We start from the raw sequence: 219,553 nt of genomic DNA on the forward strand, positions 1-219,553 counted from the left end.
GGGTAGGTCTTGTGACCCACTTGCTTCGAAATCTAAATACGACTTCCCGAAAAAGTAAAAGTTGCTGAAGAAAACCGAAATTATTTTAATCATCCAGTTAGGATTCATTTACATGTTTGGACAATATGCGGGTTTATTTCCCATTTCGGAGGTGTACGGGCAGTAAAAGTAAAACCATGTCAAATAATCCACACACTCACATACCAAATGTGTTATTAATTCTAACGTTAACCGTTGTTTGTTGCCCAGTTTCTTGGTATTTGTATGTAATGGTGTCAAAAAAGCCGTACTGAACTATATTGCCAATTTTGAGATTTCGCACGACTTGTTTGCTTAACACCTTTTCGTTTTCAGACTCACAAAGAAACGGTGCGTGGTAATGAGAATCTTTCTTGACCCTTGACACTTCCTGGACTACACGAAGGTCAATTTTTCCAGCTTTCTATAAAGCCAATTTAAATATCGCTCCTAAGTAGGTGGCTTTTTGCGGTTTTCGTACTTAAACCTGTGGTTTCTTATGCTTGAGAGAGTCGCATTGTTAGTATTTGTAAAGATGATTAAATTAATTTATCCGAGCTTCATGCTTTGTAAATGCGTGGCCGAAAAGTAAGAGTTGAGGAAGAAAACAAATTCGGTTCTGCAAAGTTTAATAACGCAAATTTTATGTGCTTACAAAAGTGTATAAATTAGCTCTTTAGAATTTAACATGACAAGCTTGACAATTTATTCCACCATTTAAATTTAAATTTTATTATAATTATGTTTTTTAGGTTACTCAAAATTGTGTTTGGGTGTCTTCTTAATTAATTGGTTTCGCGCTTTACTTTTTTCGCAAAGAAAAATCCTGGGAAAACAAGTGACTAATGAATACCTGCATGAATCACCTCGAGCAAAGTGGGCCAAACTTTTGCAGCATTTTATGTATTATCTAATTATGTAGTTGAACTTTATGCGAATTTTTTAAGATTTTCTCTGCTTTTATTGAAAACTTATTCTTAGAGTAACATGACATGGCATCATCCCCGTGAAAATCAATTTCAATTTTTGTGTAGATAACGAGAAATCTTTCCATCAACTAAAACAACCTGAAAACGGGACTTCTGTTGGTGACATCAACGCATCAGAATGCGATCAGACTGTGAGTTTGACGCGAACATCATGTAAATATCGCATTCATGTATTTATTCCATTTCCTCAACACCTGAAGCTGGCACGAGCCCAACTATTATCCGTCAATCAAAAATAAAAAAGTACCACAATTAAAACTTACAACACATACAATTAGACCAGAAAAGTCTTTTATTAAATTTTACCTAGCATGAAATTATCGGTGTCATTAGCGAATTCAGGCCATATTTTTTCACCGTGAACTTACCTTTAACATTCAATACAATCAGGTGGGTTATAAAGCGCATTCCCACCCATAAAATAGCACTGATAGTTTTTCTTTCATGATAATAATCATTGTACTTTTGTGCTAGTTAATTGCTCAATTCGTAGTTCTTGGCGAAAAGTGATAGTTCCCAGGATGTTAGCATAGTTGAATAACTGTAGTTGGCAAAAAAACGAGCCGGAGGATAAACGAAAATAAGAGTTGCATTCTCATAATAGTAAGACAAATTCCGCCATTTTTTGCCAGATTAAAGAACCATTTTTTCGACACGAATTTCACTAGTGTGCTCGATCGGTGAGCACGAGTGCTAATTGCTGGAAAGCTACATGTTTGGAAAACTCACATTATGGATTAGATGAGAAATAGATGTGTATGTCACGACCAGCTGGGTCACTAACAATGGATTCGGATTAATTGAAAAAGGTTACTTCATTTTGTCTGGTAATTCAACAAAGAATAAAAGAATGGAAATTTTACAGCTAATTTCAAGGGTTGTTTGATTATAATTTATTTTGTTGGCAGTGGCGACATCACACTTTATTTAATTACCTCAGGCTGTATAATCAAGTAGAACATCTTCATGTGACGGAGGACAATAAATAAGTACATTAATTACATCATAATAAAATTGTGTGCCCCTGTTGTATTTTGCCATTAATTAAATAGATATAGAGCGTGGAATAATTGTGGCTTATTCTGTTGGAAAGTTGCACTAAAATTTATTTGGGGATTGAAATAGTTTGCAAAGCTCTAAAGTTTCATGACATTTGTTATCGGTCAGTTACAGCCACGAATTGAACTTTCTAAAATTTGGGAAATCTGATGATAGTTATATAAATTGTTCTATTATTACATGCATAAACTTAAACTGTTTAAGTAAAACAAGTTTTTAGAACAATCCTTAATAATACAGAAGTTGTTGAAATGACTGTTATAATGTAAGCAGAAGCACAAGAAAGATGAATTTCACTAAACATTTGTCTTTTATGTATGTAGCATATGTTGAGTCAATGTGAACAAGAGACAATAAAGCTACAAATACGTTAAAAGGTCTTGTTTGATGTGGTAAAATTGATTTTCCACAATTATATTAATTATATTGACAAGAATAGAAAAGAATACGATTGTTCCTTGTGAATGGAGTCAATTAAATTGTTCTGTAAAATCAATTTTAATTGTAGGATCTTAGGTGCGATTTCTTTGGTCTGCAATTTGGTTCAATCAGGCGATAAAAATGTATTAACACTTTAAGGATTTTAATCATTTTCAAACTTTTTAGAAAAAAAAAACAATAATTGTAACTTGGAAGGCCAAAGACAGAAATTTTCATTTTCATCCTACACTAAAATTCGTAATTTTGGTAATTTTAGTGCTACCATTTAGAAATTTGAAGGAGTTACTATTTCTCAGCGTATATTAACTGCACCAAATTGCAAATTTGTAGAACGAAAGACACAAATTTTACAAATTTTTATTTTTAGGATGAAGAAAAAATTTCCTACATCCTTCACTAAAATTCGAAATTTTGTTAATTTTAATGCTACAACTATGAAATTTTAGGAAGTTACTATTTTTAAGGTGTGAATTAACTCTACTTATAGTATGATGCAAATTTGTAGAGCAAGAGACACAAATGTTAGAAATTTTTATTTTTAAGACAAAATTTTCTGACATCCTCAAGACATCATGAAGAAAAAGACACATTTTAGAAAATTTAATTTTTATGACAAAGCAAAAATTTCCCGAAATTGAGAATGATTTCTAATATTGATTTAATAAACTAAAATTGTGAACACACATTTTAAGGTTTAAAAATTTTGATCCTAAAGCTACCTAATATCTGTTTATGTTCTCATAGCGCTGTTTACTTGAAACTTGAGTATATCATATTTTATAATTATAGCTACTTACAATTCTGGATACGCACTATTACCCCACTTTCTAAGTATTAATTACCGTTTATTAGATTTGAGGTACACGTTTATTATCAATTTAACTGATCAAATCCACATAAATGTACACATGAGTTCAAAATCTTTGTTCTTAGTAGGTTAACATTAATTACACGTCCATTGTCTAGCAGATCCTTGTCGGATCTGAATCTAAATAAAAAAAAAATCTTTAGTTATCGAAAGAGTTAATTGGAATTTAAGACAGAGAGACACCGCTCTCGTGATATCCACCAAGGTTAAAGAAGATTTAAGATAGAACTTTAATATCAGAGTCGTCCATCACGACAAGAGCTTTTAGCACAGGTGTGAAAACACAAGACAACTTTGTCTCCTATCTTAATTTCCAGAGCCAGTTTTTGTTCACAAAGAAATGAAAATGATCATGCATGCAACTTGCAACTTAAGCTATTTGAATAAAATTGCTTCCATAAAATAACAGAGTTTACATATTCGAGTAATGCAAGTTTAAATTCCACGCAGCATCACTATATTTATGAAGAAAATTTAATAATGCGCGAAAAGCAAAAGTTACAACCAACACGAGTATAAAAATGTCAGCCCTGTCGGAAATTTTAAAATTGATATGTGAGATCCTAAATTGCTGCACACTGCTGCTTGTCACATATATTTGAGGTACAAAAAAGAAATTGTTGGGTGTTGAAAGCCAACGATGAGTTTTCCAGTGAGTTTGAAAAGAATCCTCTCTGGAGAATTAGAGAATTGAAAATCTCCGGTTGTCTGGATTATCTTACAAAGAGCCAGAGGTGGAACACTTGTGGAATGAAAAGTCGGAACATCGTCAAAGGATCCATCGATCCCATTTCAAATTCTAAACTTACTAGTTTTCCCAAGTTTGTTCGGAATTAGATCGTGCAACTTATGCAAGTTTCCATCACGTATCATAAAACTCCAATGTTTTCAGATAATTACGTTATCTACCATTCTCACCATCAGCATTTTCTAGATACAAAGAGAAAACGTCACGCGTTTCATATGCGCAAATAAAATTTTTGAACAATACAAATACAGCTAGCCAACATTGGAAGTAGCAATAACGTGCGAGACTCTCGTTTCTTGGCACAGATGTCTGACTTTTTATTATTTGATTTTATAACTGACGTTTATGTACTTTCGTTGGATTCGTTTCAGGACTTCAGCGTCCGTTCGTCTTCCGATTTCTATCAACCCTTCGCATAAATATTAAACTCGCTTCGACTTTTTTACTGGGGAACTTTTAACGCAAAAAGTCGCGGGTTCTTCGGTCTCTGATTGAATAAATTTGGGTGAATTGGGACGAATTTTATTTTTTGTTAACTGCTCGCAAGCTTGGACTTTGTAGTTTACGACGGGGGGAAATGGAAAATCAATCGGCGAAACGAACCCTTGGCTTTAAACAATAAATTCAATCATGCTACTGATTTAATGTGGACGATTTCACATTTAATATGATTGCCAGAAAATCTGAAAAACCTTTTCGATATCTGTGCATCAGATCGAACAGCAGCCACGCGGGGGAAAATAAATTAGATATTACTCTAGTTTTGATTTATTGGAATTATGTTTCCAGTCGACTGTAATAATTTAGTTTGAAACATTAATATAAACATCGAAAGTTGGTACTGAGCTGAAATAATGGGAGCTTGAATTTGTGCATGTAAAGCTCTCTGCAGGATGCAAGAGACACAGAAAATTTCCATCGGAATTTATGTAATCCGAATGGATTATAAAATTTAATCTGAAGCAATTTATAAGTGACCAGATGTTGATCCCTTCATAAATTCCCTGTTGGAGGAATTACGAGACACATTATGCCTTCAGCATGATAACCAAATTAAAATCTCTGAAAAACTAGTTTCCAGCGGACCACTTATAAAATTTGAAATTCTGATGTGGATACGAAAGTAGCAGTGTCAAAGGAACCCATTTTCGAATCCTAAAAAACCGTCTACATGCTGTCTGTCTGAATGATCCGCCCCAGCTCGTTCAGACAAATTCCCGTTTGAAAAATAATAGCCAATATTTCACGCTACATCACTTTTCTCGTTTCGATTAAAAAAACGGTGTTTCGGAACCTAAATCTATTTGTCTTGTTTACAAGTGGCGTTTATCGAAGACTGCAATACGCGTCAAGTCTAATGGTTCCATTAAAAAGAAACTCTTCAAAGACATTTAAAGTGGTTCAACTGAGAAGCAATTGCACCATTAATTCATCCGATGGGTGTTTCTTGTGAGCGTAGCTCGAACTACTCCAATAACCAAGATGCACTCGACAAGGTGTGGCTTTTATTGAAATTTAACTTAAGGCGAAAACGTCTTATTCTGGAACAATTTCCGCGTTCTTGGTGATGAATTTAGCAAATGCCCTGTGACACCGATATCGACATTAGAGAGTAAAATTCTATTACCTCGGATTTGTATGCAAAATAGCGGCGCAACCGTAAATATGCTAATCGAATTTCTACCATTTGTCTCATTATTGTAATTTTTTCCTCATTCTGCTCGTCACAGTCAGAGGTCAAGAATTTCAACTATTTGGAAGAGACTGCAGGGTCAAGGTCTACGCTAAGACTCCGATTAAATATTAACCACAAACTAGGTTTGTGAAGCAGATCAAAGCAACTAGGCAACCCAACAAACGCGTGAATTAAAATCGCTTTAAATAATATTTCAGGTTGTTAGAGCGGGATTCGAATCATTTAAGTGGTAGCAGTTGTTAATTGCGCTCGATGATGAATTTACTTTGATGTGTAGCGGACTTGTAAGAGACCATTAGAGCAAATTACATCCAAACAGCGTAGCAATAATGTGGTAACAAAGTTAATAATTCTTAAGTCTATGGCTACATGATATGGAAGTTACGATGCTTTAATTATAATTCGGTGCAATTTTTGGTTCGCCAAGAAATTGCTGTAGAGTAGCCGGAATTGGGGAAATGTATTTCAGCAAGTTTCAGAGAACTTCATGCTTGTAACAGTTGTACCTACTTCTGCTCCGGAGAGTATAAATGTACATCTGACATGTAGCATAAACTCCATATGCTAACTTGTATATTTGGTACTCAGCAACTCTAAACAACACGGTAATGATCCTTTAACTAAATTTAGTTTTATAAATAAAAATAAACTGGAAGCTACACCTGACTAAATTAAAACTTCTAGTCTACAATGGATGGTAAAAATAAAAGTTGAGAATAATCCGAGCAGTGCAAGTTTTTATTACTCCATTCTTCCGGCTTGTTTTTGTCTGTTTTACAACTTTAAAAATTTTATGGACCGGGAATGAGTGGGTGTACAAATGTTCGCATTTTCTACGGCACTTTATACATATTAGTCTAGACTAGAAAGCTTATTTATGGCCGTTACATTTTAAAATGGATTCAAAAGTTTAATGAAATTTGCCCCTGACTTTACATAAGATAAAATCTATTTGATTTTTGCGGTGGAAAACTGCTTTCTCAACTAAACAAGTCACAATAATTTTAAACTACAACTAATTTAACGATGTAAATGAGATGCGTCCAAACTACTATTTTTTCCAACTCTTGTACCTCCAATTTTAATGTCCATGAGCGTCGTCCTACAAGACATATCATCTTCAAGCTTGTTGGTTTTAAGTGGTGACCTAAAATGATTTCTAGCAATGAATAAGAACACAACGCCATTAAATGCAAATCGTTATCATTTAGCTATAGATACTTCTAGAAAAATGATAATTATATGAGCAAGTAGGTTATGAATTTCCAACTAAGCATCTTTGAAATAAATTATTTATGGGGTTTGTAATAAAACAGAAGAGTAATTGTCTTCGTTAATGAGTGTATATTGTAAAATAAATATATAAATTATTTGTGCTCTAAAAGCAAAGGTTATTTAACAGTTATTAACAATTTTATTTTTGTTTTATGCATAACGAAGACCATAAGTATCTGCATGTCATAAAATCGTTGAAGTGAAGTGTATCTGTTAGAATACTGAAATAAAATCCGCAGATTGTGGTACTCACGGGTGTTTAGCATTTACGGGTTGGAAAGCCACAAACCGCAGGTGAACAAACAATGGGATTCTAATTGCTCATTTCCTATTCCTTAGAACTGGGTCTGAAACGTCTCTAATGCGGTCCTGGAAATCTCAAGCTGTTGTCAAATAGATAAATTATTTTAAGTTGTCACTAAACTCGGTCATCTTCATTCTTCATCTCTTGAATCACCGATGTTATTGCATGTTGTTATTTTGGGTGCGAAAGCACTGTTAGATGGGAAGATTAAAGTGTCGGTGTCAATTTTTGCATAAATGTGGGTAGTGAGGACAAACCTTTAAAGAAACAGTAGTAAAAACAACAGAAAATTTAGATTGTTATCATCACATGTCCACACTTTTGCTTTTTGTCAACTTGGGGGTTGGTCATATTTACCTAGCGTGTTTCACTAATATTGTAGCTAAAGAAATATTTGTTTCTTAAAATCCATTCATATTATCCAGTGGCTAAATGTACAACGCCCTGAAGAAATTTCTCCAGCTTCTCGAGATGTCCATGAATATTCATTGATAACCTGCGTCTCGTAAACAACCCATTAGCTCGCATACCATCGATTCGTCTCGGCTGGTGCAAATGTAGGTCTCTGGGTCTTCATCATATCCTTATAAAGCCCGAAGCCGAGCGACGAGCAGCGGCAGAAGCACTTGATTCTTTGGATGCAGCACATCGGCAAAGACTTCTTCACCTTGACCTTCAATGATGAGAGAGAGGGAGCAATTTGATTTAACTTAATTGACCCAATGAGCTGGTTCCGATCTTTCGATGGAACACTTTCTATTTTCCCACCAAAAGAGCATTCATCTTGAACCTGTTGTGTTTTTCAACTTGAATCTTTCTCTCAGTTCCTCATTCCATAAAACCAGTCTGCTGGATCGGGGTCAGTGTATTTCTAGGTAATGACCATTCATTGAACTTGAGATTTCAGAGGAAAGGATCATGGAGAAATTGGGCACGATTGAGGTCAATGTTAATAAAAAGCCGGATGCTACGAATCGGGTCTTTATTCGACCATTCAAAATTAACAACATAAATTAAATAAATAGCACGGTAATTGCAGCAAATTTCTTCTTGCGGTGGCTCTTCTAGATCTACAAAAATGTAAATCGCGGCTATCGCGGACTACTCGGAAAAAACAGACATGGAACAAGAAGTAAAACAAGAAAAAAGAGCTCAAGAATTTGAGTAATTCCGAGATCCACAGAGTCCACCAAAATTCACTATAACTGAATAAATAGTTATTTACACTTAGCTGGAGTTGTACGCTCTCCAGGCCCTATATGCGATATCAGCAGCTTCTCTCTTCTTCCTGTATTCATGACCATGACCATGACTGGCGTGGATAACAGTATGACCACCCTCATCATGTCCAGAATGAACCAACTTCTTCAAACCGATGATGATGGACAACATCAGAGCCAAAGCGGAAACCATCAAAGCTTTCATGGCCAAAAGACCTACACCACCGAGACCGATGGCGGCCATCATTTTACCCATCATGGCACCGAGGATCAAAATTCCACCCATGCCGCCTTTCTTGCCACCGCCGCCGCCGCCGCCTCCACCGCCTCCACCACGAGGAGATCCTGAAATTAAGGCATTGTTAACTCATGCTGCCATCTCGTCACACATACATAAAACGAAAGTGTACTTAAATTGGCAGGCAACTTGTAATACTTGGCTGGCTCCACGGTTGTATAGCGTGGATTTTAAATTAGATTAGCCACTTAAGTCGGTGTTTTATGAGACCATAAAGAAAAACGGCGGTTTTGTGCTGGGAGCTTTTAGTTTTATAACAAGTAGCAATTTGTGGCGCGCAGAGGTTACCAATTTTCAGTATTTTCATCGTTTTGAAAGTAATGAATAAACACGGAATGGTAGGCTCTAAGATGAAAATAATTGGTTTCTGCGGTTGTACGGTGTCTAATTGGTTCACCGTTAGATACCTGATGCGGTCGACAATTTTTAATTAATGATGGAATGTTAATTCTGAATTAATTTTAAGCAAACTTGTATGCTCTAGTTCTTTGGATTTAGCACCGGTTCGGTTGGTTTGAGGAGTTTAATTTAGATTTCGAGTTCCGCTCCGCCCGAGGATTTTTCCACTAACCAGTTTTTCCATTACCTACTGGAATACAGTAATTTTTAGAGCGGTAGCGGTTTTTGGTAAAAGGAAGACGAAGAACGAAATTGTTATCATCGACTTGTTCGTTTTTTAGCAATTAATCCAAAGTTTTACTGAACTGTTTTGGAAGACAAATGGAGGAAAGAATATTTTTAATATTGCGTTTAATTAGGTAAAACAATTACCAAAATAAATTCGAAATTTAAACCATTTTAGATAATTTCATGTTTTTATAAAAAATAATGTTTTTTCATTAATTAAATTATGTATTACTCTCATAAGGGATTTCGAAGTGGAAATTTTTTTGTCTTATTTAAAAATTAAATATAAAATCATGTTTTTAAACACTAATGAAAATGTTGTTGATAAGCATTGCCAAGTAAAGACATTAAAATGTGTGTGGTACTTTCTCGACATGCAATTGCCATAGAATTATTAAATGAAGTGCCTTTAAAACAGGTAATAAAATTTTATATTGAAGGTTTACTTAACTTCATAGGTAAAGCATAGAAAACGATGGTAATCTTGTAATTAAGTGCTCGTCAAAATACTTAAATTTGAGTAAAAACTAATAAAATTTACTGAAGGCATTAATTACATAACCGTGGAAAACAAAATCTTTTAAAATTGATATTTAAAAATCGATTTAAAGAAGTTGAAGCACAAAGCTCCTTACCTGCGTCATTTCCTTCGATGTTGTCCAAAGCGTCCTTGAGAGCCCTTCCGAATCCTTCGCCAGGCATAAGTTCCGGCAGCTTAATCCTGACTTCATGAGTCTGCAGGTAGGTTTCAACAGCCCCCAAAACGGTCTTGTCGTCGGTAGCAGCCCTGGCGTCGTTCTCGCTGTGGACACTCACCAAATGCACCCCATCGCTAATCTTCACATCATTAGGTAGAGAGACGAGATATTGTCTTACGACCTTGCCTAAGATCTGCAGCCCGTGGCTGAGGTCGGCCGTTTCGGCATGGGTTGCCGCCACCACGGCTAAAACCAACACCAGAAGCTTGTACATGTTCGCGGACACTTGGCAATGTGACTTCAGCTATGAAATCTCACGCTTATATATCTTAGCAAAAAAAGTAGTCACTTTTCATTCGGAAGAGCTTAATGGAGCATAGACCAGAAAAAAATAAAACGAATAATTTAGATCAGTCTATGAATTGACCCGGTTAGCGGATGCCGCAATCTCTCTTAGTACAAGTGCGATTCTTGTGTGGCCGCTGGTGATGGTCTTTCGGATTTTTTTTCTTTCGAGAAATATCTAGAGCGAGTTAAGGTCAGCTGATGGTACTAACGTCTCTAATTGCGAACGGATGCATCCGGAGGATGCTTTCATTTAACACCATCCCCTATTTAAGAAGTGAGGTGTTATGCGCGGCTTCACTCGCGATGGAGCACCCTGTGGGGACCCATCGGCCCAATTACCTCCCATTAAAACGGTATCAATACCAAATTTCATCTATGCTAAGTGGTTTTTTCCACGGATTCTAATGACGACCTGGTTCGATTTAAAGAAACTTGACAACAATTTTTTAAAAAAGGACTCTAACTCTTGATTTCGTGTTATTCTTTTTTCATTGTTGGCGACCCTGGTGGAGAGAGTGCAACAAATCGAGTGAAGAATGCAAGTGATTAGTGTGGTGATTTCAATAGGTGGTCAAGTGGAAAACGAACACATCAAACAAGACAAAAAATTACTTTTTTACAAATAGTAACAGTAAACTTTACTCCGAAGATTGATTTTCTTTATGATTACCAGTTACAGAGGTATTTCGCACTTTTTCTGTCAGAACTGGTTGAGCTAAACTTTAAAAATCATACCTAACTATATTTACAGCTCGCGTGTCGCTCTAGTTAACAGATGAGTTCTACATTAATTGCTCTAAGGTTACAAATATGTTTAACATTAATTTGGTGTTCATCACAGAACTAATTGTTAATTACGTTTCCAATTATATTACAAACAGTCGAGTCTCCCAAAGCTCTGTATGGTTTCGTTCAAACTAATTTTCTAATTTTTTCTAATTTTTGTAAAAGTGAAGCCTTTGCGACAACCTCATTTGTCGGTGTTGTTTGTGTTGGCGAAGACTTACAAAAAATGAAGGAAACCAGTTTAAGAGAGCGTCGACTGTCTCAATGGTTCGACTTCCATATTAAGGACATTTTTTCTACAAAAATGAACAGCGTTTTTTAAATTTTTCTGAGGATTTGCGCATTGATAAACAACGCCGAGTTTGCATGAATATTGACAAAGCTTATTCTAACGGATAAGCAAATACTGAAAATGCAAATGGAAGCTACGCGCGTAAGTAGCACTTAGAGTAGGAAGCATTTCGTGTTCTTAAAATAACAAATAAATGCAATACGAGGTGTTTGGAAGCACACCTGTGAAAGTTAATCAAACAGTCACGTTGCGATCTTAACGAACAGGTGACCACCATCACCAGCAAAGCATGAAAGTTATTAAATGCTTCTAGCTCGTTAAATGCAACTAATTTACTCGTCAGTTGTAGTTAAATGAAATTTATAAAATATTTTACAGTTGGACCAAACACTGTTAATTGTGTGACCAATGTGCAATTAACTTATTTTGTTTCGGTAGCGCCGCTACCAAACTTTAATTACGTTTGAATGACCCTCATCGAATTATTTCGATTCATTTAGTTATATAATTGCTCTGTGTCTGCACAAGAGCTCTCTTGGTTTTTTGACCTAAATTCTAGCTTAAGACTCAAGTCTGAACTTTAACAGAGCAGATATAACATTGATCGTTTTAATAAAGTTTATATAGGTCAAACTCGAGAAAATTTAAGGAAGTTTCTTAAGATTAAACACATTAAATTTTTGCTGTTATTTACGTGAAGAAGTAGAAAAAGTTTTAAATATTTTGTTCGCAATTTAAGTAATTTAATTAAACTTTTATTGTGACTTTCTTAAGAAGGTAACTGCAAGTGCTTGACTTGGTGTTGTAAACTTCCCAAAAACTTAAGCTGCACAAAACTTTCCAAGAATGCAGAATCTGATAGAGGAAGTTTGGAAGAAGTCAAGATCCTAGTCTGAAGATTTAAAGCTTCACAACCATGTTATATATTTTCCGCTCTTTACCCACAAGTTTTTAACATATTTGCAGTTTAATTCACTTGAAAAGTTACAGTCCGAAAAAGTGCTCTTTCATAACACACGCTTTTGCTTTGTGAGCATGAAGCCCGCTATAACATTTCTTCATAAAGCTCCTCTAAAGTTTGTAGACGCATTGCACTGAAAGCTCTCTATGCTTAGCTTTGTGGTTTCTTTATGTGCAATTGAGTGGAGCTTTGCGGCATGAAATTTCATCCTCAATTATAGTCCAACCAAAGTGCAAATTGTGGCTCCCAAAGCTTTGCACTTGTCATAATTACAAAGTTCCCGGTTCAGTTTAACAAAATTCCACTTCATGCAGTCATAAATCTGAAACAAACCGTAAATCTTCAGTACAGCCCGTTCTTTAAATATTCAAGAGTTAGCCAGACGATGTAAAAAGTGAGTTTTCAGGAATACGTAAACTGTTTTCGTTTTTAATTAATTTCACAGCGTGGAGACGAATGCCCTTTGAGGGAGGTACAGAATGACATAAAAAAGTTTAATTACTTCGAGTTAATTTGCAACTTTACATTTCAATTTTTTTGAATTTCGCTGAATTCTCGTTAGAATTTCAACCGAGATGTATTGACGGAGTGGAGTGATGCCACGTCGCAGGTTTCAATTTAATTAAATTAAAAAAAAACTGGTTATTGGAATTTATATTCAGTTTGTTCGGCTGGGAAATTTGATTTATGCCTTTGTAGTTTTACTATTAGGAATCTCCTGAATATAAAATTGTAAAGTCAATAAAAATGCGAACTGCAGTTGACTCGTGAATTATGAATGAACAAGTTGCACTCGAGTGGTTTCGTTGAACAGACTCGTTTTCAGGCAATTATATCGCAATTAAATTTAAAGCAATCCTTAAAATAACACCTAAAATTGTGGGCCCAAATTTTGATAAAAATGTAATAAAACCTTACTGACGTAATAAACGAAATTATAGATTAAATTTGTCACAAACCTGTGGAAGTTTCATAATCAAGAAAATTTGTTTAATTTCTGACACTTTTCAGATTTATTCGGGAACTTCCTGAAACACAAATCATGACCGAAATAAACATGGAAAGCTCCGGTTGAATTAACGAAGCGGGTTTAATTCAGTAATTAGTCTTTTGGTCAGTCAGAGTGCAAAATTCCGTTTGTGTGAGGGCTTTGGGAAGAACTTTATTTAACTACAAGGGTTGTAAAGAGTGCGCTTCAACGATTCATTAATATCCTGTTGGCGTACACTAGGGCTTTAGGAGTCACTGCACTTTAATTTTAGACATTTTTCATTCCGGTGGGAACTGAAGTGGAAATTGCGTGGGTTTCCGGACCGTTTCTATTAATAAAATTGGTATTGAATAATTGTGAACGAAACTAACTCGGATCTGTCGTGTTGTTAAAATTTTCCACTTCCTGAGCGAAGATTGCATGTTTGGTATCTCTCCATGCAAGCATCATTGTATTATCAGCCAACATCTGCGCCTTTTGTTGAAAGGTTTCTATACTGTGACTTTGTAGGTAAGCCATATATGCAACATGTTTCTATATCCGGAAAATTTCTAAAACCACCATTCCGGATCTCGTTTAGTTCGCTCATTAAACTCATCCCACTTTACTAAACTAATTAATTTTATTATGTCTCGTTTTAAGTAAAAAACTCCCACAACAATCAATAGCAAGACTCTGTTCATGACATTTCAATATGTATGGAAAAATATTCTTTCAATTCCGATTTGAATGGAGCTTGAAAAAAACTACGTTAGGTGAAATTTCGAGCGGTTAACCGCATTTCGAACACCACCCAATTTCCGCCGCCTTAAGGATGAGCTAGTATAAATATATGAGGCTTGATAAAAGTCGAAGAACTGGAAGATACATGCTTTTGGTGATTTATTTAGACGTCCGTTCCAAGAAGAGTGTGTTTTCAGGAGCGGAAAATATTGCCTGTGCACATACACTCAAGTTCAGACATTGCCAGCGAGCACTCGTCAGGAATTGGACAAAAAGGTGAAGTCGCCAGACAAGATAGCATTTCGGTAAAAAAACACGTTTCTATTGTGTGGTTGTTTACTCCGACCACCGTGAATTACAGATAACTTCACAATTCTAATATCCGCTTGTTTGGAGAGTTTTCTGAATGTTCAACCCGTTGAAATTGAACAAAATCGACTTTTCTTAATGTAAATCAAAAGCTTACTAATTGAGATTTTTCCATTGCTCGTTTTGTTCATATTTGAATGACGGGGGTAATCGGAAACGGCTGAATAAAATCTGAAATATTCTGAAAATTGGTCGAGAGAGGGAATTACGACTTTTATTTCCACGTGCGGAAATGTGGAAAATTTTGATGGAAAATGGATATGAAGTTGTTTGAACTCGGCTTTGTGGACAAGTGGGACGGAAAAGTGATCATTGTTTTCGGAAAAGCGAAAAGCAAAAAGAGCAGGGTAATTATTGTACATTAAATTTTAGCAGCGCAAACGGAAATTGTTTCCACAGGCAAAAAAACTTTATTGAAACAAACTTTTACTCAAAATTAAACTTTTGGGTGGGCAAGATACACCCCAAACTAGTTGTTAGCGCATGCATACTCGGAAAAACATCAGTCAAGTTCATCAGCTTCAAAGTATCCGGTCGGTTTTTGGGATCCCTCTCTAACATAACTTCGATAAGTTGATGCATTTGCAGGCCATAATAATTGACATCTATTTGCTTCCTTCGCCCGGTGGCTATCGCTAACACCACATTAGAAATCTGAAATTAATTCCTCATATGAGTTTCACAGGATGCGGTTATTACCGGTCCGTCGAACATTTTCTCCATCGCACAGAGTTCGTATAAAATACAGCCCAAAGACCAAATATCTGACTTGGAATCGTACGGTTTTCCATCGCAAACTTCTGGGGCTACATAGTTACAAGTTCCGATAACAGTATGGGCGTTTTTGTCTCTGAAATGCAAATGAAGTGTAACTGGTAACTGTAGAGTGAACTTACTTGAACAGGATTTTTGAGATGCCGAAATCTCCGATTTTAATAACGTCGCTGTTATTCCCGGTGATGAAGATGTTTTCGCATTTTAAATCGCGATGGATGACGTTTTTAGAGTGGATGTGGTTGAGTCCCATCAAGATCTGACTGAAGAAGTTCATGACAGTCTGTAAAGAGGCGAACAAAGGATTGTAAAACATACATAAAACTATCGTTACCTGTGGACGGAATCGATTCGGTTTAGCTTTGGCTATAAATTCGAACAGAGTTCCTTTATTTCCATACTCCATGACGATGTATAAGCTCCCATTCTTGACGAAACTGTCATAGTACTCGATTATATTAGGATGGTCGAGCGATTTCAGAATGGCGACTTCGTTGACAGTTGTTTTTCGTTCTTTTTCATTCAATTCGATGTTTTTGATTTGCTTCACGACGATTTTTTCCTGATTATGCTTCTTTTCACACAAATGAACAGACCTGAAATAATTCACCGGAATTGTTGATAAACTATGGGAGTGAACGAACCCGAAAGTCCCTGTTGCCAGCAACCCCAAGACGTTGTATAGATCCATTGTCGCCACACAAAGCACTAATGAAAAGGAAAATTATTCGCGCATGAATTTTTATCTCGCGAGATAAGTTTTTGCGGAAAAAAAGTCTCAAAAGGCAAGGTGACGCTGCTAATTGAAGACGTTACGTTTCAAGAGCTGAAAAATGAAACAATTGTCTGTTTCTTGAGGAGAATCTTTAGAGTAATGATCCGAGACAATTCTCTCAGTGTTTAACTGTCCGTGTCATTTTATTAAGACTTGCTTAGCATATAGTTCATTTACTTAGTCACCGAGGGTTGAAAACAGATTTCAGAAAAGGGATTTTATTTTAATATTCTGATCGTTACTTTCTTGGTAATTGTGTTAGTTTCTTAGACACTTTTTTTCATTTCTTTGTACGCGAGAATGCCAGAATATTTCTCGTTTTTCTTAATAAAATTCTAGTGTTTGAAAAGGCAACTTTTTCTTGCTTTTGTGATGAAAGCAGGGCCTTTGTGTTAGGAGACACTTTTTAATTAAATAAACTTAATTATAACAGATTAATGTGTAAAACCAAGAGAATGTTAAGTATGCAACCAATATTGCAGCGCAATATTTCATTCTGAAGAAGCGTATACCTACTCTTATAAAATTTAGAGGTTTCACAAAGTGCTGTTAGCCTGACACTCAAATTAAATAACAAAAAATTTTAAAATAAAAAAAATGCCTGCTTTGTTTTTTTTTTCTGTTCTGTTATTCAAAATTTAGCTAAAATTTGTTACAGCTGATTAAATTCGAGTTAATTTTAATAAAAGTATTTTTTTACATTGTATATTCGGATAAGTTTTATAGAAAACTTAATTATTGAAAAATGGTGGATGCGCCAGGTAAATATGGTTGCCTATTTCTGTTTATTCACACGAAATCCTCGCGCCACTCATAAATTCCAGGTCACTTTTTCCCCTCATTTATCTAGTGAAAAAAAACGACTAGTTAACACTTCACCCTCCACTACCCCCAACACATTTCTTCAATGAATCGTCACATTTTCCGCACGCCATCGCACTTTTGCATCCTGCATCAACACGCAAATCATATTTACTCATCAGGTGTAAAAATATAAAACTCAAGTACAGCTCCTTGTCGTAAACACAATGCGGTTACTCGTTGGCGGTGTTATACTGTGCTTATTCAACCCCTCAAGTGGTGGTTGGTTTCGAGACATTCTCACCCCAAGAGGGTGGCATTTAGGAGATGGTTTAGTTCTCCATCTCGCCAACTCGCGCTATCAAAACTCCACTTTTCTGGAGAGATACTCGCTTATGATGGATTATTTGGGATATGGTGTTGGTGTGACTAAAATTCCACAACGGAAGGCTTTGGAGGTGGATTTGTACACTCCCGAATTTGGAGAAGGTGAGATAAATTGAGGGGTTGGTGGTGTTAATTGAGAGACGACCGCTCATCAATTGTGGTGTTTGTTGGAGTTGGAGAAGTTGTGAGGAAATTTAAATTAATGGGGAGGGAGAAAAGGGAGTTTTTTTTCTAATTTAAGTTTGAAATTGTGTCGCTGTACTGGTAAATATTATTAAGAATTTATGAGGAAGAAGGTGAACTTTTCAAATTTTTCAAATTGATGTGTTCTTGTTTATGTGCTTTGAAGAGGTTGTAAAAGTTCGAGGAGGAAACGATCGCCTATACAGCTCTTGCTTTAAAATGTTGATAAGATTATTTATACGACATTTTTGGCTTCATTTTTACATCATCACAACTAGACTAACTATCTAAACGCTCGTAACATTATCTCGTCTATGGCTCGTCTGCCATTATCGACTTTTATTCTATTTTTGCGCATCATTTTAACTGTGTTTACGACAATTCCATAGGCACGAAAGCTCAGTAAAATGAATAATTCCAGGGTTTCTGTATTTTGCATTTATATTGAGAATTGAAATAAACAGTAGGAAATACAATGAAACTTCATTGCGAGATTTGTCTGCTGTAGAAATGTCTCTTATTCAGAAATTCGAAAGAAAACATGTAAATGAAACAAAGCATCACGTGAACATCCATGAAGGGTGTTTTATGGTAACTCCCTTTCAACATTATTCCACGTCGCAAACTAAATCAGTCAGTCCTCTGAGTGTTTGTCTTTTCTAGCTCGTGGCGAAAAATCCAACGCCTTCAGCCTAATAATCGGCTACAAAATCGCCACTCTCACCGCCGTCGTATTTTCAGCAGTCGGAGCTTTAGTCCTTAAAGCTCTAATCGTCGCGAAATTAGCCGCAGTCACGTCCTTAATTCTCGTCGTGAGCAAACTTTTCCGTGGGAAAGAAAACCACCCGAGTCCTCAATATCTGGAGATGGAACATCTTCCAGAATTTCATACATCTCCTTCAGAGCTGTCGCCAGGTATTGTGCAATTGTGAGTTTCTAAAAAATATAGTGTGAAATTGTAGAAATTGTGTACTACCCCACTGCTTACCAGTCGTTAGCTAATCTTCCCGAAGGAATCGATTATGCTGCTACAGAGATATCTGGCAGCAATTCAACGCTTCCGGACGCTTCGAGTAATCAACAAGTTGCCAGACGTCGGGACGCCACGAAAAGGAGGAAAGTGCCTCTGGTGACTATACATCAGTATTCCAACTCTTGATTTGCTGAAACTTGTTTAATTTATTTTTGTCTGTTGAGAATAAATGTGTTTTGCAGTTGTGGGGTTGTTGCTGGTGGAGCAAATTCAAAATTTGACGAGGTTTGAATCTAATTATCTATTAAACTAAAATTCTGTTAATTCATCCATTCAAAGACACAGAGTTCTCTCAGATACAATCTAAGTCGAATTTTAAATTGTCCTGAAAATTTGCACTCACGATTCTCTGCTTGTCTTTGAAGTTTTTTAGAGCATTATTTCTTTATGTCTTTTTAGACGTTTTCTTACGTTCATTTATCGGTAATCTTTTTTTCAAACGCCAAACATTTTAATTCCACAAAACCCTTTAATTAGAGACGCTTGCTTACTTTTCTTTTTGCCTTTAAAGGGCTTCAAACACTCCACATAAATTGCTAGTGGAAGTCTAAAAAGTTTCTGGAATTAGTTTCTGGATTTTGCCGATCGGTGTTTTCAAATGCGAAGTGGATTTTCTAAACTTGAAGTAAGTCCTTTGTAAATATCGTAATAGTTTCAGGCGGGCATTCCTTGAAACAATAAATTTTGGTAAAAATCGCGTCAAGTAATTCAATTTGGGGTCGTAATAACTTAAACGACTGTCATGTAATTAAATAAAGTTATATAGGGTTTGAGACGGAGCTTTCAAAAGATGAAAGCTTTGTTTTGCTTTCGAACATTAGCTTTCGCTCCATTGACAAGGCGACAGATTTATGGCCGTGATTTATTGTGATCTCAAATGAATTAAACCTCCTACGAGCAGTGCAACATTTATTACAAAAACGAGAAATAACAATCTTATAAATAAAAATAAATAGAATACTAAAAACCGAGCGCCAATATGGCGTCACTCCTTCAAACTCGTTTTTGCTTAGTTCTGTGGAATTTGAGCGCGATAAGCCAAGTTTTGGGCATCGAAATTCCGTCCCCATCCACCTCCGTAAGAATCATGACCGCCGCCACTGGTGTGGTGGTCGTGGTGTTCGTGATGAGGATGAGCAACAACTTCATAAGTTACGTGCTTTTCTGAATGCAACAGCTTCTTCAAGCCGATGATGGCGGCCAACACTAACGCCAACTACAAAAAGGAAAAAATAATTACTAAGCTCCATGAGAAGAAAAATGCACATACCTTGCTGACGAGCAAAGCTTTGCCTACGAGAAGCACGAGCGCTTTGAACGCCAAAGCTTTCAAAAGCCCGATTTTCATCACGGCGGCGGCGATGAGAGCCCCCATTGAATTGTCTTTTTTCTTTCTGGCATCGCCTTCGGTGCTTTGAGTTGGTCGGAGAGAAAGACCGAGGTTGAAGCCGCCGTCTTTCTCGCCCTTGCCGGAAATTACGACGTCAGCGCCGTCGATAATCTGTAAATCGTTAGTTTAAAATAACATTATTGAAAAAGTGGTTTATATTCACATTCAAGCCACTAACGCGATTATTTCGCTATTTCAAAATCGAAATCCATAAGTGGTTTCAATGTGATCATTCTTTCCCTAAATGCTTTCACCTAAATTAAAAACAGTTCTGATTTTAGAACTGCTAATTAAGTTGAGGAAATGCTAATGCAACTCGCATGTCGGGTCACGGATGAAAGCTTTTCAGGGTCTCAGGTCAAAAGGTAACCCACCTTCCATTTCAGCGACCTAGTCCTCAGGAAACTGTAGATTTTATCGGCGACTACTTGGCTGAGTTGTGCTTCTTCGGACATGTTTTCCGTGTCCAACGACCTGGAGGTATCAGCGGTGATGGTCTCGGTAGAGGTTTGCGTGATTTCGACATCGCCGAACTCGATGGACTGCTTCTTGAGCATACGATTGAAGTAAGTCACGAGTTTCAGCATCATACAAGAACTGATATCGCGGTTCATGCATTTGGTATTCAGCTTCTTGAGAAGAGATTCCTCGAAGGTCGAGCCGCCGGTGTGCACCTGGACATGTTAAATTCTTTATTGCCAACTGATGTGTTGTTAAAGCGGAATCATTGATGCTAATAAAGGCAAGAACTCCTACTTAACATACTTCCGTTAATTGCTAATTTCTCTCCTACCGATTTTATAGGCAATTAGAGGCTGAGCAAACGCCATACGCTCGATTTGGCCACTAAACAAAAATTTATAGGTTTGAATTAAGGTGACCGTAATTTTGGCGAGTAGATTTCCTGACATAAAAATGTAAATTATTCGCAAACCGGTACAACTGCTCCATTTTTTTAGGCTGTTGTAAATAAAGTTGTTTTGATCAAATTTAATTTAAACTAATAAAACAGGTACAATAAATTTTAGAACTGGAAATTTTTGAGTCATCTTTAAAGTGTTTATTTTACGAGCGTCTGTGGTTCTACTTAAACTACTAATTGAAACTTTATGGTTCGGCGACCGCTAATTATGCACTTCGAGCAGGTAGTTTAACAGCTTAAAAAACGAAAATCTCTTCTTTAGCTTAGTATAAATAAGTTCCGGAAGAATTAGAGTTACTTAAATAAAAACGATGAAGTTTTTCTGTTATCCTTTTTTTACGTGTTGAAATTTAAATTTAGCGACTCCGTTGTTCAATTTCATCTTATTTAATTAGTAATAATTATCACTCAGTTGTGCGTGCCAAAGTGTTTTAAGTGGTTTGAACGTGATCATTTATATTACAATTTCACACAATTTTAAGAACGCCAAAGAGACACCATCTTATAAATTTTAATTTCTTTTGTAGCACGTGCTCGGCTCATGAACCCGATCGTATCTTAACTTCCTCGTATAATCCACCACATACACAATTAACGGTACTCTCGGTCTGAAAACATCCCACAGGCATTCCAAATACCGGAAATTCTTAAGAAACTTCCTCTTAAATCCAAGATACAACGCACCCAACATCTTTAATTAAAATCGTCCTGTAGCATTTCATGCGTCGTAATAAAGCGTCTCCTCGGCAGGATAATAACATCATAAATAACAAGGATAACAGAGTGAAAAATAAATCTCACCGAGTTGTCTATATGGCCGTTGGTGTCGTCAACGACTGGTCCTGCGGTCGCTAGGACGACGAAGGATAACACCACACAAATCACTTTAGCGTTCATTTTATCACTTTTATTTCTCTATCAGCAACAAAATCAAACTGATAAAATAAAAGAACTCAGTACACCACCGTGGTTGCAAAAGGAATGAAGAAACTGTGGTAGTGGTAAAGATTTTATAGCATCGGAAGCGCCTTTGCAAGTGTGTCGTATGGACCAGTTGAAGAATTAGGGTTATGGTAAGTATCTCTGCAGTGATGGGAGTTCTTGTTTGCTGGATTTGTTGGAGGAAGGTCAACACTATGATTTACGCCGACAGTGAAAATTCTATTAGATACGAAAATTCTCATCCGGGTTATCTTATTTAGGTTGACTTTATTGTTACGGCAATTTGGGCTTGGGCGTTCGGAAGGAACTTGAGGATCATTTTAACAAGAACTGAATTGCGGTTTTTATGTTAATCAGTACAATGAGATTAAGGTTGGCACCTTACTAATTGGATTCTTTCTCTGTAAAGAAAAAAATTAATTGACAATGTGACACGAATCTCAAGAAGAAATTAATTAAGAGCTCGTAAACCCGTCGATTGAAAGTGATGCCAAATTGACCGAAGCTTTTTCAAATTTTGCTAAAATGAGATTAAAAATATGCATAATTTTCCTAATTTTTTGCCCCATTACCTCATCGAACTTTTTCGTTTCCACGTAATCGCGTTTAGATTTAACCCAATTTCGATTGTTTTTTCAACCGGTTCGTCACAACAACGCAAACGGTTAATAGTGTTAGAGATTTTCAACGATATTGTTGCGGACTAGTCCAATTACTGCGGCACACTTTTTGTCTCATTATCTGATAGGGTTTTAACCAAGATGCCGGAGGGTCCCGGAGTACTTTCGTTGGAATAGCTCAGTAATGAAAGTCTCATCGTGAAATTTCAGACAAAATAAAAAAGTGCAGCTTTTTGCGACGAGATGATGTAAGTTGTAACGCTATTGAAACAGATAATAAAGGAGTCGGTTTTATGTGCGGTTTGTTTCTTTGAGTTTTGAGCGATCTCACCGGCTTTGTAGTCAAGTTCACACAATAGCTTTGTTTATTGTGTATGATTATCAGGTAATGATGAGCGCTTCTTATGAAAACGGTAAGTGGGATTAAAAGTAAACTAGGTGCTTGGTTAAAAAGAATGAACACATTCAAACCAATGCAACTTTTGATTAGTCTAGACAAGTTTCTGAAATTATCTTGTCTGTAATTAAAACCTTCAAAGCGAAGATGTTGACAAAAAATTAATCACAAGTTATTGGCGTTCAGGTGAGAATAATGAAATGAATGTTTCGCTGAATTTAATTTCAGTTTATTAACGCTTAACGCGCACAAAGCTCTTGACAATGCTTTCTCCAGGAGTGACATTAAGCTGTTGAGATTTCTGTTAAAGCTTCATCGTTATGTCATCGCAGATCTCAACATGAATTTTACCTGTGAATTAAATTAATCTGAAAACCATCTTTACGAAGCGTTAAGCACTAATTGTTTTTTATGCGGAAAACAGTACTAAATTTTATTAACTGTACAAGTATTTAAATTTAAGAGAAATTATGGAAATCGAAGCGACCTTAATAAAAATATGTAGTTTTTGGTATTTAGGTATGAACATGTCAAAAATACACGAATGAAAGCTTTTCTAACGGTCGCTTCTATTGAACATTGCGGTAGTGAAAATGGACATACATTGGAAAAACCGTTAACTAGTTTTGAATGCTTTGTAGATCAAAGAGTCGGCACTGGCATTCAAAAATTAATTGAGTCGGGCCACTACACACGATAATTGAATTGAATATGACTGGGAATAGAAAATTAGCAGAGCTTATTTTTTTTATTAAAAATATTACGAATTATTTTACTGATTTTCTCAGAATGTTGTTTTTTTAATTGTTTAGAATGTTCTCATTTAAAATTCTGGGTGGTGGTCAACTAAAAACTTAAATAGCATTGATCACATTCAAGCCATTGAATCAAAATCTGTTTTTCCTTCAGTTCGGTGTTGTTTAATTCCGTCGATGATTGCACATTTTGGAAAATTTTGTACTAGAGAACGAGCCTTCTGATTTGAATTCAGATTTATCAGATCAGAAAGCAAGTCAGCTTTAGAAATGACTCGCAATGCAAAACCTTGTTGACACTAGTCAAATTAATTAAAGCTATAAATTATCGCCATGAAAAGTGTTTAAATAGCGTCTGAAGCCGTTAAAATTTTCTTTGAAATGTTTGTCAAAGAACAGCAAGAGATTGAGCTTCTTTCGGTAGTCTGTATTCTTTGTCAATATTTACTATTTACAACGCTAAGGTGTGAAGATACATATTTCATTAAATATTTACGTTTTTACTTGAAAACCATGTATGGAAGGAACTTTGATGATTTAATCACAGCATGGTAAGATCTATACTTATGAATAGATACAATTCTTTTTTCAGCAACGCCATGTTATCGTGTTTTTTCCTTCCCTCACGTCAAACTTTGATAAAACTCGTCTTTTCTTCCAACAAAATCCCATTTTTCCCGTTTCGGGGTCAACACATGAAAGCACCTTGTCAATGTAGAAAGAGCCGCGCACATGCACATATTCTTTTATAAGAGCATCGGCTTTCTATCTATATCCAATAAAGTTAGACGTTGTGCTTGTACGCAGCTTTCAATTGCCTGAGAAACCGGACCGGACACAGATTCCGTCGTGATACGTGAAAGCTCGATTTTTTTCTTCTCAGTCGGTAAAAAATAAAAATAGAAAGTGGAATAAGGAACCACATGATCCTCCACTGCTTCATTTTCAGTAAAAGTGACGCTTGTGGTTTTTCGCTGGAACAAAAACTGCCTCGTCTTGATTGCAAATTCGTTAATTGGGAGGAATCTGCTTTCTCCATTTTTTGTCAGTACTTTACAGTTGTAAGATAAAAAGTTAAGGTGTAATTGAGATTGTAGATGTTACGGGTAAATGAGGAGGTATTTTTTTGGGTCGCGACAGAGGCGAACAGTGGAATGTGGGACAGCTCTTATCTAGTGCATAGGAGAGATTTTTTCTACATATAAATTTAATGTTTACCAATATTTTAATTTAGAGATGAGTGGGCTCCGGCTGCTGAAAGTGTTAATTTATGCGAAGAGATGGGTTATCAATAATTGTTACACGTTTCCTGTACCGTTGAGTTTTTTTGCTGCTGCAAAAAAGATTTCAGACATGTATGTAGGGCACAGTGAATCGAACTGTATTGGAAGTAAAATTTCAGGATCGTAAAGAGAACAAGACGTTTTTGAAGTTTACTGTCTCTTGGCACACATCTCCCAATACATGATTAGATAATTGGAAAGGAATCCTCTGAATCATAAATGACCGTGCAAAAATATGATAAAATCTCTATTCCAACTTCATGAATAAATTCCAAACCCTTCAAACTTCCACAATGGCACAAGAGAACGAAAGTACACCTGAGGTCGCTCCAAGCTAATTACACTTGCATTCTTCACCGAAAAACAACACGCATATTTTGTCAACTTTCAGAGCACGACTACCAACCCTCTGAATAAAACATCCCTTACGCCGAACGCAACAATTTGCATAGGGTGGCGTCAGACACCATTGCAACATTTCATATCGTCGTTTTTTCCCTGTAATTTATGAACCACCGCACCATAAACAGAGTGACATTGAAAAAAGGTGGTGACATGAATTATTCAACCCTTGTGTTGGATTACTCCACTGAGAGAGATATTACGCAACGGTGGTGAGTTTCAGTGAGACGACTGTAGGGATTAGTGCAGAGTTTTCGTGGGTTCGTTGCTGAGATTGTTAATTAAGGTTGGTAGGACTGGGTGTAAATTTAATTGTGTTTTATTATACTTAATTACATTAATGTTGCCGATATGTTATTAGGAAGTGTCCGTAATTTTAGTGATTATAGCGCCAACAAAGAATGACCAGAATGGGATGTTTGTGGAACACCACAATTATCTAAATTATACAGTAAGAAGAAGATTTCTGGGCAGTACACGGAAAATCCGTTACCACGCAGTTTGTTTGTCCTTTTAATGCGATTATAGTGGAATTAGAAAAATTGTGGGTACAGCAGAACTGACACTAAAACCATCCACCTTCCAAGAAATTAGAAGGAAAAGTTAAAGAATCTGTTTCATGCAAGTAAGACTACAAGAAGAGTGTCATGAGGATGAGACTTTTACAAAACTAATTTCTTTGTTAATCTGACGAAGTAATGTCTGAAATTTTCATAAACGCAAACGTAGCGAATTTACAAATTAAAGGTTGACCTGGAAAGTTTTGTTTAATAAATTAAGAGACAAAGACATTGAATTTTCTTGACATTTTCTGGTTTTTATGATTTCCCGTGTTCTCTAATTCTCATATTTTTACGCCTTTAAATTAATAGACACTGAAATTATTAATCTCCGCAGTTCTTAGATTCTTGTAATTAGAGCGACAAATTTTACGTTTCTTAGATAAAATATTCACATCTAAAAATGTAACAAAAAATTGAGGAATCTAAAAAATACATATCTTTGAAACTTCGGACCTAAAAACTTAAAATCGTGAGAAATTAACAAATCAAATTACTGGGATCGTAGTCGGACGTCCAAACTCTCAATCTGATTTAAATTAGCAAAATTTGTCTTTGTCCTTCATGACATAGCGTCGAAAGAAACCGAACAGTGCGAAAAACTCTTATCAGCTTTTTTATTGAAGAAGGTCGTTATCTAACTGCAACGGTATTGTCAGTAAATTCGTGACTATTGTGGTGTTAATATCGATGCGTGTTCTTTTCATCAGTTTGTTTAAACAAAAGGAATTTTCATTATTTGTATGGCGATAATTTGGTAAGTTTTAGATATATTTGATTTCTATAAGAATGTGAATTCATAAGTATATTTTCGTGGCTCTTGTCCTCATTGTTTGAATTTTAAATTTCATTGTCGTAATAAATAAAATAGTGTTATTTATTTTCCTTACTTGAACGCTTTGGACACATTTATTGTGAACTTCTTGTTTATCTAAACCAAGTCATTTCTAGGTTTTTAGTTTCTACAGGAATGTGAAATATCAAGCGAATTTTCAAATGCTCTTTAAGAACAGGCATCCCGTTCTTATAGTTTATAATTTTTTTCATTGTTATTAAATAAAAACTGTTATTTATTTTTCTTACCAAAACACTTTGATTACCCTTTGGACCTTGTTTTCCCAATCCAATTCTTTTATAGGTTTCTAATTTCTACAGGATTGTGGAATAGCATGCCGATTTTTAGGTGCTCTGCAAGGATATGTATCTTGTTCTCATTGTTTGTAATTTTTTATTGTTGTTATAATAAATAATAAACCGATATTTATTTTATTCCGTCTTATCTAAACACTTTAGACACATTGTGGTCTTTTTGTTTTTCCAAACCAATTTTTTTCTAGGTTTTTAGTTTCTACAAGAATATGAAATATCAAGCAAATTTATAAGTGCTCATCAAAGACAGGTATCTCGTTCTCATCGTTAATTTTTTTTTTATTGTTGTTACAATAAATAAATTATTGGTATTTATTTTCTTTACCTGAACACTTTGGCCTCATTGTGAACTTCTTATTTTCCCACAGGAATATAAAATATCAAGCGGATTTTCAAGGGCTCTTCGAGGACAGCTATCCCGTTCTCATTGCTTATAATTTTTTTCATTGTTATTATTAAAATAAACTACTGTTATTTATTTTCCTTACACAAATATTTTGGTAACATTTTTGACTTCTTGTTTTCCCAAATCAATTTTTTTTTAGGTTTCTAGTTTCTACAGGAATATGAAATATCAAGCGAATTTTTAAGTGCTCTTCAAGAATAGTTATCTCGTTCTTATTGTTGGCCACATTGTGGACTTCTTGTTTTTCCAAATCAATTCTTTTCTAGGTTTTTAGTTCTCATAGGAATACTTACACATCCTTTAACAGATTTTTAGGTGCTCTTCAGGAACTGGCACTTCACTCTTTGTTGAAATTATGTTGTAAGAAAATAAATAATCTCAAACATAGTTGTCTTGTGTTTCGTATGATAAATAATAATCTGAAATTCGCTTTATTTCGTCTCACCTAAACACATTGTTGACTTCCTTTTTTCCCAAGCCAATTTTTTTGCATGTTTTTAGTTTAATTAGTTAATTTAATTAATGTCCTCATAAACCTATTTATGGGAACTCAATTAAAATTTTTATTATTAAATGATACATTTATAATTAATTAAATTAGTTTTTTTTTTGTTTTTGTTCATTTCCGGAGGTGATACTTTCCTTATTTCGAATCGCAAATTTATTTGCAATAATTAATCGCAATAATTGATCTAATTAAAATAACAACGGAAGCAGAGTTCGCATTTGTCATTGTAAAATTAAGAAAAAACTGACAGTTAATTACGACTAATCGTGTAAGTGGATAACTGGTACAAATACAACATTAAAGTTTAATGGTTATTATTCCACACAATGCTTAGATAAAATCGGAATTGTATAAAAAGCGTAATTTGTCAGAATTTGTCTAAATGAATCACGTCCGTTTTTTCTTAATTGGACACACGTGGTCACAAGTGTCACTAGGTGACCAATTTAGAGTACTTTTTAGAAATGTGGTAGACATGAAAACGCGGCTTTCTTAAGAAAGTTGAGCCGTAAGCAAGACTATGTTGAGTATGAGGACGACACCATTACATTTTTGTGTCCCTTTTGCTTTAATTCTAATATCCTTCGGGTCTGTTTGCTGCTGCTGCGTAATTAGAAGAGCGGATAATTTTAACGTGTTTATTAATTTTCAACGAAAACAATAAGCACCCGCGTAATTGAAGCTACTTCACTAAATACATTGTTTACAAACTGCTACCTGTTATAAAACAGTTAATTTTACGACAACAATAAAAATGCAGCTTCCTTTTAATTAAGGTGGGAGTCAGTGAAACGAAAATCGCATTCATAGAATGATTGACCCTGATTTGTTGAAGCAAGTGGGTCTAAGGTCAAGTTTGAGAAGCATCACCGACATAATTCCCATTTACTTGTTCGTTTTCACACAGAGAACAACGGTTCTCGGTTTCGGGGTGAAGATTAATAAAATAATCGTGAGAAGGCTCCAGATTAAGGCGTGGTTAAAATGGAAAGCAGACCGGATTTAACACTCCCGGACTCTTTCTTTTTCAGGAGCAGACGCTACAAAGCAATTTCACGCTATTTGCGTAACCGTTTAGCGAAATGCTTTCATCTTCAAACGAAGCAATACCAACAAAAATTACATAAAGTGCACTTTTCTATATCCGCTCCATTTTCACTCTTCCGGTACCGATTAGTTGATAGCGATATCCAGCGATGCTAAGTTGACCGCAACCTCATTTCTAACCATTAACCATCTGGCGTCGTCATATAAACAACAATTAACGAATTTCTGTGGTTGAAAATACAGCTATTTCTTGTGTGGTTTCGCTGCGTGCTCTGCTATCGATATCTCCGTGTTGAGGGAGCGACCTTAGGGCACATGGGCCGTTATGTGGGACGGGTCAAGCAGGGCAAGCAACCTTGACCGAGCGTAGGGAGAAGTCTTACTAACCTACATTCTGGATTGCTCAGAACAGGTGAAAACATTGTAATGGGAAATCTAGTTCAACGGAAAATTATTACACGACGATTTTCGTGATTGATGAGGAGACGAGATCGGAGATCTGGCCTGGATTAGGAAGTGTTTAGTAGTTCCGGTTGTTTACCGGAACTTGGGGAAATTCGCACAGGGAAAAACTGCCTCGAACGGGGAGATTGGAAGTAAAGAAAGTTTGTCGAGGAGCGACTTTCCACGGTTTTTTTAGTTGGAACACACACAAGGTCTTTGAAAAAATGAAATTGCTTCTTATAACGGGATTTAGCATTTAAAGTTGCCTGTGGCTTACTTACAAGTACAAACATTAAACAAAAACAGACTTAATGGCTTTACTTGCATTATTCAAATACTTCAGTGACACGAATATTGCAAATGGAGCTAGAAAACACTTCATTTCTGCGAAGGATGGAAAATTTTTACTTCCATTTTATTATTAGTTTCAAACGCTACATTCTCAATGCAATTTTATTAGCACTTCATTCTTGATTGGCAGCAAGAGTAAATTTTCACTTTCTTTAATAAATTAAGTTTTAAAAATTAAATTCTATTTTAAGTGAGAAAATGTCCAGACTTGTTACCTTTTCGTGTCTGCTTTGTTTTGAAAATTTTGTTTGTTAAAAAATCTCAAAGTTTAAAAAAAAATTACGGATTTTCTGTTGACAGGGCGAAACGAAGTTTACCGATCGGTGCAATCTCAGTATTTAAAAGATACAATTTTAAAATATAAACATTTTTAGACATTCGAATCAGATTTTTTTCCTGTGAAAATTGAATATTTTATTAGCGAGAGATCCGCCCAAAGGTTCCAATTTTTGTTGATATTTGATTTAATCGGATTTTGCGTCTTTACTCCCTAAAAACCGCTCAAGCTCAAGCAGGTAAATTGATCAAAAACAGACTCATATTTCACCTAACTTCGCGAAACAAAATTGTGAAAAATCTGATTTTTGGCCAAATGCGGGGGCGTCCTATTTCCTACTGAAACCGGTATACAAGATTGCCAAAAACTGGAAACATCTTAAATTTCCGTGAAATATGACTACAGCAATGTGAACCTTCACTTTTAGATAATCTGTGAACGTCACAAATTGCTTGCACATTATCACAAATCTTCATCATCATCACTCAAAGAGAGAACTACAATTTCACGCTATTATCTGAGATGTAACAAATACGACGGTCTCAGTTTTCTCTAAAACTACTTTTAAGTTACAAACACGTTAGAAATACGATTTCGGGTAAAATCTTTTTATAGATTTCAGACAATGTAAAAACCGTTTATTTTTTCAGAGTCTGGAACATATTTAAATTGGATTATCATCATACTTCGTTTCTAATAACAAAGAAGGAAGCTTATTAAGTTTTCCTGATCCTGCGAGCGGCTCAACATGGAGATTTCATCAATTTTAAATTAAAGTAGACAAACTGAGTTTTAATTAGACATTTATTAAAGGGCTTAAAATAGTTTCTAGCGCTGCAGTTTTGTTTTTATCTCTTCAATACATTTTATTTTGTGTCTCAATAATTGCCACTTTGCTGTTCACCCTCGGCTAATAATTAAACAAAAAGTCAATAAAAGAATCCCAATTCTTCTGTCGACGTGCCAATTCCCCAAATTATCTAAAAAACCGTTAACTCACTAGAACAAAAAAATTGGATAAAATCAAAGCTCGAATCTCCCTTAATTGAACTTCGAGTTGGAAATTTATTTCCTTTTAAACTCTGATGCGATAAATGGGTCATGTTTCAATTGCCTCCACTCAACAACTGAAAATTTTCAGTTGGACCCTTGCCATCAACCAGATTTATTGGATAAAAGGTTAAAGCGGAATAATTTGCTCTTGTTCCCATGTGGCCTAAGTTCTGACGTTATCTGCTAAAGCTTGATTCATACTAATGAGCTGTCAACTGATTGTGCCGTAAATTTTGCGTGTGTAATCTATGCAGTGATAAATTTATCAGACAGAGGCAACTAGTGTACAAACGTGTATAAAGAGTTGCGCACACAAAAAAGCGGCGTTTTACTCAAACTTTTATTTACATTTTTACAACAAGAAACGAGGAATAAATAATTACAAATGAGTATAAATATTTACAGACTAATCTCACAATAACTATTTACGAGTCAGGCAAGATGGATTTTTTCTTTGTGCTTTCAGTTTCAGCCTCTATATCACCTCCATTATTCCTGTAATGACTATATCCATTATATGCCAAATGTTGGGCGGTATTGTCATCTCCGAAATGAACATTGCTGCCATATTGAGCCCCAGCAGCGTATTCACCATCGCCTCTAAAATGAGGATGATATCCCACTCCTGCAGGACTATAATGAGGTCCTGAATAATAATTGGTTGGTTGTAAATTAGGCTTGCAAAGCTTAAAGTAGCCGATAAGCCCTGGGATGACGATTGCTAAAAATCCTAAAAGCTTCTTGAAAGAGGCGAGCCCCAGGATCAACGGAAGGAAGAGTAAAAGCTTTAATTTGAAAAGTTTCAAGATGATCAGCATCGGAATGAATAATTTCTTTAATTGTTTGCGCTCTGAAAAGAAGATTAATATTTAGTAGTTCGGCTTTTTAGAGGTGTCAAAGAGATTTACTAAATGAGAAATCTAATTAAGCGACAAGAGGATTCTTGCTCGAGCGTTGACTCGTATTTTTCCCTTTCGCTGTATGGCTATACTTACTGAAAAGCGAATCCTTTTTATCCTCGATTACATCAATTTCATCAGCAATCTCGTCGATGAATCTAGGCGAATACCTTCCTCTTTCAGTAACTTCATTATTGAACTGTACCTCAATTCCCGTCGATTTCAGGAACTTCTCGATCTGGAACCAACCACTGAAAATCCGATTTTCACACTACTAAAACTTACTTTTCTCATTCCGAATTTCACTAGCTGATCCCATTCGGATTCGTCGGCTCGAGGAGTCGACGAGTATTCATATTGCTCTTGAGACAGTTGTCTCAGCTGGGATTGAGGCATTCGGAGGATTTTAACATTATCGTTCAGGTGATATTGGGGCTGAAACCATTAAGTTTTTCTTTAATTAGTTGTGAATTACCCTTCTGTTTGCTAAGGGTGCAGATTTAGGGGTTGTGTGGCTAATTTAATTGAAATTGATTCGGATCTACTGAGTGAGGACAGATGTTAGGAAAGGGATAATTCAGTGCCCAGATAAACCCAAGACACTTTAATTAAATATCGGAGTTTTATTAGGGGGAACCATATTTTTATATAGATTTAGATAACTCGGGAATAAACTGACAGGCTTTGTTAAGCTTTAAAAGCTTCCATTAGCTTTTAATGAAATTGTTAGCGAGTATTTTTGTGTCTGAATATAGTCTGTGGGGACGGCGGAAAGCATATTAAAAGGGTTTTGTTAATATGAAATGGAAAATTAAACAAACTTGGTAGAGAAATAACATAAAATTGATTCCCCACTCACTTTGTTGAAGAACTCATCCAACGACACTAGCGCTCTGGATTTGAAACACTCCGCCAGGTCTCCTTCTAAACAAGCGGCGTTGGTTTTGGCCAAATAGGGGTCAGTGTCCGGCCCTGTACCCAGTCCGATCCAATCCAACAAACTCCTATCTACACTAGACGTTAAACCAATTCAAAACATAACACAAATCACTTTACCTTGCGCTTCCTGCGGCAAACTTCTCTCGTTAGGCCCTATCGACTGCAGCGCCACCAATGAGATTAAACAAGAAAGAAATAACCACTTGACAGCACCCAACATGATTACGGATTGCTCTGGAATCGAATTTACACGATGGATTCCTCACACAATTATTATGTGGTATGACGCAGGTAGGTCACTAACTGTACTAGTGCCGTAATCGAGTTGGCTGCGGAATGTGGCGGCTTCTTGATTCTGTTCTGTTTTATACAAGGGTAAGGTGATGCAGGGTTTGTCCAGATGAAGTAACGGAGAAAGTGGTTTGGGTAATCGAAACGAAAGGAAAAGTGAACTTGAGGAGCCAATGACTGGGTGCAATATTGTTTACAAATTTGGTGGGAAGGAGGATCTTTGATTTTATCGGGTTTTTATTGCGGGCCAAAAAAAAGTGAGATTTGTTTTAGGATTTTTCGGAGAAATTTGAGGTAGAGGAGCTGCTTCAAAACTGGAAGGAGTATGTGAAAATCAAACCGATAAATCATTAAGCTGGTCGCCTCTATTATTTTCTAAAAATTGCTTTGAATTGACGTAATTCTTTATTTTTGATCTAATTCTTTGAAAGATTTTCAGTCTTTAAAATAGCTTTGACTTCTAAAGGCTTTTTTATTCAGTTGAATTTTTACTGCTTTTCAAACGGTTGTAAATATAACTGGAATTCGGTTAAGACTTTTGAATATTTTTCACATTTTGATAACAAAAAATGAGTTAGAATCAATCGATAAGTACCAATGCAAAATTTAAAATTAATCTGTGCAACTTTTTGAAAAAAAGTAAGACTGCGTTTCTATTTTTCATTAACTCTTGGGAAATATATTTGAATTTCTATGTAACATTTGGCTTTACGAAAACACACAATCGAGGAATTTTTTTAATAACCTGAGAATTAGAAGAAATACAAGTTTTATAAAATACTGTAAAATTGGTGGATGCGCCAAACAAATAATTTTAAAAATTTGTTTTATTTGTTTGTTTTCAATAAGATACCATCTTCTAAATCATGAAAAAGTAAATTGATGAATATCTAATTACATCTTAAAAGATCTCAAAGGTAAATCTTCAATTATCGAGATGATTGAAATCTAAGTTTTTCATTTTTGTTGAATGGCTCGGTATCTAATGAAATGGATTTAATTGTTTTGCCTCTTTTTAAACAATTGCTCTTCCTATTAAATGGGCTAAATTGCATAATTTTAAAATAAGAAACAGTAATTTAAGTTTTTATACAAATTTATAATATTTCACATTTTTTTTTAAATTTTGAACTTTGATATATTTACATAATAATAAAACAATGAAATTTACAGGTCTTATTGTTCTTGACTTATAAAATTTTAGAACAAGACAAGAATTTTATCAATGTTTATTTGGTCTGACTGAATATTTACACATGTTTTCTATAAAATTTTGTAACTCTGGTAGTTTTTGACTTTGAAGCAGGACTTTCTTTATCAAGCAAAATTCTTGGTGCAGAAGGACAAAAAGTTTTAAAATAATTGTATTAAGAAAAGCAAGACACAATTCTTTAAAAATACATGAAATGTGATTTTATTTAGGTATTTTTTCTTCTTGGTGTGAATTTCATTAGATTTAGCTGTTTTTGATAAAAACGTGGAAGTTACTAAATACTTATCTAAAAAATTAAGAAATGTACAAAATTTAGGCGTTGTTTTGAGTATATGATGGGTCACTCCCTAAATCGTATCAAAAAATTATCCTGGTTGACTTACTTTTGACTAAAATTTGTCAAATTTTAAATAAATTTTATATTATTGACCAAAGAAACAAAGATTGCTCAAAATACACTAAAATAGAAAAACAAAAATTTACACAAAAGTTTTGAAAATGGTGGATGCGCAAATAAAAAATATGTAAACGTTTTTGTTCTTTATAGATTTGGTCGGATTTATAGATAACGAGACAATTTTCCAAAATACTCAAAAGAGAATTTGAAACTTCTTCTTGCTCAAATTGTTGTAAGAAATACCAATATTTTCCCCAACCGTACGAAACAATACAAATTTTGAAAGGAGCTGCAAAACAAATATGTCACTGAAATATTTATATTTTGCACTTATCTTGAATGTTGTTGCATGCGCTTTTATTTTTATTTTCATTTTACTAAAACATATCCAGTCTAAAAATGAAGCTAGCCCTAGTTTCTAGTTATGAGTATAGAGCACGTCTAGTCAATCTCCAATATTATTTATGTCTCCGCAATTCCACCCCCAATAACTCCATAAATATTGGAACTGTCGGAATAAACACGACAGATATAAAAATGAGGATAAATAAATATTGGAATTTAAGCAAGGTCACAGCCCGATTTCAATACAGAATGTGATTTTAAGGGTTTTAGATCTAGGTTGATTTTACACGTTATTGGGGATAGAAATGGGATTTACACGAGTTTGTCCCGATTTTAATCGCTTAATCTGGAATTACTCGCTCGGTTATGTTTGAAATGAGACAGCCCGCATGGAGGGTTGAATTATGACAGAGAGTGGTTTAAAGACTCCCGGGAGCTGTCTTGCTGTACAAAAGAAAAACAGACAAGGAGAATTTCAAGAAATAACAACAATCACATTTTCATTTTCAAGACAAACAAAGGTACATCTCTATACTCCAGCAACATTATTGCAAGATTTTTTCTAAATTCAGTGCTATTGACCGATTCATTTCAAGTCCAATGACATAAAAGTTACGTAAAGCGGTGTTTCCCTCTTGCAATCTTACTAACTCATCACGGGGTTTTCCAGCCGGATTTTGTTTACTTTCTCTCGGGGAATGCTTTCACATAGATGTGAGTCAATTTTATGGTCGCGTAGAGGAGAGGTGAGAAAATTAAATTTCCACACGTGATCGGAATTGGTTAAATAATCATATTTCACGCTGGAAATTGTGTTTCATGCAGTTATTGTAATAAATCAACTCGTTTAATTACACCCGACATTTTAAAACCGTTGCATGAAAATTATTCGCAAAACTTCCTGTGATGAAAATAGAAAAATTGCTTCATGCATAGCAATCAATCAATGCAGTCCAACTAAAATGCTAATTTTGAAGAACATGTCGCATTCAAGATCGACGAAGCATCTGTCTGCAGTTTTATCCGGCATTCAGATTTTGTTTTAAAAACTATTATATTCAGGAACGAGAGTATCGATCTACAGACATCATTCTCCTTTATAATTATTATAAAAAACGCTCCTTTCATGCTTTTTTTTGGATTCCGAAATAAAGGAGTGATTTAGGGCTATTCAGCTTCACATAACCGTAAATATTGGGGGTTTTTCTGGGCGTCTTAGGAATCTTGACGAATTTCCATCTTCCACCATTGTAGAAATTTGCTCTTGTTTGCTAACAAAATACTGCCGCGATTTTATTACCGGTGGAAGACGTCTTTTTCATTTACATTTTAAAGGGCGATTCATGCGTTTTCATTTATTTTAATTTTGTGAAAATAATGAAAATATTGAAAGATACTGTTTGTCATACATCTAATGGAGTCTGCATACATTTGTTGTTTTGGGGGGCATAAATTTACATTGCTATCCTAAGTCAGAACTTCAGGCCATTGCAAGTTTGCACTGTTTACCTCTAAAAGTTCAATGTTTTGGTAAATGGATAAAACACACAGTCGTCATTATTACAGTTATAAATAATAAACATGTTAAATAATCGATAAAACTGACAGCTTTTAAAATGGTGGATGCGCCGGCGGAAATGTAAACAATTATGGTAAAAGCACTGCAACGCCACGTAACGTCTTTAAAATATAACATAAAATTTTATTCGAAAAAATGTACAAAAGCAGAAATTTGACAAAACAAAACTAAAGTAACTACAATTTAAAATAAATAAATAAATAAAATAAATAACTTAACATTAACATGACTAACATCCGGATCACTTCAATCGTCTGGCTTGCACTAATTTATTAATGTCGTTGTAGGTGGTGAGAATGGCTGGACTAGCTTGATTGGTATTTAAATAGGGACAGCCTCCGTGGGCTAAACATTCCTCTCCGTCTTGTCCATCTTTTGCTGCTTTCATATATCGGAAAAACCTCAAAATGTCAGGATTGTCTGACGCTGGCTTTCTCAATTCGTTAAGTTCCCTGAAAGACACATAGGAATTATTTTCGATTAGAAAAACAGTCTCGAGGGATTATAAATATTGGGAAACTTTTTCGATTCACTAATATTGAAATTACCTGCTCAGCTGCGCCGACACGAGGTTGCTATAGGGCGCGTATTTGGCGGGATTGGCATACATAAGACACACAAGTCTCTCTCGACATTTTTCTGTCTCTGGAGATTTATCATTGCCTAACCCAAGTTGCTGGAAGACAGCGTCGAGCCGCGACAGCAAAGGACTGTAAAAGGGATCGTAACTCGTTAAAAGAAGTGAAGAAGATGGGATTTTGTGGAAAACTTTATAATCAGTCTTCTTATTCGGCTTCCTCATGTAGTAGTTGTCGTTTTGCGGAAGGTACGAAACTCTGTTGTGTCCTATGCCGAATCTGCAATAAATTAAATTAAATTCTTTCCAATAAAAAAAAAGATTTACATTTTAATAAATGGTGCTAACAGTTGATGGATGGGAGAAGCGGATCAGAATAACATAAAAAAATAATTGATAGAGGGAACGAATGGGGTCGTTTTTTATGCAATGATGTGTTTAATTGCGTACGGTGGCTTAGTCGTTTGGAAAACATTGTGATGTTTTATTTATGCATCAACTCTTTTCAAATGATGTAGTATTTATTAATGGGATTTTGTAACGTGTACTTAACTTTATTGGAGCAAAACTATGTGTGTCGGTTCTCGTTCCGACTTTATTATTCGAGTTTTGGTACATTTACTTAACTGTTACGTAAATTTGTCTTTTTAAACCTCTCATGTTCATTTCACCTACACCATTAATTCTCGTTTAATCTAATCACTTGTTCACACTGACGTTTTCCGTAAGCCCACGCGAATTTGCATACATCATTCGTCTCTAAAAAAAGTACGTCGACTAGAATTTGCGTTACTGTCTAAATCATTACATTTGCATAATACGTTATTGTTGGTGAATTATACGCAGTGTAACCAGAGGATGTCGAGAAGGATTAGTTTCAGAACTTGCAGGATTCGAGGTGATTGTTTTGTATCGCTTAATTGGACCATGTCGTTCTATTTACAATGATAAAACCGAGGGGATGAAGAACGCACTTAGTGAATGAAATTTTTATTTGACCAATATAAAGCTAGTTAATTTAATGGGGTGTCGTGTTGGGATATTAACCAATAAGAGTTTGACGGCGATTGGGGAAAAATGAGTTGTTTCGGATTTACGGATGGGTTGCTTTTAAAAAAATTAGACAGGAGTAGAGGAATTTATTTTTAGCTCAGCTTTCACAAAGTGGATCCAGAAATAAAAACCATTTTCTCATTACCTTGGAAGTTTTTTAAAAGTATCAGGTAATAACAACACGTCAATAGATTGTTATACTGTGAAATTTAGTTCCCGTTAACACATACGGGTTATGTAAGTTTCTTATTAAATTTGGTTCGAAATTGTAAAGAACAAAGAGCTTGTTAAGTTAGAGGAAGTTTTGAGGAGGTAGCTAACACGATTTGAGCTTTGAAATTGAAGACGATGGGAGTAACAGTCGCAGCTTATGTTATATGAATATTCAAATTTAATTGTGCACAATTCAACACATATTACGGACAAATTTTGTCTTTACATATCAGTCTTTACTAGTTGCATAATTCAGCTGATTTACTATGGCGTCAATACTTATTTCAAACTTAGTTTTCGAACAAAAACGAAAAAACTGGTTTCAACGTAAACAATGCGATAGAAATGAGTAAAGAAAACACTGCCTTACAAATTGTTTGAAAAGTTTTTATCTTAAATACTTTTAGATAATTAAAAATGCAATATGTAGAATATATGAACTGGCAAATTGATTATTTCGTCTTGAACGTATTCAAAAATCATTCGCTTTGTTTCCTTCACAATAAATTACCGCCATTAAAATGCCAAGACATCAAAGTCAAAGTTTTAATCAAATTCACTTTACATCGCCACGATTTATCATAATTGCGCGTTATAAAATGATCTCAACAATCTATAAAACTTGTTCCACTTTTTCTACATTTATCATTTAAATTACTCTAATTAATTACAAGCTCATGAGAAGATACCATTTATCAGTCGAATAGATTAAATCTTCCTCCTTTATTTTAATTTAAATTTAATGATGAGGTAAACAGCGGCAGCCACAAGGCACACGCAACACAATATCCACAAACAATAGCAATGCTAATGAAGAGAAAAGAGCATAAAACGCGTGCACTAGTAGAATTGCATTCACTCTTTATCACTAAATAAATTTACCTGCTATTCGCGTTTGTTGGGGCCGCAGTACTGCTTGTAGCAACATTCAACTGCAGCCCCGTTTCAGCGCCATCAGTGCCATAATCTTGCACAGCGTCGTTACTATAAGGATCTGTATCTTTGAACTCGAAATCTTCAATGGGTGGTTGTGCTTGATTGTTCATACCAGCACTTGCACCTGAAATTCCTGAAAATGTGGACAATCCTTTGCCCAAGAGTTTTCCTACTCCGCCTAAAATCGTCGGGAGGAACATGGCAAGCATCATGGATTTTATAAGTTGAGCGCCGATGAAAACAGGAAGAAGGAGCTTCTTCAGGGCGAAGGCTAGAAAACCCATTCCAAAGCCGGTGAGAAAGGAGTTTCTTCCGGTACCTTCAGAACCTGAAATGTTTAAGATTTGTATGAGTGTCCACAATCTCGAAGAATCTTAACAAGTTTCGTGTAAATATTCTGGCTCCCATACCATACATATTTATTCAATGTAAATACAAATGCGGTACGCGATGCGACCCTCCAGAGAGGACATTTGTCCGGAAATAGTTGTTTTAGTCCTGTTTGATATGTAACGAACGCTGTCTTCGGGTTTAGTCCTTTGGGACCCCAATTAAAGTGCGTTCGGGACATTTAAGCAAACCTCGGTTTGTTTTGAACTAGGGCGTGCACCCAAACTGCCTTTTTTCAAAATAATAAATTCCAGTGAACCCAATGCGAGTTTTTATCTGTAGCGACAAACAAATGAATTATTCGCCCCGCGCTATATTATTGCCAAAGCTACGTTTTATTATTTGTTTTTGCTTTGGTTGTTTTTTTCACGATGCGGGAGATATCGCAATTAGCATTTTTTGGAGGAAAATATAAAGCGCGCATTTCTAATCCTTTAAACTTTGTATGTTTTGCGTTTTAATTAAAAGCGGGCTATTTTTTTGTGAAAGCAGTGTTTTACCCGGCTGGCTTTATTAATAAAGATGTTGGTCGCGACGACGGAAATGTTAAATTTCGACGTAAATTATATGGCGACAGGGCCATCCAGCCAGAATATGAGTTAAACCTAATCTATACACGTATCCGGCAAACATTAAAGTTATACGCTTCAATCCATTACTGAATGCAGGATTATTGTATTATTACAAATGAATTCGTGCTGTGCACCCATTTCAAGCAATTACAATAATTCTTGAATTTCGTAAACCTGCAACTAAATAATGCTGCTACAATGTTATTGGACATTTATGTGGAAATTCCCTCGTCGTAATTTAAAATCAATAGTTTCAGTGTTTACAGGAACAACGGATTCTGAACTGCTTTTAGTTACTCCAGAGACCGACTTAAAAGCTTTTTTCACGTTTATTCAGAAAATAGCGAATACGCTAATTTTTCCGGTCATGGACGTTTTAAAACTCCACTGAAGCTAGAGTTTTTGACTTTGAAATTGCTTAGGACACTAATTTATACAAATCCAGGGAGTTTTATTTTGACCTGTGCTGACTGAGGATAATCAAAATTCGGCAAATTCAATTACAACTTTAGAGCCTTCATTTTCAATTTGTAAAACGTTGGAACTTTCGCCAGTTATGTCGGTCGAAACGAAACAAGATTCTAAACTGTGTGCCTTTAGAAAATTAAACTGAAAAATTCACGGCTTTACGCTGAGTATCTTATTTGAGTAAAGTGTTTGTCAGAGGCTCAAAGATCACGTTATTACCGCTTTCATCAAATATTTCAATATTCTCTACAGTATAAATATTCATCTCTTTAGCGAGTTAATCGCGTAACCGACAAAGGAAAGAATTTCGCTTTGGAACTCGTTTCAGATAAAGGATTAAGAAAATTGTTGTGGCGAATTTTTTTTTTTAGATTAATGCGAGTTTAAACAGATCTTGCCCACGCCAGTGAGAATGTGCAAAAGTGGGCCGATAATCGATATGGGGAAAACGCAAATAATCGAATTTAAAAAGCAAATTTTCCATCATATTGTACGAGGGATTTTACTTGGGTTACGCGTAGGATGCATGTCAGGGTCAAGAAATAACTCATGGAGAATTTCCTAGTTTGAAAATACATACTTTATAATAAAAATATGTAATAATAATGATGTCATGTTGGCAAGATTGGTACAACGCAAATTATTACAGTTCATGTCCATTTATCAAATGAGGCTAATATTTATTTCCGGGCCTCAATTCTATTGTAATAAATGGGCTTAAAAATGTTTGATTTATACTCAACAATTCGAAATAATATTCAAATTAACACTGGCAGTTTCAATATTTGGCAGGATTTCTCAATTAATTTTAATAGTGAAGTTTAATAAGCAGTCGGAGGAAGTAGAAGTTGTCTATTTAGTAATGCTCCAAAGCTGCCAATATTAATAATAAGTAAATCTTTAGTGCCGGTATCTATTTGCGTGTTGGTTCGTGCGTGAAAATAGCCATTGATTTGAACCATAAACTAGAATCTTATAAAATATGCATTTGTTTTGTTGTGAAATTTTAATTTCAAAGCATAGACACGAGAATTTTACAAATAAAATTTAATAATTTAATAATTTATTTATAAAATTATAGGATACATTTATATTTTTCTTAGAAGCTTTTTTGATTTGTTGCAAAATTGGTGGATGCGCCGTTAATAAAATATCTACAGAATTAGTTCATTGCAATTACAAAAGCGAATGATCTAGACTAGAACTCTTTTTTCTTTAGCAGTTTCGTCTGAAACGGTAAAACTGCGGCAAAGAAAATTCTAAACTTTTATCATTCCTTTGAAGCCGTCTTTTACCTCAACTTGTCTGAAAATAATTTATAAAAAACTGCATTTCTGCTTGGAAATTGCCACTTGAATCTTCTAAAATCTATTACTATAAAAATAAGAACTGTCTAACTCTAGCGCATCCACCATTTGAACATTTACCTTGAAAGAACCTCGCAGTGGTCGGAAAATTAACCGCCAAAACATGCGTCTGCGTGTACTCCTCCAGTTTCCTCTTCACGTAATTTTCAATGCTTGTAAAGCTCCTCGCTGAAACGCACATTTCATCATGAACATGTTTGCTCGAAGCATTAGCGACTCGTTCGATAACAACACCGGGAATTATCGAGTACTCGTCCACACTCAACACACCATCAACAAAGCGCTTTAGCTCTATATCTATATCACTTTCACAGTCCAATTTGGACGCAAATGAAACCGACACTAAACACACCACTGTTATCACTGTTTTGAGTCTCCATGTTTGATCCATTTTGAGGGAAGGCCATCTGCAAATAAAGAACACGAGATAAGTTGGTGAAATGGCACAACAAATTATAATTATACACAACTCGTTTCGTTTGCTTTCTAGTTGTAAAAAATAAGGTTAAAATCATCCCTCGATCCGAATTATTCACCGTACATTACTCCTTAATTGTCCATAAAGTGTCAAGGTCGCAACTCTCTATACCTTCTTTTCCCAGTAATAGCCCACCCGAGCGTGAAAATTTATGTTCACAACCTGGAAAACACCAGACGATGTATAAATATAATTTTATTAATAATTACGAAACCGTATAAAATTGGTACAAAATTTCCACATACATCTGTGACTCTTTTTAACCCTTGTACGGACATGTTTTATGCAAGAGCCACGTGCAGCTTAACGTGACAACAAACCAGCATCACTCATCTTTGTTTCCGGCATTTAATTAACAATTTCATTAAGGAAACAGTTAATCGAAATTTGTTGATGCAAAGTCGAAGTTTTAAGCGCCGGCTAGAGTTCGATCATTGTCTTAATCTGAACTTTGCTCAATTAAAATGTCGAAGGAAATGGCCTTCGTTGAATGTCAAGAACTATAATAAAAGCGTCACTGTAATTACAGTTACAACGCGAATTTTGAGAGACACGCCTCAGTACACCTACCGAATTACATCAGTTTGTAAAATTCGACATGTGTTAAGTGGAATTGAGCCGCATTGGGTCAGTAGGTCTCCACTTTATGGACGATATGCAAACGTGTTAGAAAAGTAGAACTTTAGATAAAGCCTCAATAAAGAACGAAATTACAAAAAGACATCAAAGAAAGGCGCGATAATCAAGCAACTTCCGTCGAAACTTCTCACAAGTTCAAATTGGCTCGAGTGCTACACACGACTGTCATCAAATAATTAATGCACTTCTGATTTAATTAAAAATTAGAATAATTTAGGAGAGTGGCGAATTTTCCGGCACTCAATTGAATAATTTAACGAAATTACATCAGTGTAGCTCGAACTGAAATGAGATTACGATGCCATAATTATTACAACTTTCTATTTGATAATGTTCGTCTTCGTGTCTGTACGCTATTAAACGGAATTAGATACAGAAGTACTTCGAAGTGTACGTGCAGGTGAAAAATAAGGACCTGTTCTAATTTTGCGGGAATTTATTGCGGTGGAAAGCGGTAATTCGTAATAAAATATTGACTTTCCAAAATTTGTTGAAGTTTAAATTATGTGGCTTCTGGGGATAATTACTTGAAATAAATTAGGGGAAGTTATAATGAAACAAACAAAAAGAGTGGTAGTTTGTTTATACTTAATAGTTCCGGTTATTTACTGTTACAGAAAATTGATTAAAGAATTTATTCCAGCAGTAAAACTGAAAGAAATAAAGCTATGAAACTTTGGAAGTAGTGGCAATCATAAAAAAATTATGACTGCAGATATCTTAAAATTGAAATGATTGATTTTCAGTTCATTTTACGATGTTTTTATGACAGTTTTAACCGCAAAATTCTTTAATTTTTATAGCCAAAACAGTCAATTAATTTGTAAAACCTCAATCGCAGTTTAGGTGTCAAAGCACCCGCAACCAAAACCCCACTCCTGAATCTTGCCGGAATGCGCCTTTGCTCTAATCTGGCACAGCACCCGGAAATTCCGGTTACAGGAGATGAAGGGGCATCAATTGTGGTCACAACTTGATATCGAACCCGTTTGTGGGCACGTGCCCATTAATAATGCCATCATAACAATGTAAAAATGTTCAAGGTCTCGTTTCTATTCCACCCTTCAAGTGAAATTTACGACAAAATTCTTGAACGTTGGGGAAGTTCACAACAAGCTGTAAAATCTTGGAAAACAATAACTAGGACGTCGAATTTAAACAATGAAATTATAGAGGTAAATGGGTTCAAAACTTCGCTTAAAGTTTATTATACGTGCGCCATGAATATCATATTGCATCTAGCTTTTCGTTGTAATTCTATCTAAAATGTCTTGTTGTAACCGTAAAACAGGGAGGTTCAGCAAAAGTTTTATTTTAACGACACATGAAAGTTAATTATTCAGCACTGCTTTGAGAGGCGATGAGGTAACAATTATGATGTTTAAATTAATCTTAGTTCTAAGAAAATTGCCTCTCTTCATTTTGGCATGATTAAGTAAGTGTTCAGAAGGGTGTAGGCGTTATTAAACTGAGAATAGTTTAATTAAATACTGTCGATAAACTAAAGTTTGATTAACTAATTTGATAAAGTTTTGACACAAAATAATTGGGATTTCAAAGTTCGCGCTTTAAGCCATTAAAAGTTTCACAATCAATAGCGGGAAATTCAAAAAGTAAGAGGTATGTGATATAAATAAACTTCCTGGCCCACACAGTACAGGCTTGGATATAAATCTTCGGTGAGCTCAAGCATAAATAATAATGAAGTTGACGACTTAAGATAAAAATTCGCGGAAATGAAAATTAAACTTGACATGAATCGCGTTGTTAAAGCTATTTAGATTAAATTATGCTTAATTGCTTTCTGTTTATATCCGGCGGTTTTGCATATTGAAAATAAGACGCTTCCGACTTTTCTGATGTGGAAGGCAAATTAATATTCCCTTACTCCCCAATTAATCTATCAATTTACGTTGGATCTTTTGACTTGTCCCAAACCCTAAATAATTAAGTCGCCCACATTCCTACTTATCCTCAATCAAACGGATGTTATTTATAAAACCAATTTCCATCCCAACGACTTTTAATTCACTGTAACTTTTTTTCGCCATTTCAATCTCCGATTTCGAATCCACCCCGCACATATTCAAATCCTAGCGATTAATCATCTGGATTTTCACACTTACCTGTCGTTAACATGTATCCATTTTAGTTATTTCTGCCCTGCACGAACGTGTGGGAACCAAGACACCTAAAGCACGTGTTCTTTTCTATTTTTTTCACAAAAGAAATGATGAAAATGTTGCGAACAGACTGGCACGTTTTCTTGTATAACACTAAGGAGACGTTGCGCTGGATGCACCAAGAGGTGTAACAGGCATGGACTGTTGACTCGAGAATTCAGGTCATGAGGTCACTCGTCCGCGACGGTGTTGTTGCCCACGAGGTTGTGGACGAAATCGCCAATGAAGAATTGAAGATGTGGCTTTTTCCAAGGTCGGTTTGGACTTTCTTCGGATTGACGCCCAAAATTAAAACTAGTTATTAAGATTTCCACTTTTTTATGTCGTGGTTCATTATGATCTCTCCGGGGAATTCTATTGAAATAATTTACCTTCAACTACCACAATACGTCATTAACAAGCTCTTCTTCATCGCTAAAAAGAGGAATCTTGGTTCTCACGTGACTTTCATTCATCTCCTACATTTCTAATTAGTTAGATTTCGTGTTTACGTTGGGCTAATTTGCATTCAATTGGGTTGAGTAGTCTCAAGAGAGGTGTAGTCACGTCATACGCACCCTTTATGAGGAAAACAATAATAAAAATGCTACCAGAGGTCAATATTTACAAAAGATAAAAGATATACTTGTGTAGTTCATTGTGTGGAAAAACGTGATCACAGATTTAACATCCATGTAATTTGTGAATTTACATAAAATGTATGCTTGGGTTATTTTATAATTAAAATTACACGAAAAAGTGTGTATGAGTGTAATTTTATGTGCGATTGTTATTATAAGACCAAAAGCAACGGTTATTCTTGCAATTTATTTTACGATGAACAAATACGTTTTATTGATGGAACTTTCTTTATGCATAAAGACGTGCTCGAGCATTTCGAATGTCTGAAATTGTGTTATAAAAAGTTGGACCTACATTTTAATGCGAGATGTCTTTTCTGAACATGTTTTTACAGTCGAGTGGAAATATTTTAATTGTCACCACTCATTTGCATGTGAGACAAAAATAGAAAAGCCGTAAAATTGATTACGATCAATAATATTACACAATGCCTACACTTCTTACAGTGCTTTTTATTTGTTTATGTTTATCACCGAAGTTCTAATACTTAAATTGGTGTGAAAATAAATCTATTAATAAATTAGTGCAATTACCGGCATAAAAAGAGACAAATTGCACTTTCTGGAACTAACGAGGGGAAGTGGGGCAAAATTTATCAAGCTATCTGTCCTAATGAAACTAATGAAATTGGCCAAATTAACATTGTTTGGAGACTAAAGATACCCGAAAGTTTTAGATGGGAATAATTTCGTCATTTGGGTCGTTACGCGATTTTGGGGCGCATTTGAATTCGTCTAAATTTCTGATCAAAAATCCTAACAATGAAATTCCAATTGAGCTCAATTTGTTATTAGGAAATGTTAGGATTTACTTTAATTGGTTCATTCGAAAGAGCAGCTGAAAATTTATCAGTTTTACATTAAAAATAAGAACCAAAATATAAAAATAAAGAAAAATATTGAGCTCAAGAGTCATTGCCATTACATAACTGAGCACTGTATTGTTTACCATGAATAAACATCCATAAGTAAACAAACTTTTGCCCTAATCCGACCATATTTACCAGTGAGAAATTGAGTAGTATTTTTCGGTTAAAATATAAATTGTGAAATTGAAATTGTCTGTAATTGATGTATTCGTTGTCACAACGCAATTCAAAGATTCGAATTCGTTAACAAAAAAGGTAATCATTATTTACCAAAGAAAATAAGACACTTCCGTTTCTCACAAATTACAAATTATAAGGATGAGCCAAAAATATGTGTGTCATTTCCATCACAAAATAAAAGTGTACGAGACTGTACTTCCACTGTAATGTAGATTGTGAAAAGTGGAGATGAGCATATTTATTTTTACTTAGCGTGTTTGACCACAAAACAATGTTTTGTAGTAATTTACGCCACTTTCTGTTTTCTCGTCACTCTAATTACGTGTAAACCTATAATTTACACCATTAGCAGATTATTTTCATAACTAAAATTAAACAGTTTTAGATATGCAAATGAAATTCTCTCGGTGCAACTTTTGTTTAATTTCTCTTTAATTAAACTTCCACTTTAACCTAATTAAACTTGATTTAATTAAAATCGCCACTACCTAACATACTTACTGCAGTTATTAAAAAATCATGACAACCAAACACTTTTAAATTTCCTGAAGGTTTAATTTGTTTATTTTCACTACTCTAGTTTTTTTAATACTTCCTTTACTGGGTCAAAATGATTAATTAGACTAGAGTAGTTCACACAGTAAGTGGTTGAACTTCACCAGTTCAGAAGGAGAAAGTTCCAAGGTTGCTCATCTACAAGTATTCGTCACTGCATCCAAGAAACAGAACGGGTCAATAAAAAATTGCCACAAGTAAAATTTTGTAGTTCGAATAACGGAACTCAAGCATACTTAAATTTGAGCGGTGTGGTGTGCATTTGCTGAATTAAAATAAGATAGAAACTGGTTTGGGAGTGTATCGAGATTTAATTGGGGAAGAAGATAAAACCGGCAAGTTGAAGTGAAAACAGTCACATTAACATCAATGGCGTGGTGATATTTTCGAGCTACTTTGAACATGAAATTGGAAGCTATACATATAGAGTGGTAATAAACGTCACATCACGAGTCCGATGACAAATCAAACATTTAATTAGAGTTTGTAATTGACGAGCGACGACATTGTTTTCATAACGTCAATAGATTGTAAAACGACAAAACAGGCTCCTTTTGTGTACTTTGCTCTCAAGAACTGTAATAATAAAACTTAGAAGGCTGCACCGTACCAGCAGTTGATTATTAGTTTCTGTTTCGATTCCGCGGCTAAACTGGAAAGAATCCAAGACATGTGCGAGGATAATGGATAAATAAAGAGCACCGCAACGTGAAAACGTGTCGCCGAAAATACTCCGGATGCAGGGTGGGAAAAGAGGAAATTAATTATTTCCTGTGGCGAAGCTTTCGGAACTTGAGAACGTGACCGATGATCGACAAACTCCAGAAATCTGGTTGAAACGAGGGGATGGAAACGAAAATTAAAAATTCGGTGGGATTAGTTTGCAACCAGTGGTCGTACAAAAAAAATACAGACACCTGTAGATTTCTCATAAGTTGTATAGTTGCACCTCCACTATTATAAATTTTTCCATCATCTCCGGAGATTCTCACCTCCATTTTTTAGCGCTTAGTCATAAATAAAGTTGCTGTGACAGCGTTCCGGGGACGATAATTTTTAATTTTCGTGGCATTGCGGACGACACCTCCTCTTACCTGAAATTGTCATTATTGTCACGCACTGATGACGTAATAAATGCGGTCAATCGGCCATAACTTCGTCCTTATTCCGGTATTGTTAATCAGTTCCGCTTGCGATTTTTTTCGCGACATTATCATTAATCAGAAGTAACTGTCCAGAAGTTTGGGGAGAGGACTTTGCATATTGCACTTTAAAGAAGTGTTTATTGGTGATGTTTTCATTTGCATTCAAGGCACTAATAAATCGAGAAATTGGGCTTCTTCAAAGGGGAATTAATAAAGGAGGTAAAAGCGGCGCATCGCTGAGATGGGAATTTCATTAAACAGGCAGAAATGAAAGGCTTCAATCGGAGTTTTGTATTAAAAAATATTCAAAGAGGAAGAGTCGGAGATAAACTGAAGGGAGAATGACGCTTTGAAATTAATATAAAAAAAAATTCATTAACTAGATTTTAAACAAATGGAAACTGTTGCAATTGTAAACAAGAACTTTTATTTGCCGGCAAGGAGCAAAAGTTTTGAGAGACAGATAAAACTAAAGTAGAAACGATGCTGGTGGAAGAAGTTTTCGCTACAAAAAATAAGCGATCTAAAACTATTGATTGATCTCTGGAGGAATTATATAAACTAATCGTAATTACGTCCACGGGATTTATTTGTGTATTTAAAATACAACAAGTAATGATTGATAAACAAACCCCAAAGCAGATAAATCATTGAATGTGTAATTTCAGAACATGCAATTTATCTGACCCATGAATCAAGTAAATAATTTGACAGCTTTGAAAGAGAACACAACAATAACTTTCGAGATTGATAGTGTCAATCCTCCTATCATTTTTCTTGGAAATTTCTTGCCGATAAATTCACGTCCTACGAAGTGAAGACTAATCGCTTATCGGACTCAACTTTTGTTTCATAAATCACTTAGTTGTGCGACTCGGCGAAAAAGTCTTTCTGACATACATGTACTTACCTTGGCGGATAATGAAATTCAGGATTTAGGGGTCATTGGGGAAATTCACTTGCTGAGCATATTTAGAAATCTGCGTCGTGGAACCAGTTTGGCGGCAAAATATGTATGGTTTCTCGTTGTCGCGGAAAAGCACAAACAGGTGTTGTTGCCGGTTTTTTACCAGCGAGGATGATATTTTTCATTAGATAGTAGATAATTCTGCATGAAACCCGAAATTCCGCTCTCTGTGAGAAACCTCTAAAATGAAATTTTTATTGAAAACAAGACATATTGGGGGTGGAAAATTTCATTTTAGGATGAGCTACGACAAATAAACTACTCGCAGCTTACGTAAACGTTTATTTAGTAAAGTGTATAGTTGACAAAAACTAAGACAGGTGACTACATTGTAAATTGACAGTTGTCACAGGCATTCCATCGTCAGTTCTGACACCTAAGATGCTAAATATAAATACGTTAAATCTGTACATCGTACTACTAGAAAATTGGTGGTGGGCGCGTGCCCAACGCCTGCGTCACTAAACACCGTGGACTCGGCGGTGTTATGACCCTTCAATACCGCGCAAATTAGATTTAAAAAAGCCAAAAAAAGAGTTTTTATAAAAAGAAGCAAGTTAGAGCCGCCATCTGCTGAAAGTCTTCAATGGCGCTCGCCGCCTACAATTTACAAAAACCTAACCTAATTTACCTGGTAGTCGATGCACCACTTTTAGTTAATTAGTAAAAGCACTGCACCTTAGCGCTCTGCGCGCGCCCCCATCCCCAACACCGAAACAAATTTACAACACTCTAAAGTCACATTTCTTGAGTTTTATATACAGAGTCTTGTTCTCTTTGGCCGTTCGTCCTCGTCCTCAAGTTCTTTAATGGCTAGCACTTAGTAAGTACAGTCATATCACTGCTGGCTGTGTTGCAGGGTTGGTACTCAGTCACCCCCGCGACCAAATCCGGTTTGCTCTTCCCTAGCACCTTTTGAAATTTGTTGCGAAACGACATATTCTGCGGCTCTCCTGTCGAATTTTTTTTTCGCGATGAAATGCAAAGAATATCTTCGAACTCTTTCCAAAAGTTGTCGTTAAAGCATCCGTACAACACCGGGTTAGAACAAGCTGAAGACATCCCCATCATGTGACAAATAGCATAACAGATCATCATAGTCTGAGAAGTGAACCTATTCGAGCTGTCCAAATCAGCGATCAGATTGAAGAGGTTGAGGGGCAACCAACTAATACCGAAGATTACAGCGATGCAGCAGAGGAGGATGTTGGTACGTTGGAGGCGGCGCCCACGGAGTTGGCGGCGGCCTTTTTGGGAGGACTCGTCGCTGCTGACGAAGCCGGCGGCGAAGCGATAGCGGAGTTTGTAGGAGATGCGGAGGTACGCCGCCTGAAAGAGATTTGATTTTTAATAAAATTATATTCATATCTTTTCGATTTTGATATTCGTTATAAATTACAGTGGCTGTTAATCATTGTGGTTCTGTCGAACGTGGGGGAGATAAAATTGAATTTCAAATATATTCAAATGAATTCGACATAAGAGAAGAGCGTTCTTGTTTTCTTTCAAAGCAAAGATTTTTATTTGTATTTTTATGTTAATAATGGCGTAAAAAATTTAAGGACTTCCGATATTCAGAACTAAAAGCAAACTAAAAATATCAAAACGCTGACTTTGTCGCATTCTTTGCCATTGCGCCGCAACCAATAATTCACTTCCTTGTGAAAACTGCATCTTTCTATCTGCGGTTTTCGACATTGTTTTTCCTGTGCTTTTGTTGGTAAGAATCCGTTATTGCATATCCCAAATACAAAAATCACACCGAAATAGAATTACTGAAATACAGCTGGAATCCTCTTAAACGCCAAACATTATTGGGAGCGTTTTTGACTTGTCAATCATTCGCCATGTTTATTGGAGCACGAAAATTACATAGAAGGATTAAACGTGTTCGTTTACCACGTTATCCAGGATTACAAATTAGCAAATGGAGTTGCCTTGCTGATATTTGTCTGTCGGTAATAAAGCCGAAATTGTATATGACTGGCTTAATGTTAGCACCAGGAACTCCGGGAACACTATAACGTTCCTTTGGTTTATTAAAACGGTTATTGGAGGTGAAACTATCACAAAAAACGTTGTTCCGCTCGAGTGGAATTTGGAGGAAATAAAGTGTAATACCCATGGATTGTTTGTGTAAAGCCCACACTCGAAGTGGTGCCAACGTTTATTTTTTTTGTGGAAACTATGAAACGAAACAGTGGCAAATAGGATTTCTATTTTATTAGAAAATAACATCCAGATGGAATGAATTTTTTGTAGCGACTGAAGTAAATGGTTTAAATATTTGCTCGAGAACTTTGACTACAGAAACAAAACATCAATCAATTACATTTTACGTTTCATGTGGTGTTTACATTGCTGTTAACTCAGCAGACGAATTTCATGCTCACGTTAGATTAAATAACGAAGTTTTCGCATGATTTACGAGACTCAATTATGGTTTTCATAGCTTTTAGTAAATTTATTTGAGTTTGACATAATGTTTTATTAACAATGCATCACTGGTGTGTACGCAAGCAAATTAATTGTAAACCGACGTGAGGATTACTTAATTTATTGATTGATGAAGTTTCGAGTGATGGTCGGCTTCATTGATGCATTGTTAGTCATTTAGATAAATCGAACAAAAAACGATACACGTATTTTATTCTTCGGTTTGAACCGGAACGAACAACGCACAATAAAACAGAAAAACGTTCTTTATCTGTTGGAAAGTTTAAACCGGGGGCTTTTTTTCTGATGATTAAAGAGTCAAGGCCGTCTTTTTTCTAAACTCTAATGGTACAATCTCGAGCTGCATGCAAGAAATAAAAACGCCAATAAAACCTAAAATAGTTTAATAGTCTTCTTTGCGCTTTTTAATCAACATAAACTTTACCCCAAATCTGCAAACATTATGTGATTTAATTACGCGGTTATCAGACTTTACTCTTTTATCCTTTTTGATTGAGCTCAAACGAGCGCATTTCATTAGTCTAGAACGATCGTCTGGATTTTCTGGAAATGTTCATGGCCCGGGCTGTAAATTCATGAGACAGATATCGGAATTTTCCTCGAAAATTGCCACATTATAAAGAATGGGACGACAGAGCATCGAATATGAAAATGGGACTTTTATTTAAAAGCCTACATTATGCAAATGCGATTTAAAACACTTCCGGACTCTTACATTTTATTTATTGTCTCCTAAAAATGCGTGGTGAAACTACAATATTTCCCACATTCTTCTCGTGGAACAAGAAGTTGTGATTTGTTCCTGAATTCTAAAAATCTCATTTAACATAACATAAATCGCTACCTGGTTCCGCTAATAAAAATCCTTGGTCCTCAAACATGCCACAAGACCTTGTAAGTCGTGTCCAGTTTTTTATTCCGCTCATGTCTTTTTAATATGAAGATGCCGAGCGGCATTCCCGAAGGATATTAAAGTGCATTTGCGTTGTTTTGTCCTTGATAGTTTTCACGTCCTGTGTGGACATCCATTCTTTGTTGTTTAAACTGCATGACATCCTTTAATGTAGTTTCTACGATAATCCCCAGGTTGTGACACCCAGTTTAGTTCCAATAACAAACAGACTTACATTAAGGTATGGATCACGTATGGAACATCTAAAAGGTGGTGAAACTCGAACCGAGACGTGAGGTGACATTACGTGCTTTTGTGGTCTCTATAAAGCCTTCGACGGCTGTAAATTCGAAGTGCGCTTTTCATTAGTTATTAGATGATGTCATAGGTAACTGCACTGTCGATCTTTACAAAGGAATTGATTAAATGAGCAACACAAAGGGTTTTTGTAATTACATTTTATATACATAATTGAAACACAATCAAACGCTTTAGATTTCCAGTTTTCAGAGAGGAAAATATTACTTTTTATACCGGGAACTAATGAAGTTTACATGAAAAAACTTTAATAACGACTAATGGTACTTTTATGAAAAACGAATTTTTGGTTGTGCGGATTTTAATAAACTTTTACTAAAAAGGAAAATGAGATTTCAAAGGTTTGCCGTGTTGTAGGTCAACAGTTTGCTATTTTCGATATAAGAGCAGACGGCTTAAAAATTAATTCTTTTTTTACCCGGCGCATCCACCATTTTGCAGCGACCCTTCACTTTAAGTAAAAATTTATTGGGAAGAGAAGGGCGCGTTACAACCGCGGAACTGATAGGGATAAGTGCACGTCGTTTCCAGCAAAATTTTAAGGAAGTTTGAAAATGTGTAGAAAACTAGTATTTTTTTACAATCTTATTTAAGTTGAAATTGAAAAAGTTGCACTGAAGGGAAATGAAAATTTCAACTTGAAAGGCTTTAAATTACATTTTCTTTCGCAAATTATTGTAACAGACAGTGCAACTGATGTTTGTTTTAGTCTGCAAGGGTCTTTAATTTTAAATCCTTACTTAATTTTTACTTAGACTATATTTATTTAAATAAATAGAACTTTAAATTATAAGATAAACAATTAATTACTTACCGAAACGATGATGATGGGCAGAAGATACTGAAAAATGAGTGCAAATCCCGAGTAATACGCCCTGCCATGTTCAAAGGGCCAATTCTCTATGCAGAAATGTAGCTCATCGATCCCGTTCCCCAAAGATATATTGTGACTTTTCAGCTGCTTAAATACAAAAAGAGGAGAGGCGAGAATAAGGGCCAACAACCATATCAATCCCAAAATGACGACAGCACCCACCAATTGGAGACTTTCTTTCGTTGGATACACAATCACCTGCAAGAAAAAATTAGACACTGAAGAATTTTGAAACTCAATTAAGCGGCTTGTGGTGGTTAAATTTGTTGTGTCGATTTTTAATATATTTCATGGTGAGGTAAAGTCTGTTTATGGCAGATCAAAGTAGTTAAACTCAAAGTTCGAGGTTGTCTATTAATTTACAATTACCCGTAATGGAATTACAAGTAAACATTGTTCCAAACAGTCTGTTTCTCTAAAATCCATCATTCCTATCCTGACAATTGACGCAGCTTTCGTAAATATTGATGTAACGTTAACGAATGTACTCCGTTTATATTAAAATAAAACACAACGGTAAATTTTCCACTCCAACTTTTTCTCTTTCAGGAACAGAAAAAACGTTTGAATTTATGCATTGAAAAACTGCATAAATATAAATCACAAACAGGACATCGATTTCCACGATTTTTTACAATCACGGAGAGTTAAGCGAAAAATCCGATTACTAGGAATTTAAAAACAACCTGAATTTCCCATTCTAAAAGATTTACAATTTGGAACAAAAGACAGGCTCTCATTCTTTCAATGTTTATGGTAGGTCAATAAATAACCGTAGGAGTATAAATACTTTCATCACATCGCACGTTGACTATAAATTCTCACCTCTGAGAAGCTTCTTCGGTTCTTTGTTAACGAAGCAGACCTGTTATTGACATTCAATTTAAATTTCGTTGTTCTCGCGGCTTTTGGGAATTCGTATTCTTAAAATAGAGTGAAAATGCTTACCTGGTACCTGTCCAGAGCGATCGCAGTTATCGATATCGTTGATACGAAGATACTCGTTGCTTGAGCAGGGCCGACAAACTTACAAATAAACTGGTTATTACCAAAAGGAAAATACTTGGTTATGATTTCGATCAGAGTTAAAGGCATTGCCACCGCGCAGAGGATTAAATCGGATATCGCCAGATTCAAAATAAACATGTTTCTTGGGGTGCGCATCGCTGGTTTACGGATGACTGAAACTATCTGGAACAACAAGAATATCAATGTTAGTTCTTTGGGGATGTGCAAGACGTGACTGATAAAATTTGAGTGTCAGTTGGATGAAGTTTTTACATAAAATGTAGAAATGGACTGCAAGAAATATGAGATAAATGTTGACGTTTTATGCACCGACTGTTTACGTGGAAGTAGTTTACGTTACTAGCGCCTGATTGTGGTATTTTTAGGTGCGACGTTTCTAGAATTTAGAACTTATTACCGATCTTCATATCTTTATACCTCCGTTTTCTTATCTTTTTATTATTATCGCGGTTCTCCCATTCTGGATCTTCACGTTATCTCTCCCCAGATGATGTCTTTTTCATAAACCATCCTATCTAAACAAATTTTTAATAAAAACCCCCATTTTCAATATTTACGCCCAGCTAATCTTCCAGCTTCTGGCACAACCGGAGACAATATCTTTATTTTCCAATTCACCTCCTCTTCCTTCGTTTCCAAACCGTTTTGCTAACATCATAAATGACTGAACGTTCCCGGGGATAACAGATAAATATATTGCTTTAGTTTAAACGAAGGAAAAAGCTGCTGATATCCAATGTTAACACGGGATCTGCGTGCTGTTTAACATTTTATTAGGGATAAGGTTGACGTGGTGTAAAATCGGATCAGAGCTCGGATTTATTTGCCAAACTCCCGGAATTATTTTTTAGGCGATTACATAGGAATATACTCTGTTTTTTTAACAAGCTTTGGATACTTTTATTGAAAGTTGGACTTTGAATTGGCTAATAGGATAGTTAGTCACATCCATGAAATTCGATGATCAAAGATTAGGAACAAAGATAAATTGAGGAAGTTAAAGCCATTTATAGCGATGAAGTGGTTGTTTCATGCTAAATTAGTTTAGATTTACGGTCGTGGCACTACGAAATATAAATTGTTGTTAGGATTGGTCTATAAAGATTAATATTCCAGTTGTGTTAGTGTCAGTTACAATATAAATTTTGGACAAGCGTATTCACGATTTAATTGTAGCAGCCTTCAAAGTTTGGTTGTAAAGCGAGCTGTAGAATGTTATGGGGGCTGTTAGCGTCATGCCGAGATAAAATTGTCATAACTAGAAAGTGCGAACATAATCTAGGGAAACATGCTCATTATTTTTTCACATTAAATACTACAAAGTCTTTGATATGTTTCGGATTTTTTGAGAGAATATTTAGATTGCTGACAACTTTTGATCTTGAGCCTCCTTACATCTGTTTTGTGAAAGTGGAAGTGTTTATTCTTTGATTTATCGACATCCACTAATAAATCCTGCAGACTTTATAAATACTCCAGCTTTTAATTGTTTATCTCATTTTCGGAACATGCAGCAGACATGTGAAGTCAAAACAAGCTTCATCAAAAAAGTGTCAACATTTTGTTCATTTCGCTGTTTTTCCTCGGGTTTTGAGCTTTAGAAAACAGATTTGTAATAAAAATAGTTTGTCCAAAGAATAGCAGAAATTGGCTGTTGGCAATACGAAACTTAAAATATTTAAATTACATAACGAAAACCAGAAACTAGACGTTTCAGATCTACATTACACCCACGAAATCCAATTTTTCTACTTACCACGAGTGTATTTCCTAACGCCCCCAGAATAATCAACACGCTGTATAAAGCGATGAGGACACCACACGCTGGTTCGTCTATCGCCCTGTTCCTGATGTATCGATCGACCAATTTGGGATCGACATTTTGGCTTTCTTGAAATATAGACGTGAAGCTGTGGTTCGAGAATGTAACGTTATCCATTTCGGCATAGGTTCGGCATCACACATAATTCATCTGGAAAAAAAGGTTTTTCAGTATGATAATGAAGGGTTGTTTATTAAGGGTGACATCTATTAGAGAACTAATGAAGAACGTGATCGGATTACAACCTGACAGCTTCGCTCCTGTTTAAGTTTATAGTCTATTATTATAAACTAAAGGCGAATTGGTAGAAGTGTTAATAGAGACATAACTTTGGGAATTAAGTTGGAAGGGTTGGAAACAAATCTTTTTGCCCAAGTTTAGGGGTGAGAAAATGATTGAGTTTTGGTCTATGAGTGATTGCTTTGCTAAGTTGGTAGCAACTCGGAGTTCTGTTGTAATTTAGTTTGCCTCTTAAGGTGGGAGCTTTGTTTTTATTAAAAAAATGGACTGTTCTTTCCTTTGTGTAAACTTCGAATTCTTAATTTAATTCCCTTTATGGCTTCACGTTTCCATCTAAAACTAAAAATTCTAAAACACAACTTGAAAGTTCATCCAATCTGAATCTAAATCAAGCCTCTCCAAACTCAATTCATAAATCAAAGTTTGCAAATCTGCGCCTTAAACCAAATGAAATTGTTTCGAACATCGTCACTCCTCTCAATCCGCCTTGAAAGCCCTTATATTTTTTAAAAGCCGATAAGCATCCTGGGTGATAAAATAGCGAAAGTGCCAACTAAGAAAATGGCGCGATATCTGTAAAATTATATCAGGCGAGCGATTTATTACCCTGTAAAATGTTATTATGGGAATATTCTCTTTCATTTTTTAAGAGGGCGGATATTCGACATCATTTTCCGCGACATTTGATACTGTAAAAGGTTTTCCCGTGACATGGCGATTCGGATATCTGTTCAATTAATGGACATTGGAGGGTTCTCACTCCAACGTGTCACCATCACAAACCACGGCTTTTATGTAGGCGGAAAATAACGCGAAATGAAAAATCCAAATGTAAACATCTTGTTAATGAGTTTACCAGTTTAGGGAATTAAAGTCGTTGGGAAAAAGTTGTATTAGCAGCTTAATTTACAAAAGTTTGAAGAGCCGGCGCATCCACCAACTCTGCGACACAAAATAATCTGTTTTATACGCGATTCAATTTTAGAAAACTGTTTCGTTTCTGGATTAAACCTTAAAAAATACAAGAAGCGCATCCGCCATTTTTTTTTTATTTTTACTAAAATTTCACGATCTTGGAGCTTCCAGTCAAAATTAAATTTATATTCTCGCAGCATCAGCTTTTCTTTTTTATTAAGCTGTCTTAACTTTCCCTCGTTTATTTTCCTAAGTCTTTTAGACCTCTTATCTCCTATAACTCACCATACGAGTTTTAACCCTTTTAAAAGTTTTTATCTCTAAACTTGATAATAACTTCACCCCATCAATCCTTCATTTGGTATTATTACTAAATATTTTCAACAATAAATGGTCTTTTCTCATGATACATTTGCTATGGCCATTTTCTCGATTTATGGTCTCTTCTCATCCTGTCGCATTAAATACAAAAAATGTGGAAACTCGCTGTGATTTATTCCCCGAATAGTAACATCCCCTGAGATTTATTTCATTCGGAATTAGGCAACAGTAATTGGAAGCGATCACTTTTTGGAAGTCTTTGAACTCTCAAAGACGGATCGTGTGGGAGTAGATAACGAAAAAACGGAAAAACATGCGAGTTTGGGCCTGATAAATTACCCTGTAAACACGTACGCTCCGTTTGATTATGTAAATTGATAAATTTCTCAGAAAGAAATATGACATGTTTTTCAGTAACGTATCAAGCAACTTTCTTGAAAGTTTGATTACCAGAACTGAGCTGGAATTTAAATAGGAACGAGGATAGTTCGTTAAACAAATCCGGATAAATAATGCCCTCATTTCTCGTGGTAAATGAAATTTCTCTGGAAATTCGGATAAATGATTACCTGTATTTTCTCGTTATTTCCCGGGTGCTCGGAAAGTACGACATTATTATTGTGATTATCAACGGCGGGATAATGTAAAAAAATAATGTTATTTTCAACATATTCTCTCGTCTGACATCCACTCCTTGCCCATTCATCCCAATTTTAATTACCATTAAAGCACTTCAGGGTGAGTTCACAAGCAATTTCATTATAATCTCCACCCCTGGCCTAAAAAATAGAGGGAAAAACATTTTTAATGTCTACACGTCAACGAAATCCTTCCCAGGTAAAAAGATTATCGATGAAAGCTTTTATTATTATAGACTTAATGGAAGTTCCGTGTTAAACACTTTGAAGAGCAACACCACAGAAATTTGCAAAAGAGACGAGTATCTGTTTCATTTTGTTTACTCAACTAATGTCGGGATTTTCGATGAAATGTGTCCTTTATATCAACCAAATGTTCGCGCTTATAATTAAAACGGATAAATGGAGTGATTTTACAGCTACCGGAAATTGCTGTCAAACTCTTCTGCCTGTCAGCCGTTTTTAGTGCTATCCACTTGATGGGATTAAATTTTTGCGTTGATAAAAGCGCTTATCATGAGCAAAACGCGAGTTTCCTTGGAGTTGTTGTCTTCACTATCTCAAGAATAGACCGAAGGTCCCACAGAGCAAATAAAACTAAAAAACCATTAGCTAGTGCTGGAGCTTAGACTCCTTTGAGGGCTCACAGCAAAAAATCATTCAAATAATTCAGTTAAGTGCTTGAGTTTAACCTAAAGTTACCGAGAGGAACGTCAACACAAATGGAAAGTTAAGAGGACAAAAAAGACAGTGCCGGCGACGACGTGTGTTAATTAAATTGGACGATTCTCTTCAGTGATGTTTTTGGAGTTTCAATCTTCTAAAATTCAGATTTTTCTACCATAAAATAAGCCCCCCATTCCTGGTAATGAACTTCTGACTCGAACAAAGTTTATTATCCCGAATTATCCTGTAGGGAAGAGATGACCGTCTAATGAGGAGTAGCATGCAAGCGCAGGACTCTAAAATTTTAATAACTAGCAACTACCAGTTTTAACTTTCATTTGAATTTTTAATTCCGGATAACTCTTCAACTTTTCCGGCTTTAACCCTCGGAGACTTTACCCCATTTTCGCAAACTTAAATTTAGATTCCACTTTAATTACTCTAAGTATTCATAGACAAGTATTAAGTACACTAACTTTAAAGTGCACGTTAAACAAAAACTACACCTCCGTAACTTCATCCCCGTAATAAATGATCTGGTGGAAGTTTCTTAAAGGACAAAACCCTCTAACGAGTTTATATTTACATAAAACGAAGTCTAAGTTCCGTTCCAACGCAGCTTAACAATAGAATTTACAAATAAAAAAAGTTTCCAGTTTAAATTCTTGGGCAATAACGACTTTTACTAACTGAATAGATCGTTGTAAGTTGATAGTATTACAATTATGGGGGATGAAAAGCTGCAAACTACGAAAATCTAATCAAAATGTAAATCTTCAGGATATATCATCCTTAGCAAACACGAAAGGGATACAATTATGGAAATGTGAAAGACACCGTTTTGGGGCTGTTTCTCAAATTGCCTTGTGGACAAATCCACACCTGCAAAAGACTTGTCTTTACCTGTGTATTGTTGGCTGCATGCCTCTCGTTACTGTTCCTTTAAAATTGTCCATGGAAATGAAGAGAATTATAAGATGACAAAGAGAATTTTAATTACAGTGAAATTGGATCCTGCGATCGCCCCGAGGACGCTCCTTTTTTAACATAATCTTAAAAATTATTTACGATCATGCGTGATTGCCAGAACAAACAAACAATTCAGAATATCCATGTTGTTTACATACAATCAATGCAATTTACTAGACATCAAAGACGTGAAACATCAAATAAATAATTGAGAGAAATGTGTGGCAGCGTTGATTTAAATTACAAGGCGTAAACTGCTCAATTTTCGACTAATTCCTGAAAATTTGATGGCACCACTGAAACTTTGATCTTATTGCGAAAACGCCCGAGTCCTTGACTTTATCCATTTTCAATCAATGGAGATTTAATGTGGCCGCTTGGATACGTTCCAAAGATGATTTTTTCGATAAGCTCGTGTTCAGCGATTACAAGTAATCGAAATGAATAGAAAAAAGGTTTATCGCGAGGGATTTGTAGCAGATGGTTTGCGGAAATCAATCCAAATGCGATTACAACTTATAAAATTAAACGATTGTCATGTTATTGCAGTTTTAAGCCTCGTACTATTTTAATTACAACTTTGTGAGCGAACTTGTTTCTTTCCCCCTTGTCCGTGGAATTTATTGTCACCGGTAACTACTTTTGCCGGTTTGTAATTAATGAAAGTTTTTCAAAATTAGAAATGCCAAGTTTTAATTGAATTTTTAATAAATCATGACAGATTTCAATTTGTGGCAATGAAAACGGAGCGACTGCCGTTGATGGGATTTATAGCGAGCATGTGTTATGGATAATTTTGGTTTTGAGAGGCTCAAAATTACACCTCTAATTCCGCGGATTTGGTTCTGAATAACTATTTCACCAAATTGGAAGGCTTTGCAGTTTCCCTTTGAATTATTTCATTCATTAATGTTCATTCAAGTCCAGATCGATAGGAATTCATCCCATGAAAAATAAACGGTTTTTTGTTGGAATTTCAATTTTACGTGTTCATTTACGTCACGATCGTATTTAATTTAGTTTATTATTTCATATAATATTTATTTATCGTCATTTTAAAAAATTCCGAAAAATCGATGCCAAAAGTTAATTGGTGATGGATTTTTATAGAAGGTGGTCAGAACGTTAGAAACTGATACCGGAAAATCAATCTCCTGCTGAAAATTGAAGCGGAAATTTCAGGAAGGATATGGGAATCGAGTTTAGTTCCAAAAGGGTATGAAAACTTAAAAAGATTAGTTGATGCTCGACCTTTTTTTCGTGGGCGTGTTCATTTTTAATTTTTTCAATTTTTGGATAACTTTTTTTAAAATTTTTGAAACTTTTAGCAGCTTTGATAACTTTTTAGAAGAGTTTGTAGACACTAAATTTTTATGTACTTTTGAATATTTATTACGGTTTTTCTAAGTAAATCCACTTGACTTCGAGAATCCAAAGCTTCGCCCATATATTGAGGTAGGCTTAGGAGATTTCGTTGAGATGGGCGTGCTTTCATGAATATAAATACGCATATTTGCACTTATAATCTAGATATTATAATCATTGCTGCATAATTTGCCGAAAACTTTACACCAAACACATAAAAATGTCTCAAAGTTCTAAGTATAATTCAATTTTTTATTAAATTAAATTTGTTGAATTATAAGAGATTCTATGAAAATAATACCAAAATTGCATATATCACTTCAAATTATAATTGGATCCTTGATATTTCTCAAGCCAAGAATTTGAAGAAATGCGAGAAAACATTTATTTGCCATGAATTCAAAATTTATTGAAAAAACATTTGTCGCTAAAATACTTGCTCACTTTTTTATAAATAGTCATTTATTGATCGTGTTGATCGTGTGCCCCACTTTTATTTAGTGGAGTTGTAAAGACAGCAATTTTAATTAACAAATAAGCGCACGAAGTTCACTGATGTGTTTACAACTTTTATATCTACCCTGCCCGCCAGCAATCGATTTTTTGTCTTTATTACAAAGTCAAATTAATTTCGCGTCATAAACGACAATGATTCTTCCCACTTACTTCTTAATTTTATCGTTCGACAAGAGTAAAGATTCATAATTAACACACTCGTTCTCTGGACAACTTTTTATAACAATTTTCCCCCCGCCTTTGAAGTTTCTATTGTCTAGAATGCTTACCATGAAATCTCCGCAAAACCAACACCACAACACTCGAACTTTGCAAAGTTTTCGCGCGCTCCAAAACCACTGAAAGCGTGAAGCGGCGGCGTCGGCGGCGTCGGCGGCACTGCGCCTCCTTTGACTCTTCGTAGCTTTATAAGATAGGATAGGTGTTGCGGCGCACTCGCGATCCTCCAAGCTCCCCCCAGAACTCCAATAATTGGTATATTTTATTGCAATCTTCCTTGTTCACTGAAAAAATACGGACTGATGGGTGTATTAGTGACAAAGTCGCCTTCTGGTGTCTGTTAAGTTGTGTTTGTTCGAGTTCTCTATTATAATTGATCTTGTCAGAGATCAGTCTGTATCTGTTTATCGAAATAAAACTCATCAATCATTACGAGTACCATCAACTCCATGATGGAGAGGACGGTAGCTGCGCTAAATGGCAGCGGGGGCGGCGATTGTGAGGTGGAATTTTTCCCAATTTAGATAGGTTCCAGGTAGTGCTTCAGAGACAATAAAAATAAGTTGTTTAGTTGTATACAGTTTTCACAGCCATTCCTTCTTCCCCTTCACTACATTAACACCATTTTCCACCCTCGAAAATCCCATCTAATCCTATTCCATGGCTGATGCACACATTTCCGATTTGGTTACTTATAAAAAGATTTACGAGACGGAAAGTCATAATACCGGGTTCTTGCGTTATCATTGTCGGCCGATACAAATTTCTCTTAAAAATTTGTTAAAATAGATAAAATCTTTTTAAAGACTCCACTCGTAGTCCAATAGACGCGGTATCATGATTTCCTTCTCCAACTCGAACTCTGCCATTTTTCGTGCTTTTATTGCAAACGTATACATGAAGGTACGTCGTAAAGTCGTATCTTGATTGAAAAAATCCATTTCGTTTTGTGGAGTTTATCGGAAATCTGAAGTATAAGATGAAAGTTGAGGTTATTTGCTGGTTTTTGTAAAAGTATGCATCAGAAACAGAGAAATAAGGAAAGTTGAACATTGCGATGGGATTAAAGAAACTGAGAAAACTTTAGTTTATATTACAAATTTAATCAATCAGCTCAAGGTGATGTAGTTATGAGCCAGTTAAATTAAATTTGAAACTGACACTAGACTGTAGTTTCGAAATTTCAAACTCAGATTACTGGAAACTTTGTCGGAAAACACAATTACCGTTATTTATTTCAACTATATTCTTACAGTATTAAAAACGCTCAGAAAGTGTGTGAACATATTTATGTATGTGGAGCGAGCTTTTTTGATTGTTTAGGAAAAGCCGTGTTCTTGTTTTTCTTACGAAACGACAAAAAAGTGTTCGCTTCAGCTTTTTACAAAGGGAATTGAATATTTTATATTGTGGAATTTTTCCAGTTTATTTATATAGATTTGTTTGTGTTATTTTAATTAAAGGCGCGCAATCATTCAGCTTTAAAGCGATCATTACTTTTAATACCACAAATAAAAATTTATTCTTCTAGGAGGCTTTATTTTTTGAACTGCATTATACTTGCTATTTTACGTTCTTGTGGGAGAGAATAATGAACTTTTTGGACGATTTAAATAAGTTTTAAAACCACACAAAATAATGTAATTGCTCTATCTGCGACGCATTAGTTAAAATTTCCTGCAAAACCAGTTAGCAGGCTTTGAAAATTCATATTTGATTAGCAATAAATTATTATCATTAACTAATATTATATTGTGTTTTAATTAATTCGAATATTAATTTTACCTTCAACAACATCATTTCACAAATTTACAAAACATTTTTTATAGTTGGACGAGTTATTTTGCTTCGGAATGTTGTTTAAACGAATAAAAATATTTACTCGTAAAATTTATTTAGTTACTTAATTCTCAGATAATGTTTTCCATTCCACGACCTGCAATATCTGGTTAAAATCGACGTAGTAACAAAAATTTTCATTATCTTGTAATTGCAACGAATATAAACATAAACAGGTTTAATTACACTCCAGAATGTCCAGGAAATTTTAATCGATAAGCAACTTCTCTCATCGATTTTGTCACAGCTTCGAGCCACTCAAAAAAAGTAATTAGGTAACAAATTAATAGAACGAATTAGAATTGAAATGGTGCCTATTAAATTTTATCTGCAGGAAATACAAACTGTAATAAAAAAAGACACCGTGAGAGTTTTCGGACCATGCATGCACAGCTTTAGGTTTTTAAACTTATATTCTGTTATGCACTGATGTTGATGTTTTGCAATAAACTTAAAACAATGAGCGCATCTGCATCATGAACAACAAAAATCATTTTGGCAGCTTTGTTTGAGTTGTAAATGGAATTGTTCTACGTAAAATTTACTACCGTCAAAATAATAAATTTTAGTTCAGTGGCAATATCTCCAGACGCCCTTACATTTTTAAAATATTTTTCCATCGGCCAGGAGCGTCGTAAATAAATTATTATCTGTCACGTTTCAGACACAAAATACATTTCCACTATCCTGCATTCATTACTTTTTTTATAATAAATTGTCGCTGAAGGAGCTGAAAAATGAGGCTTGATTTTACTCAATTCCGACATATTAAAACGGAGTGAATAACCGTATTATTTTATCTCGATGCCTTTTGAATTAAATTGAGCTTGTAATGAAAACTCGTCTTATTTGTCTGAAACACTAGTTTCTAACTGGTAATTCCCTTCATATACCGTCAAAATTAGAACCCTGTTAGCTTTAAATTAAATGTCTATCTTAGTTGGTTCTCGGTTTACGACTAAGATAAAATCCACAGAAATGCGAGTTGTGACAATTAGAAATTAAATCTGCCGTCCTTGGTATTGTAGCAAAGGCCTTATTTTTCTCTCAAATCCGAAATATGAGATATTTATAACAGTATCTCGGTTGAATAAACGAACAAGCTGTTTATGTTAATCTTTTCAGTATTGATCGCACATTTAACTAAATTTTTGTTTCCTGCTGGAGCTGTAATAAGCGTGTCCTGGAGAACCTTTCTGATAATTACATTTCAGCACTGAAATAAGCTCTTATAATCTGTAATTAAATAAAGTGAAGAGCAAACAGTGGTGCGAAGGGCCTTGAGAATTAAATGAAATCCTAATGATCTATTTGTCCTTGGAGGGCTGTTACCGGTAGCCAATTTTTATCAGTGCCGTAGTGAGATCAATCACGAGGCAAATAACACAACATATGATAAAAAATTGGGAGTTTTATCTCTCTTTTATCGCAATAAATAAATTTGGAACGCTTAAATGGGATACAAGTTGTAATAAATATGTTGCTAAATGGTGTTTGATAAAGATTGCTAAATTTACGTTTGGAAAGAGGAGGATAAATTGGTGGTTTTTATTTTCAGTGTTATCAGTCGCGCACATTTTTCTTAACGTTTCTTCGCTTCCCGACTTACAAATTTATATTGATTAATAAAGAAAATTTACATTAATTGCTCGTCTTCTGAAATAGGACAGCAGAAATTACAGAAATTTTAGAGCCAGAACTAAATACTGGAAAGCCAACCGGAACTGTAATTTCCAGAATCCTCGACCTGGCAATAGTTAAACCTAGTAATTATAACTTATATTCAACTACACTGACGCTTGTCATCGGAAGTCCAATTTTGCCGCTGTGTCAGAAACATGTCTTTCGTGATTCCAACTTCTTGAACTTGGGATCGCTGGCCGGAACTTTTCACATTTAAGGAAAAATTTATATTTGAGAGAAAGTAACTGGAACTCCTATCTAGAAATATTTTATTTCATTGATCTGATATTTCAGACTTGTTTCAACATTATTATAATTTTTTATAATGGTCTCGGGAAAGGGGATACTGGTAAACATCTACAATGCGGATCATTACGTTATTCCAGAGTTCCTGCCAGGAGGAAGATAAAATACCTATTAAGAAAAAGGGATGAGACACCAATCATCCAACTTTAATTAAGCGATTTAATTAGTGTCAGAGTTTGATATAAATATCGGATTTATGCGTTATTGGTTTTCTGGCGCTCTGATTCGACTAATTGGAACAACGGTAATGTGGGGGAGTTTAAAATCAGGTTACACGAATATTTTATTAAATAAAATTGTAGTAATTTACAAATTAGAGTGGTTGTTTTAGGCAACCCACAATACACGTGTACATAGAAATTGCATACAAGAAAAATTTAATAAATTAATGTTTTTTAATAAATAGATGAATTAGTGATTCAGTCTTTCAATGCCAATCGACATAAAATCGTAGCCGGTTCACCCAAGCAAAACACTTCACGTGGATGAACTAGCTACGTCCGAACAAATGGAGCCCCAATGGACACAATTTCCAGGTCACCTGTAAGTAAATGATCCATCGCGACCCTAATTGGACTAGTACAACTTGAATGACAATACTGATTATGATTACTGAACGTCGAAACGGACAAATTAAAGCCGCCACCCCCCAAAGTTGTTCTCTTAGAAAATGGAAAATCTCTTCTTTTTGTCCCAGTAATGTTTATCGCCTCCATATCCGGAAACTCCATAGCCAGCATCGTGATCATGCTCGTGTTCATACGTATGGTGGTGTTGCTCTTCTTCCGTGTGGTAAGGCACCACATGGAACTGTTGTGATTTGCAGTGTGATTTTATCGCTGCCACCACTCCAGGGAGGATGAAAGCGGCACCTAGGAGCATCTTCTTGATCGCCACGATGCCTACCAGAACTAAACTCACGAGAATTTTGATTTTGAAGACTTTGGCGAGAATGAGGAGGGGCAAAACGATCATTTTTTTCATCTTCTTTCCTTTGCCTGTAACTGAAATTTAGTCGATTATTATGAGTTTCATTTCCCGTTATTTTTTATAGCGTCGAACTGGGTTACTTAAAAAATTTGGAACTGTATCGATACACGTCGAAAATTAAGACAAACTTTACGTTCGTTCCAATTAAGGTCAAAAGAACGAGTTTGAACCAAACTACAATTGTTAACACTGCCGAAACAAACAAAATTCAGTTATTATCTGCCACTCTGTCTGATGAGTTCGGACAATCACTTTTTCGCTCAATAAACCCTTTCAAGGTTTGTAATTATCTGCACGAAGACGGAGTTGATTCGATCTTGATTACATTGAGGTGTTACCCTGATAATTAATAAATAATTTTACGTAATTTAGAAGATAAATTGCCCTGACCTAGCCTTATACAGCACCGGTTGGCAAGATGGTTAGGATAAAAAACCGTTAAGGTCCGTCGCGAAATTGTGTCAAAAATGCAGCTCGAGTAACGGAGTTTTATTGGGATCTCTCCATATAAAATAACATATGAGTGGTGTGATTCATAAACCGAAAATTTTATTGTTTTGGGATGAAATGGATATGGCGAGAGTTTATTGTTTTGGAACAAAGAGTAACTTCACCTGGAGTTTCTAAGTTGTTTTATTTTTCACATTGTAAAGAACCGACGATTTGGAAAACCTATTATCTCAGAATTAAATGTTTGGAATTTCGGTATCTATTGTTCTAATTTCATCAATTATGGAGAAGCAATGATTATAAAAAAACAGTTTTAAAAATGTACATATTTTCAATCAGTTTCGTCCCATTAAAAACATTTTTGCATAAATTACATAGAAGTTGTATTTTCTCACCATCATCATTATCATTAGATACCAAAACTGAATAACAGAATAACAAGACATTAATTCACATTCTTACATTTTGGCAATTGTCAGAATTTAACCCAATTCTGTAGTAGATAATAAAGACAAGATTCTCATTAAACTCGCAATGGAAAACTAACATAACAAGTTTTTTCCCTGTATCTAATAGTCCTCAAAAACGCTTGTTATTTTACTTTAGTAATGAAATATCCGGTATTTTTAAACGCAACTTCACATTTTATAATTTTGCTGAAATTACATACACAAACAAGCTCCACAGTATTTCAGTTTTATTTTCGGGGTAACATATCAACCTTAATAATAATTAATTATATGTAGGTACATATCTCGTCCAAAATAACGTCTAAACAAAAGCTCAAATTAAATTAAAATAATTGTGTAATTGCACAGCGGTTCGTCGTTTGCTCACTGAAACAGAACGCCCAATCTGCGTGTGGTCATTTTTGCGCACTTTTTTCTACCACAAATTCAATTCAACGTTTGCTCTTGACTTTTTAATGACTTTAAAGACATTCCACGCTCAATTTGTTCTAGTTTAATATTTTCCCGCCTGGATAATCCTGGATTTAATCTAGGTAATGATTTTAACATGCACCAAATTATCTAATCTGTAGGAAGATTTATTTACGCACTTTTTGCGTTTTCGCGCATGTCTAAATGTGAGACGCACTGTGAAGTGGAATGATTGTACCATATTTTTATTGTAATAAAGTAAATTTCGTAATTAGCTTCATATCAAAATTACAATCGCACGTATTAGATATTCAGGAACGAGCACTAGCGGAACACGACCAAATTTTGCGCATAATTAACAAAATGTGGGTCTAGGAAAAATACTCCGGTAAACAATTTTTTTCTTACCTTTCCTGGCTTCTTCAACGATTTGCACCTCGTCAGGTAACTCCCACGTGAATCCTTGCTCCATCAAAAACTTCACCGCTCTCCTTTTCGCATACTTCATCACCTTAACAAATTCTGAGTCTTGTAAGGAATACTGTCTTGATTGTTCAAAAAGAGGCACACTGACATTAACACCGGGAATATTAACAAATTGCACCGAACTATCACTGGTCAAACTAAGATTTCCCAATTCGTAATCGTCGATGTATTTGAAAAAATGGTACTTTGAACAAAAATGCATCTTCTTCGTGGCGAAACACCGATTTTGAATTTCGTTGAGATAGTCGTCGGTGTTAACACCCACCACGAGGATGATCAAAAGAAGTGGGATCGATCGCATGGTCAAGGTTGAGGCTAAATGGTAGTTTGCAATGACAGTGACTTCTTTATATGATGAAGAATTAGAGCGATGGAGGGATTTCGTACCATCAGAACACGCCTTCGGTGTAAGTGAAGAAAGCGGGAACAAGTGCGTTGGAAATGATCACTTTTCTTACATTTTTTTGGAGGGAAAAAACGCACGGTTGAGGTTTTGTTATGACGAACATGTTTGAGAACACTTGGATTTCGGTGGTGGAAAAAATTAATTAGATCAGAGAAATTGGGAGATTCAGGTGAAGACCACACATTAATTTTAAATTAACATTTTTCAATTTATTTTTTGTTCTAATTATACTGGAAGGCTCTCGCAGGTTACGTCAATGATATAATCTAACAGAATTCGGAGTCAGAATGTTGGCCCACTTAAACGAACAATTTTTTCACCTCCAGCTATTACAATTTTACTTATTATTAATGACATGCTATAATTTAAGTCCTTCTCTAACGATGAAGATGTTGAATAATTGCGCAGTCATCATTACATTATCAAACATTGCGTCGATCGATCATTAAATTCTGCCTTCGCTGCTGTTTTTGCCGATTTCAGAATGGGTATTAGCTCATTAAATTAAAATTATTAGAGTATGGATTATACGTGGTTCTAGTTTAGATCAAACTTGCAAAACATGCTAAAATTGACATGATGGTCCACTTCGGATAAAATTGTGTTAAAGACTGTAAACAAATCGTTTTTAGGCGATGAAACTATATTAATTAAAACATTTTTTTAATGTATTAAATTATGTAAAATATACCTAATTCATTAATTTACCTCCTTAGAATCCAAAATTTTAATAGCCGTAAAATATGGAACTTCCAAATGTTTAAATTTAAGCTTTAAGAGAAAAGTTGACAACAATTATCAGTGGAAATCGAATGTGTTCATTTTGCATGCTAACTTTTCAAATAAAGGGTCATTTTAGAAGAAATAGACCGTACATAATTCAAGAGATTATACTCCACTGATCGCCATATGATACTAAATTTTTAAGTATATATTCCAAGTAAAAAAAATCCGACAATATAATGGTGTGCTTTGCCCACACAAAATTGAACTAAACGTAACATTTAGTAGAGCACCATTAATGAATTCCGCACTGGCCTAAATTTAGGTATCTAATAAATTTAAAGTTGAGACATTTAATATATTCTCGTCAACACTGGAAATTTTATGACCAATTTAACAGTTATAGTTTGTAAAAAAGGTGCGTATCTTAACGTAGGAATCACTTTAAAAATGACACCGCCGTCAAGAATATTCTCATTCAAAGATGAGGCCTCATATTGTACCAGACTAACAAAAAACAGATCCATCTCTCAGATATATAGAATGCAGCAGAAAAAACTTGTCGTACGCTATCAAATCACCTGTATTAGCCTAGTGTACGACATTTAATCGTTCCAGTTCCAACATCTTGATTTTATCATCAATTTCCTTTCCCTGGTAATGTTTCTTCTGAAAAAAAATTCTGCCAAGACGATCCATCACCTAATAACGGCAGAAATGGATCTTTCATATATGTGCAACATTCTTTTACGTACACTAGAACCTAAAAAATCGTGCCTAAAGGCACGATCGTATCGAACTAACCAAGCTAACTAAATTTAAGTCGAGTAGAAATTGGTCAAGATGGTAATTAAGAAGAGTGCGTCTCTTAGATGTGGGAAAAATAGAGCACTCAAGGGTTTTATGCTGCTTCTTATGACACCCATGGTTTCGCTTCGGCGAAGTCGTAAATAGATAATTTTTTCCTTTGTTGTGTCTAATAGAGAAAATTGTTTCACCGCCAGGTCGCGGTTTTAATCGCGGATTTAGGCAAGAAGAAAAAAGATTTGGTACGCTATTAAGAAGAGGATTCGAAGATAACGGTAAAATTTTAAAACAACATAATAAAACTCATATTTGAGTAAATTTTCGAATTTGGGAAATTTATTTTTGAAAATATTAAGTTTTTTATTTCCGGAAAACGTAAGAGCAAATTCTTAGCAAACAAAATGCGAGAAACTGATATTTCCAGTTATTTGTTGACGTACGTTAAAAATTCGCACAGTTTTGGATTCAGCGTGAAATTCTGCGTTGCCGGAGCTCCGATCATTTGAGTTTTTTATAAATTAACAAGATATTAATTGCAATAGACCTGATTTTGAAGAATCTTTTTAGGAGCAAAAATGCTGTTCAACACCTTTGAGTTATGCATCAATAGAAAGACAAGTAGTAAGACATTAGATATCAAATTTTAAGCAAAAAAAAGCGCAAGAAAAGCGATAGTGAAGACCGCATCTACCTATAGTTTCGGAGATACTGAACGTTAAACATTTCGGAATAAAAATTCACTATCTGAAACTGAAACTCGCAACTGTTCTGGTATCCTACAATAGTGCATTTTTAAGTTTTAGTTCATCCAAATTAAAAGATTGGTCGTAATCAAAAGAGTAAAATTATTACAGAACCGTGCACCTCGAAGCTGCAATTAAGTTTAATTCCAGTAGTTTAATCATTAAGTGCACCACTTCTGAAATTTCATAAACTTACTTATTCTTCGCAATTATCTGCGTAGGAATTAGCACATACTAGAAAAAATGTAGTTGTGAAAATAAAACAACTCCAGAAGGTACACTTGCACAGAGAAAGTCAAGTAATCGTCACGTTGTATTCCTGACAATTTCCTCCTCGATTTGCTTTATTAGAAATATCGCGTCTGCGGTGAAGAATAAAATTATAAGAGAATGTGATAGAGAGTTAAAGAGAAATGTGATTTGGGCGCTGGCTTTGTGGTGCTAAATGGAAAATGTAGGCTTGGAAAATGGATCAAGGTTTGTCATTTTCACGCATACTTGGAATTCAATCACAATCAATAAACAATTTTTCAAATTATCCTGAACTGTCAGATTGTAATGAAATTAAATTAATCCGCGCGAATAATTAGTTGGAATTTTATTAAAATGATTGACCAGAATTCGGTTACGTAATCAGTCGATAAATAATGGAAATGAGATAATTAATAAAAGCGATAATTTCAAAACGAGGAATAACAATAATTGTAAGACAGTACGCAAATTAGAATGTCGAATTTAAGATTTCAGTTACGCCGGCAATATGTCATCTTGTCTTTCCTTATACGTACGAATTTTCACTATTTTTTCAGTGTCATTATCGTATTTTCTTACACTGGGAAAACGATGATTAACGATGAATTATTGCATAAAAGCGCATCGACATCTGTTACATTTTTAATTAATTACAACCGGGAAAAGGTTTTTGCTATAAGTAAGTATTTAAGGATTCCACATCGAGTTCTTCGCTAATTAATAGAATTTATCAAAGTGTTTAATTTCATTAAGTTTCTGAAGTACATTTGCTTTATTTAACTTTCAAGAAAGTGTGAGAAAAGCCGCAGACAGGACTCTCGGAAGTCAGTGGCTAAAACGTGAACAGTGCAGAGAAATTTATATTTACTTTTTATTATCTTATTCTTATTCTGGAAGTTTCTGACATAAAAAATCAATCTCAACTACCCAAAATTCAGTGGCTTGAATGTGATCAGTGGACACCACCCTTTTTATAATAAGTTAATTTAGGATGAGAACCACGTTCTAAAAAGCATAAAAACAATAGTGTAAGTGGTGCTAAAAATCCCTTTCTTTATAACCGGTAAGCACATGTGAAATCACGCTCACACCACAAGATTTAATGAGATTTGCATATTTTAATTCGATAACCACTAATGTCACAGTTTAGCATATGATTACAGTCAGCAACGTCTCATTATTGTAATTTTTAAAGCAAAACGTTGTTGCAACGATAAATCAGTTATCAGAAGCGACATACTATAAGATATTTAGAGCAACGTCATGCTTTTTTTTAATTCGCTAGTTTTCGCCTTCGCTTTGTATCAATTATTTAAATTGCACCTGAGATTGATTAAATCTCGATTAATTGCTGCGATCACGATATCTCGTACTCAATTCTCGCCAACAACCGAATGAGATCTGTTTAAATTTCCCGCTGCTAGTGACAACTGGTGTCTAACTGCGGCACGTTGGTCAACCTGTTGAAGTGACAGCTAAAATGGAGGTGTGTTGATATTATAAGTTGATCTCGTATTTTGCATTTTCTTTTCCTTATAAAACTAATTAAATTAAGTCACGATGAGTAATCACCATAATAATGGCTCAAGAGCTGGAGAAACAGAACAGATGGCGCCGTCTCAGTGTCTGAAAGTTTTTATACAAAGAGATTATAGTGAAGGGACTGTAGTGAAATTTCAGAATAGATTCCCACAAGAATTAGAAGGCAGGGTTAGTATCCAGTTGCATTAATTTAGGGTAACTAACAGTTTGTTGGATTGCAGTTAGAAAGGCAAGCATTTGAGGCCACAATCAATAGACTGAATAGCTATTTCGCAGAGGCAGAAAATGCAACCTGCTCTACGTACTGCGAGGGGTGTCTGGCTTGTCTCACTGCCTATTTAATTTATATTTGTAAGGAAACTCACTACGAAAAGGTTGGTACGGTTTTGGGGATTAACTTCTAGTTTAATCACCTGTGATTCAAAATCATGGAATTCACAAGGACGTGATAAACAAATTGTTTTGGAACGTCATCATTGTACAAATTTGTTTTAGCGGTATTTTGCTTGATCCTAAGTTTACCTTTAAGTATTATGTAACATTGTTAAATGACTAAATTCAGCATTATTTACATCAGAGTGGAAATGTAGAGATAAACAACATATTGGCACAGGGAGCCGCAATTTTTTAATTCCGTTGGCAAACATGTTAAATGTGCCCTTGTTTTTCACAGTTGATAAAATGAGGTGCTGGATAAGAGGATCTAAAAAAATCCAATTTTACTTACTGACAACACATTTCTCTCAGGTTTCATTGCTTTAAACGAAACTACAATTTCATTGAAAGTGTGCTCAATATTAATGCTTTTAATGGAACGCGTTGTGGTTTAGCTGACGAATCAAAGAAACATGTTTTTCGCAAAAAAACGCACCTCGTTATCTGATATTAACCGCTACGTGTTTACACTCCGTAAAAAACTATAATTCGTCGAGTTATGAATATTAAAATATCAGATCATGCTTTGAGTACTTTTTTTGTCCAATTTGCTTAATTTATTTTTTGTACACCCAAAAATAGTGTCTCATAACAACGGTTAGACTCCTGAAGAAGCCAAGGCTTTTCTCAGGCCAATTCCCCCTCGTTAATCATTTTGCATTCTCTCTGTTCAGCCAATATCTTGAAATTCGCCGTGATCAATAGTTCAAGAATTAATTAACAATACACCAACGTCTCTTTAAAGTTTGGAACTTCAGTTCCTATGGTTATGTTGTGGAGCAGCCATTGATTAAGACCAAGAACTTTGTGATGCTTGAACTCACCTCGAGTTCTCAAGTTACCGAATCAATGCCGAAGTGCATTACAGCCCACGGAAATAAGTTTGCATTGATTAAATGTCAAGCCGGAAAAATGAGCGGAAAGCAAATGAATAAACATTTTGTCTAGAAGCACTAAAATGAACAAATAAGCATGTCTTCCTACTTTAGTTGAAAAATGTGAAATCGTACTCGCTACACGATTAGCGTAAAAACGGACTTGATCACCTGTAATTAATCGCGGTTTTTCATTCCCCACGTTCATTCTTCTAATTGGTACAGTTTCCATTTCTTCACCCAAGTAGCAAAGTAGCGTAGAGAAACCCAGTTTGTGTTCTTTTTGCATGTTCCTTTCTATTTCACATCATGTGTATTGACTAATTCTTTTTGCAGTGTCTCAAAAAAGTGTCAAAGTTTGTAGCGGAACAAAACCAGACTGTATACGAACCAAGAGGTCTAAAATTGACAGACCCCAGCATGAGAGGACTGAGAGTGATAGAAATAAGTTGTCTAGATAGGCCCCCAAACGCATGACTTACATTGTCTCACTCCACCCAGGAGTTTTTTATGTAAGATGGAAAAACAAACATTTTCAAACAATCCTATATCTAATATTAGACTGCTGTATTTTTAGTTGGACAAAGTGATAACATTGCGTTCGCTACAAGAGCAATACTAAACGGTTCGAATGGATCGTCTTCCATTTTTTCGAGTCAAAATTTTTGTCCAACTGAAAAATCAATACAATGTCCTTGTGTATCGTCAAAAGGGTGTTGTAAAATAAATGTATATTCATGTTTTCCAATTTTGATCAGTTTTGTAAATTCTAAATTACCACCACCACTCTGTTCCTTGTATTTGCAGCGTGGGTACACAGATTCCATACATACAGTAATAGACGTACACGATTTTTCTGGAGTGGTGTAAAAATGTCGCTTTTGTTTTTGTGTAGCATAATGACGTGCATGCAGTGGACGAGTCAACTTTTATACTCTTTCTATCACAGAAGTTTTGTTGTTACGCCACTGGTGCAAAATCCGACTTGTCGATTGGGTGGTGCTATTATTTTATTCATATTGTGTTACTTTTGTAAAAAAGTCCGAATGTATTGTGTTAAGTGGTTACTAATATGTTTATAATTATTTTTATACTTGTAAATGGTTTTTATTATCTCTATGTTATTATTTATTACTTAACAGTTTTTTTGGAAATTCTAATAAATATTTTGTCTATTTATCTTCTAGAGTTTCCCAAAAACAAACCTCGGTAACGTGGATTTCGAGCACGCGGAAATTAGGTCATCTTACTACGGCGCACATAAACACGAGCCAATAACAATAATTGCACTAAATGAATGGCTTTAGTATGATTAAGTACTCGCTTTACATCCAATTTAAAAACCAAACCCAACGAGCAGAACGAAATTGCCAATTCCTAGTTTTTTAATTCATCCTTTTTTCCTAGAACCGAAGATTCCAAAAAGTTGAAACAAGAATCGGAAAAGCTAGAGTTTCGATAATGTTGGCGTATTCATGAAATCTAGATATTTTTTAACAATAATGGGGCAATCTTCCGTCACCCATGGCCTCTGTTTTTAGATCTTCCTGCAGGTATTTAAGCGAGTTTTGTTCTTTTTGTGGCATCGATCACAGCTGCATCAAGCGTAAACTGTAATTTGCAAGTAAGTTATAATTACGCTTGATATGAACCGGTCTATCTCAATTAAGTGAAATTACATTTTTCGTTACATTTTATCGTCATTACCAACATGAAGTTTCAATTATCAATGCAAAGTCGATTGTTAACTGGTTACAGGAATAAAGAAACTATCATAAACACTTTTTGCGCCAATATTAGATTTCCTATAAAGAAAGTAGCGTTATAAGTGGATCAAAGAATCCACAAAACGATGAGATTTCATTCCTCCATCGAAACGAAAGCGAGACATGTAAAAAATTGTTATCTTTCTCAAATTACTGTTTATTTTCTATATACATTTTATTTGCTGTTAGATACAAATATAATTACAAAATGTCTTTTGAATTCCAACATGACCACTCTTTCCCTCTCGCGATGAAAAATATTCTCCCGTGATGACGTAAATATGAGCATTTCCCAATTTTCTTCTACAATATCAATGATGTAAGAAAATTTTAATCATTTTTTATAAACGGGGTATGTCACAATATGCAACACAATTTGTGTTTATTACGTTTCAACTTTTGTCCCAGAGGTGGTACCTGCTGAACCGCTGGGTTAGTATGAAGGGTTTGAACAGTAAATTCTATGTCTTTGGTCTCTTCAGTTCCTGAAACAAAGCAGAAGTTAATTAGCGAACAAATTTTACTTTTATTTCCGGCGTCGAAAATGGTGGATGCGCCGGGTCTAAAACAACTTGGTCACTAGGGGCAGTTACATTTTCGTTTGTAACTGTTTTATTTCAATTTTCGTGTGAACAACGCTCCATATTAATATCTTTTTCGCCAAATTTGTGTGAAGGAAATATCGACCGCGCGCTCCTTCTGAACGTTGATTAAATTTTTATTCCCCCTTCGAGAGAAGCCCCCAGGAGAGCCTTATCCAATAACACCTCAAATATTCATCTACCTGCGAACGCTTCGACGGGTTTGTCGATAGTATCATGATCGATCCATGTAAGGCCCATTTCGACTTTCTCAGCTAAATCCTGCCAATGCTTCCTATTCTCCAAGGTCCCTTGATACAAGGGTTTAACCCAGGGAAATGTTTCGGATAAAACTCGATATAACGGCAAACAAATGACATCGATAAATCCCACTTGCATTTGAGGCAATTCGTCTTTGCGTTCGCGATCCATCATCGCCTGAAAAACAGAAATTGGAAAATTGTTGTGAAATTGCTGACGGGCGTACGATTGGTTGTTCTTTCAACTGCATTTTCTCCATGTCTCCTTGATCGAAAAACTCATCGGCGACGAGCTTCGCGACGCGGTGTTGAACATCCCACGGTTTGGCGATGGCGCTTACATCACAAGCAGTCATCATCATTCCGGAGAGTACTAAAAAATAGAGAACGTTAGGAGGAGTTGCAAACCCCGTTCCAGTCGTTTAGCTGAAACTTGCTCGAACGACACTCTGAGGAGTATTATCTTGGCTATTAGCATTATTAACCGAAATGGAGGAAGTCTGAGATGACACCGCCACTTAATTATCGCTACAAATAGCTACCTCTAGCTTTAATTAAACGCGACAGTTAAAATTACTAATTGCAACTTACGTTCCTTTTTGTCGTCACTCTGCCAATCGAACTCCCCGTTGTCGATCAGTTCCAAAAACCTGTTCCGTTTTTTGAAATACATTGCGAGATCAGTCGATAAAATTGCCGTTTCCACAAGTTTCATCACTCTTCGGTAATCCTCCGTGGACAAAGCCTGAAACCACCTGATGTCATAATCATCATCCTGACACACATGAATGACTTATCAACTTTCTAAGCAGTTGAATTTGTGATTGTGCTCGAAGGAGCCCCTAAAGCAAATGTTCGTTTATCGGGGTTTCAGTCAACTGAAACACGAAATTTGTTTTCGGTATGTGAACCTGTTTGATAAGACGGTGGCAAAGGTTGTAGCGAAAATAGAGGTGCTGCTCTGACGAATTCCATCTGTTTAAAATGGGAAAAAGGAACGGGAATTACCGGTTGACGAGAATATCGCGTCAGATTAGATTAAAGCGGGACGAAAGAAGAAGACAAATGGTCATTTAAACTTTATTTAAAATTTAAAGAATCATTTATGACCCTGCGGATAATCAAAGCATGGCGTCTCCGACGTGACTTCTGCAGCAACTGAAATATTAAATCTTCTTTTCTTTTCCGCGCAAACACGTGAGTCCCAAGTTATAAAACAAGAGCTTGTTCTTTGCAACCCTTCAAACTTTGTCTCCCGCAGGCGCACCTGTCGTCTCTCTGTAACTCTATTTCTAAAATCTGAACCGGCGGAAATAGAGCAAGTCAACTTTCATTCATCTGACACATGATCCCCCACATTACGCGAGATTGAAAACAATTCCAAATCTGTTGTTCGCAGATAATTCCCTCTATCAATCAAATCGTAGTTCAAGCGCAAGAATGTGTGTACAACTAAACCCACCTACTTGGAATATATTATTGCTGTCTGTATTGAGAATCATGACGCATTGATCGAAATGGTGATGTTCCATGGTACTTGTGGAGTACAAGATGGCTAGTGGGGACTCTGTCTTGGTCTGGAACGCATTATTAGTGCCTCTATGGTCCAAATCGTGGCACAAACACGCCACTAATAGTCCCAACATTTCGAGATCGCTCATGAAACGCTCCATTTTCCCGGTTTTGAACATGGCGAACATGGTTTGGGCTACGTTGAGGGCATGACGCCAATTGTGGTATTTTACAGGGCGGTAGTTCTTCTTCACGCTGAGAATCCATCGGCAAAGAACCTGAAATAAAAAAAAAATGACTCCCTATTGCTCCACTTTTCCCGCGAAACCATGTCGGACATTATTACCATGGTTTATAACCGACTCTGGAATCCAGTAACAACCGCACACCACAAACAATAGCCAACCCCATTAGACATCCATTCAATATCCAATTATCGTAATAATTGACAATTCCACTGTCTCAACAAACGTTTATCCTCGCGCTAATTGATTGATGTCTAAAAACCGAGCCGTCAGTTTAGCGAACATTTCAATTAACTTTATCACGGTGAGGCTCGCCTTTAAAATGCAATGAGGAATTATCGGAGCTCCCTTTCCGGGTTCTATGCATTTTCCTTCAAGTTACAAAGAAACGTTTTTAATTTCAACGTTCCGTTTCAAACCCGAGATTTAATTTCCTGTTGTGACAACTCTAAACTTCCACAATAGAAAATTAAACAAAACCCGTTCTGTGGCTATAACTATCACAATATTGATACGACTTGCTTTCAGAGAAAGACAACATTGTGGTGGAGAGCTAAGTTTTTTAGCAAGATTGAATTGGATGTGTTAAGTGAATAGAGCACGGGTTTGTTTAGAGAATAAAAATCAGGCTACAATAATTTCAACGATTTCAACATCAATTTTCCGCTTTAGAAGTCAGCCGGGCTGTCAAGCATTAAAGAGATTATTCTGATATATAAAACTACGGAAAATCGTTATTTACTTCTCCTTTGAACAGTGTTTGATCCGGGTGGATTCTGACAGGTTTGAGTGTCTTAGCGTCTAATTTTAGCGCGGAAACCCAAGGATTCAGAATATAATCAACTTCACGAGAGCAAAGTTTTTATTATGAAATTTTACGGAACTATGTTTACTAGAACAAGCCTTTGAAATTAGATGTACGCGCTCAGGGCTAAGATTCGACGCTTCGCTATAAAACTCCCAATAAATCGTCCAGTTAACAACAAACGCTCCGAGAAAAGCGCACTACACCACTTCTAGTTTACTGTTTGAACAAGACACCCTTGAGACCATCCAAAAACCAAATAAACTCCCTAAAAAACCAACCAAACTCCCTCAGTTAAACACATCTCGCTACTCCCTAATGTACTTTGCTATTAATTAGTAATTTCACAATTTCAAAGTAATTAAATCGTCTTGGAACTAGTTTCAAAGTACTTCATTTAGATCAGTCTGCGACGCTATTGATTCAAGAATCCATTTTAAATGTAAATTCGTGGGATAAGTAACGAAAACTGTATTAAACTTGAAGCATTATAGTCATTAACACAGGTAGCAAAGTTCTCGTCAAAAATAACTTTTTAATTAATTTACCCATCAATCATGCACTTAATTAAAAGGAGAATCCCGTCAATAGGACCTGGAATCAAAGGAAGCCGCGTAGTCCTTTAACGAGATCTTATCGATTGTCCTTGACAGGTTTCATTTCCGTGTCCGGTAAATTCACCGAAAGTAATTCAGAGCAAACAATTTACCGAAGAGAAGCTTATCTTTTTAGAGAATACGTCGCTAAAATTACTGGAACGTAATTTGAAGTCGAGTCGAATTTATTTTTAGATTCGGTTTGCAGAAGCAGTATCAAAATTTAATCAGTGATTTATTTTACTTACGTAGTTCTTTTCTCATTTTTCAGGGTTCACCGAGAATTCTCCTTGGTCTCATTTGTGAATTTTTAAAAGTTAGTCGCGATAGAATCTGGAAATCCTTTGCTTTGAAGGTTTCTAGGATTATTTCAAATAATTGGAAATATGAACTTTCAGGCGAATTTTCTTCTTATAATCGCGCTTTAGTTGTTCTCTGAATTCTTTTTAAAATTAAGCAAAAATTCCGATGATAACAGATTAACATTCCGGAAAAGTTCTTCTAAAATTGCAACGAGACAAAATTCCTTTCAAAAACTTCTCTTTTCTGTTAGCTTCGGCTAACAACCCTTTCTCCCCTGAAACCGAGTCAGTTTTAACTCGTCAAGATCCGACGATACATTTAACAAGTCCGCCTCGATTATCCCCAGAGAAATAAAGCATCTAAAGTATATCACCCACTAAGTGGCTTCTGTCCTGGAAACAATTCACTTAATCCCATCTCCGACAGAAAAGTCTCCAGACTCTTGTCTCTAGTTATTTCTTTGGACCGAACTTATCGTATCTCTCTGATCTCAACGAGGCCATTATGGACTCTTTTCTGCACCCGGCGCATCCGCCATTGTGTAATAAAAAATTATAAAAAACTCACCTCGTATGGAATGTGGAATTGCTGCACTAAATTGCATTCGAGAAACATTCGAATCGTTGCTTTGCACGTGTCGTCATCCGACAGGTCAAAGTCGATGAATGTGAAGCTGTACAAGTTGAAAATTTCAGCGGATGGGACTTCTTCCTTCAGGAGCTTGTCAGTGGCATCATTGCTCGCCGTCGCATGATAAGAAAGACATTCTAAAGCGACTTTTTGCTTGGCCATCAGCTTACAAGCGTTCTCGTACATTTGGGTGTTATGAATACCCAAGCCGCAAAAAATCGCAAACGCTTCGAATAAGGAAACGTCGCAGTCGGTAAACGGGGTGCCATTATCTTTGTTTATAAGCTGGGCAACACCTGGAAAAAGTTAAAATAAGGAAATCTCCCGTATTATTGAACATGATGGTGAATAAATAACAAGTTACGATCTATTAATGTTAAAAAAGGGTCTTAATAATTAAACGGAGTGTTGCGGATGACCCAGTTTTAGGGGTCGATACGCTACTCTTTAAGATCAAATATGGATAACTGAAATCTTTTCAGAACAAGTTTTGAGACTCGCGACGACCATTTATCTCTGAAAATGTTACAAAGTTGTCGAGTCGGGTGTTGTAAAGGGACATGGAGGAAGGGCTGCTTTTATTCGAGTTTCATCAAATAGAAAACTAACCACAACAATCAACAAAAACGTCGGTGATGTTTTGAGGAATTATCTGGGAAGATTTTTCGTTGGCGGAAATCGAGATAATGGTAGAAAAGAGAATTTGTCTGTGTCACGGCCGGGACATTAGCGGTCATAAAATTGCTTTTTTACATTTAGGGGAGAAATTTTATTAAAACTGGAACTTGTTTTGCGCGGACAGCGTCAGCTAACATAAATCCGTTGTTTCGATTTCTTGCTTTTAATACCACATAAATAATTGAACCCAGGAAAGCTTTTTCCTTTATGAATTTTTCCCCATATATTTTTATTGCCGGTACTCGTAAATTTTTAACGCCACGAGTAGAATTTCTGCGCGCATTAAAAAATAAAACGTCCTGATTCACAACCCTTTTAATACACAAGTTACGTATGAATAAATAATACCTGTATTGTTGGCTGCATAGTACTCGTTCAAAATTACCTATAAGGTTCCTTTGGCCGTTGAGGATAGGCATACAAAGAATAGTCCTTGCGGATTCAGCATCCCCTTCGCTGTGCTGTTCGTTCAACCACGTCCTTACATCCCCTATATTTAAGATCTGGCCAGTGGACGCCGCGTAGCTAGCAATTTGAGCCAACGTAGAGCTTTGTAAATCGAAGGAAGAGGGTCTTGAAACTAGCGTCTTTGTCCCTCCATCCCTTAACTCGAAAATGGTGGTAAAGGAACAAGGGGTTCTTAAACCACTTTCCCGCATGTCTTCGGCTGTTACTGCTCCACTTTCTACACGGTTTAAGGGTGCGTGACGCCGGATTATCCTTCCAGGACGTTCCAGGATGCGTTCTAAATGGTTCTGGAAGAAATTTTGATTATAGGGGCGGTGTGTTAATTTCCGCGCATCAGTTTAAAGTGAGTTTGCAGACAATTTTTGTTCTTTTGAAACAAATTCGTCCTCGTTAATCTAATTGCTAGATTTGTTTCCTTCCATTCCGGTCATAATCCTCATCTCCGATCTCAAAGCACAAATTTATGTCAGGCAAATTGAAAGATAATTAAAAAAGATAAAAGAACCCCGCGATTGTAAAGTCCACCACCTCGCCATATTTTTATAGCGCGCACATAAACTCTATTTTTTTCTTTCTACCAGAGTGTTTTTATTTTTAGTCGATCTAATCTCGTTAAGTTTATCTCGCATCGATCCAGACTTTGCTAGTCGTCGAGTGTCTCATTCAGTTTCTTAGATTTTACGGGTCAAACAATGGAAAAATTCAAATTGACTCGGGGTGAAGTAGGGTAGTTATTATTTGATAATTTCCTGCTAACGGAGGGAATTAGTAGGATGGCTGTAGGCGCAAGCGGATCCGGCTAATATGGAATCGTTTCGAAACAAAAGGTCTTTATTAAACCTTCGGTGCTAATTTTCGAGTTTTCTTGCAGTTCGGATTGTTCCCATCTACAATCTGAGAGGTGGAAAATTGTTCGAGCTCAATGCATTGCGAGGCAATTGTTAATCGCAGGTGGCGAGCTTTGCACAAAGGATTTCTCTGAGAGGGCATTGTTGGGAAATTGGAAAATAGAACTGGGAAAAAGGCCGTTTTCAGTTGAATAGTTTTTTGTGAATATTTGAGATTCGGCCTTCTCATTGAACGGTACTGGAAATTCAGTACGAAACGGCTGTCTTGCAATTGTGCCATTTTCTTGCCTCTATTTATTTTGCCAGAAGCCACTTCACCTACTTTTCTAGTCGCTACAGCAACCCCGCATTACCGTGATGCGCCCCTAATTGATTTTTAAGATACATTGTTGTACTTACGGCTTCGCCACAATCCAGATCCATTAAGTAAACGGCGCATCTTTCGCACTTTAATAAATCCTGTGCTTCCCGCATTATTTTTGTGACTAAACATTCCAGGTTGTTCTGTTCCTCGAATATGCTTCGTGCCAAGTTTAGTAATATCTGCAAAAAGCAAAGAAAAATGATGATAACGAAATGAGGTTATTCATCAAGAGCGGGTGCTCAGACGCCCGATTTCGCTATAATGTGCCGAAAAGCAGTCGTTTGCATTTTTAAATAAATTAAGTCGTGAGGGTGCTTTGATGTCGAATGAAAGTTTTATTAGGGGTAAGTACAAAGCCGACGTGTGAATGAAGGGGTAATGGACATTTTTTAATTTAGTGGACTAAATTTAGCCCGCGCAACTTTCGAAAGTTAAATATAGAACCACGATAAATAATAAGTTTTACGACGCCTGACTTTCTTTAGGTCAAGGATCTAACTTTAATTTAAAGCAAACTTCACCAAGATTTACAATCACGTCGGTGTTTGTTCTTGTGAATCATGAGGGTCCCAGAGGCACCTCTGCGGTACCCCATCAATCGTGCAATGCGGGTAAAATCGACCAATAAAATAATCGGTCATTCCACCCCTTCGACTCGACGCTGACAAAATTCCTAATAATCTCCCTCAGGCTGACTTGTGAAATTTACATCGATCGTTGGGATTTTTCCGCGATTGGTGGTGGCATTCTTTACCTGATTTCTCTTGTACTCCAATACCGAGACCTCGAAGAGTTGAGCGTTTTGTATTCCGATCCCGCAGAAAGTCAAGTATCGCCGGAAAACTTCGACGTCGTGTGGAGTAAACTCTTGGGAGTCATTCGTCTTGTTTATTATTTGAGCCACGCCGATTACTTCACCGTCATAGTTACAGATTGGCATGCACAGGATGGAGTTGGTCTTATAGCCAGTTTTCAAGTCTACGTCGCTGCTGAAACGAGGATCCTGAAACCAAGAAAAACACTCGTTACATTAGACCGTTATCAACAAATTTGTAAAGTTTTGTCGCTATTTTTATTGACCTAATCCTCTTGGTGGCTCTTTTCGGATCAATTTTTAACAACATTGGGCAGCAGGGTCAAATAGGATTCTTCACCCTCGATATGCTTCGAAAGCAGCCAAAGGTGTTATTGTGTCATTTCATTACCAGATGGAACTTGCTCCATTTCCTCCTCTTATTTGTCCTGTCCGAAACCGAATGCATGCAAAACGAAACAGTTTCGTCGCCACCGATCGATGACAATCTTCAAACATTATGCTAACGAAATCATTTGTATGTTAATGGCGTCAATTTGCTACACCATTTGTTGATTGCATTAGAAAAACAATAAATCGATACTGATTGGCTCAAATCCTGCGCTTACCCTCCAAGTCTGACTAATTTCTGACGACTGGACGTTTTCTAAATTGTCTTATTTGTAAAATATTTCTCAACGGCTCCAATTCGAAACGAAATCACGCAAATTTCAATAACAGATGGAAAAAATGAAAGGTTCAAAGGGGATAATCAAGCTCATAACGTGTCAGATCACAGGTAAACGGTTGCTTTTATTTTAGCTCCAGTAAAGTGGAATGACGTCGATATGCATCAAACAGACATTAAATGTGACATTTTAACCACTTCTGCCGATCTTAAAAAGAACGATTAAGAGCGTAATGAAAGAGCAATCGGTGAAGCTAATTTTATGTTGACGTTTCCTCGAGATGTTTGTAAAGAAGGTGGGAAGCTAAGTGCAAAAGAACGGAACCGGAAAATGGAAATTTCGTTGAAAAATATAAAGTCGAAAGGTGCTCAACTTCAGGTGTATTTGATCTGAAATATTGAAGTTGATGGAAAGCGGTTTTGTACGAAACAAAAGGATAAATCAGTGCAAGGTTATAATAAAAAATCGCGGGCTTAAATCCCTCTCGAATCAAATTTGAGAGATCTGATTGTTTTGATTTGATTTATTTTCAGCATTAACTTTTTCTTGTATCAATATTATCATAAACTCTGCTTCAAAAGTGAGTTATTTCCCCCATTATCCGTCCTCTGCTTCACCTAATTTTATCTGACCCAACTTTGCGACTTTTCTCGTAAAAAATCTCGATGAACTTAATGCAGCTTCGACATCTAGGTTACTGTCAAATCGTATCGGTTGTCGATAGTCGATATTTCCGGTTAATTTCCCCGAACAAATACCATTTTCAGCACTAATAAGCGAAAGTGTTTTAAACATGTTTATTTGCACATTTTCATGGGAGGAGTTAAGGCGTGGCGTTTAATAAAATAATCAACTTAAATGTGGATTAATTTCCAAATTCTTTCATCCTAAACCAACAACGGAAAGGTCATCTTTCCTTTTTATTTATTTATGCTCTCCTTTGCCGAATCCGAACCTTTCAAGTCGAGGTTATAAAAACAAACGTGACGGTTTTGACAAATTCGTCAATCGATTGTGCGAGTTTTTAACAGAAGAGAGCTGGACCAGAGATTTTACATTCAGCGGATCGATGAGGCAGGTACTGTGCGAAATCTGCGTTAAAGTTTCACAGGGCAAAGTTGATTATTATTAAAAAAACGACCTCCGGGCTTTAATATTGCGATGTGGGGAAGATACAAATTGTGGCTCTGACCTCTTTTATGTGACATTTTGTTAGCACGAAAAGAAATATGATTTCCAATATCTTCAGATAAAAGCGATGAATAAAGTCAATGTTGGGAAAGTAAGGATGATAAGGCAAAAAAGGACACAATTGGGCTCTGAACCCTAAAAACTCGTGTGAAGTTTGAAAATCTAATTGTCGCCATGTTTGCTGCAGAGCTCATTAAAGATCTAAATTAACTCAACACAAGCAAACACGCGAATATTTGCATTCACTTGCTCTAAAAGCAACAAATTTTAGTTTCTGGCGAAATTATATTCTTAATGATCCCGAGTTTCTCTCGTTTTTTTTTATTAACATCTCAACTTGCTTCGTTTCATATTTATTTTTCACATTAAGACATAATCACGCTGAGGACAACGTTAAGTCAACTCTAATTTTAGCAAGACAGGTGTATAATCTGTAAGTGCAAAAACTCCCTTTTATTCGCTTGGTTTAAAACGAGCGGTTTCATTAAAAATGACTCGGATTTTACTACCCTTATCTCTTGTCAAATTTATTATTAAGAGCACCTGTGATCAATTATTAATATCAACCCCTTCAATAGAGGGTCGGGATTTTCATATAAATAAAAGCAAACTGATTTGAATTATTTAAGACATTTATTATTTATGTTAATGTTTTCTGTTTGTTTATTTATCATATGTGTTATCGCGATCTTTGTAAAAAAGTGTCTGCCTCTATTAGCGTTATTTGTCCAGTTTAACTCATTAGTTAAACTGGACAAATAACGCTAATAGAGGCAGACACTTTTTTACAAAGATCGCGATAACACATTGGAAAAAGTTTGTTGATTTGTTCAACGAAATTTTAGTACGAAAAATTATTTTTGACATTTTAATTAAATGTCGCACTCGTAAATTTAAATAAAGAAAGGTCAGACTTTCTATTATCAATAAATTATTTACTCTATGTACGTAATAACCAGTAGTTTCAAGTTTTGTAAGAGTTTTTTTAAACTACTTTTTGACATGTTTGTATTATTTATTACAGAACATCACGCCAAACACTTCACGCTGTTTACAGGAACTTATAGCGTTTGTTTAAACAATTTTTAAAATGACACCAAACATTTTTGTTTGATTTTTGTTTGTTAAAAATTTCACTCATATCTGTCAAAACAAACACGAAGATTCAGTGTCGTAGTCCATTAACAATGATGATAGTCATATTTGATTATACATGAACATTTTTATATTATCTTTACCAGGATGAGCATTAAAACTTTGATCACTGTTACATCTGATTTTGACATCACTGTTAAACAAATAGAATTGAATTGCCTTGAGAATGTTTCCAGGCCTAAAATCAAGACCTTTTATGGATAATTAATCATTACGTGAATAATAAATGCACAAATTGATTCATTTCTAAACGCTTTTAAATAGTGTGATCACGTCCTTTGTGATAGATTTTGGCCATATTTGAGTTTGATTGATCGCAACTTCAAGATTAATAACGTAACTTTTCGAAATAGCTATCTATCATGGAGTAAATAAAACCCATTTATGCATGGTTTGAATAATTAAAACGTTATGAGCACAATTAATTTTTGGTTTTATTTCGAATTTATGGTTTTCACTAAACATGCTGTATCGTAAAACCGCAACACATCAAGGGAGAAATAAAAATAGTTGGTTTGTTTGTGTGGAAATGCCTCTGGTACAATGCAAATTTATTTGCGTTCAATATTTAGATTTTTAGGCAAACAGTTTGAATCGTAGATCGCATTTCTTTTTTGTACAAAATCGCTAGAAAACATTTGTTTCCCTCTTTTTCTATTTACTATTGGGAATAATAGGTTGGACCTTTTATAACAAATTTCGTTGTTTCGCGTGTGTTGTTTTAATTGAACAAATTTAATTAAGACTACTGTCCATTGAAGCGTCTGGCGTCGCGACGTCACTGAGTTACAGTTTTATGATATGTAATCAAAAAATAGAAGAATGTCTTTCTTGTGACATTTTAATTAAAAACAACTACTAAACGATTGAAGAAACAACTTGTTCTGAAAAAAAAAGAAACTTAAAACCGAATCTTTTATATTTAGGAGTGTATTTTTATACTGACACTGTGTACATTTTTAAATCAATAGACGTAGGATATTATTTAAAAATTTCAGAGACACCCTGTAAATCTTTAACGGGGTTTTTACTAAATTTGGTCTAAGCAGGAGTAAGAAAACACCGAAGAAAATTGTCTTCCAGCTTTGGGGATTTTTTTTTTCAATGAAATATCTTTTTTGGAACTCACATTGTAGGCATCCTTGATGTTAATGTATATCTTATTCTGCGCCACCGTCCCCGCGATGCCAACCCCAAACGGAAGCCTGATATCTTCCGACTTGGCCAATTTAACCGCTTCTTCCAGCGTCGTATCATGCCTGACATCAAACAGCTTGGCTACCAAATACTTATCTTCTCCTTGTCCCCTCGTAAGAAACAACGATCCTCTATCAGCCCTCGTCAGCAAACTCACGTTCCTCAAGATCTTATGACAGAGCACGTCTATATCCAGCTCATTAGCGACGTCTCGAATTAACTCCATAAACAATTCGGACTCCTCCATGGCTTCGGGGTCGCCTTTTGGATGGCCCAGAAGCCAGCGTTGGAAGAGATCGCTGGTGGTAACTGCATCCTGGACTCGTCTTCGAAATCCTGTGGATGCATGCTGCCGCAGCCACTTCTCCACCAGTGCGGAATTCTCTTCGAGCCATTGTCCCGCCGACACCAGATCATCATCGGCGGCAGGTGGCGTCATCATCGTCCCGCATGCTCTACGAGGTGCGACACCACGACGATGGCGTCCAGGTGGACTGCGAACTGCACTGGCTCATGCCGACTGGCCGCACATGCATGGCCCGGACACGGATGCGTGGAGGTATTGATCGGAGGTGCGCGAAGGAGATGGTGGAAGAGCGGGACAGACACCTAACGGTCGCCGAATTTCGCGAGGAAAAGGGGCACAAAAGGACCAATACTGAATGGTAATTGTACATTATGTACCTGTTATGATCTTTTTACGAGCAGGTAGGTACTTGGAGGTTCCCTTCACTGAGTACCATTTTTGGGACCTAAAGGTTCGGAATTCGAAGCAGTGCAAATGTCACGGTATTTTCGCACGTGGTTTTTATTGAATTAGCACAAATACTGGCTCATTACGTAAACATTCAAAGTATGACTTAACTTAGTCGTGGATATCGTAAGGGAAGTGGAACAAAACGTACCATTAATTTATGTATCTGGTTGAACCTTTGAAAAGGTACATAAATGAGATTTCCGCCTGGATACTTTTTCTTGGAGTTCTGCGTTTGTCCAGTAGCTGTTCACTAATTAATTAGACTTCTTTAAGGTCATAAATATAAATTTATCCCTAGGGGCTTCCTTTTCGATACATTTCCCTTCTACCTGACATCCGATAATTGCCGCTAATTTGCAATTTGTAACAATTATGTCGTAAACCCACAAATTAATTACAACTTGACAGTCGTCTCACTAACCTTGATTTCATTTATTCCTAGTTTCCAATATGGTTTGATTCGGAACCAAGTTTCATTCTCTAAAGCAGGATTATGTTGGCATTAGTAATCAAAATGATGATTCAATGTTATTTCTAATGATGTGATGTTGACAATTAAAGTTAACAGGTATCAAACGCTCTGCAGCATACGCATAACACTCTTAAAATTTTCCATGAAGTGAGCCTAAGAAGTTTCAGTTGTTGGCAGCAGTGTTAAACAATGAATTTTCAACCTTAAACTGTCAAAGAAGAGCTTTAGCAGAGTTACCAATTTAATTCAAATTACAAAGCTTCCTTAACTTCAAATCTAAGCTAGATCGGAAGGCAGATTTATAGAAAGCGATTCCAGTTTTCTTATTTTAAAAGAATTACGTTTTTAATTAAGTTGAATCATACGGTGAACGTCAAAAAAATACGAGAATTCTTTTAAAAGCACAAGCTTTCGTTCAAAACATCAAAGGAATGATCTTATTTTTGAGAAAATAACTTGCGTGTGGCTACAATATTGCAAATGAAAAACAACAGTTGCATGATGTTGTTATCAGTTTAATACAAACAAAGTAATTTAATTAACTTAATTGAATTTATAAAAGAATTGCAGGAATGATAACAAAACATTTCAGTTCTCATCAATCACTTTCGCCACAATAATAAATGCATTTGATATCGATATTTTGTGCATCGTGTGGATAATAAAACTGTTAAAAGGCGATTTTCTAAGTTCTCATATATGTCAAATCGTTTTTTTTTATACCGGAAGCGATTATCATTTCAGCTTCTTTTCCTTGGTCAAATTTTTCCAAAATCGATTTAAAATTTACCGACCGTGAACTCCCGTACATTACCTCTACTTTTACGATCAACATGTAATTAGTATTCTTAAAACGTTTTCATTTACACCGCACTACGTAGAACGTTTTACGTTGAAGCACCTTAATCGGTTCAATTTATGTGTATTGATACGGAAATGCGTAGTGATGTATTTGCAGATTCCGTAAACAAGTGGATTCATTGCGTTCTAATATTCGCAGGTAATAAAATAGTCTATTTTTGGAGGCTAAAAAATTTCGTGCATAGGAAACGACGTGCAACCGTGTAAAGTTCCACATGCAGAATGCAAATTATTTCGTAAAATAGGACATAAAACCATGTTGGGATTATTGCACTACCATGACCATATTAATACGAAATATGTTGGTTTATTATAATGGACCCTCTTCTATGTTGAATGTTGGTAATAAAATTGTGGCTAAGACAATTGTTGCATAATTCGATGGCTAATAACAGGAAGTAGTTGAAATCAAAATTGTACACCTCTGATTTCGTGCTCCTCCTCATGTTAATTCATCTCCATATTTGAACAAAGGGTGTCACATACGCGTTTTTAGTTAATTAACTTTCATTACAAAAGTAATTTCAGTCACCATATTTACCCTCATCTGCATAAAGAAATTTAGCTACCGTTGCTTTGTACAGTTAACGCAATTACATTTTTAAGGGCATAAAGCAGAATAATCAGCACCGAGGTTGTTCTGAGTTTGGGATCCTCACAATCGGAGCAAATTTCGCCTGCAGATTTATTACAGCTAAGGCTAAAGTTACGCACACTAAAGAAAATTTAGTGAAACAATAAACCGGGTCCTATGAAAAATGGCCGGAGAAAACCCGAAATACGAAAACCAAATAAACAGAGAGTAGGTAGTTTATTTGTGAAGTACGATAAGATTTTTATAGGCAATAAATTCAATTACGCTCGATGAACTAGATCAGATTAAATGAACGTGCTGTGGAAAAAATGTTCCACACGATTTTTTATGGAAAAGCGGTGTACCATAATGTCCAAAATATTTAATTTGTTGAATAAAAATGTGAATTTTGTTCTTTCGATTTTTTTAAATTTCCATCAAATCCTTTCTCGCACTGTTGTTAGTAAAAATCCGATCTCCGGAACTCAAAATTGATTTTTTTTTAGTTTTAAACTATTTGGTTGGCCTTTTTTACTTTTCAGGGCTTTATATCCTTTTGCGATGCTTTAGAACCTCTTATGTAAAATCTCAGACAAAAAAAAAACAATCTGGAAAAGTAATAATGAAATCTTTAATTTTTAAATGCTGTTTTTTTTTCAAATTTTCGAGGTCTTTAAGTTCAAGTTTGCTAAAAATAAATTCGCTTCAATCACTCGAAAAAACTTTGATCGTAAACCAACCTTGTTATTTCCTTATTTTGTCGGAATAGTGTGATTCCCCGGCTCCCACCTTAGATTTTGAAAGCAATAAATACACGTCATTCCGTCAAAACTTTATTTCCACTAGCTTCGTTACAAATTTGGCAGTGACTTGTCAGCAATAAAAATTCCCCTAACGTTCTTCTCGTCAAGTTAACTACCATTTTTGGTAGTGACCAGCTCTTATGGCCTCTGTATCGTACAATTCGTGACCGTTCCGAAAGTTTCCGAGTAATAAAACTGACAAACGGCCGCATTATTTTCGAACGTCATCTCCGGCACCTTAAACTCTGGGTTGATGGTAACTTTGAGTGTGTAAGTCCCCGGCTCAATGTCAGAGATGTCAATCCACTGGCAATCCACGGTGTACTTGTAGATGTCGCTACAATTAACTGATATCCCTTGATCGCCGTAATTGGCGCAGGCATATCGCGGTTTGACCCCTGGAAGGCACTGGTTATCTTCCAAACAGAAGGACGCTTTGTGTCCTTCGGCGACCTTTCGGCCCTTTGCGTCGTAAATGTCGAAGGCCGCGAACACCTCCATGCTATGGTAGTGCCTGTAAAGTATCACATTTTACGAGCTGTCATGCGAGAATGTTGTTATGACCGGCATAATAGCTAGTCATAAATGGATATTGTTATTTGTGTTCCGAATTAATGTTTATTCGGTTTGACGTCAGCGTTTTGAAAAAGAAGCTTTCTGGGTAATTAGCCGAGTGCGGATATCTGGATGACGGGGATATTGACATTCTCCAAGGTTTCACCCTTAATTTTGCCAAACTTTAGAACAATTAAGTTCCGACGAAGAGATCAATATGTTTATCATAATATCTAATTGTTACTCCACCCCCAAAGTTCGAAACTATTGTAATCAAATAGGGGTGGTGGGAAGAGTTAGTTATTGTACGAGTTCGCAAAATACGGCCTAAATTTTGCAGGAATTAGATCTTCGTGCAATTTGCGAAATGGATGAAGTTCGAGTTGGGAGAACTTGCCACCTGTTCAAGGAGACAATAAAGGGCAAAGGGGACAAGAATCCAATTTTAGCACCCACCTGGTATAGAGAAAAACTAAGCCAATTTCGCAGTTTTTTTTCAAAACACCATCCCCAATTTAATTTCCATTTTTTCTCAGCGCCCACAAAATCCGCCGACGCCGCAAAATCCTCACCCCTTAATCCCTTATGCATACATATGAACTCACATATGACACATGTGCCATTCCCATAGATGTTTAGGTACAACGGGCCGGAAGTCCGCCGTTCCGGCGTTGAAAATCCGCGCCGTAAATCTCAAGAGTCGTCGAGTCTCTAAATGCCACGAAGCCGACTCTTTCTGAATTTCATAAGCTTGCGAAGCTAAGCAGTTCTCTTCCATTGCACACTGTAAGAAAAAGAGCTGGCGATCTTCTAAATGCGCCGTCCTCTGGAGATCCACAGGATCAATCACCAGGTCGGACATGGACGAGACGCAGGAAACAGTAGCGACGTCTTTGCTGGAACAATAACCCGTGGAGGCGGCGTTGTAAAGACAGCCATCGAGGGAGGTTTCGTTCCCGAGACATTTTACGCCGGAAAAGCTAGCGGCGGTGAGATTGCCGCCAAAGAAGTCGGTTTGGGAGGCGTCGCTTGCGTAACCTGAAAAGGATTTTCTTATTATTGTCTCTTAATGAAGCCACTCTTGGATATCTGTTAACACCCAGTTGTCTTGTTTAATTACATCGAAGGAAATCCGAGCTTAGGTCAAAACATTGCTCGCAGCAAATTGCAAAGGTTACAGAAGCGGTAGAAAAATGGGAAAACTTGGTAAATCAAGAAGTAAAGCCATTAATTACGTTCAGGATAATTAACAGTGTTTCTGTTGACTCCAATTTAGCAACACCTGCATAACGCCGTACAGAAACTAATTGCACAATTGCTTGTCCGTGCGTACCGCATATTAAGTCAAATTAATTTTCCCCGGAACCATCCATCTCTTTTGATTGAGCCATCTTTAATAATACCAAGAGATTTATTGTCGAAAATCATGAAACTCCTCAAAAACTCCTCGCTACGGTTATGCAACCAACATTGAAGGTGTTACACTTCAAGCAAATCGATGAAAACTTCGACTTCCATTACCGATAAGAACAAATTACGACGTCGAATCTCACCTAACGACAGTTGCTTGCAGACAACGATAGCTTCTAGCAGAGACCATCCGTCGCCGCAAATGGCTTCCCATTCGCCATTTTCAGTTTTTGTCTCGACCCTTCCTTCGCTTGATACTCGACCTCCTTTTAATCGGATCTTGAGATGTTGGGGCAATAGCACCCTAAAAACGTTAATATCTTCATCAAAATTAAATTAAACCAACATTTGCGAGCTTGTACTTATTAAATTTATCACTGGAAGACATTGATAACGACAACGAGGGAATCCCTCAACTCGTTTCCAATTTAATTAATTTCGAATGGAAAGATCAAAAGATACATTTTCTGACACGTGTTGGAAGTAAAGTGATGATGTTTTTATCAATGCCGAGATCGCTTTCAAAGTAAAATAAGTTTAAATGAAGCTACTTTTCATCATTTTAATTTACAAAAGTTTTGCATAGAAGAAAACTGCTTAACTTTAGAGTTGTTTCAATTAAATAGAGACTGTCACGTCTTTACTTTAGAGTCGTCATAAAGAAATACTACAAAGTACCCATTTACAAACAATTAAAACTTAGTAATGAGAAGCATTCGTCCGACAACTACTCACAAACTCTCAGTTTTCGCCACGACCTCCTCCTTCGTCTTCTCCTCCACGTACTCCTCGCAAATGACCCCCGCCGCCTCCGCCGAAGTACAATCATTGTGCCCCCAACCGTCAAACCTACAATCTACAATCTCATGCTCTTCACCGCCACAGAACACATTGTCCATCCAGTATTTTCCTGTTTGAGTGATGTCATTTTAATGGGTGATAAACTGCATTTATGGATTATTACGTTTCGCTGGACCAAAATGGGAGTTTACTGTTGGTCTTCCAACTCCTGCAGGGTAACCCAATTGTCTGCAAATCACGCTCGCTTCAGAGAAGTCCCATTCGTCATCGCAAATGCCGCCCCACTGCCCTTCATGCAAAATTTCGACATTACCTAAAATATGTAGGGTAATGGTTATAAATCAGCTATTATGATCGAACGAATTTTATTGCGTGATTTATTCGCGATGGATATTGGAAATTCGATGAAATGGACCAATAACTTACCTTCAAACTCGCCCCGTCCACCGACTAGTTTAATACCACCTTCGATTTTTTTCAGCCGCTTCAAATGTTTCTTCACCAACGACGCTTTCTTCTTTCTTAAATCATCAACAGAAGAGTTAGTGCTCATCAAAGAAGGAAGAAACAACAAAACGAGGAAAAAGTGAACGACGATCATGGCGACTATTAGAATTGATCTCAATTTTATCTGACCTCTTCTTTATCGCATGTTACTTAATTTGAAACAACGTAAATAAAAGCCGACAAAGTTGTGAATCGCATACTGTAATCTCCCCTAACGAAACTTTAAGTGGTGGAACACAAAAGTAGTGTTGGAACAAACCAAAAACTTGTAAGTTGAAAAGTTGGGCGGCAAACACGAGATGTAAGAATTCAGTATTGATTCGCATTTTGAGCTGAAAAAGCGATTTATAAAACATAAACTTGGAAATGCTGCGTTCTTCAATATCCTAATAAATGTCAGGGTTGACAAATAACGCTGCAGAGTAATTGAAGTTTATGTCCGTATAAAATTTTTAATTTGAAATCTCGAGCACCATTTCACCGAGATGAAACTGTTGAGTGCAGTAAAGAGCATATCCGACCGTCTATTACAATTCAGGTAACTTTTTCCGTCGACGATAACAAAAAAAGTTGCTTAAGTTTTTAAGTTGCCAAGTCCATTTTGAAACAAAATGCGCTGGATCCTTTTATGTGTTATTATTTTAGAATTAAAAAACAGTTTATTTTCATTTCTCAGATTTTACGACAAATACGTAATACGTAATCGTAACGATATTCAAATTTCGCGCCCTGTATGTGACAATTTGCAACGGACTGTACGTTACATTCACTCAGATGTGAGGTTAAAAATAAGAGCGGGATTGGAGGAAATAAAAATGGTAATGATTTAGATGTTTAATTAATTATCAAAAATCATCCTAATACAAAGTCAAAATGGGGGTAATTAAAAAAAGAGGACCAACAGTCAGAGTGACAGTGAATATTCTCGAAATATTCCAGAAATACGATAATTTTGAATATTCCAGGGATATTCCGCGCAAAGCTCACTCTGTTGTCATTTCACAAAACCTTTCCTGAACAAAAATCAAAACAGTCGTTCAAAAAATATATAAATTAAAAACAATACAATCTTACATACAATTGAAAGTTAATGTCTATACCCTAATATTTGAGCTTAATCTACACAAATTCTCGATTGGGCAAGTAACTTTAAAACGTAACTTTACAAAAATTCGGCCGTTCCATCTGTTCAAGTGAACACAAAAGCGAGTAACTTAGTTGTATTGTACAAAAATAATTCAAGTTTGTACCTTGGTACTGCAGACTGTAGGTAGACACAAACACACAGACGAAATATCACAATAAAACAATATAAATGGTCTTTTAAATACATCAATTCTAATCCATTAGTGACGTGATTGTGGAATGAAAAACAAAACAACATTCAAATACGCCAACAATGCCCTACTTTGTTGTGACACTAACCCTTAACGAAATCCCGTTGTCCATTTCAGTAGATGACCCCTAAAGTAATCTCACTTTGACAGAGGTATATATTACTATAAGATATAAAAAACGGGCATCAAAAAATTTACAAGTAAAAAAACGCGATTACAGACTATAAAAAATATATTAAAAAAATCATCTACTCAGATGGAACTTGTGCATGCTTTAACACTTATATACAAAAAGTTAACAAATAGGTGTTAGCCTCGTCGAGCGGACAGATTGTGCCAGAACTGGGAAGACGATGAGATGGGGTAGAATATAATGGGATTATGACACATTCAAAAATTAGAGGCATCAGCTCTCTGTCATTTGAGGTAACAAGGAGGGGTTGATAGGGATGGGCGTCGACCTGGGCAGCTGCTTCTTCTAGAAACAAAAATTTAAAGTTACTTTATCAATCTCAAAAGAAATTTTACCTTTCGACGAAATGGGAAACATCCTTCATTCTCTGTGGTCGTGACTGGCTGCAGGATCAAATCGCTGGTTCTAGTACCGTTCGCACCAAACACATTCAATTGTCTAAAACAGTCCGTTTCTAACATTTCAGTCTGCCATGGTATGGATACACAACCACTGTTGAACTTGCTGTAGAAAGACGTGTCACTTTCGTCGATGTTCACACCTTTTACCGTTGAAAATTGTTCGATGTCTAGGACGTCTTTTGCGTACACGGCGTGGGGCTGCAAAAATAAAGAACATACAAGATTTGAACCAAGAAGGGTAAAATTTCTACACATCGCTGCTTAGGTAAACATCCTTCAGTTGGTGGCTTACACAATTAAAACCACCTACACATAAGGAAATTAGTGATTTCTCCCAGATTCGAGTCACGTTTAGTTGAGTTTACCAATTATTTTAAAATCAAACAGATCGTTTCCACATGCTCTAGATACATAAATTACAATTTAACCCGTACATCTGGCACAAACGGCGGCTCCACCATCCCCGCCTCCAGCCTCCTCCAGTTCGTGCTCTGGAAAAATCCGTGCTGCTTGACCACCGAAGCCCCTTGTCTCCCGGCTTTCCCTCCGAGTCTCTGCGCTGGACTCTTAGCTAACAACTGTTGGCACAAAGATTTGGCATCTTCACTAAACTTAGATGAGTACTTTTCCTGATCTGATTTCACTCTTCTATCGACTTCTTCACGTTTGACCTTCTCTTTTCGTGCTCTAAAAGGAGCTTGACCTTCGATCATTTCGTAAAGTAAACAACCAAAACTAAACCAATCGGGACTGAAGCTGTAACGTTCATTATCTATAACTTCGGGTGCTGAAATAAAATCGTGAGAAATCAAGTGTTGAGGAGGTAATAAAAATCTTACCCATGTAACCTACAGTGCCGACTCTACCTCTAACAAATTCACCTTCGGGGATGTCTACGGCTAAACCTAAATCTGAGATTCTTACGTGACCTGCGTCGTCTAGAAGAATGTTTTCTGGTTTACAGTCTCTATATACAATTCCCTGAAACGAAGTCGTGCTTTAGATGAAACAGTCAGAAAATAAAAATAATAATGGCAGACACTACTAGAATTGCGAAGCACGAATAATCCTTTTTTGGGCAGTAAAAGGAGTAATTTGTGTAATAAATTTCCACGTACTTTCTCTTACGTTTTATGTGCAATTGCGGGGTTAAATGAAATTACGCGAAACAGCGAGGAATGATATTAAGATTTGACAAAGGAGACAACATTTCATATTTAACTCGTCAGGCTTCTATTGTTGAATTCTCTGCTCTACAGTCGATCGGAAAAATAAAAGTAAATATTTTCCCACTAACCGGGATCGTCTTTCGGATTTTACCAATGAAAATTTGAGGAATCCAATAAAATACACTTCAACAATAAATAAAAACCAGGAAAACTGAAACATCGAAATCAAATTTAACTTCCCCTGTGTAACTAAATTTCAGGCAATTTCTGTGAAATTATTTGAAACTGTGACAATAAAGCATTCGCTGCTCCTGCAAATATATCAGATTTCGTGTGTAATTATAACTATAAAGCTCGGATGCTGACCATTAAAACAACTTCCCTCTTCCAGTTCCTAACAATGGCTCTTGTTTACCCCAACAATTCTGTAATTTATACAAGATACACATACGGTGGTTTTTCCGAGTAATGTCTGCTTGGTTGATCCCAGAAATATGCAAACAGAATAAAAAAAAATGTAGAAAGAAATAACTTTCCATAACGGAGCACGCATTGTGTTTTTCCCCCGACAAACCAAGATAAACTCGCAAATAACTTTCACACGTACTTCCACCCCCGTCGTGGACTTCTCCATTTAAAATCGCCATTTTCTCGTTTCTACTAAAATTTGCACATCCAACCCTACGACCCTAGCAGCGATAAACTCGGGAGTTAACGAGACCACAAACAACATCTTATCTGTTTCGTTGTTAGTTTGGTGATTGCCGACAGGACTCACTAAACAAAAAAACTATTGGAATTCGGCTCTGTTCTTTGGTGCAAATAAGAAATTTATTGGCCTTAATTGAAACCGCAAGATTCCCAAGCCTGCTGTTATTGAAGATGACGTAGTTGGATTGGGGATTAGGAGGTCTCTGCTCGATTACAGAGCCAAGGTCCCCTTATCTTTGAAAGAAATTATTTCCAATGCGGTTTACATTTTGTCGTGTGTTAATCTCGAGTGACCTTCCGCTCGAGGAAAATCAATAAGGGTAATAAAAAGAAACCAAGCTGGGAGCAACCATGAGGCTATTACTTCTGAAAGCGCGCAAGAAAATCCAATCGGAAGGGTGATATGACTTGCAAGCCTTTCAATGCATTCCAGTGAAATTGCATTATTGATAGCTACTTTTCGATAAAAGATCGTAAAAATTCATGTTTCAAAGTGCTACATTGTTAATCGTACAACATTATCAGGATTACGCTTTCCGGTGTCCGTTGATTTCGGCATAAAAAATATTTTGATTGTGACATCCTTTCTAATGGTTTAAATGACCTCCACACATCGAACAATGCTGTCGTTTAAAATTTACCATTTTTGTTACAAACTAGAATACTGGGAATCCAATAAATCGTTGCTGAAACAATTCCGAGAAAGCGCATTTTATAGTATTGCGATAAAAGAATATGGATCAATGCAATTCCAACCACTGTTATTACCCAAACTATTATTAATTTAATCGAGAATATTTGAGATTCACCCAGGAAGTAATTCTAATGGATCCCAATAGTTTCCTTCTAGTTCCTAGTACAAACACACTTCATGTCGGCAACTGATATTTGCTCAGAAATGGAAATTGCAGCTTGTGTAAATATTATATCGTGTTATCCGTATCTCATTGGCACTTAGTCTAAAATAAATTGATAAAACAGAGACGATTCGGAATTACCTATAAATCGGAGTTGTTAAAAACTTTCACTTGAAATGCGAATTGGGCCACCCAAATAACTTATTCAATTTCAACGATTTAGTTTACTTTAATTCAGTTTAGTCTGATTTGTTTCCATCTGGTCCATTTTTCTTGCTCAACTTTATTTAGATTTACTTACTACAATTTATTCCAATTTCCAACATGTCCCGTCAACATCGAAATTGTCCGACATTTAATCAAAGTTCAGCCCAATCTCTTTATTTAGATTTAGTCCAAATAAATCAATTTACTTTATTTAAGTAAATTAAATTCAACATTTAGTTTAAACACAATCGATTTAGTTTCATTTATCAAAAATTAAGTCCATCTCATCCAAATTTAGTCTAATTTCTCCAATCTGGTCTAGTTTTTGTTATTTTTTCTTGGTCCGACTTTATTTAGAATTACATATTTCGAATGAGTAGTTTACATTGCACCCACGCGAATAATTTTATCAATTTTACATTCACTGTTTGCTTTCCCATAAATTGTTTTAGAATAATTGCTCCCGAATGTCCAATTTTCCTGCCGGGACCCGTAGAGTTACCCTCATTTCGGTACAATTTCAAAGAAATAAACATAAAGAGTCCTTTTCATTACTTCAACAATAAAAATCCTCTATACTGTCATTAAAATGAACCGCTACAATTTCAAGAATTAAATTAAAACTTGGATAATTTAATTATCTTGGCTTGAGCCGAAGATAAAATGTGCGATGAGGAATTTAAATGGAAATGTCCAAACCCAGAAATGTTTCTACTTTTGTTAACGCGATCAATCATTTATTAGCAGATGTCTTTCCAATGATATATCGGCGTAAAAATGGGATTTTTGTACTGAAATTTCCTATACGTGTGTCTAATTTATGGCATTTTTCCATGTTGGAGCTGTGTTAGATTCGCCCGAATCTTGCGGCTGGGTAATCCAGCAAACGAGAGTTAAAAAGAGGAAATTATGAAATTAAATTGTAAATCCAACCAACCAAACAAAACAGCGGCATCGCGAGTTCTCCAACTTGCTAATTCGAGCTGTAATTCAACAAGCATAAAAAATGGCAAGACTAAAATTTGAATCCTGAAAGCCCTAGACAAATAAATAAATCCGGATGAGATTTGCTAGATTGATAGAAGCAAGCGTCTTCACTATTCTTTGAGAGTAGTTTCGCTTTTTTCTCGAGACATTCAATCAGATTTCGCCGCTTCAAGATATTACGTATTCCTGCATACAATTCGGCGAATTTCCACTCATTTATATTGTCCAACATCAACTTTATCTTTGGTATGTTTAGACAGCGAAAAATCTCGTCCATTCATAATATCTGCTTTAACAACGGAATTTTTTGTTATTGTCTATTTATTTATACAAATATTTTCTTGGCACACTGGCGCTTTGTTTCGTCATATGACGTCTCTGGTCATTCGTTACATCTTTTCCTATTTCTGAAAATACGCAAATGCTGTTTGAGTTTACAACGCATGAATGCGAAGTTTATGAAAATTTATTGTTACCTGGAGGGGTTTAACTACATTAGCAAATGTTTATTTAACGTTTCAAACAACAAAACATGCTGTTATTGCGTTTGTAAAAACATTTCCGCAAGGGAGATATGTCGATCAAGTGAACGACAGCGGTTAGACGCTTGGGCGTCTCTTCTCCATCTTAATTCAATTATTTACATAGTTTACCATGTTATTTGCCTCCTGAAATCAAATTAGAATTTTAGAGGCGACTTCTTCACAAAGACCAACACGAAAACAAAGTTGTCGACCTTCTCTTAGAAACTTAAAATTAGTCACGAAATCGACATCGGTTTTGATCAATCAGTGTCCAGTTTATTTGATAAGTGCTATTTATTTATCCTGGCTATTTTCGCAGTGGAACAATTTTATCACTACCAACCTGCTGATGCAGATGGTCGAGTCCGCAGACGACCTCCGCCGCGTAGAATCGGGCCCTTATAATGTCCAGGCCCGGCTCTCCGCCCATGTTGTAAATGTGGAACTTCAAATCGCCGCCGTTCATTATCGTCAATACCAAACAGAGGGCGTCTTTCGTTTCGTAAGCGTAGGCAAGATTTACGACGAACCTCGAATTGATCTTCTGCAATATCTGCTTCTCGATGAGCACCATCGCTTCTCCCTTTCGCTTTTTTATCCGCTTCTTCTCGAGTTTCTTGCAGGCGTACATCTTCCCGGTCGCTCTCACCTAAAACAAGAAGCTGTGTTTAAACACTCGATCTCATGTTCAAAGCGTCTTGAGTTTTATTTAACACAAACGACAAGAAATCGAGTGGTGTAAAGTTTTCGATAAATTTAGTATCCGCTTCCTGAGATAATGAATGTGTTTTATGCGTGCACGCAAAATGTAGTTTATTCACACAACTTTGTAATTACAATGTTGGCATCACAATCTGTGTGGTTATCAGATTAAACAGAAAAAGGAACATTCTCTTGTTCTATGATGTGGGGAAAAAGCGAAAGCATCATTAGACAAGACCCTTCGAGCAATTTTCTCAACTAAATTAGTGCTTTGTGTGGGGTGTTTTTTGACTTTTGCCATAAAAGCGACCGGATTACCAAAGCACGAAGCACAAAACCAAAGCCAAACATGAAATTCCATGTGGAATCGCTGTAATTATTGCAATTCTTTTTTATCGCATGCACGGATGGAACGATAACATGGGATTTTAACATTGCTGTGTAATTGAGATCTCAATAAAATTAATATAAAACCATTGTTTTCCACTCCAAATTCTGATAATGTTATCAAATTATCGCGATATTAATAGGCACTTTTTTGTTACGATTCAATTTCGATGAATTTCATTCGAGGGCTTCACACTGCGATAATTTTAAATAAAATAAATTTCACAGTCGCTCGGAATCCCTGTTAAATGGAAACACACGATAGCAATTGGTGGAGCTTTGAAATTTATTAATTATAATTGCAACCAATAACTTTTCTACGTTTGTAAACAATGTCCAATCATTCGGATGACGTCTGTCACATCGCGTTTATTTTAAAATCATCAACTAATGACCATTATGTACATATTCCACGACTGACGCATTAATTGTTTAAATTTTTAATGGATATTATGTACTTTAATTTTAATGACAATGGCCGTACTTTCGTACGTTAATGATCTCGAAGTCATGTCAGGTCACTTCCTTGTCGAGCAATTATAAATAGAGTTTGTTGTTTTCAGTTTATGAAATTTTAATCATTCAGTAATTTCACTTTTTAATAACGGATATTTTTGCTACGCTGCGGTGCTCTTCTATTGCTTTTTTCTATTTTTTTACCTTTCTTCCTGCTTCTAAAATTGGAAAGTCTCAAACACTAATATTAAAACGGTTTGCCCCAAATTACAAACATTTTTCAGTCGAGAGAAACGCTCTGTTAGAATTCCAGTAGAATTTTCGAAAAACTGGACTAATACGATAAATAAAAGTGAAGATGAATTTAAATTTGAAGTTTAATTAAGAGATATTCAATTCAATGTCGTTTTTTTCTACTAGACTTTTACTTCCATTTGATCTAACCCAATTTCCGTGATTCCTTGACATTATAAACGTGCTTCAGTCATGTTTTCACAATGTAACCACTTAAAATTCTATTTTTCGAAGCATAAACTCGATCTTTTATGTCGTCTTCAAATAAACGCGATTTTCATAAATAAATCCTTTTATTCTCCTTTCGACCATTCTTTGATTTACAATGCGAGTTTCATTATCCCAGCCTTGAACTTCTCTTTGAACCCTATTTGTTTATGCTCCATCATAGTGGTACAATCATTGAATTCTCTTTTAAGTGGTTCGCATTTCAGGTTGTTTTCTTGGAGCTGATTTCCCATTTATTCAAATTTTAGTACAAAGACTGCATCGATTTTCTCCACATTTTTCACTTAATTACAAATTTTCCATCCAATTCCATTTCCCAATCTCGCTCGCCATTCAACGCCAGGCGCTAACGCAATTTGTAACAAAAAAAGTTCGATAATCGAGTGCAGCAACAAATTTTAATAAGCCCCAAACCGGATATGCGCCATCATTTCTCATTGACCTAATCATCGATTATTGATTTTGCACCACATTTGTATGCATTGAACTGCGTTGGCGATCCTTGAATCAAAATTAAAAACATGAATCGCACAACTGATAGTAAATTCCCTAGTTTAAACCAACGAGGGGCAAATAAATTTTAGAAATTTTTATTTTTAATGCACAGTAAAATCCGTAATTTTGGTAATTTTAGTGCTGCAGCTATGAGATTTAAAGAACTTACTGTTTTTCTGTCGTGGATTAATTATTCTATAAAATTGTAGAGCAAAAAACACAAATTTTAAAATTTTTATATTTTATTAAGAATTAAACATTTCAGACATCCTAATTTTGGCAATTTTAGTGCTGCAGCTACTAAATTTGGGGAAGTTACTACTATTTTTGAGTCGTATTTTAACTTCAAAAACACGTAAACAAATTTATTTATTAATCTTTAGTTTAAACCATGCACCGGCCACATGGTTATTTAAAAGCGAAAAAAAGGATAAAACAATATGATAAAAATAATTAGCGGCAATGTTAACAGGATGATAACCAAGTTTGGTCAATTTAATTTGCATGAAAGTGAGGTTTATTTCGCAAAAACGAAAATTTATGTTGTAAAGGTGGATTATATAATTTCTTCATTTTATACCGCTCCGCCCATGACTTTTCACAATCAGTGATACACAAATTGGCTTAATTGAGACGAAGAAGCGGCATTTCGCGTGATTCAGTGTTACCAAAAGTGTAACATTTTAATCACCGCCACACCCTCGTCGTTAGCAAGGCTGAATGCACCGGCCTGTCCAGAATATTATGATATTAATAATTATTGGTACATTAATCATGGCACTTTGGTGTGACCAAATATGGCAAGTTCGCTGTAATATTAAAAATAAAACGGTTTCTCGGCGCGTGAAAATCCAAAAGGGGTGTTGCCAAGATTTATGTTCGGAAGCGCGGAATATTTCATTTCTCTTCCTGAAACAGTCCCGAATTAACTTCACTATTTTCGCATAATTGGATCAACAAAACTTGAGATCTTAGCGAGGGTTGTTTGAGTTTGCGGATTAATATTTTGTTAAAATCGTGTTAATGAATGCCAGGAGGGTTCCAGAACAAAGACTTTGATCTTAAATAAATAAAAAATTGTGTGCTCGACTGAACTCTATAATTGGGAGTTTTTTTGTGAAATTTGACCTTATTAAAACATGTCGCGATTTCTATAAATGTCAAATTGTAGCAAACGAACTTGTACAATATTTACAAACCAGATGATTAATGATCTAATAAAGCACCGTGTTTTACTTTTAACAGCTAAAATGTTGCATATTTTTTGTACCGCTTTTAGAGCCTCGGGGTTATAAAGTTTCGTGTTGGCAGGTTTTGGTGGAATTAATTAACGTAACGCAACAACAAAATGACCGTAAAGTTGCCGGATCCAACTATATTAATAAGTATTCTGAAATTTAATGAAATTTCGCGCCAAACTAAAACCCAAAATCAAAGTGACACAAAAGTGAGTTATTCCCCTAACAATCCAGGCGCGAAATTTGAAAAGCCAAGTTAAAAAGCCGTTTTTATCCGTCTCTGCACGTCAGTCCCTCGGGAGGCAAATAGGGTGTTACCTTCCTAAAGAATTTACGATAATTTTATTAAAAGTGACAATTTTACGAGTCCCGGGCACTAAAATCCCCTTTTTAAAAATGAATGTTCTTACGACTTCGAGTTACTTCGAAATCCATAAACGTCACATCTTCAATTTTAATGAAGTTACGTTTGGTGTTTTGTCTGCGCCATTCTGTTTGATATTTTATTTCCCTGGTGGATAAATATGAAAATGGAATATCATCTTCGCTATTACTTCCTTTTGAGGGCTGTATAATTTGTAGTGTCTCCGCTTAAATTACAGACTCGCTGGAAATGAAGTTAAATTCTGTGTGAGAACAGAATTATATTAGCAAAAGTTATCATCTTACAATTTGGGTGAAGTTTAGTTTCCGGGAGCTGGAGATTGATTTGTGTACTTTCGCTAAAACTGAATGTTATTCAATGGACCTTTTTTGCACATGAGAGGAACATTTGCTCCTCGAGAAAAATTCGAAGCAACGGCTCATAAAACGCTACACCGCATCTGCTTGAAATTTTTAAAGGCGGTTTCATAAGAGCCAGCGTGCAAATAGCCCCTTTTACTACCGATCCAGTCAGCACATTATTTAATACCCTATTCGATGGTTCATAGCGGATATTGACGTGTGAAGCTGGTTATCACCAGACAACCCATCTTCATTAAAGCTCTGCAATTTAAGATCGCTTTTCAGATAAACAACGTTGATGTTTACAGGTAGAGCGACCATCAAACTGTGAAAACCGCAGGAGATGTAATTAATATACATTTATATATGAAACCTCGAGAAGTTTGCAATAGATTCCGAAAATTTAGCACGCCTGAACCTCGAGATGTTTTCCGGATTAAAATTATCCAACAAACGGAAAACATGTTTACTAAAAAACGTAATGATCCGCCCCCGCTTTTCCAACGACTTTCCTGTAAATTATGGAAATGATGAATTAGTCATTACGAAAATCCTGGCAAAGATCGCGTCCTTACACAAGAGACTTACGTTATGTAATATTATTCTAATTGAGCTTATTGAATAAACATGGCCCGAGTAGCTTTCGTCGTCTGAACTCCCGAGCCAACTCGCATATTCTCACGAATTTCATTTAATCTTACGAGAGCCACAGGATAAACTCGAACAAATGACGATGGAAAAACAGGGCGATTTTTCCGGATGTCCGGGTTAACTGCGTTTTTGTTTTTTAAGAAGAGTGGCGCCCTTTCACCTGAAATCAAAAAAATGTTTATGGCGGAACGAGTGCAGTCAGAGGACAACGAACTGGAAATTATTTATTTTTATCGCATCATCACTCAGAATATGAAACTTGGTTGGAATAAGATTTGAATTTGAAAACTGACAAGACAGGGAAACGGCGTGAATAAATTCGCGCGGATTTTTCTTCCACGGAAATTCGATTTCGTTTAATCTCCCGGAAAACGCAACACTTTATTATATTTGTAGGCCCTTAAATCGATTGCGTTTTTTCACGCCGCTCATTAGCATACTGCCACAACAAAAGCTTTTACCTGTTCCCTTTGACAACGCTCTGGTAACGATGGCACAGAGTTAATTTTCCGCATGATGCTGTGCATCGGTGTAGAAATACAAACTTGATATTTCATGGCGGATCACTCTGGAAAATAGTCGCGTCCAGAGGATAGATAGTCCTTGGGAATTTTGACCTTCGAAATGTTTTGTTTTTATCGATTGACTTTGAAATTGCTAGCGGGGATTTAAGCCGCCAACTTCCGAGATAAGCTGACAGGCAAATCAGCGGTTCTTACACTTGTATTATCGTACAAAAGAAAATTTACAAATATTTTGCTTTGGGTGGAATATCACGGATGTAGCGGCAGCGAGTATTTGCAGTTTCAATTTCTCGGTTTTGAGATTCTCGCTGCCATTTCCGCGGATTACGCTTTGGTGACAATTTAGAGCGAAATTGCTGGGGCAGAAATTCTCATTTTTGGCGCGAAATTCGAAACGGTTTCTCTCACCTGACAAGCACACACTTCTCCAAATCCACCCTTTCCCAAGACGCGATACATTCTAAAAGTCTTGTAAGTGACGGGTTGAGATTCCAGCCACTTCCACTGCAGGTACCGATGAAAATACATTGAATTAACAAATTCCCTGAACGGTTCTCCTGCTAGGCAGGATTTCACCGCTTGCACACAAGGTGCAAATAAGTCTTTGTGTCCATTTGTTAGTTTATCACTTGTGGAGAGAACAAGACCAACTTCTGGAAGGGAAATATTCTCTTCCCCCTCCGCGCCGACCATGAACTCCTTTTTGATGGCGTTTGCCAACTCCATCCGTTGCTCGTCCGTTTCGACTTCATAGCGTTTGGCGACATCGAGGAACTTTACACAACGGTAGTACTCACGACGTTTCACTTCACACCACTGCTCGAAGAGGAGCTTGCCGATTGGCTGTTGGTCGACGACGTACTCGTAGCGGACATCTGCAAAGAAACCCCAAATCAAAAATTTGCGTCGTTATTTCTGTGGCTGACACGAAAATACACCCTATAATTCAAATTTTGCTTGCTTTCTTTATCAAAAAATGTTGGCAATAAACAAGAAATAAATGGCCCTGCTGACAGTCTAAGCACTTTTGCCCAAATATGCCTTTCTCATATTCCACGTTCTATTATTAAATTTGGTCCGGTGCCCACATGGTGTCAAACCCGGGCGATACGTGGGCGCCATTTTACATATCGACCATTTGTAAAAAACAAATCATTAATAAAAATAAATGACTATATCATATCGATTTATCAACAACGTCAGCATCGATCGCCATTCTTCACATGATCGATGTCACCACAGACTTTCATTGAATTAGCGTCAAATGTTGGTAACCATCAATCATTCCCAATTTATTTTAATTTAATAATAATAACTGTCTATGAACGAGAGAAAAAACGAACGTTAACGAATTTACCAGGCAAAAATAAACAAGACTCGCTTAATCTGCATAACTTTCTAAAGTTTTTTTTTAAATAAATGATTCGGTAGAAAATAACGGACAAGTTCCAGTCGTGGATTCGGCTTCTGGAAAGTGAAAAAGTTCATAAATTTGGGTACGTCAATGATTAGGAATTTGATGGCGTTATTGCTTATTAATGAACCAGTTTGGAACTATGAATGGGATGTTATCTCGAATCTGCAGTCTGCGATTTTTTCATGTCAAATAGGAACAATGATAACGAACGCATACATTGATATGATTTAATTATAGTAAAAACGAGTTCACACACCAAAGTGGTAAATCTGTAAGCGCGCAAATACTCGTAAATAGTCTTAAACATGTGCTTTGGTTCCAGTTGGGCTGTGTAGGCTTGAAAGATAAACGTTTCTTCAAAGGATCACTAATATTATCTCAAATATACTAGAACAAAAATAATTTTATTGCCAGTATACCATCACGATGACCTTTCTTGGCTTTGAGACTAAAAAGAGCTTTTGCGATGTAGGCACATAAATATCCAAAAAGTGAGATATAAAACATTATTGAATTATATTGGATAGACCAAACCCTAGAGTAAAATTTCACGACCTCCGATATCCAAAAAGCTCGTAAATGTATATTAGGTCTCTCGTTTATGCCACGCATGTTCGATTCTGATTTAAAATACGCCACGAGTGAGCACAAAGTACGCATTTCAATGTAAAATTTAAATCGTCCCATGATGTCAATAAAAATTTGTAATTTCAAGTAGCTACCATTAGAATATTTTGGGCGGAAAAGTCGATTTCGGGGGAACAAACAGATCTATATGCTTTATAATCTGTGCGCATCTGCGAGCTATAGTTTGGGGTAGTTCCCGGGATATCAATAAAGAAACAGCTTGTGACTACGTGGTGGCATTTTATCGCAAAACGAAAAAAAAAACTTTCTCCTTATTCCGAAATTATCAAAGGATGTCCGTTTGAACGAATTGACGTGAGCAAACCCCGGTCTGGAATTTCCTAATCAATGGATAAATAGAACCGCAAAAAACCATAGTAGGTTGTAAAAGACAATCGAAGTGACAGCTCGTCAAGGTTGTACCGGCCACTTGATAAAAATGACCGGCCGAAACAATGCGATAACTGTTTTCTGGAGAGTGTTGTGACTCATTTTACCTGACCAAAAATGTGAACTTGTGTACAAAGATAAAAAACAAGTCCGTGGCTCCACAAAATGTCAAAAATGACACGTTGATTAACTATGCGACTGTTGGAAATTTATTATTTAATGTCTCAGGAATCTTTCATCGAAGTGTTTAATGTTGCGGTATCGCAACCACAAAAATGAGAATATAAGGCGGGCAAAAAAGCGGCGGTTTTCGTTTCCAGCCGGTAACAGTGTAATTTGTTTAGTTCTTTAATTGTTATTTGAAAAACTAACTCGTCAATTTTGTGTCGCACTTAAACGATCGATGGAGGTTTAATTACAGCAAAACGGAAATGTTTGAATTATAAATAATTTTGAATGATTTAGAACTTGCAATACAATGGCGGGTTAGAGAATTAAGTCAGAATTGGAACTTCGGAAATGTTTTCATTCTTTTACGTAGTAAATTTTTGAAAAATTACAGTGGCTGAAGGAAACAGTAAATTACGTCATTAGGAGCAAAAGCGAACTACATAAAGCGATTTTTATCCAAGTGACGTGTGCGTTGAAAATTAAAATCAAGACTGCTGAAAACTGGTTAAATAGATAAAATGGCACATTTACCACATTTTAATGTTTGAAAATAAAATAAATTAAATATCTGTGGAAATTTTAAATGTCAGAATAAACACAATCTTTATTTTCGATCCTTGAATTTAAAAAAGCAGCATTCAGATAAGTAAAAATCAGCAACTTTTTTGCGTTTTTTTTTCAATTAAAAACAAAAATTTTCACCTTTTCTCGATTATATCTATTGTACCTAAAAGTGGTTTTTTATTCGGTGAATATGCTACCCATGAATTAATTATAACCCGTTATTTTGTAGACGACCATCGCCTGTACCATCGTGGGTGTCTCTGAAGGTGAAACTAAATTGACGTTTCACAATAACGTGCACACATTACCTGTCAAGCTATTACGTAAACGAATCAAGTGTCATGGATACGATTTGTTTTGATGCGATTTAAACACGTAAATATAAAAATATACTCGTTAATGACGATGAATAACTTCAAAGGTAAATTTACATTTTGATATGAAATATCAGAACACCTATAATCGGTATTTATAGAAAAGCCGTAAATGTAATACCAACTAAGCTCTCGGCAAATTATACCCTCATGCCCTGTAAAGTGAAATTCCACAAAACGGAAACGCGAAACCGAAGGTGAATTGCCGACCTTGATAAAATTTGAAAGAAATTTTAATTTGCGCATTTCGCGATTATTCCAATGTTTCTAGTCTAAAAATAAACCCAATTTAAATTTAGTATTAATCGCGTCACCATAGATTTATATGGTAATCGCCACTGTTTTTCGGCGCCAAAAATTAATAAGTGAAATTCAGAGCCGTTCCCAGAGTTAATTGTTAATATTTTTAACACCTGTCGTCCGCAATTCTTTATTAGCTTCTCACGAAAGTCTTGATTAATTTCCTTTTTACTTTGGAAAAACTAATTTTCCGGCAGTTGTGTTGCCGATGATTAAAGAATCCGGAAAACAGGTAGTCATAAATAACTGCTTTGGTACAGATCTAATTTTAAACGTTCTTTATGTGACAAACGTCACTGTTCGATTTCAAAATAATTATTTTAGGTGGGTGATTTTTTTTGCACCTACGCCACTGGTTATTAGCGCACCCTCTAATGACATAATTAAATTATCAAGTCACCTATGTGACTGATTGACAGATCAATTTTTGATTTGGTGATAAAATGTTGTGTGTGGTTTATAAATTAAGTAAATAACAAATTAATGTTTGATAACGTAAAAATGAGTAGAGTAATGTATATTTTGTGTATTTGTAGTGTGCGTTAAGTACATAAATAGAGGTGTTCCTAACCTCACTTTTTAGTCAAAGAGGTATGGAACCCCCATGGTTAAAAAAAAGTTGATGTTTGGTGAGTATAGCAAAAAGTAAACATGAAAAACTTGCCTATTTTATTGATGAGGTCGATGCATTGTGAAATATGGGGGAATTGGAGAATCTTCCTCCACTTCTTGCTCTTGCCTTTATTACTATCGGAACCACCTGCACGAAAAGCAAGTAAGGTCATATAATTTTACCACCTCGTGCAGACTCACCCTCTCTCGCTTTTAGATAGACTGTATTGGCGACGATATTTTCCAATTCCATGAGTTCCAGTTTGGTGGTTGTAGTTACCCGGCGGGTCGGGCCGTGAACGACCCGTTTCCATTAATTATGGGGGTGGTTGGGGGCCGGGGCTGATGCACTTGCACCCTCGCTGCGCACCCTCTCCAGGGAGGCCGCCGTTGCAATGTGTTGGAGCGGATGTCGCGTCGGCCACTTCGGGGTGTGTCTGCAACCCTCGCAAATTTCACCCTGGCGCACTTGGCCACGACTTTCTCTGCAAATTTCACAGAGTTCACTCTTCACTCCCAACACGCGTCTCTCCCATACGCGCCACGGCCACCGATAACCAAGGCGGTGAAAACGCGAACTATTGCGACGGAGGAGATGGAATGGAAGGCTACTTTACGAGAGGAGGTACTGCGGAAGCGTGCGCGGAAAGCACGGGAGCGAAATGGGGCAGGGAGGAGAGATCGAGCTGATATGCGCTTCTGGACGTTGGGGAATCAACTGTGGATAAGACATATCGCTGATTTACTCGACTAAGAACTTGATAAGAAAACTACAATTGACGGTCGACACACAATAGCCAACGTGGGTTTCATTCATCTCAAAAGATCCGCGAAAAGATGTATAGTTGGTTGCATCCAAGTATTCGCATTTTTTCGACAATATGCTAACTCTAAATGGTAATTAAATCCTTAATTGTATAAATGGAAAAGCAATGGTAACATCACTGCACACTGCACTTCCTATTTTTATTTTTTATATTTAAATATCACCTCGATTTTTATTTTTGGAACCACTAAGATAGTATTCTCTTTAAACTAGCCGACCTCTATGAGAAAATGATTTCGTTAAAGGAAATTAATCATTTTCAATTGAGGCTACTTTACATCCCCCGTTTCGTTTCCGTCACGTCGGTTTCAATTTATGTTTTCGTAGCTGTCAGTTTCGATCGTCTTTCCATTTAGATAGTTTTCAAGTATCCTTAAAAGCGACATCTAAGAAGCTTTCGAATATGGAATCTGTTGGCAGCTCTGCCTGTCATTTCAGAGTATCTTTTTGACAGATTGTCGTTAATTGATATGTAGTTTAAGATAGGCAGAAAAAATGTAAAGCTATTCAAGTTTATGAATTATTAAATAAAAAGCGAAATATGAGTGACGTAATCAGTCCGTTTCAAGGTAAACTTTTAAACAGTTTTTTTAAATTGGAAAAATCATGTTAAAAAATTGATTTTACATGTGTAATTACGTTGTTTATTACATCTCCGTTACTGATCGAATAATTTACGTAATTTATTCAATTTTTTATATCACTGTTTTCTCGATTGTTGGCAAGCGGTAAAAATCGGTGCTTTGAGTACAATTTTTACTGGAAAATTATAATGAATTCAATAATTTAATTTAAACAAACGACGTTTTGATAAGTTTCGACTTTGTACCTACCAAAACTGCATCTGAAGGTCCAATTAATAATCAACACGAGGCGAAATAAGACAAGATGCAATTAAAATAGCATCATGAATAACTCGACTGCTTGGACTACTAATCACAATTCTAATTTGATTTCACTTGCACTATAACTATTTCCTTTGTATTTAGTACGCGCCACGAATCCACAATGATAAAGGTTAGTTATCTATAAAGAATTGACGATTAGATTAAGCTGAGCGCATTTTTGTCTTAACCAGTTATATTAAAATTTTCAAAAACGCGAAAGGAAAAATTGAATTTAGACATTTTTAACGCGTAATAAAAGTCGAATGACTGTCATAAACTTGTGTATTTATTGATAAAATGTGTCTATTTACAAAGTATAAAAACAAATACATAAATAGTTATGTGAGTGAGTGTCGGCGCCAATCAAGTTCCTCCTGTAATAACGACTGCTTTGTAGACAAAAACGTTTTGAAGAACTAGAGCTGGCCAAAGAAAAGACCTCACTGTGTCACTTGTGCGATCTGCAGAGTGGTGGCGTTGGTGTTTTTCCGGTTTTAGCCTAACTGAAATTTGAAAATCTGTCTCGATCTCGTAGGGCGGAAGCTGGTTAACTAGTAACCAAGTTACTCTTGTTACGTCCGAAATGTACCTAGAATAAAAATATTTATTTACGTCACTAGTGCTGTAAGTATTTATGGCACTTGTGTTACGATAATCTACATATCGTCTTTCGAAAGAACCGTAGAAAAGAGCAAAGTTTGCATGTAGTAACTTTCCAACAGGAAAGAGCTTGAAAAACAAAAAGTTTGGTCTTTTGCTCGGTCCCCGAAACTTCCGCGCTTTAAACGACACAACACCCTCATTTTCCTCCACTCACCTGCGCAAAGCCGCACAGCCCTCCAAACACTTGTACTCCTTCAACGTGTCGCATACCAACGCCCTAACCTGGTGTTCCACCTCCCCCAAAGGATAGGTTTCAGCCGCCGCCGCCAAACATCGAATGACGTCATTCTTCAAGTTTTGTCCTGCTGCCGTCCGTCCATCCACATGCAAATTTCGGAACGTCTCTTTTAGTTTGTTGTCTCGTAGATTCTTGCAGGTTCTGAAAGCGAGCTGTATACCCTCGTTAGTTTACGGCCAATTTGGTAATCGAGTTAGTGTAACTTACGACGACGACGGAAAACAGGATTTTCGATTTGAGTTGAGTAGCATGGGCCAATTCCGGGAGAGAATCGAGGGCTTCGAGGGCTCGGGGGCGGTTTTGGTAATAGAGGGATGCGTATCGACCTACGAGGTCCTTTCTGAAACGTGGGTCACAATGAAAATTACAATTTACTCGCGAACTACGCTCGAGGAGCTTTAAGGTGCTCGCTTGAGTAATAATCCATGAGCAGTTAACTATGGCGCAAAATGAGAAGAGAGCGATTAAAAACTTAGATTAGGTTTCTCAAAACGGTTAATTACATCGAAAAATATGGAACGTACAGGACGGCAGGGAAATTACACACTTCAAATTCATTTACAGCGTACAGTTAACTGCAGTTATAATTAAAACTCACGCATGAAATAAAATAGGAACAAAGGTGGAGTCGTCAAACTTGACCCTGCTCGCTAGCCACATGGTTCTATTAAACGCAATTATTCAAAACGGCGTGAATTTAACGCAGTTTTCATCTCAAATGCAAAAAATGAAATCGTGGAAGCGTTGTTGCTGTAGTGAAACATTTGAATTCGATGTTGCTATGGCAACCGGCAATTAGATTCCGAGCCTAGCTTTAGTGAGTTTTTGTTTGATTATTTTGAATTGAAAGTGTTCTTGTGAATTTCGAGAGAAAATATTATAAGCGTGTTTTTCCGCGTGCGCTCCACAAGTTGGGAATAAATCAATTTCGAAGTTTGCGACGATTATTTTTGTTGACTGAGTTTGATGAATGAATTTTAGGAAGTTATGTGGACCAGTAGTGTGTTATTGCGGGCGGAAATTACGTATTTTCGACTAAATCTCGAGGCATAAAAAACTATTTACATCCCTTTTTGCGTAATACCATTGCTCAATGCAGACAACAAAACTCGGAAATTACCGCTAGAAAATAAAAATGTTCTAAATGAAAAAGACAATTTATAGTCCTTTAATTCATTCCAAAAGTTTCGAACTAAACCGCACACGTTTCACATTAGAGGTTTTGCTCAATGATGTAAATTCCACTTTTCCTGTGGCCTGTTAATTTATTAGTTTTTGGAAACTTTGGTGAATTTAGGCAAATAAAACACCGACACCATTTGTCTGATTTATCATTTACACAGCTAAATTTAGAAAATTTCAAAGGAATGTGGAATTCAAGATGAAGGTCAAAGACTTTCTTCTGTTGTTAATACTGACCAACATCAAACAGCTATTCAAGTGGAACAGTAGAAAAAAAGCCCGAAGGAATATGAGCGATTTAATATTGATATTGGCGTCTCTTTTAGTTTGCACGTTTGAAACCAAACTGAATTTAATTCGAGTTTGAGGTAAATGCCCCATTGGAAGATTTTTAATTAAACAATTTAAATATGCAAATAGAATGTAAACGAAATTTTGTGAGTGTGTCTAATTCAAATTGAGCAACAAAGCCATCCAATAATTTCCATTCATACACTTCGTTAAGCTATTAATTCCAGACGTCGTGAGAAACACAATTTGCGTGCATCGTCATAATTAAACTCGCTCTCTACATGTAACATTTTATTCGTCAATCCGAAGCTTTTAATTTAGCCGTTAGTGGAATGAACTCCAACTTGACAATATCATAGCAATTACACTGATTAGACTGACAAGAAGCACCAATAACACGACATGCGAAACGCTTTATTAAATTATTCAAAATGAAAATCAATGACGAAACGGAACAGCTTTTAACTGCTCTTTTCTCCATCACGAAATGTATAATTAATACGTCTTTTGATGCAGATTTCAAATGAAAATGAGCTTCTTTATTAAAAATCAACGTCCCGAAGCTTACCCTCGATCATTATCCTGTTCTGGCTCCGAGTGGTAACCATCGCTGCTACAAGGACTCTCTGGAGCTTGCATTAGCTCCAAGAGGGCGCCACAGCCTCGTGCGAAAGACATGAGAAGGGCAGCTACAGGTTTCTCCTCGCTTGTTGGATGGAGCCTGAAAAGTGATCGATATTTTCAGGGCTCCTGAAAATTCATAAACAAACCTTTTGATTTGAGAAACGCAAAAAAGGGCTTCTTTGTCGTTTTGGACTCTGGTGGACAACGTGTCCAGGAGCGGGCGCAACTGCTTTAAATCGGGCTTGTCTAAAATTGTCAGAAGAGTCTTGTTGTCAATTAGTCGTTGCTGGACATCAGCGTGATGCAATGACAACAGTCTTTGATGCGATGCATCCACTGGTTTCTTCGTGCTCGCGGCGGCTAGACCCAATTCGTCTAATCTATGAAGGGCGCTCTTATAAGCGTCGATGTGACGGTGGAGTTCGGCTTTGATTGCCACGTGGAGGTGCGTCAAACCGCTGGCGTCGGGCGTCAAGCCGTGGCAGCCCAAACCTGCAATATTACATTCTGCGTTTTTGGACTCAACTTCCTAATCCCCGTTTCAAATTCAATAAACCGGCTAAAAAGTCCACATTGCATAGCTCGTTTGGTACAGCTTGTCTGTTTATCTCTACACAGCCAGCAAGTGTCCGAACTATTGTTGACTTGACTATACACAATTAGAACCATTGTTTTGAGATAGTTTCACCACAATAGCACAATCCGCTTCCCATCAACACAATACGTGTTTGTGCACTTTCTAATTATACCATTTGTGCTAATACTTTGTAATTTTTATTATCACGACATTATGAGTTATTTAAATAAATCATGAGAAAGTACACAAACATTATTGATTTATATGGTCTAGAGAAAGTTACCCTGTATAGCATGTTCCAAAGCTTTCTTCCTCGCTGATAGAACCCTATGAAAATCGGGCTGAAAATCGGCCAAAGTCCTCGTCAGTCTTGTAACTTTAGTTTTCAGTGTCGGATCTTCGTGCGATGCAAATAACTTTACCAATTGCCAAACCACCTGTTCAGCGTTCACATTTGGCCTTTGACCTGATGTTATTAACCTAGAAAGTAAAATCGGAATGAATTCATAAGAAACGGTGCCATTATTACTGATTTTGTTGCTACAGAATTAACAGTAAAATTCATGAAACAATTCTGGGAGCTGCAATAAAATTGCACACGTGTGTGAAAATAACGGGATATGAGAAATTTAACTAATCATGCGTTGTTATGGTTGCTTAATATTACGTTTATTTAAATGAGGAACTGAAGTAATGACCGGAAAGGTTTCTATGTTTGGGTCAGGTCAGTTAATTGTTGCTTCAAAATATGCAAAAAACTCTGAAAGGTGAAAATTATAGCACATTTCACCGTCATTCTAAAGCAGAAATAATTACAGGTCTTAGCAGTGGAACATTTATATCAACTTAAACACACCTCTCTAGTTTTTTTTCCAAGAGTCAGATGGCTTTAAAAGAAAACAAGTCTAGTGAAAAATACTGCAATTCGGGCCTAGATAACTCGTTTATTATTGATTGATTGAGGTCATACATCATATCGAACGCTGATTAGAGGAAACTGAAGAAAGTAAATCGTTTCCTCTTCGTTTCAATGTAACGGTTGAACTGAAAACGCTGCCATAAATCAATCTCATTGTCTCGAAAAAAACGTCACGCTAATAATAATTAGAACTGATCGAATAGAATTATTGAATCACAAACGCAATAACTCATTTTTTGAAAGTGTAACCACAACATATCCGCTTCACCGGCTCAGAATAGATCCAACAAGATAACTGCTTGTTCCGTTAAATAATTTCCACAAATACGAAACACCACACTACCACGTATACGTGATAAAATCCGTGCAATTATCTCGAATTTTGAATGTGCTTCAACGGTAGTTTCGTGCGTGAAAATACCATGCAAATTGCCACAAACAATAAAAGCAACTAAGAAATTGTCACATTTCATCGTGGAACGGCTGCGGCTAATTGGCGAAGGCACGCACGAAACGAGCGAAAAAACTCATCATTCTTTATTTGTGCGAACTTTGGAATTAAAGTTGATTACGAGTTTGAGAGTCGTTTGTCAGTGATGACGTCCTATTCTTTCAAATCAAATACATCTTGATAAGTAAATGGAAGAACTTTTACTGAAGTGAAGGTGTGATTGAGGTAAAGTAACCGGAAAAATCGTAAATTTTTACCGGACATGGAATACTGTGGGAATTTGGGAATTAAACAAAGTTCTAATTTGTGAAAGGGAAGTCCAATTATCGAGAGAAAGGCTGGATGACGCTCAAAACCAACAAGATGATTGTTTTGCGTTAAATTGGCGGCGGACGTCACAATTATATAATTTATACGCTTTAATTAAGACAGTTCTTGGAGATGAATGACAAGAGTTAACGACTTGATTTTGATCTTAAAATGCAAACGAGTTTCCTGGAGAAGACGATTTTTATTTAGATGTTAAATTTGATTATCAAAATCCAAAAAGTTCATTATTAATTAAACCATTCAATTTATATTTATGTGTTAAATTCAACAACAAATAAAAAATACTTATCCAATAAATATAAATAAATTAAAAGTTTTAAATAACCATAAAAAAGTCAATTTCGTATCCACTCACTTGTTAAAGAGCGTCTCCAGCAGCTGCGCCGAATGCGGCAACCCCTCGGCTAAAAAATCCAGAGGCAGATCCGCCGCCACCGCCGCCACACTGTTGCAACTGAGCTTTTGGAGAACAGCCGCCGCCTCTCTGAATTGTCTTCCTTCAGCCAACACCAACACTCGCCGAAGAACCATCCGCGGACTCGTCGGAGTATTACGCTCGCGACGTATTCGATCACCGGAGTCCCGCATCTCACCAAAGCAAAGACATGAATAAGCCGATACCAGAAGATGCTGGCGGCTGAAGATCCAACACAAGAGCGACATACTGACACACTTCGCGAAGAACTAGGAGGTGTGCGGCGAAGGTGGGAGCATTTCCATGTGCGAGAATTCGCGTCTTGTGGATTTTTTATGAGAAATTGAGGGTTGGAACGCAGAAGTTGCGAAGTTTTTTGACATTTTCCGGGTACTTATTGAGTACCGATCACTGATCTCTTTTTTGGGGTTTTGTTTCTTGATTCGTTGCCACACCTTTTCTTGAAGTTCTTGGTGGAATTTCTTATCGCCAAGTGGTTCAGTCGGAGCCGGAGGGTCCTTCTCTCTTCTGGTCTCTTTCATTCTTCATCGCAGTTTGCCAAAGGCGGCTGCATTTTTTAGATGAGACTGGTATTTTTATAGTGCAATTATTCTTTTATGTATCATGACCCAATATGGAGATTGAGAGGATGTCGAGGAAGTATTGTCGGCGAAAAATTCCGGCGGATTAGACAAGTGGAAGAACCAGAAACACATTACAACTGTAAAAAAATGAGAGTAAAAAAACACGCGGATTTACTTTTACTTGGGATGCTTTAAATTGTGGAACTTTAAAAACTGCAAATTGGGAAATAGATGTGACCATGGGCTGTGCTACCAACATGTCAAACTAATGCAGAGTCTACAAGTTGGTACTATAATTGAATTTCTCTGGATGATGAGGATGACTAATGATAAGCAAATATCTCTTGCTGACTTTGCTTTGACGAGAAATTCAAAGAGAAAACTCTGTTTGACTACATATACAGAGTGTTTGGAGTAAGCCACATTCTGAGGGACAACTGGTTTGTTTAATCATTCATAAATTGGTAGAGATAAGAAAATTTGTACTATAACTTCCCTATTTTCTTGTATTTCCTTGTAAAAAAGGGTCTTCTTTGTTTACGTTCGGATATTTATTGAGAAGTTACGTAACTACATACTAATAAATTCTTTAGTGATTTGCCGTCTTTCGTCGGGAATGGCTATCTGATGCCAAAACCCCAAACACCTTGTATTTAATTACCTACTTAATATAAAATAAGGAAGTAACAGCACCGGGAGTCGTTAAACTTCGAAATTATTTAATTAGCAGATTTTATGAATTATTGACGAGCTTCGAAACAAAAAGAGAAATCTTTGTCCACTCTTAACATACATAATCGTCATCATACATAACTCCATAACTGGGCAATTACAGTAATTATTACTTCACAACACTTGTAATAATTTATCTGCGCAAAAACATAAACAACGCAGTGAAAAAGACGATTCTTATCACAACCCACACATCAACAGTCTCCGTCTGCATTCGGAAGATAAGAAATTTTCACTGCGTCAATCATTAAAAGGCACACGATGTGCAGTTACCATAAACGATCGACTTCAAATCTCTTTTCTTTCTGTGCCAATTTACACCGTACAAAAATGCAGTCTTTTTCCATTTTTCTTTTATTGTAGCTATAAATCAGTGACTTTCGTCGCGCAGAGATTTTTTGTTTCTTAATTATGTTTTCGAGACCCTAATGAGCGAACGCTTCATTGAGAAATCTAGATCAAAGAAACGAAGAACCCATCAGAGAACAAGAGATAAGTTTTAATGAAAACGTTTTTTTCTCTCTGTTATGCAGTTCCGTCTTTGTAAGGCAAAAAATAGCCGTCACATATTAAGAACAACGAAATTAATAGACTTGTTAATATTCAAATAACCTGTTTACACACATAAGTGGTAAAAGTTTTCGGTCTCGCAGCTGCTTCATCTGAAATTTCCTTTTCGATGACCTGCGGTGTTGACTTTTGATATTTAAACTCGTTTTTAGAAGGAATGTTTATAAAATCTGTAATCATATATTTCCTCCAAAAGCTCTATTTACTTCTTGCTTTTACAGCTTTACTGCTGTTAAATATTTTCAATTTTTTTCCGGAAACAGGAACCTGCGAGCTTTGTAATCACGCCGAGCTTTCTCGCAAGGTGGCGCGTCCTGTAATTGTTTGACTTTGACGTTTAATTGTTTATTTTGGTTATTCTAGAATAGTTTTAAACAAATGTGGCTTTTCTCCCCAACGCCGTAATGATACAAAAAAATCCCCCGGATTTGAATACCCCCAAAGCTCTCCCATGACTCACCCCCGAAATGTAAGTACTCTTAGATTTGTAAAAAAATCTCGTTTTGTCAATGTTGAGGTTATGTCCCCCTTTACTCTTAGTTTTCAAGCTATTTTGGTGAAAAAACTTACGGTGATGGAGTATTTTTCCAGTACGTTTAATGAGAAATCAATTTCGTTTAATTTCAAGTTAATTATTTATACAAGTGTTTGAAAAAAACAAGAATTCGCGCAAGCGTTTTCTTCGCCCTGAAGAGGGTTGCGCGTGTTGATAACATCCAGATTCTCATTCAAGTCGCGCGCTTTATCCGTAAAAGTTTGAATTAAGAGCTTTTGACTGAAGGTAATGTTACGTTTTTAGGGGTAAAATGGAGACGATTGTCATCCTTTTACTGTTTTTTGGCACTGTCTGGGGGCTAGGTAAGTGCTTACTTTTTCTGTATTTTTTCTGGGTTTATGGTGGCTATATATGAAAAAATAAAGGTTTATGGGCCCTCTGTGGCCGGAAATAGTGCTGTTATTACCGGATAAAAGGGGATCATTTTATTGCCAAGATTACAGCTCAGACGTCTTTATTAGAAAAATTCCATTTTATTTTTTGCGGTGCGAAGTTCATTTTGAGGTAATTCGCTTCAAAGGCAAATTATTGCAACTTGCAGTAGGAGAGTAGTTTCAGTAATTGCTGACTTCGTGGTGTTAACTCGAAATTCTCTGGTGTATTGAATAAATGATGTAGTGCTAAAATTGACCGTCTGAGAGATGTAGCTAGTGCGCTAAAGTTTTGCAAAATATAGACTTATTTTATCAGCGAACTAATTTTTTAGAGAGAACTATCCTGGCGCATCCACCAATTAGTGTGAATTATTTAGTAAATTTCATTGATGCAGCTGATTTTTATACATATTTTACCATTGAGAGGTTTTTAATTTTGTCTTCTAGTAAAAATGGTGGATGCGCCGACTTAATTTTAGCCCGGTCCGGATCGAAAATTCGTTTTTTGCTCTGTTGACTCTACCCAAAAATACCTTATTACGTATTTCACTCATTTTTCGCATGTGGCAGCATTACACATTTATATGACCCTTGGCTTACGTCGGAATCATTTGGGAGTTGTGCGGTAAGGTGCATACTGAACATCTATTGGAAATAGATAAAGAGGCAAGAGTTGTACGACTTTCGATCCGAGTTAAGGAACCGAGATATCCGCTAAAGAAAATTATATTCGACTTTTGATAGCAATTGTGTTTCGTGCCTCTTGATATATATTTCACTGTGAGTTGTATCGTGGAGTATCATTCTCTCCCACACATCCAAGTTGTGGTGGTGCAAATTACGACTTTCGTCGAGTAACTGAAGAAATTCGTTAGATGGGGATTTATGTTAAGCTTTCCTGCTTTGCTATGCAATTTTCGGTTTAATTATTCTCTTGCAATTTGAGGGAAAGGGAGAGCCCACACAAAAATCGAATGGATTTGAATTTAAAATCTTTGGAATGGATGTTTAATACGCGCACAGATGTCAGGTACTCTCGGCAATTACTCTATTCGCAGAAAAAACAAAACCTGTTTACTTTCGCAAAAAAAATAAACGAAACTCTGCAACAAATCATCGTTTGGAAAATCGTTCCAAATCCTGGTTTCTGACACTCCGATCCCCATGTCGCCTTCCTATTTGACAATCGTTGCACGTGACTTGTCGTCATACAATCTTTGCTCCAAAACTGTGGCCATTTAAGGTCATTTCTTCGCGTTTTTACGACATTGGAAATGTTTTCGTTTTATTCGTTCGACGTTTATTGCACGCTTGTTTAACATCATGGTGGCGTTATTCTAATTAAGAATTCAGGAAAGGTACTTCGTTTCCTCCAAAGTCCTGGAGAAAAACGAGGATAAACAAGGATCTGTTCACATTTGTGAACTAAATAACAAGAAGCGACTGCAAAGTGGCGCTAATTTAAAAAAATTGTCACAGAACATCTTTGCAACTATCATGGACGAGATAAAATCGATAGAAAACTTGAAACAAGAAGTGTGAAACTTGTGTACGTGACGTGAACACAGTTTGCACTTGATGTTTTTCACTGTGACGACGCGGAAATGGTGATGAGGAATTTTCATCGAATTAGGACGATTTACGAACTAAAGAAGCGGAAATGCGAGAATACAAAACGTGGATTGAAGTTTTTTTCATTTTTCTTTGTTTTCCCGCAATTATGTGGGAAAACAAATGTTTATCCACCAAGTAAATGTAAATATCAAATAAAAAAGAAAATTCGCACCAGAGAATTATAGAAAAACGAACCTAGCGCATCCACCATTTTTGTAGTTCTAAAATATGAAATACCGCGTTTTTTAGGTAAATTGCACCTCGTTCCTCTGGATTTTTATACACCTATTACAACTTTATTCTCGTCATTTCGTATATGCTGTCATCTCACGGAAATAATCTCCTGAAATGTTGTGCACTAAAGTTTGGCTCATCTATTTAAATAAATTTGAATCCCGACTGCTAGGAATAAGTCATTTCTACTTGGCTGCCCCTGCAAGTGCAAACACGTCTAATTAACTATTTTCAATTTATCTTTGGTTTTGGTAGACTTTGGTTTGGAAATAACTTTAACAAATTATCCGTCACAACTTTTCAGCAAGTTAATAGATCAAGAGAAAAAAGCGTCCTTCGAGAACAAAAATTGTTTGTAGCTTTATTAATTAGTTTCCATCCATTATGTTCGTGAATGAAAATCTGCGAACATCTCTTGTTACTCTGTTGTGATAAATTATCCGATCAGAACGTGTTGTAGCAGACTAAAACAAGACACTAGTCGAAGAAGCAAAAAATGATCGATGTTCAAAAGTACGCCATTTTTCATTACGCTGTTTGTAATCTGAAACAAATTTTCCAGCTTTGCGGCAATACCCATTACATTCGGATCAATGAAAAACAAACAAATCGTTCGTTTTTTGCTCTTTTTCCCCAAAATGGAGAGCTCCACTATTGGTTTAACAATTCCTGTAATTAAATAAGTTCGGTTTAAAAAGCTCTGTCGTTGGCTCGTTAGAGCCGGAATTTAGCGGAGCGGAAACGAGTCAGACGTAAGATAAATCACACCGCAAACAAACTTCTTCCGCGAGTTTCTCATCTAAAACCCCGTGTATATAAAGGAAGAGGAACTCGTACCCTTCTTCTCGCTCCAGGCTAGTTACCGGATCATCGACGGTCCAAACCCGGATTATAAACTACGTGATGTGATTTAGTAAATTGACGGTATTGAATTCGTTCGGAGTTGCTAGACGGCCACGTCGAACAATTGATAATGACGGGCTATTCTTCCAACAATAGAAGGATCAATCAATTACCAGGGAAAAGGGAACGTCCATCATACATGTGCTTATTAGATTTTCGAGGAGGGAGCGGAATTTCGAATTAACTGGCACGCGTGCAAAAAAATTTTCTTTTATATTAAATAACCATGATCCATAAACGTTTTTGAACCATGCACACATCTTCCAAAAATAGTACATGAATACGAAACAGATTTATTCCGAGCGAAGAGCTTAGGAATTTTATTCAAACTTTACGATTCAGTTTACCATTTTTATTGTTCAGAATTCGATGATAGAAGCGCGATATGAATCGTAAGCTCTCTTCCGTTATCGCATTGCAATTACAGGTTTTTCAGGCAACTAAGCCAATATTTAACAAAGCAATTCGAGCTAAATGAAGAAATAATTTGTAGTTCGAGTAGTGGAACTGTTACTGCCATGTCGCCGGTGAAATATGTTCGCGTGCAAATGTTCAAATTGTGGGGTGGAATTTTATAACAAATTGTGCATTCCGTTATTTCCTTCGCGATAAGGATCAAATTATACCGACCGAATTACTCTCATTTCAGGCATCAAAGAAGTTGTTATAACCATATTAAGTCAATCGAACGAGCACCACGTGAGCCTCGCTGAAAATTTAAAGAGCGACATTGAAGAACAAGGAGAAACTCTACAGGAGGTAGGTCCAGTGTAGTAGCTCTTAATTTTTAACACCCTTCGGATCGATGCAACTTAATTATGCCCGTTTTAATGTACGATTTACGATAGTTGGTGAATTATTCCTTTCGTGCTAAATTGAATGCGGAAATCGTTTATTTCGAAACGAGAACTTTCGATTACTATTTTAGATAAGAACCAATGATCCGCAGGAAATTCAAGAGTTTGTTTTATTGGTTTTGTAACGAAAATTGTTGGATTTCAGGGAAAACCGGTCGTTCATCTTTCACATAAAGATTTTCCCCATGTAGGGCATTGGACGATACTTCCTTTGGTTCCGCAGCTTCAGGCTTTGCATGGAGGCAACAGCTCGTGGGTTGTCTTCGTTGAGGACAGGACAAGGGTCAATTTGGAAAATTTGAGGAGGGTGCTTAGCAAGTACGACTCTGGAAAGGTAAAAATAGAAGAGTAATTGTAAATCGCTCAAAAGAGTGACAAGTCTTAATTTAATTTGCAAATTTCACGTGTCAATTTCCATTTTGATTCATCGATTTTTAATCCATTTCCAGCCAATGTGGCTAGGGCACGCTCTTCACGACAGCGAGGCAACGATAATACATCACTTTGCTTTCTACGACAATCCCCACATTTTCAAATACCCGAATCTAGCATCAGGAATCGCAATAAGTACAAAACTGCTCCAAAGGTCGGTCCATTTTAACTCATTTCTGTATAAATTAATAATTTAATTCAGACTAGCCAGCAGGTTAACCCAACAAACCACCTCTCATTCCGATTTCGGAATAGACAATGCCCACGAGCTAGCTTTATTTATTTGGGACAAAGGGAATGGTGAAAGCCTAACAGACGCACAAGGTTTCTGTATCGAAAACAATGAGAATTGCGCAACATTCCCCGCCGTTTTTCAACAGTGTGTAAGTTGGGGGTTTCGTGTAGGTTTTTTTTTACTTTTCGGGGGGTTTCAGGGGGAGTTGGTTGATAAAGACGGAATTTTCTTCGCGGTAAAGACGTGTGGGAAGTATCACAAAGACAGAATCCCGGTGGTCAAGGAAACATGGGCAAGACACGCTTCCAGGATCGAGTTTTTTAGCGACGTGACCGATAATTCTATTCCTACCGTGAATTTAGGGGTGCCGAACACCGAGCAAGGTCACTGCGCCAAAACTGTTGCTATTCTTCAGTATGTTAAGAAAGTATTAAAGGAACTTCCTCAAATTCGTTGGGTTGTGATTGCCGACGATGACACCATCCTAGGGTACGGAAAACACAAGTCAAGTCTCACGTTTTGTTTAGAGTTTCCAGGATTCAACAACTCCTTTCGTGCTACAACGCCTCCAAACCGGTAGCTCTTGGGGAAAGATACGGTTATAACGTTTATAGTACAAGAGGGTATAATTATATAACAGGTGGAGGTGGAATGGTGTTCAGTCGAACTCTATTGAACCAATTGACACGTCCTGGAATTTGTGAATGTCCGTCGATAAATGCTCCCGATGATATGTTTCTAGGGTTGTGCATTGCCAGTTTGGGGGTGACCGTCACTCATTCGCCGCTCTTCCATCAGGTAGAAACAATAGCAATAACGAATTCCGCTGATTTAGGTTTGTAGGCGAGACCAATCGATTATCCTCCGCAATACCTAACGAAGGACGCGGTGTCTTTTCACAAGCATTGGATGATTGATCCTGTTGGGGTTTACAATCAGTGGTTCGCCGAAGAAGATATCAGAACTTCGAAACATATTCATAATGAACTGTAATATTTTTGCTACGATTGTGTTTAAAATATAGTTTATATTTTTAAAAAATCGAACGAGATAACGAAACTAATTTCCATTGCTGATCCTCTCATTATTCTGATCCACGAATTTAAAATGTTTCCTTCGTTCCTCAACTAGTTCCATTAATTGCTAATTCACCTAATTGAACTATTGAGTTCGCCCTTTTCACTAGGCGTCACATCAAATATTCAAAGGTAATCTACATCGAAAATAACGCTAAAAAACACACTTGCATCGTCAATGTACTTAAAACTAGTCGCAATACTTCTTTCTGTCGTTATCACGACACAAAATGGGTATGAATATCTTTCTTTTGAGCGAAAACTTTAAACTGCTTCTAGGATTAAATCAATTATACAAGACGCCGAAGTGGAAAGCGAGGACAATTTCCGCTTACTCCTCCAAGAGATAATGGTAAAAAATTTACTTCCGTACAAATGCGTCGTTTTATTCAGCGACGACATCTACAGCTCCACTTTCTCGAAATCGTGGTTCCGCAAATTTGGTCTTTTCATGACATTCATCGAGGTAATTTTTTATAATGGTTCCCGCTATTAATTTTAATTAGTTCAACGTTGAGGAATACGAGGATCTTCTATCCCCGTCTTTGGATATAAAAGCAGCTCTCGACACAGCGAAGAAAGAAGGTTGTCAAATGTATATAATTTTATTATCTAATGGCTTACAAGTGGCACGACTCTTACAATTTGGCGATAAGTACAGAGTAGTGAACACGAGAGCGAAGTTTATCATTCTCTACGACAACAGACTGTTTGAAAAAAACATGTTCTACATATGGAAGCGGATTATCAATGTGGTCTTTATCAGGCAATTCGGAGGACGGAAGTCGGGACAGAACGTCCCATGGTTCGAGATAACCACTGTGCCGTTCCCTTTACAAATCACCTCGATTTTGGTTCCCAGAAGATTAGATATTTGGGCTAAGAACAAATTCCGGAAAGGAGTCGACTTATTCCGGGATAAAACATCAGACTTGCGTAATCAGACCCTGAAAGTCGTTGCTTTTAGTCATATTCCAGGAACCACGAAGAGTTTGACAACCAGAGCTTCCCAAGCCATGCTTGGGAGTTTTTCAGGAACTGAAGTCGAAGTAGGATGCATTTTTTTTTGACCTAATCCAAAATTGTACTTTTAGATCCTTAATACAGTTTCTGATGCAATGAACTTCCAATGCGAAGTTTACGATACACGAGACTCTGATCTCTGGGGTAGTAAACAAATTTCCGGTAAATATACGGGGTTGATAGGTGAATTGGTAAACACCGATGCGGATATAGCGTTGGGTGATTTATATTACACGCCGTATTTTCTTGGTTTGATGGATTTGAGTGTTCCGTACAATACCGAGTGTCTTACTTTTCTAACACCGGAAGCCCTCACCGACAACTCGTGGAAAACTCTAATCCTTCCGTTTAAGTAAGCGATAGTTGTTGTGTATCCTGGATGATACTTTTCTTGTAGACCAATGATGTGGGGAGCTGTTATTATATGTTTAGTGGTCAGTGGAGTTGTCTTCTATGCGTTGGCCCGTTTCCACGAGGCCATAAGCAAAATGGAGAGCAAAAAGAAGAAAATTGATTTCATAGATAAGAAAAAAAAGATTATAACTTTGGCGTTGTGTCCGGAGTTGAAGAACGCCGATTCTAACGTGAAGTACACTCTAATGAAGGAGAAATATAACCCCCCGAAAGATGAAGGTGAAGCTATCGGTCTCTACCAGTTCAGTGAGCCCGTCAACAGCATGTTGTACACCTATAGTATGCTCCTTTTGGTGTCTCTCCCCAAACTCCCCACAGGTTGGTCTCTCCGCATGTTAACCGGATGGTATTGGCTCTACTCCTTACTCCTCGTCGTAGCCTACAGAGCCAGCATGACTGCAATTCTAGCCCGCCCAAGTCCACGGTACTTTCTTCATCCCGCTTTTTTTGCATTCTTTCTATTTTATTGCAGTGTGACTATCGACACTTTACAAGAACTCATCAACAGTCGGTTGAAATGCGGAGGTTGGGGCGAAGTGAATCGTGAATTTTTCAAATCGTCTCTCGATCCCTCGACTAAAGCAATTGGAGAGAATTTCGAAATGGTTAATGATTCGAATGAAGCTGTTGATCGAGTGGCGCAAGCAGTGTTCGCTTTTTATGAAAATAGTTATTTCCTTAAGGAAGCATTAGTGAAGAGACAATTACGATTCCAGATGTCGAGAGTCAATCTGACTACCAACCAGTCGCAAGAAATGAGGGATATTGCGAGGGAGGACCGGAATTTGCATATAATGACGGATTGCGTCATCAAAATGCCCATTTCGATCGGTAAGAGGACGGTTCAGTAAATATTGTTCACTTCCGGCGGAATTATTCCACTAGGAGTGAAAAAAGTTGTTATTTTTTAGTAGCTTACGCAACCTTTTTTAGGTTTGCAGAAAAACTCTCCTATTAAACCAAGAGTTGACAAATATATAAGACGAGTTCTGGAAGCCGGACTGGTGAAAAAGTGGTTAGATGATGTAATGCTACCGATTTTGAACGCAGAAGTACAAAGGACCCAAGAAGGAACCAAAGCGATAATGAACATGAAAAAGTTTTTTGGGGCCTTGGTAGCTTTAGTAATCGGCTATTTTATTAGTATCGCGGTCTTGACATCGGAAATAGTTTATTTCCATTATTTTATCAAAAGAAATCCAAATTATAATAAATACACAAGATCGATCGAGGATGCAAAAAAAGCCGAGTAGACCTCGGTTTTAGTTACACAATTAATTAATAATCATTACGTAAATGTAAAAAACACAAATAACCTCTTGTTAGTTGCTGTCACATTTGGCGCTCATTTTGCTGTCACTTTTAGTATTAGTTGGGTTATCAGTGTCACAATATCACGCGATGGATCCTGAAGAAGTGGAGTTTTTGGGTGAAAAAATAATCGTTTCCATCATACCGTCATTCAATAGTGACCCCATTCAGTTAATCCAAGGGGATTTTGGACCCTTCAGAGCTGGTTTGCCCATCAGGGTCCCATTATGGGTGGCTGTAAACTTGAAGCAACAAAAACGGTGTCGAATTCAGCCCCCCGAATGGATGGAGGTTGAAAATCTAGAAAACATGAAAACCGACGAGAAATTATCAAGGTAAATTCCCCATTTTTGAAGGATTGTACATTTCTGTTTTTAGAGTTTTCACTAAAATGCCAAGTGATTTCTATATGGTTGAAACTAAGCAATTGTTGGGTTGTGCGTCTGATGATATTCCCCGTGCTGATGAAATTAGGACTATTGTTAAAGATATTTGGGATATTAGAATGTCTAAACTTAGGTCAAGTGCTGATCTGTTGGTGAGAAATAAAGGAGCTTATGCAGCTGTGGATAATTTAACCATCATGGAAATTAACTCAATTAGACCGTTGTTGCCTCACACATTAGATCAGATTTATAGAATGAGAAATGTAAGTTTTTTGGGGGTGAGTTTGCGGTTATGTTTGTTTTTTTGTAGGTAAACCCAAGTGCTGGATCCCAATCACAAACAATGTCGTTTATTTCACATTCAAGAACGTCCACATCATTTCATTCCTAATGTATTTATTATTTATTGTATGTATTATTAAAAATTAAAAAATGAATTGTCAGTTTGACATTTCCGATTCCACTACACTTATCAACTGTAGGTAATCAGTTGAGAGGCTGAGTACGCATTACGATTTTTTTGCGTGCCATTTGTAAGCCTTTGGTTTTTTAAATTAATTGAGTACCCGAACCCATAATATAGTTAATTGATACTGGACCCATTTAATAGAGATTAAAAGGTAAATTTGTGTTACCTATACTAGATTTCAGTTCTTAGCGAGGTCCAAAGGTCGAACCTGGCCCGAAATTTGGGACTGTACCCAAAAACTGTGTCGAGGAATGTACTTTTTAGGGACATTTTTAAACACCAAAAGTTGCCGACATGTATGACAGCATTTTGACAGGAACGTCATAATTGTAAACATTGATGAGACATTTACATTTCGCGTTGGAATAACATCAAAAACTGTTGAATTCTTCCGAAAATATGAAGTTATTGTCTTACAAATTGAGATGGTTTTTAAATAAGTGGTTTCTTTGTTGGTTATTAACAGTGAAGTAATAAAATCTCGCTGACTTTTTGAAACAGGAAGGCTTACTTAATTAAAGGATTGAAGAATTTTGATATATTTTGATATAATCTTGCCCCAAATTGCCTTTGTATGAGTTAGGGATACCTTTTTGTACTGGACGTAACCAATCATTGCGAAGTCTTCTTCAATGGCAGCTTAAGCATCGGTCCAGTTAAAAAAATGGCCGGTATCTTACTTTTTAGTGTTTTAATACGTACTTTCAACTTACAGTGCACTTTTTAAGAGCCAGAAAAGTTTAAAAATTTAAGTTTGTAGGTTAGAGTAAACAAATCTATTATGACAAATTGACGTATGACACGATATCCCCCTCTTCTTCAAAACATCCCAATTAGTACCAACTTTCATGCATTTCACTAACATAATACAATATACTGGTCACTCATGTATACTAGTTGACATTAAAATGGGGGCCTCGCTATGAATTGAAAAGAAGTATACTCCTCATTTATTTTGAATACCGCATTTCAAGGTCATAATTTGTGAAAATTGTGGAGTTCTACGGCAAATTTGAGAAGATTTATCCATTGAATTGAACATAAATGAGTACTGGAACACCCAAAGACCTGTTCGTGATTGTTTTCAATACATAAATCCTCTTAAATTTGTCGTAAAGCTCCACAACTGTCACAAATTATGACCTTGAAATGCGGTATTCAAAATAAATGAGGAGTACCTATGTTCAAATGTTCCCTTCTACATTTCCACCAATCATGAGACTTCTTCACAAGTCCACTGGAACGTGAAATGTCACTTCGCACGTCAAACTTTTAGGTTATATATTTTTATATAAACTTTTGTATTTATAAGGTAATTTAGAAATGTTAAGAACGTGTTAAAGAGTGATAATGACGGAAAACGAACTGCAAGAAGAAGAGCGCGAAGTTTTGTCTTCAATTTATGACGGAGATGAGTGTTTCAAACAAATCTCTTCCAATGTTTTTCAGTATAAGGTTAGTTTGGCTCCTAATAACTAAATAATTGTCGTTTCATTTCCAGTACGGAGAAAGCGATACTCCAAAGTCATTTCTGCTTGAAATAAAATGGGGTGAAAAATACCCAAATGAGTTACCTCAAATCAACATGGACACTTTTTATAACAAGCATCTGTGAGTAGCCCCCTTTTTTTGCCACATGTTACACGTTTTTGCGCAGAGTTGGATCGTTGAAAAATAAGGTCGTGTCGTTGGTGGAGGAGGAAGCTCAACAGTATTTAGGAATGTCAATGACATACTCCCTTTTTGAATTTCTTAAAGAGAAATTTGAGGAATTGGTCATTGATCAGCCTGAGGAAAGTCTTGACAATACGGAGAAGATAGCGGTTGTTCAGAATGACAATGTAAGTAACTTTTTATTCAACATGACTTGTTAATCTTTTGTGAAGGAGGTAGTAAGTCAGAAAGCACCCAAAAAGGAGCAACTGACTAAGGCACAGAAAAGACGGCAATGGAACAAAGTAGACAATAAAGGGGAGAAACCTCGGGGGTGGAACTGGGTCGATATTGTCAAACACTTGTCTCAAACGGGGCCTAAAGAACCAGCAACACCGACTTCGTAAATACAGTGTAATTCTTTATAAAAATATATATTTTTATGAAAATATGTTACATATTACCAACCATACAAAAGTATAAAAAAAAATATATTACAGGGCCTTTTTATCAAAATCTTTCCATTGCGCTCTCCATTCCTCGATGTAGAGGGCGTGACTGTCCGTTCTCCACCCTGAAAGAAAGAAATTCGAAAAATGATAACGGAATATTGTATTCATACCATTGACGGTCAGTGCGGTGAAAAACATTTCGTTTTCTTGGTCTATGAAGTCGTTGAAGGCTTCCAGAATAGACGAGGGGATGTTACAAGGCATTTGAGAGTTACTATAACTATGGTTTTTCATAAAGGTGCTTAATCTTGTAATGGGGGTGGAATGATGCAACTGTCTTTTAGAACAAATATCCTAGAAAAAACGTTGAAATTAAGTGAAATTTTGAATTCAGAGACTTACAAGTGACACTCTATTATAAATACAAATGGCAAGACCAAGTAATACTGCATTGTAATAACCAGCAATAACATCCTGAGAGCTTTCCCCCTTTTCAAAGGTAACGAAAATAGTCCTCCTTTGCAAATCAGGTACAATTAAATATTTCCGACTTCTGTAAACCTCAGCCAAACTCTTCAACTCATCGTACTTGTAATTCTTCAATGTTTTCTTCAAAGGTTCTCCTAAAACTATCTTAAACCCACAAATCTTTTCTATACTCGTTCCAAAACCCAACAACACAGACTCCATCTTATTTATTCTGTCAGGTCCCAAAACTGCGTTCACCACTAAATAACTTTTAAGAACCAAAGTCAAGCGCAGATTATTCACATTTTTGAAAATGAGGGCAGTGACGGCTTGATAATTCGAATAGAGATGAAGGAAAATCAGAATGAGGGTGGCAATCCATTGGGTTCTGAAAAAGAAGTTGTATTATGTTTCAAACGGGTGGTAAAGAGTTACGTGGAGTCGGTGAAGTAGTTTATTAGGAAGATGCCGGTGAAACTCGCGAGGAGGTTGACGAGGGTTTCTTGGCTGCCGTCTTTGGCGGAGATTTCAGCCATGTTGCCTTTAACGGCTTGGTGGTTGGTTATGGAGGCTCTTGTGGCGCTGCCAGCTACACCAACCTGGAATAATTAGTTGTATATTAACCATTCGAAAGTAAACGGAATTTTCCACCAACAAATATATTAGAGAAACCATATAGCATTAAATCACTTTCACAATTAATTAAGTGAAGCTCCTTGATGCAAACTTACCACTGCTTTCATGGCGGTGGATAAACACAAGACTTCCATGGATAAATGGGTGACGTAAGGAATAGACAACTCCAAAAGCATAGCGCCATCGTTCAACAAGTCGGCAAAGAGCCTCCACTTTTTGCAATTACAATCAAGCGAGTTCCTGAAACAGTCTCTTTGAATTTCGTTTTTAAGTTTCAACCCCTTACCCTTTCCACCAGGCGAAGATAATCCTACCAACCATCCCTGTACCATCTTTCATGATCCAGGTGATGGTGGCTGAGAGAGCGGAGGCCTCAGCATCCCCTACACCTACCCCTTTCAGAATAGCTTGAGTAGTAAAAATCCCAGTGATGGTACTACAAAACGCTTGGACCGTATCCCACAGTTGATAATCAAAATAATCCTCGCTTACACTGTCTGGATAGCCATGGGGGAGTAACACTTCTCTGAAGAAACCCAAAACTGACTGAACAACTGTGTCTGCGATGTTATCTTGGGTTTCCTCACGGCGGATTATAACATTTGGATCTTATTTATACAAAAAAAACGAATTAAATGGGAAAAATAACGTAAGGGTAGTTACCTTGTCGCCAGTACCTGACGGGGTTGCCCAAAGAGCCACATTGTTCTGTTAAAAGAGGATCTTCATGTGGCATTATTTACTGAAGGAATGCGGAGGAGAAACGTTATCTGACATCAATTAAACTGTTTTTGGAGCATGGACACACTTTTGACAAACAGCTGATTTTGACAACGCAGTGGCGGGGTCGAGGTCGGGGACGCGCCAGGTTTAAAACTACGATTCGGCGAGAAATCGTAGCCAAGGAAGACTTTCCCAGCAAAACGCCGCGAAATCTGTTGAGTGAAATTGATGGGGTTTGACCCTGTTGCAGGAATTTCATGGCAATTCATTATTCAAACTTAATTATGGCCCCGTGCTGACATGAAAACGACGTTTATGCAACTCAAACAGCACCACAATAGCATAAAAAATCGGTCCTTTATTAAACTTTCGTGTTGAGTAATAATTGAAATCGAAAATCTTCTTCTGAGACTTTTTGGACTGCCGCCAGGGCTTATTGTTTTGTTAAAAACGAAAATATTGATAGAGACCACGTGTTTCCACGTGAAAAAGTGATTAAACTTATGATTTTTTTTAATTCTTGGACGGGCTCCTTGGCACGATTTTATTGAGTTTTTATTTTAAATGTCCTCTTTATGACGCGGTTTGTTTATTATTTTTAGACACAAGAATGCAGAAAAATCAGCGATTGAAATGTTTTCTCTAAATCAATGCCGATAACATCAATTTTCAGCTCTCAAATAAAAGTAGATCAATAAGAAAATCCGAAGATTTAGATTGTAACTGTCGCTCCAAGGCAAATTTTCAGCTCGCTGACAATTATCTAAAAAAATCTCGCATAAAAATGTACCCACTTGCAAGCTTCCCACTTTTCCGGTCGCGATCAAAGAGAAATTTCGTGGAAAAGTGTGTCCTAGCGAACCCACTTTCGTTCTATTTTCGGTAAACAAAAAACCTGGCATGCGTTCAACATGAGTAAAGCATCCGACATAAATTACCGAATGCCGATTGTGTAGCCTCGTGTGAACATTTTTGAATAATTGCCACAATGAAAATAGTTTACCAAAACTTAATTTGGCTATTATTTTTCGTCGCGTACAATTACTTATGTTTGGCCAGTCAAAATGAAAACGTAATTACAGTCGGTAAGTGAAATTAGCCACAAAACTTTCCGTGTTTACTTCTGCGGCTATTTCAGGAGCGTTTTCCGACGAAGAAGAGAATGAAACGAAAATCGCTCTGGAAAGTGCAGTACATGCCGCAAATATGATGCAACAGGAACTGTATTACACTCTTCAAACTCAAAATTTGGACAACATTGACGCTTTTCAGTGTTGTAAAATCTGTAAGTCGCGAGATTTTGATTCCAGTCGAACTTCAAACATTTTTCAGTATGCAATCTTACCCAAGACGACTACGGATTAGCCGCAGTTTTCAGCCCGTCCACACTTTCAAGATCGTCGCTCGTGCAATCAGTGTGCACAAATCTTGAAATTCCTCACTTTTTGACCAATTGGCGACAATCATCGTTTTATTCTGATAAACAAACTACTCTTAACTTTTATCCAGAAGCTGAGTTATTTTCTCGAGGTTTAGTGACCATCGTCAGGAATTTACATTGGAGGAGTTTCGTTATTTTGTACGAAGACGATGACGGTCTTGTTAGATTACAGGAAATTTTGAAAGTACAAAAGTACAATGAGCGTAGTTCTGTGATGGTAAGACAGTTGCTAGGACCGGATTACAGACCTCTACTGAAAAAAATCCGGACTTCGAGCGAAACTAGGATTATTTTGGACTGTAATGCTGGTAGTACTGTTAAAATTTTGAAACAAGCGAAAGAAGTAGGTTTGATGGAGTCCTCTTACAATTATTTTTTGACCTCTTTGGTAGGTAAAAACCGCACTGATGAGACTTGTGACAGAATTTTTTCTAGGACGCACACACTGTTAGTTTTTCTACATTAAATGTGTCAGCCAATTTCACTACAATAAGGATAATTGACCCGAGCAGTGAAGCTTTTCAGGCCGCTCTAAGCAACTGGGAACAGTACGCAAATTTTTACTACCCCGAGCACGAACTCAGACCTTATTCTATCAAAGTATTGTCAGAAAACTTGAGATTTGCATTCATTTTCGTTTTTAGACCAGTACAGTGTTGATGTATGATGCCATCCAAATGTTTATCAAAACAGTAAATGCTCTTGACGTAACTGGTGCTATCATACCGTCATCTCTAACGTGCGGTGATGACGAAATGTGGGACGATGGTTTCAGGATAACTTCTTTCATGAAACTTGTAAGTCGTAGAAAAAATAATGCGCGTAACTCACTACATAATCTTATACTTAGAAGACTAATCTTCATGGGGTTAGTGGTCCTATTAGCTTTGATTCTAATGGAAGACGAACGAATTTTACCATCCACGTGGTCGAGGGTTACCGTGAGAATGTCGTAGCCACGTGGAGTGCCAACACTCCTGAAGATCTCAATATTGTCAGAAACGCCAACGATTCTTACGACGCTTTGGTCAAACACATGCGAAAAGGAGTTTTGATAGTGTCTTCCAGGTGGTTCAACTTGAACTAATTTTTCTCGGTTATAAAACAAGCTTTTTAGACTTGGACCCCCCTATTTAATGAAACGGAAGCCGAAATATGAAGGGGAAATCTTGACCGGAAATGATCGATACGAGGGTTTTTCCATGGATCTGATAGACGCAATTGCTGGTATTTTGGGATTTAAGTACGAATTCAGGCTGGCGGAGGATGGAAAGTATGGGAATTACGATCCTGTGACGAAATCCTGGAATGGTTTGATAAAGGATCTCTTAGATAAGGTTCGAAATAAGAACAGAAAACGGGATCTTTTTTATGTGTTTCCAGAAAGCTGACTTGGCCATCTGCGACTTGACGATAACTCATCAGCGCCGCGAAGTGGTCGATTTCAGCATGCCTTTCATGCGTTTGGGTATTAGCATTCTCTACAAGAAAGCCAAAGCCAAGGATGTTAACATCTTCGCCTTTCTTACTCCTTTTTCCACGGAAATTTGGATTTACACTGCCACACTCTACTTGGTAGTTTCTGTGGTTCTCTACCTAGTAGCAAGGTAACTACTTTAACCATCGTAACATGCTTGTAACCAGTGTTACCAGAATGGCCCCAGGCGATTGGGAAAATCCCCATCCCTGCGACCAACACCCCGGGGAACTAGAAAACATTTGGAACCTTCAAAACTGTTTCTGGCTGACCATGGGTTCAATAATGACGCAAGGTTGTGACATCCTTCCCAAGTAAGTCCCAATTTGGATCTTCCCGAAAATTAACACTTTTTTAGGGGGATTTCTTCCCGGATGGTCACCTCAATGTGGTGGTTCTTTTCCTTAATAATGACCAGTTCGTACACGGCAAACTTGGCCGCTTTTCTCACAATGGAACGGATGGAAACCGTCATCGACAGCGCCGAAGCCTTAGCCAAACAAACAAAAATAAAATATGGAACCGTGGAAGGGGGAGCAACTCAAGCATTTTTCCGCGATTCTAACTACTCCACATTCCAAAAAATGTGGACCAACATGGTACAAGCCAAACCCGGCGTTTTCGAAAAAAACAACGAAGACGGGGTAAAAAGAGTGCAAAGCAGTAAACATCGCATGTATGCTTTTTTGATGGAATCGTCCCAAATTGAGTACGAAACCCAAACGAAATGCGACTTGAAACAAGTCGGTAATTGGTTAGACAGCAAAGGATACGGAATAGCAATGCCACTGGATTATCGCTACAGGAGCGCTATAAATACTGCGATTTTGAAACTACAAGAAGACGCAAAGCTGAAAGAACTGAAAATTAAATGGTGGGAAAAAATGAGGGACAAACCCCCCTGTCCTATACGATCGTTTGAAAAAAGTTCCACAAAGTTAGCGCTTGATGATGTCGGGGGAGTTTTCTTGGTCTTGGGAATCGGAGTGGGAGTCGCGTTTATTTTGGCCACGTTGGAGTTTTTATGGAACGTACGTCAAGTTTCGGTGGAGGATCATGTAAGTTTCACTATTTGATCCACGTTATCGTTTCAATTTTGATCATTTCTAGCTGAGCTATTTAGAGGCTCTTAAACTCGAGCTCATTTTTGCTTCCAATGTTTGGGTGACGAAGAAAAGAATAAAGCCAAAATTGGTATTTCTCCCCGAGTCGGAAAAAACGAATTAAAAATGCAAAATATAAAAAATCGTTTAATAAATAAATTGATTTACATTTTGACTTATATAAATAACGCAGTTGGATACCCTGTCGCACTTTGTGCTTATCTATAAAAGTAACACAGATTCGGTTAATCACAAAAATCACAAGATCTACAATCAGGATTTGGTGTATGTCATTGTTGTAGTAATCCTCCGCTGAGTGTGGGTAATTCTGCTAATTCTGCTTGCTTTTTGAGCTGCAGTTGGTGCATGTACGCTAGGAAACAGCACCAAACCAAACTGCAAGCACTGACGTAAGGGACTCTGTTTTTCTCAGGTACAAAAGTGAAGTTGATCGTTTGCAAAATCGGCCAGACGCAGATTGCCATCTAGAAATAATAATAAATTTACTTGGCAATTCCTCAAAATTGTTTTGCGCAGTTATGCGAAGACTGTGACGACTCGTGGGTGAATAATTTTGATAATTCATGAGGAAAATTACGGAAATGTTATGAAATTCTTGTATTGCGTGATCTGTCACCACTGTCAACACGCAAACTGCACGTGCCGAACTTGGACAACGTCCCAATATCTTACTTTGTATGACGGCAAGAATTTCATTTCTAGCTCCTCTTTGGCCCTTTGCACAGTCTTGCCTTCCATCAAGCTCATTCCAAAGAAAAATGATGCTAAAGCGGCAGGTCCGTAGGTCATTTGTTCTACGACGGCCTAATAAAGCTCCCTGCTAGTTTTATGTTGAGTAAAAAAAAAACATCATTACCTTTGTCATCGCTGTTTTTAAATTCATTTTAGGCCAAATTATGGTCGATAACCGCACCCAGCCGTATAACGTGGGGGCCGTGAATAAAGACCCATATAAGCTAAACCTTAGAGCCTGCATCCAGTCGTAATTTTCAATAGTTTTTCCTGCCAAAGTCTGCTGGATGATGGAAGAAGTGGGCCATATGGCTGCATATGTGATCATACCACGGACAATTGGGTGTCTGTTGGTGAAGGCTGAGAACCTCGATAATACTGACATTTTGGTATGGATTTGAGATTACACTATAGGCACAACCGTTGTGTTAGACTGCCGGACGCGGTTTAATTCATCGAGACAGTAGTTGGACTTTTAAACTGCCAATTTTATAACCTTGGACGCGGAATTACTCATGACCGCCGGACTTGCGTCACACACGTGGAGGTGAGGCTCGTGCGGTGTGTTGTGCCAACACGAGCGTCGCGACGCCGAATTCGAGCAATGTATAATTTCCATTGAATTTTAAATGAAAATAACCTCAATGTGTCGAAGTGACAGTTTGGGTTGGAAAGTGTGCCATGGTTGGAGTGCCAATGGTAGTTTTCTACAATTTATTGGGGTAACCCATTTATTACAAAATTAAATTAAAAATAAATACAATCAGTCTATCTCATTCAACTTATCCATTAACAACTCCAGAGTTACTTTGGCCGCTTTTTTAAGTTTTAACTTTTTCATCCGATTTCGTCGTTTCTTGATCTTTGCTGGATTTTTTGTGTTCATTACGTCACAGTTGATGAGTCTTTTAAATTTCCTTGTGCTCATAGTGACTTCTTTATTATTAATAACTTGGGGCTCTTCATAAATAGTTTCTAACGATAAATTTGTCCTTTTCACTTTTTTATCTAAATAATACTTTTTTATTTCATTTTCACTACTTCTTGCTGTAAGTCTTATAGGTCTATCGGCAACTGGAATAATCTCTGGGAGGGTAGTTCTAATTTTTTTCCTACTTGATCTTCTTAAAGCAGGTGGTGCTTCATCCTCTTGTGATTGTGGGGCTTCCACAAAGGCTTCCATTTGGTCATCCTCTTCAGGAGGTGATTCTGATGACGTTTCGCTCTCTCTGGGATTAAAAAGTTCAGAAAAACGTCGTCTATCCTGGATAACACTCTCGCTTTCCATCATTTAAAAAACGGGAGCAGATTATTCATCCATTTTACACATCCTAACCTCAAAGTTGTGAAGGCTCGGATATTTTTGGTAGTGCAAAGTATCAAGAAAATAGTCGTAAAGACAGTATTTTGTGAGTTTTGGGTGGTAAAAAAATGTTTTGCCCGATATCTAACACTTTGGTGACGTTTGTTTTTTGTAATTGACAATGTTACCAACGAAACTGGGTCACTTCACAATTTTTACTAGACTTGCAACTGTGCGTCATGCGATTGGTCCAAGTTCATTTGTTCATTTTTCAAAAATTGGCGCCTAAAGTGAATAAATTTAATTATTACACTTTTCAATTTAACAGACAATTGATACATAGACATTACATACATACATTAACACAATATTTAGTTACATTTTTTGCAAATTACAATTAATAATTGGACTTTGATCTGTAGGTTGTTGCCCATTATCATTATCTCCGTGATAAGGTCACTAGATAAAAATTTGATCGAATTTGAATTTGATTCAAGGTCCTACGGCGACCAATGAGAGATAACGGAAAAATTGAAATAGCCAATAGCGTACTATTCCGGCCAAACGTCTTTGGTCGTCCTTTCTGTCAGTTAATCAATTTTCCCTGTGTGCCGCTGCTGTTGCCACCTACTTCCTAATCTAAAAAAACAGACTATGGGCCCGATTTCATGTTGACTTGTGGCATTGCAAATCAGAGTTAGGCCTGAGCAACCCCAATCAAACTGATCCTACCTTACCAACTGCGTCAACGCAATTTTGCGCCACTGACCTGAAATGGGGCCCTGAAGCTCTAAACAAGAAGATAGAGAGTTCTAGTATTTCTAGCTCTAAATCGAGCATTAGCGTCAATGTTAAAAATGACAGTTTGACATTTGATTTTTTATCTGCTTTTTATAAATGAAAGAAAGCTAGAAAGTCCTCTGGCTTTTGCGGGGTGGTCTTTAAGGCAAATGGCTAAACTATTATCTACTGAGCATATAAACAATATTGACAGTATTTGTTTAAAATGTATGTTGACAGCGTTGACAATTATTATGAATGTGTGAAAATGGTTTGGTATTAAAATTTTTAAAATTATAAAAGACAAACTTTCATCTAGTGACTTTACCCGCTTATCTACCCGCGAGGCTAGATTGTCGAAAGTCTATTTTTTTCTCGAGGAGGCCGTGATAAAATTCGAAACGAACATTTCCATAATTTTTATTAGTATAACTCATAAAAATACACCCCTTCACCAAAAAGAATACCAATTAGAAAAATATAAAATTTTGGTCCTTTTTGGTATACATGTTAAAGGACAGCACACAAAACATAATGATCATAAATGACTATTAATTAGTCATTTTCCAAGCTTTTTTTTCAAGTTATCAGCCAATTTATTCATAAATTCAAAAGTCTCCAAATAGTCTGACCTCTTCACATTATTCATTCCTTTAATGCAAATGGCCAAGTCTTTAGTCATGAACCCACTTTCAATGGTATCAATGCAGACCTGCTCAAGAGTATGAGCGAATTCTGTCAATTCTTTGTTATTGTCGAGTTTTGCTCTATGTAACAATCCTCTAGTCCACGCAAAAATGGACGCAATTGGATTGGTTGAGGTTTCTTGTCCCTTTTGGTACATTCTGTAATGACGAGTCACAGTTCCATGGGCTGCTTCCGCCTCCACAGTCTTACCATCTGGACAAATCAAAACCGATGTCATGAGACCAAGGGACCCATATCCTTGAGCAACTGAATCTGATTGTACGTCACCATCGTAGTTTTTACAAGCCCATACAAATCCACCTTCAGATTTCATAGCGTAGGCTACCATATCATCAATGAGCCTGTGCTCATACCAGATCTTCTTCGCTTCATATTGGCTCTTGTACTGCTTATCATAGATCTCCTGGAAAATGTCTTTGAAGCGGCCATCGTACTTTTTCAAGATGGTATTTTTCGTGCTTAAGTACAAAGGATAACCGACGTTAAGAGCGTATTTGAAGGAGGAATGAGCAAAGTCGACAATTGACTCATCGGTATTGAACATTCCAAGAGCTACACCGGGACCCTTGTAATCATGGACAGTGTGTTTAATTTGCTCGCCGGTTGTTGGAGTGAAAATTAGCTCGAGTTTTCCGGCCCCTGGGACCAAGAAGTCGGTGGCTTTGTACTGATCAGCGTGAGCGTGACGACCGATGATGATGGGTTTAGTCCAGCCGGTTACTAGCCGGGGGATGTTTTTGCAGATTATTGCTTCTCTGAAGACGGTACCCCCTAGAGATAAAAATCAGTTTAATTTCGCAAACTTTCCATTGGGAAATAAATCATTATCTCAAAATTACAAAACGACTGAATGTTGGTAAATCAACAGAACCTGACCTTAACCTGTTTTTGTTTTGATTAAAAATCCTACGTAATCGATAAAAGAGTGACGTTTTTTTATCAAAAAAGTTACCTAGAATGTTTCTAATGGTACCATTGGGTGACTTCCACATGTACTTCAACTTGAATTCTTCCACTCGCTTCTCATCTGGGGTGATTGTGGCACATTTAATCCCCACGTTGTACTTTTTAATCGCTTCGGCACACTCTATAGTTACTTTGTCTTCGGTTTTATCCCGATTTTCCATTCCCAAATCGTAAGTATGTAATTCAATATCCAGGAAGGGAAGAATCAATTTATCCTTGATGGAGTCCCAAATAATCCGGGTCATTTCATCCCCAAGGATATCGACAACAGGTCCTGCCTTGATTTTACCCATTTTTGCTCTAGAACTACTAAAAATTACAATGTTCTAACCCAAAAAAAAAACTTACTTTCAACGCTGTGTTACTTCTACTAGAAAAACCAACGTTACCGGTAAATATAGATAACTTTTTATCAAAAAAACTTAAAAAACGGCGACTTTGCTCGCTGCTTATCAATTATCACACAAATGACTTGCCAACTTGAATTTAAAGCATTCAATTTCTAGCCCCACACTTGACAGTTGACAGAATGGTGACGTTTACAGGGAGTTGTTTGTCATTGGCGTACGGTCAAAGGTCAATGATTCTTGGGAAAAAGCAATGTAAATAGTAGAATTGTACAATGAGTAAATAGATAAGGCGACAAACCTGTTTATCAAGAATAAATTAATGAATTCCATGGAATTTCGACCTTGGTGGTACAATCAGTGGCGTAACATGGAAATAGAATTAAGAGTATCAGCTTTGCGTGTTGACGAGTCAAAGATCAAACTTTTGGACGCTTTTGTTAGTCTTGGGACGACTGGATATGCAGAAATTTTCTCAGGGAATTGAAAATTGCAATTTTCTGGGTGGTCTCCAAAATGGTGGAGGCGCCGGGTGCACAGTCCGGAAACCCATAGGGGTAAAATGGTGGATGCGCCGGCCAAGTTTTTTTTAAATTGGGATTTATGGACTTTTTAAGACAAACGAGACGCCACTGAGAGTCTTTTGTGACATGATGAAAATAATTAAAAGAGTGGTGGTTACATTTGAATTAGTTTAATTTCAAATAATTGACACCCTATAATGAGGTATAAATTAAATCTAATACACATGTAACTATTTATATTTAATTCTTTGAAAAAAAGGAAACTTCTTGAGGCAGCGATTGAACCGACATCTAACAAAAACATTTTGAACTGGAATGAAAACAGATTAAAAAATAGGATGCAAATAATTTCTTCAAGGCTGTTTTACAAATTAAACTGATTATTACTTTTACTTATGTAACATTTATCACGAATCTGAATGGTAACAATTTTTTTGCTAAAGATGTTTTTTAGCAACAAATTTAATATAAATAAATAAAAATCTTCAAATAGTCATGTTTTTCATTAAAAAATACTTTGAAAATAAATATAAATAATCAGAGATAAGCCCCCGTCAGCTTTCGTTAAGCCTCGCTTCCACTCGCCCCGCTCAGAAATGTCAATCTGAAGACAGAGATGACAGCATGTATCAGTTGGAGTCCAGACAGAGATCGTACTACTAGTTGTCAAACATCGGCAAAAGCATAAAAATAACCGCATTTATTTTTCATTCGTTGGCTTACGTACGCTCCTGTCTGTCTAAATTTTAAGGAAGAATTATAATAAAAAAAGGTGAAGTGATGGCGGCGGCTGTTAAAAGTGTAACCAATAAGTTTTCCATTTTATCGAGTTTGAAAAGACTAGCCCCCAGGACATACTTTACATATGTAAACGAAGCAGCGCAACCTATCCCAGGGAAAGAGCCTAAATGGACATCCTTAGACTGTGCATTCGAAACCTTAAAATCAGGTATTTTTTTTGATACGATCTTAGGATGGTATCTTGAAATGGACTTTGAACGAGAGACTTGCTGTGGCATGGGGCCAAAGTATCGACATGATTTCTATTATAGTGGATTTTTATTTGTTGCGGCCTTAATTGGGGACAAGTGGACACATTTTTTTCCTTTGAACCTCGTAAATTCTAGTCATTATTCGCACTTTTTTATTATCAATAAATTCTCACAATTTTATATTTGCGAAGCATCGTATTGATAATCATTTATTCATAGCAGAACCTCATTGTTTCGAATGTAGTCATACTACAAAGGTTAAATTGATAATATTTCTTATTTGTGAAGTATTATCAACATAGTTTCTAATTAGAGTCAAAATAAGTTAATTGTTGGCGAATTTATCGCGCTGCCTTACTGTAAATTAATTTGCTGTTAGTACCATCTCTGAAAAAATGATTTGCTGCATGTATTTAATTCGAAAAACTCCACAGACTAATAATACTAATAAACAAGTACGAAATGAATAAAAGTCACCTATAAATTCAGGTAAAAAAGGATATTAAAGTTCATGATCACATAAGATAAATGTTATCGTTGGTTTGATGTGTTACGCAATAACAGCATCCACATTTTTTCAAGTTAGTAAATAACTAGTTGAACCACACGATTTTCGAAATTTTGTATAATCTATTTTTAACCCCTCAGTGCGTCAATCTATTCAAACTGAATATACGTGAACCATGTGAATTCCGATTTAAATTGAACAGAATTCTGATTCTATTAAAAGCTTGTTTACCTCAGTTCATTATTAACCACGCAAATAAATTAATAACGAAAATAAACTTTGTCTCAATAGTTGCTTTCGAGGCTAAAATTATTTGTTCGTTTAAAATAATCGTCGTATTATGTCACTTATGCGGATTAGTCCTGATTAATCCACAGCTTTCACCAGTTGTTGGGAATTTGTAATAAATAAATAATAAATGGATGGATGGGTTTATATTATGAATATTCATCATTCATATTTATCAGGATAATGCGTTTAATCTCAGATAAAAGGATTATGTCGTGGAAATTTATAGGAAACAACCAAAATAGCTACTATTGTGCCAATCGAACACTTTGGATATTATCAAATTTGACTATCAACGAAAATCTGTTACATAATTTTTATGAGCAATCGCCAGGTTTTTTAAAAATAGCGACTTTTCTAATTTCGCACTGTTTTTAAGGTTTCTGGAATACCTAGTGAAAGTGAAAATATCTGTAAACGTTCGTAAAAGCCATACTAAACATATTATATTACTATCAGTGTAACTAGTATTTTGTCTTATACGTAACAACCAGGTGAATGTCGCAGAATTAATGTAAAAAAAACAATCACGTTTTATGGCGTCTCAGAGTTTTAATTCATTATTCATTGTTTTTTTGACGATGTGATAACAATTTTACGATTTTTAGACTTTGCCTCTCGTGAGATCGTGCTAGTTTGGAGACCTTCATACTAAAATAATTTCAGGTTGCATCCTTTTAATTCAATCAAAGCAATTGAACATAATGAGGCGCCGTAATGGGAACTCACAACAACAAAGTCAATAAAGCGTGTATTTTTTCACTAAACCTTTTATTAGTGGTTATCTCGATTGGTACTTGTTTATTTAAGAACAATAAAATGAGGTACTATTAACTGGTATTTTTTCGAAGATAAAACGGTGTTTTGTGGTAAAATTTGTTTGAACAAGGAGCCAAAATGATGGATTGTCGTTGTTGCATGAAATTCGTTTTACTTTATTGATTGGACTTAATAATGCAGCTGTCTTATCCAATCGAAGACTTTTTTGTTGACCACATCATGAATAAGTCATTTCTCGTGATACATTTCTTTGTTTACTCGAGTTACGAAAGCCTATAATACTTTGAGAAAAAAATAAACACCTTATTTTTAACGGTGTTGTCAAAATACACAAGTTTAAAGTACAGAAATATTAATATTTTGGCACATACACGGATTCTCTGTTGTAAAAATAGATAATCAGAGTCTAAAATATCTAATATTGCCACCGATATTATTTGTTTGCTTGTTTAACTATGCATTTGACGTAAACCTGGCCTAAATACAAGTCGCTGCACGTGGAATAAATGAAACGGTTCTAGAAATTAAATCGACCATCTTATCACTTTTTTATCCTCCAGGTCAAACGGTGTTCGTGCAAGGAGCCGCGGCCACTCCCGTCGATTTGGTCAATGCAATGACCGAACATGGAAAAAGTAACAAATTGAAGGATATTACAGTGTGTCACATGCACACCGAAGGCCCTGCCGCTTATTGTGATCCCTCATGTGAAGGTATTTTCAGGTGGTATTTCCTGAAATTAGCACGAGTATAAAAATCATGTCTTCATTTTTCCAGATCGTTTTCCTTCTTCATGGGCGGAAATGTAAGAAAAGCGGTTGCTGAAGGTCGCGGTGATGCTCTACCAATCTTCCTTTCGGAGATTCCATTTCTCTTCTACAAGAAGATTTTCCAGCCGGACATTGCTTTGATTCACGTATCACCACCAGACGAGCACGGTTATTGCTCTCTAGGTACCAGCGTTGACTGCGTTAGAGCAGCGATGACGCATTCCAAAGTTATAATCGGTAAATTCACTTCTTAGCTGTTGGCTTAGTCAAACTGTTACTTCAGCTCAGGTAAACCCCAAGATGCCCCGAACCTTCGGAGACGGTATCATCCATATCAGTCACATCGACTTCGCTGTAAAAGTCGACACTCCTCTCCCCCAACACGGAGGACGTCCTCCTACAGACGTTGAATCAAAAATTGGAAACCTCATTGCCGAGAATCTTGTCGAAGACGGTGCCACTTTACAAATGGGCATTGGAAACATTCCGGATGCAGTCTTGGCTGCTTTGACAAAACACAAGAATCTTGGGATTCATTCAGAGATGTTTGCCGGGGGTGTTGTTGATCTTGTGGAAAAAGGCTGTGTAACCAACAATCTCAAGAAGATACACAAGGGGCGTATTGTTGGATCGTTTTTGATCGGCACCCAGAAGTTGTACGACTTCGTCGATAACAACCCCTTCATCGAAATGTTGGCCATCGATTATGTTAACAACACCGGTGTTATCTCAGAGCAACCAAAAATGACAGCCCTCAACTCCTGTATTGAAGTCGACTTGACAGGCCAAGTCGTGTCTGATTCCATCGGTACAAGAATGTACTCTGGTTTTGGGGGCCAAGTTGACTTCATCCGCGGCGCTGCGGAAGGCAAAGATGGCAAAGGAAAACCGATTATTGCCTTACCATCATCTACAAATAAAGGAGAGAGTAAAATTGCTCCTATGATCAAACCAGGTGAGACCGTAACTTGAATTTTCTGGTAATTTAACATTTGTTCTTCAGGTGCTGGAGTCGTGACGTCCAGAGCACACGTGCACTACATCGTTACCGAGTACGGTATTGCCTACATGTTCGGAAAGTCATTGCGACAGAGGGCGCACGCCCTTATCAATATTGCTCATCCAGATCACCGACAAGCCTTAGAAAAGGCCGCTTTTGAACGCCTAAAAGTCATGCCAAGCGCTTAGAGTGAATAGGTCAATTCCACGCATTCTTTTCTATCCGCAAATAACCATAATAATTTTAAAAAGCTATAAGGTTTATAAGTTTTTATTAAAATATCGGCAAATATTTGTAAAATGTTAAAGTTAATAAAAATCACAATAAAGTACAATCAAGAGTACCACCAGTCAGGTAAAGTGCCTTTTTTTTGCGCGACGGCAGCGTTTCGATAAAACATTGAAAAATCCACGTGTGGTTTTACTTTATTATCAGGCCCGATTTCTTTGATTTTGATTGTTTTATTAGTGGAAGTACTTGTAGTATTGCTACTTATGGTACTATCTGGTGAAGCTGTATGAATGAGCGTGTTTTGAGACTGTGAGTTTGAAGACAATGTCGAGTTTGTCGGCGGAGTCGTTGGAGTTCTTATGGCGTGAGGCATAGGATAGTTAAAATTCCTCAAAACCAAAGTAATATCTTCTCTTTTAGCACTGCACGATTTATCGGAATTTGAATTCGACATGAACCAATCGTGGTGTAACCGAACGGCTTTGTCAACCACAGCTTGAGCGACTCCAGTTAGAGTTGCTTGCTCCCGGAACTGTTCCACGACACATTGTGCAATGTACTTGTTGACTTGATCAGTTCCAGTTGCCTCCTCTATGGTTTTGTATAGTTCTGCAGTCATTAACAGGAGGAACCTGCAAGAATCGTCGAGGAGAATCCCTCCGTGGATGTCGGGCTCTGCGGAAACAGGCTCTTGTGTGGCGGTGCTGAGATCTTCGAATTCTTTATAGCCCCCTTTTACGAGGTAGTTGCCGAGGCACCTCGTGTTCTCTTGGTTGCCCAAATAACTACCTAAAAAAAAAGAGTGGGGTGTTTTCTCGGGGTAGTTTCAACTTACTATTTCTGAGATATTGTCGGTTGATTCCAATCTGGGTGAGCCTTAATAGTTCGTCTTCATTCTTCAAGTCGTGATCGACGCTCAGTTGCACGACTTTGAGCACAGAATTTGCGTCAGTTTTACATAAAAGCACGCGACAGTTCCCCACGTTGGCGACATACAACTTGTTATTGTGGATGAGGACGATGGCAGCCGCTGCTCCCGACGACAATTCGCAGTTTATTCTTTTAATACTCTCAATAGCATGTGGTGCCTTCTGGTAAGCTTCATAAGAGCTAAGACCCTCAGGAAGATCATACTGTAATCGTAATCTCTCGGCTAACAAGTCTCCGATCGATTGCATGTAACCTGTCTCGACGGAAATGAAAGCTTGCCTTATAATCTCGCGCACTTCCTCATCAGTTTTCTTTTCTGCTAATTGTGAGAAGTAGATTTCTGCCGTGAGTTGGGACGAGAAATGTGAAGCTTTTTGTCCATCATGACCGTCGAAAACAGCATACCAACACGTGCCATTGTTGAATTCGTAGTGACAGCTGCAGTCTTCATAAGAGTGGTCTTCTTGGGGGTTTCCGTCTTCACGGTAAATCTGATTTGTCGAGTATCCTATACCGGTGTTTTTACACACTGTCAGGGCGTCTGTCCACGTCCCTTGACTCTTGTAAATCGTCTCGGACGGGTTTAGGGGCTTCATTTTAAAAACGACACACTAAAAATAAACATAACCTAACACTTCTAGCTGTCATTACATGACAGTTGTGATCACGTGACAAACGTCATGCAAATTTCTCTAATTTCGGCAAGAATAATGCGATTGTTGCTCGTGTGTAACTGTAATTATTTCACTTTTTACGAATGTAATTTAATGAGATTACATTAAATATTAATTTGTGTTCACGCTGAATTCGATTACATCATTTAGTGAATTTGGTGGTCGTCAGTTTTCCCCTAAACCCGACCCACTTTTTGTTGTGATTGTTATTGTGACATTAGTGACGTTTCAGTTGTAGAAATTGAGGTAAAAATCCCGTTATGTTTAGGATGGCAGGAAAAATCGTGAAATAATCGCTAAATACATTAAAACGACGATGGCATGAACTGGATGTGAGTTAGGTAAGCTTCATTGATTATTGCACCCACTGACCAACCTTCCCGCAATAGCACAATTAGATTAGAAAATACCTCAATTATGTCTTATTCAAATGCAGTCATCGATAATAACGGGGTATTGTGCATATTTGTGGGGTACTTAACATTCAGTCGTTTAACCTGAAAAGCTGCGACATTCTTGTACTGTTATTTATAAAATTAGAACGGTAATTATAAACATTGCAGAGGCAATGAACTATTTTTATGATAATGCAAGGGAAACTCTTTTTTCATTTGCTTACGCTTATTTGAAATTGGTTTTGTGAGTGTTTTTTAACCTTGTGCACTACTCTTTCTCGTTTCAGTTTCCTCTTTTTCAGTCTCTGGTTTTTATGCCAACGTTGTTGTTCATTAAACCTTAATAGGTATGTTCAAGACTAATTATCCGGCTTTTTCTGAATTTCACGCCTATATTTGCAGTTGGATACCTTTTTCAACGCTAATTGCAGACTTTCTTGGCAAAAATACACTTCTAAATCGATATCAGGAAGTAAAACAACGTTTCAAGAAACACTCAAATTTTTAAACGAATGGAGTAATGCAAAAGGTCAAAAACCACCTAAAGAGATCTGGCTTTAACATTCGTTTTATTTATGCTTCATATGCTATTACTTAATCGTAATTGCTGTTTTTTACAGCACTGTTTAGTTTCAATGCCACTTCAAATAATTAACATTGAAAAAAAGAAGTGTATGCTTGCCTAATTTAACGAATTGTAATTAGTATGAAATGAAGTCTGTTCAGCATGATATTGGGTAATTATTTATTGAAGCAAGTTTAAACTCCCCTGTGAGTATATTTTTTTAATCTGCTAAAACCTCTATAGCGTGGGTGAAACTGTGTTTTTCCAAAGAAGTTTCTAATGTAAATTAAACTTGTGTAGAACTGCGATATGATAGTATCTGTCTATAAAAATGTTAAACTGTTTATCCACGAGAAAGCAATTTTCACTTGTATAATTTGCAATAAGTTGAAATCCCGGATAGACTTTCCAATGTCGAGGTGTTGTAGGTGTCGACCATGTTTTATTTTCTGTGACTAACAAGTGTGGGAAACGATTTCCTAAAAAGATGAAACGTTTTTCGAATAATTATGTAAGTGAGTACAAAAAAAATCTATGCTACAACAGAGCCGTATTCTATTATTTCTTGAAATTGTAGCACGTCGAGAAAATAAGATTTTTCTTTAAATATGTACTACTTAAGCAGGTGATTGTGGACAATCGATTATTGTGGTTCTATCGTGGCGAAAACACCTTGGCCAAAAAGAGAGTTAGTTAGTTTCTGTTGTTGATGGACCAGCAAACACTCAGAAACGGATCGACTGTGTGCTTGAGATAATGTTGGGGCCATTTAAAAAATGAATACTGATTTCTGAAGATTTATTATGTTGGTTCTCTTTATATTTTCTAAGAATAGTTTGGAGTCTTTTTTTATTTTTTGTTTGAATTCTAAAATTTTTTTTAGATTACTTTTAGATTACCTGAATATTTAGGTTTTCTAGATTAGATTCTCTTCGTGTCGATTTTAACTTTTAATTTTAGTTAGTTTGTTAGTCAATGGTAGTTAAAGTTAGCCACAGTTAGAATATAATTTTAATTTTATGTATCTCTACACTGGAGATACAAGATTTTTAAGATTTTTTTTTAAATTGGTTAAAATTAGTTAAAATAGATATTTTTTTAACTAATTTAAAAATCATTTTAAAATTCTTTTACTCTATTTTTCACTATTTTTTTTAAATCCGCCAAAAATCGTAAAAATTAGTTAAAAATAGTTAAAGATTTTTAAGAATTTTTTAAAATTAGTTAAAACAGTTATATATTTTTTTTAACCAATTTAAAAAAAGGGATTTTTAAGTAATTTTTTTAAGAATTAGTTAAAAATAGTTCAAGTATTTTAAGTGTTTTTTTAAATTTTTTGCTAATTTTAATCTTGTTTAACAATTTTTAACCAACTTTTGTAAAAAATTATTGAAAATAGTTAAAGACTGAAGTATTTTTTAAATTAGTTAAAAATGGTTTTAGATTTTAAAGTTACTTAGCTTAACAAAACTATTTCACCATTTTTTTTAGAAAGTTTTTAGTTAAGTTGGTTAAAAATACTTCAAATTTTTAGAGTTATTATAAATATAGGTCCGATTTACAAAATAATTTAATTGAAATTAAGTTAATCTCGCAACTAATTTGACGATTGCTGAAATTTGATTGACGGAAAAACGATCACATATCAGTTTAACATGATGTTAAGTATTTAATTAAAGGTTTAACTTTGCTTGTGTAAACCGACCCATAGAGTTATTAAGTTCAAGTTTGTTAAAAATAGCTAACAATTTTTAAAGTTACTTAAAACTAGTTCACTTGTATAATATGCAATACGTTGAAATCCGGAAAGACTTTCCAATGTCGAGTTGTAGGTGGCGACCGTGTTTTATTTTCTGTGACTACCAAGTGTACGGAACGATATTCTAAAAAGATGAAACGTTTTTCGAATAATTATATGAGTGAATACAAAAAATCTGATCCGAATCTATGTTAAATGTTGTCGTTCCCAAGTGAAGTGTAAACCCAAATTTTGCATTATTAAGCACACAAGGTCGGTAAATTACTGTTTACATCCGATTGTGTAAGACTGTCATTTCTGAGCGAATCAACGAAAATAAGAAATTTAATCAACAACAAACCACTCACGAAAAATCCCTTTTACTGCAGTTAAGCCACACCTAAAGTTCGTGATAACCAAACCTTAAAAACAACTCATAGTAACCTTGACATACCTTGATTGCTTCAATTCAAAAACCTCTCATCAGTGCCTTCATAACTTTTGTTTTCCGTTCAAGACTTATCGCCTGTTTCTCAAGATCACTCTATAAGAAATTCACATTTTTGCCTCTCGTTATAATTCGATACGACTTAATTAACTGAAGCATTCAACCAGAAATTTGCTTATTCATGCTCCGTGTCGTACTGTTTCATTTCTTTCAAGTCTTCAGCGAGTCTCACTTGTTTGTTTTTTCAGATGCGATAATCAACCTCTACAATGGAATCTTTGGCTCTCGACCCCTACGAACAGCAACTGCTGCGTGTCTTCAACAGTTGTGACCACGAAAACATAGGAAGTTTGGACTGTGATGGTCTAACTCAACTATGCCAAGCCCTCCATCTCGAAGAACAAAGTGGAGACTTAATTCAGTCTCTTCTGAAGGACCAGAAGCATTCCAGAGCTACTTTCACCGAGTTCAGAGAAGCTCTTTTAACACTTCTCGGTAACATGCAACTGAACAAAACTAAAGAAGAATCGACTCAGAAAGTAGAAAATGGTTCGCCGGATAGAGAAGTTTCACCGAAATTCATTTATGGTTCCAAGAAGTATGGCCGTAGGTCTCGGCCAAAAAGTGACGAAGTTTCTAACATGTTCGATGAACAGAATGATTTAAACTACTTAAATAAAAGTTTGAACGTTTCGGTGCAACGGTCGAACTCCCAGACGGAAGTTTCGAACTCCAAGAAGCGAAAGACGAACTACAAGTTGAAGAGGTGCACTTCTTTGCCTGGTACTCAAAGAATTCAGAATAATTTTGTTGCAAACAGTTTGAATAATGAAGCGGAGGTTGTGTATACTGAAGAGATGTTAAGGGAGGCTTGGAAAAAGTTAGGGGTCGGGAAAGATGGGTATCTTAATCAAACTGAGCTGGTTCTGGTCTGTGATGCTATAGGGTTGCACAAACTCGCAAAGGGTGTCATTAGACAACTCTCTGATAAGCTGAGTTTGGATTACGACCACCGGATTAGTTTCCAAGAACTGTTGGAGGCACTCCAAGTCGATGAGACGTGGTCGGAAGTCTTGAACACGTCACCTGTCAACAACGATCTTACTCTTACCATGTCGAATGAAATTTTCCCAGACTCGAGGACATTCCAATATGTTACTTTAGGACCTGACGGTAACGGCATCATTAGCACTGATACTTTAATAGAGATGTGGGAGCAAGTTGGGATAAGTTCACCCAAAGAGCTGATCCACGAGCTGGGTTTCAATGACCGGGAAATTAACATTGTTGATTTGGCAGCAGTGCTCGAGAAAGAAATAAAAGGGATTCAAGACTCGACCAGAGCGGAAGTACAAAACCCTCAAGTAGTTCTCCTCAACGCTAATCTAACTCTTTATCAGAACGAAATCAAATGTTTGAAGAACATTTTAGAGCAGTTGCATGCAGAAAGAGAGAAACTAAAGTGTGATGTCTTTGAGGCAAACAACAGAGCGAATCTGTTGGCGCAAGAAGTGGATGACAACCACTTGAAAATGGAGCGTAACACCCAAAACCAAGTGAGATTGTTGGAGCAGAGACACTCCGACATTTTGAGGGAGGCAACTCAACAGTTTGCTAGCGAGAAAGAGCACCTTTCGGCTCTCAATCAAAACTTAGAAGACAAGATCTGCAGCCTTGAGCAAGAGGTTAATAAACTCAAAAATGACTTAGTTGTCGCCCAGAAATATTCCAACAGTATCGAGAAAGAAAATCAAACTCTTTCGACACAAATCTCGGAGTTGCAACAAGTCAAAGGTATTCTCAATGATCAAATCAACTCCTTGGAGTGCGAGAAGCAGAAGTACGTCGAAATGGAGCAAGAGCAGATCGAGCCTCTTTTAACAAAACTGTCAAGTTTGCAACTGGAGAACGCTCAGTTACGAGACCGCAACGATGAAATGGTTGCAGAAATTGAGAGTTTAACCTGTCAGGTGTCTAGTATGAGAGCAAAAGTAGCTAGTACTCCCACGTATAACACCCTAGATCAGAGCATGGAGGAAAACATTTCTGTTATTTGCGAAGGAGTAGGTTTGGGAGCGAAGCGTAGGAGTGATTATTCGCCTAGCAAGGACAGCGTTCTCTTTGGAATAGGTGAGAGATTTTTCTTGCAGTTGTTTTGTGTTTTCAATCATGTCAGTCAACCGAAAGCTGTTATTTCATTAAAAATATTGCCGGTTTTGTAATAATTATGCTAATGTATTCTACATACCGACAGTTGCATCCTAGAGCTGACCTGGTTAAAGAGTGTGAAATTATTGCTGGATTTTTGTAGTAAGTCAATTAGCGGTGTTATTTATTGACCTGTACTGATGCATTTATTGTGGCAAAACGCAAATTGGACGATTTAGTCTGTAATTAGAGAAATGACAGTGAGCTTCTATCCAGTTTCTTGTGTTCTGTTTACTTATCGCAGTTTGATGGACGGGGCTTCCATTTTATTATTGAATCTGCACGCGACCGATGGCTCTGAAGGCAAGTTTACACAGTAATTGGTGTCATGATACACGCAGGGTTGCCATGAATTTTCAGCAATTCCGCTACTTTAGTTAAAACTTGAATACCGTGATCCAGAAAATCAATTCAAGGTTGTAAGGAAGATAAATTAATAATCGGAAATCGAAGATCGACCTAAATAGAACTACTACTGGTGATTTGTTTTACCAATAACATCAAAATAATGACCACAGATAATTAAAATAACTCTCACTTTTCGAAATCTGGATTTCACGAAATTTAAACATTGCGTGGTTATAATTGCGCGATAAACTGATAAATCGACTAAAATTTTGACACGTCAGAACTACCAACAGATTTCAAATTCCAGTGACACACTCTTGAACCTACGGCAGTGCAGAATTCATTTAGTTTCGATTGAATGTTGATCTGACCCAGTTTGTTGTCCACAAAAACGGAAACCTTTGAACCCTTTGAGCAAACAACAGTATTGTCATTCGATTAATTATCTTAATACTTTAACAATCTATTCTAAAAAACTTATTAGTTATTGCAACATCAACGAATATTTTATCTCGATGATAACAACAAAGATGCGTTTACGTTAGTAGTCAGGTGCTCGACACTTTGTTTAAACCGGTGACCTTCCTCAGCCGATCCCATCTTTTTTACCATTCAATTGTTGCTAAAATGTCATAACCATTCTTGTAAACCATTTAATTTGTTAAACAAATATGAATTAGCACTTAAACCTTCCCACTTGCAGCTGACGGAAGTCCACGTCTGGGTAAAGTGCGCAAATTCCAAAAAGAGCGACCAGACCATTTGGATATTGTCCCTTTTGTTTCGAACGAAAGCGGTTTCGAAGCTGAAATCGATGGTTTCGATACTCCGCTTTCTGGCAACTACCAAGAGGAAATTACCAGGTTACAAGCCAAAGTTGCATTCCTTGAACAGATTTTGGGCCAGCATTCAATACCGGTTCCGAACGACTATGCGGTGGTAAGTCGTAGATCTGTGTCGTAGTGTGATAAGATTAAGTTGGGAATTTCGTAGATTTGTGTCCTTAGGTTTAAATGTGTGGAATGGTCGCACTATGAGCTTTTATTTGTTTTATGGAGAAGCTTGGGAATTTTTATTTAGTAAGATTTCTTAGAAAGTTGTCGTGGCTCTGGTGCTATCATTTCGAAGCTTCTCCACAATCATGCACGTTATTTGTTTTGTACCGTTTTTAAATAAATTTTGCTTTTTAGTTTCTTGTTTTATTTATGGAGAAGCTTCCTTTTACAGTGAGTGGATGTCTGTGAGTGAAAAACAACGATAACTATCATTTATCGTATTACTAATAATTGTCTACCCACCCCCTTTGTGTACCCTTTTAAAATTTCTTTCCATCAGGAAACCGCCGCTTCTGAAAGAGACAATCTAAAAGCAAAAGTCCAACAATTGGAAAAACTCTTCACGAATTTAACTGACGTCAGTAAGATGATCAACAAAAATGGTCTAACCAGTGATAATTTAAAGACCGTCGGCGAGAAACTCGACTTGCTTCTAAGTGGACACAACGAAGAAAAGAAGTTTGCTGAAGCAGCCACTGAAACAACTCCCACGGAGTCTTTTGAAGACTCCCTTCAAATTTACGAAGAAGAGAACAAGAGCCTCCACACCAAGTGCATGGAGCTAGAAAACTGTTTAGAAATGCTAAGAACCGAATACGAGAAGTGTGAAGACTACTGGCAATCAAAACTCGACGAAGAGCGCCAGATATTCGAACAAGAACAGTGTCAAAGCAGTGATAAATTAGCGGATTTGATCACAAAAATGGCAGAGTATGAAGAACAGTTCGCTAATCAAGACATGTTAGATAACCGATTACCTCCAATCGAAGAAACGTACAATCTAGAGAAGCAATTTACCGATTTGGAGCAAGAGTTTGAAGATTACAAACTCCAAAGCGAGAACGAGCTTTTTAAACGAGACGAAGAAATCTCAATCCTCAAACAGAAGTTAACAGAACTGGCTGTGAAACAGAAGGAAGGTACTGAAATCGGCGTTCAAGTCAACGATTTCGACGAAAGCACTCGAATTAGCAATAAAATGGGAAGTCTGTCACTGTGTATGGTGGAATCTACGAACTTGTTCTCCGCGGATGCCATGCCGGTGCCGTGGTCCCCTGAGAAAAAAACCGAGAAAGACTACGTTGACGCGAACTTCGTCTGGAACAAAGAGAAGAGCGATGGTAACTCAACAGCGACCTCCATGTCGTGGCAGAATGGAGGACAACCCTCTACCTCGAACTCGTCAACTTTGGAGAAGAACGCGACGCCTTGTAGGCCGAAACGGACTAGAAAACACGAAAGAAACAACTGTTTGTACAAGAAAAACAACCAAGAAATCAAGAAGAACGAAGACGGGTATCCGAGACAGGAGCAAGTGATCGCTTTGCCTGTAAGTACCATACACGGCTTGAATGGGAGGCTACACCATTTGGAACAGAGGTGTAGACAATTGCAAATGGTGCTTAAGCAGCAGCACTTTTACACTGAACAGGCGTTGCAACGTAAGTTGTTTTGAGGTGTTTAGAGACAGTTTTAACGAAATTTGTTGTTTTAGAATGTAGGCAACACCACAGGGGGGAGAAGGCGGAGCTGCAGTGCATTTTGAGGAGTCACCAGGAGAAGTTAGAGCAACAAGTCAGAATTTGTAACGACCAATTAGAAAGGTTAGCAAGGTCTGACATGCTGGTTAAAGAATTGTATGTTGAGAATTCTTATCTGATTGCAAAAGTACAAAGACTTGAACAACAGTGTCACATTTTGGCACAGTGTAACTCAAATAGTAGTTCAGTGTAGTAATGGCCTATTTGACGCCTATTACAGTTTTAACTCTTATTAGTAGTTGTTGATTCTATTTTCGAAAGACTAAAGATATATAAATTTGTGTGACTTTTGTATATTATTACTCACTTTAGTCATTACGTTAAGTTGACTTGACCTGACTTATTTTTATGGGTTGTTTATTTTTATATGATGTACTTTTGTTACATATCAGTTATTTTTACTTTTATCCAAAGAGTTTTAAATATTCTGTACCTAGTTATTGTTAATATCAGTACTAATTTTAAAAGTGTCATATTATTGATAATAAAAACCAAAACTATTTATTATTGTTAGTAGAAACCAAGACACCTAAAGAAAATATATTTGCACCACCCCTATTATACAAAACCATTACAAAAGATGTGTAAATACTAAAAATATAGTTTATGCAAAGATTATTATGTAAAAACATTCAACAGTTACCATAAAATATAAACGCGTAAATTTGAACGAATATGCAATGATCCTATTCAATATTTACAACTACGTTTTGAACAATATGCTCAGTATTTACAAGTACATTCCATTGACTAAGTAATCGGCGTCGTGAGCATAACTCTTACCTCCTTTTCTCAATCTTCTTCTAACCCGCAAACGACAACCAATTAAAAGGGCCATGATGCACGTAATGATCAACCCCAAAGTAAGGGATAAAACTGCACCACTTGCAGTTTCAGGGACACCATCTTGCAGCTCAGTAGTTCCGTCGAGTTTATAAACTACAACGTCTGGATAATGCTCTGGTTTTGGAGTTTTGTGTTTTTCGATTTTGATTTTGGGTTCTAGATCCGATTTTTGGGTGTTCGGAGTGGAGTGCTTTAGTTCGTGGGCCATTTTTTCCTGGACATGAGTAGGGTTTTCTATAAACGAAATAAAAGTAGAATTTTGAGGGAAAAAACAGGGCTACCTTTGTTGTCTTCAATGTGTTCCGATGTCGTTGCCTTGAATCCTGGATCATGTGGTTCTGGAATTTCATTCTCATTAAATGGTGATATGAAGGATTCTTTACCGTTTTGGACGTGTTCTCCATGCCAGTCTTTCGCTTCTTGTGGATATCCGCTGAATGGAACCTCTTCCTGGTTGTTAGACCAGTTCTCTTGCTGCACCGGTTGCCGATAGTCATAATAATTCATTTTGGAATTATACTGGTCTCTTCCATCGTACTGCAGTGGACTGTAATTCCAAACATTTAGTCCGTTACTTAACTAAGATCTCGCGGTAAAAGTATAGGAAGAAAGCTATCCAAGTGTTTTTAATTATATTTACACTTTCTGTAGGTAGATAGATGGACAGGGCATCTAATTGTTGCATTGTTTCTCACTAATTTCTATGTGCATTTGACTAAAGCGGGTTCGCTCAATTAAGAATGCTCTATAAAGTGTAACAATTATGGGAAGTTTTCGCATACGTTCCTATTTAAGCGAATATTGAAAGTTAGAGTGTATGGGGTATCGAAAGCCACAGGTAGATCTATTGCATGGTCCGTTTTACGTGCATGTGCTGTTCTAATCTAAGTTTGGATAGCCGTCTCACCCTCCGCTTGAGTATCCCAGAGCGCGATGCAAATACTGCATCGCTCCCTTATATTTATTATACCTGATCTCTTGTCCATCAGGCACTTGCAGGCCGTGCTCCTTGTGGTTGAATATGTGGCTATTTTTGTCTGGAAAAATCCAAGAGTTTTAATGTAGTCAACTAATCATACTGTCTAAACATCTAAATGTTTTAAATCCCTTTTGATCGATTTTAACGGTTTAGAAGTGGTAAAAAACTCGTGTTAATTAGCGAGAAAACATCAAGCAAAATAAAAAGTTCTTTAAGGTTTTACTGAATGATTGTTCGACCTATATAAACTTTCTAAAAAGTGTGACAAAAAAGCATTTTAATTCCCCAAATCGCCATGCAGTTATCAATCTTGTTAGTCAAAAATTGGACATAATTACAGGTTGACAACTAGCTAACGTGACAAACCTTGGCGATAGAAAACAGTAATACCACCACAATTTATTTAAACGGAGAAAATTTGATAATTGCCACGCACTAACAACTATGATTGCCATTTTAATACAGCAAATTCAGGAAATGCGCAATTTCTCATACCTGCATACTGCGGAATCTGTGGAGGAATCTGAGCTTGCTGACCCCCCCAGTTGCCCCCCTGCATTGGAATAGGCGCAGGAGCGTACTGAACAATTTGTTGGTTATCAAACGGCACCCTCGAATTCAAATTCCTTGAATTTCCAAGCGGTCGCAAAAAATCCTGATCCTGGTGAGGAACTGCCTGCATCTGAGGGCCTAAAGTTTCCTGCGAAATCTGAGGACGATATAATTCCGATTGTTGTAAGGCCGGAGCTAGAGGATGGAGCGATTGTTGTGGAATCTAGAACAAAAATTAACGAATTAAGAAATTAGAGCGTCAAGTACAAAACTCCTCTGCAACGACAAAGAATGCGAAATTAGTGCTAGAAAAGCGTTGTAGAATGTTGGGTCCCACGAATTTACTACTGTTCGGGTTCTTTAGTTTAGTTCTTGGAGACAACAGTAAGTGTGATTCAACACTACTTTATTCTAATTGAAATTTTTAGGAGAGTTGGTTCCCCAAAACGCGCCTTCAAATTTAACTCTCCTTGATATAAAAGGCCGCCAAGTGCTGATAGAGTGGGACCCTGTGGATCCAAACTCCATCAGAGGCAGTTTCAAAGGCTATTTAGTCCGCACTTGGAACCACGCCGGGAGTCAAGTCTACGCATTTCCGCCGGAAGTCACCAAAGCCAACGTTGAGTTCTTCCCGTTTTCTAAGAACTTTATCACGGTGTCTGCTAGAAATGAAAAGTACGTGGGCCCTCCGAGCGACGCGATCAGTTTCGACGCCCCTCAGATAGGTACGGAATCCTCCACCCCCGAAGAGGACATTTATGTCGAAATGTACAATTTACAATAAACGTGTGTCTTGGGAATTTGTTTCAGAACCAAACCCTCCTTCCGTCTTCAACGTCTTCACCTTAAGTGATAAATCCGTGTTGTTGCAATGGAGTAAACCGAGTGAACCAAACGGGATTCTCCTCGGCTATAAAATCTATTGCAGTGAAGTTAACCAAACGTTGCCTGAGGTTTCGCACCAAATCAATGATCCTGATAAACTCCAGGCGAAACTCACGAAAATGCAAGAAGGGGTGAAATACAGAATCCGCGTTTCTGCACTTAACTGTGCGGGGGAGAGCGACGTGTAAGGTTTAATGTGTCGCAACGCAAAATTACACTTTTTTTTAGAGTCACGGCTTTTGTAACGTTGGAGTCCCACACTCCTGCAGCCCCGTTTTTACCAAACTTTATCTACAAGATTAACTACACAACCACTAAAAGAGACGATGTTTGTTACAAAGCGGTGCCAACGCCGATACCAGTGGACGAAGATACTGAGAAGGAGGAGGAATTGGATTATTACGACCTCATCGTAAATGACACGAAAAAACCCAAATTAAAAGAAACTACGACAACAGTTCGCCCTACTGAGTACAACAAACGCTGCTTGGTCGATTGCATGATCCTCTGGTTACCAGACGTCAAGAACAACCCCGGCGAGTATTTCTACGTAAAATACAAACTAAAAGACGAGAAAGAATACCAAGTTACAGAACCCGAAATGAGCGACGACTTTATTATCCTCCACAACTTCGACGCTTGCAAGAACTACGAAATCGCGCTGGTCGCTGTGGATGGAGAGTTTAGCACCGAGAGTGGAATTCTCTTCACTCCAACGAAGATTTCTAAGTAGTTGCTTTGTTGGCTATTGTTACATTGTATCCAGTGTTTATTTTTGTAAATAAATGTGTCGCTTCTGTTGTAAACTTACATTGGTGTCGTATCTGACTGGTTGGAGAGGATTGCTATTGTGAGCTGGAGCTGTCTGGGAAGTTGTCAGCAAGTCTGGACATCCCAATTCAGGTGCTTCGTCGCTGCCATCTGCACATTGAGGAATTCCGTCGCAAGCGTTGTAGATTGCGATGCATTCGCTTGTCGAGCGGCATTCGAATTGATATCGGTGACATTTTCGCACTGGAAATAATAGGAGCTATTAATACCTTTAGAGAGTTTGGGGGGCGAAAACCATAATCGTAAATAACACTAGCAAACAAATTTTGGAAAAAAGATGTACTGGAGAAATGAACCGTAATTTTTAAAGTGGAATGGGCTCTGTTTTGCTCCATCAAACTTTTATTTTTTCACTTTTTGTTGAAAACTTGCAAAGTTATAGAGTTGCTCGACAGTATTTTGGAAAGCTAATTTAATAAGCTATAAAACTATACATTTATATAAAACTATAAAACTTATTGCTAGAGTAAGTAGTGATATTTTTGAAAAACTGATTTCATGTCAAAAAAATGCTGTTTTTTGTGACATTCATATGCAATTTTGCATATAAGTCAAAAATCATTTTTTTATTGTAAAACGCCTCATTGAAAAGACTGAGATCTTCCCTTTTTGACGCGTTGACAAATGCATTCCTATCTTTGTCGTTTAGAAGTTGCAGGGAAAAAATATTGAGAAGTTGTTTAAAAAATTAATTTCAATTTTTGGTGATTTCATAAAAAGATCAATGCCATTGCTGTAAAAAATCTCAATTTCTGAACACCTATTGAGTTTTAAATTGCCTAGAATAATACAGAAAATTTCTTAGTTATAAAATTAATAGTTTGCTTATGGACCAAAAAAATAGAGCGCGGTGATTTTTGAAAGGATGTTTAGATTTTTTTGGAAAACAATAAATAATAATATTTATTAAACATAATCTCTTGCTAATCTGTTAGAAAGTTCGCAGAAAATGGAAAAGTTTATGTCACTCCGTCGGCAGTAACCAATGAAAATATCATCAATTTTACGAAAGTTTTATCTAGAGCGGAAAAATTATCCGGATTGATACGAAAACGGCTTCAAATTTATTTCAAGTACAAAAATCTCGACAAACGACGTTTTAACATTTGCTGCATATTTTTTATTTATGATATTCCATTCTGACGCGAGATACGGGTGGCTCAGAGGAAAGGTGAAAATACAGGGTGGTGAAAAAAAGATGCCCATGCCCCCTATCATGTTGCAGCTAATTTTTTGCTGGGCCCAAAATTGAAAACCAAAACAAGATTTGTGCTTTTTTAACTAAGATAGAAGCTTTTTTTTATAAATGATCATTGATCAAACTCTATTTGGATAAACTTTTTATAACAATGATATTCTGTATTAAAAAAGGGACAAAAAGTGCTTTAAATCAAGTTTTTAAACTCTTAAACGTACCATTTCTTGGCTTTGTCGAAAATTTTTCAATGTTGCAATATTGTAAAGCTTTTAGTATTTGTTGCTTAATTGCGCAGACTGCCGAATGTAAAATTTTATTAGAAAGGGTTGAGCAGCATTGCCAAGTTTTACCTTTGAATAAAGTCCATATTGTAAAAAGGAATAGGTTTAGATTAATTTTGCTGTCATTTCTGACATGGTTTTACTAAAAAAGACATGATACTTCCACTCATGGGCGCCTTTTCTTCATCACCCTGTATATGCATTAATCAAAAGTTTATTTGATGTTTGAACCAAAGATTTTATCTGGCCTTAAGACAAGAAGACTCTAAATATTCTTTACAAAGTGAAAGGTATAAAAAAATACGAATAAATTAAATAATAAAAAGTAAAACAAGTTCAAATGGGTGCATTTTTTAATTTGGACAAATGGACTGGTCCACTTTTGTTCTGAACCCTCCATATATCGAAAAACTACAATTTTGTGAGTATTCAAATTAAAGTTGTTACAAAATCTTCGAAAGTTAATAAAACAATTTTTTTTTCTAAACTCATTCCATAGTCTTTATGCTGTAACTTCTAAATAGGGCAAGATAATATTGAGCAAGATTGAAAAAAGCAAAAATGAACGCGGGGTACAAAAAAAAACTTAATTTTATAAATTAATTATTAATTACTGACCTGATAGAGCAAAACAGCTTTCGGATTTAGAATCAGAAGGAAATTCTACCTTACTTACTTTTCACTGCGTCAGTACAAATTTCGTCCAAAATTTGTTGACTACTTAGTGTACTTAGTCATAAAGGAACAGGAAAAAGAAGTGCAGGCTGAAATACAGATTTTTGGAAAAATAAAAGCAAATGAAAGAAGTGATAAATTAGGAAGTGCATATAAATTAAGTGGATAATCCAATTGAAACAAATACAACTCGGTGGATTTTATTGGCATAAGTACAAAATTCAACTCTGCAGAATGACCCATGCCTATTATTACAGTAAAATATTGCCAACACACCGTGTATATTCACGTCAATACGATTTGTTTTTGTGTAATCACGACTGACTCAGTGCCTATGAATTCTATTACTATCGATAAGCAAACAAAGAAAAACAGCTTACTGAGTTTACCAATAATATAAATAAATCTGCCGTTTTACGAACTTAAAGACGTCACATTATTAAATTCAAGTAGGTGGAGAGTATTTTTAAATCTAAATTGAGCATTTCCTGCAATTTCAGTAAACAACAAAAATGATCCAAATTGTAGTTTAATTTATTTAACTGAACGGTTTTACCAAAATAAGTCTTCTTCTTATTTCGCAATTAGGTTGAATGTTCCAGTCATGCCAGAAATGGGATATTAATTTAAAAAATGCGGCGATCTCGAAGATCAAGGTGTGGTTGTCAAAGAAAGTAATCTTTTCCGTTGTTTAATAGCGTAATGGTTTATTAACGGTTCAAGTTCAGGTGTTGTGTAATAAATACAGACGCAAGAGGCTGTGACCTATAGCTTGGGGGTTTTCTACCGATTTTCTTTCCCAGAGAGGTTCAAGTTTGCATCGAGCTTAGAATATTTGAGACAAAAGGTCACGCTGCTGGAATTTCGGAAAAAATTACCCATTTGCGAATCAGCGTGAATAAATCTCAAGTGCGTGCTGAAATTAAGCTCGCCAAAGTTCATCGCTGATAGCATTCGCTATGCACTAGTTAAAAAATGTCACGTTTTTTTATTGCACAAGGACACCTTTGTTGGGGAAATCTGGCCGCGTTTGAGCCACCCCCAACTGTTACGACATCCCCCGCTCCGGTGCAGTTCTTGCACTAATTACGAATTTAATGAATTCGAATTTCAAATAGTTGCAAAGAAAAGAGTTACTCTTACTACTCTTTTTCTAAACTTGATTCATGAGTGAGGATTACTACGTTTCCTCTGCCCACATTTCTTGTTTCTCTCACCAGCGGCTTTGGCTATCGCGGGAACATCGCAGTTATTCTTTCGCAAGCTTTACAGGTTGTCTGTAGTTCATCGTGATTTGTGCTTGATAGTGGTTCGGGGAAATGGCATCGAAATTAAGACGAGCACCGTTATATCCGTACAACGAAGGCAGCGTTTGCGTTCAGCGGAATCTGGAAGTCGTCGGGGTAAGTTGCCACACGCAAAAATCTTTTAATTAACAATCTTATTGAGAAATACGGGCGCATTTCACTTTCCTGTTTTCGTAACTCACAATGAAGAATTGTTTCCTAGCATTGGAAACTATCAAAGTTCGCTTTGTTTGTGAGCTGAAATTTATTTCTCACAGATCAAGTAGACAATCAGTCTTGTAACTTTTAATTTCAAACGTAATGCAACTTTTTGCCACCACTGAGAAAATTTTATAAACGAGCGGTTTCAACAGAGGTGTCAACTTTGGAAAAACATGTTCCACGCCTACAACGAGATTAATCTTCCAGTTCTTTTAAACTATAATAGGTTCGATAAAAAAACTAGTTCTGGCAAAGTTCATTTAGATAATGGTTTATTGTAGTTTGGCCAAAGTGTTTCCGTTATCTTTATGTAAGTTTTTTTGCGAATGTGGGAACCGCGTTGAGCACGTGCCTCATTAAAACGTATTGTGATAAAAAAAATCGCAAAATTTCTCTCTCGAATTATCATTTGCATGAAAATGTCTTTAGAAAAAGTCCAAATTAGTTAGATATCTCCAACGAAGCGAAATTTGAGAGTGATACTCACAATCCAATTAATTTGAATGAATATATTAAGACGAAATAGACAAAAAATTTCTATTAATAGAAACGTAAGTTTTAATTCTTCGCTTTTTAATAAAGTGAGAGTATTCTTTCGAATCTAACGAAATCCATCCCACATAACACCATAATTATAACTAGTTATGAGATGAATCCGTTAAGAAAATCTTCCGCTTTATTTATCAATAACGTAACAATATATCACGAAATTAACGAACCTTGCGTGAAGTGTTTGTTATCTAAGAGATCGTAAATTTTACCACGAAAAGATCTTCAGTATTCACCTAAAGCCGTTACAAGAAGTAAATATAAGTGATTCCGGATTTAATCCTGTTTATTAGAAGATCCAATTTTCGAAGAACCACCAATTTAACCACTTTAACACGCTATAAAATTGCACATTTCCCCACAACCATATCAAATTCTAAAGCTTAGATTCGTAATGGTGGCTGCTCATTATATAACTAATTGAAATTGTCATCGAAACAGTTCTTCGCATTTCCTGCGTCGGTTCTAGAACAGCGATCCTGAAGATGCAAACCAGATAAGTTTATAGATGTATGTACCATTGTTGTTTTGTGAATTTGGTCGATATAACTCAACCACCGACGCGTGACTAAAAAATGTGCAACATTTAAATTTTCACGGAAGTTTGTTATGGCAAGCGTGAAATTCAGATAGTTACCAGTCCAAAACAGTCACAGTAGTGGTTAGATGACTTACCCTCTTCAGAAGGTTTCGTCTTTATATCGCTTGAGAAATCTTTTGGTTTTGTGGTTGTCGAAGGCGTTGTTGATGTTACAGGACGGGTTTCAGCAGCTTGTGGTATTACTTCGGGCTCACTTTCTGGTTTTCTGGAACAATGATTCTTAATGGAAATGGAAAAAGTTTTAAGAATGATGTATGCTCTATTGTTCCTTTCAAAGAGGAATAACTGTATTTTCAGGTAAAGAGTTCGAAAGTTTAGAGTTGGGAACTGTGTCACGTTTTAATGGTTATCTGGAATTTTTCGATTACAAAAAGTGAAGGACCGCGTGTTGTTTATTTCCAACCTTCATTACTATTTTTAATAATTATTTTATCGCTCGTGTTGTGTCTGGTCGAGCTAGTTTTATTGCGACGTAAATTTAGTTTCAAAAATAAAGTTATTATCGCAAATAAAAAAAAATCTAAAATTTGAGTTTACTATTAAGTTTACTATTTGAGTTAAACTATTCAAAAAGAGTAACTTTTCGTAGCTGCAGCTCAAAAATTATCAACAGTACGAATTTTAACAAAAGATGTTGGCACCTTTTGCGTATTCTTGTGACAGAAAATTTCTAAAATTTGAGTTTTCTACTCTACACTTTTGAAATTTGGTTGAGTTAATAAGCTATTTCAAAAGAGTAGTTTTCCCAAATTTCGAGCTGTAACACAAAAGTTGTCAAAATTACGAATGAATTTTTGCAAAAGAATTGTTTGCTCTAAAAAAATAAAATTTCTAAAATTGGAGTCTTCCGCTATACAGTTTTGAAATTGGGTTGAATTAACAAGGTATTCAAAAATAGTCAAATTTCGTAGCTGTAGCACAAAAATTATCAAAATTACAAATTTTAGCAAAAAATGGAAGCAATTTTTGCTTGATCTGAAAAATGAAAATTTCTAAAATTTGAGTTTTTCGTGCTACAATTTAGCAATTTGGTTGAATTAAAAAGCTATTCAAAAACAGTAACTTCCCCAAATTTCGTCGCTGCAGCACAAAAATGATCAAAATTACGAATTTAGCGAAAGATGGGAGCAATTTTTGCTTAGTCTGAGATATAAAAATTTCTAAAATTTTAGTCTTCCGCTTTACAATTTTGCAGTTTGGTAGAGTTAATGAACTATTCAAAAAGAATAACTTCTCCAAATTTTGTAGCGATCGCACAAAAATTATCAACATTACGAATTTTAACAAAAGATGGAGGTAATTTTTGCTTGGTCCAAAAAATAAAAATGTCTCAAATTTGGGTCTTTTGTTCTACAGTTTTGCAACTTGGTTGAATTAATAAACTATTGAAAAAGAGTAACTTCCCCAAATTTCATAGCTGTAGCGTAAGAATTATCAACATTATATATCAACATTATAAATTTCAAAAATAGGTGTATTATTACAAATTTTGCCGAAGCCTAAAAAATAATGTGGTTGAGGAAATTTATAAAGTCTAAAATGAGTTTAAGGTTTTCAAACTAGCTAAATTTTAGGAGATTTCAGTTCAAATTTGATATATTTCCATTTTTTTTCTCAAAGATTTCCCCCCAAACTGAAATCGAGTAATTATTAAAAGTACTAAAAAAACTTTTTTGCCGTGGACCATAAAAACCTGCAACACATCTTTTCACGTTTTTCATTTCACATCTCATCTTATTTTACGATCATAATAAAGACATTTATAGCTATTAATAAATACTAAAAGAAACTAATTAATCTCCATAAAAAATTCTAATTAAACTTTAATCGTTGTAACTATAAATTGAATCTCAAAGAAACAAGAACGCGTCAACAGTGGAAAAGTCAAGTTTTTGTCCCCCAATATACCTCAATTTACTCAAATCCTGTTCATGCTTTGTAAGCTTTATCTGACTCTCCAAATCTGGCAAATGTCGATTAATTGCCAAAACAGCACTGGAGTAGTTAGCATGATGCGTAAATTTACACTTAAAATCTTCAGGTGGCCCACAATGAAACAAATAACAGCCTCCAGAGTTCTGGAAAAGAAAAATGTAACTTGTTCGACTGTAAACTCTATCTTTAAAAGCACCTTTTCTTCGAAAACGAAGACGTCACAATTGTCAGTTTCACAGCACAGTCTTAAACATTCTTCCCTCGTTCCTAAATCAAATTCTGTCAAATATTTCGCCCCCATGTTTCTAGAATCTTGAGTTCTAATGATCTTATCTCTGTGTATGTCAAAATTTGCTATGCACGTTTGTAGGTCAATATCAGCCCTTTTAACCCGAAGAACACCGTCACTATAACTAACTAAACAATTTATTAAAATTATTAGTAAGGTGGTGGACACTTTGGAAACCATTGTAGTTGCCGGAAACGAGCATGCATGTGTACAAAATTTTGTGATTGCTAACATGGTGGAAAACCGGGAATCAGCTGTGGAGAAAAATAATCGATAGGAAGAATGGCGGCTGCGCAACGAAAAGCGGAGCTTTTCTCTGTATCAAAAAATTTATTAAATTGGCGTCCTTATTCTCGTTGCGTACGTTCTTGGAAGATATGGTAATTGCAGCAACGTGTTTCGAAAAAATTCGTGACGGAAGGTTTAGTTTTTGTGTATTAATTGGCGATCGATTTGCAATATTAATCATTGATTGGGAAACTTGGCAATTTCCTTATGCCATGATGTGATGTTATTTCTTTAGATAAGCTATAATTACTGATTAAGGGGAGCTAATTATTTTTCTGCGTTTTCTTCGATGTTATTGTACCAACTGGTACTGATTTAAATTTTCCGGGAAAGCTATTCAAAATTTTACCTAGAATCCATCATATTTTGAACGCAAAAAGTAATTTGCAATTCAATTCACTTGTTGGTTTTGTTTTCGATAATTGGAGTGAAAGTAACCAAAGTAATTAAGTCAATTTTAACAATTAATTTAATTCTTCCAAGGTGACTGTGATCCTCGCAGTGTGTCCATCACCGTCCTTGTTAAAACTGAGATTTTTAATTAAATAAAATTATTTGAAATGATTATTATACATGGCGATTCACAAGCAATAAAAGTAATCGTACCTCGTTACATTAAATAACAAGAAATCATGCCAAGTGAGCAATAAATCCTTGTTTTTGTAGCAATAAACAATCTTTATCGTCTTACCAAACAAGTTAGACTCTCTATATTCGAGCGATTCCGACTCCCTAGAGAAGTAAAAAATTTCGCAAAGCTGTCCCAATCGATGAGATTTTTCATACAATGATCTAGTGCATCGCGGGAAAATTCCTGCAGCTCTCCTAAGCAGGAACTCGCAGGAATACGATACCGAAATAACTCGAAAAGAAACGAATGGTTTCGTCTCTAGTAACCGCATCATCGCATTTGAACGCAGGCGTTCATGGGGTACGCGTACATTTTTGGTGTATCGTCTCTTTATTGAACATTTTATGTGTTAGTGTGAGTGATTTTGACCAAAAGGGTGTACAAATTGGGCGGTGCCTTTGTCCTTTAAGGATTATCATTGACTGGTTCATTCATCTTAAAGTAGAAAAAAATTGTAAGTTTCATTCATTGGTGGTTGGGTTCATTGATGGTGGAAGCGATGAAAATGTGATTAGTGATTAATAAAAAAATGAAGGATTTACTGAGAGAATCCAATCAAATCCTCGAAATTTGCGAGAAATTTCTTATTGTTATCCGTCACACTGTGGTGCATTGTAATTGGCAATTTTGAATAATTTACTTTTACTTTTGTAGGATTCACAATTAATTAATAACGTGATTAACAAGGAAGCTGTTTTCACAAAATTGATTTTGGCACCAACATTTCTGGTATTTAAAAATGTCACTGTAGCTTTAAACCCCGCAATAGAATGTAATTATGCCCTCGCTCTTAATAACATAGAATTATGAGTTATGATTTAAAATAATGTGGGAGCACAGACCATCATTTGACCACAACTTCTTTTTGGTCATAATTACTATAAATTATCGTTGAAAAGGTCAAACTAGATCCGAATTAATCTTCGCTGATCCTGAAACAAACCCTCAGCAACAAAAAAAAGTTTCAATTTCTATAGCCCAAGATTAATTGAAACGCTCATCAGACTAGTCATAAATTTATTATAACGTGTTATTAGGTCCAAAATCGTTGTTTTTTGTAACAAAGGTGGAGCAGGTAAAATCTGGACGGTGGTTCTGCACGTTCTTCAAGGGTTTTCGAGACAAATACGGGACTGAAATACGTTGTTATCGCATGAAATTTACAGGGCTTTGCATTAAACCGAGCGAAAATACGTCATTTCTGGAGATAATTAAGTGACCGGTTTTGATTAGATGAGTTTTCTAATGCGCTAAATTTGATATTTTTTTGCTTTTGGTTGTTGGATTATTATCGGCTCTCAGATTTCCAGCCCGTAAATCTTGGTCAATTTTCCGAGCAAAAGAAAAAGTCTAGGCCATGAAAGCGTAAAACGGAGTTGCCTTTCAAATTTTTCATCCGATGAATAAGTGGCAAACCCTAAAGAGCATCGAATTTCCTGGAAATCTGCGAGCGAGCTTCAAAACCTTAAATAATAATAAGTGAACGTTTTACCCCACCCCCAATCAATTACAAGAAATTTCTTTTCACTCTCTCAGTTTACCTCAATCAAACGGCTCATAAAGCAGTCACAGATTGTTACCATCGTTCTTCACATTTAGGAAGATTAACAGTTATGGTCACATACAACAAAACAAAGAACAATAGAATTTAACATCTAAGTAAATCATCTCATTTGCGGTGCTTTTGTGGAAAAGTGGACGATCAAATCGGTCTAATTTTAGAAGGAAAAAAAGTTATCTTGATTTCTCGTTGGCACGTTCGTAAAAGATGTCTCTCAAGTGACTATAAATTATAGATACAATTTGCCATCAGGTTACGTCATGAAACTAATACCATAATTACACGTTACAAAGAATCAGACTCCAAAATCGGCCTTTGCTATAATAACTCATCATAATTATAATTCGAGCGATTTCCGGTAAACCCGCATAACTCGATTGTTTTATGTACGGGTGCGCTATCGAAGAAAGCGAACTGTTACCTCGATTCAACTAAAAGTACAATTATTTTTAATTGTGAGTTATTTTTAATTGAGATTTTATATAACTTTTAAATAGATCTCCGCAGGGTCCATTAGCAACATAAAAGTAAAAGTTTTTCAAACGATACTTTTATACAAACACGCAAACGATTTTTCAATTGATTCATAATTAGAAGCAGATTATGTTGTTCTGAAAGTTTGCACGTCCCTTGCACTGATATAACCGTACCTTTGTTTGTTCTGGTAAAGCACATGGACCAAAAAGGTCTCGTTGACCTTTTCGAACTGAGGTCAATATGAAGGATCGCCAATTGTTGGATAAATGGTTTTATGGTAAATATAATTGTCTGAACTGACAGTGCTTTGAGTGTTTGAAGATTAACTGACTGAGCTATATTTAATTTAATATCGAGATGATGGCTGTCGCATGCAAAATGCAATGTTTTGAACGGATGGCATGGAAACTATTATTGTAATGTAATCATTTGCATTATTGATTCCGTTATTGTAAGTAAAACCAAAATGAACAAACAAAACCGTGTCGGCCACAGTTTTTCTCTTGACACTATTGATTTTGGCACCCTAAACACATTTTGGGGAGCAATCACACCAGCATGCAAAGCAATCAATCTCCAATTACGCCCCCCAGAACACCGAACTTTAATTGAACAACTTTCGGCTTAGCAAACATGGATCCACTTATAGTTTCGGACTTAAATTTCGACTTTTTATCTGTGAGTATCCAGGGAACAATTTTTTGAGCCATGACCGCGCTCTCTTATAATTGCGGATATTACACGCGACGAGTGAGAAATTTAACATTAAAAGGACATTTACCGAAAAAAAGCGTGAAGTGCGAGAGCAAATAGCCATCGTTGCAAACATTTCAACACGGGAGTTAAAAGAGATGTGCGAATTTTAATTTTGATAAAGTTTTGAGAATAATCTTGGAGATTAGATAGGATTTAAGGTTTCACATATCTTTAGATTAGTAGATTAAAGGCACTCCTCTTAATTCCGATTAATTCAAAGTAAACAATTCCTGAAGTTTAGCTCACGTCAAACAAATCTCACACACATGCATAATTTACTAGCGCAAGTAAATATTTCCAAAACGTATTTATTTTCTCTTATCGTACGAAAATACTTACCTTCAAAACTCGAAGGTTACTTTTCAGATCAATTTTCTTTCGTGTGAGAGTGAAGATATTTTCGTCAGTGCATTAATAAATCATTGTCTCAGCGGACATTTTTATTGATTTTGATTGTGGATAGTTAACTACTTAATAGAATCAACCACCGGTTTCTTTGGACGATTTAAATGATTGATTTTATCATTTTACTGTACAATTTGGAAATGAAAAATTGTCTCAAATCGGGTCACAGATATCGTCCGTCGACATCGTCATTAATCATTATCAGGCTGTGATTTCATATCAATGTTTTTTTCAGCGCGTTTGATATATTGTCGGTGGAAATTATGCGCCCTACTTTGAAGATAAGCAAATACGGCTTTATTAGGAGTTTAATCGTTTTGAGGGGATTGTTTGCAGATTTCTATTGAAAAAATGAAAAATGAGCTCAGGCAAGACGCAGTTCACTTAGAAATTTCTTGGCCTCCCAAGTTTTTAGGCTACCAGTTTTCAGATTTAAAAATTCTTTATTTTTATGTTCTCCGGTATGAAATTCTTAGACTCTGAATTTTTGTGTACGACACCGATAAGTGAAAAGTTACAATTAAAATTTACATTTAATTTCGGTGATTCACGCACGCATTTCTGCATTATCTACAATTTTTTTTTAAATTTCACCTTTTTTACTCTACAATTTTGTAATGGGCACCGATTCTTTGAGGAATAAGTATTATCGAATGACATTTTGATTTTTCCGAGATTACTTTCCATCCGAGATTTGCTCGGTGATGAAGGCCTCATTTATCTCTTCGCGGGCATACCCTTCCCAGCGGTTAATGAGAAAACTTTTTCATTTTTCTTCTAGGAAACAATCAGAACTTAGAAAAATATTGTGATCCTGACAAATGTGCCTAAACGCTACTTTACTTAACTCCCACTGTTTGTTTTATTACAATAACGTCACGAAATTTGGGCACATGCTTCCATTTTCGTCATTCACAGTTTACTCAAGTAGTTATCACATCATTTGAGTTTTAATTTGTGATATTGAATTGGGATTTTAAAATTTTCCATTGGTGGAAACTTCCGGAAGCGTTTTTGACCTATCACGTACCGAGGAGCCCTGAATTGGGAACGTGCTTGGAATTCTTTTCCAAAACAATACTTCTAGTCAATAATCACGAAGTTAGGTAGTTACTGAGTGCTCCCAACATGAGTTATAATGCCACGGAATAATTAATAGCTTGCAAAAAGTTAGTTAATACATCCTGCCAATCTCAACCGTTAATTAAATCAAACTTGCTGCAAATTAATCGGAAAAACTTGCAGTTTATCCAGGACGTGTCATGTCGAAGTTGCTTGAAATTCTGCTAGAATTTGCAGAAGTAGCAGCAGACAGACATTCTGTCTGCATTCTGCACAGCATCCATCTATCGATTTTCTGTTCAGTTCGGTTTTCAGCAGGTGATTCAGCGAAGCTGCAAGATTTTGCACTGACTGCACTTAAAGTTGAAAAATTCTTCAGATGTATTTCATTCAATTAGTGCCGACAGTTGTAAGAAAATATTGTTACGTGCTTGGGAATTTAATTAAGTGTCTTAAATTTTACCTTCGGCAAAGTTTCCGGTAGCTATTACATTCATTAGTGGGAATTACTATTCTGAGATGTCTTCTGAATCATACAGGGTGTGGCGAAATAAGAACAAGTCCGTTAAAACGTGTGAGAAAATGATTTTTTGTCAGGTGATTCACGTCGATATTATTGGTGCATATCACCGATTACTACCACATCTGACGTCACAAATCGGTACCGCTCCCCTATAAACTTGGGCTTAATTGAGCATTTAATTTTAACCCTCTGTGTTTGTCCGGACGTGGACTTGACTTTGACGTCGCTATAAATGTTTTGAAATAACTAGACACGCTACACCGATCTAATAAGTTTAGGGTTTAGCAAGTTTACGTGGATTTATTGCTAGTGAGATGAGTCTAATTGCGAGTTTAATGATTTTGGTGGAGGGAGATGGGGACGCTTTAATAAAAGCGGCGGAGAAGAGCTCGTGTAAACAGATGGGTCATTATACTCCGCCGTAGAATCATATGACTTGTCAGGAAACAAACTGAAGATCAGTCAACAAGTTTGGATATTTACATTTAGAGGCAGATGTGGGTGGCAAAATTGCCGAAATTGTATATTGCGGTTATTAATGATGCGGGAAAAGGTGCCAAAATATGCGTTCAAAATTGAAGGTGAAAAGCCTCCCAGAATTAGCACCCAAACTAAAATGTATCTTTCCCTTCCAGAAACCCCCTTTAAACATGGAGTGCGGAGTAACGGGGGGCTACACGAACGGAACAACGCCCGCTGGTATTCTGGCCGACGTCCGTTCGCAAAGATCTCCTTCAAAGACAGGCCTCCACGTGAACTTCAAGGACAAGGGGGAGATCAAAGAACGCAGGGAGAAATTCCTCACTGCCAAATACGGACATCATCAAATGAGTCTCATTCGAAAACGATTGGCTGTGGAAATGTGGCTTTACGAAGAGCTGAAAAAGCTCTACGAAACTTCGGTAAGTACATTTAATGGAAACTTATTGCCACCTTATAGAGTCTAGAGTTTAATTTAGTGTCTAGACTTTGGGAATTCTTAATGAATTTCGGATCAGCCACGTGTGCTTTTATCTTCAGAGTTCGTCTTCGGCCCCCGTAAAATTAAAAATTATACATTTAAAAATACAACATCGTCAGCGCTCGTAATGAACTTTTTTGGTAATTTTCAAGCCACCTTGGCTTTCGTTTATGAATTTTTCATGAACGAGTGTGTAACGGCAACAATAACTGCATAATCTGGGAGAAATTCAAGCGTTATTATGTATTTATTCTTCCATAAAAATTTTCGAGGAGGTTCATGTATATGACCTTCCTTTATCAAAAGATTTGTGGTGCTTCGTTGCGATACATTATATTAAAAGGTCGCCGGAAAAGCTGAACTGCTATATTTTACGTGACGTATTGGTATCAGCAGACAAATAAATCAGTTTAATCAAACATTGTTGGTCTTTTTAACTTATGATGCAATGGGAGTTGATATTTTAGGTTTAAACGGATTACTTTGGAGTCAAGTTTAAGGTTTCAAATCAGAATATCGAGTTCAAGAGGTCAAATTACGCATTGAAATGCCTGGTTAAGGCTTCCGGATTAAAATCTTGAGAAATGAAATAAATGTTTCAGGTGTTGGGTTTTTATATTTTATTATAATAATTTAATTTGTTCGGCACGAAAACGCCGTCAAATGAGTTTGCATTTTAGATCAAACGAAGGAGTAGCTAAAAATCTTTATTAATTGACCCGAATCTGATGGGTATATGTTAAAAAACAACAAAAACAAACAAAAAATTGACATTTTCAACCTTTTCTCCTTAAAAAAAAATAATTTTGTAAGTCGAGATAGGTCCGAATTTTTGTCATTTTAAAATTCGGGAAAACCGTTGGCGCAAACCGTATCGAGTTCCGGAGATAACAAACTTGAAAAATCCCGGAACTGTAAAGAATTAACATTTTTCATGATTTGGCAGCTCCCCAAAGTTTCAGACGCTTCTAATTCAGTTATTTGTCGTTGTAGGAGAATTTTAAAAACAGATTTGGATTCTATGTGGAATTCTAAGTAAAATAAACATATATTGCTTTACATTCGGTCCACAAATAAATGACACATTGGCAATAATAGAGTTAAGGAATCGAATTTCGAAGTAATTATTAATGTTTTTTTTTCGACACGAAAACGTCATCAAAATGGGTTTATCGAAGGAGCAGCTAAAAATCTGTAAGTTACCGAAATCTGACGTCTAAAAGTCAAGTATTTTAGAAAAGACACGTAAAATACGAAAAATGCCCTTTGAGCCCTTTTCCTTGAAAAGTTCATTTTCAAAGTCGATATTAGATCCGGATAGGTTTTTGCGATTTGGCAGTACCCAAAATTTCATATGCTTCTAATTGAGTCATTTGTTGTTGAAGAAGAATTTAAAAGCAGATTTCAATTCTACATAAAATTCTAAGCAAAATAGACATAATTTGATTACATTCAGCCCACAAATAAATGAAATATTGACATTAGTAGAGTTTAGAAATGGAAATTAAGTTATCACGTTCAAGAATTTTTTGGCACTAAAACGTCGTCAAATGGGTTTGTATTTTACGTCAATCGAAAGAGCAGCTGAAAATCTATAAGTGGACCAAATCTGATATCTGTAGGTACGTCAAATATTTTAGAAGAGACATGCAAAAAACGAAAAACCCTTTGAGTGAGAAAAGAATTTCTTAAAAAAAAAAACTAAAATACTTTATTTGTTAATCATCAATCAGCAGCATAATCATGTGCACGCGATCAACTCGAAAGAATCCAACGATTTGGTAATTATCTTTTAAGCATTATCTAAAACAACTAATTTGAGGGATTTAGAAAATAAACGATTATTAGACGAGTTATGATACGCATTTCCTACGTCATTACATTTATCTGTTATTTACCTGTAATACAAACATAATAAATTGTTTGGACCATATGCTGCCTCTTCCGAACATGTATTGTTATTGTGTTTATTTATTTTCTTTATTTTCCCTTGCTTCACTTTTAACGATGTCATTATCAAGACTTTGTTGCTTTGGCAAGTTGCCTGGCGATATTTTTAGGCAGTCGTAAATAAATAATTCGATATCTAAAGAGTTTACAGGGTAGTTTTCAAACAATGTTAATTAAAGCGGGACAAGTTGCTTCTTTTTTCTTTAATAGTAATTGAAATGGATGACCACAATTCATTTACAACTTGTTTGACATATCGTGATGACGCAAGCATTAGTCTTGTTGCATTTTTCCCTGCAAGAGCCACCGTTTCATTCCAATGGATGAAGTCATTTTGCTTACTCATCTCGTTATCTTCGAGTACCACCTTTGGATATGCAACAAAGAGTTTGATCGTTTCAAAATGTAGAAAAATGTCTGAGAGCGCCCAATTACAATGACCAACAACCATAATGTGACCATATGAACAAAAGGGTCAACAACCATCAACCACCACCAACTTACCATGACCTTCAACTCATTATACCGTCTCGGTTACAAACACCTGTAGATTCGCTTTGTTCAGTGATTCATCTGCTTTCTTTTGTCCAAATTCGTCATCAAGATAACAGTGAAGTTTTTGTCAGGGGTCCCGCAAGGTTATACTTCCTGCCCAATATTAGCGGACGGTTTTAATGAAGTTGGTGAACAATAGGCGGAAAGAAGAATGTCAATTTACTTTGTTTATTCAACGGGGCGGAATCAGATCCGGTTTTGAGGTCAAGAAAAAAGAGGAAAACTTGACTTTCCTCTTGATTTCAAGTTAATTAAATTACTTACTGTTTCTTCGTGTTTTCAAATTGGAAGAAAATTAATACGCGTGGTGTGCTTTTACGATATCAGTGATTGAAGTTTTGCCTGTTATTAGATTAGGACGTTATGGCCGTTATACACGGAAGAAAACCGTACAAGCAACAAGGCTCCCGTGTGGCATATTGTACACATTAATTTAATAATAAATAAGAATTATGTTAGAAAGTATAACATCAACAAAGTATATAAAGCCGAAGAATCTGGAGAAAGCAACGAACAAAAAATGGTAAAAGCATTTCCCAGAATCTTATTTTTACCGCAAATTTTCATGTTTTTATTATTCTAATCTAATGTAATCTCGGGAAATTTGCAAAAAACTTAAGAAACTCAAATTTCGAAGGAACAAGGTTTCTAAAAAAAACTTGAAATTGAAATACCAAAAACTAAAAACAATAAAATCTACTGAATTTTTTGGGAAGTTGTAATCCATATAATACACATTTGAAGTACCTACAAAAAATCCCAAAGATTCTCAAAGTAGTTAGATTCAAAAGCATTTAGAAAGTATAAAAACTGCATTTTCGCATTTTCGTAGATTTTATTCCAATTTCTTCCCTGTAACAATTACAAGACATAATAATAGAATTTTTTCCCACGTGTCTTTCCAATGCGGAATTAAAAACTACATGTGGTGTCACTTTGATGTCACCCACATTCTTCTTAACGAGCGCCTTTATCCCGACCTCCTGAAAATACATTTTCTGGATTTTCCTGCGATCTCATTGTCTAAATATACCTCACTCATCTCGCTTCTAAAAAGAGCAAAAATTTCAAGTTTTCATTTAATTAAAAGTGATTGCATTGTCACACATAAAATTCGATTCTCTTCGTTTTCCCAGTCTGGAAATGAAAAAACTCCTTGTCGTGTTTAATTATCTTGTCTCATCTTTCCAAGCTTTCTGAGGTCGATGACTTTATAATTCTAATGGATGTTGCTTGTAGAGTGGTCCTTAGGGAAATCTGTCGCTACAAAACCCCTTCAATGTTTACAGGGTTAAAAATCGAGTCTAGGCGTAGCGACGTAGGGCATTTGAGGTCAAACATGGAAAAAATCTAAATCAGTCTGACCCGAATTTAAAAAGGGAACAACGGAATTTTTCACATTTAACTGCTGTGACGATAAACGAGACAATTTGTAGGTCCTATTTTAAAACTGCACTGAGCTGATTAATTTTTCGAGTAATCGTGCACACGTGTTTTGATGGGTGAAGTATCTCAAGCTATTTTAGATAGGTTCTAAAGGAGTGAGTTGTAATTTGGGAGATGGGGGCTGACAGGGGCAATCAACGTTTGTCGCTGCTTGTTTGAAGTTTTGTTTTATTCTTGCGCAAGATGACCACCCATAAATTACTCAAGCAAAAGAATCCTGCGAATGCTGGGAAAAATCCAAAACGTTGAAATGATACAATTAATACGAATAATTTCTCATTCCCATCCAAATGAGGCCATTCGAATTCATTTTCACTCGGAAATTTCACACCTTCATCATTATACAATGAGTAAGCTTGGAAACGGTATCGCAACGGAAATAAATTCCAATATTTTCACTCTAGTTATACTCATAATCACTTTCAGCTTGGAGAGAATCACGCCATTCTTTATAGAAATTATCAACGTCACGTATGTAAATCACATTAACAAACTTGACTCTAAAAGACAGAAGAATGCAACAAGCTCATTATCTCAAGTACGCCATTTATTATGTAGTCAGATCTTGTCAATCAACGATAAAAGACAATACGAATTAATTAATATTATCAAATTCTTGCCCTCTCTGAGGTCAAATCCGTTTCCGTCTCATCTACATAAAGTTAAAAAAGTCTTTGCGCAGTGCAGCATTCACGTTGCGTGTTTCGAAAATCCACGTATTTATCGCGATACTTTAAAATACAATTAGCGGTATTGATTGTCACTCAAACATGACAATATTTATGGATTCGCGCTCTTCGAGGTGAGATTCCGATTGCTCTAAATAATCGACCGAATTAACTCACCAAATCGATGAGTATTATTATTATTTATAGTCACGTGCTGATCCAGGTGCAAACCAAAAACAAGAAATTTAACGGTTCAAGGACGTGTTTTGCATAAATATTTCGATGAAATTAACCGATAACTAAAAAACAATTAATTGAGATAGGTAATTACATACATGAAAACATCTCCGCACGGAGGTGAACGACTTTGTGAAGGTGGAGAGTATGAATTTGAGGAGTATTTACGTTTATGGGTGATAATTATGTTGAGTCATCTTAGGAAGATCAAAAGTCAGATCCGGATAACGGGTCGTGGTGAACGAACTTGGCGAAAACAAAACATTGGAAAATTTTGGCTCGCAAACGTGGAATCGGAAATGGAATTATTGCGGGGGCACATCTGGTCGTCCACAAGTCCTTTTGTTACTTTTTCTTAAACACCTGCTCAATTGTTCTTTACAGACTGCGATTTGCGGTACCTCAAATCGCCAGTTTTTTGCTTTGTGGTGGTATTTAACGACTTCTCGGAAGAGAACTGATTCTATGTAGTGTTGCACGCGCTAACTTTTTATTTTTAATTTGTGGACCAATTACTGTAATTATACAAGAAATAATTAAGGCTGATAAAATATTTTGCATATTCATAAAATAATACCTTCAGACATTGCATCTACATTTGTAAAAAAATAAACGAATCTATAGAAACCAAAGACTATAAAGAGAGAATCGAGCAGTGGACATTCTAGTCTAGAGAACAATAATATAAAGATCAATTTTCAAAAAATTGTTCAATGGGGATCAGTTTTGGTTTCAAAATTGCATAAAACTCATCATTCTTTCATTGTCAGTTTTGTTTAGTACACAATCTAGGCAAATTTAGAATTAAGGAGTTATTTTTCAAAACTCAATAAATCCAATTTTGACTGACATTGGGTTTGATGTAAATTTGAGATTATTTTGGGTAAATCTAACAATGTGTATTTTTTATTCAATGAAAAACCTCTTGCTAAAACATTATTGTGTTAGCCTCTTATGCCAAAATAATTGAAGAAAATTTGAAAAAAAATGAACAAATTATCGTTTTGTAAAAATTTATGAAATGGAATTATTGAGTTTTGAAAAATAACTCACTTCTAGAAAATTTTGGAAACCCTGGAAATCTCAAAGAAACCAGAAAATCTACGGAACTCCAAATACGATAAAATTTATTAAACTAGAAGTAACTCGAAACACCCAAATAACCCGAGAAACCATCATCTATTTTTCGGAAGAATTCAAAGATTCCATCCACATTTGTCAATTTCCGCTCTTGGCTTTGCAGTATTTTGTGATTCCGTTTCACTTCGATGTGTTGATTCCACTTGTACGTTTTATTGACCATATGTCGATGTTATTGCGTCTGACGAATGCATTTCGTGCTGTAAAAGCCATTACGTCTTTTAGATTAGTTTTTATCTACCAGTACGTGTTTAATTCGCTCGATATAGTTTTATTATTGACCACTTATTTAATTTAAGATTGAATCTGTGAACAATGCGGAATGCAATGGTGATAACTAAGTAATTGTTTGTCAATAGAGCATGACTTTAATCAATGGTTAAATAGATCATTTTAGGGAAGTCTCAGGGGATCGATAAAAAATTGAAATTTGATTATTTGTTATGAATCATCGATGTAATTTTTTCTTTGTGTACTCTAAACAAAGACTATTTTCACAAAAATGACGACGCGTCTCACCACAACAAGAAACGATGCGGTTTCCACATTTTGCACCTCATGATTAATTCATAAACACGGGCGCTAAAGGCTATCTTTCTTTGTTTCAGAAACAAGTAGATGCTGTAAATAACGACGAAGTAGAAGTGGACATAGACGAACTTCTAGATATGGACAACGACGACGAAAGAAGGAGGCATTTACAGGTAACACTATACCATTTTTTGTCAGTTCTAATAAACGACCATTATTACGTGCCATCAATAGCCAAATGTCAAGGATACGTTCGTTTAATCAATGTTAACGGAAATGTATGAAACTGGAGTTGTGGAGGAAATACGAACAAATCTTGGGGTATTAAATATTCGTCCAGAAGTTTAATCCCTCGTGGGCGTCGACCTCTTATTGCTTCGGTCGTTATTGTAGTGTCCTGGGATGTCGTAAATGCTATTTTCACTTTCGTTTTTCTTTCGGTGTATTATTGGCAGAAGCGAAACGCGATTTATTGGATTCGGATGTCTCTTTCGGCGGAGAGGAAGTTTTGGCCGCTTTACCGAACATGAACCTATCTACAGGCCATTTCCTGTTGTTTTTGATTATTATTGTATTAATATGATAAAAAGACACGCCTATTACATGGAAAAAAACAACGTGCGATGAATAACAAACGTGTAAATATTTTTCACTGATTATTTCATTATTAATCACTTGAAGTTGAATGTATTGCATTCGCACACTCAAAACAATGTTCAATATAACACGCTAAAGTTCATTACAATAAGTTTTGAAAAGTCCGGTATAGAAATTTTAAAATGTTTCCTTCATGATCTTGGTGATGCAAATTTCGCTGTTTGCACGGCGAGAATGTTATCAAAACCAATATTTGTATATTTCGACCTTCGATTTACGTCTTCTCAAACTAATAAAACTCTTGTTACAGAACTTGCTGATAAATGCCAAAGGTTCCCAAAACGATGTAAAGGTTTGTACCACCGCAAATTAAGCAGAATTTAAACTAAAATCTCGTTTTGTTTCAGAAATTCATCAATGATCTGTTAGATAAAGCAAAAACTCTTTAAATTAAGTGAAGTGCCAAGTAGGTTCAGTGAAGACTTCGGCCCTATGGCGCCCTGTTTGCACAAGTTTTAGTGATTATAATTATTGCATCATCGATGTTGATCGTTCGAAACTGTTCCATCCTAAATCTATCAGGAAAGTCGACTATTTCAACAGTTTGGACCGATTCCGTTAAGTTGTAATAGACGAAAAAAATCAGTTTTGTCGTTAGTTGTGGCCAGTTTTGCCAGTTGTTAATTGAAAAAAAAATTGAGATGACTACACTTTTTCTAATTTTTTATATTCTTAGCGCTAATTTTATTGTGAAAACAATGAATGTTAAACTGTGTAAAACGCGTAGCTAGTCCTGACATAGAATTACGACGTGTTATTTAGATCATATCAGACTGCCTCCAAATGAACAAGGCTTTTGTAGCTCCTTATCATTGGTTTTCATATCGACAGTGCTCAAAATTTTTGTAACATGTGATGATGAATGTGAGCTTCCTCGAAATTATATTCAACTTATCGTCATTATTGGCCTCACGTTTTTGTTGAAATTATTTAGTATAATAATTGTTTGGTGTACTTATAGGATATTTATCTGTAAACTGCAGTTGATCTTTATGATCTCAGCCCTCTCAAATCTGACATGTGTATCATAGGATGTATGTAGGAAGTTTTAGTAGTTGTAAGACATTTTATGAAATAAATAGTTTCGATTCCCAGCGTCTTTTCTACACCTTCAAGTCCAACCAACGAAGACAAGGAATCTCAAAAAGTCTTAAGAAGTTAACAAAATAATTCTCATTTTTGAAATTCATTAGATTATCTAGATTGTTTTAATACACTGGATGAAAAATCAAATTTTTACGGTCTCTTTCAATTTTCCTTCTTTTCTGCTTTAGATTATTTGAAATTTCGAAATTCTTTTAATTCTTTAGCTTCTCTCGGTTTCCGATTACAGTATTTGCATTTTTAAAATTCGTGTGAACGAATGCGATTTCGATCGCTTTTATTGCCGGATCTTACCACTTTGGCCACCATTACATTGGTTCAAAAACATATTCTATGAGAATTAAAGAATTTAAAAAAATCTGGAATTGTTGTCACCTTCAAATGGACATGTGAGCCACCCTATTTGTATTTAGTCAGGGCCGGCCCGGTCAGGATTGGGCCTACAATGATTGAAACAAAGAGTTTTATCTGTGACACTGAATGAAAAAAAAGGTAAACTCACTAGGGGCCTCCACCCCCTAGCTGGTAGATGATGAGAGGCTCAAACTGTCGGTGATGTTTTTCTGGATCCTCGGTATTCAAAAACCATTTAAGATTTTAGCAGCAATCTGCATCTGAAATTGAACTTCAGTTTATAGGAATCGGCAATTGCAAAAAGAAAATCATTTACCATCGTTTAGCATCTTATTAAAGAACGGTTTCTTTAACAACTGAACTCCTGCCACTTCTACTTTGAAAATAATAATGAAAAAAGTATACAAGTGGGTGCCATTCAATGAGCCATTCCGAACCTAAAACAAAAAACCATTAGTAACTCAAACCCTCTTGTTACACTTCCAGAGAATTTCAGAATCCAAGAACCGGCTAAAAGATCCTCGATGTCCAAGAACCATCTAAAATTTCCGCAGCAATCTAAAAGTGAAATTGAACTTCATGTTATAATCTATAATGTCATCAGGAATTACAAAAAGAAAAACGTTTACCATCGGTCAGCGTTATATTGTCTCCCCAAGAAGGACTTCTTCAACAACTGGACTTTTGCCATTTCCACTCTGGAACTCCCTTTAGTTGAGGCCGATGGGTTGTAATGTCGTAAGCGCGCAAGCCCGCAAGTGACTACAAGAACCCTCTGAAACATAATTTCAAAACACAAACAAATCAACAAAAATAAAAAAAAAATAATTGGGTGTTAGCACTCAACACTTCTCATTTTTACTTCCAAGCCTGAAACAAATCGAAATTAAGTCTTCTCTTCCCGCGTGGACGATCCGGCCAGGTTGGTTTAATTTTATTTTCAAGAAACATGACTTCGCGCAGTTAAAGAACTCGGCAGTTTTTTGTAAAACTCTTATAATTATAGGCAACGGTGTAATCAAAATAAGAAGAACATATAGAGAAAGAAATAACATCAACATAGGTAAAACAGCAAAATGTAGAAAACGGTTTTGCTAAACGCGAACAAGAAGTCGAGTCAAAAACTCCTTGTACTTCACTATAAATAAAAATAGCATACACATTAAGTGGCCCACAAAAAAACGCATAATCCGTCACGAATATCACATATGCTACTGGGGCAATTAACTGAAAAAAATGTTGGTAGTTATGTAAAGCAAAGCCCAAAAAACTTATCCGAACGTGAACAAGTTGTTGCAAAAAAATGCGAAAAACTTTATTGAACATATTTCATACAATAAATCGTTTAAAATAGTTAACTTACTTAAAATGGTATTTTTATAATATCGTCGGCTTAAGTCATCAAGTTGCTAAGTTCATTTTGAATTTTTTTAACCAAAGTCGGGAAATCTTAATTTTTCACATATTTGTCGTCAAATCTGGGATTTGAAAATTTGGGGAATGAAAATAGAATGTTTCTTAATGCTGAAATAACAACACATAAAAGGATCCAACGCTGTACCTTTCTGTTATCCTTTTTATAAAATTGAAAACGCATTTTGTTCAAAAATGGACTTGGCAACTTAACAACAATATGCAATAATAATATTTTTTCCAGGTGCCTTTTTGGGTTGCCAATCAAACCATCATTTGTTCCCTCAGAACGTCATTTTGACACTTATGTTTTTTCCTTCGACATTCGTACGAAAACACTGAATTTCACTGAACACGTAAGTTACCATTCCAAATTTCAAATTTCCCGCGCCTTGTGTCACTTTGGTCGGCGCACGCGCATCCGTCACTTCTCAGATATTGCATTTTGGTTCTGTCACAGTCCTAAAAAATAAACTCGAAAAGAAATTCCACTCGAACAGTTAAAAAACACAACTAGAATTAGTAAATATCCCATTTACTTAACTTTTTATCTTATGGCACCAGTTGAAGATAACGACAGCGGCATGGAATCACAGGATGGGTCACAAGCACAGGATGCTCCAAGCAAGGAGTTTTCCCCTGAAAAAAAGCTCGAATTGGAAATGGACTACGAAGAAGAGGTAAAGCACTCTCTTACCCTTAGTTTTTCGTTACGAAACTTGCCAAAACTTCAACATAACCTCACTTTTGAACGTGTTGTAGCCCGACGAAACGCTGATCGAGAGACTGTGGGGGCTCACGGAAATGTTTCCTGAGACTGTACGAAACGCCACGCATACAGCGACAGTGAATACGCAGGCTGGAGTAAAGGGCCTGTATCAGTTCTCAAGAAGCGCATTGTGGATAGTTTTTAGTACATCTATAATCTTATTTGCTCCTGTGATATTTGAAGTGGAGAGGGCGCAAATGGAGGAAATGCAGCGCAATCAACAGAAACAAGTACAGGAATAACGTTATGGGGGCATTTATTCACGTTTTGTTGTAGATGCTGTTGGGGCCAAACACTGCAGTGTCTGGAGGCGGCATGCCTTTGATGCCTCCCATGCAGCGATAATGCCGCCATCGAGGAGTCGGAGTTTTAGGGTTTTTGTAATGTGTTACTATATGCAAGCAAGTTGATTGTAAAATTCCTGTCTAATATAATACAGTCAGTTGCGCGTTCTTGCATTTTTAATGCTTTAATGGTGTTAGAATAAACTGTTGATAAAACAGAGTTTCATTTTCATCAACTCAGTCAATCACAATCGGTAAATTTTAATGAATTTATTTAATAATTGTACGATTTTCGTACCAACATCGAGTTATATATACAGCCATGTTATTTAATTTATATTAAAATAGTTAATTTGTAATAATAAAGTCGTTGACATTTCATTGACGAATTTAGACAACTTTGCGCTGATATTTACTTCAGTACGCTTTATAGAATTAATACTGATTGTAAGAAATTTATTTTTATATCTTTTTAACGAATTTTATTACGAAATTTTGTACAATTTCCAGTGACTGAAATAAATAGCAACGGCAAAGAACTTTACCACAAATGTTAACCAGTCTTTGTTGCAATTGACGCAGTCAATTGCAAGAAATGGCTGAAAATGAAGAGAATTTAACGTTATCATCATAACAGAAACTTACACTGGGTTGTAGTACGAAATTTACAAATTCATATATAAATATACTTATTTACACATAGATTATGATAAATGTAATATGTACAGGGCGGCTTCCGTTAACAACACAATGACGTGATTTTGTTCAAAGTTGTTTACAAATGACAAGGTCTATGAACTTGGTATTCCGTAGAAGCCGCCCAAAAGAAACAACATGGAAAAATTACAAAACTTGTTACCATCAAAGTTGATGGTAACCTAATCTGTCTGATCTATGGTTATCTGAAAATTCACCTATGTAACCCAACATGTATGTTAACAGTTTTTACACTAAGAAAACTATTTTTAATTAAAAAAGAGAAGTTCTACATTTTTAAAACACGAGATCACCTCTTAAATAATTTTGTACTTTTATTACATGTACAAAGTGCCTAACGCTCAATCACTGGCCACAAACTCGCGAGTATTACAAATTAATTTATAATATTTACAATGAGATTTTTCGGGAGTATTGATTAGAGTGATTGACGCCGCACGAGAACGCAAAAAAAAAGAATAACAATTTTCTAATTCCAGCTTAGCAATAGAAATTCAATTATATATATTATTTACAAAGTGTACATACTTCCATCATCATCATCTACAAAAATATATAAAAAAAAACTATATTAGAAACGATATAATCATGCTAACTGAAAAGCCCAAAGTAAGAACGAAACTCTTTAAAAAACTCTTAATCACTGGTCCTACACATCGCTATTAACATATTTTTAAAAAATAAATCTCCAAAAATAAAAACAACTATATACACACTGTGCTTAGTATTAATACTTGAATTAAATAAATATGTTTTATGAAATAAAAATTGCACACCCTTTTAAACTAATTAAAGCTCCTTCAATTCACGTCTGCTGGCCAGGATACGGCGAATTACCTGCTCCCAAATCGGGGGGCGGCGACGGGTTGCGACCCTCATATCTACCCTCCTCGTCTGTAAAAAATCAATATTGCCACCTCGTCACTCAAAACAAACATCAAACATACCCAAAACTGATGCATATGAAGTAAAGTTACTATCATTAGGATAAACTGGATTATTGAAAGGTGGCACGTAATCAACAGATTCTATCTCTTCAAACCCACTCTGAGGAATCTCATCGGCACTTCTCTCTTCTTCATCGGGAGTATAAAACAAATTGGGTTTCACAGCTGCATCCTTTTCAGTTTCCTCGCTCTTTACGCATTCAACTTCCGGCTGCTCCTGCTCTACGTTTGCTGCATAAACAGGACTTATGACTGTTTGATTCGAGGGTGCCGCTTCTAAAGTCGGTGATGACTTCGAAGGCGTCACGTTTACATCGCAACTACCGGGAATCGGAAAATTCGGACTCGGAGGGATTGTCTTGATTACTGGCGGAAGTTCGCAATTTAAAATTGCTTCAACATCCAGTGCTGTTTCGACAATAATTTCTAAATAAAGAAAACAACTTTCAGACTGTTTTACTTACTTGGCTTTCGACTTTCCTCATCCACGGGGATCCCCAAAACCTTTTTTAATCTAAGAGTTGTCATCTCTCTCTGGCGCTCTAGTTCGGTTGGTTCCGAATTAAATGCCGACGGAGCTGTTGAAAAATAACATGAAATGAAGAAACAGTGACGATACAAATTTTTATTACCGATATAAATCCCAATAAACCGAAACCATTGTTTATGATTACGTGTTTTTAGTGCGGTGAAGTTTTTTGTGCTAGGATCACAATTCGAGCAGGTAACACCATGAATATTATCTACAAATTTAAGGTTTTCAAATGAAAAACAATGACTCATGTTGTTGACATCTCGAATTGATTCATAATGCAGCTATTTATCAAAGTTCTAGAAAGAAATGACGGTATATCGTTCATATTTGTTTTTCCCATTGGGAGCTGACACATAATTTAAAAGTACTTTGTCACAAAAATGAAAACGGGAGGCTGCAAACACCCATTTCTAGTTACTTAAAAAGCCATTACCATAATCCCCTGCGCGAATACAGTGCCTGGAATGACAAATGAGCTTCTACCTCAGTTCTTTTGTTAGCTTCTGGCAATTTACTTAGTGACAATTGTGTGTGAATGCATTCGAATTTGGTGCCCAGAAGAATTGATAAGTGAAGTTTTACATCCAATGGTAAGTCAGACGTTATTGATTATCTTTGTAAAATTGACCACCGCCCTTTTTAAAATCGGTAGAGTAAAATTAAAAAGTTCAAAATCAAATAATAATTTTTACTTGTGAACGAACTATTCAACAATACAGACAAAATAGAAGCAAATTAAGCATGAAAACTAACCTTTTCCTGCAATTTCCAGGAGAGGAGCCTCATCATCAGACGACGTAATTGACGTACAACTACTCGTACTATCAGACCTCGGTCGCAATGGTTTGAACGACTCTGAAGAATTATTCTCTTCCATATTAACTGGTTCTTCCATCGAAGTTTTATCATTATTGTTCAGCTTCTTCCTCTGCCTATACTCGGTAATTGAAAGCTGCACAAAAAATTTATCAAACAAAGCACATACAAGGATCAAAAAGTTACTTTTCTCTTTGCAGGAGTGATGGGTTCAGGCTTCCTCTCTTCAAAACCGAAAATACTCAACGTCTTTTCAACAGTGCCAACCAGGTGATCGCTATTCGAGAACATGTGATGATGGTCTCTTGCTAAGCGTGGATCCATGAGACAACTAACGGGCATTTCCGGTCGAGGAGCTGGAGCTTCTTGCAGAGGAGGTACTATACAATTACTGAATTCCTCTTTCATTTCAGCCACCCGTTCTTCTAATACTGCGTCTGATTCGAGTGCCTGAGTGGGACTGTCTTCGTCGGCGCCGCTGTATACGATTTCTACACAACCTTCTTGCTGTCGATCATTCTGTATCCAAAAGAATTACATGTTCAATTTATCCTGAAGAGAAAGAACAAGACTTACGGTAATTGCCGCAGGAGCTACATTAGTTGGTGTTAATGGCGGAGTTATATCATTTGAGAGTGATTCTCGAGGCAAACGCCGCTTTTTGGGCGGTGCCAAGGCCTCACTTATTGGGGGAGATTCTAAAAAACAAAACCATTACACTGATTGTTTAAGTTTTTGTGAAGTTGTTACGAACCAGGACGACCAGAAGGGCTATCGCACTGGTCTTCACTGATGGCTTGCCTCAGCCACCGTTTCTTCGCGCTGCCTCTGGGTTGTACATTTGTATCACAAAAGCTAGCTACTTGAGCAAGTGCTGCCAAACTTTTACCGGGAGTGTAAAAACCAACATTCGAGTCAAAATCTGAACCAGTGTTGATATGTGGTGTTAAAGAAGAAGGTGATATTGAACTAGCTGAATGAACTGGTTCTGGCACTTTATTCAACCACTCGTTCATCAAGACCTATAACCCGAAATTAACGTCAAAACCACAAACATAACTTCAATACAACACCTTTTTGGTCTTTGGAAATTTGAAACCCTGTTCCATGGGTTCCACTGCGGCTTGTACTAATAAACAAGCAGATGACAGATGTGTTTCAGGTGATGACTGAGCAGAGTTTGAATTGGAATCTGTTTCGCGCGGAGGTGACTTGTTTGTTTTTTCGCCGTTGGAAAGAGCTAAAAGAAGACCCACATCTTTTTCTGAACAATTTTGTAGATTTCCTATAAAGAAAAAGGTTCAAGAAAAAACGTAAACAGCAGTGCCAAACATTACCTTGAGTATTTTCTTTACAGTCGTTGTCCTTACTAGGACGCATCGGTGGTGGATTATCATGTGGCGAAAGCAAAGTCTCATCTCCTGATGTTAAATACGAATCTGTGGAGTTGAGACGGTTTCTTCGATTTGTTGATGTGTTTGTACTAGAGGTTCGAGCTCTACCCTTCCTTCTAACAAATAAAATCGTTAAAAACAAGAACTGATTTTTCTTTCGCTCACCTTTTGCGCTTCAGTTTCGGTTCTACTTTATCCTCATCCTTCCCAGGACACGGCTCAGATTCTCGTCTGTGAGCTTGCTTAGCTTGATGCTCCTGTTTCCTTTGATCAGCTTTTTCCATCTGAGCAATCGCTCGCAAGATAGCTTCCAACTTCCTTTCTTCTCGGCTCAGCTTCTTATTCTTATTCTTCTCAGCTGGGGAGGGTGAAGAGGATTCTACATTAAAATTGGAAAATGCAGTAGGTCTATAATCAAACATACCTTCTTTAACTTCAGTCTCTTTATTTTCTTCCTTTTCCACTTTGTGATGCGAGGAAGACCGCCTTGTTGCGATAGGCGGTGTTGGTGATGACTCCGGCGTCGGTTTCACATCTTCTTCTTTAACTTTCACATCCTTCTCTTCTGGTGGAGGAGTCTCTTCAACCGCAGGCTCAATCAACTCTTCTTTAATGTCTAGTTTGCTTTCTTCAGGCTCAGACTTGACTGCCTCCTCCGGCTCCGTTTTGATTTCTTCAACTTCCTCTTGCTTTATAGGAATAGTCGGAGATTCTTGCGGTTGTGCTGCACTCTCTCTTTTCGGTTTAACTGTAGGGGTTTCAGGCTCCGATGAGAGAGACAAAGATGTAGTTCTTCGGCCACGTCTTTTCTTGTGCCTTGAAAAAAAAAATTATTGCAGACAAAATATTTATACAGTAACTTAGATAACGAGAGAAAATAGTTGTTTACCGTATTGCAGATAGTCTATACAACTTATCCTAATTGGATGTATCAAAAAAACAAATTAGTAGCGATAAACACTGTTTACGTTTAAATTACGAAAACTACAATTTGATTATGAATTCAATTATTTGAAATATTATCACTTTTGCGATTTTGTGTAATGTATTAAATAAATGGTAATAGTTTTTACGTTAGAGATATGCCATTTACGTTTGCATTTTTAAACAAAAAATAAATAACATGAATCGCTGAACTAATCTATTTGTACATTAAATATTTGATTTATTACGCAAAACGACAAAAATGTGTGAATTCTTTTCAAATGACCCAAATTTTTTGCTTCATTGTTCTTGTTAAATGAAGAATTAATTTACATGTGTTTATCAGTTGTTGACAAGAGCAATGAATAAAAAATTAACTAAAAAAGTGTAACTAGGACTTTTTGTCTCTAGTTTTACAAACACGATGATTGCGCTTACATTTCCGTGGAGTCTCCATTCTTCTTAATAGTCGTCCTGTTGACCGTGCACTCTTCAATGTTTCCACACGCGCACGCAATATGCGTAGTACCAATAGCAGCCAAATCGTGCGACTCATGTTTAATCGTCAATTCAACGTTTTTGTCCACATTCGCAATTGTCACAATATACAAATGTAACACACCCTTAACAATCGAATGTCTAAGTTCAGCATTCGGTTTACACGACCGTCTTATAAATCGCGCGCTGTTACCGTAAGTTCGCGTATCCACGCACACTTCAGTGTTGTCCTTATGCAACCTATAGAAAAACAGAAACGGCCCCGGACGTTGTGCATGTTGCCGCGTGTTGAACGTACTGCCGGAGTTTCGGTGTTGTGCCGATAACATGTATTTCCCTCGTAGCTCTATCACTGGCGAATTCGGTGGTAGATGAACCGTACTGACAAGATACTTAAGTTCAGTCAATGGCTGAGTATGAACACGACATTTGTGGACTGCTGGATCGAACTGCACCGAGAGATCTGTGTGAGCGCCGTTGACACGGATGTTGCTTATTCGAGCACGCAGCTCGGGGGAGTAATGGTTGGTAACCGCTTCTTCGTAATTTTCAATCCACTGTCGCAGTTGGGGGAGGTGAGTGGTTGAAGTTGAATCGTGGTTCTCGTCGTCGCTGTGGTTCTTCAGTTGCGCTTTAGTCTGGAAAAAGAGCAATAATTTATGGTAAAAAAAGCGGATAAATGACAACATAAACATGGTTCAGTGCTCATGATTATTGTCCTGAATGTAATTAATGTTTCACTAGTTGCAATGCCAATTTTATGATTTCAAATCAATTTCCTACGCTGGCAGTAAAACGTACCTACCACTGCTACGCTTTGAAAGTTCAAATAATGCACAATGCAACGGACAAAAAAGTAGGTGTGCTAATTGGAAACGCAATGTTTTGAGTATTGTCGAGAAGGGAGTTTAAGTGTAATATAAATTTTTCCTCTAATTATCGGATTGATTCCTCCAAATCAGCTCAGAAGTTACTTTTAATTTTTATTAAGAAACAGTAATACGTCGTCGAAGTATTACAAAAAATTATCATGGCCGTGTATTGACGGTTACTTTGTAAGTGACCTTCGCACTGATGTGACGAAATAAAACTACATTTTATATAAAAGAAAAAACACAAATTCAAGTTTACTGCATAAAATAACAGTTCAAAACCCAACTCAGTCTTGTCTTACAAATGTAGTCAATGTAATATCAATAATCAGCCAAGCAAACTTTGTTTTTATTACCTCTTTAAATATGAAACAATAAAAAAACAAACGGTTTAAATCAATTTTCAATATGAACTCCTACGATGCTCACGATTAATTTAAATTTGACCACAACTACGTCGGAAATGTTTCCTTTCAAGGTCACAGTTTATAAATACGCGGTACATCAAAATAAATAAAATTTATTCTTACTTTTCGCTTGACGACTTTTCTGTCTCTCTTTTTGATCTGTCTCCGCTGCACCGCTTCTTTAGCCGAATCTCTCCTTTGTCTTGCACCTTTCTGATGATTGTCTGTTTTCCTCCTGTTGACTATATTCGGCCTTTTGTTAACGATATTGTTGTTGTGTCCTGTTAAAATAAGCAATTACACTCAGCCTGTGGATTTTTAATCGTAACAAACCTTGATGCTCTCCATCAGAAGTATCACTGTCACTCAATGTTTCCTTGTGTTTAAACACTTCTTTCAACTTGGTGTCTTTTCTTAGTTTCGGATCGGCAAATTGTCGTTCTCTCAGCCATTGCTGTTGGACAAGTCGCGCCTTCTGTCGATCGATGTGCTTATGTGGATCACAAACTTCGCAGAGGTATTCGTCAGGAACTTGTTTGTTCTTGACAACACACTGGACGTGTTGCCACACTTTGCAACGATCACACTCAACCATGTAACCGTCATCATGAATAAAACCGCTGTAAATAAAACAATGAAGACCACACTTATAAAACGAAAAAATTAACATACCAAATACACCGCGTTACGTAATCTCCGAACTGATCTTCATTATTGACAGCTTCAGCTTCTGGTGCTGTGTCTGTCTCTTCGCCTTCAGTGTCATGTTTGCGGTCCGATCCGTCACTAATGTCAGAAGCAGCGTCGTCGTCTTGCAGCCCGATAGAGTTGCTATTACTTGCAACAGCTGACAGAGTTGATAAGCTAGTTGATGAAGAAATAGGGTTGGAAGTTGATAGAGTTCTTCCTGTAATGTGATGCACGTTTGAGGAGAAGTTCGGTTGGGAGAGAGGAGACGTACTTTTACCACTTCCTGGTGAATACATGGAACTACCAGAAACACCGTTCATCTGTGATGGGGTGTTTGGTGTTGGAATTGATCGAGTGGGAGATTCGGGTGGAAGAGTGGCATTGTAATTGTGATCGAGAAGAACAGCTTGGTAGATGAGATCTAAACCAGATTTGTTTCGTTCTTCCATTGGTTTGGCTTGTTCGCTGGAACTAAAAAAGTGTGTTACGTGGAAATAATTTACCATTAGCTTTGTATATTTTTAACGACTATTTTGATATGTCCTAGTGGTGGACTGGTTCAATAATTAATACAAACACTGAATAATCAATAACAATTACTAATGTATGTAATGTACTTACAAAGTAGGTTTCATTTCAGGCGGATAGTACGCGCTTTCATATCTAGGAGGTAAGCTTTCATAGCCTTTGGTTGAATAAGAACCACCAATGGTCCCACTCTTGTTGCTTAAAGTTTCGATGATTTCAGCAGTTAATGCTTGGTTGAAGGTCATTTGTTTTTCAGGCATAGGACCATGGTAGTTGTTGTACATAGGATTTGACTTCATGCTTCTCATTTTGTGAGTTTGTTTGAGTTTTTGCGCTTGTACTGCATGTTTTCCAATGTAGTTAGGTTTGTTTGGAATTTTTTGAGGTCTCTGTGGCGGAATTGTTCGCAATCCTGAGCCAGTTCTCTGGACTTGACCCGGCACCCCTTTAGGATGCGGAGGCAAAGTTTTAATACCTGGAGCTTTTCCATGTAAGTAATTATTAACAGGTGGAAGAGTCTTTATTTGGCTCTTGTGAGTTGGATAGAGAACTCTTTGTGGAGGTTGCTGCTTGTTTATCATGTTTACAGGCGGCTTATTTACTAAGTTATTAGGGGGCTTGTTTAAATATTTTGTTGTAGCTCCATTGTTTGCTCCCAGTAATTTTTGTCGGACATAGCGTTGGGGAACTGAAGGTTTGTTCAAAAGAATGTTGCTACTCCCTTGAGATGTCCCTGGCATTAATACATTACTGAGGATCTTGACTTTGTTTCTCTGGCCGTTTACAGTTTTCTGGGCACCCACATCGCTTACGTTGATTGCTGTTGTTAGTACCTAAATACAACACTTTTACTATTGAGAGTAAAATCAAAATTAACTTACGTTGTTGGTGGGGAAGTTATTTGCTGTGAGTAACTTGTGACTTTGTGGTATATCCTGGCTTGAAACTGTTACGTTTTCAGCGCAAGCTGTATTCTTAACAAACACGTTGTGTCCTCGGTTTTCGATGAGCGCAGGAACAGATGTGGTAGCAGTAACGACTGTATTATTAGGTACAACTTCTGGAGCACTTTTTTCAACACTTGGTGAAATTGTCTTGACAACAGTAACCGGGGTGTTGATGAGAGTTATGGTTTGTGGTTTAACAGTGGAATTGGCCACGTTGAGTGAAGTCGCGGAGTTGACTACAGTGAATTGTCCAGTAGCATTTGAAGAGACAGCTGGAGTCACACACAGCGTTTTCACGTTGCCTAGTGGTGCGTTCAACACAGTGATCAGTGATGCTTTTGAGAGAGCAGCATTTGCAGCAGAAGGAAGTTTCGCGATGGTTCTCACTGCTGGAGCTTGTAAAGATGTTTCTGTTTGATCAGTAGAAGGAGGAGTAACAGGTGCTTCTTCAGCGATTGAAGCTGTCGATGTGCTCACCTGATTGGCGAGCACAGTGCTCGTATCTAAAATTTAGCGACATTAAGAAGGTTCGTTCAACGAGGAGTTGGTCCGATTTACCTAAACATACACTCATGGTTTTTTCTTCGGTATGACAAGTAAACTCATCTTGGTGTGTACTTGGTACAACGGCGGTGTCCCCGCCACCACCCTCTTCTAAAACTGCAGCCTCCAGATCAGCAGACAAATCTACGAAGAAGTCAAGTTTGAAAAAAGTAGGTTATGTTTACAAACGCTCGCTTTTTTTTGCGGCAACTAAAAGTCCCTAAATTGTTGACAACCATGTTGGAAAGAGAAATTAGGGGAAAAAGTAAAATTGTTGAAAACAAACTCTGGAAAGCATATTTGAATAGGAATTCATTTCAAAACGCTCAACAACATTAAAAACATTTGTTCTTAGACGACGGCGTGAATTCGACGAGGTCGCGCATGAGCACAAACGAAAGAGGCCCGAGAAAGGAGCAAAAGAACCGCATTGCAACGCATCTTGGAAAACCTTTTCTAGTGCCGACTGCTCTAAAACTCGTAATCGATTCTATGTGGGCGTGAGCTTCTTCTCAATCATTAATTTAACATACAATTGTTCAATCCACACAATATTCCAGAATTTTTTGGTGGCCATTGGGAAAGTATGACTGACATCGACGACTGCGTCGTTGCATTACGTAACAAACGCATTTTCCCGAAAAGTGCATTTCCCACAATCTATTCTAAAATTGGAAGAAATATGTGACACGACCGATTTCGAAAATAGGACGCTAGGATTCAGAATAAAAATTCACGTAATAAAACGTTTATTTATTTAATCAGATAAATAGGAAGCCGCTACAAGCCGTCCTAAATATGTCGGGCGATATCGCAATTACTGCAATAATCAATTCAAATGACGGTAATGTTCGGCAAAATAGCGACCAGAAAACCACAACACAGGCCCTAATGCCCCACACAGTTTTTTATTGAAAATGGGCGAGTTTAAGCGATGAAAAACAACGTATTTTTAGTTTCAAATGACATATATGGCACAGAACGAAAATGAAAAAAAATCCACCGAGCATCTATAACACTTTTTTTCATGAAAACTTCAATTTTCAGCTAGTTTCCAGTCAAAATTCCACAAACGCGCCTCTGCCAGACATTCTAGAAGAGATGCTATAAACGTCTCGCAACGTTTCGGCGACATAATGAATCGAAAGCAGCGTGAAAAGGGATAATTCGGGGCTAAAATGATGTCCAAAGCCTTCCCGAACTATAATATACAGTAAACAAAAGAGAATATTGTATAAAATTACCTTAAATTGTTAGAAATTGCACACAACTCCAAGACAGTCGATGTAAACACAAGCATTTTAACTTAAAAACAACACGGCAGCAGTTTTTAAAACGTCCATTTAATTTTTAACACATCCCGCTGTCTTATTACACGAACACAACCCGAATTTGCTATAATTTTATGTAGAATTTATCACAAATTCTGATACGCTTTTGAAAACAGACATCTAAACTAAATATGGCAGCCATATTCAATGCAAAACAAAGGAAATGTAGCTACGAGACCTACTCGATAATCTCGGACCCACATCCGCTTTCCGGCGCGCGCGTGACCAACATCTGGTAACTTTTCAAAACTCCCTAGATTCCCCCAACTGGATCAAGAAAAACACAACATAATAAATAACTTTCTTTATTTCTAGCCCTTCTAATTTACATGATAACGTGCTATTAACATTGTTTTGCTGGTTGCGCTGGCGGCCAGGCCCATTGGCTCTCTGGGGCTTCTTTGAGAAGGGGCTCCCATGGTCTCCATGTCAACATTTTCCTGGCCAGAATCACCTCGTTTTCTGCTTGGACTATAAGTTCCTCCACTTGGCCACAACCGATTTGTTTCTCAATACCTTCCACAGTCTTCTGTTGCTTCAAAACACCAGCCCTTTCCCTGATAATCTCTTCAGTGTACTTACGGTACGCTGCCTCTGGGGGCATTTTCTGTAAAGTTCTTAAGATTTTACCGTAGAGGACCCCCAGGCTGTGGTGCGGGGTCTTCGAGACTGCTAGCCCCGTCAGAGCTGTGGTCTTTTTCAGAGCACCTGACATGTTTGGTTTACGTAATTTCAAAATCTGAGGTTATGTTTGGTAGAAGATAACAGGGCTACCACTCTCGTTTTCAAAATTCAAAATTTGAAAAAGTAACAATTTTTTATTATAACAAAGTAACAGTTACTTTCGAGGGAGCTCAACACTCGTCGATGCGTTTTCTTTAATAACCCAACTCTCCTCCCAGAAGAGTCTTAATCTGTCGTTTACATTCGCACAAAACTCTCTGAAATCTCTCAAGAGTTTTGTCTGGAAGTTGTTATCAACTCCCTGATTCGTTCGCCACCTTCTACTGACCATGTGGTTCCACGACCACAAGAAACCCATCTAAAACAAAAATTGTAGATTCAAGTTGAGGTTCTTTGGTCTTTACTTTTCTGGTGTTATCATAGTCGTCCTTATTCTTCCCACTGACGTGTCTAGTAATGTAAGCTTCATGGGGGCTCGGTACCACGTCGGCATGTACCGAAAAACGTCCAGTCGTTCTTTTACCAATTGAAGGTACTCGACTTCTCGGTGCTTGGGCTGCTCGTGAAATCAACACAAAAACAGTCCCAGTGCAATGAACGTACTGGTGCTCTCTTGAAGTCGCGTCTGGATTATTTGGAGGTTCTAGCATGCAATGAATGAATCCAAACCGCTGAACTATCGCTTCTTGTAGCAAAAAAAGTCTTTCCAAATACGAACCGTCTTTGAATTCTGAAAAGAGGTGTTAAGACTCAGACGTGACAGATGGAGAAATGGTACCTTTAAAAATCCTGTCTCTCTCCTCAAGACATTTGATATTCAGAGGTACAAAAATAGGCCCTCTCAACGGATCGCTTTTATTGGAATAAGGTAAAGCTAAAGGATCATGCGGAATTGGAATCATCTGTAGACCACACGTTTGTGCTTTTCGGTGCCAACTGGACAACTATAAATAAGACTTGTTACGTAAGGTGCGCCTCATGAAAAGAAAGTTTTTACTAGTTCCGCGACTATAGAGCCTGACGATGTTAACCATTCTACTATTAGCTCGTAGGCTTGGTCTGGTAAGAAACTGGTTTGGTGGCGCACATGCCCCCATTCTATCCTGTCACTTTTACTGGAAACATCAGTCTCCAGACGCATACGTTTGTAAGACATGCCTAGAACTACTTTTAAAAAAACGTGAAAGACACATAAGAGACTCGTACTATCACTTTCAGCGTACTCCACGTTAATATCCTCGCAAAGAAAATGAGGAACGCCGAATTTTCTATCACAGTACGTATTAGGGACGTCCAGTCCAGGGCTTACCGGAGACAAGCCCCAACTAAGCGCAGACTTCACCTCAACTTCGAGCCACTCGTTCTCGAAATTCTGTAGATCTCCAGAAGGCTGGAAGTCTTTGTCATCTGAAAATCACCGTAGAATTCCGAACGGTGTCTAAAAACCTCACCTTTGTCAATAACATAAAATAAGAAAAAACCGAACAAAAATGGTTTGCTCGGGTCTCCAGACGCGTGTCGAATTAAATGCTCAATGTGCAGCGTCTGCATTACCTATAAAATCGTTTTAGTACCACTTAAAACGGGAATATGTTGGTACCTGGACAGCTTTATCCAAAGTTCCAACTCCTTCCATGTGGAGCATCAACCAGTTAACAGCGTCAGCAGCGATGAACGTGGAGCACGGTAAGTTCTGATGGGCACAAATAAACGTGAGACCATTTATCGGGTTCTTCATCGCTTCCACAATCTCAAGACTCGTGGAAGTGCTCTTTAGTGTTGGTCCCGATTGAATTGTACTTAAACAAAGTCATTAGCGCCTCTGTTGTTACTAAAGTTAAGTAGTACTTCTCATCCGGGTACGCATCATGCGATTGAGATTCAGAACTAGACTGCGATTCGGAACTCTGCGACGCTCTGTTCCTTTCCATGACTTTGGACCCCGACCTATTAACACTCTTTGTAATATAAAGAAAGTAAGAATGACCGGTAAGCTATGCAGGCTAAAGAATGTTACAAACCTAAACGTAGGTGCGCTTGAGCGTGCAGGAGTGTTCTGAAAAGCAAGCAAAACCTATAACCTCCTACAATACAAAACAAAGGCAAGAAAGAAGTTGTAAGAAATCGTTAGAAGAACTACACATGCTCCAATCCGCAAACCAAGCTGTAAAGTAAAAGCTGTTATCAAACCTAGGCCGGGGGCGATCTGAAAGACGGTTGCTGCCAAGGCGCTCTCGGAAAGGAGAACTACAGTTGACATTCTGTAAATATAAGAAAATGTAGCTTGTACAGGCGATAGGGGCTGCGACAAAAGTTATCAGATGATAAGTTTTGTCGCGACGGAGTAAATCAAGAAGAAAAATGTACAATCTGTGCTGGGAATTAAGTTTTTACCACCATTTAGATACTAAAAGATTGATGTTACAGTGTTAAGAAAGTGGTAAAAACTCTCGTTTTGCATATTAATAAGAGTTAACAGCAACTAAAAGTAAAAAGTGGCATCAATTTTAGTTAGCTAATCCATACGTAATCTAATTATGTGTTTTTATACAAAGTGTTGCACGGATCAGTAAATCACTTTAAATAAAAGATAAAAAGCGAGGCCAAAATCTAAATACTCTCTACAAACAGCACTTCTAAAAATACACGCATATAAATAACTAACTACTAGTAAAAATTAGAGCTGTTATCAAACAGTACATTACATAAGAGCACACCTTTAATTCATCTGTTTGCTGTTGTTATAACATAATAAAATATTCCAATAAACTCTCTTCAGGTTAACGCAATCTTTCAATTAAAAGTCACCTGAAAAATTGCGTCAACACCTCAACAGTACCCAAACCAATTTCACGCTATTAATACCTGTGAAAAATTGCTCATACTGTTACGTCTGGGCTGAACCAAAGGCGCGTTGTTTATAATACTCAGTGACTTCTACAACATGCAAATAAAAAAGCTTTAGCATGCAAGTAAGTGACTAAAAATAATTAATTAGTGTGTAAATTGAGACAGAGAAAGCAACAATAGACACAAACCCTCGACTTCTTCGACGGCGCTGTTCTTTTTATTTTATTTACGGCGGTTTCGATAAATTTCAATAACCCATCGACCATCTGTTGGTGGTCGGAAGGAGTCGCCGCGGTGTAAATATCACAATGTTCCGCCCCGTCGATGATTTTTTTATTGGCGGTGTTATTCAAAGGAAGCAAATAAACGCGGAATCTCCAGTACTTTAAAGCATCCACTAGAACAAACTCCGTGTCTCCTCCAGTGCACACGTAATGGTCCAGATAATTCCAGTTGAAATGTTCGATTTTTTCAGTGGTGAAAGAAGCGTAGGATTCTTCATAAGTGTCATGATGGGGCGCGTGGAACCGGTAGCGGTACTGGTAGTTAAAACCGGGGTAAGGGTGCCTGGAAAATTACATAAAAACGTGGAAATAACACAAGAATTGACTACCTCGGTCTGTATCTAGTAACAGAAATCGTGTTTCCTGAAAGTGAAATTTTGTGGAAAAGTCTCCCAATAGAGAGGTAGTACGACTCGTCATTCTCCGTAACGCTCTGTCGGACCACCGGGCCTCTCATCTTCGGGTTTAAAGCGTTGATGTTGTTCATTATTTTGTCGGCGTTGCTCGCCATGAGAATCAACTGGAAGCCTTGAGCTAAGCGCTGGGAAATCAACTCTCTAAAGACTTCAACAGTAGATAGAGGTCTTTTGTAAATCGGTCTTTGTTGCGCAAAGTCTGCGTTTACACTATCCGGTAAAAGACTGTATAAAGACACCACGTAGTCCATTTGAAGGGCTCTTTTCTCAGGAAAGTAATCAGTGGTGATGGGGAGGCACGCTGGGATTGTCAACGACTTCCAGTCCACACCTAGCAATAAACCAGTTAATCGACAGATACCAGTAGCTATAAAACATAAGTTCTATACGTGATGCAAGTGTGGGGTTATTTACTAGTCCAGTCGTCAGAGATTAGACTTAAGCGGAGGTCACACGTATAAATCCCATGTTAACCAACGAAGCAACAACTAATCATTCATGTTAGCACAAAGCGACTACTCTAAACATCAATAATACAAATATACACAACCACCACTACTGGTTTTAAAAATGATAGTGTTGATGAGATGTGCGGGTCAAAACAATGGATTTTTATAGACGAGTGAATTGCAACAACAACTATCTGTGTTAATCTACTTCTTCTTTGGTAAGATGCGAGCTATAAAAATTCATTGTGTTTAGAGGTACGCGCCGGATTGAATTGAAAATCTGCACACTACACAAAAACACGGCGTAAAATACCCAAAAAAGCAAATATAAAGAACAGCCTACCAAAGAACTGAATTAAAAATTCTCTGAAAACAAATCTAGTTCATAAGTTACTTGTATTAAGATAGAGTTCAAACCTATGAGGACATCATTGACTGCGTTTTCCGGCGTATCCCAGTGATGACCATGGAACAGAAACGGAGTAAATTCACGTATCCAGTATGGTAGACCTAAGGGGCTACAGGATCAAGGATTGGGACGCTAGAAGGCTCCCGACGTGACACAAAAAAAATCGCATTATGATAATGAAATTATAAGCCTAAATGGACATGAACATTTCCTTCGCAATTAATTTCGTTCACAACCAGTTAATGGAAATGGTTGAAAAAAACGAAATGAACTGTGTTATGCTAGAATTTAGTGATTAGATTCAAACCAAGTGAAAAAATTTCGCAAAGCACGATCTCAAATGACTGCCAATTTGTTATAATTAAAATATTACAAAAAACAACCAAAACATTAACTTGACGTCATTAGTTCAGAGAAGATTCATGTGACTCTTCAAATACCTGTCGTTAGAGCCGGAGTCCACTCTTGCTCCCCAGTGGCGCCCCACAACAAAGTCAGACTCTTTGATGGGTTCTTCGGAGGAGCGGGCACGGGGTGGTTATTACTCTGCGAGTTCGGCCGTTTCTTACAGTCTGTAACTCCCCAATAACGTCACATTATAACAAATCTCTACGTACATTCATGCAAGGCCGCAGTGGCGCTAAAGAACTGGTTACTACCAGAAGACAACATCCGGTCCAATCTCGGATTGGGGTCATTTTCCAACGGTAATTCGGACTGTGCCGGAATGGCTTGGTAGTGATGCTGCTGGATCAAAACACCAGTAGGACCTAACAAAAAAATAGTACTTTTCCAATCCCTCTTTTATCAAACCTTTTGGAAAAATGTGGGTCCACCTCCTTCTGTTGGAAGTCAACTTAATCGTGACGTGTGAGGGATCAAAAGGGTTGATCAAAGCTCGAGATTCCAAGGGCGGGGACCCTTCCGACCCCACCACCATTCTCACAGGTGGTGATAATTCTTTCTCTACACCAAAAAACTAAATTACGACAAATTAGAGTTGTTACACAAACCATCGGCGTGTGGTGATACGATGGGGCTCACAGCAGCAGGTGGGATCGCAATCGGTTCAGATCTCGCATTAGAGTCAAATCTATGAGGAACGTCCGGGTCCGACATTTTCCGTCTTTGCCCCTTAATAAGCTCGTGAGAGTCTAATAAACTTCCTGAAGTCCGCTTATAACGAGGAAGTACTTTATGATTCACAGAGCTACAAAAGAAGTTGTCAGAGAAGATAAAAATCCACCCACGACGTACCTATTTTCATGCACAGTGTGCACATGAGGCGGCTGGAAAATCTGCGCGTCATACGCATCATAATCAAAGAAGGAATTATGAATGTAGTCATCCTGGACGAGTTTACTCTTACTACCCGGAGATTCTTTCTCCTCGTTAATAAGCGGAGGCGGTAGCTTAATACGTGGAATAAAATTAGAATAAGCAATTTTCTTGTTGGTTGAATAAAACGACAAATTAATCCAATGAGGCATGGAGTAGTCATCAGGGACATTTAAGTGGGTGTCTTTGTTATGAAACTAAAATAGCAACACTGATAACTGTTCACTGTTCAAACTAAGATAAGAAATACTTTTAATAAAGGAACTGCGTGCAACGGTTGCTCTCCTACACAAACCAAATCGCTTCCGACACCATTATCGATAATTCTTTGTTTGGTAATGTTGGTCAACTCGCGGTCAACCTCAAAGACTCCAACTCCTGGAGTTACCACAACGCTGAGTTGACCAGTTCGGTCAAAACTACGGTCCAGGTAATGTTTCTCAAAAACTACAAAATAAATTGAAACAGAGAAAACGCGAGAAATCAAAGTACCATTCAGAGACATGTTAAGGACTTCTAGGAAGTTGCCTTGGGCTGCTGTGCTGTTAGTGGCGGCGGGAATATCAATGCCTGGTCGCTTGTGGTATTCTAAGACGATTTTTAAATACTCGGCGAAAATTTTTCTTAGCTGCACCAAAATCGCGCTCCAGTCGTCATAGCGCTCGTTTTGGACAGCGACTCTGTAATCAGTTTATAAGAGAAAGAATCTCAGAATTGTGAAAAAACCTGTAAAAATCCTCGTAGTAGCGCCCTTTGTAATCTTTCTGTAAGCATTCCCTCATGTGAAGCGGAAACGCCTCCAAATCAACCGCTTCATAAAAAGTCCTTGAGAAGAGCACAATGGTCACTTCATGGTTGCTCCCATTCTTCTTCCACTTCATGAACAAGTCAGCAAGGAACCCATTCACTGCTTTCTCAAAATACAAGTCACCATAAATATCAAAATCCCACATTTCTGAAGACATTTGTAGAAACAAGTAAACCATTGAAGTTGAGGACCTGAAGACTACTTTGGTTTCTTCAGTAATGATGCCACAAGCTACTCTATCACCCATGGACCACATCTCATACACCTGACACCTAACAGCCCCTCCACAGAACTCTATGTTCTTTTTGATGTAAACACAAGTGTTGACAAGACTGTTTTTGAGTCTCCACATTTCTGACCTTCCCATATATTGGTCCTTGAATGTTAATTCTATAGAATCTAAAGCAACATCAGCGGGATCAACAATTCTTATTATCACATTCTTGTAAGGTTGTAGCCCAAAGCTTTGGGCTATGCTTTGTTCTACACTGATTGTATCTAAAGACAAGTTGTTAGTCATGAGAACCACATATAAGAAGGCTACCTTTTTGTAAAGCCATTTGTTGGGCCGAGTCCTCAGGAAATGCCTTAACTTGCAGAAGAAGACGGGGAAACTCTTCTTCAGTTTCCACCTTCTTCTTGCCCCTGGGATTATCATCCTCGGGAGGAGGATGGTATATTTCAACCACATCCCCTACACTAGCCCCTGGGTAGTCTTTGGGATTAATTATTAAATCCTCGGCTGGAAAATATTACTAACTCGGGAAATAAGGCGTTAGAAAAACGTACCACTAAAATTTTTCTGGTGGACAATGAGACGAAAAGACTTCATATTTGATTTACATTAATAAGTAAACAACAATAAAAACTGTGGATTGAGTTCAAGGTAGTGACGCAACTACGCATCCAGAAAACAGTGTGAATAACATTGTAGATGTAACAAAGGATGTATTTAAAGAAAATAAGATGAATTATCAAAACTTTACATTGATAGTCGAGCTGTCACTGTCACTGTCACTGATTGAAGGATTGAAGGTTAGAAAATAGTGACAACAGCCAACAATATACCCCCGAAATTCATGCAACCAACAATACACCAATTTTAATTTAATCAAATTAAATGCAATAAAAAAGAAATTAAACGAAAACGCTGTAACATATTTGGCTTTATATTTCCAAGAAACAACCACAATAGATATTTCGACAGTTTGTTACCACCATTGACTCTATTGATCAAACATTGCCTCTTGAACTGGTGATTCTTGACTCGATCTAGAACTTGTTACGTACATCAAAATGATGAGAAAAGTACCGAAACACATCACTTTAGTCCTTAACGAAACAGACACTATCCCCCTGTTGGACATCTCCAGCAGCATAGTCCCAAAAGACACCCCCGAAGGCGAAGCCTCCGAAGCCGATAACCAACTCTACGACTATTTAACAAAAGGTAAAGGACGAAATCGCAAAGTCAGCAGCATCGGTGTTCAAACTGTGCCCGTTCTTAGGAAAACCCGTCACACTCAACCCATTCTTTACGAATTTGTCGATAACTCAACTTTTGCTTCGAATTGGGAAATGTACGATACCTACAACGAAGGAATAGTTGATGATACGTGGAGTTTAGAAGACCCAGAAGAAATAGATATGGTGGAAGAAGAGTATCAAACGTTTGAGTCAGAGGGTCATAAATTGATAGAAGAGGTCTCTTTACAAGAGTTGAGAAAAACGAAAGAAGACAAGGAGGTGGAAAAACTCGCAGAAAACGAGAGTTACTTTAACGCTGTTTTGGTTCTTGAACGACTTTTAGCTAACAATCATTATAATGAGGCACAAAAGGAATTTAAAGGGATCTCAGAGGCACCTCAGGATGAGTTTGTTTACAACTACAAACTAGAGTTACTGTGGACTTTTGCGAATGAAGACACTAAATCGAGGTGCGTTACAGGAATCTCCTTCAATCATTTATCAGAAGATCTCGTTGCTATCGGCTACGGTAAATATCACTTCACAGACCGCAAAACCACAGGAGTTGTGATGGTGTGGAACATCAAAAACCCAAGACAACCAGAGCGGGAGTACTACTTTCGATCTTCAGTCACATGTCTCGCTTTTTCTAAAAGATTCCCAAACTACTTAGTCGTCGGTTTTTACAACGGTGACGTAAAAATCCTCGATATAAGCAAAAGAGACTTGTTGGTACTCAGAGAAGATTGTTCGACGTCTTTTGAACCCGCGTGGGACCTTTTCTGGTTCGAACAAGACAGCGTGGAAGATTTCATCGTCTGTTTTGGCGATGGGCGAATTTGCAAATACCGCATTTCTCATACACAATTGGAATGTGTTCAAATCATGAGAGTTGGAAGAGTTGAAGGGCGAGTGAAAGGCTTAAACGGTTTAAGGATGTTCGAAGGGAATCAAGTGTCTTCTTCAAGATATCCAGCAACGATTTGCCTGAGTCTGCATGAAGAAACTTCTGTTTATTTCGTAGCGACCAACGAAGGCGTTATTCATCGATGCGCCGCGAAATTTTGTGAACAACACAAGAGCATGTTCAAGGCGCATGAAGGGTCTGTCCATGCCATCAAGTTCTCGCCGTTTGTTAACAACGTTTTTGCTACATGCGGCGATGACTTTCAGGAGTGCTTCTGGATAGAAGGTAGGAAATCCGGTCACTGCTTTGGTTCATTTTTTGTTTCCAGGAATAGACGAGCCTTTAATCACCTCTAGATTGTGCATGGAACCAGTTCTCGATTTAGAGTGGAGTCCTTCCCACTCCACTATCCTTATTAGTCTACGCGGAATGGATGTTCTCCTGTGGGATATTCAAAGAAAAATTTACGCCCCGCAATCTCAAACAAAGTCCCCGACAAATTCCCGGAACACGAAATGTAAATTCACAGCCTGCGGTCGCTGTCTTCTCGTCGGCGACATCGATGGGAACGTCCACGTGTTTTCCATAAGTGGTCTCCCATTTCCTGCATTTTTCCAGGAGAACTTGTTTTTCCAGTCAGTTAAGAACATCCTGTTGACCAATACCGAGCTTACAAAAAAGCTTGAAAAATTAAAGATACCGGCTTGGACTTAAGTGTCAACCTGACAAAAAAAATGTCGACTCGACAAGAAAGCGACCATAAGAAATCCGCACGTAAATCTATCTTATCATTAGAATCACCGTTCACTCCCAGCAGAAAAGGTAGAGATCAGACAAGACCAAAAGCTCACGCAATTCCTAGAGTTACTGTGAAATACAATGGAGTGGATGTTACCCCCGCGGCACTCAACCCTTTCGCTTATGAAGGCATTAAAGAACGCCAGATTAGTATCATGGACAGTTCGACTATCAAAGATACGAGTTTCATGGCACATAACGCTCCTTCAGCATCCAAAATCGACTCGCAGCGGTTCGCCACCAATATCATCTTACAGAAACAAGATTTTGGAACGGCGACTTTTAGTCGTCGAAGCATTGTGACATCTGCGTTCTTTGCAGACGACATAATCATCCCTGGTGATGGAAGCAGTAAAAGTTCTTTCACTGATTTCAGTTCAATGACTATATTATCCGATGATCGGACTGAACACCCCATTCCGCAGAATATAAGTCTTATTCTGAAAGAAACTGATACGGTGTTCTTGCTGGATATGCCTAGTTCCACTGTACCTAAAAACACCGACGAGGCGGATGCTGTCGAAGAAAACAATAAACAGTACGAGTTCTTGACCAAAGGCAAAGGCCGCAATAGGAAGATGCTGCACGTAGGCGTACAGACAGTACAAGTCATAAAGAAAACTAGAGACACTGAAACAAAGAAAATCCACCGCAAGCATTGTTCGACTTATGTGTCTGCGTGGGAAATGTACGACACTTTCAAAGAGATGCAAGATCGTTCATCTGACAGTGACGACGACGTTGGTTCTCTTAGTGACGCTGACATGGATTTAGAGTCGGAAGACCACAAACTGGGTGACCAAGAGTCGTTAGATAGCTACCGACTGAGTACAGAAGACAAACAACTTCAAAAAATCGTGAAGAGTAAAGCGTTTCAAGATGCGTTAGCAGTGATTGAGAGAATCCTCGGGAGCAACTGTTACAGCACCCAACAGAAGCGGTTTAAAGGCTTGTCAGATCCTGATGTCTTCCGTGAAAACATCGAGTACAAATACCGCTTGGAACTCCTCTGGTCGTACGATAACGAAACCACAGAAGGTAGATGTGTTTCTGCACTCGCTTTCAACTCTTTCAACGAAGACATCGTTGCGGTGGCTTACGGGAAGTACTTTTACATCGATCGGAGCAGTTTAGGAATGGTTATGATCTGGAATATCAAAAACCCGCAACAGCCTGAAAGACAGTACAATTTTGAAATTCCTGTAACATCCATCGCGTTTTCGAACACCAATCCCAACTTGTTGGCAGTTGGGTTTTACAGTGGTAACTTTAAGATTTTGGATGTGAGTAAACGCGAAGTGGAGGCGGTACGGGAAGACTCGATGTCATTCGAACCTGTTTGGAGCATTCTGTGGTTCCAACAAGGCGATGAAGAGGACCTAATGGTCAGTTATGGCAGTGGTAAAGTTTATCGGTATCAGATAACTTCAGCTGCTGAATTGAAGAGGACACAAATTATGATCACCGCGGCCGCAGAAGGGAAATTGAAAGGAATTAAGTATCTCAAGAAGTGCGAAGGGAAGGAGATTTCCATCACGGGTTACGACCAAGCTAGGTGTCTAGCACTGCATCCAACAGACCCGTTCACTTATTTCGTTGGTACCAGCGAAGGAGTGGTCCATCGGTGCTCGACAAATTACTACAACGAACACATAGATTTGTATAAAGCGCACGATGGAGCCATCCATACCATCAGATATTCTCCTTTTGCTAACAAAATGTTTGCGACTTGTGGTGACGACTTTCGATCACGACTTTGGGTCGATGGTAAAATGTTAATTCATACTGTCTTTTTCCCCAACAGTATTTTCAGGTATTTCCGAGCCTCTGGTAACTTCAGAGCCTTCAGTCTTACCAGTTCTTGACGTAGATTGGAGTCCCGCTAATCCGACAGTTTTAGCGACCATTCGTGGTCCTGATATTTTAATTTGGGACATGCAGAGAAAAATGTATCAATCTCAATCCGTGGAAAAGAACTCAAAAAATGTGTTTAACACGGTATGCAGGTTCACACCAAACGGGCGATGTTTGATGGTCGGAGACTTAAAAGGAAGCGTGCGGGTTTACTCTCTGGAAGATATGCCGATTCCACCTTTCTTTCCAGAGCATCTCATTTCGCTTTCTTTACGAAAGCTTTTGGTCACCAGGCCCGATTTGCTTAAGAAATTACGGAGGTGCGGATCGCTTAATTTCCAAAAGCAGACAGTTACGAAATACTTTAACTAATTGTTTTTAAGAGTAATTATATACTTGTATTTTCTATTATGATAAATTAGTGTTTTATAGGAAAACTAACGAATAAATAAATATGTTTTTTAAGAGGAAGTGAAGGAACTGGAAGACAAGAATCTTGTCTTCGTCCAATAAATAATTATGTCGCTTTTTATATATAGTTCGAGCGTATTCTCTTATGCAAACATATTTTCTTAAAATATGGTAATTATCCTTGTTTGTTTCAAGGCCAATGGAAATTAAAAAAAGAAGATATTAAAATCAACAAGTTAGTGTCTTTTATGCGGGAAGGTTGGTATGGAAGATAATTGTGAATGTGGGGACAAAACAAACGGCGATATTCACCAAGGATGGAAATTATTGGATGAATTAAGATTTCTATTCATTTGTTTCCACTATAAATGTTTCATTTGTTTTAATAGTTCGTTTGTTTATTTAGACATATCTGTATTGGTCGTTTTATTTTGGTGGATGCGCCGGGAAACCTTTTTGTTGAAATTTGATTAAATGGAGACTTTTCTCGTGAAACTACTGCATCAAGCGTGTCACGCTATTGGATTAAAATGGCGCGAAACATTAGTTTGAAACTCAGCTGGCCTACTTGATACGTGCAGCAAATCCTTGTTGACCAACACCATCCGTTTGAACTCGATTTAGTTTGATTCGAGCCCACGATCGTTGTACACACTTTCGTCACCTGATAAGTGAGCAAGCAGAATACTTGTCATTAATTGTATGACAACATCGATTTCTTGAACCTTTCGATCCAAACAAATCGACGGGATACGTGCTGAAGGTTATAAAGCTAAATAATTAATAGACCACGTCAGTCCCTACGTGTTGACAAACATTTGACATTTATTCTTTCCTAGATGGTCTAAGGTTCCACTGAAATTTAACAAAATCCAGTAAAGATGCCTCCAGCAACGACAGAGAACGCCGAACAGGCCACAGAGCACCCTGATGGTGATGGCGCAGGGGCCACAGAAGAAGAAAAGAAAGATGATCGGACATTTGAGTGCAACATTTGTCTTGATACTGCCAGAGATGCGGTTGTTAGCATGTGTGGACACTTATTTTGGTGAGTTTTAGTTTGGTAGTATCTTCAGTTAACTTCATTGGTGTTCCTACAGTTGGCCATGTCTTCATCAATGGTTAGAAACAAGACCTAATCGCCAAGTCTGTCCAGTCTGTAAAGCTGCAATAAGCAAAGAAAAGGTGATTCCATTATATGGTAGAGGTAGCACTAAACAAGAGGATCCACGAGAAAAAGTTCCTCCGCGTCCAGCAGGTCAACGCACAGAACCAGAGCCAGGTTCCACTTTTCCAGGTTTTGGATTTGGGGGTGATAATGGCTTTCATATGTCTTTCGGAATTGGGGCTTTCCCATTCGGGTTTTTCACGTCGACTTTTAACTTTGGGGACACCAGGCCGAGTCCAGCGCCTCGGGGAACGCAACAACACATGGAAGAACAATTCTTATCCAAGCTTTTTTTGTGGTTGGCAGTGATGTTTATTGCATGGCTAATTTTAGCCTAATTAAAATATAATATTGGTGGCTTGTAAAGGAGGTTAGGGCTTTTATATCAGCACAGTACAAAATGAGACTATTAGACGCCATTCCAGACTGTTCCAAAATATAAATGTACATAATAAATTTCTTTGGTGTAAAAGTCGTGATGATTTAGGCTTGTTATTTTTTAGTTCTGAAATGTAAAAAAAATTACCTGGATTATCAAATATAAAATTATTAATATTTTATATTACATATTTTATTAAATTAATGGAACTACAGTTCTTTATTCTCTTTAGGGGTAAAACCTTTTTGTTTAAGCAAATTATTACATTCTTCTCGACTCAAATCTTCAATGGAATGTTTCTCGACGATTTCATCTTCTTCATTTAAGAAAAAGAGAACTGGGGAGGCCCCATAAATCTTCTTAAACTCTGCATTTTCGTACTTTGGGAAATCTTCGTAAACAAAAGCCTTAACTTCTTGTAATCTATTCAGTTTACAACCTGGACAGCTCTACAATATTTTTAGAATACGTAAATAAACTTTTTTTTGTCTCGAATCGGCGTAATTAGCTAAATTGAGGTTAGGATAGGTCAGTGGTATCTTTAGAACTTGTTTGTTTCGCTAAACTGTAAGCCAAAAGTACAAAAAACAGAAACAAAGGTGGCAAAATTTGCATAAAAAGACCAAAAACACTTAAATCTGTGGCAAAAAAAACTGATTTGATTCTTATCGCTGTGATTTTCGGAGTGAACTTTTTGAATAAGAATGCAAGTGTCTTACCTCTAATCTGACCTTTACAATGGGGCCTTCGGCTGCATTTACCAGCAGTGTACTGCAAAGAGACAAAAATACGATAACCAGCTTCATGCTTTAGTAACCAGACTGATGGTCTTCTAACTCTAGACTTCTGGGCTCTAGCTCTATTGATGGAATTCACCTGATTACAAAAGTTTGAAGGTTGGAAGGCTATGCGTGACGTGTTGTATTTATCTTTCTAAAAGATAGGAAGAGTAAAAATAATTGTAACGAAAAAAAAGCACTCCAACTTGTGATAAGAAGTGTCGTGGCTTTTTTATAGATTGAGAATCTCATGTTCTTATCTCTGTTATTAATCTGCTTTTATTTTCAAAAATTTTGAAAAAAAAAGAGTTATACAACCAGTAATACATTTCTAGGGACTTTTAAGCTAGGGACCATTCTCCCCGCAAACGTCAAATCCGAGGTCAAATCAGTCAAGTCAAATCCGTCATTCGTTCGCCATTTATAAACTATTTTTGTTTATCATCCGTAAAAATATGTGACACTCCCTCGTGAAGCCCCCAAACCGTGACCATGAACGAGATTTCGAAGCTTGTTGACGAGAACAACAACATCCACAAATCGATAATCGACTCGTTCGACAGGTACGTTTTTACCTGTTGCATATCGAACAATGTACCCAGTTCTGCCCTACTTGGCGCCCTCCCAAACAAAAATCAATGCAATTCCCATGCGGGTGTGCACGTGAGCATCAAAGAAGTACCCGCATATGCTTATTTCATTGATTATTTGATAGGGCAAAGAATGATTTAATTGGTTTTAGTGAGCCTGGGTATTATTATCAAGTCATTCGTTCCATGCTCACGCCAGGGCACGAGACTGAGCTTATCTACTGGTTGAAGAGCTTTGGGCTGATTCCCAACAGTCAAGTTTGCAGTAACGCGAAAGTTAATGAAGATTGTAATAAACTGATGGAGTGGATTCCTGTTAAAACTATTGACTACTACCAGTGGAAGTGCAAGAATTGCGCGGGGAAGAAGAGTATTAGAGAGGATTCCATCTTCCAAGATGTCAAGTGTAATTTCAAGAACTCTATTAGGATTTTATTGGGCTGGTGCAAGGGCTATGACGTGGAAACCTTAGCCAACATGTTAGGTAAAAATTTACTTGTAGTTTTCACGTCTTTACTAAAATTGTCTGCTTTGTGCTCACTCTGACAGACTTAGGATGATTGAGGTAATTTGTGTCTTCTCTTTATTTATTTAATAATTGATAGCAAATCCTTCCATTTTTTTAACTACAATTTGTATGTAGGTATTAAGAAACAAACAGTTAAAGTTTTATATGGGGTGGTTGCTGCCACAGCCAGAAAGCACTTAAAATCTGCTGAGACTAACAAAAAGCTGGGAGGTCCCGGAGTTGTTGTCATTATAGACACTTATCCTGAAGGATGCACTAACGGGGCGCGACCAATTCAAGCCAACAGACCCATTTTATGCATTGCTGAGGCCAAAGTAAGTCACTACAAATACTGAAAATTTGCCTTATTGACATTTTTGCAGGACATTCCTCCAAATTACTGGTTTGAAGCCTTAAACCGGTACCACAGGAACAACCAGGAACAACTACAATCCATAAAATCTCACATCCTTCAAGTAATAGAAGACGTTGTCCTGCCAGGATCAATTTTAGTAACAAGACATGAGTCGCCTCTGTGTTCATATTTTGATCTGCAAAGTCTTAAGCATCTCTACCCCACAGTGGTGGCTGTGGAAAGTCTGGAGCGCCACGATTCCGAAAATCAAAAAGTTTTAGCCAATTTAGAAGTTATATGGAAGTTAGCGTTAGATATATGTGAAGAAGCTCAGTTTTTTACTTATGACCAAGTGCCTATTTTTCTGATTAGTCAGATGTGGCGTTCACGCTTTGGTAGTGAAGCTTTTGAGATGCTCCTCAACCGTCTGACAGAACTGCAATAAGACTTTATAGATATTTTTATAAGATAGAGCAATAATTGAGTTTTTGTTTGGTGCTTACTGCAAACATGTTTATGATATTATCAGTATTGATATTTGCAGTTTTTTTTTCACGCAACACTTTATGTTTGATGTTTACGAGGAAATTTTAACTATGTTAGATTGGTTGATATTAGTGTAGTTGTATCAATAACGCAGCAGTTTATACAAAAGTTTATTTACTAAAAAAAATAAATTTATATACAGTAACATTTAACCTTGTGCAAATAAAATGTTATAAATTGAATTGCAGTACTCTTCTTCATTTGTATACTCCTCCTTTCCTTTGATCACAGAGAGGTAGTTCTCCAGTACTTCCTTTCCATTTAGTTTGTTTTGTTTGCATTCACTGATTGCTGTTGGGTTTTCTTCTATCAATTTCAAAAGAAGGGCTAAAACATGTTCGTCGCTCGCTTTAGGAGTGTCAGAGATCAATGAAAATAAGACAGGAATGTACCCCACGAAAATCAAACGACTTTTAAAGTCAGGCTGTGAACTACAGAGGGCTTGTAAAAGAAAACAGATCTTGATGTTGATTCTCTCTTCATTTCTTTGTAAGGCTTCAAGAAAAATTTGTATCCCTTTGTACTGAATGAGTTGGGCGCATCCACTGGTACTCTGCCTGACTATACAGCTAATAGCATAAACCGCCTTGGCAACCACTGGGGCTTCAGTGTCATGTTCTACAATGTCCACCAACATAGGCATGATCCCATTTTCCAAAACCACTCTTTGACAATACGCGTTGTTTTGACACAGTTCAGCCAACAAATTACACACTTCTGCTCTCACTTTCGGGCTCTTACTCTTCAAACAAAGGGGCACAATCGCGAAACCACCGATTTTATGAAAATCGTTTGCTGTGTCTATATCACACACAAACTCCAAAATTGTGTTAAACGCCTCAATGTATTCACTGTCATCTCCACCCTCATCCAAAGTCTCCACTTTTTCAAGGATTTTGATCTGTTTTAGAAGAATTTCAATCACGTCTATAGTCATGGAGTGTAAAGCTTGCTCCAGAAACTTCCGCTTGGCTTCATCCATGGGTTGGAACTGAGATTCCTGTGGGGCGTCCTCTAATTTTGTAGCCTCCATGGCGAATTTTAACAGCCCTTGGAGGCTCGTGGGTTGGCGTGGTTGGGGCGCTGGATTATTTTGGTGTGTTGGAGCTGGAGGCGGCGCACACAAAGCCCCCGCAATTTCGGGTTTCTTTTCAGGATTCGACATCGTTCACTGTTGAATTTGACTACTGAAGTGGGGCGCGACGCACCGGTTTTATACCTTAGCCGAACACTCTCGAATTTTCGATTTGAGGTTAGAATTTTCCAGAACTGTCAGTGTCAAGTTGACAGATGGCAACTGACCGCGCCGATGGTATTTTCTTACGATGGTTTCGCCGTCCACAATGAAAAATTTATCAAAGAAGCCAAGACCCATTTGGGCCCGTTATCAAAATAGAATTGATTAATAATTTTCTTAGATTAAAAAAAAAGTCAAAAAGATCCAGGTCTAGCTATATTGATTAGGCTGTCACAAAGCTCCCACTCCCAGACGCGATCCCACTACTGAACGACACGGGGACTTTTGGCTGTTGGGTTTCCCCCCTGACCCGGTTCGCCCCTCCTTAGCCGACCTGGACACCCCAAGCTCCCTCAGGGTACCCATATCGATGCCGATCTTAGTGTGGACATCCAGTCAACGTGGATCGCTTTGCAACAGAACTCCCAACCTCAAACCATCCACTGAACCCGACCTCCAAGAAGCTGGATTACAGGAGTGCGCCACGCTCCCAGTCGAAAGCAGTTGTAGCATATCGGGAATATAAGCTACCGGTTGACCCATTTTTTATACTTTTAAAACCAAATTGTATACAAAATGAAATTGCATTAATAAACGATATTGAAATTGTGTTAATAAAATTAACATTAGTTTCATTTTTAGATTAATAATACGATTAATGGTGTTGGCATTTTCTGATATTTGGTGTATTTTGAGTTGTCTAATCTCAAGGGGCTAATATACGCAATGTGAACTTCCAAAAAATACAACCTTTTTACTGCAAGTACCATTTTTTAATTTTTTGTATGTAACAACGATTCTATAAATAGTCAATCTCGACAATTTCGGGCTTATAATCTTTGAACTGCTGGGTAAACTGTTAATTTTTCGTTAATTTGCAATTAAAATTGAGAAAAAAGTAAGAATGGTAAAAAATAAGCACGTAGCGTGACTTTTAATTCATTTTAATTGTTAGTTTATTCTGTTTCATGAACCACAATTAAATATCTTTCCAAAATTAAAAAAATACATAATTATTTCTGTATTTATGTATAATAAATCACCCTAAAATTATTCCCAACTGACAGGATCCTTTGCATAGAACGCACATAATTGATTACTCCTATTATATAAATTTGACATAATTTACTTTTAATTGATAATGGAACCATTAAAAAAACAACCTCCCAATGCTCTCAGCATTGTTTCTATTCTTATTTTAGCTCCGCAACGTCCTCCCAT

General features: G+C 36.8%; 38 protein-coding genes, 1 long non-coding RNA gene and 1 other non-coding gene across 55 annotated transcripts; 16 read left to right on the top strand and 24 right to left on the bottom strand.

The window, feature by feature from the left end:
- Positions 1–6,536: 6,536 nt before the first annotated feature.
- Positions 6,537–7,992, bottom strand: LOC148168175 (uncharacterized). 2 transcript variants are annotated; one of them, XR_015770813.1, is made up of 4 exons: positions 7,756–7,992; positions 7,519–7,655; positions 7,348–7,463; positions 6,537–6,966 (listed from the first exon to the last, which is right to left on the bottom strand). It is a non-coding gene; the product is annotated as an uncharacterized LOC148168175 (long non-coding RNA). The 2 variants fall into 2 exon arrangements; XR_015770812.1 differs by having other exon boundaries at positions 7,348–7,655.
- A 436-nt stretch (positions 7,993–8,428) lies between these two features.
- Positions 8,429–10,532, bottom strand: Osi5 (Osiris 5). Its single transcript, XM_088046049.1, has 2 exons — positions 10,179–10,532; positions 8,429–8,963 (listed from the first exon to the last, which is right to left on the bottom strand). The coding sequence occupies exons 1-2, from the start codon at positions 10,513–10,515 to the stop codon at positions 8,626–8,628; spliced, it is 675 nt and encodes a 224-aa protein (XP_087902175.1). The 5' UTR covers positions 10,516–10,532; the 3' UTR covers positions 8,429–8,625.
- Positions 10,533–15,137: 4,605 nt separating this feature from the next.
- Positions 15,138–16,189, bottom strand: LOC148168177 (serine/threonine-protein kinase Nek8-like). Its single transcript, XM_088046057.1, has 4 exons — positions 15,820–16,189; positions 15,608–15,768; positions 15,411–15,561; positions 15,138–15,365 (listed from the first exon to the last, which is right to left on the bottom strand). The coding sequence occupies exons 1-4, from the start codon at positions 16,174–16,176 to the stop codon at positions 15,138–15,140; spliced, it is 897 nt and encodes a 298-aa protein (XP_087902183.1). The 5' UTR covers positions 16,177–16,189.
- A 1,150-nt stretch (positions 16,190–17,339) lies between these two features.
- LOC148168178 (uncharacterized) lies at positions 17,340–18,790 on the top strand. The gene is made up of 3 exons (XM_088046186.1): positions 17,340–17,550; positions 18,295–18,546; positions 18,594–18,790. The coding sequence occupies exons 1-3, from the start codon at positions 17,457–17,459 to the stop codon at positions 18,788–18,790; spliced, it is 543 nt and encodes a 180-aa protein (XP_087902312.1). The 5' UTR covers positions 17,340–17,456.
- An 883-nt stretch (positions 18,791–19,673) lies between these two features.
- Positions 19,674–21,873, bottom strand: LOC148168179 (uncharacterized). Its single transcript, XM_088046051.1, has 4 exons — positions 21,778–21,873; positions 20,429–20,728; positions 19,935–20,165; positions 19,674–19,880 (listed from the first exon to the last, which is right to left on the bottom strand). Exons 1-4 carry the CDS (start codon positions 21,871–21,873, stop codon positions 19,674–19,676), a joined length of 834 nt encoding a protein of 277 aa, XP_087902177.1.
- Positions 21,874–31,496: 9,623 nt separating this feature from the next.
- Positions 31,497–33,298, bottom strand: Osi2 (DUF1676 domain-containing protein Osi2). Its single transcript, XM_088045538.1, has 5 exons — positions 33,126–33,298; positions 32,929–33,077; positions 32,355–32,504; positions 32,166–32,307; positions 31,497–32,020 (listed from the first exon to the last, which is right to left on the bottom strand). The coding sequence occupies exons 1-5, from the start codon at positions 33,226–33,228 to the stop codon at positions 31,596–31,598; spliced, it is 969 nt and encodes a 322-aa protein (XP_087901664.1). The 5' UTR covers positions 33,229–33,298; the 3' UTR covers positions 31,497–31,595.
- Positions 33,299–37,073: 3,775 nt separating this feature from the next.
- Positions 37,074–45,837, bottom strand: Osi24 (Protein). The gene is made up of 5 exons (XM_088045701.1): positions 45,653–45,837; positions 42,470–42,816; positions 39,559–39,940; positions 37,382–37,690; positions 37,074–37,285 (listed from the first exon to the last, which is right to left on the bottom strand). The coding sequence occupies exons 2-5, from the start codon at positions 42,798–42,800 to the stop codon at positions 37,075–37,077; spliced, it is 1,233 nt and encodes a 410-aa protein (XP_087901827.1). The 5' UTR covers positions 42,801–42,816; positions 45,653–45,837; the 3' UTR covers position 37,074.
- A 4,477-nt stretch (positions 45,838–50,314) lies between these two features.
- On the bottom strand, positions 50,315–63,428 carry NPFR (Neuropeptide F receptor). Its single transcript, XM_088045048.1, has 5 exons — positions 63,337–63,428; positions 57,372–57,587; positions 55,535–55,777; positions 54,527–54,784; positions 50,315–51,374 (listed from the first exon to the last, which is right to left on the bottom strand). Exons 2-5 carry the CDS (start codon positions 57,552–57,554, stop codon positions 50,859–50,861), a joined length of 1,200 nt encoding a protein of 399 aa, XP_087901174.1. The 5' UTR covers positions 57,555–57,587; positions 63,337–63,428; the 3' UTR covers positions 50,315–50,858.
- A 4,249-nt stretch (positions 63,429–67,677) lies between these two features.
- LOC148168183 (uncharacterized) lies at positions 67,678–70,239 on the bottom strand. Its single transcript, XM_088045856.1, has 2 exons — positions 69,844–70,239; positions 67,678–68,118 (listed from the first exon to the last, which is right to left on the bottom strand). Exons 1-2 carry the CDS (start codon positions 70,220–70,222, stop codon positions 67,778–67,780), a joined length of 720 nt encoding a protein of 239 aa, XP_087901982.1. The 5' UTR covers positions 70,223–70,239; the 3' UTR covers positions 67,678–67,777.
- Positions 70,240–74,280: 4,041 nt separating this feature from the next.
- On the top strand, positions 74,281–76,452 carry LOC148168184 (golgin subfamily A member 7). The gene is made up of 3 exons (XM_088046331.1): positions 74,281–74,562; positions 74,616–74,768; positions 76,041–76,452. Exons 1-3 carry the CDS (start codon positions 74,413–74,415, stop codon positions 76,179–76,181), a joined length of 444 nt encoding a protein of 147 aa, XP_087902457.1. The 5' UTR covers positions 74,281–74,412; the 3' UTR covers positions 76,182–76,452.
- A 1,180-nt stretch (positions 76,453–77,632) lies between these two features.
- Pde6 (phosphodiesterase 6) lies at positions 77,633–90,311 on the bottom strand. Its single transcript, XM_088045870.1, has 10 exons — positions 89,718–90,311; positions 85,515–85,763; positions 84,796–84,939; positions 83,466–83,835; positions 82,340–82,698; positions 79,778–80,101; positions 78,903–79,056; positions 78,539–78,684; positions 78,255–78,489; positions 77,633–77,955 (listed from the first exon to the last, which is right to left on the bottom strand). Exons 1-10 carry the CDS (start codon positions 90,225–90,227, stop codon positions 77,828–77,830), a joined length of 2,619 nt encoding a protein of 872 aa, XP_087901996.1. The 5' UTR covers positions 90,228–90,311; the 3' UTR covers positions 77,633–77,827.
- A 2,958-nt stretch (positions 90,312–93,269) lies between these two features.
- On the bottom strand, positions 93,270–96,693 carry Loxl2 (Lysyl oxidase-like 2). The gene is made up of 6 exons (XM_088044829.1): positions 96,445–96,693; positions 96,182–96,331; positions 95,953–96,127; positions 95,361–95,521; positions 94,413–94,845; positions 93,270–93,766 (listed from the first exon to the last, which is right to left on the bottom strand). The coding sequence occupies exons 1-6, from the start codon at positions 96,617–96,619 to the stop codon at positions 93,391–93,393; spliced, it is 1,470 nt and encodes a 489-aa protein (XP_087900955.1). The 5' UTR covers positions 96,620–96,693; the 3' UTR covers positions 93,270–93,390.
- A 1,383-nt stretch (positions 96,694–98,076) lies between these two features.
- Gprk2 (G protein-coupled receptor kinase 2) lies at positions 98,077–113,352 on the bottom strand. Its single transcript, XM_088044828.1, has 8 exons — positions 113,269–113,352; positions 113,120–113,215; positions 109,021–109,487; positions 103,255–103,560; positions 99,296–99,437; positions 98,891–99,243; positions 98,391–98,654; positions 98,077–98,340 (listed from the first exon to the last, which is right to left on the bottom strand). The coding sequence occupies exons 1-8, from the start codon at positions 113,318–113,320 to the stop codon at positions 98,269–98,271; spliced, it is 1,752 nt and encodes a 583-aa protein (XP_087900954.1). The 5' UTR covers positions 113,321–113,352; the 3' UTR covers positions 98,077–98,268.
- Positions 113,353–115,044: 1,692 nt separating this feature from the next.
- Positions 115,045–120,769, bottom strand: LOC148168188 (uncharacterized). The gene is made up of 7 exons (XM_088046341.1): positions 120,411–120,769; positions 118,639–118,835; positions 117,925–118,270; positions 117,723–117,875; positions 115,889–116,021; positions 115,598–115,833; positions 115,045–115,369 (listed from the first exon to the last, which is right to left on the bottom strand). The coding sequence occupies exons 1-7, from the start codon at positions 120,716–120,718 to the stop codon at positions 115,144–115,146; spliced, it is 1,599 nt and encodes a 532-aa protein (XP_087902467.1). The 5' UTR covers positions 120,719–120,769; the 3' UTR covers positions 115,045–115,143.
- A 1,864-nt stretch (positions 120,770–122,633) lies between these two features.
- On the top strand, positions 122,634–128,607 carry LOC148168189 (beta-1,3-glucosyltransferase). 2 transcript variants are annotated; one of them, XM_088045188.1, is made up of 9 exons: positions 122,634–122,825; positions 123,156–123,214; positions 126,687–126,796; positions 127,040–127,228; positions 127,344–127,480; positions 127,541–127,709; positions 127,761–128,050; positions 128,089–128,359; positions 128,405–128,607. In XM_088045188.1, coding segments are annotated over exons 1-9 (1,377 nt in total). In that variant the 5' UTR covers positions 122,634–122,823; the 3' UTR covers positions 128,555–128,607. The 2 variants fall into 2 exon arrangements, with proteins under 2 accessions (XP_087901314.1, XP_087901313.1); XM_088045187.1 differs by having other exon boundaries at positions 122,635–122,825; positions 127,529–127,709.
- A 310-nt stretch (positions 128,608–128,917) lies between these two features.
- LOC148168190 (glutamate receptor ionotropic, kainate glr-3-like) lies at positions 128,918–131,327 on the top strand. The gene is made up of 5 exons (XM_088045190.1): positions 128,918–129,103; positions 129,144–129,686; positions 129,732–130,012; positions 130,058–130,905; positions 131,008–131,327. Exons 1-5 carry the CDS (start codon positions 128,987–128,989, stop codon positions 131,325–131,327), a joined length of 2,109 nt encoding a protein of 702 aa, XP_087901316.1. The 5' UTR covers positions 128,918–128,986.
- A 64-nt stretch (positions 131,328–131,391) lies between these two features.
- Psf2 (DNA replication complex GINS protein PSF2-like protein) lies at positions 131,392–132,208 on the top strand. The gene is made up of 3 exons (XM_088045189.1): positions 131,392–131,720; positions 131,764–132,034; positions 132,082–132,208. The coding sequence occupies exons 1-3, from the start codon at positions 131,476–131,478 to the stop codon at positions 132,160–132,162; spliced, it is 597 nt and encodes a 198-aa protein (XP_087901315.1). The 5' UTR covers positions 131,392–131,475; the 3' UTR covers positions 132,163–132,208.
- Positions 132,209–133,473: 1,265 nt separating this feature from the next.
- LOC148168192 (RWD domain-containing protein 4) lies at positions 133,474–134,390 on the top strand. Its single transcript, XM_088045981.1, has 4 exons — positions 133,474–133,695; positions 133,742–133,851; positions 133,898–134,081; positions 134,127–134,390. Exons 1-4 carry the CDS (start codon positions 133,591–133,593, stop codon positions 134,298–134,300), a joined length of 573 nt encoding a protein of 190 aa, XP_087902107.1. The 5' UTR covers positions 133,474–133,590; the 3' UTR covers positions 134,301–134,390.
- On the bottom strand, positions 134,334–136,305 carry LOC148168193 (RUS family member 1). Its single transcript, XM_088045980.1, has 7 exons — positions 136,113–136,305; positions 135,736–136,057; positions 135,545–135,689; positions 135,249–135,412; positions 134,748–135,201; positions 134,516–134,699; positions 134,334–134,467 (listed from the first exon to the last, which is right to left on the bottom strand). Exons 1-7 carry the CDS (start codon positions 136,183–136,185, stop codon positions 134,388–134,390), a joined length of 1,422 nt encoding a protein of 473 aa, XP_087902106.1. The 5' UTR covers positions 136,186–136,305; the 3' UTR covers positions 134,334–134,387.
- A 777-nt stretch (positions 136,306–137,082) lies between these two features.
- LOC148168194 (glutamate receptor ionotropic, kainate 2-like) lies at positions 137,083–140,351 on the top strand. Its single transcript, XM_088045303.1, has 11 exons — positions 137,083–137,257; positions 137,311–137,457; positions 137,505–138,001; positions 138,049–138,213; positions 138,258–138,410; positions 138,464–138,681; positions 138,731–138,950; positions 138,997–139,220; positions 139,267–139,404; positions 139,449–140,148; positions 140,201–140,351. The coding sequence occupies exons 1-11, from the start codon at positions 137,161–137,163 to the stop codon at positions 140,315–140,317; spliced, it is 2,676 nt and encodes an 891-aa protein (XP_087901429.1). The 5' UTR covers positions 137,083–137,160; the 3' UTR covers positions 140,318–140,351.
- On the bottom strand, positions 140,328–141,436 carry LOC148168195 (mpv17-like protein). Its single transcript, XM_088045304.1, has 3 exons — positions 141,071–141,436; positions 140,887–141,018; positions 140,328–140,678 (listed from the first exon to the last, which is right to left on the bottom strand). Exons 1-3 carry the CDS (start codon positions 141,329–141,331, stop codon positions 140,484–140,486), a joined length of 588 nt encoding a protein of 195 aa, XP_087901430.1. The 5' UTR covers positions 141,332–141,436; the 3' UTR covers positions 140,328–140,483.
- Positions 141,437–141,540: 104 nt separating this feature from the next.
- LOC148168196 (uncharacterized) lies at positions 141,541–142,608 on the bottom strand. The gene has a single exon (XM_088045305.1). The coding sequence runs from the start codon at positions 142,235–142,237 to the stop codon at positions 141,710–141,712; it is 528 nt and encodes a 175-aa protein (XP_087901431.1). The 5' UTR covers positions 142,238–142,608; the 3' UTR covers positions 141,541–141,709.
- An 825-nt stretch (positions 142,609–143,433) lies between these two features.
- Positions 143,434–145,247, bottom strand: Idh (isocitrate dehydrogenase [NADP] cytoplasmic). The gene is made up of 3 exons (XM_088044919.1): positions 145,052–145,247; positions 144,690–145,009; positions 143,434–144,508 (listed from the first exon to the last, which is right to left on the bottom strand). The coding sequence occupies exons 2-3, from the start codon at positions 144,994–144,996 to the stop codon at positions 143,589–143,591; spliced, it is 1,227 nt and encodes a 408-aa protein (XP_087901045.1). The 5' UTR covers positions 144,997–145,009; positions 145,052–145,247; the 3' UTR covers positions 143,434–143,588.
- Positions 145,248–146,183: 936 nt separating this feature from the next.
- Positions 146,184–150,255, top strand: LOC148168198 (succinyl-CoA:acetate/propanoyl-CoA:succinate CoA transferase). The gene is made up of 5 exons (XM_088044916.1): positions 146,184–146,523; positions 148,703–148,865; positions 148,920–149,149; positions 149,196–149,867; positions 149,916–150,255. Exons 1-5 carry the CDS (start codon positions 146,355–146,357, stop codon positions 150,098–150,100), a joined length of 1,419 nt encoding a protein of 472 aa, XP_087901042.1. The 5' UTR covers positions 146,184–146,354; the 3' UTR covers positions 150,101–150,255.
- On the bottom strand, positions 150,167–151,742 carry LOC148168199 (TGF-beta-activated kinase 1 and MAP3K7-binding protein 1-like). Its single transcript, XM_088044917.1, has 2 exons — positions 150,979–151,742; positions 150,167–150,932 (listed from the first exon to the last, which is right to left on the bottom strand). Exons 1-2 carry the CDS (start codon positions 151,667–151,669, stop codon positions 150,247–150,249), a joined length of 1,377 nt encoding a protein of 458 aa, XP_087901043.1. The 5' UTR covers positions 151,670–151,742; the 3' UTR covers positions 150,167–150,246.
- A 253-nt stretch (positions 151,743–151,995) lies between these two features.
- On the top strand, positions 151,996–160,549 carry LOC148168200 (ninein homolog). Of its 4 annotated transcripts, XM_088044911.1 has the most exons (6): positions 152,447–152,489; positions 152,545–152,913; positions 155,142–157,023; positions 158,153–158,388; positions 158,785–159,946; positions 160,000–160,549. In XM_088044911.1, exons 3-6 carry the CDS (start codon positions 155,163–155,165, stop codon positions 160,236–160,238), a joined length of 3,498 nt encoding a protein of 1,165 aa, XP_087901037.1. In that variant the 5' UTR covers positions 152,447–152,489; positions 152,545–152,913; positions 155,142–155,162; the 3' UTR covers positions 160,239–160,549. The 4 variants fall into 4 exon arrangements, with proteins under 4 accessions (XP_087901036.1, XP_087901039.1, XP_087901037.1 ...); XM_088044910.1 differs by lacking the exons at positions 152,447–152,489; positions 152,545–152,913 and adding an exon at positions 151,996–152,088; XM_088044913.1 differs by lacking the exons at positions 152,447–152,489; positions 152,545–152,913 and adding an exon at positions 151,996–152,088 and having other exon boundaries at positions 158,785–159,834; positions 160,000–160,148.
- A 21-nt stretch (positions 160,550–160,570) lies between these two features.
- On the bottom strand, positions 160,571–171,445 carry LOC148168201 (uncharacterized). 2 transcript variants are annotated; one of them, XM_088044915.1, is made up of 9 exons: positions 171,082–171,445; positions 170,859–171,028; positions 169,025–169,155; positions 164,119–164,321; positions 162,366–162,645; positions 161,862–161,928; positions 161,275–161,438; positions 161,173–161,229; positions 160,571–161,125 (listed from the first exon to the last, which is right to left on the bottom strand). In XM_088044915.1, the coding sequence occupies exons 1-9, from the start codon at positions 171,406–171,408 to the stop codon at positions 160,776–160,778; spliced, it is 1,749 nt and encodes a 582-aa protein (XP_087901041.1). In that variant the 5' UTR covers positions 171,409–171,445; the 3' UTR covers positions 160,571–160,775. The 2 variants fall into 2 exon arrangements, with proteins under 2 accessions (XP_087901041.1, XP_087901040.1); XM_088044914.1 differs by having other exon boundaries at positions 161,799–161,928.
- On the top strand, positions 162,697–164,117 carry LOC148168202 (neuroglian-like). The gene is made up of 4 exons (XM_088044920.1): positions 162,697–162,806; positions 162,851–163,147; positions 163,233–163,491; positions 163,536–164,117. Exons 1-4 carry the CDS (start codon positions 162,746–162,748, stop codon positions 164,038–164,040), a joined length of 1,122 nt encoding a protein of 373 aa, XP_087901046.1. The 5' UTR covers positions 162,697–162,745; the 3' UTR covers positions 164,041–164,117.
- Positions 167,521–186,113, top strand: LOC148168203 (protein phosphatase 1 regulatory subunit 14B). Of its 2 annotated transcripts, none has more exons than XM_088044921.1 (5): positions 167,521–167,695; positions 177,513–177,779; positions 184,443–184,538; positions 185,273–185,314; positions 185,370–186,113. In XM_088044921.1, the coding sequence occupies exons 1-5, from the start codon at positions 167,612–167,614 to the stop codon at positions 185,409–185,411; spliced, it is 531 nt and encodes a 176-aa protein (XP_087901047.1). In that variant the 5' UTR covers positions 167,521–167,611; the 3' UTR covers positions 185,412–186,113. The 2 variants fall into 2 exon arrangements, with proteins under 2 accessions (XP_087901047.1, XP_087901048.1); XM_088044922.1 differs by lacking the exon at positions 167,521–167,695 and adding an exon at positions 172,455–172,547.
- A 2,179-nt stretch (positions 186,114–188,292) lies between these two features.
- mge (translocase of outer mitochondrial membrane 22 homolog mge) lies at positions 188,293–189,166 on the top strand. 2 transcript variants are annotated; one of them, XM_088046825.1, is made up of 4 exons: positions 188,293–188,415; positions 188,458–188,573; positions 188,656–188,892; positions 188,939–189,166. In XM_088046825.1, exons 2-4 carry the CDS (start codon positions 188,478–188,480, stop codon positions 189,005–189,007), a joined length of 402 nt encoding a protein of 133 aa, XP_087902951.1. In that variant the 5' UTR covers positions 188,293–188,415; positions 188,458–188,477; the 3' UTR covers positions 189,008–189,166. The 2 variants fall into 2 exon arrangements, with proteins under 2 accessions (XP_087902951.1, XP_087902950.1); XM_088046824.1 differs by having other exon boundaries at positions 188,293–188,573.
- A 35-nt stretch (positions 189,167–189,201) lies between these two features.
- Positions 189,202–200,287, bottom strand: LOC148168205 (uncharacterized). Of its 3 annotated transcripts, none has more exons than XM_088046823.1 (20): positions 200,009–200,287; positions 198,780–198,908; positions 198,156–198,724; positions 197,368–198,107; positions 197,018–197,217; positions 196,729–196,963; positions 196,390–196,676; positions 196,180–196,337; positions 194,718–195,415; positions 193,780–194,171; positions 193,521–193,713; positions 193,299–193,471; positions 193,035–193,246; positions 192,716–192,983; positions 192,538–192,659; positions 192,148–192,480; positions 191,899–192,097; positions 191,075–191,188; positions 190,611–191,018; positions 189,202–190,557 (listed from the first exon to the last, which is right to left on the bottom strand). In XM_088046823.1, exons 2-20 carry the CDS (start codon positions 198,793–198,795, stop codon positions 190,469–190,471), a joined length of 5,406 nt encoding a protein of 1,801 aa, XP_087902949.1. In that variant the 5' UTR covers positions 198,796–198,908; positions 200,009–200,287; the 3' UTR covers positions 189,202–190,468. The 3 variants fall into 3 exon arrangements, with proteins under 3 accessions (XP_087902949.1, XP_087902948.1, XP_087902947.1); XM_088046822.1 differs by having other exon boundaries at positions 193,299–193,468; positions 193,521–193,734; XM_088046821.1 differs by having other exon boundaries at positions 193,521–193,734.
- Positions 200,288–200,384: 97 nt separating this feature from the next.
- On the bottom strand, positions 200,385–200,869 carry ND-13B (NADH dehydrogenase (ubiquinone) subunit ND-13B). The gene has a single exon (XM_088046766.1). The coding sequence runs from the start codon at positions 200,808–200,810 to the stop codon at positions 200,439–200,441; it is 372 nt and encodes a 123-aa protein (XP_087902892.1). The 5' UTR covers positions 200,811–200,869; the 3' UTR covers positions 200,385–200,438.
- Positions 200,870–200,893: 24 nt separating this feature from the next.
- Positions 200,894–208,427, bottom strand: Iml1 (GATOR complex protein Iml1). 5 transcript variants are annotated; one of them, XM_088046761.1, is made up of 23 exons: positions 208,123–208,427; positions 207,878–208,075; positions 207,252–207,831; positions 207,018–207,205; positions 206,776–206,972; positions 206,445–206,722; positions 206,201–206,397; positions 206,001–206,153; positions 205,805–205,957; positions 205,628–205,759; positions 205,196–205,213; positions 204,243–204,660; positions 203,818–204,196; positions 203,645–203,716; positions 202,801–202,835; positions 202,628–202,726; positions 202,380–202,578; positions 202,231–202,333; positions 201,986–202,186; positions 201,777–201,937; positions 201,558–201,723; positions 201,184–201,509; positions 200,894–201,137 (listed from the first exon to the last, which is right to left on the bottom strand). In XM_088046761.1, the coding sequence occupies exons 1-23, from the start codon at positions 208,163–208,165 to the stop codon at positions 200,934–200,936; spliced, it is 4,500 nt and encodes a 1,499-aa protein (XP_087902887.1). In that variant the 5' UTR covers positions 208,166–208,427; the 3' UTR covers positions 200,894–200,933. The 5 variants fall into 5 exon arrangements, with proteins under 5 accessions (XP_087902887.1, XP_087902885.1, XP_087902886.1 ...); XM_088046759.1 differs by lacking the exon at positions 202,801–202,835 and adding an exon at positions 202,970–203,040; XM_088046760.1 differs by lacking the exons at positions 202,801–202,835; positions 205,196–205,213 and adding an exon at positions 202,970–203,040.
- A 27-nt stretch (positions 208,428–208,454) lies between these two features.
- LOC148168208 (dynein axonemal intermediate chain 4-like) lies at positions 208,455–210,421 on the top strand. Its single transcript, XM_088046765.1, has 2 exons — positions 208,455–209,992; positions 210,036–210,421. Exons 1-2 carry the CDS (start codon positions 208,630–208,632, stop codon positions 210,419–210,421), a joined length of 1,749 nt encoding a protein of 582 aa, XP_087902891.1. The 5' UTR covers positions 208,455–208,629.
- A 20-nt stretch (positions 210,422–210,441) lies between these two features.
- Positions 210,442–212,765, top strand: LOC148168209 (dynein axonemal intermediate chain 4-like). Its single transcript, XM_088046764.1, has 2 exons — positions 210,442–212,272; positions 212,319–212,765. The coding sequence occupies exons 1-2, from the start codon at positions 210,442–210,444 to the stop codon at positions 212,729–212,731; spliced, it is 2,244 nt and encodes a 747-aa protein (XP_087902890.1). The 3' UTR covers positions 212,732–212,765.
- Positions 212,766–213,344: 579 nt separating this feature from the next.
- Positions 213,345–214,498, top strand: LOC148168210 (E3 ubiquitin-protein ligase RNF185-like). The gene is made up of 3 exons (XM_088045084.1): positions 213,345–213,533; positions 213,610–213,818; positions 213,871–214,498. Exons 2-3 carry the CDS (start codon positions 213,652–213,654, stop codon positions 214,274–214,276), a joined length of 573 nt encoding a protein of 190 aa, XP_087901210.1. The 5' UTR covers positions 213,345–213,533; positions 213,610–213,651; the 3' UTR covers positions 214,277–214,498.
- LOC148168211 (selenoprotein M-like) lies at positions 213,870–215,400 on the bottom strand. 2 transcript variants are annotated; one of them, XM_088045086.1, is made up of 3 exons: positions 215,303–215,400; positions 215,037–215,250; positions 213,870–214,766 (listed from the first exon to the last, which is right to left on the bottom strand). In XM_088045086.1, exons 2-3 carry the CDS (start codon positions 215,121–215,123, stop codon positions 214,527–214,529), a joined length of 327 nt encoding a protein of 108 aa, XP_087901212.1. In that variant the 5' UTR covers positions 215,124–215,250; positions 215,303–215,400; the 3' UTR covers positions 213,870–214,526. The 2 variants fall into 2 exon arrangements, with proteins under 2 accessions (XP_087901212.1, XP_087901213.1); XM_088045087.1 differs by lacking the exon at positions 215,303–215,400 and having other exon boundaries at positions 215,037–215,286.
- Positions 215,401–215,444: 44 nt separating this feature from the next.
- LOC148168212 (uncharacterized) lies at positions 215,445–217,277 on the top strand. Its single transcript, XM_088045082.1, has 4 exons — positions 215,445–215,659; positions 215,839–216,170; positions 216,330–216,529; positions 216,578–217,277. Exons 1-4 carry the CDS (start codon positions 215,589–215,591, stop codon positions 216,992–216,994), a joined length of 1,020 nt encoding a protein of 339 aa, XP_087901208.1. The 5' UTR covers positions 215,445–215,588; the 3' UTR covers positions 216,995–217,277.
- LOC148168213 (hsp70-binding protein 1) lies at positions 217,192–218,485 on the bottom strand. Its single transcript, XM_088045083.1, has one exon. The coding sequence runs from the start codon at positions 218,258–218,260 to the stop codon at positions 217,244–217,246; it is 1,017 nt and encodes a 338-aa protein (XP_087901209.1). The 5' UTR covers positions 218,261–218,485; the 3' UTR covers positions 217,192–217,243.
- A 45-nt stretch (positions 218,486–218,530) lies between these two features.
- Positions 218,531–218,827, bottom strand: LOC148168214 (signal recognition particle RNA). The gene has a single exon (XR_015770847.1).
- Positions 218,828–219,553: the final 726 nt, after the last annotated feature.

Source organism: Gnatocerus cornutus, chromosome 9 (assembly GCF_029298725.1).
Source record: "Gnatocerus cornutus isolate USDA-ARS CGAHR chromosome 9, icGnaCorn1.1, whole genome shotgun sequence".
In the NCBI taxonomy this organism is placed as follows: Eukaryota; Metazoa; Arthropoda; class Insecta; order Coleoptera; family Tenebrionidae; genus Gnatocerus; species Gnatocerus cornutus.

Bases quoted from the DNA above. Each gene is read 5' to 3' on its own strand.
- Osi5 (XM_088046049.1), bottom strand. From the start codon at position 10,515: ATGTACAAGCTTCTGGTGTTGGTTTTAGCCGTGGTGGCGGCAACCCAT. The intron at 8,964-10,178 runs GTAAGGAGCTTT...CCTTAATTTCAG, and splicing joins CATCGAAGGAAATGACGCAG to GATCTCCTCGTGGTGGAGGC.
- LOC148168177 (XM_088046057.1), bottom strand. From the start codon at position 16,176: ATGGATCTATACAACGTCTTGGGGTTGCTGGCAACAGGGACTTTCGGG. The intron at 15,769-15,819 runs GTAACGATAGTT...GCCTCTTTACAG, and splicing joins CGAATCGATTCCGTCCACAG to ACTGTCATGAACTTCTTCAG. The intron at 15,366-15,410 runs GTAATAACCGCA...AATTAATTTCAG, and splicing joins AGAAAATGTTCGACGGACCG to ATTTCTAATGTGGTGTTAGC.
- LOC148168178 (XM_088046186.1), top strand. From the start codon at position 17,457: ATGATGGATTATTTGGGATATGGTGTTGGTGTGACTAAAATTCCACAA. The intron at 17,551-18,294 runs GTGAGATAAATT...TGTCTTTTCTAG, and splicing joins CACTCCCGAATTTGGAGAAG to CTCGTGGCGAAAAATCCAAC. The intron at 18,547-18,593 runs GTATTGTGCAAT...GTGAAATTGTAG, and splicing joins TCCTTCAGAGCTGTCGCCAG to AAATTGTGTACTACCCCACT.
- LOC148168179 (XM_088046051.1), bottom strand. From the start codon at position 21,873: ATGAACGCTAAAGTGATTTGTGTGGTGTTATCCTTCGTCGTCCTAGCG. The intron at 20,729-21,777 runs GTGAGATTTATT...TAACATGTCCAG, and splicing joins ACGGCCATATAGACAACTCG to GTGCACACCGGCGGCTCGAC. The intron at 19,881-19,934 runs GTATGTGCATTT...TCCTTTTTGTAG, and splicing joins AAGCTTTGCTCGTCAGCAAG to TTGGCGTTAGTGTTGGCCGC.
- Osi2 (XM_088045538.1), bottom strand. From the start codon at position 33,228: ATGTTGGGTGCTGTCAAGTGGTTATTTCTTTCTTGTTTAATCTCATTG. The intron at 33,078-33,125 runs GTAAAGTGATTT...CGTCTAGTGTAG, and splicing joins TTTGCCGCAGGAAGCGCAAG to ATAGGAGTTTGTTGGATTGG. The intron at 32,308-32,354 runs GTAAGTTTTAGT...GGTTGGTTCCAG, and splicing joins TGAAATTCGGAATGAGAAAA to ATCGAGAAGTTCCTGAAATC.
- Osi24 (XM_088045701.1), bottom strand. From the start codon at position 42,800: ATGGATCAAACATGGAGACTCAAAACAGTGATAACAGTGGTGTGTTTA. The intron at 39,941-42,469 runs GTAAATGTTCAA...TAAACATTTCAG, and splicing joins CACTGCGAGGTTCTTTCAAG to GTTCTGAAGGTACCGGAAGA. The intron at 37,691-39,558 runs GTAAATTTATTT...AATTTATTGCAG, and splicing joins CCAACAAACGCGAATAGCAG to ATTCGGCATAGGACACAACA.
- NPFR (XM_088045048.1), bottom strand. From the start codon at position 57,554: ATGGATAACGTTACATTCTCGAACCACAGCTTCACGTCTATATTTCAA. The intron at 55,778-57,371 runs GTAAGTAGAAAA...TTGTTGTTCCAG, and splicing joins CGTTAGGAAATACACTCGTG to ATAGTTTCAGTCATCCGTAA. The intron at 51,375-54,526 runs GTAAGTAATTAA...AATCTCTTTCAG, and splicing joins TGCCCATCATCATCGTTTCG to GCGGCGTACCTCCGCATCTC.
- LOC148168183 (XM_088045856.1), bottom strand. From the start codon at position 70,222: ATGCGATCGATCCCACTTCTTTTGATCATCCTCGTGGTGGGTGTTAAC. The intron at 68,119-69,843 runs GTAAGAAAAAAA...ACTAAATTTCAG, and splicing joins CGTTGAAGAAGCCAGGAAAG to TTACAGGCAAAGGAAAGAAG.
- LOC148168184 (XM_088046331.1), top strand. From the start codon at position 74,413: ATGAGTAATCACCATAATAATGGCTCAAGAGCTGGAGAAACAGAACAG. The intron at 74,563-74,615 runs GTTAGTATCCAG...GTTGGATTGCAG, and splicing joins CACAAGAATTAGAAGGCAGG to TTAGAAAGGCAAGCATTTGA. The intron at 74,769-76,040 runs GTTGGTACGGTT...TTCTTTTTGCAG, and splicing joins AGGAAACTCACTACGAAAAG to TGTCTCAAAAAAGTGTCAAA.
- Pde6 (XM_088045870.1), bottom strand. From the start codon at position 90,227: ATGATGACGCCACCTGCCGCCGATGATGATCTGGTGTCGGCGGGACAA. The intron at 79,057-79,777 runs GTAGGTGGGTTT...AGGTGGTTTCAG, and splicing joins ACAGCAATAATATATTCCAA to GCTTTGTCCACGGAGGATTA. The intron at 77,956-78,254 runs GTAGATGAATAT...GCTTTGTTTCAG, and splicing joins ACCCGTCGAAGCGTTCGCAG to GAACTGAAGAGACCAAAGAC.
- Loxl2 (XM_088044829.1), bottom strand. From the start codon at position 96,619: ATGATCGTCGTTCACTTTTTCCTCGTTTTGTTGTTTCTTCCTTCTTTG. The intron at 95,522-95,952 runs GTGAGTAGTTGT...TAACGTTTTTAG, and splicing joins GTGGCGAAAACTGAGAGTTT to GGTGCTATTGCCCCAACATC. The intron at 93,767-94,412 runs GTGAGTTCATAT...GATACTTTACAG, and splicing joins GAATGGCACATGTGTCATAT to GCACTACCATAGCATGGAGG.
- Gprk2 (XM_088044828.1), bottom strand. From the start codon at position 113,320: ATGGAATTGGAAAATATCGTCGCCAATACAGTCTATCTAAAAGCGAGA. The intron at 103,561-109,020 runs GTGAGAGAAACC...TTCTTGTTTTAG, and splicing joins GAGAAGTGTGTGCTTGTCAG to GTGAGAGCGACCGGGAAGAT. The intron at 98,655-98,890 runs GTACGGGTTAAA...TTATTTTTGCAG, and splicing joins AGCCGCCGTTTGTGCCAGAT to CCCCACGCCGTGTACGCAAA.
- LOC148168188 (XM_088046341.1), bottom strand. From the start codon at position 120,718: ATGTCGCTCTTGTGTTGGATCTTCAGCCGCCAGCATCTTCTGGTATCG. The intron at 118,836-120,410 runs GTGAGTGGATAC...TTTACTTTCTAG, and splicing joins CTGGAGACGCTCTTTAACAA to GTTAATAACATCAGGTCAAA. The intron at 118,271-118,638 runs GTAACTTTCTCT...GTAATATTGCAG, and splicing joins TTTGGAACATGCTATACAGG to GTTTGGGCTGCCACGGCTTG.
- LOC148168189 (XM_088045187.1), top strand. The intron at 126,797-127,039 runs GTAGGTCCAGTG...GTTGGATTTCAG, and splicing joins AAGGAGAAACTCTACAGGAG to GGAAAACCGGTCGTTCATCT. The intron at 128,360-128,404 runs GTAGAAACAATA...TTAGGTTTGTAG, and splicing joins ATTCGCCGCTCTTCCATCAG to GCGAGACCAATCGATTATCC.
- LOC148168190 (XM_088045190.1), top strand. From the start codon at position 128,987: ATGGTAAAAAATTTACTTCCGTACAAATGCGTCGTTTTATTCAGCGAC. The intron at 129,687-129,731 runs GTAGGATGCATT...TTGTACTTTTAG, and splicing joins TTTCAGGAACTGAAGTCGAA to ATCCTTAATACAGTTTCTGA. The intron at 130,906-131,007 runs GTAAGAGGACGG...AACCTTTTTTAG, and splicing joins CAAAATGCCCATTTCGATCG to GTTTGCAGAAAAACTCTCCT.
- Psf2 (XM_088045189.1), top strand. From the start codon at position 131,476: ATGGATCCTGAAGAAGTGGAGTTTTTGGGTGAAAAAATAATCGTTTCC. The intron at 131,721-131,763 runs GTAAATTCCCCA...TTCTGTTTTTAG, and splicing joins ACCGACGAGAAATTATCAAG to AGTTTTCACTAAAATGCCAA. The intron at 132,035-132,081 runs GTAAGTTTTTTG...GTTTTTTTGTAG, and splicing joins AGATTTATAGAATGAGAAAT to GTAAACCCAAGTGCTGGATC.
- LOC148168192 (XM_088045981.1), top strand. From the start codon at position 133,591: ATGACGGAAAACGAACTGCAAGAAGAAGAGCGCGAAGTTTTGTCTTCA. The intron at 133,696-133,741 runs GTTAGTTTGGCT...TTTCATTTCCAG, and splicing joins CCAATGTTTTTCAGTATAAG to TACGGAGAAAGCGATACTCC. The intron at 134,082-134,126 runs GTAAGTAACTTT...TCTTTTGTGAAG, and splicing joins CGGTTGTTCAGAATGACAAT to GAGGTAGTAAGTCAGAAAGC.
- LOC148168193 (XM_088045980.1), bottom strand. From the start codon at position 136,185: ATGCCACATGAAGATCCTCTTTTAACAGAACAATGTGGCTCTTTGGGC. The intron at 135,690-135,735 runs GTAAGGGGTTGA...AGACTGTTTCAG, and splicing joins ATCTTCGCCTGGTGGAAAGG to GAACTCGCTTGATTGTAATT. The intron at 134,700-134,747 runs GTAAGTCTCTGA...CGTTTTTTCTAG, and splicing joins TTTATAATAGAGTGTCACTT to GATATTTGTTCTAAAAGACA.
- LOC148168194 (XM_088045303.1), top strand. From the start codon at position 137,161: ATGAAAATAGTTTACCAAAACTTAATTTGGCTATTATTTTTCGTCGCG. The intron at 138,002-138,048 runs GTAGGTAAAAAC...AATTTTTTCTAG, and splicing joins ATTATTTTTTGACCTCTTTG to GACGCACACACTGTTAGTTT. The intron at 138,951-138,996 runs GTTCGAAATAAG...ATGTGTTTCCAG, and splicing joins TAAAGGATCTCTTAGATAAG to AAAGCTGACTTGGCCATCTG.
- LOC148168195 (XM_088045304.1), bottom strand. From the start codon at position 141,331: ATGTCAGTATTATCGAGGTTCTCAGCCTTCACCAACAGACACCCAATT. The intron at 141,019-141,070 runs GTAATGATGTTT...GAGCTTTATTAG, and splicing joins TAAAAACAGCGATGACAAAG to GCCGTCGTAGAACAAATGAC. The intron at 140,679-140,886 runs GTAAGATATTGG...TATTATTTCTAG, and splicing joins AATTCTTGCCGTCATACAAA to ATGGCAATCTGCGTCTGGCC.
- LOC148168196 (XM_088045305.1), bottom strand. From the start codon at position 142,237: ATGATGGAAAGCGAGAGTGTTATCCAGGATAGACGACGTTTTTCTGAA.
- Idh (XM_088044919.1), bottom strand. From the start codon at position 144,996: ATGGGTAAAATCAAGGCAGGACCTGTTGTCGATATCCTTGGGGATGAA. The intron at 144,509-144,689 runs GTAACTTTTTTG...TTTTATCTCTAG, and splicing joins TACCATTAGAAACATTCTAG to GGGGTACCGTCTTCAGAGAA.
- LOC148168198 (XM_088044916.1), top strand. From the start codon at position 146,355: ATGGCGGCGGCTGTTAAAAGTGTAACCAATAAGTTTTCCATTTTATCG. The intron at 146,524-148,702 runs GTATTTTTTTTG...TTTATCCTCCAG, and splicing joins ATTCGAAACCTTAAAATCAG to GTCAAACGGTGTTCGTGCAA. The intron at 149,868-149,915 runs GTGAGACCGTAA...TTTGTTCTTCAG, and splicing joins TGCTCCTATGATCAAACCAG to GTGCTGGAGTCGTGACGTCC.
- LOC148168199 (XM_088044917.1), bottom strand. From the start codon at position 151,669: ATGAAGCCCCTAAACCCGTCCGAGACGATTTACAAGAGTCAAGGGACG. The intron at 150,933-150,978 runs GTAAGTTGAAAC...CTTTTTTTTTAG, and splicing joins CCGACAATATCTCAGAAATA to GTAGTTATTTGGGCAACCAA.
- LOC148168200 (XM_088044910.1), top strand. From the start codon at position 155,163: ATGGAATCTTTGGCTCTCGACCCCTACGAACAGCAACTGCTGCGTGTC. The intron at 158,389-158,784 runs GTAAGTCGTAGA...TCTTTCCATCAG, and splicing joins TTCCGAACGACTATGCGGTG to GAAACCGCCGCTTCTGAAAG. The intron at 159,947-159,999 runs GTAAGTTGTTTT...TTGTTGTTTTAG, and splicing joins CACTGAACAGGCGTTGCAAC to AATGTAGGCAACACCACAGG.
- LOC148168202 (XM_088044920.1), top strand. From the start codon at position 162,746: ATGTTGGGTCCCACGAATTTACTACTGTTCGGGTTCTTTAGTTTAGTT. The intron at 162,807-162,850 runs GTAAGTGTGATT...TGAAATTTTTAG, and splicing joins TTTAGTTCTTGGAGACAACA to GAGAGTTGGTTCCCCAAAAC. The intron at 163,148-163,232 runs GTACGGAATCCT...AATTTGTTTCAG, and splicing joins TTTCGACGCCCCTCAGATAG to AACCAAACCCTCCTTCCGTC.
- LOC148168203 (XM_088044921.1), top strand. From the start codon at position 167,612: ATGGCATCGAAATTAAGACGAGCACCGTTATATCCGTACAACGAAGGC. The intron at 184,539-185,272 runs GTAACACTATAC...CTCTTGTTACAG, and splicing joins AAAGAAGGAGGCATTTACAG to AACTTGCTGATAAATGCCAA. The intron at 185,315-185,369 runs GTTTGTACCACC...GTTTTGTTTCAG, and splicing joins GTTCCCAAAACGATGTAAAG to AAATTCATCAATGATCTGTT.
- LOC148168201 (XM_088044914.1), bottom strand. From the start codon at position 171,408: ATGTTAGCAATCACAAAATTTTGTACACATGCATGCTCGTTTCCGGCA. The intron at 162,646-164,118 runs GTAAGTTTACAA...TTTTTGTTCTAG, and splicing joins CAGTCAGATACGACACCAAT to ATTCCACAACAATCGCTCCA. The intron at 161,126-161,172 runs GTAGCCCTGTTT...TTTCGTTTATAG, and splicing joins ACACATTGAAGACAACAAAG to AAAACCCTACTCATGTCCAG.
- mge (XM_088046824.1), top strand. From the start codon at position 188,448: ATGGCACCAGTTGAAGATAACGACAGCGGCATGGAATCACAGGATGGG. The intron at 188,574-188,655 runs GTAAAGCACTCT...AACGTGTTGTAG, and splicing joins AAATGGACTACGAAGAAGAG to CCCGACGAAACGCTGATCGA. The intron at 188,893-188,938 runs GTACAGGAATAA...GTTTTGTTGTAG, and splicing joins AGCGCAATCAACAGAAACAA to ATGCTGTTGGGGCCAAACAC.
- LOC148168205 (XM_088046821.1), bottom strand. The intron at 191,189-191,898 runs GTTAGTTTTCAT...ATTTTTCAACAG, and splicing joins CCTGGAAATTGCAGGAAAAG to CTCCGTCGGCATTTAATTCG. The intron at 191,019-191,074 runs GTAAGTAAAACA...TTGTCGAAACAG, and splicing joins TGAGGAAAGTCGAAAGCCAA to CACTGGATGTTGAAGCAATT.
- ND-13B (XM_088046766.1), bottom strand. From the start codon at position 200,810: ATGTCAGGTGCTCTGAAAAAGACCACAGCTCTGACGGGGCTAGCAGTC.
- Iml1 (XM_088046759.1), bottom strand. From the start codon at position 208,165: ATGAAGTCTTTTCGTCTCATTGTCCACCAGAAAAATTTTAGTG. The intron at 206,154-206,200 runs GTTTGTGTAACA...TTTTTGGTGTAG, and splicing joins CGTATCACCACACGCCGATG to AGAAAGAATTATCACCACCT. The intron at 201,938-201,985 runs GTACGAGTCTCT...AAGTAGTTCTAG, and splicing joins GGAGTACGCTGAAAGTGATA to GCATGTCTTACAAACGTATG.
- LOC148168208 (XM_088046765.1), top strand. From the start codon at position 208,630: ATGATGAGAAAAGTACCGAAACACATCACTTTAGTCCTTAACGAAACA. The intron at 209,993-210,035 runs GTAGGAAATCCG...TTTTGTTTCCAG, and splicing joins GGAGTGCTTCTGGATAGAAG to GAATAGACGAGCCTTTAATC.
- LOC148168209 (XM_088046764.1), top strand. From the start codon at position 210,442: ATGTCGACTCGACAAGAAAGCGACCATAAGAAATCCGCACGTAAATCT. The intron at 212,273-212,318 runs GTAAAATGTTAA...CAGTATTTTCAG, and splicing joins ATCACGACTTTGGGTCGATG to GTATTTCCGAGCCTCTGGTA.
- LOC148168210 (XM_088045084.1), top strand. From the start codon at position 213,652: ATGCCTCCAGCAACGACAGAGAACGCCGAACAGGCCACAGAGCACCCT. The intron at 213,819-213,870 runs GTGAGTTTTAGT...GTGTTCCTACAG, and splicing joins ATGTGTGGACACTTATTTTG to TTGGCCATGTCTTCATCAAT.
- LOC148168211 (XM_088045086.1), bottom strand. From the start codon at position 215,123: ATGAAGCTGGTTATCGTATTTTTGTCTCTTTGCAGTACACTGCTGGTA. The intron at 214,767-215,036 runs GTAAGACACTTG...AAAATATTGTAG, and splicing joins TTGTAAAGGTCAGATTAGAG to AGCTGTCCAGGTTGTAAACT.
- LOC148168212 (XM_088045082.1), top strand. From the start codon at position 215,589: ATGAACGAGATTTCGAAGCTTGTTGACGAGAACAACAACATCCACAAA. The intron at 216,171-216,329 runs GTAAAAATTTAC...ATTTGTATGTAG, and splicing joins AACCTTAGCCAACATGTTAG to GTATTAAGAAACAAACAGTT. The intron at 216,530-216,577 runs GTAAGTCACTAC...ACATTTTTGCAG, and splicing joins TATGCATTGCTGAGGCCAAA to GACATTCCTCCAAATTACTG.
- LOC148168213 (XM_088045083.1), bottom strand. From the start codon at position 218,260: ATGTCGAATCCTGAAAAGAAACCCGAAATTGCGGGGGCTTTGTGTGCG.